We start from the raw sequence: 288,358 nt of genomic DNA on the forward strand, positions 1-288,358 counted from the left end.
GAAATTATGTGAAGGCAGGATAAAGAAAATGTCTATCAATCTAAGGGAAATAACTTGTGATATCTCTTCATCATACTGTCTTCATTTTTCAGGTACTCAGATATCCATCAAAGAATATAAAAGAAAGAAAAAGATAGGGTAGAAAGGAGAGAAACAAGGAAGGAAGAGAAGGAAGGAGGGAAAGAAGAGGGGGAAGAGTGAATTATGGAAAAAGGAAGGAGGGAAGAACAAGACGTTTTAGGCGCATGTTGCCACTATGTATTCATTATGAAATAGTAATCCAAAGAGGATTATTTCATTCATGAGGTTGAAGCGTAATGGAAGAAAAGGAGATTATTAGAAAATTGAAGACTAACACTAAACTATGGATCTGAGACTTAATTCTACTGATATTGGTATTGCTAATTTAGTGCTGGACACATGCTATATATCAGATAAGAGCTTAAAGTGCTGGGATTCAGAACTCTGAGGCTCACAGTACAGACAGCTATGCTAGTATCTCTGAGGTTGGCAATGTGGTTGGTGAATTTAAGAACATAGGAGGCAAATTAAGACCATGTATCATTGTGAAGGCATAAACAGCTTGGTAGATTTCTAGGTTACAGATCATTCTCACTTACAGAATCCTATAATCCTCTAAGGACTCTGCTTTCACAGCAGAAATGTGGAATTAGTAAATGTAAATAAATATATAGATATAGATATAGAGATAGAGATAGATAGATAGATAGATAACAGGAATCTTACTGCTCATAATAAATAACTTTAAAAAATGTACACTGCTCATTTGCCATATTTTTTTTCAGGAAAAGAGAGAAATATAAGGGGAAAATTTCCTTAAAATTGTGCATTGTTCAAAGTACTATACTAAAAGCTATAAACACACTGGCATTTAAAATTTAACTGATACGGAAACTTTTAATGGATGATAATCTTGAGCTTATTACTGATGACCTTCTTGATGCAGATGGTTTGTGGTGAGACACAAAGCTCTGTGTGCTTTGAGATCTTCCTTCTCCTTTTTCTTCGTCCTTATATATTTCTGTCACGCAAAGATAGACAAGAACACCTACTAAAATACACAAAATAAAAAGCAGCAGAAGACACAGGTAACAAATTTTCTTTCTCTGCTTTCTCTTCGGGGGTGGGCCACTGTCAACACTGCCTCCATGGCCTGTGCTTGCACAGTTGGGAGGGTCCCACAAATAGTTGCAATGGCAGTGATGTTTATTGTTGCAGATCCCTCTCATATTACACGACGTAGGAGAACAATTACTATCCAGCACGGAGATATGCTGGCACTGCCTACGGATGCAAATATGATCCACACCACACGCTGTGCCATCTTTCACAGCACCGATGTCAGGTATTTTCAGGCCAGGATGGAAATCAGTTCCCCAGCACATGATGTTACGGAAGTTAGCAAGGTGCACAGTGTTATGCTCTGTCAAAACAGGAAGATTGGACACATTGTCACACTGAACGCGGCCACACAGGACATCCATGGGATCGCATTTCTTATATGAAACACCATGTAAGCCACAATGACCAAAACGGGTCCCTTGGATGTTTATGTGATCATAGCAAATCTGATGTGCACTCTTGGATGTGGGGCCAAAAATATCCCTACACAGTTTATTGCGGTCATTACATTCCCTTGCATAACAGTAAGAGGTCTTACTACAAGGAATTCCATCTTCCACATATACATCATCGGGACATTTATGAGAAGTTCCATTGCACCATTCTGGAAGATCACACAGATTCACTTCTTTTCTACACATTTGCCCTGAGGGCAAAAATTTGCACTCTTTACTACAGCAAAGTCCAAAGGCACAATTAGATCCATAACTCAGAGTACAGTTGGGCATGCAACAGGGATCTTTTTCACAGCGCAGTAAAGGTCCACAGTCACATTCTTCTTCTCGTTCAACAATGCCATTCCCACAACGCTCAAAGGCAAAAATGTCCTTCGTGTGTGTTGTTTCCATCATACACCTTGTATTACTTACAATGTATGCAAAAAAATCCTGATAACTACAATTGCTAAATTTAGGTGTGGGTGGGTTATCCTCGTGCATTAAACATTTCCAGTGCCCACACTTACACATTGGCTCATCATGCGCCATGCCCAAATTATGACCTATATGATGACACACTGCAATTGCAAACAGCGTTACAGTTCTGTCTATGAATGTGACAATTGCACAGCTCCATGCGGGACGGCACATGCCTTTAACATGTGCTAAACCACTTAGTCCTCTGAGGTGGTTATTTATAAAAAGGTGCACAGTATCATGAGGTATTCGAGGAGTAATGTTGGTCATTTTCCATCTGCAAAATAGGGACAGAGAATGCATTCCATTATATGTTTTAAATGGGTTTCTTTCAGTCCAGATCTCCAAACCACACATTAATACATTAATACCCATAGGAGCAAAAATTGTATCCACTATATTTGATACAACAAATAGCTCGTCCATCAGCTTTGACTCATTCTTTTCAAATCTGATGTATATACTATTATCGGCCACCATTGCATATTCAACAGTCCTATAATGGACCCACCAGCCTTCATACCCAGGCAGATATTGGTTCCGGTTGGATTGGGCACTCTCTTGCAACTCCATTGGGAGTGGAATTTTATCTGACATCATGTTAGATTTGCTGACATTTGCTGTGTCCTCACTGTATAACTTGTACACCCAGTGTTGAAATGTAGTAGAAGACGTTATGGGCATGATTTCATACGTAATGTTGTTTGTCTCTAGCATCCCTTGAAAGCCCCCGGTGCAATCACTCATGGCGACGAGCGATTTTGGGTCCCCCTCCACAAAGCCATAATAGTAACAGTTATCCTGGACATAAGGATAGTCCTCAAGTAGAGTACCCTGCTCTGTATAGGTGAACACTGGTAAGTTTTTGACTATCAAATTCTTCTTGGCCTTCATGTGGATGATGTGTCTTTGACCTTCAATGTGCAGGCTATAGGAAATCCAGCCTGGTATCTTCATTCTTCTGTCAGTGTCACTTAACCTCAAGGGAATTGCTACCTCTGGGGGGTAGTGATATTTGAGAGGCTCAGGCTGAGTGAGTCCCAAAATGGGCAGAATCACTCCAAACCAGTGTAACAAGAGTAAGATCTTCATGTATAACAGAGTTTCTATCGCAGTTATAATGAAACCCACTCTACACAAAAACGTTGGTTTAGAGAAAATGGATATAAGAATCGGAGCTAGAGTGGCTGCTTCTTCTGAGATGGTTAGTGTGCAGTACTACTGATTGAGGATCTGTCTTCTGCCAGTTGAATCATTAGAGCTACCTCCCTGTAAAGCAAAACACAAAGCAGCATGTGAACAGAAGTAGTAATGAGGCAGTAGTAATGAAACACAGTGGCGGGGGAAAAGAAGTGTATAGGATAAGCAGTCTGTGATTTGATCAAGGAACTGGCTTCTTACTTGCTCCTGACTTGGCTCCTAAAGTTAAAGCCTGACCGGGCATTAAAGTCTTCAGACTTTGCCTCCAATTGACTAACAAAAAGCTAGCCTGTAAGTGTTGCAGAAATATGAGAATTTACCACTATAATCAAGAATGTTAGTTTTCTAAAGGCTCCAAAATTCTTACCTTTACAAAAAGAGAAACACAAAAAGGAAGATTGTGGAGAGATGCGGTTAGAAGGTGTATAGATAATGATAGTTGACCATAGAATGATGACAAGTATAGTATATTTATTACATTGTTTCATGGAAGTTTTGTGTGTGTGTGTGTGTGTGTGTGTGTGTGTGTGTGTGTGTGTGTGTGTGTGTGCGTGCATGTGTGTGTGTAATGATTATAGCTACTGGTCATAAGGGATTTTTTAAAAAGAAGAGCTAAAGAGACCAATTTATTCATGAAATGTGGAGAATTATCCTTTGGCCTAATTTAATGTAACTTTCTGTTTAGGCAGTTTATCTAGAGAATCTAGTCAATAGGAGAATTACAGTTTGAATCAAAATGAAATTTAATTAATGTGAGAATTAAAATTTAAAGAGTAACTTGAATTTGATAATGGGCCTGGGTTTTTCCTTTTGCTTGGGTAAGACCAAACTTGGGGTCTTTCTACATATTTTTTTCAACTTTTCTATTTGTTGACATTGCTGTCTAGAATGACTCCTCAGTAGATATTATCAGTGCAGGAAACATTGATAGGTTTTCAGTGAATATGTTTATTAATGATTTCTGCTACTCTCTTCATGGCAGCTCTGCTGATAAATTCCTGAGTTAACACAGAGTACAGGAAGGGGACTTGGTCAGATGTGTCCTTGGCTGATAATTATATAGTCGTATAAGCATTGGACTCTGAGAGAGTCCTTTGAGTTTTCATTTCTGTTACTGACTGTATAAAACTGGAGGGTGAACATATGTAGTATTGTACCTGAAATATAACAAATAAGGATTGTGTGCTAATAAACAATAAGACAGGACAAAATCAGATGAAACTTAAACTAGGCAGCTTGATAAAGATAAATAATTGAAATAAAGAGAGTAGCCTAAAAATGTTTTCAAAAGCTTCTAAAGAATATTTGAGGGGCTGGGAAGGTGGCTCAGTGGTAGAGTGCTTGCCTTACATGCACGAAGCCCTGAGTTTGATTCCTCAGCACCATGTAAGCAGAAAAAGCTGAATTTGGCGCTGTGGCTCAAGGAAGGGTAGTGGGCTAGCCTTGAGCTGAACAGAGCCCAGGCCCAGAGTTCAGGCCCTATGACCGACAAAAAAAAAAAAAAAGGATATTTGAAAAGCATAGTTTAACAGAATCCAAATGCCTAAGTGTAGGATTTCCCAGAAGAAATCTATTCTTTTGCATTAAGATTGTCAGCATCTATATTGTTGGAATTGTTAAGTCATGAATAAACTTTCAGAGTAGACTGATCATAGCAGGAGAATGATATGACCACTTTTGAAAGAGAACCCCATTTAACAAAGCAAACAAAGACTTGAGGAAAATTGGATACCACTATTGGGTAGCTATGGAAACAGAGGTTTCTTTTTTTGTTGTTTGTTTTTTTGTGGGTCATGGTGCTTGAAATCTGGGCCCGAGCACTGTCCCTCAGCTCTTCAGCTCAAGGCTAGCACTCTACCAGTTGAGCTACAGTGCCACTTTCGGTTTCCTGGTGGTTTATTGGAAATAAGAATTTCATGGACTTTCCTGCCCTGGCTGGCTTTGAACCACGATCCTCAGATCTCAACCTTCTGAATAGCTAGGATTACAGGTGTGAGCCACCGGCGCCCTGAAGAGGATTTTAATTCTTATAAAAATTCACTTTAAAATATTTTATTGCACCGTAGGCTCACACCTGTAATCATATATACTCAGGAAGCTGCGATCTGAGGATCGCAGTTCAAAGCCAGCCCTAGAAGGAAAGTCCCGAGACTCTTATCTCCAATAAACCACTAGAAAACTGGAAGTGGCACTGTGGTTCAAGTGGTAGAGTGCTAACCTTGAGCTGAAGAGCTGAGGGATAGCACCCAGGCCAGAGTAAAACTTTATCATAGTTTGGATAGAAGAGTTGTTTTTTTTTCTCCTTTTCTTTTCTTATTTATTTATTTTGTCAGCAGTGGGTCTTGAACTCAGGGCTAGGAATCTGTCCCTGATCTTTTTCTCTCAAGACTAACACTCTACTACTTCACATGAAAGTGCCACTTCCAAAAATTCTATTTTTTAAAATAATTTTTAATAAAACATCATTCATTTATTCATCAAACAGTGAGTAATGGCCAGTGTGAAGCATTTTTCATATGATGAATAAACGAGTTATTCAGAAACATGAATGAAGAAAGATGTGTTATTGAACTGTCATGCTTGTGAAAAGTTAATTCTGCAATCTAAAATATTTTAAGTGTATCTTTGGTACAAGAAATATGTCATGAATGGAGGTATAGTTTGAGATACTTGAGAGGGGTATGAAGAAATTATTCTGTTATTGAGGATGATACTTTATTGCTTACAAAGTACTGACAAAGAAAAGATGTCTCATTCTTTTAGAAGGTGCCAGATATAGTTCCTCAAAGAATTGACATTTATGTTTAAAATAGCGGTAGGAAGAATTGCTATATCATCTGATAAGACGTGGCTAAGGATGCCTTACAGAAACAATGATTAAACAATAAAATGAAAAGTCTCAGAGCCGGGCACCTGTAGCCTATAATCCTAGCTATTCAGGAGGCTGAAATCTGAGGATCATGGTTCAAGACCAGCCTGGGCAGGAAAGGCCATGAGACTCATCTCCAATACAACATCCAAAAAACCAGAATTGGCACTGTGGCTCAAGTGGGAGAGCACTAGCCTTCAGCTGAAGAACTCAGGGACAGCGCCCAGGCCCAGAGTTCAAACCCATGACCAACAAAAAGAGAAAGAGAGAGAGAGAGAGGAGAGAGAGAGAGAGAGAGGAGAGAGAGAGAGAGAGAGAGAGAGAGAGAAAGGAAGGAAGGAAGAAAGAAAGAAAGAAAGAAAGAAAGAAAGAAAGAAAGAAAGAAAGAGTATCAGAAAAGCAAAAGAGCAAGGCAATTTACACAAAGAGAGTAATAGGTCAAGGACAAGAAAGTGAAATTAGCTGAAGACATTTATATCACCTAAAGACATTTTGATATTGACACAGGCGGCTGTGAAGTTTTCTCAAGTTTAAGATTTAGTACTTTGGGCTATTGGTCTTTAATTTGACCTTTCTTACTTTAGAAATCTTTCCGAATATAAATCCCCAGCCTCTTCCAAATTTTACAACATGCGAATGTTAGTTCGTAGGAGCCAGTCCTTTGAAATGTAATCAAGAGAGTCCCTATCGCCTACTCCTGGTAGGAAAATTAGGGCTTTAGATTAGAAGCTAATTAGTAACACTGATGGTCTGGTTACCAACCTCCCAATGAAGCCTTTAGTTACTTGTCTATTAATTTATCCCAGCACTGAAAAATACCCTTATTTCCCTTTTTATTTTAGTCAATTGAATTCAGTTTCTTCTGTTGTACTAGGTCTTAACTCTTACAGTAGTCTCCTGGACTATTAAATTCAGGCTGTTCAATTTTTCTTTAGTCTTATGACTAGACCAAGTGATAAGGTGTTTGGAGAGACAGGTAAAATACAAAACTGTAATCCCAGGATTGTAGGGAAATGGCAAGCTTATATCATTTTCTCTTATATTTCTTTATTTATCAGAGAAAGGCCATCCACCCAGCCAGTTACCTTCCAACCCCAACAGGAACTCTCATCCTACCTGGGATCAAATGGGTATTCCTCTCCCATTACCAAGCAAATACTCCCAGTAACAAGAGCAGCACCCAGCTAACATGAAGTAAGTGATCAGCATTGTCTTTCCAAGATTATCCTCAGATCTTATTCTGTACTCACAAATATCCAGCCCAAACAAATATTGTGTAGAAAACGCAAGAAATTGAATTCTACTACTCCTACATTCAATGTGCATTTAGGAAATTTGCAAGATACAAAATCAGCAAACCAACAACCAATTACAGTTCTGTACAACAAATAATTATGTTGGAAGTTAAAATTTAACCAACTGCTGTTTAAAATTTCTCCAAAGGGAATGTAATCCTAAGTTACCTAAAGCATTTATGAGATTGACATGATGAAAATTATAGAACACTAAATAAAAGAAATAAAAGAAAATGGAAATAAACATGGATTGCAAGACAACTTAATTAAGGTACATGCATCCCAAATTATTCTGCAATTTCAATATAAGGTAATACAAACATTGTTTTACAGGATTTTATCTGCACCTAAAATTTCAGTCTTCCAAAAAACCTACGTATAAGATGGATGGGCTGATAGTAAAAGCATGTCTAATTTCATAATGATTTGTCAACATGTTTTCTAAAAGTTTCTACTAGTTTTCTTGCTCACCACCAATAGGTGAACTTCCTTACTTTTTTGCATTTTACTTTGCGTTGGGGATTTTTTTTCAACCAATCTAAGAAATTTATTAAAGTGCTTTAGCAGAAATGGACAATATAGCATTATCTTTGTAGTTTCACAACTTTGATTGGAGTTAAAAAATTTTTTTTAGCTAGGCGCCAGTGGCTCAGACTTATATTCCTAGCTACTCAGAAGGCTGAGACCTGAGGGTCGCTGTTCAAAGCCATCCTGGACAGGAAACTCCATGAGACTATTATCTCCAACAAACTACTGAACAAAGGTGGAAGTGGTGCTGTGGCTCAAGCGGTAGAGAGCTTGCCTTGAGAAAAAGCATCTCAAGGACATCTTCCATAGTTCAAGTTCCTTTTCCCTCCAAAAAGAAGTCTTTTTACTTTTTGTTGTAGGTCCAAGACTGGGACTCAAACTCAATACCTGATTATTTTTCTTACTAGGTACTGCTCTACCAACTGAGCCACACCTCCAACTCCAAGTTAAAAAAAATCAAGCAAACAAATAAGCAAACACAAAACCCAATACTCATCCCAGCACCAGTGGCTAACATCTATGATCCTGGGTAGTAAAAGGTTGAGATTTGAGAATAGTAATTCAAAGCAAGCCAGGCAGAATAATTTGAGAGACTCTAATCTCCAATTAACTAGCAAGAAGCTAGAAGTGGCAACACACTAGTTCCATGAGGTTTTGAGTTCAAGCCTCATTACTGACAAAAAAGCATTATATTTCTTTATAATGTTTGCCTTATCAAATTTCAACAATAAAATATGTTATATTATAATATATATGTATGATACATAAAATACTTGAGAAACTTGAGAATACATACAGAACAATGTACTGGAAAGGAGAAAAATTCTCTTTAGTGTTATTTACTTATATTAGGGAGATGGATCTAAACATCAATTTCAAGAATCTTGAAGAATCCCAACTATTACACTTATAAAACTCTCTCCTATATTTGGTTTCTTCTTTTTTAAAATAATAATGCATACTCATAAAGGTGTTTTTACGTTTAAATAAGAAGCTAAATATTTACTATAGTTCATACCATATTTACACACTTAAGGGGAAAATGTCACTATTATTTTAAGTACAGCAAATGGTTTCTCAAATTTCCTGTTCATTGTATCTATGTATCTAAAATACTCTTCCTATTGTACTCAACTGTACTCCTTACATTAAATTATTTTTAAGTTTATTTTTATTTTTAAGTAGTTGTACAAAGAAGATGCCATTCAACATGGTGCTATATGAATAAAATAAATCTCCATGAAGGTCACTCTTTTCATGATTTCTTCCCATCACTCTTAACTCCACACTTATTTTTGAGTATTTACTTTGTACTGAACAGGAAAAAAATCTAACCAAAGTGATTTGGAGGAAAGCTGGTTTTCATTAAAATGTGTTTTGCTGAAGGAGTGTTTCTGTATCTTCCAAAACATAAGCTCTTGATACTTTGCTTCTATTTCTCCTTCTGCAAGGAAGACAGACAAAGTGCCACTGTGAATTTATATTAATTTCCTAAGCCTCCAAAAGAAGTTGATGTCCTCAATTTTCATCTAACATTTTCTGTTCTCTCTGCTTCCAGTGTCATCTTCTCAGGAGCAAGAGTCTTTATGTAACAATCTGGATACATGCTTCCTTTTCTTTCCTTTGAAATAGATACTTTTTTTCCTGGCATCTAAATTTTGGCAAGTATAAGAGGTGGGATTATTGTTTCTTAGATTTAGTCATGTGAAACAAATTCTATTAGAGAATATTTGAATTGGACAATTCTAAAAGAACACACTGCATAATTTTAAGAGCATTTCCTCTTCCTTCCTCTCTCCTTGTGAGGGCTTGCATCTTTTCTTTAAGAGAAAGATCGCGTAATGAATTTTGCTTTTCTTAGCTGTGAAGATGTGATCTAGGCAACACAAGGCAGTTTTCCTGTGACAGGTTTAGTAGTTTTGTTTAAATAGGCTTTGTGATTTAGATCGGAGATACAGAAAAAATAAAAAGATAATTTTGACAGTTAGTAGATTCTCCTTACTGGTTGGAGGAAACCAGATGTGTAATTATTACAAGGTCCCAGTGTTACATGTATTGTATTGCATTGTACACATGTCACCAGACTTTGTGGACCAACATCTACATATCATTGCTAAATACGTCCATCTTTTAAAAGATTATTTTAAAAATTGTTGCCTAATATACAATTCAAAATCCATTCAAGATATGATATTATAATTGACTACTTTCTCTTGAGGCTCCTATATCTGTGGAGTAGTTGCTTGGCTAAGTTTTATGCTTTGTTTTGATAAGTACAACACAATTGCTCTGGAGAATGTTCCTTCAGTGAGGTTTGTTTGTTACCACTTTTTTCATTTTACTCTTTTATGATTTGAATCTGTTAGATTATCAATTTTTGGAGGAAAGGCCGCACAATGCTTTCTTTTTTCATAATCTTATTCCAAATGTACTTGTATTATCCATATGCATTATCACCATTGAACTTGACATCTGCGATTATTGAGAGTGGTTGTATAACTCTCTGTTGTAAATTTGGTCTTTTTTTCTCTTCCCTAATGAGGAAGAATTTCCTCCTTCCCTATTTGGAAGGATGTAGCTTTGTGCAGCCCCCATGAAAGGAGTGAGAAAGTGTAAACTTTACCTCTATCTTTCATGGCATACTTCCATTCATCACATAGAACATCCATTGTATTGCTATATCCTGTATCTTCTTTCTCCTCTCCTCTCTCTATATATCTATATCTGTATCTATCTATACATATACACACATACGTGTATGTGTGTGTGTGTGTGTGTGTGTGTGTGTGTGTGTGTGTGTGTTTACAGGTTTTATATACATTTTCAAATCAGTTTCCTTAGTACCCAATTGGGAGTAGCATTGCTGGCTTTTATAGTACAATGATGTTTAAGTTGGTAACAAAATATACTACAAACATGTGCACGCACACACACACACACACACACACACACACATCTGTTCTATTGTACTTTGGATTGGCTCTTAGACAAGAATATGGGACCAGGCTTTGCTGAAAATTTTGTAGTGACATATTTTACATTTATGTCAGTGTCCATTAATTTTTGTGGAAATTACATGTTTCATGTCTTTGGATTTCCAATATTTACAGCAAGAACTGTTGAAAATACGATTCTTTTATCATTTAATTACTTTTTTACTTTCACAAAGGACAGTAGCTATATTTATGTTGATTTATTTTCATGCATTCTAGCTGTATCATTAATGTGCATGTTCTCTTTCTGTACCATGCTGCTTTATTATTGTTTCACAATGATCTCTAAAGATATGTAGTATAAAGCCTTTGCCTTTATTCTCCAAAAGTGTCCATTTTCAAGTCATCACAACTTTAGAACCTTTTTATCAATATCTACAAAATAACTTACTGAATATGTCATTGAGCTTGTGTTGTATAGACTGATTAGCCAGGAAAGAATGGATATTTAACAATATTTACTTTCTCGATTCTCAACTAACATCTACTCTTTCAATTTTAGTTTATATGTCCCTAAGTTTCATTTACCCAAGTTTTGTAGTATTCTACAACAACCTCCTGGGTTTTTTAATTTAATTTTAAATTTTAAAATACTTTAAATTATGAGAAAGAATTCAACCTTTTCAAGTAGTTTCTCTGTAATTGATCTCTAGTTTGATTTTGTGTGTTTAGGAGGTGTGTATGTGTGTGTGTGTGGAGGAAGTACTAAGTGCTTACACCCAAGGCTTGGGTGCTGTCTCTTAGCTTTTTAACTCAATGTTGACACTTTACCATTTAAGCCATAGCTCTACCTCTGGCTTGTTGAGAGTTAATTGGGGATAGGTTTCTCACAGATGGCTGAACTGTATTTGAACTTCAATCTTCATATCTCAGGCTTTGGAATAGCTAGAATTATAAATGTGAGCCCAGTGGCATCTAATTTAGTTCAGTTCTTAACCATTAGAACATCTAATTTGCATATTTGGTATCTATTTACATTCTCTGGGTTTTGTTTCTGGGCCAGAGTAGTCCAGATTGGTGAATGCTCCATGTGTGTTCGAGTAGAATGTGAATTCTGTTGTTGTTGGATGGAATATTCTAAACTAATTAAAACAATTGATTAACAAAAGTTTTCACATGTAAAACATCAGTGCTGAGACTGTTTATTGAATCTATCGCTAGAAAGGAGGTTGTTAAATGATCAAGATATAATAATGATAGTCTTGGGTTTTGCTTTATTATTTTGACATTCTGCTGCTAGGTATATACATATTGACGACTGATATATCTTCTGAGATAATTGACTTTTCTATCATTTGTAATACCACACTTTGTCCTTGATAAGGTTTCTTTTTCTAAATTCTGCTGTCTACTCTGATCTTTTAAATTATATGCTTAGCTAACATTAATATAGTTGAATTAATATTTTTATATTTATAGCAATTTTCTATCAATTATCCTGTTCTTCATTTCCCCCTTCTACTTCCTCTGATTTAATTAAGAATCGTATGTGACTGAAATTTCTTTTCTCTCAACATACTGATTATAACGCTCATCTCTGAGGTTTTGCTTTATTGTTTGTACTATAAATTTACAAGTAATTTAACTTCAACTGCAAATAATGCCAAGCTCACTTCTTGTATTACCTTCTAACCTATTCCCAATTCTCTCTTCAATCCCTGATGACATTATTGTCATTTTTTTCACTAACTCATTTGCTATAGAAATTTAATGCTGTTATCTTTTTAAAAAGTTATTTTAGACAGATTAAAAATGAAATTATTTTCACTCCCTTATTTTGATTTTCCCCAGGCTTTTCTGTATCTATGTGTTTGACCTCTGTGTGTTCTAAATTTCTTGCAGGTCCAGTTTACTAAGAGATTTACTGAGGAGGCAGTTCTTCAAAAGCGAGCCTTTCTCCTTCACATGCATCTCTTTCGCACATAAAGGCTAATTTCACTGAATATAGAATTCTAAGTTGATTTTTCTTAGAGTAGTTTAAATATTTCACTCATTCTACTTGCTTACATGAGTTCTTCTAAGAGGTGCCCCGTAATTTTTATCTTTGTTCCTCCATAAGTAAAGTTTGTTCCATTTTGACTTCTATCAAGATTTTCTGCTGTTTCCTTTTTCTGCTGTTTGAACACAATGTGGTTTTTATTTTTGTTGTATTTTTGGCAGTATCCGGACTTGAATTCAGGGCCTTATGGTTGCTATACCAGCCCATTTGGCTTTTAGATAAAGGAGCTCTCATCAGCTTTTCTATGGATTTTTTTAAAGTACCTTAGCAAGAAGGTACTTTAAAAATTTACACTTCAAATATTTACATTTTGCAGTACTAAAGTGCTTCAAAAAATTTGCGTTTACTGATAATGTCACAACTTCCATGTTCCAGGAGACTAGGCAAGGTTTAACTGCGTCCTGAGTTGATTCTCAAGTTAAAATCAATGTGTTGGCCACTTTGTAGTTCTCTACTGCCTTTGAAGTCTGGCAGCAAATGCCCAAACTTTGCTGTAGAATTCGGTTCCTTGTGTTCCCAGACCGAGATTCTCAGCATGAAGAGGCTCTTCTTTTCCGGTCAGTTTGTATGTAGCTGTTATTTCTTTTTGAAGCCACCTGGAAATTCTTTTGGTTTTATAGCTGATTAAGTAAATCTCATCCCAAATGATGTCCCTTTGGAATAATTCAGAGTCAACTAAAGACCTTAATTACTTCTGCAATATTATACAAGTATCCTCAGGTATCTTGTATTTCTACCACTTTATGGTTATAACAATCCTTAACTCAGAAATGAAAAGCTGAATCCAGACATGACCTGGTATATTTTCCTACCTCTAGGAAGACAGTCTTAGAGTTCAGATGAATTTTATAATGCAACAAAGAATGATCAATACATAGTAGAAACCAAAGAAATTTAGCTTCCTTGAGATATTGAGGACTTTTCAAAATAGTGTTTTACTAAATCTTTTGAGTCACAACTACCAATGAATATTATGTTTTTTTCAAGAGAAAAAAAATAGATGATTCTTTAACTTAAAGCTGCAAATAGAATAGTAACAAATTTATGCCTGTAAATTATACATTTTCATTTATGATAAAGAAATACTGAATTTGGAACCACAGAGTAGTAGCTCATGATTAATTTTATACTCCTGAACTTAAAAAAAATATATCATTGCCTTTTCAGTTTCTGTTTTTGTAGCTTAGAGAATAGAAGTATTTCAAAGAATAATACAAAGTTTCCAACCCACTTCCCTGTTGAGTTTTTAGAAGTTTGTGTGGAAATAAATTCATCCCAAATAATACTGAAAACTCAATATGTTCCCAGAAGAATGGCCACCCATTTGCCCTTCAATTATGTTAAACATACTAATTAGTCAAAGATCAATATATATATATATTTATATATGACCTGCTTATGATCAAAGGTGTCTTCAGAGATGTCCAGGAATAGGCCATCAGGAGAGCAGGTATTTTACAGTAAGTCTCCACACCACCCATTTGTTAAATAGATGTGATGTCACAAAAGAATTTTTCTCAAAGGTCTGAGGATGACAATTATGAGCTGGGACATTCAGAGTACTGGACAATTATTAAAGGGACCTGGAACATGTTAGTTAAGTGATCCCAGAGATTGGTTGATAGTCTCAGGTTATATATAAGATATCACAGGTCCTAGTTCAAAACTTGATAAAGTATTTCCTTTAATATGTAGAGAAATTTCCCTTATGTGAAAAAGGGACATCAGATACTTGATTTCTCTCTACTGAAACTTAATTACATGATTTTGTTGCTGTTTCTTCTTTATTAACTAAACAATATAATTAGGCTTCTATTGCCCTTTCTGCCTAAAATCTGTGCAAAATTTCATTTTTTTAAGGAATTCTGTAGGCTTTGAATGACTGGGATGCATAAATCTGTGAAGTCATTAATTTACCTTGAGACTTTTCCTACTTTTATAAAAAGACTTTTGCAAAATATTCTGTAAAGAATTAGAAATATGATAGTATGAAAGTTTGCTCAAAGGTTTTCTGGTAGTATGAAGTCTTTAAAACTTCCTGATGGCTCAAGAAACAAACCTAAATGGTTACATTGAGGAATTCAATATTTAAGTAACTTTTCTAAATTAATGTCATTCCAGAAGGCCATACAGAAATCTACACTTGTATAAACTACTGTTCATTTTTTTATTTACTGAAATATTCCATATTTGGTATATTTCTATATTGAGATTTTTTAAGGTGGGAATAAAAGACATTTGATAGTCACTACAGAGAATTTTGTTAAACTGAAATTCTACAAAATCTTCTATGTTCCACAAACTGCATTTTAAAAATATCGCACTGACTTAGTCTCCCCGGGCTGCTATACTAATTACCTTAGACTGGCATGTCACACAAACAGTGCAGTACTCGAATTCTTAGATCAGAGACCTTCAGATTCTGTTCTTGGTGAACTTGTTCCTGTTATGCAGCATTGTTTTCTCCTCCATGTGTCCTCATATGGCTGACAACTGAGAAAAGGGCAAATACTTTCTTCTTCCCTCTTATAATGCTAAGGATGCCATTATGGGAATTCCATCTCAATGGCTCAAGTCCTGCTCAAAGGCCCCATGTTCAAATACCATCACATTGGGGTATTGGGTTCCAATGTATGAATTTGGGGGGGAATGCAAGCATTCAGTTCACAGGTTAAAAATAGACTAAATTGTGGATGTAAAGCAAGAACAGTGTCACAATTTTACAGTGTATTTCTAGACATTAAATGGTATATTGGATTAATGATGGCTAAATATAGTGAGATGTATATTAACAGGAGAGCTGAAGAATCTAAAATGTGTATCAACTGATTCATTGTTTTCTAAAATGTATTTTTAGTAACTATGAAAGGAATGAATATTTTCATTAAAGTAGCTACTTACACATTTTTTAATTTTAAATAGATTTTAAGTTTTCAAAATACTAAATGTATTACTGTACTTACTTATTAAGCTTTTAGGAGTGACAAATAAGGAAAAGCTTTACAAAGAAAATGACACAATGACAAAGTTACATTAAGTATACCACAATGATCCTACCAATGATAGTAGAATGACTAAAAAGGCAATAATTAGGAGTTCTGGTGTGTTCTGATATGGTGCCAGCAGAAGCGACAGGAAAATGAAGCATAGAAAAATCATTTTTATTCAGTACTCTAAAAAAGAATTAGATACAGAAAGGAAGAATTATCTGTCCAGATGTAAAAAAACTAGCAGTCAGATTAGTGGCCAGGTAAAATCCACCCCCTCCTTTTCTTCTTCTTCTTCTTTTTTTGCAATGATAATTAAACAGATTTTCTAGGAGCAGAGCTTTAATAACAAAAGCATATTGATGCAGAGAATTTGAGTGACACTCCTGTTTACGCATTCTTGGATGACTAGCATTTGTAGATGCAGATGTAGACACATAGGAAATTCCAGAACTAATAGATTCTGGATGAGCCAAACACTAATTGAATGAATGAACCACCCAGGAATGATTCACACAATAAGTAGTCTTACCAGATTAGGCAGAGAATATATTTAATTCCCCAAAGACAAAACTTTGTTATATACATTCTTCCAATATTTACTTGTTGACTGTAATAGTATAGTGGTAAATAAATATACATTCTCTGTAAGATAACTTGCCTAAGTATAGCTATCATTTTGGAAATAGTTTGATATCTTAGCAGATGCTACTGAACAACATAAAGATGCACAGAATAAACTGAATTATGAAAATGATGTTAAGTGGAGCAAGTAAGTTAATACAACACTATTCATACCATTTGACTTCGTCTGCATGACATCTTAATGTGTTGAGTTGGTGGGCACTAGGTTGGTGTGGAAGGGAAATTGCTGTGGTTATAAGGCAGCATAAGAATGGACTGTATCAATATCTTGGTTGAGATATTTTCCATTACTTTAGCAAAATGTTACCATTGGAAAAAGAGTGGAAAGGATGCACTAATGCGGTTTGCAACTTTTCCTATTGATTTTTCTACAATTGCATGATTCAATAATTATCTCATACAAATTTTAACTGAAAATATCTGTATTAAGATTTATGCAGTATCTGATAAAATGGGCTATTTGGTTGAGTTTAAATGAAATACACTGGTAGAGTTTCAAGATCAACTAATATATATGTATATGTATGCATATCTGTATATAAATTATATATTATATTTATTGTTTATTACATTACTATATTATATATACTATTGTATGTTTATATGTGCATTTATACTTCTAAATTGTATTTAGGAAGCATAAAATACTTCCAGTTTTTATATATTCAGAAGTATGAATGCTATAACTATGATAAAATCACTTAAGCCTAGTTATGAAATTTTCACTTTTCTAAATTTGTTTTGTTTTGTTTCATTCTGTAAATATATTTTTTATTGTGAAAATATGGTACAGAGGGGTTACAATTACATGGGCAAGGTAATGAGTACATTTCTTATCAAACATTGTTGCCTCCTCCTTTGTTTCCCCTTCCCACCCTACCCAACTCCCTCCCCCACCAAAATTGTAAAGTTCGGTTTTGGACATAACGACTTGTACATCTCATTGTTGCATTGTTTTTTCCCTTCCCCTCCACAAATTATACCAACATCAAATACAGTGAAAGCAGGGATTATACTGTGGGGCAGGGACATACAAAGCAACAAAAAAATCATCTTATAAGTATGTTAGAAACAATCTCAAGAAAGAAAAACCATTTGAATCCTTATCTTGGGATTCATTTCACCTAACATCAACTTATCTCACCTTTTCTGCTTGTCTCAGACAAGCAAATAAGGGAAAACATGGGACCTATATTTCTTTGGTCCTGGCTTACTTCACTTAGTATAATTTTTTCCAAGTCTTTCCATTTCCTATGTGTATATAAATATTATATATTATATTTATTATTTATTGCATTATTATATATAATATTATATGTATTTATATGTGCATTTATACTTCTAAATTGTATTTAGGAAACATAAAATACTTCCAGTTTTTATATATTCAGAAGTATGAATGCTATAACTATGATAAAATCACTTAAACCTAATTACATAATTTTCACTTTTCTAAATTTTTAAGAATAAATTTTAACTTAAACCTTTACTCTCTTAGCCACAGGTGACAAACAGCCAAAGAATAAACAGATGTTCCTGAAGATTTAAAAATTAATTATGTGTTAGTAACATTTGCTTTTTTGAAGTTATTAGTGTTTAAAGCTGTGGTAAGGTTTTAGCAGATAAAATTTCACTGTAAATAAACATATGAATTCCAATATAAATTTGTAATAGCAAATCACTTTAACAACTAAGTACATAATAGTTCTTAATATCCATTTCTTTTGCCTGTACTCTTGGGTTATTTATTTTAATATACATACAGGAGAAGGAAATAAATGCTCTATAATACAGTGACAAATGATCATTACTTATAATGGCCATTATAATGACTTACAATGTTAAACTGGTTCAATATTTTATTAATTGATATTCATTCAATTTGGAATTTGACAAAACATGAGTGAAACAAAGGATTCATAAGCGTGTGGTAACTGATGCATTGAAAAGATTCACCATGATGAGATTTCCTTCCCAAACAAAAGCCCTTTGAAAGTCTCATATCTAAAATATACTTGGAACTCAAAAAATTAAACCACCCAACAACAAATCCTCAAAGAAACAACTGCCCAATAAATAAGTGGGCGAAAGACTTAAAGAGAAGCTTCTCTGAAGAAGAAAGAAGGATGGCCAATAGACACATGAAGAAATGTTCAACATCCCTAGCCATAAAAGAAATGTAAATCAAAACAACATTGAGATATCACCTCACTCCAGTTAGAACAGCAAAAATCAAGAACTCTAACAACAACAGATGCTGGAGGGGATGTGGACAGAAAGGAACCTTACTTCATTGTTGGTGGGAATGTAAACTTGTTCAACCACTTTGGAAAGCAGTATGGAGGTTCCTCAAAAGACTTCACATAGATCTCCCCTATGATCCAGCAATCCCACTTTTGGGCATTTACCCAAATGTTTACAAACAAGACCACACTAAAGCTACCAGCACAACTATGTTTATTGCAGCATTATCTACCACAGCTAAGATATGGAACCAACCCAGATGCCCCTCAGTAGATGAATGGATCAAGAAAATGTGGTATATATACACAATGGAATTCTATGCCTCCATCAGAAAGAATGACATTTCCCCATTTGTTAGGAAATGGAAAGGTTTGGAAAAAATTATATTAAGTGAAGTAAGCCAGGCCCAAAGAAACATAGGTCCCATGGTTTCCCTTATTTGCAATATCTAGTATAGGTATGAGTCAAGCGGAAAAGGTCAGATAATGTGATGTTAGGAAAATGAACCCTTAAATATGTATTTTAATGTTTTTGTTTCTTTCATGCATGTGTTTCTAACGCATTTATAAGATTATTTCTTTGTTGCTTTGTATGTCCCTCCCCCACAGTGTAACCCCCGCTTTCACTATATTTGATGTCAGTATAACATGTGGAGGAGATGGGGACAAACAAGTCGTTTAAGGATTCAGGTGGACCTGTTGCAACAATGAGAAGTACAAAATGTCATGTCAAAACCAGCTTTACAATGTCGGTGTGTGGGGGGAGGGGGGTATGATTGGGTGGGGGGGAGGGAGGAGGCTGGGAAGGTAGGTGAAGGGTAAACAAAGGAGGAGGCTGCAATGCTTGGTAAGAAATGTATGCATTATCCTGCCAATGTAATTGTAACCCCTCTGTACAGCATGTTCTCAAATAAAATAAAATAAAATACAAAAGAAAGATAGTAATTCCTATTAAATGATTTGAAATCAACAAAGCTCTTGACTTAGAAGAAAAGTCCAAGCCAACATATTTCCCAATAGGCTATTAATACGGAACAGAGTGTTCAGTGATATTCATTCTGTGACATCTTCGTTCATTTCTCACTTTGTTTATTTTCTTCAGAGCAACAAGGGAAGTGGTTCTTGAACATGATGGCTTCAGCTCTCCAGTCAAGTTTTGTGTAAACACAAATGCATTGCTATGCAAGGCCCATAACTGAGGAAAAACACTGAAATATTACCAGCCGAAATATTTGACAGTCCTAATAAAGTAAAAGGAAACTTACGATAAATGAACTAAGACAATTTTGATAGTACTGGGAGGTAATGTTATAACCCTTTATGCTTTTATTCAAAATTAGTATATCTGAATTAAAAATGATCAAACATAAATAATATTTAGTGATAGAGGGGGAGATAATGTGGAGTACTAATCAAATACTCATAGAAAAACATAATATTCATGACTTCTAGGAAACTGACTGACTATAAATGTGATAAGGTTTGCATATCTCCCACATGAAAGGATCCAGACATATGAATAAGCTCTCTTCACCTCGAGTATTGTTGAGGGAGTAGAGGAAAACCTCAGGAATGTGCAGCAGCAGGAGGTCGCTCTGTGGAGAGTCTCTCATGGCTAGACTTACCTTAGAAAGAAGGAAATATGCCGTGCAAACCTATGACCTCTTGTTTCTGATGGAGATCATCTTGGAAAACAAAAAGATCTCCTTGGAAACAAGTTACTCCCATGGTTGGACAAAGGCAAAGGTAATAGAGTAGTCCCCAGGTCTACCCCCATAGGTGCCTGAAGTCTCTGCTGCTAAAGAGTTCTATGGCTGCCGCATATATCCTATGACATTGGACTTAATGTATGGAGTTACCAGGTGGTTCACACCATTATTCTAGAGAAATAGTCCAGTGTACCCCACTGAGATTACAATAGCAAAGCACTGTGTTGAAACCACACCCACCCTTAACCCACAGAACCATGGTTTACCTGCCCTACAACCACATATCCACTTCCACTCTGAACTCAAGTGAGCCTCGGCAATTTTGTCCATCTGTGGCACATGGAAACAGCAGTATAATCCATTCCTACAGACACACCCAAAATCCACATCTGCCTGAGCCTGGCAACACCCCAAACTGCCAGGAAACTGATAGCATGCAGGACAGATAGATCCTAGCAGGAGACATGGCCCCACAGAATCCTACAGCTAGGTGAATGAGATGCTTGCTGGTTTCACTGGCCATGATTACAGTTAAAAAAGCCATACAGAGAAAACAATATGGTGTCCACTTGGAACCACACACTTCCAAACCTAAATACTTGGCCTCTTCACCAGGAAACAGCTTTGCACTACAAAAATTTCCTTAAAATTTTTGATACAGTAAGGCTTTCACCAGAGCACAAGAAGCACAAAAAAATCACAGTAACTTGACATGTTTGACAGAGCATAATTTTCCAGTAACATACTTAAAAAAATCCACATAAAGGAATTCAATAAACAAACTTTAATGAAATGAAAGCATATTTATACTAGATGCTTTTGGGCTATGATATTATGTGTTAGACCATACTGGAGATGTTCTAATAGTATTCTGTATTCTCATAGGCGAATTATTTATCACGGATACAAATACACAATGGTGCTCACTAAATGGTAAAAGTTACTGCTGTAATGATACGTGTGCTGATCATCAGTATATGTTTATGAGATACATTTAAACTAGCATTTCAATAGACATGTTTGAAATTGAAACTTGCTTCATTTCAGTATGAAATACTGCTTTAGCAGTTGCTCATTAGTGGTTTTAATTAAAATAATAATGGTGAGCTATGATGAAATCTTTATTTTGCTTTGAATACAGTATAATGTTGATGTTAGCTAATTGTTACATAATAAAAATACTTTCCTGAAGTTATGCTAGCTCACTAGTGCTTATAAACTTACAAAGATTTTCACCATTTATATTCCACTCATTAAAAATATGAGACAATTTCAAAAATGTAGATACATACAAAAATATTACAAGTGTATTTGTGTTTAAAATAAGAATAAGTAAGTGTAGGCACTCTTGAGTTTTGTGTTTTTCCTAATATTTTACATTGGTTAGGTACAGTGATGATTTTTTTTTTTTTGACCTGTCATGGAGCTTGAACTCTGAACTCTGGGCCTGGGCGCTGTCCCTCAGCTCTTCAGCTCAAGGCAAGCGCTCTGCCAATTGAGCCAAGGCACTACTTCCAGTTTTCTGGTGGTTTATTGGAGATACGAATCTCAGGACTATCTTGCCCCATCTGGCTTAGAACCCTCAGCCTCCTGAGTAGCTAGGATTACAGGCGTGAGCACCAGTGACCGGCTGGTACATTAATCTTATATTATTTTGCTAATGTGACTGAGATCACTGTCTCATTATCTATCCATAGAGTGACACTTAGAAGATAAAATAGGGTGACATCTTTATTGCCACCATAGCAAGTGTTAAAACTTATTGTTGCCAATACATAACTATGATATCTCTAACACATCTGGTTGGTTAATTTCATGCGGAAGTATTTCAGGCTTTATGATCACTACAACATGGTTTTATTTTTCCCTTTCTAGGAAGATGATATTTTTACTGCTATGCTATGGAACATATTGAATGTAGAAAAGAATGAATTCATTCGTTCTGATCTAACACAGACATACATGGATGTTAATATGTGCCACGTGCCGTTCAGCTGCGTTGAGAGCATGACCTCATTTAGTCCTCATCATGACCTGACATGTCGATCTTGTGATCCACACGTTATAAGGGAAGAATCGGAGCTAAATATTTTTGAAAGATCAAACTAATGAGTGCTTACCGTGACGATGAGAAACCATGGAGACTGGCTCTTACACTGTGCTCAGCTGCTTCTTAGAAAATTCTGGGGTTTGTGAAGCCACGTCTGGTCCACTAAGCCCACTCCCTCCCAGCATGCCATAGTTACCTTTATTAGACTGGTGCCATCTGGTAAAACAAACAATCGAGACAAGGAGCTGGAATAAACAATGAGAGAAAATATTTTGTTCTTGAAAAGTTTTTTTAGTAACTTAAAAAAATCATTTTCTTACTTTCTAGTTTGCAGGCAGTTGTCTGGAAATTAGAGTGATAAGCTACATCTTATTTATTTGGCAATCACTTTCTGTGGGGGGAGGGAGAGGAGTTGAACTTAAATCCTTGTGCTTGTAAGGACCCTACCACTGAATCTCACCTCAGCCCTCAGCTCTTCCTTCCCTTGGTTTCCTGGTTACTTTTTGGGGATCCTGCTTCCTGCCCAGTGTGCATCTAGAATGCACTTTGCCTGCTTTAGATTGCCTGTCTTTCTAGGCTAACAGGCAATATTTCAACTTTGCCTAGCTTTCCTGCATGGAGATGGATTCTCGTGTATTTTTCTTCCCTGGGCTGGCCTGGAAATGTTATCTTTATAATCTCATCTCTCATGTTTTTAGCACGATGGGAACATGTCATGGTTTCCAGCTACGGACTGAGAAGACAGTCTCATGAAATGTTCAAGCTGACTTTGAATCATTGTTATGTTAGCCTCCCAAGTAGCTAGAATGACAAGTGTGAGCAACTAGTGCTAGAGATTACTTTAAAATTGCTCAAGTCCTTAGATCCATGCTTAAACATCTTCATGTTCTTTTTAATCATCATAATTTGCATTTTTCTAGTTAACAAGCTTTTCTGAATTTTTACAAAAGAACCCATCTGTACATTCATAAATAAGGTAACTTCCATTTTGCCTTGGTCAACAGTCACTTTCTGTACAATTCCATAGACTCCCATCATGACTTTTCTAAAAGTCTAGAATCCTTTCTAAAGATACTAACCACAGGGGCTGGGAAGGTGGCTCAGTGGTAGAGCTCTTGCCTTGCATGCATGAGGCCCTGAGTTCGATTCCTCAGCACCACATAAGCAGAAAAAGCTGGAAGTGGCCCTGTGGCTCAAGTGGTAGAGCGCTAGCCTCGAGCTGAAGAGCTGAGGGACAGCACCCAGGCTCAGAGCTCAGGCCCCATGATCGGACCCAAAAAATAAATAAATAAATAAATAAATAAAGACACTACCACACAATCTTACACACAAATGTATTGTTTATATCTGTCTTTCTGCTTGATTGTACTCTACAGAAAGATATAAATCCATCCTACTTTATAACTAGATGAAGTGAGAAAATACCCACATTTATTGTTTTACAGGATGACGAATTTGAGTATAGGTGGAGTTCTCTATACAATGAATATTTACCATTTTGACAGTGCCTCAGATATTTCACTTGACTTTCCATGACTGATCTACCTGGAGACACAAAATTCCATTTGTGTCTTGTTTAGTTTTGTTATTGCCAGGAGTATGTCCTTTGACATAGTATGTTGGCTTTCAAGGAGAGAAAAGTGAATTTTTCCCTACTACTTGTTTTCTTTTTATAAACATGCATTTTAAAATAGCTACTAGTTGGGTATAAAACTGAGCTGTGCTTAAAATAACATATTTTCTACTGCTGGCTATGTTACCTTGGGAAGTCATCTGACTTAGTTCTTATACCTATTGTTATCAGGCAAAATAAAATTAAAGAGGTCAAGTCAGTAAATACAATGGATGTCTCTAAAATGTTTTCTTCATAGAGTTGTTGGCTAAAGAAAAAAAATTAAAGACAAAAACTGAACAATTTGAAAGAAAAGTTTTATGTAAAGGTAAGCACTATCAAACAAACAAAATGTGAAATAGAACTATACTTGTTTAATATAAATGGAAGTTTGTACAAATATTTCAAAATTGAGACACAAAATAATAGCAGATTTTGGCTAGGCCCCATAATCCTAGCTGGGCCTATAATTCTAGCTATTCAGGAGTCTGAGATATGAGGATCGTGGTTCGAAGCCAGCCTGGACAGGAAAGCCCCATAAGACTTATCTCTAATTAACCACTCAAAAACTGAAAGTGGTGCTATGGCTCAAAGTGTTAGAGTGCTAGCCTTGAACAAAAGAGCTCAGGGACAGGGCACAGGCCCTGAATACAAGACCTATGAACAACAACAAAAAAAGTAGCAGGCTTTGTTTGAACTGTGTCTGCAACAATAAAGAAGTTGAAATCTTTTGCATGAAATAAGTAACAGTTTAAATTCATAGTTGGGCATTGAATACATTTTGTAGGGAAACGTTAATAATTAAAACACAATATTGATCCACAAGCATTACTTCAGATAAGATGCTTAAAATGTACTTATAAATTGACATGTTAAATTGAAAGCCTTTTGTGCAACTACTTATAGATTGTAAGTTTAAAAAATGTCTAAATGAAGTATACAAAGTAGAACAAATATTTCATAAATACCACCACAAAGAAATACCATCATTGTATTGATTAGGATCATATCAATTAAACTTATTTCCCACAAATAAGAAAGTAATTAAAATGCCACACATACACATACATACATCATAATGATGGAAATTGTTTACTGAGTACAACTCCAAACATACAAGCGATTTGTCTTGTGGTGATTCTTCCCACGTATAATCACTCTCAGAATCCCAGGTCTATTTTGGTAATTTTAGGAGAAACTTTCCAAACATTTGTTTTGTATTGGAGGGACTATTCTAAATGCTAAAAGTATGCAACTTGCATTAATATTCTGTTAACTAATTATCACACACTTAAGTGATCTAAAACAACACATATCTCTCATATCTTAGCTTCTGAATTTTAAGAAGCAAAGAAATTTAGGTTGTTTGAATACTCTGTTCAAAGTTTTACTAGACTGAAATCCAAGGGTTCACCTGATTTCAAGAGTTTTTATTGAAGTGTTGGTAGTATTTTCTTGTGGCTGTAGAACAGGACTGAGATATTTTCTTGCTTGCTGTCAATCAGGGTTTGCTCTTAGTTCACCTCAGGTCCTTTTACTCTGACTTCTCTCAAAGGTACATTTTTTCATACGTGAGGAAAGTTCCAGACTCTTTAAGGGATCATTTGTCTATACCAACCCCACACAGATAACCTATTTTTTAATTATCTCAAATCCAACTGACTACTGGCCCAGGCAAAAGAGTGGAATTTCACCAAAGCCACAAATTATGGCCATATTCAGGAGGAAGTTACACATGGGTGTGTATTTCAGATGTCCAAACTCAAACTATGGTAGCTATGTGTCTTCTACAATGTACTTAGTATGAGTTATGAATGTTCTATAGAGAAACATCCATCTCGCAAGCACAACTTCCTCCTTTTTAGAAAATGTATTAACAATCTTTAAAGGAAAGCCAAGTCTTTGGGAGGAGAATCCTTGTGTTTATAGCAAGTATATGCAAGAGCTGTTTCCTCAATTTTTCCCCAAATATATATTTCCCAAAATAAGAGTGTATTATAGAAAGAGGAATTTGTGAGTCTTTCGAGAGCTGGTGGGAATAACGATGGAGCTAAGCTTAGCATGAAAGAAAATGCCATAATAAAAAATGCTCTTTACAGTACGATGGAGTATAGATGCTAAATGAGAGAGACCAAGTGTAGCTAAAGGAAATTCAGCAGAACTTCTCCCCTTTCCATGGTAGTTTTCAATGCTGGGGTGGGTTCACAAAGGTTTATTTAGCTGCTGTCAGAATGATCCCATTACCTCCCTGTCCCATGGAGTAAGACCATTATTATAGAAAGAACAAGCAAAGTCTCACATTCTGTTTTTTCATTCTACCTAGGATAGTAAATTAGAGACCACTGCATCCAATGTCAAATAATCAAGAGCAATGCCAGACTCTGAACAATTTCCATTAATTAATTTTACAAATTAAACTTTGTCCTCTTTTGCATCTTCATTTAATTCACCCATAATGCAGAGAAAATTGAGTCTAGTAAGTCATGACAGAGGACTGAAGAAGCTACTGTATTTAAGTAGCATTCTACTTCCCACAATAGCAATAGTATTTTTTCCTAGAAAAAATAAACAACATAGATTTTTCCATTGATATGTTTCTGTGGTAGCCAAAATAATGACTCACAAATGTGGCTATATCTTGAACACTAATAGTTGAAAAGAAGAATTGTATTGATAAGGAGAAATCATCTTTCGGGTAAAATTTGCTAAGCAGAAACTTTTTTTTGCTACAGAAAGACTATCTTGGACTATCCAAAGAAATCATAATGGTCCTTAAAAATAGAAGGGCGAACAAAATGACAAACAGAGGTAGTGGTGGAAAAAGACTTGTCTCAACATTACTGGCCCAGCAAGGTTATGTAGCATGGAAAGTGAGTAGCCTGCAAAGGAAGAGATTTTTCCCTTGGACTTTCTAGACAGGAATACATGCTGCTGAGTCTTTGATCTTATTTCAGTGAAACTGATGTCAGCCTTCTGATCTACAAAACTGCAAGATGATAAATTTATGTTTTATGCTTTGACATTCTTGGTAATTAGCCACAGCGGCGGTAAAAAATTAACACAGTAGCTATTAATCCAGTGAATGAATTTCATTTCATGGCCCATCAGGACTGAAAATAAAAAGCATCATTGGGATGAAGAATAAGCATGTGTGTGATTTTGCTCTAGGACTGTGTTCAGTCTTCTCTAGTTTAGTCTGAAGGAATCCTCATCATTCTGTGGCGTATGTCTCTCTGTTTTGGTTTGCTTTTATACTTGTTATGGCTTGCTAGAAGCAGCACATACCTGTAGGGATGTTAAGTTAAAATGCTTGCTAAATGCAAAGACCGTGACACATTAGTAAAACATTTTTAGGAGTAGGAGTTATGATTTTGCTGTATAGTCCAGGCTGGATTTGAAATTGCCTTAATTTCCCATGAGCTCCATTAAAGTCATGTACCACTATCCCCACCTATTGATGACTTGGAATCTCTAAATGATCTGGTATGTATCAGGACATCAGAATTCTCTGACACTAAGCTGAGTCACCGAAAGCCATTTTTTGGGCTACTGAAAAATACGTATCACACTTAGGAATGCTACTGTCATATGGAGATCGGTTGACATAAAAATCTGCCAATTTTGCGTGGGGCTGAGGGCAGAAGGTAGCTCAGCCACAAATATATGCCATGGTCTTGAAGCCTGTGATCTAAAAGAATGGATGATTAAATTGAACAAAAGTCAACAAACTTCCTTGAAATAACAAGAGATTGAATGATTTAGATGTTAGTGAATTTGGGGACTTCATGAAGACATGTGTCTGACCATGTGGCATCAGATGACTGTGTAATTGAAGCATTTTCATCATGCATTAATGATTACCAGATCCATTATGTCACAAATTGCATATACTTAGAAACAAACCAACATAAGTTGAAAATGCTGTGTGTGAGATCAAGCTACACCCAATCTGTGTGACCCAATCACACAAAAGACAAGGCCCACTTGTGCACTGTCTCTGTCTCTATTCACACTTGTGGCCTTGTGTAAGTACCTGTGACCACTTAATAGACAACTTGGAACAGAAGGAAGAAGGAAAAAAAGAGAGGAAAGAAAAAGAAGAGGAGATAAGATGGAGGGACTAGGGGAAGTAAAGAAAGGAGAGATGAAAATAAGGAAGAGGAGGAGGTAGCAGAGGAAGAAGAAAGATGAGAAGGAAGAATTGAGAAATCAGTTTTGTTAAAGAAAGTAACATTTAAGAACATGTTAAATACTATTAAAAATGCATAGGAAATGTACAGTATGAACACTGGAATTAGGAGTTTCCATTGGAAATAAATGAAGCAAAAAAAAAAAGTCCTTAAGGTTAGAAAGCTTAAAACATGTTCAAGTAATTGAAGAAGCATAAAATGGTAAGTGAATACAGCTGGGTCAGAAAGATTGGCTAGGAGTGGTGGGCAAGAGAGCACATCTTAGGATCATGTAGGGTATGTGTATTCCACTGGAGCAACAGCGCCCTCAAGGGGCCAAAATGGATGCAAGAATGGGACAGAGAATCTCTGAAATTCAGGCATATACTGCACTGTAAAATATTATGAATCTATTCTAAAATACAATTGAGATACCTTAATAATTAATGCTAAAGTGCTAATGACAATCCAACTCTTCAGGGAGAAGTAATCTTTTTGCTGGTGGAAGATAATTCCCACATGGTAGCTGATTCCTCAGGATGACAATGACTGAAGATTGGGGTGGATTATAAACTTTTCTGAAGATGAAATAATGATGAAGTTTGCTTCACTTATTGAACTTCCATGAAAGATTTCTCCATAGCATTCATATGCATTTCTCCATAGCTGCTGGATAGAATTTTATTGGCAGTAGAACTTTTGCAAGCTTGGAGTTAATTATCTCAAACCCTGCTATTGAAGTGTTCATAACATTTGTGAAATATTCCAAATCACCTGGTATTCTAAAGTGCTCACAGCATTTAACCTAGGAATTTCATTCTTTGGGGGAAGTATTTCATATCCAAGTCATAACTGTGTCCACTGCTATTTTACAGCAGTGTTCTGTCTTCCACCCCTCCCCACAACCTGACACGTGAGTTACAGCTGTCATTCATCAACAAATCCCTGGTGGTATTCCCTGTACCTGAGCCTATCTCATGGGACTTTTGTTCTTGTATGTCAAAACCTCTTGAATCCATCAGCAACCCATCTTCATAGACCAAACCTTCAAGTACTATGATTGATTTGAGATTCATCTCACTTTGCAGTTCACCTACTACAACTTAATGAGTATTTACAGAAGACACCAGACCTAACAGTTTTTATTTGTCTCAATTTCCAAAGCCTTGGTTTCTCTTCAGAAAATTAAACATAATAATTTGTTTTACATTAGAATTTTTTGAGTTTAAGGAGCAAGACACTTGGATTAATTACATATACTTACTCTAAAGAAAAGAGAGAAAACCTTCCTAAATCCCATTATTTTCTCCTACATAACGGGATAATATTGCCCATCAATCCATGCATTCTTTATGGAATTATATTGTATAGTGTATGGAAAATTTTAATGCAGTGGTCGATATGTAGTAAACACATCATGATGTTTTCCCTGATTTTTACATCTGATCTAGTATATGTGAAAAAAATTACAGTATTTTCCACCATAAAACAAATGTTCTCTCTACATGTTTAGGTGAGTATGTCTTGGATCATTCATAAAAAATATAAACTATCTTTCCCAGATATCTAGAAACAGATCATACAAAAGCCACTCTATTCAATAGCAATTCTAATAGGCCTTTCCCATGAAGATCCATTCATGCAGCGTACTGGAAAATCATGAGATTGCATACTGTTGTCTCTATCAGAATACCACAGACTGACTTCATGGTTTAACCAACAGGCTTTTAGTTCTCCTAGCTCTGGGAACTTGGCCTATTCCATTCCTGGGATAAGTACGATGGACCTACTCAGTATTTATTTTGGATGTCTCTTTCTAAGCTAGGACCCTCTCTCACATACACAGTCAAAAGGTTTAGAAGACCATAGGAAGTGCCAGAATTCCTTTGATTCAAAGAGGAGACTGGAAGGGCAATGCTGGCATTAAGGCAGCCAAGGGTGACGCTGAACTGCTATAAATGTCACTTCATGCTGAAATATAGTGAAGACACTAAAGTAAGTTGTTTAATGTGCTTTCTACAGGGAGACAAAACCATGTCGCCTATGAGAACATTTGGAGACGGGGGGAGGATAATAATATTTTCCACAGTTTTATTTCTACATTAAGCCCTGGGGAGCTCACCTTTGAACTCGGTGACCTTGGAGGAAGAAATTTAACTATCCTCAAATCTATGTTCTTCTCTATTCTTAAATAAAGATAGATGTAACTATCTGTTGTAAGAGTCATGGAGGGTGTGTGTGTGTGTGTGTGTGTGGTGTGTGTGTGTGTGTGTGTGTGTGTGTGTGTGTGTGTGTGTATACGTGTGTATCTCAAAGTGAGAAGTTTGAAATAGTAATCTGTAGAAGGAATCCATTGGTTAGGACTCCACAGTATGGCAATAAAAGAAGATTAAAAACAACATCTCAATGTAAAACTTCTCAAGAACTGCATGTTCCAATTTATTTTTCAGGAAATCCAGCCTGCTTCAATTACTTAATACCTCTAAAGAGGTCCCTAGAAGTGTCCTATTTAATACTCCCCCCTTCAAACTTAATTGTTTCCATGGTTACCACATGATTTTTTTTTTCCCTCTATTTGTATTTTATCTTGTGCTTACAATCATCCGGTTATTGCTTCCTGAAAATGTCAGCCAGGCTACCAAGACCTAGTAAAGTCATAAGTGCATGTGCAGTTGCAGCACATTCAAATGTCTGTCCCTGGGGCTGACCTTGCTGCTAACGTCTGTATCAATTATTGTTGACTACCACTGGTGAGGACCCCACGCAGACCAGACCAGGCATGCTGCCAGCTTCCCCGGCTTGTCTCCATCAATCAACACAAAAGTCCCCAGTCTGTTTCCATATTTTCACTATCCCATAATATATATTATATATATATATAATATGTATATATACATATATATAATTGCTCTCCTAGAGGGAATAAAAATGTTAATCATAAATACTATATTGTATTGAGTCTTTTCTCTGAAACATTTGTTGTCCTTTCTTTTCTGAATTCACATATTATTTGAGCATGTGTCCTGTGCTGGGTGTTTTCTAGCCAATGGAGATGTTTAAAAAAAAACAACAACAATAAAGAAAAAACTTGGAAAAAATTATATTAAGTGAAGTATGCCAGGCCCAAAGAAACATAGGTCCCATGGGTTCTCTTATTTGTAATAACTAGAATATGTCTGAGACAAGCAGAAATGGTCAAATAAGTTGATGTTAGGTGAAATGAACCCCAAGATAAGGACTCAAATGGATTTTCTTTGTTGCTGTTGTTTCTAACATATTTATATTTCTTTGTTGCTTTGTATGTCCCTCCCCCACGGTATAACCTCTGTTTTCACTGTATTTGATGTGTATGCTTTGTGGAGGGGAAGGGAAAAAACAAATTGTTTAAATAGGGGTACAGGTGGACCCATTGCAACAATGAGATGTACAAGTCCTTATGTCGAAAAACAAACTTTACAACTTTGGTACTGGGGTGGGTGGGGGAGATGGCAAGGGATGGGAAGGGGAAACAAAGGAGGAAGCAACAATACTTGATAAGAAATACACTCATTACCTTGCTCGTGTAATTGTAACCCCTCTGTACGGTATTTTCACAGTAAAACAATCTTTAGTTGATGAAAGTATACTTAGGTTATGAAGCTTAGAGGTGAGCTGGAAAATAAGTGAATAACAGGAAACACTGTTCTATATGGTAAAAGTGTGAAGCTGGTCTCCATAAGATGCTCTGGGAGGGGCTGGGAAGGTGGCTCAGTGGTAGAGTGCTTGCCTTGCATGCCTGAGGCCTTGGGTTCGATTCCTCAGCACCACAAAAAGAAAAAAGCCGGAAGTGGCGCTGTGGCTCAAGTGGCAGAGCGCTAGCCTTGAGCTGAAGAGCTGAGGGACAGCGCCTAGGCCCAGAGTTCAGGCCCCACAACCGGACCCAAAAAAAAAAAAAAAAAGATGCTCTGGGACGTTTTCTTTGGAGGAGTATTTAAGCCAAGATATAAAAGACAATAGGAATGAGCTGAACAGGGTGTTGAACATTATTGTTGAAGGACAGAATGAATATGAAAGTTTTAGGCAAGAGAGAGCTAAGCATTTTGAAGGACTGAAATGAAGTTAATTTACTACTTGATTTCTGACTTGTTATTACTTCAGCAAAAACGTTTTCCTTAGTATTTATTTATTCAGCTACCCGGATCCCATCGGCATCTAGAAATGCCTCGAACCTACCTAAATCCTGAAATGAATATAGTTTAGGTTCAAATAATGAAGTAATGTTCTGTATATCGATTAAAACATTCAAGAATTTAAAACACAAAAAAGAAAATAAATAAAAGGCAGCAAAGAAAAAGCCTAAAGCTACAAACGACCCAAACCCAAATATTAGATTACATTTTTAAACAAGATTAAAGTAGAACAATAACTTTGAGTGTGCAGTCAAGCATGTCGGAGGCTAGAGAAATAAATCACCACCTTCTACTCACAAGTAGAAAACTGAACAAACAGAGAAGCAACAATTCTTAAAACCACAAGAGTGAAGTCATATCAGAAGTGAACTCCTAAGGCAAATCAGTGCACTCCTAAACTACATAAAGAGGTAAATGTGCAATTTAAGATTGGAGAGGTGGATGGATGAACACAAGCCATCAGAACATACTGGGGAAGAAGTGTATGGGAAATTGAAAGACTGTTGGCTGCTCAGTGTGTACACTTTGGAGGACTCTCGGTAATTGGACGAAGTATCCCTGCCTCTCTATTTCATGAGTTGTCACTACTAGACATCTACAAGGTTTGTACAGTGAATACTGAAGTAAAATCTCTCCCCCCTCTTCCCCTCTCTCCCTCTTCTCCCCCACTCTCTCTTCTCCTCTCCCACATTGATTTTTTTTCATGAACAGCAGACACAAGTGACTGTGATGGAAATAAATCCTTTAAATAAATCCTTTCTCTCTCATTTTCCTGGGCATTTTATCACAGTGATGGAAAGCTAACATATCACATGATCTTGCTGAAGGGCAGTTATCAACCCTAACTAATTCTAGCCCCCGCTAAGGAGGTAGGAAGGAAAGTACATCGTCTAATATCCCTTTAGTCACGTTGTCCACTGAGGGAATTTAAACTGAGAAACACTGGTGAAGTTCCCCATCCTGAACTTGAAATAAAGAACAGAAAAATCTAATAGCCAGCACAAGTAAGGTCAAAAGTAAGATATAATCCAAATTCAAGTTTATAACAAAAAAAATAGGAATCAAGATAGTATGATATTGGAAAAATAATGGTCAAGGCAACAGCCCAGCAGATGATGCAAATAATCAGTATATATTTGAAAAATGAGCAAAATAGATGTAGTATAAAAGATACAGACATTCTAACAATGTCTAATAATGTTTGTGGTGAATAGTTCAGGGGTCAACTAGAATTGTTTTGAGGCATCTGTAAGAGTGTTTCTAAAGATTGCTATACAACTTGATGAATTGAGTGAGAGCAGACATCATTCAATTACCCAGGGACATGGGTGGAGTAAAAAAATGCAATATCTTTTCCCATATCCAGACATACAATGATCACTTGTGCTACCATTGGTCATCAGATCCTGAAATTGCAGGATCTTCGATCATCAGCCTGCTTTGGGACTTCTTACCAATCTTACTTGCACGTGCCAAGACTCCTGGTAAGTCCCTTCTCATCCATCTATCTATCTATCTATCTATCTATCTATCTATCTATCTATCTATCTATCTATCTATCTATCTATCTAATTATCTATTCGTCCATCTCCCAGTCTGTATATAACCTATATGTTTTCACTTTCTGGAGAATCTTGACTAATATAGTGTTGGAACAAATGTGGAATCATATACAAGAAAATGAAACAGATACAAATTATACAATCTTCACAATAGTTAACATAAAATAGATCATAGATCTCAATGCAAAATTACAAAATTTCTTTTAAAAAAACCCCAAAACCAAAAATTACCAGCGGTAATCTAAATCTCAGGTCTAGTTGTACCTTGAGATGACATCACATTTAAAATATACAAAAGCAGAACTTGACAAGTGCAATTCATTCATACGGAAGAGTTCTGGTCTGTGAAAGTCACTGTGAAGAGAATAAAAGACAAGCCACGGACTAGGAGAAATTATTTGTCAAATATGTGATAAAGTACTAGTCGCAAAAGCATATAAAAGGTTATGAAATTGACAATTAGAAATTAAATCACCTAATTTAGAAATAACTCAAAGACCTTAATGTATATCTCACCAAAGAAGATATATTGGTAGCAAGTAAGACTATGAAAAGAAGTTCCAAACTATGTGATCAGGATACATCAATCAGAACTGAGGTAGCACTACCTACCTGTAAAACAGACAAAATCCAGAAGACTGGCATTACCAGGTAGAGGCAAAGTGTGAAACAAGAGTTGTTGTGGGTATGGAAAGGGAATTGTAGAATGCCTTTGGAAGACAATTTGGTAATTTCTGTATAAAATGACCAAATAGGCCAATACATAGAGACAAAAAGTAGTTTTAGTGCTGAAAAGAGAAAGAAATTAAAAGGATAAAATTCTGTGGACATAAGGGCAGCGAAGTGTGTGAGATTCATATATTCAATAAACTGTCCCAAAAACTGAGGGAGGAAGAGAAGTAGGAGGGAAAGGTAGAACACTTCAAAGGACAGAGCACTAGCTCTGAGGAAAAAGCAAAAGCTCAGAGACACTGCACAAACATCAAGTTCAAGTCTCAGGACAACATACAAAAATTATATATTTTTTGGTATTTTTAGTATTTAGTATGTTTTTATATATAGACAATATATATATACATATATATTAGCTTTCTAGTGACTACAATTTCAAAAACATTCAGATAATGACTAATTAAAATCCTCTGTAAACAAACACATATTGGAACCATATATCTGGAGTAGTCATTATGGATCACTGGACTCTGCATGCATTGAATTGCAGCCCTAGTGCATGTGTTTGAGCAGCTCATTCAGACACATCTGTCTCAGTGGTATTTATTTATTAAGAAAAATATCTTTCCCAAAGCAGGTTGAATTATTATGTAAGGCATTTATCAATGCTGTCATTATTTCATGAAGGCAAATCAATCTTCCCAGAAAAATCCAATTTCACAATATCTTATCCATCATTAATGCAAATACTTATTTTACATATTCATGCACTCTAAATATTTACCCTATATTCTTTATGAAGCACCCTAGTAAGTTTCAAGGCTGTGATTTAGACCTACACAGGATATTGCTCTTTAAAGTTTGTTTTCAATCCAGGAGAATAGAGTAGAATGTAAATACAATTCATAATATTGATGACAGATTCTATAATACACATTTTCACATACTATAAAGGAAGATCAGCTAAATCTGGTGGGTAGTTAGGTGAGAATACTGAAAAATATTTCTCAAGTAGTTAAAAATTTCTTTTCTTAGAACAAATTTGTGATAATTACCAATGCAGTAACAGTTCAAGAATTCAATCATAAAGAAACTGTCTTGCCTATTGTACATACACATATGAAATCAGGAAGTAGAGCTATGGCTAAAAGTGGGAGAGCACAAACCTCAAGCCAAAGAACTCAGGGAAGGATCCCAGGTCCTGAATTCAAGCTCCACAACCGACAAAAAAAAAAAAAAAGAAGGAAAATCAGTGCAGTTCCAGACAAGCACAAAATTATGCATGAACATAATGATTCACTAATCCCTCCGTTCTATGGATGCTAAAACAGAACTCTTAAGAGATCTCTTCAGATCTCACAATAACTTGCAAATAATAAACCAATTCTTTTGAAGAAGCATAGAGGAAGCAGACCATGGTGGTGCTCAACTATTATCCCAGCATTTAGGAGTTGCTTGGGAAGCAAGCAGTACAATCGAAAGGCCAAGGCCAAATCTCTTCTGCATAGCAAGTCCACGTGTAGTCTTAATCCACAGTAAGAATATGTTCCAACAAAATGAAAATAAAAACAGTGAAGAAGAAAGAAAGAGGAAGAAACATGGAGGAAGAGAGAGAGAATGTGAGGGGAGTTAGAAGGTGAGGAGGGAAGAGAAGGGAAAGGAAGAACTTAGGAAATTCTATTAAAAGGCAGTGAAAAAAGAATTATCAACAGGAAGGTACCTACAACACGACTGTAGAAAATATTTTACAATTGAAAACAAATAAAAACCTATTTGTGTACATAAAAGCAAATATATTAAAATATGCAATCAATATCAAATGAAGCACAAATAATATAACAAAATTTAATGCAAAAAGAAATATATATTTTAAGATAAGCTTTTGCAACAGCTGTATGTCTTAATATTATCATATGTATGTCTTAAAGTATTATGATAAAGGTAAAGAGCCACATTGAGAGGCTAGTTCAAATTTAGAATAAATATATATATTTGGAATATATGTAGACACACTATAATACATTTTACATACATATGTGTATAAAATTTACATTTCATACAAATGTCAGTCTATTAAATATTCTCTAATTTGAATATTATATCAAATACTTTCCCAAACTTTAAAACAATTGTAATGATTCATCTATTAAAATTTTTAGTAAGAGATTATATGCACATATATTGTATTGAAAGAGCCTTGCTCTCTGAGTACAAGTCATACTTGAGTGTATGTTCTTCTTTAGATAAATTCTTGAGTTCTTTTATCTATCATTTTTTAAGTTTGTTTTAGAGTACCTGACAGAAAGCTTACAGTAAATTTTCTTAATTTTACTTAAACATTAAGATTGTAGTAGCTTTATCTTCATTCAAAACTGCCTAAAACCTAATAAAATACACATCAATCTAAAAATTTTGTCTTTCTTCATGCAACTAAAATATTTTTTCACATATTCATTAGGTTTTACTTAAGCTTCTATCATATTTCTTTTATGGAAGTCCTAATTTTGAATACTGTCTTACTTTCCACTGCTCTTTAAGGGTCTGGTTGGTTGGCTATTTTCCTATCATAACTTATACTTCTCTGCTATGTTATGTTTCTTGTCTAGCAAATCTACTCTGAATAAATGGGTTAATGTTGAAAATGAACCATACAACTTGGTACAGGGGCGGGAAAAACAAAGAGAAAGCAAGGGAAGAGGTGATACTGTTTAAAAAGAAATGGACTGACTTGTGTACTTCATTTGTGTAACTGTAACCCTTCTGTACATCACCTTTAGAATAACAATAAAAATTGTCAGTTCCTACTGAAGTATTTAATAGGAAAGTAGTGTTATTTTAATTTTAGAAAGGATGTGTTATTGGGTACACTGAGTTTCCTTAAGACCTCTTGTTTTTTTCAAGTAATATTTTTTGTCTCCAACAACACATCTATTTTGCTAGCGCGGGATCTGTTTGTACTGACCCATCTTCCTCTCTCTTGGTGTTTGTTTTATGGCCCTTAGATCTGGTGGAAGAAGTAAACAAATGGGGGCCATCTGCTTAGTTACCACAAGGCGGCTCAATTAGGGGTGCAGGGGTAAGTGTGCTGCCAATCCCCTGCTGAGGGCCAGGACAAAGGTGTTTTGTTTTTTGTTTTGTTTTATTGTTTTTTCTCTTCCCAAGTCTCTAGGCATGCTCTCAACCTCAGGGACAGAGGACTTGGTCCAGGTTCTACCTTAGTCCTTGTGGTTAACGTTCCCTTTTAAGAATCTAATAGTCTCTGTGAGCTACATTCTTTCAAACTTTGAAAATTCTCTTACTAGTTCACTCATCCAGATTCCCTCATGGGCTGGGAAGGTGGCTCAGTGGTAGAGTGCTTGCCTTGCATGCAAGAGGACCTGTGTTCCATTCCTCAGCACCACATACCCAGAAAAACCAGAAGTGGCACTGTGGCTCAAATGGTACAGCGCTACCTTACGCTGAAGTGCTTAGGGACAGCTCCCAGGCCCAGAGTTCAAGCCCCATGACTGACAAATTAAAAAAAAAAAGAAAGAAAGAAAAGAAAAAGATTTCCTTCAAACCTTCTCTCCTATTTCCAGATGTGGATTTGATTCCAATGGAAAGTTATTTAATTGGACAACTATAGATGATATGGAATGGGAACAAAAACTGAACAGAGCCAGGCGGCTCATGGCTGTAATCCTATTTTCTCAAGAGGCTGAGATCTGAGGATCATGGTTCAAAGCCAGCCCAGGTAGGAAACTCCGTGAGACTCTTATCTCCAATAAACCACCAGAAAACCGAAAGTGGCGCTGTGGCTCAAGTGGTTGAGCGCTAGTTAGCCTTGAGCTGAAGATCTGAGGGACAGCTCCCAGGCCCAGAGTTAAAGCCCCACGACTGACAAAAAGAAAAAAAATACAGAGCTGACTGAATTTATTTCCCAGTACAAAGTACCACAAACTGGCTGGCTTAAGTAACAGAAACTTATTGCCTTGTTTCTGGAGGCTAAATATCCCACATCAAAGGCTGATTTCTTCTGAGGAAATTACCTGCTGGTATCATGACCAAGATCTTTTCTCCTGAAAGACCTGAGACCTTTATTATCTTCTCCTTGCTTAGTCATATTTGGTATATTTGCCAAGAATACTGGGCATGAAATGACAGTATATAAGATCATACAATGGGTTCCCTCAATTTCTAAGTAATTACATTCTAGTAATAAATGAGATGTACAAGACAGTATGTTGAAAACGAACTTTAAACTTTGCAGAGGGTGGAGGAAGGGGTAGGAGAGAGGAGGGAGGAGTTGGGGAGATGGGGAGGAAAGGAATGGTAGAGGAAAAATAAAGAAGGGTATAACAATGCTGGATAGGAAATGGACTCATTACCTTGCTCATGTAACTGAAACTCCTCTGCACAGTATCTTTACAATAGAAAAATATATATTAAGAAAAAACAAATTATATTTTGTAAAAGAAATCTTTTTGTTTTAATGTTTATTATTGTGAAAATACTGTACAGAGTGATTACAGTTACCTAAGCAAGGTAATGAGTTCATTTCTTATCAAGTATTGTTGCCTCCTCCTTTGTTTTTCCCCTATAATCCCAAATCTACTTTTTTTTAAAAGCAAGTTTGCTTACCCTGACTACTGAGTTGTTTCTTTGTTGTGTCACTGGTGTGACTTTGTAAACATCCTAAACAAGTTTTGAAAGTGCATATTACAAAACTGGAGGTTTTGTTGTATAACCTCATTAAATACAATATATTAATTATATTTTTTCAAAAATCATATACCAATTGATTTATGAGTTTGTCTTAAAAGTTTTGGCATAATACATTAAAATATTTCACTATAGAAGTTAATTTATAGTTGCTATTGATTTGCTTAAAATATTTTAAAGTTATATTATTATGTGCATACAAATTTGAAAATGTCTCACCTTTTTAGTGAAACTATTCCTTGATTGTGTCTCCTGTTACTATAACTACACCAAGTCTTCATTGTTGCATTTGCTTGAGACATTTTTTTCCACATTTCCCTTCCACTTGTCCTTTAGCTTATGGTTGACTGCAACAAACTGTATGTGACTGTTATTCTTCATTTTTATTCTTTCAAAGTATTCTGTCTTCCCTCCATACTAGCTTTTAAGACCTAAACTTTGGTATTAGACCATTAGTATGGTCTAGTGGTCAGGCTAGTATTGGTAGTTTAGATGAGTCTTGAAGTCTTCTTGATTAGTTTTAATGAATGTGCTAGATGATTTTTCTTTAAAAAGATACAAAGCAGTAAAAATCATAGTAGAGATAATATTTTGCTCATAAACAAGGTAAAGTCATAATGAATTGTTATTACAATTTTTATTATCCATGAATTTTAAAACAACTGAATTGCTATTCCAAGAATCATCTATGCTGAATGAGTTTTCAGTAGATTGATTCTGGTACTTACACTGTTATCCTAGCTACTCAGCAGGCTGAGATCTGAGAATCAAGGTTCAAAGCCAGCCTGTACAGGAAAGTCCATGAGACTCTTACCTCTAATTAACTATCAAAAAGCCAGAAATGCTGCTGTGGCTTAAGTGGTAGAGTACTAGCCTTGAGCAAGAAAGCCCAGGCCCTGATTTCAAGCCCTAAAAAAGAGCACACGTGTGTGCGCACACACACACACAGACACACACACACACACACAGACCCACACACACACAATAACTGACTAAATAAATAGATTCATTACATTAATTAAAGATTGATGAAACAACTACATTAATTAAAATCGGTCTGGTTCTCCTGAAGGTGCAAATAGTCCTGGGGAGAACTGTTATTATTCTTTATGAATCTTCAGGGAAATTTGTGGTTTAAGAAAGAAAAACAATAACCACTTTGATGAAAGTACAACATATACACATCTGATATGTCATGGAAATTCCTTGGACCAATTACTACACACTAATGAAATGAATGTCAAGAATTTAAATCAGACTTTGTTTAGAGGACAGAGCTAAGGAAAATGGTGACTAGAGATGAATATAATCAAAGTAGCTTAATGGCATATATGAAAATAGAACAATGAAAGGTGTTGAAATTATTTTAAGAAAGGAGTCATATGGTAAAGGGGAATGGTAGCATGGTGATGTTAAATGGGACACATTGTATGCACACATGGAAAGATCATCATGAAAACTCCCTTGTGCAGCCAATTTACGCAAATAAATAAAGTTTTAGAATTTAGAAGTGAAGAAAATGGGCATAACAGTAATGCACAGAAGTAAACCCAGAAAACCCTATGCTTAATGAATGCAAAGTGCTATTTACTAAAGTGGGAGTAGAAAAGAAAACATTCACTATCCTCACTTGAGAGGATAGAAAGTGGTGACTTACATTCTTCCAGTTAAATAAAGGATTTCAAGAATAACCATATGTCAATGCCTCTTGATATTTAATTAAGAAACCTTAGTAAGAAAGATGAGGAGGACATACTTGACATGTAGCTTAGTAGTTACAACAGTTAAAGGATGAAAATAGAAGTCTCAGAATAAATAGGGGGGAGGCGAAGCTAAACTTCAAGGAATGAACCTTACTGATCGTGATGGAGAGTAAATAAAGGCAACTATTGAGATGAAAGAGCATAGGTCTTTAATTTTAAAATTTTCATTTACTTTGAAATGCATTGCACATTCACACACACACACACACACACACACACACACACACACACACACACACACACACACACACACTTGTCTTTCAGTCCAAGAACCAATGTACGTGATCATAGATAGGACATACAAAGAGGGTCAGGAGAGGAAGGCAGAGAGACTCACAGACACAGAGAGACAGAGATACACACAGACAAAAAAAAAAAAAAGAGTCAGAGACACAGAGAAAGAAAAGAGACCCAGAGACTGGAAGGAGAGACCGACATCTGAAATGAAAAAAAAAAGGAAGAAATGAGTCGAATGATATTCTATAAGCTCGTTCTCCTTCCAAAGTTTCCTACTACGATTTGCTAACATGGTAAGGGGGCATAAAAAGGAAGTGTTGTATATTTGCATGCCCAGATTTCCCACCTTCATCTTTCTGTGATCCTCATCATTGATCGGGTTACCCATTCCACCATAGGTACTGACCCGCAGCTGGCTTGGTGTTTGAGAGCACTGGGCGCCCTTGCCTGCGCTTAGGCTGCAGGTGCAGGTCCTCTCCCTTTCCAGGGCCGGGCCTCTGTGGACTCTGGCATTGCTATGTACGGTCTGGGAGACAGGGTCACATCCTCAAAGAAGACTGCTTTTACTTATTTTGCCCTTCGGTTTTCGGAAGGGAAGGTCTCTTCCAGGTTGATTTCTGCTACCTAATAATACCCCAAAACGCTGACTCTCCCAGTTCTTGCTCCAATCTGTTTGGGCTCTGCACCAGTTTCTGAGTGTTTTTTTATTCAGCCTAAGGGTAAAATGCTAAGCACCGCCTACCGTTGTAAATGGCCTGTCACTCTGTCCCGCTGTGAGGTCTTGATTGGTGGGCAGGACGGGGGTCTCCTGGGCCTGGCCCCGCCCCCGTCCCCCTTTGCAGAGCTCCCTGCATCTTCACCAAAGGTGGAAGGCGAGACTCCAGCGGCGCTGGCGGGCGGCGTTTGGACCAGGTGGAAAAGCATCCTTGCTTGGCTGCGGCTGCAGTTCCTCCTCCAGCCTTGGGTCTGATCCAAGAGCAGAGGAGAGCGTTCTTTGCAGATAGAGCTTCGTTGAACTGTTGCTCACCACCTAGGCACCGCATGCACTTCTTCTTCTCGTCCCTTCCTCTGGCTCCACGGGGTAAACCACTCGCTCCGTGGTGACACTGACACTCCCCCCTGGGCTCGCAGTCTGCTCAGGCAAAGGGTGCGAAGGAAAATTTGCTGCGTTTCCTCCAGGGTCTCCGGGCACTGCGGGGAGCTGTCTAAGGTGCTGAAGCTACCCGGACATCCATCTCCAGGAGAACCCGGTGGATTCGATGGAACGTCTTCCTTGCCTGTCTTCTGGGTGTCCCATGCCTTGAATAAGACTACTTTCGGGATCGTGAACATTGCTCCGTATCATGGCCCACGTGAGACACTTTAGGACGTTAGTTTCTGGATTTTACTTCTGGGAAGCCGCATTGTTACTCAGGTAAGTGGCCTCGCTTTTACCGCCAGAAGAACTCAATAAGCGGATGCCTTCAGTAGCAGCCACTTGTTATGGTTGGCGCTGGGGAATGTGCCCAGCTTGGTTGACTTGCTGGGACTGTCCCTTTGATCGTGTGTTCTCATAGCAGGCATCTTGTGCTATTTACAGCTGAGATTACTCGACAAAGGCAAATTATTTCCAAAGCTGACATCTCACATATGGCTTTTGTTTGTTTGTTTGTTTTGGAGAGTTTCATTTTTTAAGTGAATTGTGTATTTCGGGAGTTTGTTCCTTATTAAAAGTTATGAAACATTTGTTAAGGCAGAAATACAGAGCATACAAATATATTGATCAGAGAAACTGAATATTGCATATGCATCCAGATATTAAATGAAATGATCAAAAAATAAAGGCCTTGTAGGTACTAGTTTGTAATGACCTAGTTTAGAAATGCAGGAAGGCAATATTATAAATAAGTCATTAGCTATGTTCTTGTGCCTGAACTATCTATTTGAAGAAATCATTATGGTAAATGTATAGTTTATGAAATTGTTGGAAAACTTATCACATTATATTTTTACATTATAGTAGTGTTCGGTAAGCTTGAGAGATTAGGAAATGGATAAAATAATTTAGTCCCTTTCCTGAATCAAAAATTGCAAGAGAAAAGAGAAAAGAGAAAGATAAAGCAAAGAAATGCACGATACTGCTCATATAAATGTTTGAACCACCAATATAATTTTTATTTTACAATTACCATCTAATTACCACAAGATTTCCATTTTAAGACTGATAAGTTTTTCAGTGGAGCTGAAGCTAAATAATTAGAGTTACATATGCATACTCTGATTTCTATTCAAAATATACAGTATTCTTTTCTGGGTTAAGATGTCAACTTTTACTCTTTGGACTACTTTAAATACCATATGATATGTCATAAGACATTTTATAGAAAGTGATATTATTTTGATATGATTATATACAATGAAAACTAGTTGAGAAGGTTATTATATTTCTTGTTATTAATATTTTTCTAAAATTGGGGTTTGAACCATTTTGAACAAACTATTTCAGTAAAAATGTTTTAATATGATTCAGCAATTTTTATAGCTCTTAAATAGCCAGAAATTTCATGTATAGTAAACAAAATGTGTATGAAGCTTTTACATTTATGAAAAATGAATGGGAAGAGTACAGAACTTATTTTCTGCTAGAAGCTGATCATGTCATATTTATTTTTATGTTTAATGTTATAAGTGATATTATACATTTTTCAAAGAAATCTCTTTGGTTTACTTGATAACTATTTAGGCTGAGTAACTAAGCTGCTTTAGTCACTGAGATCAAGTTTGTATAATGCAATTCACTCTGGCATTTGTTACAATGCCTTGCTAGATACATAGCTATCATCATTGGATCTGATCGGTGACTAGTTTCATTGACATTTACAAGATAGGTGTTTCAGTTTGATGATTGTGGTTATAATTACATATCTTCACTAATACCAGCTATTTTAGTTAGACCTGTTTGTTTTATTAATACATTCTACAAAGGATTTATGGAAGGCATATCTAGTATTGAAGTTTATAAAGATAGATTAGATATATAGTGTATATTCTTCATACAATATTATTCCATTAATAAATAATAGTTTTCCACCTTAGACTAGACTTACATGAGACTAGCTCATATTCTATGAAGAACTTCAATGACTTGTAAAAATTAAATATATTCACTTTCAGTGATGGCTCTTGAAAAGAGGAATTTCACACCAAAGAAAGAGAAGGTCCCTCTACTGGAAATCACTTGTAAATTAAACAGCTTTCAAGACCTTTATTTGCTCATTAAGTCTACTTATGATATATTGAACAAAGTGGACACAAGTAAAGGAAAAAATAAAGACAAAGACATAGTGTTAGTTATTACACCTACTCATTTATTTCTGAATTTAATTATTATTTTTAAAGTTTTTTTGGTTTCCAATTGGTTCACAGGACTGATCATACTTACAGGTACTATGTAATGTTCTGAGAAATGTACACATTGTGTAATGATCAAGTCATAATGTCTAACCTGCCTATTACCTCAAATGTTTATCAGATTCTGATGAATATTCATTCAAGGTCCGTTTCTTGTTATTTGAAATATAAAATGCATTATTACTTACTATAATAAACCTATTGTGTTGCAGCCTGCCAAAATGTCTTTCTTTTATTTCAATGAAGTTTGTGAAACTCTTTCCAGGGCAATATGAAGTCAAAAAGAATAATCAGAATCTATCAATATTTATAATTAAAGTTTCCTCATAGAAACATTTTAATAGATTTCTAATAGTGTTCATTTTGTTGAGATATGACATATAAGTATGTGTATATACACATATATGTTCATACACACACATATACAGTGAAAATACCCCAGTAAATTTCTACTTCAATAAAGCGAATAGACCCAGGAGAGGAGATCACAAATTTATTCAGTATCCCTGTGAAATTAACTGCCCTTTCTACCTACCCCTATCTTTTCCCAGGTATTACCTTGTCCACAGGTGATTGCTCTGCTAATTAATGCAACAATTATGTATTTTCTGCTTTTGAACTTTATACATTCCTTCAAGTATATGTTTCTGAACATTATTTGACTTAATCTTCACTATTTTAGCTATTTTAGAATTCTAGAATATCACTGAAAATAACTCATTCTCCTGACTATATGGTAGTTCACTGTATGAATACATCACAGTTAACTTCGTCCTTTCCTATGGTTGGATATTTCAAGTCTTGGTAATGCAGAAATGTTATATATGCATTTGAGCGTTATGCATGGTGATAACACATACACATTTTGTATCCATTTCAACAGGAGAGGACTTGGATTTCCGGTTGAGCATGGATATGTTCACATTTAGCATTATCAAATACTGCTAGGTTTCCAAAGTAGTTGTGTCAGTTTGTATTCCTATCAGCAGTGTTTGAGTTCCTGTTGTTTTCTAGCATAAACTTGGTTAGTGCAATGTTGCTATTTATTATAAAATGTCTACCATTTTCTTTGATTATCATTTAAGTACATAGATATTTCATCTCTTCTATACCTCCACAATTCTTAAATTTTAAATAAGATTAACAAAGTTAGGTAAAGTCTACAGAACAAAGGATATATAGCTAATAAACTTAGATAAACACTAATACATTAGATAAATAATAAACTTCACCATCATAATGCATCAGGTATAGGAAATTTTAAAGGGAAATTTTAAAGAGTATTAAAAAGTGAGAATGTTGTAGAATATAAGGAATATGAATTTTTACATAGTGAAATATATTAAGATTTTATGTTTTGCTCATATATTGTTGTTTTATTAAGTAATTCTTGCATAGCTTTTAGTTTTCATATTAACAAATTAAAGAAAAACCATCTGTGTTTAGCTCTTTGAAATTCAGATAAGTGATAATAATTAAAAGCTTACAGAATAAATTCCCAAAGCACAAAACCTGACAGAAATAACTCATCTGAATCAATTATCTTTACCTCATTTAGTTTTTATCTTCACAGTTTGATACAACGTAAGTTTGCTGCTTGAATAAATTATACTATGTCCTGTCAAAAACTGAAGGTGCGAATTTCAGAAGTTATGATAATCAGAAATAAGACATTTTCTTGGTTTGCTTCAAAACCTATAAAATTTCAGCTTTAATTTCCTTGGTTTTTTTATCTTCTTATATTTATTGAGAATGAGATGTTTCCCTTTTAGTGTTTTTATCTCGGTTTTCTTATGCAACATATTGAAGAAAAATATACTTCAAAGTATTAACTTTAGCTATTACAATGATTTACAGAATCAAGCTTAGGAGCAAAAATCTATAAAGTTTCTTTTAAATTATGTCACTAATAATACATGATTCTTCCCCTTTTTCATCTAAATAAAATCATAAATGGTCTCGTGTAAAAACCTCATAGCCTAGCTCCTTCACTGTTACTTCAGTTTTCTCAGGAAATTTAAGGGAATTATTTTGTACTGCTGGCATCATGAAGCATATAAAGTGAATTCTCCCTCATTATACCACCAAACCTTTGCAGTAGGAGTATGTTTATGTTTGGGTCAACTGTACCTATTGGCATATGTCTTTGGTTTTGAGGTAGTATTTTTGGGTTTTCTTTGGTGTTATAATTTCCCATGAAGACAATGACATAACTTATGGATTTGTTTTGTTGCATGAGGAGATTTCCAGGAAGGAGGACAAGCTAACCATCTCCAAAGTGGAGGGAGGGAAAAAGTCCATACCAGAACTTCTCCAGCAAAAACACTGAGCTAATGCCAGGTGTTTAATGACAGAAGATAAAGCTAGCCTAAACTTGCATGGCAACAACACACATCCTCAGAAAACAAAGTTTCAATGCTTGGATGTTGAGAAACGTCAGTAATAAAAAAACTAAATTATAGTGCATTTCTTAAGTGCTTTTAGAATTTCAACACCAGAGATACTTCAAGGAGAAAGTCATTACAGCACATCACAGGCAATTGAATGTACTGGAGGACTTGGTACCATTAGAAATGGCATAAAATCTACAGCTTATTAATATTCTCTAGGAATAGTTTACTAGATGGAAGAACTTTAAATATAAATGATGGAAAAATCTTTATGAGGTCCCACAAAATTAGCTGCCATCAATTAGGACATACAACTATATCCTGAAGTTCTTCTCACATCATAAAATTACTGCCAACTCAGGATGACCGATATTAAATTAGAGGTAAATTTAAATTTAAGAATCACTAAAAATTAACATCTCTGACACAACCCCTTAATCTTTAAAATTACCAGAAATAAAGAATTCTATTTCTCAGAAGAAAATATTTATAAGATAATTTTAATAACAAGACTTATTTTTTCTAAGTCAAAATGAACTTGTTTTTTTCCTACATTTGCCTCCATAAATATTTGCCTCTGGGTTTTGCTGTTTCTTCCACTTAAGATGGCTTTCTTGCTTATGGAAACTATGCCTATATTTGAAGTATGGTTTGGATTAGCAGCATTTTCCAGGCCAGTGCTCCATGCATGAAGCTTACATGCTCTAGTTTCATATTGCCTGTGGAATTCTGTAACTTCTGTAAATAAATAAACAAATAAATATGAATAAAAGCTGAAGGTCTAATAACATATCACAATAGAAGAGAGAAGACATGCCATCACTTTTTAATTCGTGGTTATGTTTTTCATTCAAATATCTGTCTCCTTCAAAATTATAAGTTCTATGAGAATATGATCATATTATTTCTTTTTCCTTCTTTTTTATTTTCTTTCTTTTTTTCTTATTTCATGTTTTTTTGTGTAAAAATGATTGAATTAAGGGCCAACCTAGACTGTTTTGATTTCTTTGCTTTTCTCTTCTCTTCTTTTCTTTTCTGTTTGGCTTGAACTCTGGGCCTGGGTATTGTCTCTCAGCTCTTCAGCTCAAGGCTAGCACTCTACCACTTGAGCCATTGTACCACTTCCTGTTTTCTGAGTGGTTTATTGGAGATAAGAGGCTTTCCTTCCCAGGCTGGCTTTAAACTGTGATCCTCAGATCTCAGCCTCCTGAGTAGCTAGGATTTCAGATGTGAGCCAGTAGCACCTAGCTTTTTAGTTTTATTTTTCCTGTACTGACCACAAACTTGAATCTTTCTTCCTCCACCTTTTGAATCGCAGACTTATACGCATTTTTCACCATGCCTGACCAAGAAAATAATTATTTCTGATTTTTTTGTTTTACCTCCATAATATTTAATTTGATGTCATGAATAGAGTAGATTCTCAACACACAATGAATCAACTTGATAGAACATCTGCCTATCTCTCACATCTACCTGTGACATTCATTAAAATCTGTTATTTTTATGTAAAAAGGAATCCAGTCTCATAAAAATACAGAATGAAACAAAACTCCTTAGAAGACATTACCTACTCCAAGTAGAAGCTGTAAAGTAGATAGAAATTGGAAGCGATCTAGTAAATAGTGAGGGATTTTCTTTTCCTTTATCTGATAAGAAACTGAAATTGTGTATCGTGTAATGAAGTACAAATGAACACCCAATTATACCATGATTATGCATTGGTTTCTCAATTTTTCAATGTTGCCTTTAGCATTTTTCAGACATTTTCTAAGAGTATTGAAATTTTATTGAAATTTCAATACAAGATTTACACTCAGTATTTCCTTGTGTGGTTTTTGTACCACCTATATATCTTTACTTTGTGCATTAAAATATGATTATTTAAAAACTGGGGTTTAAATTAAAGTAGTCCTCACACTTGCTAGGCAGGAGATGTACCACATGAAGAACTCTGTCAGATTTATTTTGTGCTGGTTATTTTTATTATTTGAAATAGGGTTTTGCTTCATGGTTGGGATAACCTGAACTTCCATCCTCCTACTTATACTTTTTTATATCAGTAGAACGATGGATACACATTTGTGAACTACCATTGGTGAAGACAGACTAATCTCTAGCTGCAATTTCCTGACCTCTGCCTCCAAACAACAAGGTTAAAAGCATAAGTCATCATTCCTGGCTTTAAAAATATAACTCTGGTGTACACCTTGAGGTTATACACCTCATAGTGTAATGATCTATCATTTTACTCTATCATGATACTTATGATACTTATCAGAGAGTTCTATATTTTGAGATCATAACCTAGAAATAAAGACATAAAGCAAGGCATTTGACTTCTTTGGAATTGACTAGAACTTTTCAGCTTTTTACTGTATTTGATTTTGGTACCTGTATATTATATACACATTTATCTAACTTGGGGAGACGAAGGGGAAAAACAAAATGCTGAAACAAGGATACAGGATGACCCATTACAACAATGATACTCACAAGACACTATGTTGGAAATGAACTGTATGATTTCTGGGGGAGGGGTGAGAGAGAGGTGGGGGGGGGAAGGGATAGTAGGAGAAAAACAAAGGAGGGGGTAACAATGTTCGACAAGAAATGTACTCATTACCTTACTCGTGTAACTGTAAACCCTTTGTACAGCACATTTACAATAAAATTTTAAAAAGAAAATGAAAATAAATAAATAGTTGGCATAACTTACCTACTGCCAGGCTTTTAATATTAGTCCTAAAAATAATAGAAAACATTAACAATTACTTTCTATTAGATGTATAATTCTCAGAAGCTGATGACTTTCCATGAATAAAGTTCAAGTAGCTGCTGTCCTTATTAATGTCATTGCTGAATGATTTTCATCACTTCATCTATCTGATTTTCATAATTTCACCTATCTACATTTGCAAGAAACTCAGAGATGTCATTTATAGTAATATCTCTATGACTTCTACTGTTGACCTATGATGTTAGATAAAAATAAGCTTTTTATCTTTTGTAAAATGAAATTTAGAGTTGCTATAAAGTAGGATCTTAGTAGTGCTGATGTTAGGATATTTTTCAGTTCAGAAATTAGTGGGTTTGTATATAAAACTAAAATCAATGCTGCTATGAAGAAATCCTTCAAGCTGGGGACCACTGGCTAATGCTTTTGCAATCCTCGCTCCTCAGAAGGCAGCAGAAATAGGCCACAGTAAGTAAGTCCATGAGATCCTAGTCTCCAATTAACCACCCAAACCATGCAGGTAGGGATGTGGCTAGAGTATTAGCCTTGAGTGGAAAAGCTAAGTCATAGTAATCAGGTCCTGAGATCAAGCACCAGTACCATCACAAAACAGTAATTAGAATGAATTGGAAGATAATTGTAGCAAAAGTAAAATGTCATAAATAAAAAATCAGGAATGATTAAGAATGATCAGTGGGGTGTAAGGAAGTCATCAGCAAGCAAAGTCAGCCCCCTGTTTACTTGTTTAGATTTGCCACAAATGTTTCAAGTGGGAAGCTGAAAGAAGGTGAATGATTTGATCCTCAATGAAATGGCCAATTCAGATACCCTCCATGACTGGGAGAAAAATGTGGATTCTATTTATTTTACTTTTATATTATTTCCTCAGTCCTGAGGCTTGAACTAGGGCCTGGACACTGTCCCTGAGCTTCTTTTTGCTCAAGACTAGCACTCTACCACTTGAGCCACAACATCACTTCTGGCCTTTTCTGTTTATGTGGTACTGAGGAAATGAACCCAGGGCTTTATGCATGCGAAGCAAGCTCTACCACTAAGCCACACTGCCAGCTCCCCTCACAAATTCTATTCAACTATCTTCACTCTCTCTCTAAGAAACCAGCTCTGATTCCCGGCCCCCACCAAGTTGAGGTGAGGATGTTGCTTCCCCATGCCAGCGGACACATGGCAAGTGTGTGACTTTCTTCAGGGCAGTTCAATCACATATTTCCAGTTCTCTCTCCATGCCTCAATGGAATTCCTTACACACTGACAGAATTAATTAATTAATTATGAGCACAGTTTTTCCCCCAAAAGCTAATGAACAATTTCAATAAATAATTCTCCTCAAGCATAAACAAAATCACAATGTTATTATCCTCTAATAGCATTCACAAAAAGTTTTGGTGTGATATTTGTTGTCGGATTTTTCTTCACTCCTAATTTTATTTCATTGTGGTAATATATTTACACTTGCCCTTTGCCTCTCATTTCCACCAAAAATACAACACAGAGAAAATGCTTTAACTCTTACACTTCTCCACTATTCACCCTGCATCTCACTTTTCTCTATACAAAAGTATATTGAGCTTTTGTATTACGATGGCTTATCTTTTAAATATTGCCAAACCATCAATAATCTTTCATGTGATAACAATTATAGAGAATCACCATCCTACATGTAAAAATATCTTTAAGGCAGTATTTTATTTTTGTGATTTACTTTGTATAGATCACTTGCTCTTGAAAGAGGAAGCATAAGAAAGAGAAAATGCTAAATAATAATATCAGTTAGATATTAGAGCGTATTACCAAAGTCTAATATTTAAATGTTTACTGATGCATCTATCATAATTCTACGATCAAAATTGCTGACAAACTTACAATTCCCTTGATCAAATGAGGACCAATGATGTTACAGAAAATTCATTTTGTCTTTTAATCTATATGTTCATATGCATTGAATGAATTATTCCCAAGAGACTCTTTTCTCAGACAATTACAGAAAACTTAATCATGAATGGCTACCAAAAATGAGCAGCAATTACAAAATACTGAGAAAAGGAAATGTCTTCATTTGAACCGAAGCGACTATTAACTCTTCAGAGCAAAGATCTTCAGAAAATGAATCTTCAGCTCTTCATAGAAAAAGATGAGCAGATGAAGCACTTTAATGTTGGTGATAGTCCATAGGTGAAAGGGAAGATGTGGAAAACTTTGTAATAGCATGTCATGTCTACAATGGGAGTCATATTCTTTGAAATGAAGAACATTAATATTATTTTTAATTTAGATTCTACTGATTTACAGACTTTCCTCTAGTATTAGAAAATATCAGCAAATGTTTATTTGAATACTTTTTCTTTATTAAAAATGATTTATTGGGCTGAGAAAAGTGGCTCAGTGGTAGAGCGCTTGCCTTGCATGAATGAGACCTTGGGTTCAATTCCTCAGCACCACATAAACAAAAAGAAAAAAGCCGGAAGTGGCTCTGTGGCTCAAGTGGTAGAGCACTAGCCTTGAGCTGAAGAGCTGAGGGACAGTGCCCAGGCCCAGAGTTCAGGCTCCACGACCAGGCCCCCTCAAAAAATGATTTATTATTATGGCTTTATTTTAAGAAGAAAATGTGCATTGATGTACGTGTGTGTGTTTGTGTGTATTTATCTCAGTATTCTTTTCTTCTTTCTTTCCTTTCTTTCTTCTTTTTCTTTTTTTCATTGTGTCCTTTCCACAAGTATTTGTTGACTTCTATCATTTAAATTATGCTTGTTCCTTTCAAAGCAGAAAGCCTGCAATTTATTTATTAGAAGAATAAACAAAACAATCCAAGAAGAGACATTACTTTTCACAAAATTATAGGAAATATTTTACTTAAGAGATTAAAAAGATGTGAAATATGTAACTCTCAGAACTGTAAAACAACACACCTCTACAAATTACATCCTTATGAATAATACAACACTAATATGCATTAAACAATATTTCTAATAGCTATTTAATCATTTTTCTATAAAAATAGACATCTTTACTCCACTAAAATGCTAAAATCCTTCCCTTTTTTAGGCAGTTCTTGCTGCAGAGTACAAATAAGTGAACCTCCTGGTGCTCTTAATTAGCCTCTGGATTTATTTACTGTGAATAATAGACAAAGCAGAGGTTTATGTAGATTGAACTATTAGAAATCTCTCTTCTACTTCATGTTGTTTCTTTATATTAACCTTAAAATACTTGAAAAGCTAGAGAATCCCCCTTTCTTCCTTAAATCCCTGGGATTTAGGTATCTCTTTCTTCCTGAAAAGCTTAAAGAGTGAATATCATCAAACACATGGACTGTGCAGCAGATCTCTGCTGCTTCCTTCGGAGATTGCAGTAGAAAATTACATCTTTTGTACAGTTTAACTATTTCCCCTAAATGATACATATGAACTGATAGTTTCCTCTCTTTTAAAAGGCCAAAGTGTATATCATTCCGTGTGTGTCTCTGCATGGTCATAATATATGTCAATTGACAGCAAAGATTATACCATGAAAGTGTAACTGTTATGAAACAATTCAAATTTCTAGAGCAAACTAAAATTCCAGCTCAAAAATATCATTGAGAAAGATGGTATTGATGCCTTTAAAAATGAATGAATCTAGCTGGGTGTTGGTGGCTCATACCTGTAATCCTAGCTACTCAGGAGGCAGAGGATCAAAGTTCAAAGCCAGCCCGGGCAGGAAAGTCCATGAGACTCTTATCTCCAACAAACCACCAAAAACCCAGAAGTGGTACTATGGCTCAAGTGGTAGAGAGCTTGCCTTGGAAGAGCTGTGGGACAGCACCTAGGCCCAGAGTTCAAGCCCCTGACTGAATTTTTAAAAAATGAATTTTGCAGAATTGTTCCTCATGCAGACTTAGTTCTTGGAAGACTGTGTGTTCATTTCCTATTGACCAGTGATGTATTTAAGTATACTATCTTAAACTATAATAATATATAGGGCTATATACAAAGTAGTTGTTTTCTAAACTCAAAGGGTTAAAATATTATCACTTCTATTTTGCTAAAAAGTATTTCTAGCATTTCAACTATAATTTCCTATGTCATTTAACACTGCTAGTAGCCGCCATTGCAAAGTCAATTTTATATGTAAAACCTATTACAGTGAGTGTGGGTGTGAGAGAGAAAGAGAGACAGAGAGAGGGAGATAGAGGTACTGAGTTGCAGGAAAATACAAAAAGAGGAAGAGAGTCTTTTAATCATTGTTAGTTCAGAATACAAAGTGCATGATAGCACTGGTTTAATAAAGCATTTTTGCTGGGTTGTTCTTACTACAACTGTAAGCCTAGCTACTCACAAGGGTGAGACCTGAGGATTTCAGTTTGAAACCAGCTCAGGCAGGAAAGTCTGTAAGACTCTAATCTCCAATTAACTACTTAAAAACAGGGAGTGAATCTGTGCTTCAAAGTGGTATAGCATCACCTTGAACTGAAAAGTTCAGGGACAGGGCCCAGGCCCCGAGTTCAAGCCCCACAACTGACACACACAGATTTTTCTTCTCTTGAACACTAAAAAAGAGAGATAGTAAGAAAAAGAGAGAAAAACTGTGGAAGTGAGAAGAGTAAGTCTGAAGTGGAAATGTTTTCCATCTTTCTTTTGTTTTACCATCCTTATTGTAGGATTTCTTCTTTAAAATCCAAGGTAGATACTCTGATTCCAGTCATGGGGGCTGATTTACATCCATCAGACAGGAAAAGCAGCTTCATTTTAAAGATACTTTCAAGGTGTTAAATATTTCTCAGTTTCTGTTTGTGGGTCCTGGGGCCAAGTTCTGGCCAGTATATTATAAAGAGAAATGCTTCTTTACATTCTTAAGAATACCTTTTAGAGAGTGGAAGATGCTCTAGGTATGTTTTACTATCACCATAGTGAACTCAGTCACTAACGTGAAGAACAGGGATTATTATCAGAAAGAAAGGGGAATGATCAGATTGTGTTGGTCAGTGGGGAGAAAGACTGGCTCCGGAGGAAGTCGTTTATGGACAATATGATGGGATATTCCAAAGATGGAAAGAAAGGACAGCTATCACAGATGACAAATTGCCACTAATTGAATGTGAGGAGTATACTATAGTAATAATCGTATTATACCATATTAACCAGGCTGATGACAGTACTATGGTGAAATAGAAAATAAAAGCAACTGGGTCCAATGTGATGGAGTAGGCCTGTAGTGCCAGCTCTGTAGAAGGATCATGATCTGAGACAAGCTCCAAGTAAAAAGTGAGACCTGTCCAAAGAAATAACTAAGGCAAAAAGAGCTGGGGGACATGGTTTATGTGGCACAGCAGGTGTGAAGTATTAAGAGAAAGAAAAGAAAGGGAAGGAAGGAAGGAAGGAGGGGAACAGAAGAAAGAATAAAAGAGGAAGAAGCAAAGAGAAACAAAGTAAAAGAATGAAGAAAGGCTGGGAGGGAAAGAAAAGGAACAATAGTATAAACAAATTTTATATACATGTATACATATGTATATGTACACATGTATATATGTATGCACATGTACATACATATATCCATAATCCATCTAGAGTGGTGATATGCAACATGTAGCCATTTTATGAATGAAAAATCAATACTTTGGGCTCTTCTTAAAGCTACAATGAACAATCATAAATTTCTGAATCAAAATTTGCATTTTGCCCCAAGAAATAGCTATGTAGCCTAGGGCCATCTAAACTATTTGTTTCTTTGACAACTATAAATATTTTTTGCCCCAAATAGTTTAAGATTATAGATAGAAGGTTAAAAAATATAGAAGAAGGAAATAGGAGAAGAGCAGAAATGGAGAAACTGAAGATATGTGGGAAGAAATTTTAGCTAATATCTAACCTGAGCTTTGAGTGTCACGTGTATACTGAGTATTAGCTTTAATGGTAACATGAACATCAGTTGTTGTGACATTCTATTCTCTGTTCTCTTTGAAAATTTTAAGACAATACAATCCCATGACAAGTTTGAGATATAGGGCAATTTTCACTAGAAGGAAATTCACATCATACCTATTGTTAATGCTTTTTTTTGTGTGTGTGTTTACCACTTTTTGAACATCATTTTGCTTCCTTGTTTGAGCTATCCATTTCTCTCTCTCGAAAAAAGTTGGCAGGCAGGCATAGTGGTTGTTTCGTGAACCACAGGAAGAAAACAGTCCAGCATCTCCAAAACATACTAAGCCAGAACACCTTCTGTTGGAAGGTGACATTGACATAAATATTGACAGTCCCACACCTGAGAAGAACTGCCATAATAATATCATTATTCTGCTGATTCAGTACTACTTAGGGGGAAAAAAGAATTTAGGAGGGCTCCTTTTTAATATTCTGTGTGTATTTCTTTACTGATGCAGACACTTTAGAGATTGGTGCTTGAACTTATGCTTTTATGTCATGAATCTTAATGATTTGGAATTGATAAAATATTTCTTAATAGGTATCAGTGCAAGCAAAATTAGTCACAAATAAGACCTAGAGAGTTCAAACTAGAGCAGCTCTACTTCTGTGGTTTTCCCCTTGTAAATACTACTAAATTTAAAACCTAAATTACAAAGATTATTTCAGTTTTCACTGCTCATTCATAGATGATGAGATTAAGGTGCTTTTAATTATTACTGGAATTCTCTGGGTTGTTTATTTTTGGGGGGGATAAAGCACTTACAGCAGACTAAAATGAAACTTACTTTTTAAAACATACTTTGTGAAATTTAGGAGGTGTACATATAAATAAAATTCAGAAGAGAAACATAATATTTGATCAGCTTTACTTGACTGGCTTTATATAATAATTTTGAAGTGATTATAAAAAATGTTGCTGAAACCATTTTCAATGTGGTTTTGGTAAGTTAAAATTATTGAGGTATGTTGGAAAATATAAAGAACAAACTTACCTTGGGTTGAACTTCAAATGATCCATTTTTATCACTACTCCAAAATAGCATATTTGTACTATTTATTTGCCCCATTAATTCCTCATGAAATAAATTCTATAACATAATCTCTACTCTCAGATAGGAAGTTTCTAGTCTCAGAGAAAGGATTATGGTTTAGAAATATTTCGTATCAATAATGAAAATCAGTAAGTAATAGACCCATGTACATTTCTGATATAAATAGTGGCCTCTTTGTAGAAATTACGTTGAGAAGAGCTCATTTCTGGGTCAGCAAAGGAGAGAAAATGTGAAGGGCATGGGGTTTAAGCAAAAGCATTGATAAAACTTCCTCAAGCAAAATTGTTCTATCAAATTTACAATGACCAGGCCTCACTGAATTGTGAATGATTGCTATTATAACTCTGGGGTGCCCTGTCTCTTCTCTAAGTGAAGAAAACATCGAATCTGCTATTTCAAGAAGATCTCAACTTCCAAGTTTTTATTTGGTTGGAAATCAAAAGTTTTATTACTCTCTGAGACCTATATTCCAAAAACAGAAAATTCTCTTGTCACTTTTCAAGTATTAAAAAAATAGATATGATAAAAAAACTGCATGCTGCGTGTGTCTTGTTATGATATGTTGTGGATGTATGTGTTGTGTGTGGTATGTGCCTGTGTGTGGTATGTGTACGTGTTATGATGTGTATATGTGTTATGGTGTGTATATGTTTTATGGGTTGTGTATGTGTTACAGGCTGTGTATATGCATATGTGGTGAATACACACATTTTTTAAGAATCTGGTGTTGGTAGTCCACACCTGTATTCCTCGCTACTCAGGAGGCTGAGATCTGAGGATTGTGGTTTAAAGTCAGCCCAGGCAGAAAAGTCTGTGAGACTCTGATTAACTACCACCAATACTAGAAGTGGCGCTGTGGCTCAAAGTGGTAGAGAATTACCTTGGGCACAAAAGCTTAGGGACAATGCCCAGACCCTGAGTTCAAGCCCCCCAACTGGCAAAATAAAATACAACTCTGTAGGAAGAACTAGGGGTGGACGGGTGGAGAATGTCCATCCCACAGGCCATCTAAGGCCTGAAAGATCTTTCGGTCTATGACACCACAGACACATTTTCTTTTTTATGGTTGCCTACCTTTGTCTGCCTGAGCTGATCATTTGCATGGCCTTCAAGTGATGTTATGAATATTCAAATGGCCTTTATTTGAAAAAAAGGTTGCCAACCCTGGAGGCTAAGGTAAGAAGTCTTTTTAGATATGTTAGAGAGAAAAGAAAAAAAATCTTCCTTTTCAGAAGGAAAAGAGGAGCCACAATACTTATGAGAAATAGTCTCCAGTATGTCATTCATCTTAAGAAATCAGAGGCTTCAATTACCAAGAAGCAGTCGCAATTATGTCCCTGACATGCTGCTATTGGGATTCTGAATGAAACTGGCATTTATGAATCAACAAAATAAACAAATGTGGCATATGTTGCTGTCTCTGTAATAATTAGTGCATAACAACTATCTACATTTATAATTTTGAATGCAATCATTATAAGCATTCAACTAAAATATACTTAAAGGTGTTTTGTGAATTTAATTTTACTTAGTTATAATTGCTTAGCTAATACCTGATTAGGTGTTCAGTTTGTTGATTTTTTTCCTAGTTGTTCTACAAGATTATACTACTTGAGTTCTCCATTGAGTCGATTATATTTCAATTAATTTATTTGTGACCACTTTTATACCACCCAGTGTGTTTACTTGTAGATTTATAAGCATATCTTAGCTACCACAAATGAGGGGGGGTTCCTACTTTGCTTATCATAACTTTAACAAGTCATTTCCTTTCCTTAAAAATGGTACAGATAAGTTGATGTTAGATGAAATGAACTCCAAGATAAGTATTCAAATGTTTTTTTTCTTTCATGGGATTGTTTCTAACATATTTATAAGATGATTTCTTTGTTGCTTTGTATGTCACTCTCCCACGGTATAACTCCTGCTTTCACTGTATTTGATATTGGTATACTTTATGGATGGGAAGGGAAAAAACAAATCATTTAAATAGGGATACAGGTGGACTCATTGCAACAATGAAATGTACAAGTTGTTATGTGGAAAAATGAACTTTACAACTTTGGAAGGGGTGGAAGGGGGGAGATGGGAAAGGATGGGAAGGGGAAACAAAGGAGGAGTCAACAATGCTTGATAAGGAATGTACTCATTATCTTGTCCATGTAATTGTAACCCCTCTCTATGGTATTTTCACGATTAAAAAATGGTACAACATCATTTCTATTTGATGAGTAAATTTTCATTATAAATATATAATCACATTTCCTTGATCCATTCATCCATTAAGGTACATCTATGCTGAATCCATAGTTTGGCTATGGTGAATAGTTCTGCAATGGATATGGTTGTGCTGATGGTTTTACTGTAACAATGTTTGTGCTCTATTGGAGCCCAGCAGTGGGATTGCTGGGCAGAGATGAAGAAGGAAACGTCAAAACAGATTCAAGCAAAATTCACAATTTTATAAGGGAGTAATTTATAAGCCTCCATGGCAATAAATTAGAGAATCTGGCAAAAGTGGATACATTCCTAGAGAAAATAAATATATACTGATTGAGCCAGGAAGAAATAAACCAATTAAACAGACCCATGATAGCTAATGAAATTGAATTGACCATAAAAGACCTCCCAAGAAAAGCCCAGAATGGGATAGTTTCACAGCCCACTTTTTTCTTTAAGGCTTTTAAGGGAGAACTTGACACCAACACTTCTCAATGAAATAGGGAAGAATCATTGCCAAACTCATCCTATGAAACCAACATTCCATGTATCTCTTTGCTCTTTCCAAATAAACAGGCAGTGTCCTAAATCCTTTTAAGGGGCTTTTATTGCTCTCTGGAACTACATTAAAGTTTGTTAAGTTGAAGAATCATTTCCATTGTCAGACAAAAACAGTGTGTAACATATTTTCACTTGAGCTACTCTTCTGAAGACCTACTTTCTCAGAATAATAAAGTAATAATAAAAATAATAATAGTAAATTATACAGTTTATTAAAGCATATTGAAATCTTATCAAAGTACATCTATCTCTATGATCCAATCTACACTAAGATCAGTCCAGTAGCTTGGAAACTGGTAAAGTCTATTTCAGGAAAGCCTGGTGCTTGCCATATAGCTTCTTGCATATCTTCACCATGTGATGTATAGCTAGCTTCACCAGAGTGAATGATCCAAAAGACAGCAAAAGAAGGTAAGTATTGCTACATCTTGTGACTGAACTACAGGTTTTAAACATCATCTTCAAGGCCACATAGTTCAGCTATCATGAAGGAGGCAGGGAATTTGAAGACAAGAATGTCAAATAATTGAAATTATTTTTTTAAACTAGCAAAGTCTCCAGAAATACTTTTTATTCATATCCAGTACCAAACCTTTCCTGAATTCTTTGCACATTTTTAGCTTATATTTCTTAGACTTTTCTCCATTCCTACTGCTATTAGCATTACTCAAAGTACCTTCAGTTCTCACCTTGACCATAGGAATTGCCTCCAACTTGAGGTATGGAAACCTGGGCCTTTACTGTGATCTGTAAGGCACAGCATAATCTGATTCCTATAGCATCCTCCAGAGTCTGGTCAGAGTCTGGGGACATAGTCTGTTACCAGTATAGCCGCACTAACTTTCTTTTAGGTGTTGTTTCCCCTGCTTCTTTCCATCACAGATCCCTGGGACTCTTTTATTATCTATCTTCTATTTTCCTATATGAACTTCTGTACAATGCTTCAGTATCCTCGTCTATAATTTTCTTACTGTTTTATATGCAGAGTAAGATTTCTTTTTGAAATAGTTTTATAATCTCCTAGAATACACAAGGAATTGAGATCAAACTACAAAATAGGAAACAATATAAACTCCAAAATGCTTTCAATATCCACTCAGTAGTTGACTTATAAGACTAAATGTCATTAAATGAAAATTTAAGGAGGAATAGGTAAGAATGTATGTAGGGGCTCCTAAAACTAAACATTGGCCATGTGATTTTCAATCTCCCTTGATAAAACAGCTTGAATTCATGGATGGGAATAAGCCAATCAAATTTCTTTTAGCCTTTAAGGTGCTTAGTCCTTTCTGAGGATTCTTTGTATTTTCTTTTTTTGTAGTTTTTATAAATTTTGTTTTATTGTAAAGATGCTGTACAGAGGGGTTACAATTACATGAGTAAGACAATGAGTACATTTCTTGTTGTGTATTGTTACCCCTCCATTATTGTTCTCCCACTATCCCTTCCCTCCTCTATGTCCCTCACTCATTTCCAATATACTGTCTTGTGGCTATCATTGTTGCAATGGGTCATCCTGTGTTCTTGTTTCAGTGTTTGTTATTCCCCTTCCCCTTCCCAAATTGGACAAATGTATATACAAGATGCAGGGTACCAAAATCAAATACAGTGACAACAGGGGATATATCATAGGGGGAAGGAAACAAAAAAAAAATCACATAGTACATTACAAACAACAATAACAAAGAAAGACCTCTTGTGTCCATGTGTTGGGGTTCATTTCAATTAGCATCATCTTATATAGCCATATGTACATAGACATATGCTAATTATTGCAAATGAGGGAAACCATGGGACCAATATTTCCTTGGGTCTGGCTTACTTCACTTAATATGATTTTTTTTCCAAGGCTTTACAATTCCTAACAATTGGGGTGGTGTAATTCAAGAATGTTCAATAGAGAATGTAGTTGTGGACATGGGAGGGAAGGGATGGTAGGGCAAAAACAAAGGAGGAGGCAACAATGCTTTATAAAAAATGTACTCATATTTCTAACATATTTATAAGATGATTTCTCCAGATGCCCCTCAGTAGATGAATGGATCAAGAAAATGTGGTATATATACAAAATGGAATTCTATGCCTCCATCAGAAAGAATGACATTGCCCCATTTGTTAGGAAATGGAAAGGCTTGGAAAAAATTATATTAAGTGAAGTAAGCCAGGCCCAAAGAAACATAGGGCCCATGGTTTCCCTTATTTGCAATGTCTATTATATGTCTGAGTCAAGCAGAAAAGGTCAGATAAGGTGATGTTAGGGAAATGAACCCTAAAATATGTATTCAAATGTTTTTTTTTCTTTCATGCGTTTGTTTCTAACACATTTATAAGATTATTTCTTTGTTGCTTTGTATGTCCCTCCCCCACAGTATAACCCCTGCCTTTACTGTATTTGATGTCGGTATAATTTGTGGAGGGGAAGGGGAAAAACAAATCATTTAAATAGAGATACAGGTGGACCCATTGCAACAATGAGATGTACAAGTCGTTATGTCCAAACGAACTTTACAACTTTGGTGGGGGGGGGGGGAGAGGAGGGGAGAATTGGGTGGGGGGCGGGGGGGGAGGATGGGAAGGGATGGGAAGGGGAAACAAAGGAGGAGGCTACAATACGTGCTAAGAAATGTACTCGTTATCTTGCCCATATAATTGTAACCCCTCCGTACAGTATTTTCACAATAAAAAATGATGATTTCTTTGTTGCTTTGTATGTCCCTCCCCACAGTATAACCCCTGATTTCATTGTATTTGATGTTGGTATAATTTGTGGAGGGGAAGGGAAAAAACAAATCATTTAAATAGGGATACAGGTGGACCCATTGCAACTATGAGATGTACAAGTCGTTATGTCAAAAAACGAACTTTACAACTTTGGCCATGGGGAGGTTGGGGGCGGGGAGGGAGATGGGAAGGAGAAACAAAGGAGGAGGCAACAATGCTTGATAAGAAATGTACTCATTACCTTGTCCAAGTAATTGTAACCCCTCTGTATATTATTTTCACAATAAAAAAGGAAATGTACTCATTACCTTGATCATGTGATTGTAATCCCTTGTTTATACAGTACTTTCGTAATAAACAACTTATTTAAAAATAAAAGAATGTTCAATAGACACATGAAGAAATGCTCAACTTCTCTAGCCATAACAGAAATGCAAATCAAAGCAACATTGATATTCCTTCCACCCCACCCCAGTTAGAATGGCTATAATTAATAACTCTAGTAACAACAGATGCTGGAGGGGATGTGGCCAAAAGAGAACCCTATTGCACTGTTAGTGTGGCTGTAAACTTGTTCAACCACTCTGGAAAGAGGTATGGAGGTTCCTCAAAAGACTCCACATAGAGCTCCCCTATGACCCAGCAATCCCACTTCTGGGCAAACAGAGGCCATACTTACTACCAGCACAAGTATAGCTAAGATATGGACCCAACACAGATGCCCCTCAGTAGGTGAATAGAACAAGAAAATATGATATATATGTATTATATATATATATATATATATATATATATATATATACATACATACATACAGAGAGAGAGAGAGAGAGAGAGAGAGAGGAATTTTATGCTTCTATCTTTGTATTTTCTGTACCAGAGTCTCAACAGATACTATTATAGCTATCTAGGACCTTTATTCATGACTTAGCCTGAGTGGTATTTTTTTTACTGCCTTCAATGTAAATTATACCTGACCAAAGCTTCTATTAGCAAATGCAAGAGTCAAACTTCGGCATTTTCCTAAAAATACCTCTATGTTGTGCCACTTCTCTATGAAAAATGCATGCCATTTTAAGTCTTTGTTTTTATAGTGGCAAAAGAATGTCTGGCTTGCTCAAGGCCAAACAAGTAGTTAGTGACAGAAAAGGAACATGACATAAGCCTCCTGGCTGTGCATCTGGATCCTCAATCATTGTAACACAAAGTATTCCGTTTAATTATCTTGTGCACTCAGTACATAATAGGAACTATTAAATATATTTGAAGTAATTTCAATGTACTCAGTAAACATTTAATTAGTTTTTTAAAATAAATAAGTAATTAAGAAGCTACAAATTAGTGAGTTAATTAGCTGTTTTACAGCCTTTTAGTTCTTTCAACTGAAATAAGCTGATGCCAAACTATCAAGTAAACTATTCATTACCCCTGAGAACAGTTTTCAAGAAGCCATAAAAGTCACTACAAATTTCATACATAGCCTTTTGTAACCATTTAACTAAAAAATAAATGGTTTGTAATAAAAATTTTATTTTATATATAAAATATATTATATAATAGAAATATAAATCACAGGTGATCACACTCTCTAATCACTTGTCATATATTTTCTTGTTGACTGGGATCTTCTTTCTATCCTCAACCACATCTATAGACTTTCAACTTTTGTTAACTCTTTCCATTCAAACATAAAACATACACACACACACACACACACACACACACACACATATGTGTGTGTGTGTGTGTGTGTGTGTGTTATATAAACAATATGTGATATATCAGTGCCAACCAGTGAGCACTTAATATAGACAGTATGATGTATGATTTCTCCCTCATTATATTTATTAATTCATCCCCAAAACATTTATTGAATTTCTTTCTAGGGCTCTTAAAAATAGAACAATTATATTTTTAGCTGAAATGGTAAACTCTATGACAGAGGAATAGACATCAACTTATTATTAGCATAAAATGGCAATTTCACTAGTAAAATGTGCTATTAATGAACAGCACAGTTTTTAGAGTTTTTAGCAGGAGTTTTCTAAACCAGTTGATTGTTTAGACTGCCTAAAAAAGTAAGATTTAATTCTAGGTGATGAAAATAAGTAAGAGTTAACTAGATAAGTAGAGGAGTAATTCCAGATAAAGGAAGGATGGTTAGTGGAATGTTGGGCTAGATGAGTTAAAGAGAACACAGAAAAGTGTGGTTGGATTTTGAATAAAATTAAAATATAGATGTGACATATGAAATAAAAGGCGATTCAAGAGCTGTCAAAAGTTTCCATCCTGGGAAATGAGAAAGGAGACCGGAGAAATGGATTTACAAAGAAAGAAGGAAGAGCAAATTCACGAACAAAAAGCAATTCAGCTGGTCCATGTACATTTTCAGATATTCAAATGAAGACATTTTAGTAGGTAGTTCTACCCACAGTTTATAATTTGGGGAGAGAAATCGTGTACAGAATTGTAAAATCTGACTGCTTAGTGTATTGTATGCCATATTTAAGACCAATAAACTGGATAAAATCACCAAGAAAAAAAGGGGAAAATAAATAGGAAAGTTAGTAGTTTTTTTAATGCTTTATTATTTTGAGATCACATTTGGTAAGGAAGAACTAACAATGAAAATGAAGATGAAAGTTAAGTGCAAACTGGAATTGAATGAGAAAAGCACTGATTGCAGAAAGGTGTATTACTCTAGCTTGTAAGGTTTGTATGGGGAGATAAAAATCTATTAAGACTTATGAAATGTTTGAATATCAATTGCACGTTTATGGCTAGGGATGTAGCTTAGTGGGTAAAGTCTTACCAAACATGTGGGAGACCTTGAATTCAATATTCAAGACCACAGAAAACAAATAATTTTTAAATTTTTGTTTTCTGTCTTAACTTTTGGGTATATTTGTCATGATGTATTAAGATGATTTTTAAATATTTCTTACGAGACCTTAGTTATTAGTGATTCTTCAGCTAAAAGTACTTAGCTTTAGAATATATTCCACAATTAGCTACTGCTGTGTCTTGTTTTCTCTAGCTCCTTATTGAAGCTTTCTACTTTCATACTTATATTAGATCTTTTTATTGTAACTTTTCTTTTTCTATATGTCTTCTCTGTTTCCTTTTGCTCTCTCTATATGCTGCCTTTTGTACATTTTCTTCTGATTCATTTTCAAATAGGATTGTTGTATTCTTAAATTTATTTTATTTTAATTAAACAATTTCAATTTGGTTGGTAATTGTCATTGAACTTCCTAGATGAAATTGTTCAGTCTTCTTTTCATCTCTTCTACATACAAAATGTAATAATTGAAAATCAGTGTAGCAGTTTCACCATTTCAATATGTGATAGATCTATTTCTTTTACAAATACCTTTTGAGTTTAAATTCTTACAGTTCTCTCTGCTTTTGCTTATTCTTTTTACTTATATTGTATTCCATTGCAAACTATGTATATAAAATTAGATGTAATTTGGGGCTTAGAATGATATTCAATTCTTCTTCTATAAAGAAGTTTGCTAGAAATCTGGGATCATTTTCTTCCAGATTCAGATACTGAGAAGACTCTAAATAATACTTAGATGCTTACCAAGGTTCCTTAATCTGTTTTTCCCCCCTAGTTGTAATTCTGTACGATCTTTAATTAATATGAATTTGCTCCGTTGAGGAGTCCTTGATTTTTGTCACCATAAAGAACTAAAACTTTCAACACTTGTTTTCAAGTTGTTAACCTCTCAGCAGCTACTTCAAAATTTATTGCTACACATAAGAGAAATGCAGTTCCGAACACTGGCTTCACCCCAGCCTCACTCCCATGTGTTTTGTTTTTCTCTTAGGTTTGTACCATGTCATTTATCACTATATTTTTCTAAAAACTCTCCAACATACAGACTTTTAAACTTTTTCTAGTTGCTTTTTTTTTTTTCCTCCCCCTCACCCGCTGCCCTCTAGTTGCTTTTTAAATTTTTCATTTTATTGTAAAGATGCTGAGCAGGGGGTTACAGCTTCATGAGTAAGGCAATGAGTATGTTTCTTGTCGAGCATTGTTACCCCTCCTTGTTCTCCCACTATCCCTTCCCTCCCCCACCTCCCTCACTCCTCCAGCACTAAAGTTGTAAAGCTCACTTCTAATATACTGTCTTGTGGGTATCATTGTTGCAATGGGTCATCCTGTGTCCTTGTTTCAGAGTTTTGTTAATCACCTTCCCCTCCCTGAATTAGTCAAATACATATACAAGATGCAGGGTTCCAAAATCAAGTACAGCGACAACAGGGGATTTACCATAGGGGAAAGAACATACCAAGGGAACAAAAAAATCTAGTTGCTTTTGAGGAAAGGTTTGGTTTGATTTAAAATACAAGCCTAGCCTTTTAATATCTGAATAGTCTGAAAAGAATGGCAAGTTTCTCTCTTTCTATTTTTGTTTCATTTGTAATCTATAACTAATCATACTTAACCTGGTTAATGTGAGAATTAAAAGGTGTCATGTATATAAATTTTCTATGTAAAGATCAGGAAACAGTGTATTGTTAGTTGAATTATAGCTCCCTAAGTCTCCTTTGACTACAAGAAGAAAGTCACTTAAAATAATTCTTGCATTTCACTGTTACAGTAGCAAGAATCAGGATCCAAGTAGGCAAAAATTTTCAGTTATTTCTGATTCTCCAAAGTCTTCTGAGTCTCAATAGTATTGGTGCACATGCACACACGCACACACACACACACACACACACACACACACACACACACACACACACATCAATATTTAGACCTTATTTTTGTCCTCTTTATCTTATTGAACATTTTTGATAATTATTGATGATGAGTTTCAATATTTAAATAAATATATTCAGCATGTCTTAAAAATATAAAAACCTCTGAACCTTCAAGTAGCATGTCTTTATACAATTAAGAATATAGAACCCACTTAAGTGAAACACTTTATTGATTGGATTGGATTTGAGGTCATATGTAAATTCTAAGAAAAGTTAATAGTAAGCAAAGTTGGTACAGTATAGGAAAGAAAAGAACTAAGTGTAGGAGGGATACTAATTAGCACAGATTTTTGAGATGATACAACTAAAAGTCTTTTAAAAGAATCAAAGCTGCTTAATTCAAGAGTACTTATAATACATAATTTGCCAACAATCATAGTGACTTACTATAAATATACTAGTTTGTTGATTTTAAAATGTTTATATGTATACATGCATGCACATGCGCACACACATATACATACACACATACATCACATACACAGCCTTAGTGATAAAATTTCTCATCCAAAATCAATTCAAGTGTAATCTTGAATGTCTTCCAACTGCTACCTCCTACTCTGAGTTTTTAAAAGTGTTTTTATGGTGATTTTACTGTATCTTTTAAATATCATGAAATATTCAATATACAGATGAAGTTAGATATTTAAAAGATGTACTACAATTTTCAGTTGGTTTTATCTAGCATCTCAGACAACATAATCATTGCTACAGACTGTATCAAGTAACTACTATTCTCTTAGGGAAATCCCCTAATGGTCATATGGTGCAAGACTCAGATACTACTATGATGGGGGAAAAAAAGAAGAAAAGTTGAAGAAGAGTTGTGCTTCACAGTATAATTTCGTTACAAATGGGTACAATACCATTGTTTCTAATGGATGAATGGAATTCCATTGTGTGTGTGTGTGTGTATGTGTGTTTGTATTTCCATTGTATATATTTCTTGATTGATATGTCCATTGAAGGACATCTAGGCGGATTCTATTTGACTCATAGTGAATCATGGCTTCAGCGAACATAGTTGTGCTTGTAGCTTTGCTGTTTCTTGGTTTGCAAACTTTGGGGTAAATAAATATATTATATAGAAGTATATATATATATATATATATATATATATATGGTTTACATTCATGTACTTATTTATTTATAATCTCTTTCTGTTTGAAATTCCTGCAGATGTGATTTAAAAACTATTTAGCAGGCTACAGTAATAGTTACTGAATAATAATATTCTTGAGATTCTATTCACAAAACTTTTGTCCTTTGTAAATAGATTTTTTACATATCATTATTCCATCCCTGGTAAATCAATGTCGTCATCTTTACATAATATATGCGAAGCACATAATTTTGGTGACATGAGCATGCTTCAAGTGGAATGTTAACAGAGCTGATATCAGATCCAATTTCTAGAAACACAAATATTGCAGTAGCCCACTTATTGAAATGGGGAGGAATTACAATAGAAATGCCTTATGTACATGTATGACAATGTCATAATGAAACCTATTATTTTGTACAACTAAAATACACAAAGCAAGAAAGATGTTAGAAACTGATCAAAAGAAATAAAATATGATTCATCTATTCATAGCAACTAATTACTAATCTTTGAATAAATCAAGAATTATTTATTATATTTAAACAATATTCTTACATTTTCTCATTTATTTATTCAAAAGAAATTTATGAGATGTTGAAAGTATATAGTGTTTGGTAACAAGGTGTGAAATATTCAACCAGGAAGTCAAGGTGATACTAGGAAAATGTGTTTGTGTATTGTGATGTCAGGTCACTAATAAACATGGTAATAGTGAATTATCTTGTTTCCATTTATATCTGACATGCACAGAAAATAGTAGATAGAACACAACATGAAATTGTTACTTTCTATATTTTAAGAATTTCAAAGAGTCAATATAGAAATATCCACTAGTGGAAACATCCCACTAACAATGTGGTTTTTTGCATTTCTTGATTCTTGGAGCCAATTTACTTTCCACAGGTGTTTGGAATTCCAAATGCATTTAAGCAACCTGACTATACACTACAGAAAAGAAAGCATTGTATGTCATTAGCATTCTAGCCCCTATTGATCCTAAGGTTTGGAGCAAAAATTAAAGAGCATGTTTATACACAGCTAACATTTTTATAGCGACGACTAGAAACTTTTCAGTAATTTGTTTCTGATATTAATTTAAATATTAAACTATTATGGTAGTTCATTGCAAAGGATAAATGATTGTTTAGTATGAGATAAAATGATGGGTAATTTGGTTTTCATATTCCATTGTAAGATTAATGTTAGACTGTAATATTTGAAAACAATTATCTTAGAAGTAAATCAATAATTATCATTAGGAAAACAGACTTTTGAAACGTAAGAATTATATGAATGCAAGGGATTATTATTAAAATTTAGCACTATCTCCTTAAAGAAATGCATTCACTTATGGCTTTTATTGTGTGAAAATATAGAAGGCAATGAAAATCTCAGTTCTGTAGCTGTCTCATCATTTTCTTTCTCTTTTATGCTAAATGTTACTTGGAAAAACTTGTAGCTATATTTTGAATTAACAACATCTCCTATACTGATATAAATAGGAGATACATAGGGAAGTATTTGGATGAAGAGATTGATGAGCACTTTTGTTTTATTACTATTATCAGATTAGCAATCAGAATATCCACTGATATGTAATCAACTATAATTTTTGACTATTGGTTATTGAGGAAAATAAAAACTTAAAAACCAGTGTCCATTATTCTTACCCTTCCATTTAAAATCAAATCTTGTCATTATTTATGAGTGTTTTTGAAGTCTTACACAATAGTATCATGAGTGTTAGCTGATACTATGGCAATAAGTAGCATTATTCAGAGAGGAAAGGAGCTGGAGGTGAAAAGCAGAACTCCTTAGAGCAAAAACAGGTATGATTAGAAGTCTAGGTGGAAGAAAAGAGATTAGAAGTATGACTTTTGTGGCACTGTAACTTTCTGCATCCTTATTATTTTTCTCTTTTTCCTTACTGTACTCCATGAAAGGCTCTCAATCACAAGAGAAAACAACAACCTAGAAGTCACCAGAAGTGGTTGGATGACATTTGAACTCTTTTAAAGCCTCATTCTTGAAAAATTGTCATCATTTTTCATGTCTTGTTCTCTGGAAAAACTCACTTGCAGGGCTGTTTTCATGTGTGACCTAAATTGGAGTTCACTCACTGCACAAAGAATTTTTCCTGGAGACATTTATCAAAAAAATTGACAATTTTTGTAACTTCACAAGTATAACAGTGAGGAAAAGCAATAAATGAATTTAGTCTTAAAAAGAGTAACAATGAAACTAGATGTGCATATAGGTATGGAAAATCTCCTCAGATTCTTGTGTATCTAGAACATGACAAGTATGCATCTGTATGACTGTGAGCATGACCAGTGTTTCAGGACTTTTGGCATTGCACACATCAAAATATAGGATAAAACAAAATAGTCAACTTGTGGCACAGAGTTGAAGGCATAGATCATGAGCACAGATTCTGGTAGTACTGGAACTTGCTAGTCTTATTAAGAAGTTCCTTTCCAAGTATGAGCTGATCTGTAAAGTAAACAAGTGGATATTTCTACAGTTGCACATAGCAATTAGTGTAAATGCTATACAATTTAGTTCAGAAAAGTTGATTTAAAAGGCAAAAAACCACACATTTTAGCCAGAGGGTAGAGTATGATTTTCATAGTCATCCCTTTATATAATTTAAAACATCCAATTTTCAATGAGAAGTTATGAGATATGTAAAGAAATGGAAAAGCATAGACCATACACAGCAGCAAAAGTATCCAACAGAAATTTACCCAAAGAAACAAACCCATTGGCAAAGACAAAGAGTATATTCCAAGAATTAAAGGAAATCATGTACAAAGAACTTGAAATGGGTTGTATAGCAAAATCTCACAAGCTAGAAAACATCAACAAAGGAAAATGGAATTGTATAAAAGAAGAAAAAATAATTCTGAGGTTGAGGTAGAAAAACTGAAATGACATAATTCACTTGAAGGCTGATACACACTTCCTATGGAGTCCGGAACAAATTAATACATTCAAGAAATGTATCCTCTTGTCTCTCTTAAAGCCAGAATTCTGCCCTCAGCTACTAGCTCTTCTAAACATAAGCCATTCCATACCTTTTGTAGTCTCTAGTGGCTGCCAGCATTCCTTGGCTATGATAGTCATTCCAGTTTCTGCTTTGGTTGACACATTGCCTTCCATGTTCCATTGCATAGCAAATGTACCTCTGCCTGTTGTTTCATGGCTGATTGGGATAATTTCCCTGATCCAATACATAATAGAGAGATTTATACCCAGCAGAAAAATAGTCCCCTATTTTTCACAGAAAATGGGCAGAGAATGATTGACAAACAAGTTGGGAGAAAACCATAGAGGCTGATCATCTGATAACTGAAAGAGAGCTTTTGTAGAGGGAATAAATGGTAGCGTTTAGAGGTGGCAGTTCATATGGAGTATGTAGTAATGGAAGTTGGAATAATGCCTTTCTGCACAAAATAGAAATAAAGGATAGGAAACACACTTCAAGGCAGAGGACAGAGGAAAGTTGCAGTGTCTTTGAGAAGATAGGAGGTTTCCTCTCTTTTATTATTATAACCTTTGCATCAGAGTAGTTATCAATCAGAGCTAGAAGACCATGAAGTAATCTGGAACAAATAGAGAGAAAAGAAGATAACACTTTGATTTTAGAGAAAACATGACAGTAAGAAATTAGTCATAGAGTAAGTAAGTGCTCAGAACTACATAGAACACTGGACATAACAACAGTTAAGAAGGGTGTGTGTGTGTGTGTGTGTGTGTGTGTGTGTGTGTGAGAGAGAGAGAGAGAGAGAGAGAGAGAGAGAGAGAGAGAGAGAGAGAGAGAGACTTAAGAATATTATTTGAATGTTACCACTGAGGTTGGATTTTAAAATTACATCTATGGATCATCACAGGTATCTATATTGTAGTCATGAGGACAGTGATGCATTAAGATCCATCTGGCAAAGGAAATATAAGAAATCTGATAACTTGTGTTATGACCAAGTAGTGACCAAAATGGACCAACTTAGGTAAATTAGGAGCTGAGCAGCTCAGTGACATTATTAGCTTTTAGCAAGTTGTGCATAAAAAGAAAAAGGGTTGATTCAAGACATGGGAGCATAGACCTGTAATTCCAACACTTGGGAAGCTGAAGCAGGTGGATTATGACCTCAAGGCAGCCTAGATTTTATACAGATAGATAGATAGATAGATAGATAGATAGATAGATAGATAGATAGATAGATAGATAGATAGAGACATATCTGGATCTCAATCTAGATAAAATCTATCTAGATAGACTCATAAGGGATCTAGATATATATCTGCCTATATATAGATACATAGATAGATTGATTGATAGATAGATAGAAATAGATATAGAGAGATTCTTTCAATAAAGGCAAAAGGAGTTTTACTGTATAGCTAAACTATTATATTTTTATTCCTCAAACACAGAGGATATTTTTAGGTAAAAACTGAAAGCAGTTCATAAAATATTATTTTATGTGATCATATGCACATAGCTATTAAGCCTTTGTGATCCACTCTTATCTATGTCCTCCTTCAGCCTCAATGTGTGAATGTCTAGAGATCTATATAATTTAACATATCTCAGTGTATACATTTTATATATATATATATATATATATATATATATATATATAAACATTCCATGTGTTTACTGGTAGATTTATAGGCACATTTGTTGTTGGTGCTTTTGTTTTCCTTTTGTCTTGTTTGTTGATTTGTCTTTTGGAGGGTAAGGGGGCACAGAAAAGGTGAAACAAAGGGTGAACAAATCCAACAGTGGTACTCACTAGACACTATGTAGAAAATGAACTATACATCCTGTGATTAGTAATAAAAGGAAAAATCTGGGAGAGAGCAAGGGAAGGGATGAACTGTACTCATTATCTGACTCATGTAAGTATAACCCTTCTGTATATCACCTCCACAGTAACAATAAAATATTTTTAAAACATTGAAGGCAGATAATTTGGGTAAATATAAACTTCAAGTGGTTAATAATTTTGAATTACACCACAAAATAATGGCTACTCTGACAATTGGAATGAATATGCATGAAATGTTACAAATACTGATTATAAATTCATAACTATCTCCTTTACAATATTTGGTACATGGTAAAGTTCTCCTTTATGAGGTCAAAGATATTTTTGCTTAGTAATTTTGTTTGATTTTTACAGGTAGCAATTAGAAAGATTTCTTCTTTGTGAAGTCTAGCTAACCTTTTGTTCTCATTTGTAGTTTGGTTGCCACTAAAGAAACCAATAGTGCAAGATCTCGAAGTGCTCCAATGTCACCCTCTGACTTCCTGGATAAATTAATGGGGAGGACCTCAGGGTATGATGCCAGAATCAGACCGAATTTTAAAGGTAACTACTGTGTTTTACTATGTCAGACATAATGTGTTCAAAACCTTTCAGAACCTGGAATAGTGAAAGAAATGTCTTGAAGGAGACCATTTTCATATTTAAGCTTTTGACAATGTCCTTTCAGCAGATCAACAGGACTTTCCCATGCTCTAATAGTTACAGTGTTGATAAGTATTGATCACCAATTATAAGATTGCAAAAGTATGTGTTTACTTGTTATTTAACTGTCATAACTGACCACTGACTGACTGGAATAAAGGCTTCTTTAAGAGATGAGGATAAACCTTCACTTCTCCTTTAACTCACTTCTCTAACTGCTGACCCAACCCAGGGCCTTCCTGGGGGAAGACAAGCACTCAGTTCCACTGAGCCCCTCCCATCTGCTTAATCTCTCATAGTAGGTCTTTTATGTTGTGAGAATCAGTGACTCGATTTGTTCATGGGGGAAGAAAATGTGTAATTGAAGCCCACTGATGATGTTTAAAAAGCGTTCATTGTACCAAATAGTTTCCCTGAATATTTGGGGGAAGGGGAGAAGGGCGGAAAGAAACTCAACTTGGCAATTATCTATCTCCTGTTTAATATACTGGCAATCAGCATATCTATACAAGTCATCTGTGTCCCATTCAGAACTCCAATACCTGCTAGGATTTTCTTTTAAGGCTGCTCCCACGAACTAATTTGTTTTGCTTTCATTATTATTCTATGAAATATAGAAAAGAAAGTAGCAAGTGCACTCTTTCCCCCTGTGAGCTTCAATTAGTCGATGTCCATTCTTGAAACTAAAAAGCAAGCCAAACACTTATGAAGTGCTGCTAAATTCTATTCATTTCCAGAATTTGTCCTTATGAAAGAAAGAGAAAAATAAGAAGGTAGCTTAACAATGATATAAGTGCTAGAGGAATGGTAAACATCAAGAATGGGTAACAAGACAGCAAATAAGAGAAAAATTAGTTGCTAATTTACACGTCACAATTGAATTCTTTCTGTTTTAAAGTGAGTTCCACTTTGAATTGTAGATTGCATTTCTTGACTTGTTTTTAAGCTTTCCCCCATAAATATTTTGAACATGACGGGAGGAAACAGTGAACATCAAGCTGTGAGATAGTAGACCTGTCCTGTTCATTGGGTTGAAAGCAAGAGATCTCAGTAAAGGTGCTTCTTCAAAGTTCAATAGAAAGCTTTAGTCTTTCGGGAAATTGAGTAATAATATTGCATTGACCTTGAACAAAACTGCCAACTATCTAATGAAACACCTACAAGAAACCTAATTAGTAGTTACCACCTTGCTCTTTAAAATAGTTTTATTTTCTTTAAGTAGTTGTACAAAGGAGTTGCCATTCAATAGAGCAGTTTTTTAATATAATACTCTGATCAATGTCACCCCTTTTAACATTCTCACCCATCTCTCCCCTCCCACTCCTTCCTTCATTTTTCTTAATTTTAGTCTTATTTTTTGCCATTTAATGAGACAATGTATGTACACACTGCATCTTGATCTGTGTCACCCCTTCAACATCTATACTCCACTTATTTTTCTCAATTCATTGGCATATACAGCACATTCTTGCCTGGATTCTACTCGTTTCCCCCATTCATTCTTCTACTGCTCTTCACTTGCCCCCCCCCCGACCTTGCAAATACCACCTTGCTTTAACAACTTTCACCCAAAATCATATACTATTGATTTTAAAACTCTTATAACTTCACCTTGAAGTTAAGCATGCTCAACACATCTTTGTTGTCTTTAATAGGATGTTGTAATTTTGACCATCATTTACTGAAATTGTGAAATATTCTTTACATTATGTTTTCCTCCTTATGGCTAGTAGAAATATATTTAAATGTTAACTGCCGCAGACCGGGTTCTGTCGGGAAGATGGAGGACACCTAAGGGAAGAACCTGGAATAGGATGGGGAGATGGCAAACAGACAACTCACACACATTAGGAGTGGATGCTGAGTGCTGAGTGCGATTTAATGCAGAAGATAGCAAACTTTTATAACAGAAGTCTTCATGAGAAAGGGCAAAAGGTTACACAATCTTGCTGCATGGCTTCTTTCTTGGGTGGTCACCAGCTGGGCACCTGATAGGCATTTGTCTCCGGCTTATCTCTAAGTAATACAATGGGTTTGGGTTTTGATGTTTGTCACCAATTAACCATTACCTATTTTTATAGAGGCCTTAACTTTTCCATAAGATCTTTCCTGTCTCTTCTTTAATAGTAAACTTTAAGGAGACCTAGCAATTCTCTTAGTAAATAGCAGGAAATTCTTTCTCCTAAATAATTATCCCAGCAATTGCCATACATTCTTTCTGTTTTAACTGAGCCTACAGCTTCTTGTAAATCCCTTACAAATAATTCCTTCTGCTGAAGTGACTTCGTGAACCCCCCAATACTTTTATATTTACTTATAACTTGTCTCCTAGCTTCCATAAGAGGGGTTTCAGGTTAGCACTTAACTCTGGTGAGTCCGTCATATTTTTAAGACACTCATCAGATATTGGAGTCGTCAACACTCTTAAGAAAGAGCTTTGAATAAGGGAACATTGACAATGAGTAAGTACAAAGAGCAGCAGAAACAGTAAAAGATTAATAGGCACTCTTATACAGTGAAGAAAGGCAGAAACACATCTTTTCCCAGGGGTTTGCCAGCCTTTTCCCAGGAGTAGGCCTCTTAGAAGCCCTATTCTCCGAGGTAGACATCGGTGAAGTCCCAAAACTTGGAGATAGGTTTCTGTAAAGCCCCATTCTCTGAGGTAGACTTCGGTGAAGTCCCAAAACTCAGAGATAGGTCTCTGAAGCCCCTATCTAGGTCTGATAGATGGTTTCCCATGCTAAGCAGACTCCACTGGAGTCGGCGTGGCAGTTAACAAACTTAATCCAGTACCTAACAGAAAGAGGATAGATGGAAGGAGAAAAGAGCAACCTCCCTTTTGTTGTCAGTAGCTGGTGACCCACCTAAAGTCACTCATAAAGAAGCCCATCAAGGGCTGGGAAGGTGGATCAATGAGTGCTTACCTAGCAAGCATGAAGCCCTAGGTTTGATTCCTCAGTACTACGTAAGTAGGAAAAGCCAGAAGTGGCACTGTGGCTCAAGTGATAGAGTGATAGCCTTGAGCAGGACCTGAGTTTAAGCTATAGAAAGAGAGGGGGGGAGAGAGAGAGAGAGAGAGAGAGAGAGAGAGAGAGAGAGAGAGAGAGAGAGAGAGAGAGAGAGAGAGAGAGAGAGAGAGAGAGGGAGGGAGGGAGGGAGGAAGGAAGGAAGGAAGGAAGGAAGGAAGGAAGGAAGGAAGGAAGGAAGGAAGGAAGGGGAAGGAAGGAAAACAAGAAAGTTGAGAGGGGGAGAGAAAGAAGAAAAGAGAGAGAGGGAGAGAAAGAAAGAAAGAAAGAAAGAAAGAAAGAAAGAAAGAAAGAAAGAAAGAAAGAAAGAAAGAAAGAAAGAAAGAAAGAAAGAAAGAAAGAAAGAAAAGAAAGAAAAAGAAATTTCATCAGCTATATACTAGATATTGCAAATAAGGGAAAGCATGGGACCTATGTTTCTTTGGGCCTGGCTTACTTCACTTAATATAATTTTTTCCAAGCCTTTCCATTTCCTAACAAATGGGGCAATGTCATTCTTTCTGATGGAGCATAGAATTCCATTGTGTTTATATACCACATTTTCTTGATCCATTCATCTACTGAGGGGCACCTGTGTTGGTTCCACATTTTAGCTATAGTAAATAATGTTGCAATAAACATAGTCGTGCTGATAGCTTTAGTGTGGTCTTGTTTGTAAACATTTGGGTAAATGCCCAAAAGTGGGATTGCCGGGAGCTCTATGTGGAGTCTTTTGAGGAACCTCCATACTGCTTTCCAAAGTGGTTGAACAAGTTTACACTCCCACCAACAATGCAGTAAGGTTCCCTTCTGTCCACATCCCCTCCAGCATCAAAAAAAAAAAAAAAAAAAAAAAAAAAAAAGAATTCCATCAAACAGGCAAGGAGAGGGGAAACCTGTTTTTTGTTTTCAATATTGTTTAAATCAATATCTCTGTGAGGCAGCTCACAAAACTAAAAATAAAATCCCTTATCATTTTGATTAAGGGTCTTTCCTTCATTAAAATTTGCTAGCTAACTAAATGAATGAATTCAAAATTGGTGTTATACATGCATTCCAATCCAATTTTCCAAACACAGGTATTAATCACATGAGATTTATGGAGCATGAATGCCAGTAGTATGATATTACTCTAGTCTAACAGCTTTTCAGAACATTTTTCCATTCTACCTGAAGTTGTTTTCAGATTCAATGCAATCCCTGTCAAAATATCAATGATACATTTCACAAAAGCAAACAATCCTAAAATTCATATGAAACCACTAAAAAAATCCTGAAATATCAAAGCAATCTTGGATAAAAGGTACAAAGCAAGACATGTATTACAAAACTATAGTGATCAAAGTAATATAATGCCAAAAGGCGTAAAACAAACATAGAGAAGGGTACTGGTAGTAGCTTTTATCTGTGATCCCAGTTATTCATGAGACTTAGCTCTGATGATAACAGTTCAAAGCTAGCCCAGGCAGGAAAGTCAGTGAAACCCTCTTTCTCCCATTAACCACACAAAGAAAGAAGTAGAGCTGTGGCTTAAGGGGCATAGAGCTCCAAACTTGAGAAAAACTGCTCAAAGACTATGCCCAGGCTCTGAGTTCAAGCCCCATGATCCATACCAAAAAAAAAAAAAGGAGGGGGGAAAGACATAGAAATAAACAGAATGGAATAGTCTATAAGTAAACCAATGTCATGCATATATAGCCAACTGGTGATAGACACAGTTGTTAGGACACACATCAGGGCAAGGTCAGACTTTTCAATAATGGATGCTGGGAAAACTGGATCATTATGTAAAGAGTCTGACTAGCCCCCATTGCTCATCATGTTCAAAATTTAACTCAACATGGTGTAAGACTTAAATGGAAGTCTTAAAACTACAAAAATACTAAGACAAGAAAAAATGCTTCTGGACTGTGATGAGTAAGGAATTTCTGTATAAGATATCAAAATATGGAAAACAAAAGCCAAAATAGACATGTCGAACTAGATAGCTTCTGTTCAACCAGCAGTCAACTTAATGAAAAAAACAACTTGCAGAATGGGAAAAAACTCAAACTACAAATTTGATAAGGTGGTAATATATATAATATGTAAGGGATTCAAACAGAGAAAAGCAAGGATAAATAGAAAAAATCTGATTTTAAAAATGAGCAAGTCATTCAAAAGAAGACACACAAATACATAACTAGTGCATGTATAAATAATGCTTATCAGTAATTTTTGGAGAAATCCAATGTAAACAAAATCTACAATGCAATATTGCTCTACTCCAATTAAAACAGATATTATGAATAAGACTAAAGTTAAGAAATATTGGTGAAAACTCTTTCTATGAAGCCATCATAACTCTCATCCCAAAACTAGGCAGGGACTCAGCAAAGAAAGGGAAATATAGACCCATTTCTTTAATGAACATTAATGCAAAACTTCTCAACAAAAATCTGGCCAATCAATTTCAACAACTCATCAAATAAAAATCATACACCACTCTCAAGCAGGATTCATTTCAGAGATGCAAAGCTGGTTCAATATACACAAATCAATTAATATAATTCATCACATCTACAAGAGCAAGAATAAGAACCACATGGTTATCTCAATAGATTCAGAAAAAGCATTTGACAAGATCCAACATCCCTTTATGATGAAGGCTCTGGAAAAACCAGGAGTTCATGGAGCTTTCCTCCACGTCATACACATGGCTGTGTATGACAAACCTACAGCCAGCATTTTCTTTTTTTCCATTTTATTTTATTTTTTTTATTGTGAAAATACTGTACAGAGGGGTTACCATTACACGGGCAAGATAATGAGTACATTTCTTATCAAGCATTGTAGCCTCCTCCTTTGTTTCCCCTTCCCATCCCTTCCCATCCTCCCTTTCTTTTTCTTGAGAAACATCTCCCACTATTTTATTTTTATTTTTTTAATTATTCTTTTTCTTTTATTGTGAAAGTACCATACAGAGGGGTTATAAATACATGGATTACAAGGGCAAGGTAATGAGTACATTTCTTATCAAGTATTGTTGCCTCTTCCTTTGTTTCCCATTACCAACCCTTCCCATCTCTCCCCATCTCCTGCCCCCCCCCACCGCCAAAGTGGGAAAGTTTGTTTTTCGACGTAACATCTTATGCATCTCATTGTTGCAATGGGTCCACCTGTATCCCTATTTAAACAATTTGTTTTTTTCCCTTCCCCTCCACAAATTATACCAATATCAAATACAGTGGAAGCAGGAGTTACGCCGTGGGGGAGGGACATACAAAGCAACAAAGAAATCATCTTATAAATATGTTAGAAACAATCATAAGAAAGAAAAAACATTTGAGTCCTTATCTTGGGTTTATTTCGCCTAACATCAATCTGACCCTTTCTGCTTGTCTCAGACATATACTAGTAATTGCAAATTAGGGAAACCATGGGACCTATGTTTCTTTTCATTATACTTAATGGTGAAAGCTAAAGCCATTTCCTCTTAACTCAGGAACGAGACAAGGATATCTACTCTCTCCACTCCTCTTTAATTTAGTATTAGAATGCTTATCTAGAGCAATAACATAAGATGCAAACATAAAGGGGATCCAAATAGGGAAAGATGAAGTAAAACTCTCCCTCTCTGCAAATGACTTGATTTTGTATTTAAAGTACCCCATGGACTCCACTCCCAAGTTACTCGAGCTGATCTGAAACTTTGACAAAGTAGCCGGGTACAAAGTTAACCTTCAAAATTCAATGGCTTTTCTGTATGCCAATAACGAGAAGAGCACAGCTGAAATCAGGAAAGCAACTCCTTTTGTAATAGCCCAACAAAAAATAAAATACCTAGGAGTTAACTTTGCTAAAGAAGTGAAGGACCTCTATGATGAAAACTTTAAAATCCTGCAAAAGGTCAAAGCAGTACTAAGGAAGTGGAAAAACCTCCCATGCTCTTGGATGAGAATTAACAATATGAAAATGGCAATACTGCCAAAGGCTATGTACAAATTCAATGTGATACCTATCAATATCCCAACCCCAATCTTCAATGAAATAGAAGAAGCAACCCAAATATTCATATGGAACAATAAAAGACCTTGAAGAGCAAAAAGAATCCTTAGCAGAAAGAACAGTGCTGGAGGAATATCAATACCAAATTTCAAACTCTACTACAAAGCCATAGCAATCAAAAACGGCTTGGTACTGGCACAAGAACAGACCTGAGGACCAATAGAATAGAACTGAAGACCCAGAAATGAACCCACAGACCTATAGCAACCTAATCGAAAACAGAGAGCTAAAAAATAGAATGGAAGAAAGACAGCTGCTTCAGTTAATGGTGATGGCAAAATTGTTTAATCACTTGTAGAAAATTAAAGCTAAATCCTTATATATCACCCTGCACCAGAATCCACTCCAAATGGATCAAAGACCTCGGAGTCAAAGCAGACACTCTGAAAACATTACAGGATGGAATACGAGAAACCCTAGGTCTCCTTGGCATAAGCTGAAATTTTCTTAATACAGACCCAGAAACACAACAAATCAAAGAAAGGTTGGACAAATGGGATTGCATGAAACTGCAGAGCTTCTGCATGGCAAAGGACATAGCTAGCAAGATCAATAGAAAGCCACGGATTGGGAGAAGATCTTCACTAGCCATACAAAGGACAAGGGCCTCATATCTAAATTATATTTAGAACTCAAAATATTAAATCGCCCAACAGCAATCTAAATGTAGATATTTTTATTTCTCTAAAATAATTTGTTTTGTGTCATTGCAAAGAAAATTGTGCAATTAAAATCTCTTTAAATATCTTATTAAATTTATAGTTTTATACATGATCTTGGAGTCTGCTAAAAAGAACTATTAAGTAAAATTTATATACATTCTGAGCTCTAGGCTGTTTGCAATAATATTTTAAAAGATAGTAGGTAGTACAAAGGACTCTGTATGAGCGTGATAGGGAGAGAGAGGAGGCATCCCAGAAGTTTATACAGGAATATCATAAGCGTGAGGAAGCTTCTCAAAAACTGATACAGGATTTGCGTGAACAACTTGAGAATACTCAAAGAGAAAGGGAGGAATGGCGTGAGCAGGCAGAGAACACTCAAAGAGAACTGCAGGAATCCCACAGAAGGGAGGAAACTAATCAAAGAGTAATTCACGAATTAAGAGACCAGGTAGAGAATACACAAAGATCACTAAAGACTTTCATGGAATCCATTAACAAAGAGCTGAAGGAAGTCAGGGAGACCACAAAGGGAATGCTGAATGGAACCCAACAGAAGGAATGGGAGTCCAAAGAAACCATAACCAATCAACTAAGTGATTTGAGAACAAACACTGAACACCAAATTAAGTAAGTAAAGAAATTCATACAAGACCTAAAACAGAGCTTCAACAAAGAACTTGAAGCCATCAAAGCTGACCAATTAGAAGGAAAAGAGATAAAAAACAAAGTAGAGAGTCTTGACAGCAGGTTAGACCATGCAGAAGATCGAATCTCAGGGATTGAAGACAGCCTAGATATTATAGAGAAAGAACATACAACCATCCAAGACAAGTCCAAGAAATATGACAGGTCTATCCAACACCTGGAGGACACCATCAGAAGGCCCAATTTAAGGATAATGGGTGTAGAGGAGCACCTAGAAACAGAAGTTAATGGTCTAGGAAATTTGTTTAACAGGATCCTAGCAGAGAACTTCCCAAACATACAAAAAGATAGGCCTATTCAGATACAAGAAGCTTTTAGAACCCCAAATAGACCAGACCAGAATAGGACATCCCACCGTCACATTATAATCCACACAGGATCAACCCAGACCAAGGAAAAGATCCTTAAAGCTGTCAAGGAGAAAAGGTTAATCACCTATAAAGGGAAACCAATTAGAATTACCTCAGATTTCTCAGCAGAGACAATCAAAGCAAGAAGAGCCTGGAATGACGTATGCCATGCCCTAAAAACAAACAACTATCAACCAAGAATACTGTACCCAGCTAAACTCTCCTTCATAACTGAAGGCCAAATAAAAACCTTCCATAGCAAAGAAAAATTGAAACAATACATCTCCACCAAACCAGCCCTGCAAAAGATTCTTAAAGATGTCCTACACATAGAAAACCAACAAGAACGCAACAAAGGCCAAGAAACTGCACACAAACTGAGAATCCAAGAACCTTAGGAAGAACCCAGTTTTCACAGCCCCCAAGAAGGTGGATAACATGGCAGGAACTCCCAAATACCTCTCAGTCCTATCTCTTAACGTTAACGGACTGAACTCTCCAATTAATCGACATAGACTGTCTAGTTGGATTAAAAAACAAGACCCTTCTATCTGCTGCCTGCAGGAGTCACATATTGCCCGTAAAAACAAACATATTTTCAAGGTTAAAGGCTGGAACAAAATCTACCAAGCAAACGGCCCTCATAAACAGGCGGGAGTTGCAATCCTAATATCAGATAAAATAGACTTCAAATTAAAATTCGTGAGAAGAGATAAAGAAGGTCGCTACATACTAATTAAAGGATCTCTCCTTCAGGAGGATATTACAATTCTAAATATCTATTCGCCAAACAATGGAGCACCCAAATTTATCAAAGAAACACTACTTTCCCTCAAATCCCAGATAGATCCAAAGACATTAATCGTTGGGGATTTTAACACACCACTCTCCCCACTAGATAGATCAACTCGGCAAAAACTCAACAGAGAAACCGCAGATCTAAACAGCTGCATAGATCAACTAGACTTAACAGACATTTACCGAACATTTCACCCAGCAGCATCAGAATACACGTTCTTCTCAGCAGCACATGGGACGTTTTCTAAAATAGACCACATTTTAGGCCACAAAGCAAACTTGTCTAAATTCAGAAACATTGAAGTTATACCTTGCATTCTCTCTGACCACAAGGGAATAAAATTAGAACTCAACACCAAAAGCCACCAAAGAAAGTCCGGTATCACATGGAGGCTGAACAACACACTGCTGAATCATGAGTGGGTCATGGAAGAGATTAGAAAGGAAATTCAAATGTTCATGCTATTCAACAAAAATGAACACACAAATTACCAGCTCCTCTGGGACACAGCAAAGGCAGTACTCAGAGGAAAGTTTATAGCTCTGAGCTCCTACATCAACAAATTGGAGAGATCGGAAACTAACAATTTAATGACACATCTAAACCTCCTTGAAAAAGAGCAGCAAGATAAACCCCAATCCAGTAGACGGAAAGAAATAATCAAAATTAAATCAGAATTAAATGAATTAGAATCCAAAAAAACTATAGAAAGAATCAACAAAACAAAGAGTTGGTTCTTCGAAAAACTTAACAAAATTGACAGACCCTTAGCAAACCTTATCAGAAAAAGGAGAGAGCACACCCAAATTAATAAACTCAGAGATGAGAATGGAAACATCACCACGGAAACAACCAAGATTCAGAACATTATAAGGGAATACTTCTCAAAACTTTATGCTAATAAGTTTGAGAACTTGACAGAAATGGACCTTTTCCTAGCAAATATTGACATGCCAAAACTAAACCAACATGAGTTAAACCAGCTTAACAGGCCCATATCAAGCATTGAAATAGAAACAGCAATAAGAGACCTCCCAGCTAAGAAAAGTCCAGGACCAGATGGTTTTACAGCGGAATTTTACAAGGCCTTCAAAGCAGAGCTCACACCAATACTCCTCCAACTCTTCAATGAAATTGAAAGAGAAAGCTCACTACCGAACACATTCTATGAAGCCATCATAACCCTCATCCCAAAGCCAGGCAGGGACTCATCAAAGAAAGAAAACTATAGACCCATTTCTTTGATGAACATTGATGCAAAACTTCTCAACAAAATTTTGGCCAATCGACTTCAACAATTCATCCAAAAAATCATACACCATGATCAAACAGGATTCATTTCAGGGATGCAAAGCTGGTTCAATATACGCAAATCAATTAATATTATTCATCACATCAACAGGAGCAAGAATAAGAACCACATGGTTATCTCAATAGATGCAGAAAAAGCATTTGACAAGATCCAACACCCCTTTATGATGAAGGTTCTGGAAAAATTAGGAATCCATGGAACATTCCTCAATACAATAAAGGCTGTATATGACAAACCTACAGCCAACATTATACTCAATGGTGAAAAACTAAAGCCATTTCCTCTTAACTCAGGAACAAGACAAGGATGCCCACTCTCTCCACTTCTCTTCAATCTAGTATTAGAATGCCTAGCTACAGCAATAAGGCAAGATGCAGACATAAAGGGGATCCAAATAGGGAAAGAAGAAATAAAACTTTCCCTCTTTGCAGATGACATGATCTTGTATTTAAAGAATCCCATAGACTCCACTCCCAAATTACTCAAGCTGATTCAAAACTTTGGCAAAGTAGCAGGTTATAAAATTAACCCCCAAAAATCAATGGCTTTTCTATATGCCAACAATGAGAAAAGTGTGGCTGAAATTAGGAAAGCAACTCCATTTGTAATAGCCCCACAAAAAATAAAATACCTAGGAATTAACTTAACCAAAGAAGTGAAGGACCTCTATGATGAAAACTTTAAAATCTTGAAAAAGGAAATCAACACAGAACTTAAAAAATGGCAAAACCTCCCATGCTCCTGGATTGGCAAGATTAACATCGTGAAAATGGCAATGCTTCCCAAGGCTATCTACAAATTCAACGCGATACCTATCAAAATTCCAACCTCACTCTTCAAGGAAATAGAGGAGGCAATCCAAAAATTCATATGGAACAATAAAAGACCCCGAATAGCAAAAACGCTCCTCAATGGAAAGAACACTGCTGGAGGAATATCAATACCAAATTTCAAACTCTACTATAAAGCCATAGTAATCAAAACAGCTTGGTATTGGCATAAGAACAGACCTCAGGACCAATGGAATAGAATTGAAAACCCAGAAATGAACCTACAGACCTATAGCCATCTAATCTTCGATAAGGAAGCTAAAACAATAGAATGGAAGAAAGACAGCCTCTTCAGTAAATGGTGCTGGCAAAATTGGTTAACTACATGTAGAAAACTAAAGCTAGATCCTTATATATCACCCTGCACCAGAATCAACTCCAAATGGATCAAAGACCTTGAACTCAAAGCAGACACTCTGAAAACATTACAGGATGGAATAGGAGAAACCCTAGTTCTCCTTGGCTCAGGTCGAAATTTTCTGAATAGAGACCCGGAAGCACAACAAATCAAAGAAAGGTTGGACAAATGGGATTGCATAAGATTGCAGAGCTTCTGCAGGGCAAATGACATAGCTGGCAAGATCAATAGAAAGCCCACCGATTGGGAGAAGATCTTTACTAGCCATACAACGGACAAGGGTCTCATATCTAAAATATACTTGGAACTCAAAAAATTAAACCACCCAACAACAAATCCTCAAAGAAACAACTGCCCAATAAATAAGTGGGCAAAAGACTTAAAGAGAAGCTTCTCTGAAGAAGAAAGAAGGATGGCCAATAGACACATGAAGAAATGTTCAACATCCCTAGCCATAAAAGAAATGCAAATCAAAACAACATTGAGATATCACCTCACTCCAGTTAGAACAGCAAAAATCAAGAACTCTAATAACAACAGATGCTGGAGGGGATGTGGACAGAAAGGAACCTTACTTCATTGTTGGTGGGAATGTAAACTTGTTCAACCACTTTGGAAAGCAGTATGGAGGTTCCTCAAAAGACTTCACATAGATCTCACCTATGATCCAGCAATCCCACTTTTGGGCATTTACCCAAATGTTTACAAACAAGACCACACTAAAGCTACCAGCACAACTATGTTTATTGCAGCATTATTTACCATAGCTAAGATATGGAACCAACCCAGATGCCCCTCAGTAGATGAATGGATCAAGAAAATGTGGTATATATACACAATGGAATTCTATGCCTCCATCAGAAAGAATGACATTTCCCCATTTGTTAGGAAATGGAAAGGTTTGGAAAAAATTATATTAAGTGAAGTAAGCCAGGCCCAAAGAAGCATAGGTCCCATGGTTTCCCTTATTTGCAATATCTAGTATAGGTATGAGTCAAGCGGAAAAGGCCAGATAATGTGATGTTAGGAAAATGAACCCTTAAATATGTATTTTAATGTTTTCGTTTCTTTCATGCATGTGTTTCTAATGCATTTATAAGATTATTTCTTTGTTGCTTTGTATGTCCCTCCCCCACAGTGTAACCCCCGCTTTCACTATATTTGATGTCAGTATAACATGTGGAGGAGATGGGGACAAACAAGTCGTTTAAGGATTCAGGTGGACCTGTTGCAACAATGAGAAGTACAAAATGTCATGTCAAAACCAGCTTTACAATTTCGGTGTGGGGGGGGAGGGGGGTATAATTGGTGGGGGGAGGGGGGTAAAATTGGGTGGGGGGAGGGGGGAGGCGGGGAAGGGAAGTGAAGGGTAAACAAAGGAGGAGGCTGCAATGCTTGGTAAGAAATGTATGCATTATCCTGCCCATGTAATTGTAGCCCCTCTGTACAGTATGTTCTCAAATAAAATAAAATACAATTAAAAAAAAAAAAAAAAAGAAATGTACTCACTATCTTGCCCATGTAATTGTAACCCCTCTGTACAATATTTTCACAATAAAAAAAGAAAAAATCCATACATTAAAAAAAAAAAAAGATAGTAGGTAGATGTTACAGCATTTTAGTTGTGCAGGAAATTTCACATCCCATGTCCCCCATAGCTTGTCCCGTTATTGACGTTCGCTATGAATGTGGTATATTTATTACAATTGATAAACTGATGGAGCAATATTGTTACCTGAAGTCTGTCATTCATTGCGTTGTTCAGGTTTGGGCAACTTTCTAATAGTGTCTATCATTTATATAGGATAGTTTTACTGCCTGATGACCTTTAAATCTAACTTGGACACTGACAGAAATTATTCTCTTAGAATATTTTATGCACTTTGTAATTTCTCTTTGAATTAGGGATTGAGTCTTGATTTGTTCCAAATGTTTGTTGTATTTTTATTAAATTTTCTTATTTTGTCTCAAATGGCCACTCTATTTTTATCTAAAGATAACCTTTGCTTGATCTCAAATGCCTTCATGATTTCTTTTTACCAGTAATATTTCTTTATATTAATCCCTTTCTCCCTTTGTCACAAACCTAGATTAATTTATTCTACTATAGTATATTTTAGCCACAGGGTGTCTTGTGTTCCAAAACTCATTTCCTACTCATTCTATAAGTTATCTGTATAAAATGTTTTTCAAGTGGTAAAGGATTTATCCAGGAAATATAAGGCTCTAAGCACAAACCATAGAACGGCAATAAAGTCTCTCTCTCTCTCTCTCTCTCTCTCTCTCTCTATATATATATATATATATATATATATATATATATATATATATATATATATATTGAGGAAGGAAGAAAAGAAGGAAGGAAGGAAGGAAGGAAGGAAGGAAGGAAGGAAGGAAGGGAGGGAGGGAGGGAAGAAGGAAGGAAGGAGGAAATATTAGGTATAGTGATTTATATCTGACATTCCAACTAATTGGGAAGCAAAAGATAGAAGGATTTAAAATTAAAAGCCAGCACAGACAAAGTGAGAGATCTTTTCTCACAAACAAAATAAAGGTTGAAGATGTTATTTTCCTAGCATGCATAAGTTCTTGGGTTTAATACCCAATATATAACACTATACATAGACACACAAACACACTTTTCTGTATCTACACAAAACTCACATATGTATATATACAAATATGCATGCATATACACAAATCTGTAATTTGATTATTTTATAAATTATTCATTAATTATATTTTTGTCTTTAATAAAGTATTAAATAAAATATGGTAAATGTTCTAGTCATTCTTGTGAACCTTTGCATTAATCACTTGTTTACTCTTTCTCTGCCTGATAAGCCATTTTTGCCCAATATAAATGACAATGAGATCATCACCAACCCTTTGTGTTTGACTCTGTGATTCTGCCTTTACTTTCTGTCTGCATTTAAAAGCCATGTTCTATTTCTTTAAGAAACATTTAAAAGAAAATCTGCTGTCGCAAACATCTGCAACTACTGTCATTTGCTTTACAGGCCAAGGATGTCTAATGGAATGAACACTTTGAAAGCACAATTTGCCATATGGATGCTATAGCAGTTATTTGCTCTGTGGCTAAACATAGTAGTGTATTGGATGGATAAAACAGCTTTTGCCTTGGCACAGAGAAGGAACAGATTGGCTGAGGACTGCTAAACAGGTGTTGTCTGTGATGGCAATAGAAAATTTACAATCTTCTCTGAGCTTCATTCTCTACAAAATGTTTGAACTAGTCATAGCAATAGCTAGGATAAAAAGACTATTCCAAAATTGCTACCCTGATCTGACATGGACGAGAAGCCTCATGGGAAGAACCTAATATGTTTAGAAAACATTGTGATGCTAAATGCAATTCATGCTTTGTAATCTGCCTCCACTCTCACTACACTTGGTAAGGTTCATTCTATCTCTCACCTGTAAGATCATAATGCACTCCTGTTTTCTAGGAGTCTAAGCATTTACCCATTGGTGCAAATATTCCCAATGTTACTTCAGTTTCCCCGGTCTCATGATCGAGAATTCATAAGAGCTCCAAATAGTTTAAGGGGTAAATTTGAAATAACTTTATAGAATATTATGGCATCTGAATCAATGACTCTTACTGCCAATTTGATTTATATTTTACTAGACCTATACTTGGTGGTTCAGGGCTTGAAGTTAGGGCTTTTGTGCTTGCTAGGCAAGCCCTCTACCATGTGAGGCACACACCTAGGTCATTTTTGCATTTATCATTTTTGAGATAGAATCTCACATTATACCTAGGATGGATGGGTTGCAGCCCACCTGCTGTGTTTCCCCTGTAGCTGGGAATGACTGCCATGTACCCCTGACCACAGCTTTGTTTGAGATGGAATCCCATGAACTTCTTTTTGCCGGAGGTGGCCACTGTGATCTGCCAATCTCTGGTTCTTAAATCACTCAGACAAAGCCAGTGCACTCAGCCTTTTTTTTTTTTTTAAAGAAAATCATTATTTATTTATACATGGGCATGTCTTCACAAGGGATGTGATATGTTTTTGATACTCAGAGTTAGGATTTAGTGCCTGAATTCTTGTGCTTTTTTTTCTTCTGCACAAGAGAATTCACACAAATAGGACTCAAGTAAAAACTAAGCAAAACAGGGTCTGGGGGTTTAGCCCAACAGAAGGGTGCCCACCCGGTGCACTCAAAGCCCTGGGTTCGGTCCTCAGCCCTGGAAAAAAAATAAACTAAGCAAAACATTATACACTTTAGCATACAGGAAATAAATCTACCTGATTATCAGATAGCAATGTGAGTTATCCTATTTCCACGTGTAATTTAGATTTTGAAACCAGACTGTGTCATTTTAGACAAAAGCGTTTGCATTCTCCATCTCGCTGGAGGCTGGAGAGGTAGAAGCTGATTCTGTTTTCTATTAGATGAGGCATCCTGATCACAGCCATAAACCAAAACCTAAATGAGCCACTGTTCTTTTGGCCATCATGTTTCTACAGAAGCATATTTATTATGTTTTGTCATTCATTGACAAAAGCCTCTGATAACTAAGGAGAGCTTTTTGGAAAAAAAAGTTAGAAGTTTCTTTTCCTGACACAAAACATCAGAATGTGCCTTCCAGAACTTTCCTGCAATCATGAAGAACTATCACATAGGACTTGCTTCCCAGGAACACTACATGTACCACAAACAGACCATACTGACTTAAGAATCCTGAGGTCACCACTGAATCTTTGCCTCCATCTTATTTTTCACTGCTATAATTCTGTGGATAATAAAGTTTAAAAGGCATAGGCAAAATAATAGACAATGGACTCCCTTATTATTCATTGCCTATTCCAAATTAATATGTAAATAACTACTTTTTTCCTTGATACATTGGAGTGAGAGAAATCCCCCCATTAAGAGTCAATAGATCTACCCATCATTAGTATCAGCTTTGTCCAGGACCACGTTCCCTGACATGGCCTGTCTTCCACTGTTCTTTATAGGAAGATGGATTCACCCGGTTTTTTATGCTCTTGTGTTTTCTCTCTTGTAAACACAAGTCACTAGAGCAAACGACAATTTATCTCAAGCCAAATAATATTCCCCAGGTTCCTATTGCTGTTGCCAAGCAAAGAAAATAATGGTGTTTTAGGGTTAAGTGAGAAAACAGGAGGATAACATACAATATGAAATACTTGTTTCAGCTCTTCAGGGCTGCCAGTCAGCCTGTATTTATTTTCTGAGTTTATCACTTACATTAAGTGAAATAAAAGATCTCTAACAGTGAGACCAAGTAACACTTTCTCCATTCTTATATAGAAGATACCTTGACATATTACAGATTTTGCTAAGTAAACATTGCAAATGGTTTTTTAATAAATAACCCAGGAAGATTGTTGAAATCCTGTTTATTAATCAGCTTTTTTCAAGGCTATTACAGGACTCAGGACTTTTTTCCTATAAATAACCATCCTTCATTTAAAACAATTTAGCTTCTGTATCTGTTAAACTTTTATGTTCTAGAAGTATACAGGCTTAAGAATCTTGAGTTTTTGAGTATGTAACATCTACGCTGTTTATTTTTATCAGTATTCACCAAATTCACAATAGACAACTTTCTCACTCCCTCTTTCTAAGAAAATTTCAGTTAAGTTTTGGCCCTGCCTGATGTTGGCTATAGATGTTTCCTAGTGTGGGATTCTTTAGGCCAGAAGTTTCCAAATACTCTTACATATTCTACTCACCTAGGGAACTTTTCAAAGCCTTGATGCTGGACTGGAGGTATAAGGCACAATGGAGTATTTGTCTGGTGTACACAAGGCCTAACACCACAAAGCAAGCAAATAATTATAAAAGAGCAGATGCCTTGGTTGTATTCCGTACAACTAAACTTGAATGTGACAGTCAGGCATTTCTAGATGATGCATCCTGAGCTGCTTTCAATATACAACAGAGGACTGACTCAGAATCATGAATCTTCCTGTTTATTTTAATATATATATGTATATATATATTTCCTTTTTGTATCCTTTACCTTTTGGTAAAACAAATTACCATCTAGAGAATATGTAATGAAAAACAAAGACTGGGAATAGTAGAGCGCTTGAGTAGTATATGTAATGTCCTGGTTTCAATCCCCAGAACCAACCTAAAGATGAAAATTTTGTACTAGTAATAATCACATAGATGTAAATCAAAACATCAAATAATATCTTAAATCATGCTAACTAATGAAATAATTTTAAAAATTGAACATTCCATTTATCATTAAAAAGAAAAAATAGGCTATTTATGAAGATCAGGAATAAGAATGGCTTTGAACTTTTTGATGGCTATAATAGAAAATTGACAATAACAGAAGATGTTGAAACAATCCGAAGATTAAACAACTTCCAACCTAAAAAATTCTACTAAATTGAAGTATGTATTAAGTGTGAAAAAAATGAGAAGCACATTTGTGGACAGTGAAATTCTCAAAGCTGCATACCCTCGTTATTCTTCAAAAAGTTAATGAAAGATACATTCAATTAAAATGAAGAAATAAACTAAGAAAGATGTAAGAATGGGGACTGGGAAATAGGATCCCATGAAATAAAGTGATGGTAGTCATTCCATTGTGATGAGAAGGGATGGGTGTCAAATTTAGATGACTGCTTTATTCTAGAGAAAATATTCTGGATAGTAACTCCTAAAGAAAATAAAATTAACAGACTATCTGATGAGTCTGAATACATTGAAACATAATTTAGACATTTTCAGAAACTTGTGGATAAATCAATGACATGCAAAGAGAAAGTTGAAATGTACACAAAAGAGTGATCAATCTCAGGAAAATGCTCTGCAGAAAAGGAAATGCAATCCTGGTATAATTTTTGGCTTATGTACATTGTTGCAATATATAGAAAGTAAATACTGCTCTAATATTAACAATATTTTGGTAATGGATGAAGAGAAAATAGATTTACGGGGTAAATGAAAGGGATAATATATGAAGAAAAGACTAAACCCTTGTCTTCTTGGTGGACATCTGAACATATGCCTAAAACAGACACATTTGAAATGAGCAAACATGTCATTTAGAGAAAGTGATAGAAATACCCAAATAACCTCTTCAATTTATTATAAATGATTTTATCTTTAAAAATAAAGAAGAAAGGTGGAAGGGAAAGCTAGGGCAAGGGGCTACTATAGTCTTTTGTAGCCATCCTTACGAAAAGTAAATTTGAGCCAGGCACTGTAATCCTAGCTACTCAAGAGGCTGAGAACTGAGGCTCACTGTTGAAAGCCTGCCCCAGTAGGAAAGTCAAAACTGGAAGTGGAGCTGTGGCAGAAAGTAGTGAAGCACTAAACTTAAGCAGAAGAGCTCAGGCACTCAAGCATCGAGTTCAAGCCCCACTATTGGCAAAAAAAAAAAAAAGTAAATAAAGTTGTTCTTGTAAAAAATATGTTCAGATAAAAAACACAAGCTTATAAATCAGTTTATGTGGATGGCCTTATCTGACAACCTAGAGTTTAAATCAGAGCCATTTTAGCCCATGGTACACAATCTGACACTGTAGTTATTTATATAGATCCCAAATGAATCTCGGAGATGGAAATCAGATGATCCAATGCTTTGACTGTTCTGTGAAGATTAGGGAAAAGCACAGTTCTTAGAAACAGACATGACCATGCTTCTTCCTGCAGCCTTCCATGTCCTCTCTGCACTCTGACATCCCAGAGTGCAAATGATAGAACATTTCCCACTGGCAGAGTTATTATGGAATAAATGATATTAATGGAGCAAGCAGCCCAGAACTTGACAAAAAGAATTGCTCAGTAATTTATTGATCCCAGAACCTCCTGCTCAGTTGCTGTGCACTGGTTTTAGACATTTGGTTTAAAAAAATGAATAAATGAGCCTTGTAACTTCATTTGGAAATATTTAAGATAAGTAGCCCTGATGTTTCCATCTCTTGCAGGTCCTCCAGTTAATGTCACATGCAACATCTTCATAAACAGCTTCGGCTCCATCGCAGAGGCTACCATGGTAAGCACACTGTAACAAGGTTCCGCGTAATTCACTCCGAATCACATTAGTTGGAAATTTCCTGTGTAACAAGGTTCCACGGGATTCACTCCGAATCGCATTAGTAGGAAATTTCCTGTTAATGTTATGCACACTTCCACCTAACCACAATGAGACTGTTCAAAAGATCATATCAGCGGAAAAAAATAACTGCAATCAGCTGTAGTTAACAATGTTTAGAAAAAGTGTATTAGAAGATACCTGTGTAAGCAGTATTGGGTTCCTTTCATTCTCCAATTAAACAATCTATTATGATGAATCAAATTCAACTGAAATTTTACCATTTCGCTATTTACTCATTTCTAGAGATCTCTATTAGCCAGATATATGCATAACAGTACACATTGTGATATTCAGTTACCCTGTATACACGAATTTCCCCCATTATTTTGAGTGTCCCATTGTATAATTTTTTTCAAGTTGACTATCATAGTTGTTTGGACACAAAATCTTATACAAATCCACATACAAATTTGCAAATACTATAAAGCATGCCTTTATTAAATATTGCTATGTAATTAGATCACTGAAAATCAATACATTAAAAGCAAAATTATCATAGAAGTTATCATCACAGTTCAAATTTTATACTCTTGTTTTGCTCTGTCGCTTCTACTGGGGAACTTAGCTAAATAAAAGGAAGAAATACATAGTTGAAGTAGTGAATATCTGTGAAATTGTCCTACAGTTAATTTTTTTTTTTGGTTGATTGTGGGGCTTGAACTCTGGGCCTGGGCACTTGTCCCTGAATTCTTCAACTCAAGGCGAGTGCTCTACCACTTGAGCCACAGCTCCACTTCCCTACAGCTAACTTTTTTGGAAAGGTATGCATCATAGTTCTTAAATTACCTAGAATTACACTATATTCCCAAATTTAGCACAAGTAATTTGCATGAATTTCCCAAGTGGGTTTTTACTGAAATAGGATATAAAATACTTAAAGAGTTCATAGTTTCCTAAACCATTATGTTATAATTATAAGCATTTTTGCATATTTTAGAATCACTTGATAATGAATTTCCTAAGGAAAATTAACTTAATATGCAAATAACTATAGCTATGTGTTTGGGGAGGTGTAGACTTGTGTATGTAGGAAAGAATATGAATATCAACAAGGAAAGATAGACTTCCTGTTATCATTTACTTCAAAATGCCATTTCCCTTGTGCATGCAACATTTAGTCATGTAGCAAGAGCTCTGTGATTCTATTCAGCTCCAAATAATTATAATAGAAGTATTCATGGGGAAGATCTGAACTCATATTTTGTGTACATTGTAGAGAATTTCCTTAAATACAGTAGGACTCAATGGAAACATGTATACGAGAATACACATAGAAAATGACTATGATTTATATAATTACAGTGCCATTCTGGTGGAATTCTAGTGGTTGTGTGTGTGTGTGTGTGTGTGTGTGTGTGTGTGTTCGTACTAGACTTGTGGCTTGAAATAAGGGCTTTGACACTGTACCTGAGGTTTTTTTGTTGTTGTTGTTCAAGGCTAGGGCTCTATCACTTGAATCACAGCTTCAATTCTGGCTTTTTGGTGGTTAATTAGAGATAAGAGTTGCATGTACTTTTTTTGCCCGTTCTAGCTTTCAACCACAATCCTCATATCTCAGCCTCCTGAGTAGCTTGATAGGTGGGCATCACTGATACCCAGGAGGATTTCATTTTTTAAACTTAAACCAACCCTGTTTAGCCCTTGGCATATTCAGGATACTGGCTGAATAGCTGGTTCTGTTTTATATATCACATTTGTACATACTCAGACCAAATTATGCAAAGACAGAATCACTGCTAGCTTTTTTCTACTTAGATTCCCAAATTGTATTCCCATATCTGACCAGCTTTCCATTTTAATCATTTGTGCTCATTCTATCTAATCTTAAAATCCTGGAACTTCATTTCTCTAAATTTCTATTTTGCAAAATAGTGCCCACCAAATAATTTCAGCAGCAAGATTTGGAGTGGTTGGTGGGCTGTACCCATCTTTGTAGACTAGGGGGAAATAACAAAACAGGGGGCTCCTGATACTCAGGTTCTTATAGGTTTCTTCTCATTATAAGGAAATTCATCAGTCTCCCAACCAAAAATCACACACTACAATAAACCTGCACCAGATGAATTTAATAGTAGAAGACTTCCTTTACAGGATATATTCTACAAAATATTTTCCAAGTATTCAAGCATATTACCAAGACCCTACTATATTTCAGCTTTCCCAATCTTTCCTACATGTCTTATTATCAAGTACTGCCCCTCTGAAATTCTATTAGCATCTATCACACAGTTTTCATGGTTTTTATTCATTTTTATTATTTTTAATTATTTTTGTATTAATATTTGTTAATAAAATACCCAAGAGATTAGCAACACACAGTTAACTATGTCCATACTGGTATTTTTCTATGTATCTTTTTATACTCCTCAATGTGGGATAATGTTAGTTTATTTTTGTTGTTGCAATGGGTAAATACATGTAGATATGACTTTCAATTATTGAATAATTAGATTATGCAAGAAAGTCTAAATCAATAAAAAATTGATAACACCTGCATACCCAAGCTACTGAAATCTTTAACCTTTTAATACATTTTAAAGTATTTCATCAAAATTTTAGGCATATAAACATGAATAGATCATTTATGCAGCACTAATGTACCTACCACCAGCTTTATATATGACAAGTAAATTGTAAACTATGCTCCAGTACCAATGTATGGCTTTTCTACATCAAAAAAACCACTACAGATATTGCCATGAGCTTTATTCCATATTCATGAAAGCATAAATTTTATTTATGTATAGTTTTGGTTTGCTTTAAGTTTATGTATTTTGTGATAGTCCATGTTTATATGTACACAATTTTATTAATTTTCATTGAAATGGTAACTTATTAATATATTTACCCATTCTATTTTTGTTGAACACTTATTTTTTAATGTTTTCATTACTATAGAACAATTGAACTGAAAATAATTACATACTATTTTCTGATCTTTACATAAAATAGGGAGCAAGACTATGCCCACAAGTAGAATGATTTGGTTAATAATACTACATTAATTATTTTGTTGTTTAAATTCTTCCACTTTTGGCCACTGAGCATTTGTTCACTTCACAGCAACATCTCTTTGGTATATTCCCACCAGTTCATTTATTGAGCATTTCCTTGTGCTCTAGTTACCTCTAAGATATTCTAGACTCATCTTGGATAGTTCAATTTGCTGCTGCAGAGATGTCATTGCTTCTAAGCCTTCTTGCATTGAGTTTGAAAATGTGTGTATGTGTTTGTGTGTGCATGTTTTAAATTCTATTTTCTAATTGTTTCTTATTGACATAAGGATGACATTTGTGCATAAAGTTCACATAAGTTCTTATAGTAATATTTCCTCAAAAAGGCACTTGTTCATTCAAACTGTGTTGCTAGATAGTTGCATAGTTCTTTAATGAAAAATTCATGTTTATATTTATATAATAGTGATATTATATTATATTATAGTGATCCAAGAATGATTTTAAAAATCAAAATGTAAAGATACAGTTATTACAGGAATTGAGTATGTTTTGAAAGAACTTTTGTTCATGACAGTTGGAGGAAATGTGCATAAAGAAAGCCCTTTTTTTTCTATCCTTTTTCCCAGAGTGAGTCCTTAGATCTTGGTATCCACTTAGACTTCTGTAAAGGTAATTTTTATGATTGCCACAATAGTATTCAGTGTCTATCTCATATTTATGGATTCATTAATTTACACTTCGTCTTTTGGGAATAACCTCAGTGTATCCTGCAAGCCTTTTAATATTAACGGAATATCTGTTAATACCTTTCCCTCCCTGTCTTATTTCCCTTATAGTCGTAAAACCAAATGAAATATAGCCATAGCTTTGGTATGGAAGATTTTTCAATCTCACACATGAGTAGCCATTGACTGACAGTGTGAATGTGCTCTGAACAATCATTTAGAAGCACTAGTCCGAAATGGCTTATTTGTGGGATTGTTGCTGAACCAAACAGGGTATGGACGATGCTCACCTTGGTGACCCCATCGGGAATATGAACAAAGCTCTGCTTACAGTATTTATTCACCAGCTCATACTTATAAACACTATGTTTCAAAAGGAAACTGTTGGAAGATCCCATTCCCAAAGGTAAAATTTCCTGCAGAGAATATCACAAAGGACACTAGTGTTGCTTTGCTTTTAAACGAACAGTGGTGAAAAACAGATTTGCAATTCAGATGCTAATTACCAAAGAAAGAAAAATAGATACAGATGCTAGGCTTTCTCAAATATATACCTCTGTAGCTCTGCTCTTTTACTGGACAATCTATATTTGTGGAGTTTCTTTGGGATAACTATGTTTAAAATTAATTCATTGTATATAGACATTTGAAACATTTGTGTTGAGGAAAAAATGAAGATGTTAGAGTTAAATATAATAATAAACATAAATAAATGAACCTTCAAGTTCATTTATAAGGGAAAGTAAGTATTACCTGTACATAGATATCTTTAAAGGAATACTGTGAATAGAATTCTTTGCTACAAGACCAGTTAAACACTTTAATTGACTACTTAATACAATATAGGAAATGACAGGTGCTTGTTATGACAGGTCATAGCAACTTCATCTTCATGGTATTTATAATCAAGCTTTTTTTTCCTCTCAGAGAATTTGATTTCTTGAAAGATTACACTTCATAATGTCATTTTAACCTCAAAAGATAAAATAAGAAGCAAGATTGTAAATTGGATTCTCTACAATGATTGACAGTAGTCATAATTTGTTACTTTTTTATGGACTTAGCATGTCAATTATTATTAAGTAATGTGGCAAGCGATTTAAGTTGCAAATAGCTCTTCACCTGCCATGCTGATCTGACAGAAACATGATAAAATTAACACTGAAGTTTTCTAGACCATTTTGGTGGCACTTCTCAGTTTCTATATGGGGCTACCAGTTTATCTGCAAAACAATCCCAATGCCTTTGAATCAGACAGGCTCCAATAAGTCAATCTGACAAGGACCTCAGGCTGCGCCACATGGACTCTGTCAAATATAGCAGATGCAGGCCAAAGAGTTAAATTAAGCAGTCTTTGTTCCTTAGGACATCAATAGAAAATGGAAAATTATTGCTGGACAATAAATCAGCCACTATCTCTCTGTGTCTCTGTGTTTCTCTGTGTCTGTATCTGTCTCTGTGTCTGTCTGTCTGTCTCTCTCTCTCTCTTACACATAGACACACAAATATACACAACTGAATTGAATACTTGGAAGTTTGATTTTAAAACAAAAGGATAATCATTTTTCTCTCCATCTCATCATTACAGATGCTTGTTAACATAAACTTTTCCATAGAGAACATGAAGAAACAGATGTATTAGCAATTACTATAGCCCATGACTATAATCAGTACCATATTTAAGAAACTTCTTTAGTAGTTTCTTGACTTTTTTAAATATTATCTTATTTTATTTGAGAACATACTGTATAGAGGGGCTAGAATTACATGGGCAGGATAATGCATACATTTCTTACCAAGCATTGCAGCCTCCTCCTTTGTTTACCCTTCACCTCCCTTCCCAGCCTCCCCCCTCCCCCCACCCAATTATACCCCCCTCCCCCCACACCGACATTGTAAAGCTGGTTTTGACATGACATTTTGTACTTCTCATTGTTGCAACAGGTCCACCTGAATCCTTAAACGACTTGTTTGCCCCCATCTCCTCCACATGTTATACTGACATCAAATATAGTGAAAGCGGGGGTTACACTGTGGGGGAGGGACATACAAAGCAACAAAGAAATAATATTATAAATGCGTTAGAAACATATGCATGAAAGAAACGAAAACATTAAAATACATATTTAAGGGTTCATTTTCCTAACATCACATTATCTGACCTTTTCTGCTTGACTCATACCTATACTAGATATTGCAAATAAGGGAAACCATGGGACCTATGTTTCTTTGGGCCTGGCTTACTTCACTTAATATAATTTTTTCCAAGCCTTTCCATTTCCTAACAAATGGGGAAATGTCATTCTTTCTGATGGAGGCATAGAATTCCATTGTGTATATATACCACATTTTCTTGATCCATTCATCTACTGAGGGGCATCTGGGTTGGTTCCATATCTTAGCTATGGTAAATAATGCTGCAATAAACATAGTTGTACCAAATGTTTACAAACAAGACCACACTGAAGCTACCAGCACAACTATGTTTCTTGGCTTTTTGTAATACTTTAGAGATAAGCTAAAGCATAAGACACATAAACCCCCCAAAATTATATTATTAAGGGTTTTAATTACCAAAAGTGAGCTTATAACATAACAAATAGATAAATTGCCATAAGTTATATTCCTTAACAATGTCTGGACCCTCTTCATCTGTGAAACCCAGTCACTGTATTCTCTAGCGGTTAATGAACTGTTGTTTTCCTCCTATCGTAGGAAAGACAGTTGGAAGGGCTTGCTTTTCCACTAAGTCCTCCAGTCTCTGGGACTTTTCTGTTCCTAGACTTTTGAATAGTAAGGCATTTCTCTGTACTTACCCCTTAATTTATTAATCACTCTGTCTGTTTCTCTGTTCCTCTCTCTATCTCGCTCTCTCTGTCTGTATCTCTGTCTGTCTCTCTTTCTCTCTCTGTCTCTGTCTGTCTCTGTCTATCTCTCTCTGTCTCTCTCTCTTTCTCTCTCTCTCTCTCCTGCTTTCTCCCTCTGCTCAGATAGTTAAAAAGACAGGCAAATGACATCTTTGAAATCTTAACTCCTTTCTTTAATGGAAGTTGTGTTGTTTGCTTTATGTTATTCTTTTGCTGTTTCTCCATCCCATAGTAATTTTTTTCAATTGATTTCAATACAATTGATCTTGATCGAAGTCACTCTTTCATCATTCCCCATTCTTCCCAACTCTACTCTTTTCTTTCATTTCTTTTTAATTTTGTGGGATATTGAATTTTATGACTATACTCTCACCAATTCCTCTTCATTTCTCTACCCTCTAACCTTGATTCCACCGCCTTTCAAGTACCCATTTCATGGTGTTTGTTTGGATGGACTGTGAGCCTTTCTGAGGAATGACATCGCTTGTGTTCTCTCCCGAATCTACCATGTTTTCAGTTAATGTACTTATGCAGTTACTGCTTATACACTACAGGTCATCTTGCAGCTTTTGCTCACTGAGTCTTTCAATGATCATTCCTGGAGCTACAACATCACATATACTTTATATTCACATCCCAAAAAGCAGCTAATAAAAAGGCTAAAAATACTAATTCTAAGTCTCTTTTACTCCTTACCATATTGTAACTAGCTCTAAAAATAATTGCTATTCCTCATCTGTGCTCTTTAAGATTAAGATGATGAATCAAAAGTTGACAGCACACATGAAAAGAAATGCATTTGCGCTTGCATCTCTCTTTGGCTTTGGCATTCCCTAAGGCGGTGTTTTTCAAGCCCTTTTTTCATCATGCCACCCCAAGGAGCCTTTTTGTTCATCTTCTTCCTTAATTACCCTCCCCATGAAATTTTAACACTTCAGCCATACTGTATAATCATTTATATATCCTCAGTATTTCTGAATTATACATAAAAGAACAAGATTTTTTTTTACCCATCAAGAATCTTTTCTTTCTTTGCTCCCTTGGGAATGATGTCCGTCTTGAGCTTGCATGCTCTGAAGTTCATATGTTTAGGACACTTGTGTACATGTTTGGCCAATGCTAAAATATCTATGTTTGTACTAGGAAATAAATGTAATAGTAATGCTGTTACATAGTGGGACAGAAGCACAGACTGAACAATAGGAGAAAGTACATGCTCCCATGTACTCTACCTATTTGAAAAGTTATCGATAAATATGGTCTAGAGATCAAATATATTCTTCCTTTTATTGTCTTTCAATGTGATTTTTTTCAAACTTCACACATGTGCCTGAAATCATGCCCATCTATTAGTTCAGATTTATTTTTCATTCTAACATGAAAGACAGATTTCTTTCCTTCCTGCTTTTATGATGATATTTATGTCTACATTTCACTTTTATAAACATTACCCAAGTCTTATCTTTCACTGTTTGATAAAGTTGTTGTTAATGTAATTCGAATGTAGTACATACCCAACAGCAACAAATCTGTAAAACATACATCTTGCATATGGCATTAATATTTTGGCTTAGCCAGAGGAAGTTTCTCTAAATGAATAATTTATTATAGGAAGGAGAAAAAGAGAAAGAATGGGGGAGACATTGAAAGACAGAGATAAGAAAGGGGGAAAAGGGACGGGGTGGGGGAAGAAAAATACTAGAGGAGCTTCTTTCTTCTATGGATAAATTCATATAAGGTAAATTTTCCATCCATGATGAGTCCCTGGAAGGAAAGTTCTTTGCACAATACGTCTAAGACTTTTTTTTTTCTTCTTAGCTTTAGTTAGTTATACAAGGGAGATGTGCACTCCTCCTCAACAATCCCATCCTTCTTCAATCCACCCCTTCCCTTACACTTTTTAAATACATTGCATATGCAATGAAATCTTAACTGTATGATACTTCTAAGTTTCATTTGAAAGCTTTTCTCATAATTGGAATATCAACCCACCAGTCGTAAAATCTTTCTTAGAGATGGTAAGGACTTTCTCTATGTCTTCTCCAATGTGATTCTGATTATTCATAATATTTTCCTAGCTGGCTCATGCCTGTAATCCTAGCTACTCAGAAGGCTGAGATCTGAGGATTATGTCTCAAAGCTAGCCCAGGCAGAAAAGTCCGTGAGACTCTTATCTCCAATAAACCACTAGAAAATTGGAAGTGGCGCTGTGGCTCAAGTGGTAGAGCACTCTCGCCTTGAGCTGAAGAGCTGAGGAAGAGTGCCCAGGCCCAGAGTTCAAACCCCATGACCGACTAAAAACCAAAAATCCTTAATGAGCTGCTCATGTATTCCAAACCTCCAGACTCTGCTATTAACCACCTTTTGTCAGAGATCACCATGATTTACTTGGTCTGGGTGCCATTAAAATTTGATTCATTTACAGTAATCATGTTTATTTTGCCCTGGAATTAATTAGTGCTAAATTTCATTGCTCACTTTGGTCACTATCATCACCATAAAAATTTGTGAAGAGCTTCCTTTGGTTGCATTTTTTTAAAAAAGATGACATACCATTTACCCATAAGAAACAAAATAATGAAAATGCTAAATGGTACTTTTACCAGGCAATAATATAAGATTCTAAATTTCTGTGTAGGATGTGTGTGTGTGTGATAGAGAGAGAGAAGAGAGAGAAAGAGAGAGAGAGAGAGAGAGAGAGAGAGAGAGAGAGAGAGAGAGAGAGTTTTCCCACTGCTAAAAGACCACCTTTCAGCTCTTGACTCCTCCATACCTATGACATTGTTATTTGCTATGAACTTCAATATTCAGTTTGCCAAAAATAATGTAATTAATTTCAGGCAAACAGATAAAAATTTAATATTGTCACTATTTCTATGCACTATCAATTTTGTGTTGTTTATTGGATTCAAACATTCGTGGCTTTCAAACACAAACAGGCCAAATGAACCTCTCCAAATTTCCCCTCAATTTTCCCCTCCAAACGAACTATGGCAGCCAATACTGCTTCCATATACACTTAGTGGTTATAACAGAAAGCCTGTCAGCCACCCCACAGACAGGTATTGTCCCTAAGAATCATAGGAAACTAGAGAGCAATGATGGCACCACAGATTCAGGATTTCAGCAAAGTTCCTCCTCATTCCTGAGCCAGGAAGATTGGAAATCAGGAAGGTTGCTACTGCAGCAGTTGATTCCAGAAACATACAGCATGTTTAAATCTCATCACCAAGAAACCACTGCAACTGAGCTAAAAATAAAATAATAACTAAACAACTTACATTTATTCTTTCAACCAGCATGAAACCCATGACTGAAAGTGGATATTTACCATTTACATGTTTACAGAAGAAGCACAAGCCCAGAATGAGCACAGTTGCTCTACCACTATCCCACATAAGTGTACCTGATCTGTGAAACAAAAAAAAGGACATTTAGGCTCTTACCTTTAATATTTGCCTCTCTCATCTCTTCAGTATAGGTAGACAGGACAAATCAAGTAGGGGTTGAATGCCTGTGTTTCCCATGGACCACAAAACTGGTTTCTCTGTTCTTGCTCTTCATAGAAACAAATAAATAAAACTTGTACTCAAGTACCCCTTTAGCTTCTTGTAATCCAATCTAATACCTGACCTACATATACACCAACATTCTTGTTAACAACCTCAGACACATTGTCCTCCTTTTACATAAGATTAGTTCCCAATTTTTTCTAGATTAAATCTTAAAGCCCTATGGAATCGAGGTTCACACTCAATATATTCCTCTCCTTTCTTTGTGTGTCCACCACTTTCAACGTTTCAATTTGCTAACTGATCTGTTAAAATTGAAACAGTCCCTGGGAAATGTATCTGGCTGTTTTCATATTCCTCTCCTTCCTTTCATAGCACCAATACTTCAAATGGCTTCACATGATCTGATTCGCCAATTCCTTGCTGTTGTGCTTTGGATATAAAAGGGTCCCAAAATCATATATTGAAGGCTTAGGCCCCAACCAGTGTGCTGGTGCTGATGCTGAGGATTGATGCATCAACCTCAATGGTGGGTTAATCCACTGATCAGTTCATATATGAATGAACTATTAGAAAGATGGGGACAGGTTGGATGAAATGGGTTATAGAAGGCCTGCTTTTCATGTCCCAGTCTCAGGCCCCTCTGTCCACTCTTCCTCTCTGTCTCTGTCTCTGTCTCTGTCTCTGCCTGTCTGTCTGTCTGTCTCTCTCTCTCTCTATGTTTCCTGGCTGCCATGAGATTAGCAGTCTCTGTTTACCATACCTGCCTACCATGATGTTTCTGCTTTATTACAGGCCCATTAACAATAGATCCAGCTAACTGTGGATCCAAACTGCTGAAACCAGGAGCCCAACAAGCTTTTTGGTCAATCACTTCATTAAGTTGTTCTTCCTAAGGATTTGATAACCACAATACTCTGTCTAATCGTCACCTCTGTCAACCTCTTTATGGTATTTATCATTGTTGATCATGCTCTCCTGGAAACCTCTTTTGTTTTAGCCTCTTTGATCCAGTAGCCTTCAGTTTATAACTCTCTGACCACTTTTCCCTCAATTTATTTGTAGTTTTTCTAGTTCCTCAATGCTGGCCCTTCTCTGAGTTCAAAGGCACTTTTTTAGATAGATACATCCTCTGTGTATAAGCCTATCATTTCTCTTGGTTTTCTGGTGGTAAACTTTAATTCAATAGCTATAGATCTAGTGTCTTCAGGTGAAATGCTGATAAGAACAAACCTCAATTACTATGGAATATAGTGTTTTAAACAGTCTATGTGTATGCTGAAATGTGAATAAAAAGTGAATTACACTGACACCATCCTTTATTCAGTAAGTATAATTCTCAATAAAATGAACTGGTAATCTCCCTCAAATTACACAGATTCCTAAAGATCACCATATTCAATCTCCTTCTTCAAATTTATAGTCTTTCTGAATCAGCCAGGAACCTTAGGGATTGTTCACTCTTCTCCTCTACTCAATAACTAATGAGTCACAACGTTGCAATAATTCTATCTCCCTAATATTTCTCAATCTGTCTCTTTGTCACTGCTTTGTACATCACCTTTCCATCATAATGGCAACAGCTGCAGGATCGAACTCAGCTCCTCCTTGGTTGCCACTCTCCCCTGTACCCCAGAGCTACAGGGATCTGTCAAACATTCACCTAAGACTCTGTACTTGTTCTGCTCTCTCATTTCCTCTCAGATATTTCATCCTGGAGGAAAATGTATATTCCTGCGATTTATAATATCTTACATAATCTGTTTTACCTTCTGTCCCCGTCCTATCTCCTGCCCATTCAACATTTCTGTTATGCCTTCTGATTTTTTATGCATGCCATTCCTTGGGACAAAGACTGGGTTTTTGAGAACCAGGGTGTTTCAAGAAAATGAATGACGGAGTCTGCAATTCATTTCAAGTCATTTATGTCTTTCTGCGAAAGGTGATAAATGCCAAAAGCAAAGCTTGAAGAGTTGTCATTTATTTACTATAATCGTGAAACATCACAAATTTATAAATTATGTGTATTGCAAGTCTGAATTTACATCTTTCAGATTTACATCTTTCAAAGCAAAGAATCAAAAGCAAACATCAGAAACAAAGAAGATTTGCTTTTCAAATTTCTCCATGAGTTTAGAACTGTCTTACTCTGTATTATCCCAGTTGGCTTTTTTTTTATTCAGAATGCAATATTATTTGCAATCTTCTTTCCTTTCTGAAGATTCTATTTCTTATTACTGACTAGGGTTAAACTGTTTGCCCTTGACACCTTTTAGTGCCATAGTTATTAAGGAATACTGTCTGAAACTTATTTCATTCAGAGCAATGCAATACTTGAAGCTAGATATAGTACTCTTATTCTTCCAATCATATGTCTCAAAATAGCTTATTAAAAAGAACACATTCTCCTAGCACCAAATGAATTAGGTTAGTCCCTAGCCAATATGCACGCAAATATTGAACTGCTTCAACTTTAACCTGTTAAATTTCCAACAAAGAACATGTGTTTAAAAATATCTTAAGTATTATTTATTCTGAATTCTTCTAAAAGTTGTTGAGATAGGTTGTACTTTGTCATACTTATGCTTTTCCCCTCTTTGGGAAAGAAGGTTGTTCTAAAATTGCTACTTTAATAATAATAATGGTAAATAATTTCTAATTGAAGCTAACCATCTGGCATAGTTAAGAGAAGTAAAATTTTACTTTATTGAAAGCTGAATAAAATTCAGAGCTGAGCAAATATATTACTTTATACAGTTTCCAATATGTTCTTAGAATCCATAAGGACACTTATTTACTAAAATAATATCCTAGTCTTTTCAACAAGTAATATTAGAACAATTGGTTATTTTATATATACAACCTAAACATTTTAAACTTTTTAGAATTGTCTGCAAGTTATGACACACACCTATAATTCCAGCAATAGGGAGGAACAGGAGGTTTAGAAATTTGAGGCCAATGTGGACTACATAGCAAGACCTTATATTAAAAACAGAAAAAAAAAATCCTAGAAGAAACCAAAAAAATGGAGAAAATATTTGTGAAGTAAAGCAAAGAGTGCTTAGATATAACACCAAAATCATAAACTAAATAATAGGTGAAAGGTAAAGTGAACCTTATTATAACTAAAAATTTTGAGAAATGCATCAGTGAAGAAAGACAATTTTTTGCAAAAATTATTTTCTGATATCCTAATCTGACAGGGTAATATCAAAGTATATGTATCCAAAAATATATATTAGGAATTTTACATGATGGGTTAAAGAATGCATTTAAATGAACAAATGGTTTTAAACCTTCATTGAAAGATATATAAAAATGTCACTAAGTACAAAAGGCTAATGAACATGATCAGGCATTGCCCAAATGAATTTACATCATAATGAGTTATCATGTCACACGTATTAGTATAGCTTAAATTTTTAATATGAGATCTCTAACTCTCAAATTGTTGGAGACAGTGAAAATTATAGCCACTCTAATAGCAAGTAGTTTAGCATCTTTATCTAAATGTATATGCATATATATGTATATATATATATCTAATATGACTTAGCAACAATACATATTTACTTAAGAGAAGTAAAATCTTGTGCTTTATTGAAAAACCTGAACACTAATGTATACAATAGGACTATTCATACTCATCAAATATTGTAAAAGCATCCACAGTCCATCAATGGATGAATAAGCATTATGGTATATCCATACTAGGGAATACTACTCAATAGTTAAGAGGCATAAACTGATAATTATGTCATATTTATAAGGTTAACTATTATATTATGCAGTTTATATTACATTTTGGCAAAAATGGCAAAAAGATGAAGAATAGATCAGTTGCTTTAAGGTGACAACTGTGAAGATTTGACCCTAAAAGAGTCAACATAGGGATTAAGTCTGGCTTCTCTGACTTCGTTTATGGATAATTCCATTTTATACATTTGTATTCCAGGCTTTGTATAAAACAGCTTATGTCTCTTAATTAAATACCTAGGTTTCCTTCGTCATATTAAATATATATGTTTCTTTTGATAACATCCTACACTAAAATACTTTTTTGTCAGTTGTGGAGCTTGAACTCTGGGCTTGGGCACTATCCCTCAGCTCTTCAGCTCAAGGCAAATGCCCTACCGCTTGAGATACAATGCCACTTCCAGTTTTCTAGTGAATTATTGGAGATAAGAGTCTCACGAACTTTCCTGCCCAGGCTGGCTTTGAACCATGATCCTCAGATCTCAGCCTCCTGAATAGCTAGGTTTACAGGCATGAGCTACCAGTTCCCAGAAAAATACTTTTAAATAGGCTTTCATATCCTCAAATATCTGCAAATATAGAAATAATAAAATGAATGGTGTTACCTAAGAAGCAAAGTGTCTAGTACTTATCACATTCACCTTTTAATTCTGATTTTATTATATTGTAACAAAGAGTAAATAAGAATAAATTCTAGATATTTAATTTTTCTCAGAAGCAACAGTTTATATTTTAAAACTGATCATATAATATTAATATTTTTCTTCAAGTCCAAAGAAAGCATCTAATTTCATGCATGAAAATTAGTATTATTCATATTAATAGAAGCTACTGTTTTGTCTTTTATGTTAAGTGAAGTTTATTATGACTTATATATTGATTAGTTAGATAGATGGGATAGATACATAAAGATACATATATACACATATGCATTTATACATTGTGATAGCTATGTATATATAACAATATATATGTTTGAATATATAATATTCAATTCTGTAAATACTTATATTCTTGAAGCTATATCACATTGATAATGAAATTCTTCCACTAAGAAACATCAAGTTTTTTATAAATTAGGCAATTTCTATGCTCTTAATGGTACTTTACACATTTCATACAACAGTGCAGTAAGCAAAAGGTCTCAGACACAAAAGATGTCATATTGTATGAAACATCCAAAGTGGGCAGAACTATGGAGACTGGAAGCAGATTCACTATGGCTAGCCATTATGGGTGTGGGGAAAGTTCAAGGCTTATTGGCACAGGATTTCCCTGTGAGGTGGCAATGTGGTGATTATTATATAATATTATTTATGTATTAAGTATCACTAATATGCTACAATTTTATGAAAATATATAACCTATAAAAGTTTTTTATAAGACATTCAACAAAGCATACTAGTTATAGATTCAGATGTCATTTAAAGTACAAATTATCTTTCAGCTTTGTTCAAAAATACTTTTTCCTAGAATTGGAAAGACATGTTTTGGAATGACGATTTGAAGAGCATGTGTTGAGCTGATGGAGATCATGATGTTCTGAAGATCAAACTATACTTCAGTTTGGGAAACTGATGCCAGACATCATAAAAAGGAAAGGGGAAAAATGGCTGCTTAACAGAAGTCCCAAAACAAAAAATAAGCAGATTATTATTGCCATATTTTTAGTATGCATATTGCAAATTAATAAATCTTACAGTGTGCCCATTTTAACATGTGATTGTATGAATAACTTCTAGTGACTATAAAATCAGACAAGTGTGTTTGTTTTACATCGTGTTGAATAGATTTGTATTGCAAAGTTCAGATCATACAGGAAAGTATTAGTGCCAGATTATGTTGTCTAAACCAGAACATGTAAACATGGTCTGCCTATTTGTTATACTGTGAGATGAAGAGGAGTTTAAGAACTGACAAAAGTGGACAAAAACAGGATACATGAAGTTGAGCCATCCCTTCCCATCCCCCACCATCTACAGCACCACCATCTACAGCTCTTTTGGTATTACATGACATAAAAGAGAATGTCTTGCACCTGATTAGCTAGGCCAGTTGTAAGAAGACCAGTCATTAGGCACACAATTTGCAGACACAGAGGAGTTGAGAGGAGAAGAGAGTACAGGTCTGAATGAGGTCTTGTTAATCACTGCTATGCTGTACATTATGAAAGAAACCAATTTGCTAGAAAAAAAAATATTACAATGAGCTTCTAGAAATACTGGCTCTGTGCCGGTATCTACATATAAAGCCAGGTATCCCCAAATGGAATAAACATTATTACTTGAAATAAATCTCTAAATCCTGTAAGAGTATTTATGTATTTTCTCTCTAAAAATTATCTTATTGATGTACAAGACTATCTCTCCAGAAATTATTTTATTGGAGGGTTCTTTATTTCATCTTTAACACTCTCTGTTTTAAATTTTCTTGCTTTTATTTTTTGGATGGAGTAGTCCTGGAATTTGAATCCAGGCTCTCATATTCACCAAGTATGGTACCATTTGAGCCATGTTTGCCAGCACTTCTTTGCTTTTTTATTTTTCAGATAAGGTCTTACATTTTCGCCTTGTTTAGCCTAATATTCTCCCACCTATGCTTCTTGCATAACTGGGATGACAAACATGCACCACAGTGCCAGTCTTCTTTGGTAACATGAAGAATCATGGATTTTTCCCCCAAGCTGGCCTTGAACCTTAATCTTGCCAATCTCCACATCTGAGATACAGGCCACTGCTCCTGACTCCTATCTTTAATTTTTAGTTTCTAATTCACATAAAATTTGCCAAATGAGATATAAAGAGTAGTGTTTCATTGCAAAAATATATACTTTACATTCTAGCCACTACTTCTTTCTGTGTGGGATGTAGGGAGATGCTAGGCAAGGACTTCACCACTTGGTTGTAACTCTAGCCCTTGGCCTTTTGAAACTGAGTCTCATGATTCAGATCATGAACTCAATTCATAGCCCAAGCTGGCCTCGAACTCACCATACCTCAACATCCTCCTATCTTAGTGTTCATAGACATGTACCACCATGCCTGGCTTTCAAGCAATACCGCTCCCTCTCTCTTTGTTCCCAGACTTGGTACAATTATGCTCTAAAAATTTTAGTAATTTAAAAACTAACTCTAGACTTTTCAAAGATAATAAACACATGTGTAATGAAGAAGACAGGAGAAATTTGAAGTAACCTTTCTAAGTCTCCAAGGAGCTCTTTGAGAATGGCTTTCTTCTCTATTGGTTTAGTGACTGAGACTTTCGCACGAGACAACATCAGTTGTCTCGGACCACCACCCTGCCTGTGGTAGGTTCCTACAGCAGATGGTACAGGCAACACGGGGGATATTATGGTGTTGAGAGAAATTACCCCACCATTAAGTATTACTGTGCGTGCTTTCTGATGCATGGAACCCATACAGATAGAATGTTTCAGAATAAGAAAACTCCATAAAATTAAACCATTAAGACGCTTCCTAGGGTGTCTGAACATCCTTCTCTTTTCTTAGGCAATATATTTTCCGGTCTTTTAAAATAAGCCAGGATCTCTGACTAATACTTCTTCAAACAGGAAGAATTCCGGGAGTCTTTTCACAGTTGGTTATACATTGTGATCATTGTCCTGAAGTTTCTCTCCTTTCCAATTACTTGCAAAGGAAAATCTACTGTTAATGACTATTTCACACTTAATAATGACACGGATGCTTTCCAGTAACCAGGACCAAAAGCCCACGCTGCCATGCCCAGATCTTTGTTGAGAATGAGTTTCCCAAAACTTTTTCTGCCATGTCTGGCCTTGCGCGACGATCGCTACAATCGTGCTTTCCCAAACAGCAAGGTATGAACCAGGTGTAAATCAGGCACTCAGCTAAACGACTTTATTTTTTAAGTAGTTTTAGATTCACAGTAGAAATGAGACACTGCTACTGAGATTTCCATACACCCCTTCTTCCCACACATGTGCAGCCTGGTCCTATCTGCATGTTCCCTCAGGGTTGTACATGTGTTCCAATCCAATCACTGATGAGATAATGAACTGGCAATACACTGGTACTGTGGAGTTTTCTAAATTTCCTAAAGCAGAATCTCTCTCTCTCTCTCTCTCTCTCTCTCTCTCTCTCTCTCTCTCTCTCTCTCTCTCTCTCTCTCTCTCTCTCTCTCTCTCTCTCTCTCTCTCTCTCTCTCTCTCGTCTTATTCCTCCTTCTCTTCTTCCTCCTCTTCCTCCTCCCCTTTCCACCTCTCACCTCTGTCCCTCGCCTTCCTCCCCCTTCATCCCTTCCCTTCCTTCGTCTCTCCTCAGGATTACAGAGTGAATATTTTTCTTCGTCAGAAATGGAATGACCCTCGGCTGGCATACAGCGAATACCCTGATGACTCTTTAGATCTTGACCCATCCATGTTGGACTCCATTTGGAAACCTGACTTGTTCTTTGCCAATGAAAAGGGTGCCAACTTTCATGAAGTCACTACGGACAACAAACTGCTAAGAATTTTCAAAAATGGAAATGTGCTTTATTCCATAAGGTGAGACATAGATCAAAATCCCTGATTTTGGTGAAGAAAGAATCATAGGAGATAGTTGTTTTTCTAGTTTTGTTTTTACTTTCTGGTGAGAGTTTGATATTACCAAGTAATTTATTGTTCCACATTTTGTGTTTCTTAACATACTATTTTCTCTGTATGTCGGCTCAATAACAGGCCTAAATCTTACTTCTAGAAAACACATTAATAACTCTTGGAAACCCTCCTTTTAAACAAGTGGCCCAGGTGATTCTTAACATAATAGGTTAGTAAGAGTAATAACACAAATTAAAAGGCAAGGTGGGTCATCCACCTGATTAAAATTTTTCATATATACATCTTTTAAAAAATGGTTTGTTTCTCTGAAATCTGTATTTATTTTATACTCTCCTTTTTAGATATCATTGAGCATCTGGGAAATTTTCATCCCTTCTAATATCTACAAAGTGGGGGGTTTGCTGATTAAAATTAATGAAAATAAGCAAGCAAAAAAATCACTGTAGCTTCCAAACAATAGGAAGCAATCATAGTACTTATTACAATATCAAAAAAGATCTCATCTATGGGAGTTATTTACTGTACAGTTCTTAGACAATCACAGAACATTTAGAAAATGATATCAAAATACCTATAGACATAGTGGTGAATGACTATAATTTTAGCGTTCAAGAGACTGAAGAAGAAAGTTTGTAAGTTTGTGATCACCCTAAGATACACAGAGTTCCATTTTACCTAGGGATATAAACATAACCCTTTATAAAAACTTTATAAAGCCTAGATCAAAAATTTATGCCAAACTAAAACTATAATTAATACTAAAACATAAACACTAAGCATAGTATTTTTTGAAAGCTGGACTTTAGAGCTCATTCAACATTGGCAACACATTAAATATAAAATATAGGTACAGCCTATATAGTAAACAGCCAAATTAGATACTTATAATAATGATATGTTTATGATTTATATCATATTTGAAATAAGGTATTGCTTTAGAGCCAAGACTGGCCTTGAATGCATAATACCCCTACCTCTGACTGTCAAGTGCTGGCATGAAAGGCATCCACAACAATGCCTGTCTTGAATTTGTTCTGAAATAATTTGCTAAAAATTCACAGCTATTTTCTTGATTTACTTCAGTTGTGAAAAACAAGAGGTCAAGAACAGAGTTATGTTAGTTTTCCTAGAATATATTCTTCTTACAGCAATGAGACTATTCAAATGTTTATACCACCAGTAGTGACTTTTTTAATTTTTAAATACCTTTTTTATTGTAAAAATACTGTACATAGGGATTACAGTTACATGAGCAAGGTAATGAGTACATTTCCTATCATGCATTTTTCCTCCTCCTTTGTTTTCCCCTACCCCCCTTCCCTCCCACCTCCACAACTACACTTGCCCCCTTCACCCCTCTCCCCGCTCCTCCTTTTTCAACATAGTGTCTTATACATCTCATTGTTACAATGAATCAACCTGTATTCCTACTTAAGCATTTTGTTTTTTCCCTTCCCCTCCCCAAGCTAGAGAAGTGTATATATAAGATGCAAGGAATGGACATCAAATACAGTGAAAACAGTTATACCGTGGGGGAGGAACATACACAGAAACAAAAAAAAAAACTTGGTACATTATAAATACATTAGGAACAATAGCAAGTAAGAAAAAACCACTTGTAGCCGGGCGCTGGTGGCTCACGCCTGTAATCCTAGCTACTCAGGAGGCTGAGATCTGAGGATCGCGGTTCAAAGCCAGCCTGGGCAGGAGAGACTGTGAGACTCCTATCTCCAATAAACCACCAGAAAACTGGAAGTGGCGCTGCTGAAGAGCTGAGGGACAGCGCCCAGGCCCAGAGTTCAAGCCCCACGACCGACCAAAAAAAAAAAAAAAAACAAAGGAAGAAGAAAAAAAAGAAAAAAACACTTGTGTCCCTATCTTGGGGTTCATTTTGCTTATCATCATCTTATCTGGTCATATACATAGCTATATTTTAAAAATAAATGTATCAAGCTGGGGTTAATATAGAGGCTGTAGGCTTAAATTGAGCTCCTTCTATTTTATCTGTCTTTTATATTTCCTTTTGATGCCATCCTGTCAGGAATGGAGAAATCTGATTGGGAGTTGTCTTCCCAATATCAAGGCTGCTTTGAGGATTTGTTGTTGGGAGATTTAATTTTTTGAGTTCCAAGTATATTTTAGATATGAGACCCTTGTCCTTTGTATGGCTAGTGAAGATCTTCTCCCAATCCGTGGGCTTTTTATTGATCTTTCTAGCTATGTCCTTTGCCATGCAGAAGCTCTGCAACTTCATGCAATCCCATTTGTCCAACCTTTCTTTGATTTGTTGTGTTTCCGGGTCTCTATTAAGAAAATTTCGGCCTGAGCCAAGGAGACCTAGGGTTCCTCCTATTCCATCCTGTAATGTTTTCAGAGTGTCTGCTTTGACTCCGAGGTCTTTGATCCACTTGGAGTTGATTCTGGTGCAGGGTGATATATAAGGATCTAGCTTTAGTTTTCTACAAGTAGTTAACCAATTTTTTCAAGTTTTTTCAAGTTTCCAAGTTTATTTTTCAAGATAAAGTAGGAAAAATGAAATTTTAATCTTAGTAACGTAATAATTTTGAGCTTTTTCCACAGTTGTTTTATAATTGTTATTACTCTATTTCGGTTATATAGTATGTGAATTATTGCCCAAATATGTGAATACAATTCTTCTGATTATATTTCCTGCTTCCTAAGGCTGACAGAGAGACATCATTGATGTCTCAATGAACTGACAGTTCCATCAGACTTCTGAAAAACAACTGAATGTTAATACATTCTTAGGTAATTATTTGTTACTGATGACATAAAGACTATTTCATATTACATCACTAATCAAGGCATATATTCCCCTTAGGGATGAATTGTAAATCTAAGCGACAGTTCTGAACTATTTTGGAAAATTATCAAAATACAGAATAAGCAAAAGGTAGTAAAAGGAAAGATAGAACATATATACATTTTTATATGTATTACTTTAATAGATCAAAAATACCTGTACATAGTACACATGACCAACTTAAGGAGACAAAATGGAAGACCGAGAAGGCAAGCTAGCTAAGGAACAATGCAGAAGTTAATTATGGAATTCTTTTTTTTTTATTGTCATATAATCCAAGACTTGGAGATGAAGGAGATGACAATGTGGAGACATCAATAGGCATATGCTAAAAAAGTTCTAGCAAAAATCATATCCAGCAAACATCATCTTATCTGGTCATATGTACATAGCTATATTTTAAAAAATAAATGTATCAAGCTGGGGTTAACATAGAGGCTATAGGCTTAAATTAAGCTCCTTCTATTTTATCTCTCTTTATATTTCCTTTTGATGCCATCCTGTCAGGAATGGAGAAATCTGATTGGGAGTTTGTCTTCGCAATATCAAGGCTGCTTTTATTTTTATTTATTTTATTATATTTTTATTTATTTTATTTAACAACTCTTCACCTTAAGTCAAAAAACAACAGGGGGAAAAAAAAGTGGTACCACCTCGATCCCTCTCCCAGGCCAGCAAAGCTCAACTGGGTAGCTTAGACTTCTAATCTCTTTAGCCTAGAATGATATATTCCAACACTTGTGCCAAGCTGGTATCAGTAAAGCATAGGGAGCTGCATTTCGATTTGCATTCTCCCCAGCCGACAATGAGCCAGATTTACTGACCCTACATAGACAAGGGACCCTCACACACCCAATCCCCAGTGGTAAATCAGGATTTTTAAACAATGGACATAACAAAACCACTTCCAATATGGTGCCAACAGAGAAATGGAAGTCAATAGAGAGGCTAGGAAATCCTGACTTCCAAAATTTACTTGGAAGTAACAAAAATGCAGTTCCCCTTTGCTCTAATGGAGCAGTGTCAGAGAAAACCAGTTGAACCAGAAATCTTAACAAAATCCGGAGTCAAAAAATATATAAAAAATTATGTAGGCTTCAATCAAAAATCATTACCCAAAAGACTGGAAAGACCTCAAACTGAGTGGGAAAAAAAAGAAAGAACTGTAACAATGAACAAGAAGACTATGGTCATGAAAAAAAATGCTTCTATGAACACTTGCAAATATATTTGAGGCAAATGAAAAACCTCACCAAACTGAAGCTGTGAAGTAGAACCAAAAGAAAATTTTAGAACTTTAAAAATTACAATATCTAAAATAAATACTCCATGGATACACTCAACAGAAAAATTGAAAACAGAAAGAAGAATAACTGGATAATAAAACAGAATATTAAATATTACTCAATATGAGCAACTAAGAAATAATGGGCTAGGCAAAAGGGATAGAATCACTGGGGCTTGTGGGAGAATAGCATAAGGTCTAGAATTAATGTTGAGTCTCAGATACAGCGGGAAAGATATATGGAGCTAAAAAATTGGAGAAAATAATGGGTAAAGTTTTTAAAATAAATTTTGTAAATGGCACAAAGCTATAGAGCCAAGTCTGTAAACAAGATAATGTCAAAGAGATTTCTATGGTGAAATATAACACAGAACTAACTGCAAAACTTGAAAGCATTGTGAGAATAATAACATTATATTTACAAAGGTATAATACTTGAAATGATAGGGTTTTATTTATTTTTTATCAGAAAGCATTCGGGACAGAGAGAAATGACACATTTTTTTTTCATGCACTGAGAGAAAAAAGAAACTTCCTTGCTAGTCTAGTAACCAGTGAAAATATCTTTCCAGAATGAAGAGAAAACTGAGAATTTCCTGGATGAAGAAAAACTTATAAAAAAATCACAAGTATATATATCATGAAAATATGTATGGGGATGTTGATAAATGGAATGAAAAATGACAAAAGTAGGAATATACAAATATTAAGACAAAAAACAGATTAGGCCTACAACTAGCAAAGGCAAAAAGAGACCTAATAGCAAACAAAATAATACTTTCTTTTCCTTGAAAGTTAAAGAAAACATTATAATTTTACAGAAGGAAAACTAAAATACCAAGTGAGACAATATTTTTATAAACATGTTGACAGAAAATAACAATATTGGTAATATTTAGTGCTGCCTAGTATGTTTTTGATTTTTTTAATTCTACCATACTAACTGGGGAAATGGCTTGTGAATATATATATATATATATATATATATATATATATGTTTAATTTTGTTGTAAAGGTGACATATACAGGGATTATAGTTACATAAGTAAGGTAATGGGTACATTTCTTTTTGAACAATGTTACCCCCTCTCTCATTTTCTTCTGCTTCCTCCCTCCCACTTTCCCCCCCAAGTTGTACATTTCATTTCCAACATAGTGTCCAGTGAGTACAGTTAATAGCTCTGTGAATGATCATAGAAAATAATGCTTATCAAAATGAACTCCATGAAATGGTAAGTGCTTTTTTTTAAGTGTACTGTTTGCAGTTCTTTCTTTTACACTCCTTTTGCTTTATTCCCTGTTGTCACTGTTTGTGCTTTCTGTACCCTTTGTCTTGTATGCAAGTTTATCTGATTTGGGGAAGGGAAGGGTAATCATAGACATGGTGGGAGGGACAAAAGGTGAACCAAAGCTGGGTGTCAGTGGCTCATACCTGTAACCCTAGCTACTCAGGAGGCTGAGATCTGAGGATCACAGTTCAAAGCCAGCCCGGGCAGGAAGCTCTGTGAGACTCTTATCTCCAATTAACCACCAGGAAACCGGAACTGGTGCTGTGATAGAGTGATAGAGTAATAGAGTGATAGCCTTGAGCTGAAGAGCAGAGGTACAGCTCCCAGGCCCAGAGTTCAAGCCCTATGGCAGACAAAAAAAAAAAAAAAGTGAACCAATGCAACAATAAATGTATATATTTAAAATTTCACTTATCCTTCAATTTGGTAATGCTATTTCTAGGAACCAAAATTATATATGCATTCATATGTACAGAAAACACACTGAAAAAAGGCGTCTGCTACAGGAATGAGTGCCATCAAGAACACTAAAATAACCTATCATTAAGAAGCACATGGGTGAACACAGTAATAGTCCCATGTCAAGAAATAAATTGCATTAGATAGACCTGAAAGCATTCACAAGGAACAGATTCTAAGATACTGTAACTTTAAGGGAAATTGTTTTATGCTTATTTGCTTTAGTATCTTTACCCAGGCACTAGCAGCTCATGTCTATGATCCTAGCTACTCAGGAAGGTGAGATATCAGGATCTCTCTGGAAACTAGCCCAGAAAAGACAAAGCTGAGAGATTCTTACAAATCCTTTAAGATTGTAGCACAATTCATCATTCACATCTTTGTGGCGATGATGGTATAAGCAAACCCACAAAACTAACACTTATATCAAAGTACAGTGTACAATTGTGTACATTGTACATGGAGTGGGAATATCATTAAGTTTGTGTGAGTTCATTCTCTGATGTTCTCAGGACACAGAATCCACCCACTGAGACATTTGCTAGAACTTACCACCTCCTTAAGCCACAAATGACTGCCTCTGCAGATCAATGTAACAATTTTACATGGATGGAAACAATTGGCTGAGATAACAAACTATACACATGAGCACTGGGACTGAGGCAGCAGTAAAGGGGAACTATACATTTTACTATTTGTACACTAATATGGTGATTTATATAGTAGTTATAAATTAAATATGTGTATGTAAGGGGTAGAGTTTATTCATATATGACCTTGATTTTTAATTCCTTTGTGCTATAGATGCAAAGCACAAAGATCTAGGATGGAATATATAGAAAGCAAGTTTAATTCCTTCTCTGCTGATTTATGAATTATTTTTATGGGGCTGGACGGTGCACTTAAGTGGTAGAGTGCTTGCTCATATGCGTTCAGTGCCCAGCATATATGTGTATGTATGTGTGTGTGTGTGTGTATATATATACATATATATATATAAAACTGGTATATATACATATCTTTTTACTGATATATATATATATATATAAATACACACTCATATATATGTAAAAGGTGTTTTCTTTTTATCATTGTATTAAAGTCTTGATTTACTTCAGACAGGTTCAGAGTAATGACTTAATTTTATTCTTTTGAAAATGCTAGAAACAGAGGTTACATTTACATGACTGTTCTAAGATAGATATATATGTATATATATATGTATATATATACATATATGTATATATATGTATATATGTATATATATATTTATATTTATATATGTCATCAAGTGCCAGTGGCTCAAACCTGTAATCCTAACTACTTAGGAAGCTGTGTCTTAGGATTTCAGTCCATAGCCAGCTCCAGCCCTTCCCCCTCCATAAAAAAACAAGTTATATAGTACATTTTGGGATAGTACATTTTGCAGTTAGAATATATAGTTTCCATGGACAGAATTAAAATTGAGTATATGCGTGTTCTAATTATACTCAATAATATTATAAGTTTTACTCGACCTGAGAACTGTCAACATTTAGAGCATACTAATAAGCTTTTGCTGGTCTGGGAAAGTGGCTCAGTGAGAGTGCTTGCCTTGCATGCATGAGGCCCTGGGTTCGATTCCTCAGCACCACATAAGCAGAAAAAGTCAGAAGTAGAGCTGTGGCTCAAGTGGTAGAGCACTAGCCTTGAGCAGAAGAGCTGAGGGACAGTGCCCAGGCCCGGAGTTCAGGCCCCACAACCAACAAAAAAAAAAAGAGAGAGAGAGAGAAATAATATAAGCTTTTTCTTTTTTCCATACTGGTGAATATAACGGAATTTATAAGCTGGAGCATATTTGTGTCAGAAGTCTCTTATTAACAATACAATGTCTTCAAATGTTAAAGCCATTAACTCTATGAATCCTGTAGCTTTCCTAAATAGAATGGACCATTTTATTAAGCAGATTGTAAAATCTCAAGATTAGAACTGTACTGAAGCACTTAATTACTCCAATTTAAGTGCATTATGCTAGAAAATAATAAAAGTTACTTAAAGTTAACTAATTTTAATATCATTAGTGAGACCTTAAAACTGAGTTCCTTAGAAATTCCCAAGTATTTTGCCTTGAACTACAGGAGTAAAATTGAATTTGTGTCTATTATAAATGGTGCCATCCATTTTGAATAGCCTTTATCTCTTTCAATACTTGGAGGAAAGCAAGGGGATAATTCAGAAATGGATCTTTTGTCTTTCAGTATGAATTTAAATGAAACAGATGCTCTCTCAGCTCCCAGTCATTGCTGAATCCTGGCTCACATGATCAAAGAAAAAAAATCATTTATTTGTGAGTTGTTTTTGGAAATCTCACAGGACTTTGAAATCTTCAATTGCTTCAAATGTTCAGTTTCTTTGTTAACAAAAACTGTGCTAGATAGGAGAAAAAAAATCTTGTTCGGTTTGCAAATGGAGCCTCTGTGGAGGTTCAGGCAAGCCAGGCTTTCCTGGTTGCTTATTTAATAAAAGCAGCAGCAGGTCCTGAGAAGTGCAACCTCTTAAACTCAAACATTTGCATTTCCTCTTTAAACACTTTAAAACAACCAAGAAGACTGAATAAGGGATAAAGATGGCACTACATAGCAAGTAGAAAGGAATGAAAGTGAAGTCAAGAACTGACAAGTGATGACAACTTCATCTTTGAAGTTTCAAAATAATGTACTTGAGAAAAGTGACTCAATGGACAGATAGAGAGGAGAGCTAAGCCAGGTGGAGGAATGCCTAGAGGAAAACAGTATCTTAAAACTTTTAGAAATTGGAGAAAGCAGAGGGAGAGAGACAGAACTAATCTGAGCTTTATAGAAACCACTCTGAATCGTCTCTTTCCCTATTTCCTGACTCAAGTTCTTCAATTAAGATAAAGATGACCTTTTTGTCTTTCCACCTGGGTAGAAGGCAAACATCAGAGAAGTTCTTCTGAAAGTTCAACAGCTAAAACTGCCTAACATGAAAAGGTGTGGGTGCATATACATGAAGTGGTAACATCCCTGATCAACCCCCAAATGCTGAAGGCCAGACTCAACTTCCACTGAGCAGCAGGCAGGAAATGGATCTATGCGGAAACAAAGTTGCCAAGTGAAAAGCAAGGCACACCATATTACCATCACATCCTATAGCTAAGGCCATTGCTCAATAAACACCTGCTACCAAAACAGTCTTTAAAACAGATATTTGTGGGTATCCTGTAATATATTTTTCAAAGTAGATACCAAGGAAAAACATTCAGAGGGGGAAAAATTACAGAGAAAATATATGCAGAAAGAGAACATTATACCCATGAGAACATTTCAAAGCAGAGGAGTATTTTTAAAATTTCTAGTCTGGTGTGGTGACTGCTGCTTGTTATCCTAGCTATTTGGAAGACTGAAATCAGAAGGATAGAGGTTCAAGCCAGCCAAGGAAAATATTTATTCCATCTCAATCAATAAGAAGTGGAAGAAGTTGTATCCGTCTGTCATCCCAGTTCTGTGGGAAGAATAAACAGGAATATCGTGGTCCAGGCCAGCCTGGCATAAAGAGACACCTTATGTCAAAACTGCTTAAAGCAAAAAGGGTTGGGGGTGTGGTAGGATGATAACAAATGCAAAGACTTCAGTCCAAGCCTCAGTGTTGGGGAAAAACAGTTTCTAGCTAAAAGAGCCAATTGAATGCATGAAGAGATACTTCCAAGTAAGCAAAAATGAAGATCTTCAGGAAACTGAGAGAAAACACTGGAGGGAAGTCAGTAGAATGTGTTCAAGATAAACGAAGCAATCTCCTATAAAGTAGAACCAAGGTATCAAAAAAAAAGTTAAGAAGACAAAAAGGATGAAAAATCGGGACATTAATGCACATTTCCAATGTGTGACTGAAATGGAACAGAGAAGATTGAAGAAGAAAGACTTCCATGAAACACAGAATTGGCAAGTTCCTGCCTGATTTAACCAAGGAGAAAGATTTTGCAACTCTGTTGGAGAAGCGAATTTGAATTAGTAGTAAGAATGTAAACTTAGTGACTATTGAAATGAGATACTTACCAAAACTAAGAAAAACAAAATGTTTTACAAGAATTGTGATTACAGTAAACAAACAAGCTTACTCACAAAAATAATTGCCTCTTCATAACATATAAACACTCAGTATTTAACCACAAATGCTTACAAAGCATTCTAATGCCCCATTTTTAAAACTAGACATTTGAGTGTTAAGCATACTAGGAGTATTAACAAATTCTTATACTTCTCCTGAAGGATATTAAAAGAAATTTTCAAATATTTACCAAAAAATGTATCATATTGCAACTATACATCTTGAATATAAATGGCATCCAAATAGCTGAAGAAAAGTTAGAAATTAGAATTTAGGAGTGCATAGAGAAAAGTGATGACTATTTTATGATTCATGGACCTATTTGAAGTTTAAATGATGTACATGGATTACATTTATAAGTGTTGAATACATTAGGCTTCAAGTGACATTTTTGGAAGCACATACACGGCTTCTAAATGATGATGTTTGGATCTGTATTTTGTTCTAGTGATAAAGCTGGCCTATTTCTATTGTTTGAATGCTGCCTCCTGACTCAGAGACAAAGGAATGTATTACTCAGGATCAGTAAACATCAGCATACTGTCTTTCTGTCTCTCTGTTCCTCTGGTTCTCTCTGAGAGATGCAGTGTGCTTAGCTGGACCTCACAACATCACAGACAGTTGGTCTGTGTCGCTCAGACAAGCCACTGCTTTTAGAGTGAGCAGTAACCAAGCCTTCTCTCTCCCCAAGAGAGCGATGGTATTTCATGTCAGGAAAATTAGCCCATGAGTAAACAAGCATGAGAAATAGCTCAGGTAAACTAATGATCGTGGTCTTGCAATCTTAGTATGCTCAGCAAGAAGTGTAGGCAACCCAGAGAGAGAGGAAGACTGATGGTCTCTTTAAATCCAGATGCAAACTCTGCTGTTTCCAGCTGTAATCTGGGGCAATTCACATGAAAGCCTTGTTATTCTTACATGGATGATAATGATAATACTAATTATCTGGAGCCTAAAATGAATGCAAAACAGTACATTGCTAGAAATACAATAAGCACAAATATTGTGGATGTGTGTGTGTGTGCATGTGTGCATGCATGTGTATTAGTCCTAACACTTGAATTCAGTGCATAAGTGCTATCCCTAAGCTTTTTGGTTCAAGGCTAGCCCTACCACATGATCCACAGCTCTACTTCCAGCTTTTCGGTGCGTAATTGGAGATAAGAGTCTCCGACTCTTGTTCCCTGGTCTTCAAGCTGCTAGGATTATAGGTGTGAGCCACCAGCTCCCAACTAACTGTTATTTTTATATTTTTAAAAATCAAAATGAAAATATCAATAAATCTGGTGTTTTCTAGAATCCATAAATCAGCACTGAGTTTTTTCCCCCAAATCCTTAAGTAAGCCTTAATTTTATAAACACATAAACAGTGGCTGGCAGTACTTTGAATCATAAGATTATGAAAGCATACCTTGGGCAGTGAAATATTACATACTGCTTACTTGACTAAGACACAAATGCTTACAATTTTACTACTCATATCACAGAAGAATTCTTGCTTCAAAAAGTAAATTAGAAGCCAGTTACCAATGACTCACACCTGTAATCCTAGCTACTCAGGAGGCTGATACTTGAGGATTACAGTTCAAAATCAGCCCAGGCAGGAAAGTCCATGAGACTTTTATCTCTAGTTATCACCAAAGGACCACAAGGATTTTTTATCTCAAGTGGTAGAATACTAGTCTTGAGCAAAAGAGCTCAGGGGTAGTAGTACCCAGGCCATGCATTCAAACCTGAGGGCTGTCACACACACACATACACACACACACACACACACACACACACACACACACACACACACACACACACACACTAACAAAGGGCTGGGCATATGGTTCAACATAGAAGCTTTTCTAGCCATCATAGGCCCTGAATCCTAACTTCAGGACTAGTCCCCCCCAAATCAAATGTTACCAGGGAAATTATATCAAAGAGGTTAAACACAGCAACTCTTGTTCAATATCCTAATTTCCTAAATACAATTTCCTTGAAATTTATTCAAAAAATTAGCATTAGTTCATATGATGTATATTCATTTTTCAACATTGACAGATGTTAGCTTTCCAACAGAAGAGCAAATGTATTTCAGTGAATGCTCTCTGCTATTAAGGAAATGTGTTTAGGATACTGTAGAACGCATGTCACAAGATCGATCTGGCAAGAGTGTACACAGTGAATGTTGTATTCACATCATCATTCTACAGGTACCATCATCAATGCTGAGATGGCTTTTGTGATGAGCAAAGATGTGTGCTTGTCTCTAAGAGTAAATGATGACATAATGTTGGGATTACTTCATATAAACACATCTTAATCTCCCTTCAGTTACTTCAACTATTAATCTATTCTATTATGTATTGGAACTATTTATAAAACTTAGAAAGTCACTCATGTAGAATGTCAAATAATCTAGATATCTAAAGTCCCTGGGGAAATGCTCTATACTTTTTCTAGTTTTTAATATTCCTCTTCATTTCTCTTGAAAGCATGATGCCGGTTTTACTATAAATTTAATAGTAGTATACATTACTAGTAATGCCTTATGTCATTTCTTGTGTTATTCGAACTGAGAGAAATTTTAAAAAATAAATGCTATATTCATTTCTGAACCTATTTTCACAAAATGTTTTTGAGAGGCAATATACTCAAAGATTGAGAGCATGGAATCTTGAACTAGACCCCAGGGTTCTAAATCCTGTGCTATCAACTTCTTCTCTGTAGTGTCTAGTGAATTAATTAACCTCTACCCTTTTCTCATCTGTAAGATAGTGAAATACATCTATATGTCTTATAAATTGGTATTACAGAATCAATAAGTTATCTTCTATGAAGTATTTGGATTGCTGCCTATCTTTGTATAAGCACTATAAATCTGATCCTTACTAGGAATATTTCAAAGCCCTGATTACTTTGCTGACTCAGAGGCCATTTTCCTTATGGTATCAAATTTAGAAGTATTTGGAAAACTATTTTCCATAAAAAGTCTGTCACAGAATTGAACACTTTTTAAAACATTAATTAGTAGTTGAGATAGATTTCTGTAGTTTAGGGAGAGCTGTTTGAAAACATAGGCAAATTATGAAATTTTGTTGAGATCAACTGTTTTACAAAGATGATAAATCAGCTTTCTTAACATAACTACCTCAGTAAGCCAAGATGTTTTAGAGGAAAACAAGAAATATCATTTCCTGTTTATGTGTCTTGTCTCTCTGAAAGAGAACTCGGTGTCCTTACATGAGAAGATATTCATTTCTAAAACAGTAGAATTGCCCCCTTGATTTTGTTTTCTTTTGATGTGGTCAAGACAGAGTTTTAATTTATACATAATGTTTTCATCAAGAAATTCAGGATCACATCCACCAAGTTGACAAATATTTTTCATCAACAGGCTGTTAAAGCAGCATTGTACCTTAAACAAAAGAAAGTAACGTCAAAAAAATGTATTTTTTTCAGGATACAATTTATGGTAGTTCTACAAACTGGTTTTCTTTGCCAAATAATTCCTTTCAAGTGGTAATTTTTCTTTTTATAATTACGTAATATCTCTCATTTTATGCCAGAAAAATAGACAGGATATGAATTTGATATCACACACAGGGCTGAGTATGGAATGGCCTATGCAGTGCTATTTACTTCCCCAGAAGATCAGGGGATTTGGCAAGTTGACATTTGAAACCAGCTGGCTGAGAGCCTTGGATACTTGAGAAATTAATGTTTAGATTTCCAAATGAACATGTGCATATTCTTCTAATAAACCTGTTCACAAGGCAGAGAACATTGTGTCCACCTAGATTTTAGAATTGCCCTTCTAAAGAGAGAATTTCATAAATCAACACAATTTCTTACAGGATTATTTGGCTTAGCTGAACCAGAGGTCTTTGAATAATGAACCCCATGAGGTATTTTAGTACTTATGGACTGAAATGAATTACCAAATGGTTCTCCTGGGACTTACTCTAAAAAATTCTGTCCCTCTGTATCTGCACCTTATGTCTGTAGCCTATCTAAAAAAAGTCTTTTTTTAAAAAAAGAATGCACTTAAATTAAGTAGTGTTGTTGGTTATTGTTGTTGTTGTTAAAGCTTAAAATCTTCTCTCATTCATCGTTGTATTCCCACCTCACACTGGAGAAGGGTAAGTACAGGAGGGAAAGAATAGGAGCATGAAATAATAGTTACTAATCACTAATATATATTCAGTATTTTCTCTGTGTCAAGCACTTGTCAGAACACCTTACATGTACAAATGCATGTACTGTTACATCAACCCTAGAGTAGGTCCTATTAATTCCACTTGGAGCTGGCTGAGGAGGTTATAGGCTGTTGATGCTGAGGTGCTGTGACTGTGCTCATAAAGTTTAGGTAGACAAATCCTTGAGAATATTTTCAGTAAAAGAGGCCAGCTAAGCCAGTGTCAAGGCTTCATGCTTGTAATTGTAGCTCCTCAGAAGGCTGAGATCTGAGGATCACAGTGCAAAGCCAGCCCAGGCAGGAAAGTCCAAGAGACTCTAATCTCTTTTTAACTACCAAAACGCCAGAAATAGGGCTGCTGTGGCTCAGAGTGGTAGAGCACTAACTTTGAGCACTTTTAAAAGCTCAGGCACAAAATACATACATACATACATACATACATATATACATGCATGCATCCATGGATGCATGAATGGATGCATGCATGAATACATATACACATACATACACACACATGCATGTATGAGTGCATACATATCTAAAAAGGTCTGCTAGAGAGTTTCTCTCATTCTTGGTAAATCTACAAGCTGTCTTAGTAACATACTTTTCTAGCGAAAAGTATTCAAAAGTGATGGATAATGAGGAATACCAATATAGCAGTGCTTTCTGGAGCTGTGGGGAATTCTGGCACACACCGTTTAGGTTATCCTTGGTGTAGCTCAAAAGCAGAACTTTGTTTGGGGCATGGGTCACACATCCTGGTTCTGATGAGAATGGAGAAATGCCACAGCAGGGAATATGATTCCATGAACTGAAGTTTCAAATTCTCCTGATTTGCTCCACTAACTACTGCTGCATCTTTATTGACTATTTCCTTTGGATAGTTACAAAGAAGACTAAAATGTGTGGCACTGCTGAGTACCACTGACCTAGGCCCGTAACCCTAGCTACTGGAGAGTCTGAGATTTGAGGATCCCCACTTTGAGACCAGCCATGGCAGGAAATTCCATGAGATCCTTACTTCCAATTAACCAGCAAAAAGCCAGAAGTAGAAGTATGGAAGTAGTGGTAGAGAAGCACCCTTTATCAAACAACCAAAGGGACAGTGTCAGGACCTGAATTCAAGCCTCAATACCAGCACAAAAAATAAAAAATAAATAAATAAATAGTAGACCATTTCAGTACTCTGTTTTCCCATGGCTAAAATACTAACTCTCCTTAGTACTTCTCTATTAAATTTTCTGTCAGTGTTATTTGGGAGAAAATTGACCTTTGGAGATTTCATATTTATTTCATAGCATTTACTCTCCTAATTTATCTTTTGGAAGACTGGGTCTAGAAATATAGGTCCCTTCTAGACCTCCACAGTCCTCTCAGAAGAAACAAATAAATGTCATGGGAATTTTATATATAAGTGTCCTGCAAGCCTGCCCACAAACAGACTTTTGTATAGGGGTATAACTTTTTAACAGTAAACAATATACCTTAGCTAGAGAAAAATGGCATCTGAATAGATGCTGTTCACTTCCAAAGTAACTTTGTTTTCCCCCACACAATAGACTATTAATAGCATATCACAAATTTCCTTTAAAATAGCTTACTTTGAATTCTTTCAGGTTAACATTAACACTTTCCTGTCCAATGGATCTCAAGAATTTTCCAATGGATGTGCAAACATGCATTATGCAACTGGAAAGTTGTAAGTATGAATAACTTACTTTTTCTCAGAATGCTTTGAAAAGATATGTGAAGCCGTCAATGGTTCAGATAGACTTGTAATTTTTATTTTAGTCATATATTGACAAAATGTTCATGTTTCAGATAGTGATAGTAAGAATATCTGCCAACACATTCTGAACAAATTGAGGATCCTGAAAAAAGGTTTATAAGCTTGAAAATCAAACATAAGAATGCATATAACAGGGGCTGGGAAGGTGGCTGAGTGGTAGACTGCTTGCTTTGCAAGCATGAGGCCCTGGGTTTGATTCCTCAGCACCACATAAGCAGAAAGAGCCGGAAGTGGCGCACTGTGGCTCAAGTGGTAGAGCTCTAGTCTTGAGCTGAATTGCTCAGCGACAGTGCCCAGGCCCAGAGTTCAGGCCCCACGACCCACAAACTGAAAAAAAGACTACATACAACAGCCAAAGTAGAAAGAACAATAATCATAAAAAAGCTATCATTTAATTATTGAGTGCCAACTATAGACCAAGCCTTCTGCACATATCACTTCTCTTTTATATTGAAAACAGAAATCTTATTATCCCAGTGTTTTCTGATGTGGAAAGGACTAGTTTGTGTGACTGGGTATTTACCTCAAAGGTATAACTTTTTTTAATGACAGTTCTTCTGATTCCAAAGTTTATGTCTCTCCCATTAATTGGTTTTTGTCATTTTACTGGAATGTGATGTGTGTGTGTGTGTGTGTGTGTGTGTGTGTGTGTGTGTGTGTGTGTGTGTGTGTGTGAGCTAAGAAGAAGACATTTCTTATAGTTTACCAGAAATCAAGCATTCTTGTAAGGTCCTTCTGTGACGTTGGATCCGTATTTATTACTGACTAATGTTAACACAGATGAGAAGTCAGATGCCCCTTATTCTCTAAACATATGTAGTCAACCCTCCTTTACTGTTTGTGATATCATACAAGAAGCAATTGATATGTAATATTTCTCTTGTGTGACTACATATCTTGGGAGAGGGGCAGGGATGGGTGTCGGTTATGACATCTTCCCTTAAGAAAACTTTGAAAATGAATCTTGCTACTTCAGGCAAATCTTGTAGTGTGGTAGAGCTGTCACTAGATGGCGCCCATACTTTGTAGGGGAACATCACCCACCCAACTCATTCCCCACCCAATATTGCTTTTCTTAAAGAAGTGGAAATACCAATCTCTCTGATTGATAACTCTGGCTTATAACATTTAAATGTATTATTTGCATAAGTAGATGTTAAACATTAAACAGACATTGATAAAATGCTAAAGTAAGAGGGGGAAGTGAAAGAATTTTAAAGTGGAATAGCTACTTAGCAATATAAATGGAAACGTACTCAGGGTAGAATTTGACCTATACTATAAAGAAAAGCAATTTGAGGACAGGTTGACTGCATACCTTGATTGCCATGCTGGGTATAGAAGAACAAAAAAAACATGAACACAGTAATCTTTTGGTGCCACAATTGCTAAGCAAGGGATTGTGGTTGTTATTCAATAGACAGTGAAGTAATGATCAAGATTCATACAGAAAGAAATTTATGTAGCCAATGATATACCTCTTACAGGTTATTTTACCAAATGAGCTAAGATTGTTTAAGACGTTTTCATAAGATTCTAGAAAAAGAGAAAGTAGGGATAAATATCAGTGATAGGGATGGTAAAACTTAATAATAGAGGCTGAGACAAAGCAGAGATAAAGAGATTGGATGTATGAAATCATAACAGGATTCCAGCACAAAGAGTAAAAGTTGATGGAAATATGAAAAACATCCAATCTCGATATGTGTGAAGTTTGGGAAATGTAGGCACATGGCTGGAAGGAAGATTTAGAACTGAAGATAAACTGCTAGAGGCCAGGTCCATAGTGATTCAATGAATCAATTGAACTTGTTGATGAAGGCAATTAGGGAGGAAAGCAAAACAAGAACTGTAAAGCAAAAGCAAGAGCAGATACCTAAGAAATGCCTGCATTTGGAGGTCATTTGGGAGAAATTCCAGAAGAATTGTCATACCCAACAAAATAAATACAATTTTATTCAATCTTTAAGGAGAAGGAAAGGATGAGATCTGCTTTAAAATATCAAGCACTAAAAATATTTTAAAGAATTGATAAAAAGAACTACTATTATTATTGATAAAGACCAAATTGAGTAGGTTAATCAGAGTCAACACTAGATGTCAAAAAAGTTGAAGGAAAGAGACGGGAAGGATAGGAGGAAGGGAAGGAAGGAAGGAAGGAAGGAAGGAAGGAAGGAAGGAAGGAAGGAAGGAAGGAAGGAAGGAAGGAAGGAAGGAAGAAAGGAAGGAAGGAAGGAAGGAAGGAAGGACAACAAAGAAATTTTGAGCTGGAACCCAAAATGTTGTTTTATCAAATGACAAATAGAATGGAAGAAAATAAAATACAATAAAATGCAATATATATATATATATATAAGAAGCAAAACAGCTCTCAATATTACATTGAACAAAATAAATGAGTGTTAAGTTCACATAGAAAATCGATTCTTGATCTAGATGTCAATACATATTCAAACCAAACACTATACTGTCAACTAAGCATTTATTTTTTTAATTAGGAAGAGAAAATAGAAAAAATATGTAATTGTAAACTACATCTAAGGAAAAACTGAAATATATTTATATATGTAAATATATAGTCTTAACAGGACTTTTTGCAGGCTTTTGATAAAAATTTCAAAAGAAAATTGATAACTGTGGAATTATACAATGAGTAGTTAAGGCAAATGAAAGTCCTGGTGATGATTTTGCACAATTATTTCCTAATAATCTCTACTGTTTTCTAAGTGGTTTCATAATTTAAAAGTCTGGATGAGGCTCAAGATAATATTGTGCTTTTTATTGGCCTACTCAGAGATACATATGGTTCTTATTTTCTTGTTACTTCAACCTCTGTAGTTATAATGTTGGGTAGAAACCCAAACCCCAATCAAGAGAAAAAATATTCACTGATAAACTAGCTACTTACAAAATAAATCAGTTTAAACATTAAATATTTTGTTGTACAAAATACCAATATATAAGATTTCATTATCTGCCCATGTCTTTGTAGGTTGAATTATTTTTCATTATCAGATATTCTCACCATGTAGAAATACTAATAAAAGTGTAATACAATTAGCAATGTGAGAGGATATTGTCACAATAGTTTTATATCCTTCATATTTATTATCTGATTTAATTCTAATTATGATTTAATGAATATTTCCATTTCAAAAACAAGCAAATGAGGATTAGAGAGGAGATGCAACTTTGTCAGATTCCTAGACCTCAAAGTGGATACAGCTACAAATTGATAACCCCCACCTTATCACGCAACTGTCAATCATTTTTTAATCTATGTAATGAAATATGTGTGGCTTGTGAATGGTATTGTTAAAGTTTTTTCTAGTTAAAGAGGCTCAGTACTTCCATTTGCTTTTGTATGCTTAGACTGCGGTTTCCACCTGGCCTTTTGCTCTCCCTTGGTTGTTTAAAATTGGTCTAAACCACGCCCTGTAGAGTAGGAGCTCCTATGATGGCAGCACCAATCATTTTGTGTTTTTAAAGTCAATATGTATATGTGACAGATAGCTGCAAAACCTTTGACTCAGGCTATAGCTACAATCAGCTAAATGCCACAAACAAGTTCTGTGTCCATTCCATATTTTCCTAAGGGTCTCATTTGAATAAATATATTATTATAAATATACTATTTTTAATATTTGCTTAAATAGTCTTAGACTATAATTCTGTTTGATGATTCATAGTTATCCTGATTGTCCAGAAAATTGGATACCGTATTACTACATAGTCAACAGAGGGTAAGAGTTAAAAACCTGCAACAATGCTGCACAGATATTCTTATGATTTAATCACTGCTGAGAAAAATGCTGTTTTAAATTCAGTAGACATCAGATAGACAGTCATAAATGACTACTGATGGAATCATTTTTGAAATCTTTGTTCATAAGGGTACAATTCATCAAATAACTTGCTGAAGACATATTCATAGTATGACTTAATGTTCCAGTATAACTGGTAATAAGATCAAGGCACAATATTAATGTGGTATGACTTCATTTATTATTCTAATGCTGGCCTCTACTTATTACAACTTTTCCTGCTTTACCCACTTGCAAATAAAATTTATTCTAGAATTGTCTGGATTTGGTATTAACCACCCTTATATCTAATTCACAAATTCTACCTACCAATAAACTTTAATAGGTTCTCAGAGTTAACCTCTTAATTGTGCTGCAATTTTTTAAATCACCCATCTGAGATTCATTGTAGCTTTAGTAATGTAATACACAAAATATCTCCATTTTCTTCAGAGAAAAGACAAGGAAAGAAGTTAATTATTTTCTCCTAGCAATGTTCCCACCCTTTCTCTATTTTTACAAAAATAAACAATCTGTTTCTTGTTTGTATTTCAATGCTAATATCGATAAAACTAAACATGAGGCTTGAATACATAAAGTATTTTAAATTGTTTTGATTTTTCTCCTTGACCTGTTACTATCAAGCGATAGGATTAACTATTTGTTCAACAACGTGGTTTATTGCTGCTAATTATGTCAGTGTGATAACTGTGAGATAAAACTTGCTCTTTCCTTGGTCTAAAATGTGTTTCCTGCAGATGTACACATAGTTTAACCTTTTGCCCCCTTCCTCCAATCATGCCTGAACATCACTTCAAAATTAGCTCCCCGCACCTCCATCACTTCCTCAACCATTATGTTATATTTCCTTCCTAATGCATATCGTGTGCAATGATTATTTTGGGTTTTTTTCTGTTTTCATTTTTATTGCCTTCCCACCCCAACCTCTACGTGCCAGACAGGGAAGTTGTCTTTCTTAAAGTCCATTGTAATCTCCGGAAAGCCCACTGCATCCAAAATGAAGAGAATACTCTCGTCTTTGACTACAGTTAATAATATGGACATATCTTACTCAGGGCAATAAATACAGCCCATTCTTGAACATGTTTAACACAAGGACTCATTAAATAGAACATCAAGTAGGCTGCCTAGAGCCAGTCCCATTAACTTGAAGACTGAGGAAAGTACATCACATTTTCCATGTTCTATTTTTCTTTTTACTGTTACTGTAGAGGTCATATGCAGAGGGGTTACAGTTACATGAGTCAGGTTCAATTCTGTTTGAACCATATCTCCCCTTTCCTTGCTCTCTCTGTTTTCCCCTCCATCCCTGCCCACAAGATATATAGTACATTTTCCATAGTGTCTAGAGAGTACCACTGTTTGTATTTGTTCACTCTTTGCTCCACCTTTTCTGTGGCTCTCTTACCCTCCAAATGACAAACCAACTAACAAAACAAGACAAAAGGAAAAGAAAACCAAGCCAGTAACAAAAGCAACTTTAAAAAGTCTCTTGCTTCTGGACTGGGAAGGTGGCTCAGTGGTAGCACACTTGCCCTGCATGCCTGAGGCCCTGGGTTCGATTCCTCATAAGCAAAAAGGAAAAAGCGGAAGTGGAGCTGTGGCTCAAGTGGTAGAGCTCGCCTTGAGCTGAAGAGCTGAGGGACAGAGCCCAGGCCCAGAGTTCAGGCCCCACGACCGGACACCCCCCCCCCCGCCCAAAAAAAGTCTCTTGCTTCCTTTTCCTGGAGATCATTTCACAAAATATTATTTTATATGCTCATGTGCATGTAGCTATCGAGCCTTTGAGATCCTCTCGTATGCATATTCTTCTTTGGCTTCAATAAGTGAATGTCTAGAGATCTATGTAACTCATGATGACCCTACGTGTGTGTGTACATGTATACTTATATATGTATTTAATCATTCAGTATGTTTACTCTAGATTTATAAGCACATTCTGGCTACCACAAATGAGAGCAACCATGCAGCCTCTGTTTCTTTGGATCTGCCATGCTCTACCTTTGACTCACGCCATAATTCCACTAAAGTCTGTGAACATTGTACTTACCCTTCTTATTTTCTCCTTCTTAATTCCAGCCTATTTTCTCCTTTTAATTCTTATTTTTCAATTGTGGCAAACTACATCTTAATCCGTTTTTTATTGCTCTAACAAAGTATCTTATGCTAGATCTTATGTTAGATAGTTTAAAATCAACAGAAATTAACTAAATGAGCAGAAATTAATTCGTTCCAAAGGCTTTCTTGCTATCTCCTCTTGCTGCAAGAAAGGGCTGAATTGGTACTTTTACGATATCAGTAATACCAACCATTGGGGCTCTATCTCTTTACCCAATCATCACTTAAAAGGCCTACGTCTCAATACTGTTACAATGACAAGTAAATTTTTCCATGAGATATCCACAATATTATATCACCAAGTTCCCAGACATCTTCATTATGCAATACTGACATTCTATACCCATTAAACCAATTGTGTTTCTTCCCCCCCCCCCAGCTCTCAGTAAACACTATTCTTTTTTTTATTTGTCTAATTTAAATCACTGTAAATTTCCAGCAAGTGAACTCATATAGTTTTTGTCTTTTAATGACAGGTTTGTCACGCTGAGCAAAATGTCTTCAAAGTTTGACCATGTCATAGTGTATCTGGATTTCTTTCCTTTTAAAGTCTGACTTCTTTCGTTGCAGTTTGGAGGACTTGAACTTCAGTCATCACGTTCATAGCCGAGTGTTCTCACTATTTTGTTTCTCCAACCTGTGTGGCTTCCACATTTTGGCTACTCTAACAAACAGTTGTCATTGTTTTATAGCAGCTGCACCGTTTACATTCCAGCAAGAGTACACAGAGGCCCCTGTCTTCACATCCTTGTCACCACTAGTAATGTTCCATTTTCAATAGCTTCCTCCTGTACCCGTACCTATCCTCTTCTCCTTTCTTTTCCTCTCCTCTCTTCTACCCTTCTCTTCTATCTTGCTCTAGCTACCCTATCAACCCTATTCTCTTCTCTCCTCTTTCTTTCATTCTTTATCTTCCTTTTTTCCTTCCTTCCTTCCTTCCATCTTTCCTTCCTTCCTTTCTTCTTTCCTTCTTTCCTTCCTTTCTTCATTCTTTACTTCTTTCCTTTCTTTTTCCTTTCTTTCCATTAAAGGTGCATTTTTCTATAACTAAAAATGGGAAAAATTCATAACAGCCTTTTTCTATTTGTACACTTTCAGATTCATTGTGAAAATTAATCTACACTACAGAAAAGATAAATATAAAATATATTTTTAGACATTGATGAGGGTATTTTTCTTATGTAAGAGTAACTTCCACACAGTTTCATGTATTTGTTTTCTTGAATAGCTATATGGGTAGTAGCCATCTTAATGAGTGTGAAGTTCAGTAGACCAAGATCACCTAAAACATTACCATCTTTTATTCTCATATCTTTACATTGCCATTCTTCACTACTGAGAACTGTCACCACTTCCTTTCTTCCTTGGGTAATTCCCAAAATAATTCCAATTTTTCAACCTTCATATTTTAACCTAAACCAAAAGTTCTCTCCAGAACATGTTCCAAAATAAACAAGCCGTTCCCTAGGGATGATCCCAGTATTCCCTTAAAGCTATGCAGGACTTCCACTGCTACTATCGTAAAAGTCAGAAAAATACTTCATAAACTGCTCAGAAAAGGTATGAAATTTGTAAATCCATTAATTTTTCAAAGACTTGGGTGCATCTTTTGCAAGACAAGCAAAGTACATTAGAGAACAAGTTATCACAACGCTAGCATTTCATAAATTATTTAAATATATAAGATCATAAATCAGGCACTTAAGAACAGGGCATGTAGAAACCATGAAATATTCACATAAAGAGCCATGAGGAAAACAGATTCAAAGCAGAAGCAAAAGTGATATAAACTTTATGTAATGATAATCAAGATATATGTATACTAAATCATATGAAAAATTTAAAAATATGAATAAGTTATTGGAGATAAAAATCTTTCACCTTAAAAAAATGAACCATATGAGATTAGGACTAAAGAGTTACTTAACAACCATCCACCAAAGCTTGTGCCTGTAATTCTAGCTGCTCAGAGACTGAAATCTTTGAGGATTGTGGTTCAAAACCAGCTGGGAAAAGAAATTCCATGGAAGTGGAGCTGTGGCTCAAATGGTAGAGTTCTAGGTTTGAGTGAAAAAGTTAAGGGGCAGAGGCACTGAATTCAAGTCCTAGTTCGAGAGTAAGCACACACAGACACATACAGAGAGACACATGTGTGCACACAGAGTTGCACACAGAGAGGTGAAATTTACAAGTGTTTTAGTACCATCTGAGGTCAAAATCCTGGAACTGGGCGTCCATGATGGCAATTGGGTGGGCTGCTGGCTCTCTGCCTGTCTCTCTGGGGGCAGCCAACTTCACACATCTCTGTCATTGAAGACAATAAAGCTTGCCCCTAAATTGGTTTGTCATGCTCCTGTGTGATTAAACCTCATCTTCACCCTCATTGCAATCACTGCTACCGTCTCCATGAAAAAATAACCATGTCCAGAACTGGGTATTCAAATTTACCTGAAATACATCAGCATACAATCCTGGGAATGTAGATTAAAATGCAATTGGATGATTTCACAAATAATGGTGCTAAATGTTCAACATATATTGCTTCTTTAAAGTAATGTAAGCATAATTTAAATGAAGGACATTTGTGGGAGCACAAGACTTACACAATGTCAAATGGTCTTTCTAATGTGCTACTTTCATCAAAACCAAATAACATTTGAAAATATGCCAAGAGGAGTAGCATTTTATCATTTTAGTAGTATTTGTAATATTATATTGATGGCTGGGATAAAACAGTTTTCAAACACATCAATGGGTAAAAACTGTGTTGTTATGAGTGAAATAGAAGTTTCTGACTTCTAATTACATATTTTTATCTATAATTGTTATTTTTATTTTAATCATATACAATATTTTAGGCTTTGATTGCAAGTAGATCAATAAGTATCATTTGCCTGGTTTAGGCAATGTTCTCTTTTTGGTTAAAGTTTAAGTAGTAAGTAAAAATTAGTAACTTTTGAGAGGAAGAATGTGACATGATTTATGTGACAAATTATAAAGTAATGAATAATTTATAGAACCATCTAGATTCCTGTCAAGGCTAATACACATCCATTTTGATTAGAATATGTGTGTGTGTGTGTGTGTGTGTGTGTGTGTGTGTGTGTGTGTGTGTGTATAAAATGTGAATTTCAGTGTGTGAAATCTGCCCACTGCTCTTGAGCATCCAATGAATCTACTGCAATGATCAACATTTTATGGTCTTTTACATCAAAGAATAATGGCATTCAATATGCATTATCTTCTCTTGGGTTTCAATAAATGTATTGCAGTAACATTTTATGATATATTACATTGAAGAGCAATTACACTAAAATATATCATCTTGTTCTCTGATGTTTAAACTGTCCAATCATGTTAAAAACTGAATTTTATAGCTTTAATGAATACTGTTTTACAACACATTTGGGATACTTTTAGAAGTAAGAATCTAACTGTTGTCAGTTAGCACTTCTTACTTTAGAATTATGCCAGGCTTGGAGTCTTATATATGAGCAGTAATACTGATGTATTAGACATGAGAAGAAAAATACAAGAGAATTAGTACAGTGCCTTTCTATCTTCTATCAAAAACCATGAGTTCATTAATTTGAGCAGATCTGAAGCTTTGGCTTTCTGGCAGGCATACATGTGAATATTTTCTTACATCTTAAAGTTTACTCCTAAGTTAAAAAAATTCTCAGAATAAAAAGCTCAGATACAGTGCTTAGGATATAAGTTCAAGCCCTGGGACCAGCAAACACACACATACACACACACAGACATACACACATACAAACACACATACACACACACACAAGCATTTATGAATCACATGTTTCCACTATTATTCCAAGAGGAACAGGAGAAAGATTAAATCTGTGGTATATACTAAACTGTTTTGAGTCTTCAGAGAAGAGCTTAACCAAAGCACTTGTAATATAATGCTTATAGCTGAGTTATACCAAAAACATTTAGTGACAATATGGTTAGTAAGAAAAATACTTAATTTAGCAGATCTATACTTGAAATGAAACCACATGGAACAGCCTAAGTTACGGTAAAAGAATTAAAACTTGAATCACAAATTATGCATAAAAGTATTTCAGTGAAATAGATTTTGGCATAACAGTTGCTCCTTGTCAGGTCAATAAAATCCACTTGAGTAATATTTCTCCTAGCAATATCCAGCATGTGCCAAGAGAGAGTGTTTTCTTCTCTTTGTTTTTTTGAATTCCAGCTGCTGATTAATAACTTAGGCATTTACAAACTGGGTCAATTGAGACATCTCTCCTCTCTCTCTCTCTGTCTCTGTCTCTCTGTCTCTCTGTCTCTCTGTCTCTCTCTGTCTCTCTCAACATTTGACAAAGTTGGGCTAAGTATAATTCCTATTTTATTTAAAATTAATGTGTATTTGTGGTTTATCAACACTTCTCTAAATCCATTTTGAACTTAGTTTTGCTCATGCTCAGACCACATTCCCCTTCTTTTGAATACGTGTATCATGTAGATATGATCCAGGGCCAACAGAATTACCCAATAAGCTATTATTTTGTGTGTAGTCTTACAAGCTTTAGTTAAACTACCAAAGATTATTTCTTTATAAAAAGCGATAATATATTTCAATATTTGAATAGCATCTTCAAAATGAGAAAATAGTTTCTAATGTTTCAATTAGGAAAGTTGAACAGTAAAAACTAAATATAATATATATATACAATAAAATATATACATATATTATAGTATAAATTAGCCTTAATTCACAAATCCTCCTCAATGTTGCCCATTTTTAAGTTACGTTCAACTCACAAAAAGTGTTCCCATTCCTAAGTTAGCTTCATAACTAGTATTATTTTATTTTCTTTCTCTTTCCTCCTTTTCTCACACATATGGCAAGTATATCATATACATATATATGTATCCTATGCATATCTATATATATTTGTTTGTACACATGCCATATTTGTGATTATAAATTTCAATGATGCCTCATACAAAATACAGAATTTTAAAACATCTTTATATCAAACCCAGGTTTGATTGCCATTTTACTTCAAATTTAAGGCTTATAAATCTAATTCTATTTTATCTAATCCTATTCTCATCTCTCTTCCCTTGAGCTTTCCATTTTCTACATCATTAATAGTCATCACTGGTTTGTCTGTAAATTTTGTATACGCCTTTGCTTAGCTTGACATTTTTATTTTGACTTATATTTTGTGTGTTGTTAACATCATAGCTTTATTGTGGCATTTATAATATGAAGGGTTTCAAATATAATATATATGTATACTACACATATAATTAAATCTATATTTTCATACATGCCAGCATAGCTAAAATATTGTTACATATGTTAACCTAGAACTTTAATAGCTTAAATGTTGCTTGTATTTTAAATCCACATTTTATTTTTGTCTCAAGTTTTGTCTAAATAAGTAGAATATTTCCATCTAATTATTTATTCTAAATGTTTCCATGTTGGTTTGAATTTTAATATTCTATTCCATACTGATTACTTGATTGATCATTCCATAAGACACATAAACATTATAGCATTATATACCTTTTTTCTCCATTGGCCAAATTTTCCCCCTCCAACTGTCAGTGCTATGTATATATTTTTATACTCTCAATTATTTTCCAATTGAAAAATCAATTGAGATTCTCATTTAAACTGAAATTACAAAACTGAAATCATGGAACCATTTTGGAAAACGTAAGACCTATGACCGCAGCCAATTTCACTACCTTTATTTCAATCTTCTTTGCTTTCAATAATATTTAATGATGTACCTCTCATTTCTCTGTGGAAGCTCATTTTTGGTGCACTAGAAGGAAAATTTTTGTTATAGTAATCTTGAGTGCTCAGGAACATTTCAAGTCCATTCTGTATGCTACTAGATTGAACATTGTTTGTCTTAGTGTTCCAGAGATGAGAAGAGGTAAAAGAAGCCAGCTCAGATGAAGTGACAGGGAACAAAGGCAGTAAAAGGACATTCCGTAAAGGATTCTCCCTGACAATGTTGGAAAACAGACAATCTTCCAGTGTGGATAAGAGACGTTCAGAAGAGGAAGTGGAGGGAAAGGAGCTTGCTCAGGTGTCTTGGGGACAAGGGAATCATTGTAATTGCTATATCCAGTAGAGTAGGAGAGTGCAGCAGAAATGGCAAGGGCTTTACAGGAGCTGGAGAAAAGGGGAATGGTATTATGTGTGGCCTGAGCCAATATATACAGCCATAACAAATAAAATATAAGCCAGACTCAGAAAGATAAGTATCTCATGTTTTGTCTTACATGTGGAATGTACAATATACAAATAAGGACATGAGGGCAGGAAGGGCAAGCTCAGGAAGGCCATTAGTGGGAGTGAGACATTGCCAGAGGGAGGAATATGATCAAAGTGTGTTATATATTTACATGAAAATAGAATGACAAGATCTACTTACATTGACAAAACAATGTCATGAGGAGGACTAAGCAATGGTAAGGACAAATGTGATCTCTACACATGTTGGAAATATCGCAATGAAAACATGGTGCACAATTAATGTGTGCCAATAAAATTTAAAGGAAGAAACATAAATTTGAAAAATATGAAAAATGCATCAAAGTGATACTTTGATAGATATGTAAATAAAAAGTAGATAGATGAGAGACACACGGACAGAGAGGTCAGCCTTTTGTGTCGTGTTCTGGTGTGTTATGTTGTATTGTTTTATGGTTCTTAGGGTTCTTGGAAAGGTCTGTATGTTCCCATAGAGTCTCATAAACATGCAACTGGTAACTTCAATATCCAGCCAATCTACCAGGGATTTTACAATAAAATAATTTCCAAATCCAATTATTTTGAGTAGGGTAAAATGGTCTGAGAACAGAAACGAAATCTAATGAAGTGAAGATAAGGACTCTGGCCAGAGTGTGACTGAGACTGCATCACTATTAAAATTATTTCCCAGGCAACAAGTACAAACACCAAAGCACAGTGACACCAACACAAAGGACCATGAACTTTACCAGGCTTAGACTTTATTGGGTACTGCCATGAGAAGAGGAGAAATTATTGCTGTGTTGTGAAGGAGAGACCAGCAAAAAATACAGACCCAGCTGGCTCATTTCTCCACAAGAATATTTCAACTTCTGCCTTTGATTAGGGTGACCATTTTACCATGAAAATAGGAGTAAATTTAATGATAAACATAGGACATCATAAATATGGCACTTTTATATTAATAGCTGAGTAAAATAATTGCTAATTTCCTGATGACATACATGTAGGGAGATGAAAATTCAAATCATTTTAGAAGCATCTTTACAATTGTCGTTGCTGAATTTGTACTTCTTGAGACTGTCCTTTAACTGGGCTAAGTGAACTCTTATTTTAACTGAAAAAAAAAAACTCTTCTTGACTAGGAGAAATGAATAAAGAGAATTCCAAAATTTTGAACACCTTTCCTTAGATTCAGTCATCTGTAATTGGTAAATTAAGGAGTTCATTTCCCTCAAGTCCACCTCAATTAGAATAGAAGGAACATAGCAATATAAAAAGTTATAACACAATGAAAGTGGATGTAACTGGTTTTCATGTCTAAATGTAGTACAGTTCTTTTAACCCTGCTATATCTAAATTAGTAAAAAAGTTTGCCAAGCAGGGGTGGCTCATGCCTGTAATCCTAGCTACTCAGGAGGCTGAGATCTGAGGATCACAGTTCAAAGCCAGCCAGGGCAGGAAAGTCCATGAGACTCTTATCTCTAATTTACCACCAGAAAATGGGAAGTGGTGCTGTGGCTCAAGTGGTAGAGTGATCGCCTTAAGCTGAAGAGCTCAGGGACAGCGCCCAGGCTCAGAGGTCAAGCTCCACGACCAACAACAACAACAACAAAAAGTTCATGGAATCCTTTCATAGTTGCAGCAATTTACAAAGATGCTCACTGTAGAGTAGGCACTCTATTTATTGAATTAATTAATAAATTTCATCCATTTGACTAATTATGGGAAACATTTCATAACTTTGTTCTAATTTGGCCAGATGTAAATGTTTTCATTAGATTTTTTTTCAAAAGACAGACGATATTTTAGAGCAGTTTTATGGCCACAGCAAAATTGAACAAGAACTATGAATTCTTTATTTGCTACCTGGTCCTTCAATATTGCTCAGAGAAAGTATTAAACCTGCCACACTGAGACACCATCATCATCAAAATCCATAGCTTACACTACACTAAACTTGATGTTACACATTCTGTGGCTTTTGGTAAATGTCATACAATGTGATGGATAGATAGATAGATAGATAGATAGATAGATAGATAGATAGATAGATAGATAGATAGATAGATAGATAGAAAGAAACACTATTATCAAGTAAAAATTTGCTTCAACATTCTAAAACTCCCACAAGACTTATCTACTTATTCCTCCCTCTCTCTGATCCCTGTCAATCACTGATGTTTTTGCCGTCTCCCTAATTGTGCCATTTTCAGTTTGTCATAGTTGGAAACATATAACATATAGTCTTTCTCATTGGTGTCATTCACTTGGTAAATTGCACATGAGCATCTTCTGTATCTTTTTGTGTCTTTATGGATCATTTCCTTTTTTACGATAAAGACTTTTTCCTCCTTTTGGAACAGTTTTAAGTTCATAGTAAATTTGTCTCTGCTGTGATGCTCAGATGATTAGTAATCTCAACTATGGTTGTAGACTCCCAAGCCATTTATTATTGTTGTTGTTGTTGTTATTATTATCTTCTCCAGTTCTAAACTACACCAACACACACACACCCACCCATACACACACACACACACACACAAACACATACTCTTTCACCACTTCCTTCTATTTGATTTTCTTTTTTTTTATTGTGAAAATACTGTACAGAGGGGTTACAATTACATGGGCAAGATAATGAGTACATTTCTTATCAAGCATTGTAGCCTCCTCCTTTGTTTCGCCTTCCCATCCCATCTTCCCCTCCCCCCTATTCCCCCACCCAAGCCCCCCCCACCAAAGTTGTAAAGTTCATTATAAGATTATTTCTTTGTTGCTTTGTATGTCCCTCCCCCACAGTATAACCCCTGCTTTCACTATATTTGATGTTGGTATAATTTGTGGAGAGGAAGGGGAAAACAAATCGTTTAAATAGGGATAAAGGTGGACCCATTGCAACAATGAGATGTATAAGTCATTATGTTGATTTTCTTTTTTATATCTTCTCTTTTCTTTCATGTGAGACAAGGTCTGGTCTCCTCCCAAAATGCTGAGATTATAGTCATGTGCTGCCTCAGCTAACTCCCATTTGATCTTTCTATTTCACACATTCAAATACCTGTTCTGTGCCCCCATATTACTTAGGAATGAGAAAATATACCAAGGATTAAATCTCTATAAAAGAATGTCACTTTGATAAAGTTTAAGTTATAAAAGGCAGGAAGAAAGAAAACAAAATAAAAACTCTATAAATGCATCAAAAGTCAGGATAAATTCTATGGATGAATATAGTCAGGGTAAGTCCTAGAACAAAGATAAGTACTATGAAGAAAATAAAGAGGCCTTTTAAGATAATGGGAAAAAATGTTTGATTGGATGGTCAGAGATGTGAGATATTAATATACTGACATCATGGTCTGTCAGTAATGGATTCGAAACTTAACATCTCTTAAAATTATATATATATATATATATATATATATATATATATATATATATATATATATATATATATATATATATATATATATATATACACACATATATACGTATATACTTTTGGTTAAATGATAGGCTAAAATTCATTTCTCTATTATATTCCTGATAGGCCAGCAGAAGTTTTGTTGCTGTTTTGTTTTGTTTTATCTACTCAGGAAGGAAAAAAAGAAATTGATTCTGAAGGTAATGCTCAAGAGTTATTAGCAGTGTGAAACTGGAAATCGTATTAAATAAACACTTCATATTCAAATTAAAACCCATTTTTCTAGTTTATCCTTAGAGTAGATTTTTCTTACCTCTGCATGTTTTTAATATCAGTTTTTGGTCATTTGGAAAATACTGCTTTCTTGAGTTTTCAAAATAGACACCTTCCAAAGACTGAAACCATTTATTTCTGCATTAGGAAGTCAAAATCTATTATCAATAGCAAATATTTGCTATTTTTCTTGACATGGAGGTTCACATTCAGGAAAATGGTCTATCAGATACCTAAGCATAGCAACTAGTTTCAAGCTATTTTGTTTGTAAAATAGAAGTGATGTTTCATAACAAATACCTTATTTGTTTGCAACCCCATCACACCAGTGTTTTCCCCTTAAAAAATTATCACATTACAATACACAGCTGAGTGATTAAACAGATGACCATTTCTCATGTAGGATATTAAAAAGATGATATTACCTAGGAGCAAGATTTAATAAAATTAATACTTGTGACTATTCAAGTATCAAGAACATTCTCCCATAAAAGTGGCATTGTGTTGTTTTTTTTTTAATTTTTTATCAAGGGGTATAGCAGGAAAGACTACAAATAACTTGCAGCCTAGTCTGGTGCCACTAAAGTGCTAGAATTTTTACCCACCATTGTTATTTCAACATCAGAGTAAATATGGAAACAATGCAAAAGGAAAATACTGTCTTATTATGACTATGAATGTGCTTCTGACCTTGTGAATTCCATGGAAGGATCATGCTAGGGGAATATTTCCCAACTATAATTCTTGTGATGTCTCTCGCTTCACTTTGCCATTATTTCCCATGGAGAATTTTAAGTCAAACTTTGCAACCTGGAATTTGAACTTTGCACAAGCTTCTATTAATGTTTCTGTACATACATGTGTTCTCTAGGCGAACTAGTTCTTGACCATTGAAGCTCTTGTTAATTTTTTTCTATAAATTTCACTTTTTGCATCTTTCAAATTGTTGATGGGTAGCCCCTGCCTAGCTTTCAAATTCCAACTCAAGGGACCTTACATATGGTTGGTGTTCAAGAAACACTTGTTAAAGAAACAAGTAAGAGCAACTTGTTTACAGATTTTACCACAGCTACTATATGAGACTGCTGGATAAAGTTGGGGTTAATGTCTTTGTTCCCTGAATAAATTCTTTTTTCATTATGAGACTTATTTGGGAACAAGGCATTTAAATTCACTGTGATCTGAACAGCCAGTATATTCCACTTAATATTCTCAGACTTCTCTGAAATCTATTGACTGGAAGCACAAGAAAAAAAAAAAAACAGTTGAAATGTGTAGAAGAAAACGGATTCAAGTTTTGTATGAAGGTATGTTGAGGCTATAATACCATGGATTTAGTTTCCTGACATATCCAGCAAATTACTCAAAGTAAAGCAAACTCTTTAAGCTTGATCATCTCAATGTTTTCCTTCTGATTTTGACTTAATGTTTTATGGATTATATTGAAGTAGAATAGATTATCCAATTCCCCCTCTTAAATCACTTAATGCCAATGTTTACTTAACCTAAGAACAAGTTACTTGCACTTCTATAAATTGTGCTTCCATAAATTTCAGAGAACCAGTTTCTTTTCACAGGAAAGCTTTTGAAAAACGTAGCAGGTCAAAATTAGATGATGTTTTAGCTCAATTTTCCATTCATCTGTTTAAATTGGAATGAAATCTCACCTTGTTCTATGAGGAATAAGATGTGTGCCTTACTTGGCAGCAGTTAAGAATGAATTCCTCTTTTACTGTCTCTAGGTCATTGAGAAATGTACATCTGCAGGTAAAATACTATTTATAATGGATACCTTAATTACTTACTGACACAATTATAATGCCAAATCAACTAGTTAATTCTATGCAAGGCTTTGCTCCTTTATAAATGATTTCATGTGGATATTCTTTGTACTATTCCTTAAGTAGAAGACACTTTTATATAAAATATCATTTTTTGTGTTTGATTGAAGCATGGAAAATTGAAATAGATACTATACAAGATAAAAAAAAAGTTAACAATTAAATCAAGAAACATATCTGGCAGTAGTAACTCCTCCAACTAGGTTATTGTAGTTTACATCATTTTCTGAGCAGTGACAGTATCTGGTTTTTGTTGAAGGAGTCATGAATAACTTGAGAGAAGGGGGAAGGGAAAACTAATAGAGTGGAAATATATGGAAATTTCTGAATTAATCTAGTAGCTTAATGTTTGTGCCTGCCATGTTATATTTTTATGAGCCTTCTTCATTTCTTACATTATTCAGTGAGTTTTCCAAAAGTACAGACTTGTGTGGATTGGAATCAGGTAAAATATCGTGTTAAACTGATACTCTTTGGTCTTACGTGACTGTACAACTGTGTTTTTATTGTTTTTCTTTGGCTGTCTTTTATTTTGGCTATAAATATTTTTATAATGTTTTGCCTAGTTGGGTACACAATGAATGATCTCATTTTTGAATGGCAAGATGAAGCACCCGTACAGGTTGCAGAAGGACTCACTTTGCCCCAATTTCTGTTGAAAGAAGAAAAAGATTTACGATACTGCACTAAACATTATAATACAGGTAGAAGTGACATTATGCTTACTTACACTTAATGACTGTAATTTTATGATAGTCAAATGCTTCTTAACTGCAAATCTAGGTTAATAATTAAGTGTAACTCAGTGTTTCCCAAATAAAAAGGAAACCAGATGGATTTGATCATATGGATGCTTTGACTCGTTGTGTACTGTTATATAATTACTTTATATGGGCACTTGGAAATGCTTGGAAATTTAATTATATTGGCATATATTTGTCAAAGGCCCACATTTATGAAATGGTAATTTTTCTAAAAATGTTCCTTTTTGTTTCTATGAAAAATATATTTAACCATTCTTAGGCAGTAAACACTATATGCTAACAACATTTTTTAAAAAAATCTTTGTTTTTTTGTGTTCATTTGCCTGAATTTTCCTTTTAGTCATATTTTCATGTATTTCAGGACATTTTTGTCTAAGTGCCTACTGTTCAGACTGACACAGGAGCCCTGTGCTCTGAGTGCTCATCAGGCATTGTTGCAAATACCATGCATTAAGAGATTCAGTGAGATATTTTTCCAAGCATGAAATTCAGTCACTTCTCTTAACTAATATATGCTATTCCCACAATGCCTGTGTTGGCTCTATAGCCTATTCCTATGCATTTCATTAAGCTGTGCATTATTGAAATAGCTCTCCAATGCAGTGAGGGCCTGGTCTGTCACTGCATCAGCTGCTGCTCTTACCATGTCATGACAGGAAACCACTTTAGCCTGGCTTCTTGCACTTTTTCAGAACTGCAATCTGACCTTTCCCGATACCAGGTCTTGAGTTGTTAGTCATTCTCTCCCTAATTCACCATTTCAGATCCAAACATCATTGTCATTTTTACACCCTGAAGAGAGGATTTATCTGTCTTATGAAGGGGTTCAAAGTTAAGTATCGCAATACAAAGATAAAGGTCAGGCAAGTCAACGGCCGTATTTTTTTCTCAGCCCTCTATAATCAGTTGGATTAATAAACTCTATTTTAAGGAAAAGCTGAATGAAATCTCTACATCTGAGCTAAGGGACATATTAGGTTCTTAGAAATGTCATAACAAACAATCACAAATTTAGAGATTTAAACCAATAGAAATGTATGCTTGCATAGTTCTGGAGGCTACAAATCTTAGACATTCAGCAGAGCAGTATATTCTGTAGAGATGCTAGGAAAAAATTGTTTTCTCCCTTCTCCTAGCTTTCTATTTCTTTGAAATCCTTGGCTTTTTACATACCTCAGTTTAGTCTGCCTCCTGGGTACGATGATGCTCTGTAGTGTATTTCTCTGAAGCCAGTCTTCCCTTTTAGGAGGACACCAGTAATATTAGATTAAGGCTTTAACTTCATTTCATCTACAGAAAAAAAAATAATCTACATCATTTCCAAATAAGGCCCTATTCTCAGATTATAGGGAGACATAAATTTTAGGTAGATACGTATAATCTAGAACAATAGGTGAAGGTGGAAACCTCACTTTGGAAAGAATTTTGATTTTACAGGGTCTCAAAACCCTGTATTAGCATAAAGTAAATCTATGTGCTTCCTTATTTCAGCTTAGAAGAATGAGCTTATGCTTATGAATATTTACCATAAGCAAAACTGGACAAACAGAATAGGAGTTCAAAATACAATGACCAGTCCCATTTATATAAGATTATTTGGTATTTTTCTCAAGCAAGTACATGGTTAATTTGCCTCCTACAAAAAGTTTCTGTAACACAAGGGAATCATCTGTTAATTATTTTCCAATAATAGGCCCAGATATCACATAGTTGTCAGGTTCCTTATACATACACAACCCCCCCAAAATATCAGGATATTTATATGTATATGTATGAACCATACTTATAAAAACAAACCTTTTCCTTCTATTAAAATGCATTGAAGTTAAAATTTCCCATACAAACAAAATTTTTGTTCAGTTAATTTATCATTCAAAACATCTTTTTCAGTTATGTATTTCAAAGCTACTTTATCTGCCTTCTGATAATCTCTCCAAAATCTTTCTTCCTCTTAACTGGTAGTCTCTTGCCATGATAAATAGGTCATTGATTTAAAGAGAGGGAGTCCGATTTATTTACTGTTCTCTTCAGAACCACACATAATAATACACACATACATGGATACACAAGACACAGGAATATACACATGCACACACATATATGAATAATGGTATATAACTGCATGTGTTTTTCCTTCCCAGCAATGTACTTTAAAAAAATATGTTTAAAGCTGGATGCCAGTGGCTCCTGCCTGTAATCCTAGCTACTCAGGAGACTGAGATCTCCAATAAGAGACCTTAAACTACCAATTAACTATGCTCCCTCCTCCCCCCAAAAAAACATTAAGCAAAAAAAGCTAAGGGACCATTCTTAGGACATGAGTTCAAGTCCTAGTAAGGAACAAAGATAAACAGATAGATAGATAGATAGATAGATAGATAGATAGATAGATAGATAGATAGATAGATAGATATGTAGATAATAACAATGGAAGCTACCATTCCCTGGGCTCGTGAAGTTTTGTTAAGATTTTTAACACTCATCTTGGAATCACATATATCATCCACCTTGACTCAGTGCCATTATGTTAGATCCAAGTCATGTGAATAGAAGATTCACACCAAAGTCTACCTACCAACACAACAGCAATTTTCCTGGACAAGCTCTTTGACAATTTTTTTTTTCTGGTGGGACCAGGCAACATTACTTACAAACCTCTGATTTCATCTTTCTCAAAATGACTACCCCAAAAAGAGAATAAGCCAAGAATTTGATTATGTAGAGAATAGTTGCTTTAAGGGGAGGTAATAATGGAATATAGATTATAAGGTAAGGTGAAAGGAGATGATCAAAATGTCAATTTAATATTTATAATTTACTCCTTTTATTTAACATAATTAACAAAAAGATAATGAGACACAGGAGCGCATATATGTTAAATAGTATTAATGTGTAATAAGACACATCTCCTTTTGCTTGTATTATTGTTTAAGAATTCCTTACTCAATTGTACTTATCCCTTAGAATTTTAAAGCAAATGTAAAGATTTCTGAAATAAATGCTGAAGGTATTTGTCTGGTGCATGTAGAAACACCAGAAATTAGTAAATAAGATTTTTGTATTATAAATATGCAATCCCCTGTCTACTTCAGAAGCAATTGTTAGAAACGTGAAAAAAAATGGATCTTTGAGTATAGGCATCTAATGATATTACAGTTTTTTGCATATATAGGTATATGTGTATATGTATCAATATACATTATTACATTCTTCTAGATGCTAACTGAAAAGAAACTTTTAGAACCATTAACAAATTTGAATACATGCTTGGGAGGATCTCTGTTTTAGAGAAAAAGAATTTTTTCAACAATACAAATGAAATTGTGCTGTTCGGTGCTATAACAAGACCTGCTTTTCCCTCATTGCGGCCTTCTTTTACATCGATTAGGAAAGTTCACATGTATAGAAGTGCGATTCCATCTGGAACGACAGATGGGTTACTACCTGATCCAGATGTACATCCCAAGTCTCCTGATTGTCATTCTATCCTGGGTTTCCTTCTGGATCAACATGGACGCAGCCCCAGCCAGGGTGGCTTTGGGAATAACCACCGTGCTGACCATGACCACCCAGAGTTCAGGATCACGGGCTTCCTTACCAAAGGTAAATGCATAGGAGGAGCATATACATAGCAGCTCAGGATTCAGAAAGTTATCATTACCAGGTTTGTCATGTACATTTCAGTAGCATCCATTCTTCATGACTTATTTTAAAAGTAGCATGTTGCCAATGGAGAAAACATCTAAAATCTGGTAAAAAAAAAAAATCATGTGTAGAAGAAAAGTAGATCTTTAAGATGCCCTACTACTCAAGAGATATTCGTGCTTAGTTGCTTCTTGGCAGGTGCTTTTAATCATGGCACACATTTGTTGAATTTGCAAATTGTAATGGTGATTTCATTTCTGTGGCCCATGTCATTATAGATTCAGGATGTTGGGACTGGGAATGTGGCTCAGTGGTAAAGTGCTTGCCTAGCATGCATGAAGTCCCAGTGGAGCTGTGGCTCATGTGGTAGAGCACTAGCCTTGAGCAAGAAGCTCAGAGACAGTGTCCAGACCCTGAGTTCAAGCTTCATGACAAGCAAAAAAGAATGAGCATTTGCTTTATGAATCATAGTCTCCTAGGAATGGTGTGGCTTAATGCTTGAAGGCTGAATTCATATGAGACAGCATGTATTTGCAAACCCATGTCAATTTCTGACAAAACTGAAGAAATTTGCATCCATCCTTTGCACATTTAACACAGCACTAGAATAAGACAGAAGAAGAGCAGCCAAGCGTAGTGGCACAAATCTGTAATCCTAGTGAACAGAAAGGTAGAAATGAGGGAATCTAGATCCTAGCCTAGACAAAGACAAGTTGAGATTCTATGCCAACCAATGTTTGGGCCCAGGGTGTCCCTGTCACTCCAGCTCTGGTGAGGAACACAATGTCTGGGGACAATGCTGTATTCCCACAATTCTCAGCAACACAAGGGAACACAGCAGCTCAGACTGGCCCTGTAAACAGTACCTCAAAAATAACTTAAGCAAAAAGAAGTTGGAGACATGATTAAGCGGTAGGGCTCCTGACTAGCAAACTTGAGGCCTTGGGTTCAATATCCGGTACCAAAGGAGACAATGAAAGAATTTTCTTTGTTGAAGTGTTTCATAAGTAAGTTGACAGTTTGTGTCAAGCAAATCACTGTACGAGAAGCACGGTGATGGTGATTGATGAAGATGATGATGAGGATGATGATGATGATGATGATGATGATGATGATGATACTAGTAATGGTAATAGAACATAAATGTAGAAGGGTGACTTTGTGGGAAAGGATCAACAACAGAAAGGGGAGAGGGGAAAAAAGGGTTAACTAGGAAGTGAAGGGGATCTAAGCACATGACATTTAATTTGATTCTCTCTGCCTTAGTTTCATTGGTGTTCTATAACAAGATACCAAAAACTACACATGAGACGCTTAATAACTATACTGAAACCTGGTAGCCATCATTTTAACCAATGGACGGACATTTTATGTGTCCTGCTCTAATACATTGTGAAGAAAAGGGAACTCGTGGGGAATTCTGACTAAAAACAGATGGCAAAAACACCAATGTCACTAAAAATAAGGAAAGACTGGGCAAAGATTCCACAGAATGAAGACTGAAAAGATATAATACCAAATTGCAAATATAACCCTACATTAAGACCTGGGATGGATTTTTTAAGTAGTTTTGAATAAAAATTGTCATTCTTAGGGAAAATGATAAAATAGGAATGAGGTGTTAGGATTAAATGGAAAGATATATCCAATGTTAAATTCCAGATTTTATTGAAAAAATAATACCATGTCTGGAAATTATTCTTGCAACACTCAGCAGTGGTATACATACCTGTAACTATATATATATATTATATATAATATATATATTATATATTATATAAATATTATATATATTATATAAATTTTTTGCTCTCCTATCCCTATTGTCAAGTTATATAGTTCAATTTTTACACACATATACATATATATGTACATATACCTATACAAATATGTCATGATATTTGCAGTAAGATAGTAATGAATGAGCAGCTTGGGAATTCAATTCCCATTCTTCTAAACATGTCTAAATACCTCAGTAGAGAACAAATAACAATGACTATTCATTTTAAATTCACTGAAATAAAATTATCTTCATCAAATAGATAAATAAAATTATAAACTACAAGTATTTAAATTAAAAAATTAATGAAAAAATAAAACAAAAATCCTTTTTAAAAGTAAAATTAAATATAGATGTATGTATATATGAGTTTATGACTAAGTAGTAATATAAAGAGTTTACAAAGACCTTACAATTCCATAAGTCAGGTTATGAGTATAATGTTTCTTTTTTTTGGTGGGGGGGGGGGTCCGGTTGTGGAGCCTGAACTCTGGGCCTGGGCACTGTCCTTCAGCTCTTCAGCTCAAGGCTAGCGCTCTACCAATTGAGCCACAGCACCACTTCGGCTTTTTTTTTCTTTTTGCTTATGTGGTGCTGAGGAATCGAACCCAGGGCCTCAGGCATGCAAGGCAAGCGCGCTACCAATGAGCCACCTTCCCAGCCCAATGTTTCTTGATTTATGTCATCCCTTTCATCAATCTTCCCTAACTTTCCTCCTTCCATGCCTCCTCTCAGGTTATGTAGTTTGATTTTTGCATAATGTGCATTGAAGATGATGATTGTTTTATCTCACTCTTCCCCCTCCCTTTTGTTTTCTTCTCAAAAAAAAAACCAGTAAAATTCTATTTTTAGCTTGTGTTTCATCTCTGAGTTAGTGTCTCATTTGAAAAACAATAACAAAATATAAACAAGTCTTAAAAGTTTGACTAATCCTTATAATTCCCAGAAAGAAAAAGTTGTTCAGGGGAAAAATAGCCTTTCTTTCATCGTTGTAAACTCAATTTTGTTCCCAAAGGAAATAACAATGTGAGTCATTGTCTCCCTCTATCTTCTCTCTGAGCTAGGTTTCTTATGTCAAAGCTATCGACATCTGGATGGCAGTTTGCCTCCTTTTCGTGTTTTCAGCACTTCTGGAATATGCAGCTGTGAACTTTGTCTCAAGACAGCACAAAGAGCTCCTGCGATTTCGACGCAAGAGAAAAAATAAGGTAAGAGAGTCAACACGATGGTTTGGTGGGGTATCATTTTTCATTGGAGAGTGGCTGTAGTCTGTTTATAGGACAGGAACTAGGGCTGAGAACAAAGTATCAAATTAGATTCAAAGAGAAAATGGTACCCCTTTATGCTTTAAATAGCATCAAGTGATAGGAGTGTTTTTCCCTCTAGAAACAGCACTCTTCACATCTCTTGCAATGTTAGAGTGTTTCTGATAATTATATTTTATATATGGCATCAAATATAACTATTAAAATTGTTCCTCTTGTTGAACTCATGTCTTCGTTTCCACAACATAGTATGTATTTCTTAACTCCATGATGATAACTTCATACCTACTCAAGCATATGCTTAAGCATATTTTCATATTTTTAATCTAGTTGTTCTGACACCCTAGGAGAAAAGCAATAAAGTGCTGTGGTTGCTTTACAAGCATCTAATCAAAGAAAATTGAACCTATAAGAAAATTTATCTAGAATATGATTAGGAGACCATTAGATGTAACCTATGGAATATAAGTAACCTCCTAGCTGAATAAGAGGTTACGAATAAGGTTATTTCCATCTACAAAGACCTGCAATGGCATTGTCCATTAGAGACGTGTATTATTATTATTATTACCTTTAAGTAATTGTACAAAGGAGGTCCCATTTAACAAAGCAGCTGACCTGTGTTACCCCATGCATCATGCTCACCCCTCCTCAACCTGCGCCTTCTTTTACTTTTCTCATTTTTGTGGTATGTACCATGAATTCGTTCCCACTTTCCTCTTCATCCGTCTACCCCTCTCCCTTTGGTCTCACCCCCCCATCCTGCAAGAACCTATTGCCTGGGGCTTGTTTTGTTGGACCATAACTGTGAGACACATGTTTTTGACTAACTCTTTTTCATTTTTTTATAACGAGTTATTTCAATAATAGATCTATGGGTTTGTTTCCTCAAATGTGAATATACCAACTGATATCTTAAAAGAAAATAGATTTTTCACACCAAGAATTGCAATTTAGAAATAATTTTAGCCAGAGTCTATTATACTGGAATGTTTAAGTCAAAACATGAATTGTAAGATAATGGTCTGATTTCAAAGTGTGACTTCTTAAGAAATTTTACAGGTTTGGTGGTTTCTAAACTATTGACTACTTAGGTTTTTATTGAACTTGTTTTTCAAAGTGAAGCATTTTGATCTCTCAGTACTCAAATCTGCTCAGCATTAAACATATTCTAAGGAAGTAACTGGCCTTTCAAAACCCATCACAGCAGTTTTGGAGTGTGGCAAACTGCTGCATGGAATGAACAACAGTATTAGGAGACCGAGCCTACCCTGGATAGGAACATTTTTTAAGCTCTTACATGTGATTAAATAAAAGCATATCTGCCTAATAAAGTGCATTAGGATGATGAGATTTCTACATCTTTCCTTTCTGTATCTTCTTTCTCCACCCCCCCTTAATCTGTTGGTCTACTTATATTTCATCATTCTTCTATACCCATCCTGTCTCTCTGTCTGTCTCTTTCTCTCTCTGTCTGTCTCTCTATCTCTGTCTCTGTCTCTCTGTCTCTCTCTTCCCTCCCCCTCCTATGTCTCAACACTAGTTGAAACACCATGAGAGAATGAACTTTGTTACTACTGGGGTAAAGCACTTTCCTCTCTTTCCTGTTTGTAACTGTCAAAGACAATACATGTTTTCCTTGTCAACATGATTTGATTGTGCATTTTTATTTCATTATCTTCCTTCTCTCTCTTCATTTAAAAATGTTATCAACCATGTGCTGCAAACACTAGTCATGAGAAGTGTCATGTACATGGTGCCTAACGGGGAAATGCCATACATCTTCTATAACCACCGGTCAGATCATACAACAGATAAAGTAATGGACCACACATACAGAGGCTTAATTCTGGTCCCTCCTTTAAAAACATTATTTTTTTATGAAACCATCTCTTTACTCAATTTTGTGACATATAAGAGCAAGATATAAAAAATGGTGATCCTTACGGTAACTCACAAAAAGATGAAAGAATATTTCTCCCCAGAATTGCTATTCTAGAGAAATATGAAATTGTAGACATAGTAATAGCTCTATTATTTGAAATATTAAGGAAGAAAATACTTTTTTCTATAAATAATTTATAAAAAGAGCCAGTTATTTTCAAATTTGACACACTTTGGGAGTAGCTATTTTACATGCATGAACCTCTATTAACTGATACGTATGTATGCTGAAATGGTAAATGTGATTTAAATAGATTGTGTAATTATATTTCATCATATATGACTTGATTCTTTGGTTTCTCAATCCCTCTTGGTTCGCTTTACCTCCCCACAGACAGAAGCTTTTGCATTGGAGAAGTTTTACCGTTTCTCAGACACGGTAAATTGACTTTCTTAACTCTAAAAGGAGGAATGCGATCATCAGTAAAAATATCAGACAGCATATTCTGCACTGAGTCAGTGTTTGGTGGGGAAACATAGCTCCTTCATATGCAAATGTCATATCTCTGCAGTTAAAGATGCCCTTCTTTTCTAAGAACTCCACAGTGTGACTTCACTCAGTAAATGGATATTTAGATATCATCATTTTATAAGCACAGCCATTTGATTTTTGAAAATAATTTAATATGTATATACATATGTATGTAAGGGAAATAGCCTATACTTTCATCATAATCAAGAAAAGAGAAAGAGTCATATATTTGGGACAATATTAGCTTCAAAATAAATGTGAAACTCATTTAGCTAATTATTAAAAAACAGATGCAAGCTAAAATATAGCTAAAATACTTCATGCAGGGTTTTTGTCTTTAATCTAGTATTTTTACACTCCATTCTTTATGTTGAGATTATTTATAGTAAATTGAGCAATTTGGTAGCAGCATCTTTAGAATTTTTTTAATGAAGAATGATTGCAAGGACCTATGTCTAAGTACAATGCATAAATATTGTGAAGGTGATTAAGGGTAGAGTATTTGTCTCCAGGTGGTTTGATTGGGCACTTTTAATATAACATGCAATAATTAACTAGAAATCTACCAAAGCCAAGGTCTTGGTCTGGAAAACCATATACAAATAGTACCATTTATTGAGCTAACATTTCTGGGGTAAATTTCAGAATAGCTTCCAAGATAGTTCTACAATATACCCCAGTTCAGAATCTCAGTAGAAACATAATGTTAACATTGTAGTAAACTCAACTTTATAGCATGTTATCTATACCTTGTATAAGTTTAAAGTACATATCAATTTCTTGGGGAATATGGAATTAATTATTTTCCTTTGTTAAAGAAAATTACACTCTACTTTTCAGTATCTCTCTTTATGTCCCTGAAAATAACATCATCATTATCTATTCATGTTTACTTGACAATCTTGACTGTAAATTTTTGGAATTTACATAATTATGTACATAGTTTGTAATGTATATTTATATTTATATACATACATATACATGTGCATATTAGACTACATAGTAGAGGCTGTGTGTATAAAAATCTATTATGAAGACCAAAACAATTCATATCTCCAGTAACTGAACAGTTAGTGAACAATACAATCAAAAAGATATCTTCTATCAATTTTGACTTTAAAAGAAAATCACTGATAAAATGTTAGCCTTGTCTCAGGGCGAATCAATTAATTCCTTTTAAACGTAGTAATAAGATAATGCAAACATTTATGAGAAAGTGTGCAAATCCCATTTATTTTCTCAAGTATTCTGGGAACTGGGAAAATTGAGGATATTATTTTTCTTTTTGAAAACTATTTTTCCTCAAACTAACAACTCTCTGAGCTGGCCAAGTTTATCCTTCACTTAAACTATGTATTTTGCTAAGAAGCAATCTTAGCAAGCTAAATCTTTAAATCCACCTGAAATAATAAACCTAAATTGAAGCAGTATGTTTTTTTTATTTTCATGAGTACTGGTTACTTAAAATTTACTCAATGTTCTAATTTGACAGAATAGGCAAAGTAGATGAGACTGCTTCATAGAATGTTACAATAAGAGATCTTGCATATGCAAATAGTATTCTTAGGAAAGTTGTTTATTATTATTATTACTATTATCATTATTAGTAACTTGGTCCAGCATAGACTTGAGAGTTATATACAGTCTTTGGCACTTGACTTGACTTCTATTATGGAGTTAGAGGGGATTTTGTTTCCTGAGAAAGGATCCAAGCTTACTCTTGCATCCAGATTTCCCCACCTCTCACTGTCGTAGCGTGTTCTGTGCTAATTGCTAGTACACCATGTCCCGGTGGCTGCCTCCTGTGCTGTTTGTGTGGGTGCATGCATGACAGGAGAATACGTGGCTAAAGTCATTGCTCTTGTACTTATTATCACTGAGTCCTAGAGCTTTATAAAGATAACAAGAGATTTAAGAGTTATTTGTGGGAAGATATGAATGAAATGGAATTGCTTTAATGCATTTCACGCAGCTTCTTCCGTGTCCAATATAAGAATGCAATGGTGTGCTGAAAGAAAGCTCATGTGCACTGTAGTCTAGTGCTCTGTTGTCCTGTTAGTTACTAACTTATATATATATATATATATATATATATATATATATATATATGTATAAATGAGTTTTAGGTTTATGAAATGACCAAGTTCTTGTTTTACTAAGCACCAAGGTTTTAAAAAAATATGTATCATTGGCTGCATTTTGACAATCTGCACAAAAATGTATAATTACTTGATTTACTTGTAAATTTATATGCTATCTTGCTTTAAAAATAATTCCAACTACCTCTAAGGATAGAAAATAGTTACCTGTCTATCCTGTAACATTTTCTCCTCTCTACTGTCTTAGGCAAAGACAAAAACACACAGATACAGGGAGAGTGATTGAGAGGATGAGGTTAATTGCAATACAATATAAACGTGTGGAAATGCAACACTGAACCCCTTACCCTCATATAAGCAATATAATGTAAGAAAAATACACTCTTAGACTGAAGGGGTGAAGCATCATGATTGAAAACAATACAGTATCTGTGTGCACTAAGTTATTTCTTAATCATTCCATTCTAGGTCAGTTAATGCTATGCTCTATAGAGTGTAAAATAATCTTTCAGTCCATAAAATATTTCTACAACTTTCTTTGATATATATCTGAAAAAATATTTTTAAATATTTTTAACTTATTTTTATTGTAAAGGTGATGTACAGAAGGGTTACAGTTACACAGGTCAAGTAATGAGTATAGTACATTTCTTTTCAAACAGTGTCATTTCTTCCCTAATTTTTCCCAATTTTTTCCCTCTCAAGACCCCTATCCCCTAAGTTGTTTGGTTCATTTTCATTGTAATGTCTAGGGAGTATTGCTGCTGAATTAGTTTACCCTTTGTCCCAGTATTTCTGGGTTTCCCCTTACCCTCTCCCAAACAGATATATTTACATACAAGACAAAAAGTACAAAACTCAAAAACAGTGACAAAAGGAAAAAAAACAAAACCAAAAACAAATCATAAAGTTAAAATAAAAAAATAACTTGTTTCCATTTCTTAGAGTTCACTTTAATAAGCATCATTTTACATGATCACATGCGTATAGCTACTGAGCCCTTGTGAGCCTCTCCTAAGAATACCCTTCTTTGGCCGGGCATCGGTGGCTCACACCTGTAATCCTAGCTACTGAGGAGGCTGAGATCTGAGGATTGTGGTTCAAAGCCAGCCTGGGAAGAAAATCCATGAGACTCTTACCAACAATAAACTACCTGAAGAGCTCAGGGACAGCACCTAGACCCAGAGTTCAAGCCCCATGATAGACAAAATAAAAATTAAAAAAATTAAAAAATACAACCTCCTCTGGTCTCGCTGCATGAATGTTTAGAGTCCTCTTTGTTACATCCAAATGTAATGTTTTGTCTTTTACTGTCCATTGCGTTTACTTGTAGATTTATAGGTACTGTCTAATTACTACAAGTGAGGGAAACCTTATGGTTTTTTGGGTTTGGCATACTTTGCTTAATATATTTTTCCCAAATCTTTCCATTTCATAAATTTTCAATAATTTGATTCAAACAAAATTCTACACAAATGACTCATATCTGGGGTTGAAATTTTATTCTCTGAAGTCAACAAAACTGATAAGATTTTAATTACTTCCCCAAAACAAGTACAGAGTTTATGTTAAACAGAGCTATAAACCACCTGAAATGTTAGGAAAATAGTATTCAATAAAGTAAGGCAATGTCTAAATTTAAGTGTTTTATGGTGACTTCCATCTCAAAGCTAACCCAAACAGCAAAACTTAGTGCTTCATGATTCCAGAGAGATGCGGCTGCAAGAGGATCATGAGGTTGAGGAGAATTTGAGCTCTAATACAGAAATTCAGCTTCAAAACAAGACAAACGGGGCTGGGAAGGTTAATAGTGATAGAGGGTTCACCTAGCATGCATGAAGTCCTGGGTTTGATTCCTCAGGACAACACAAACAGAAAAAGCTGGAAGTAGCCCAGTGGCTCAAGTGGTAGAGTGCTATCCTTAAGCAAAGAAGCTCAGGGATAGTGCCTAGGCCCTTATTTCAAACCCCAGGACTGGCAAAAGAAAAGAAAAGAAAAAAGAAAAAAGAAAAGACAAACAGAAAATATAAAACTAAATAAAAATGTTGCTTCTTTACATTTGCAAAATATTGTGATATCTAACACTCTTAATTATCACTGAATCTAACATGCTAGAAATAGATTTATCAAGTTTTTTATCAAGTTTTTAAATGTATTAATTTTTCATCTGCCTTTTAAAATATTTATATTAAATTTTCATCATATTTCTTCTAAATCATTAATCTTTAAAATTGATGCTTTACCATTTATTCATCTCCAAACATATATTGAATCTAAGTTCAATATAACAAGCATAGATTGGGCTTCATAGTTAATTTAGATATCATCTATAATAAATATAAAGTTGTCTCAGAGCTACATTCAAGCAAATATATATTAAAAATTGACTTACACTTATAAAATAATTTAATTTCATCTATAGTTGCCTTCTCTTAAGCTTTCCATTTTAATAAATGAAAATGAATATTTTATTTTAGACTATTTTGGAAAAAACAATTCTTAATTCATTTACATCTTTTATGTCAGGCTCTTCTAAATAATGAGAATTTTCCTCAAAGACAAGTTATTGTATGCTTGTTAGCAATTTATAAAAAGACACATTTGGGGCTGGGAAGGTGGCTCAGTGGTAGAGCACTTGCGTTGCATGCATGAGGTCCTGGGTTCGATTCCTCAGCACCACATAAGCAGAAAACAAAAAGCTGGAAGTGGTGCTATGGCTCAAGAGGTAGCGTGCTAGCCTTGAGCTGAAGAGCTGAGGGACAGTGCTCAGGCCGAGGGACAGCGCTCAGGCCCAGAGTTCAGGCCCCATGACCGGACCCAAAAGAAAAAAAAAAGACACACACTTGAAACTCATATAAATGGAACAATTCAATTTCTTCCCTCTGTAACTTTGGTCATTAAAAGATGAAGAATTTGTGGTAAGCTATTGTCTTAGTTGTATAAACAATGTTTCATAGATATATACTGAGAGAAAAATGCTGAGTTAAAATTTTATATTTAATGCTGTTCTATCTTATAACAATTCACATGACCAATACTATCAATCTTAGAAGTTTAATATTTTCATTCCTTATTGCCACTCAAAGTTTTAGTATTTTCACAACAACTTTCATATACACAAACTTTTATTGCTTTTGTTTCTTTTCTGTATGCTTTGTTCTTTATGCTTTTTTTTTTTTTTTTTAGTGCAGATCCTGAGGCTTGAACTCAGAACCTGGAGTCTGTCCCTGAACATTTTGCTCAATTGCTCTACCACTTGAGCCACAGTTCCACTTATGGGTTTTTTTTTTTTGTGGTTAATTGGAGATAAGGGTCTCAAGGATTTTCCTTTCAAGTCTAACTTCCAACCAGGATCCTCAGATCTCAGCCTCCCGAGTAGCTAGAATTTCAGTTGTGAGCCACCAACACCAGGCTTTGTTTGGTCATTTTTAAAGATCAAGTGTGGAATAGAAAATTGGTTCTCATCTTACATGTATCCTAATATAGTATTTTAATTGCATTGTTATCTAGCTTTAGTTTTTTTATTTTTCCCATTTCTGGTCAGAATAGGCATGTATATGAATCAATACTTGATATAATTCTCTAAAATGTAAAGGTATTATTTTAAAAATCTCACAATGTAGCATAATTACTAAGATCTTTTTCTCAGTCCAAAATTTAAAAAGAATTTAGGAAGAATTGTACATTATACTACCTCTTTTTTTACATTTTTATTGTCTATCATTCTAACTTACTACTGGGCATTATAAGAAAGTCTACTTTAGGGTAAATTTAATTTACTATTTCCTTTTACATTTTAAATCAGCCATGTTCTTTAGCTCTTTGGTAGTTTATTTTACTTAGTCTGTGTTGTTAAGCTTACTTTGAGTGATAAAATGCCTTAATTTTATGAGCATTAAATATGGGTTGATACACATAACAGAAATTTTCAGAAATATTTTTAACATCTTAGTTTGGGGCATGTAGTTCATTATAATTTAAGCTAAAGTTAATTCTAAAATCTTGAATTATCTCAATGAATTTTTTTTTTTTGGTCGGGGCGTGGGGCCTGAACTATGGGCCTGGGCACTGTCCCTCAGCTCTTCAGCTCAAGGCTAGCACTCTACCACTGGAGCCACAGCGCCACTTCGGGCTTTTTTCTTTTTGCTTATGTGGTGCTGAGGAATTGAACCCAGGGCCTCAAGCATGCAAGGCAAGCGCTCTACCACTGAGCCACCTTCCCAGCCCTCTCAATGAAATTTTTAAGAGCTTCTCAGAATAGAAAATATCACTGCACATCTAAGCGTACACAAAACACAAAACAATTTTATTGAGACTATATTATGCTGAGAACTTAGTAATATATTAATTCAGCATATCTTCTAATTTCGCAATATCATATATTTTTATAAGCTTATTGGAAAGATTCATCAATGCTTTATTATTTAGGACAAGTCTTTCAAAAAATCACAAACCCATCATTTAAAAAAATAAAATAAAGGGCTAGATCCATGGTTCTAGGAGCAGAAGACCTGCCTAGCAATGATGAGTCCCTAAGTTCAAACTTCAGTACCACAGTTTATCTATCTGTCTATCTATCTATCCATCCACACATGCACACATCACTTAATACACACATATATTTGTGTGCATATATATATACATATATATATGTGTATATATATATACGTATATATATATGCTCTTTGGCCCAAGGAAATCAGTAGGCAAACTCTTGGTAATATATTTGAAAAACTACATGGTAAATGCTTTTGAAACAAAAATGCCATCAATCTAATTATAAAATTTACAGCTCACCAACATCTATTTTGAGATATGTTTAGGTACTGAGTAGAGATTAAAAGGTCTAAAGATACAGCTCAATATCCTTACCTTTGGTTGTAGAAAAACGATTTAAAAGCAAAAAATGCTTAAAATAACAGCTTATTTTATGTCATTTTAGAACTTTCTTTCATCAATTACTACTTAAAGCGTGTATTTGCAAAGGTAATAGGAATTCAGAAGCCCGTAAACCCCTGATCCACACTGACTGGATTGGCAGCATTGTGCTCTTGGAAAGGTTTCTTTCTAAAACTTCACTAAGCCTTGCAATCACCAGCTAGCTGGTTGGAAATGCAGAGTCCTATGACATTCTGGATGCTAAAAAGTAAGAATCTGTGTAAATGAGATAGTGAATACGGAATTTCAGTCATGCTTCCCAAGGATTCTAAGACAGGTATAAGATACGAGCATAGTGAAGCAACTACTGAACTGCTCTACACCATCACTTCTTACATGTCTAACGCTGGGCATTTCACAGTGATGACAGGCTGAACTAATATGAAGGTAACTATGTTTAATTGTTCAAATATATCATATTCTATTAAAAATCAATGCCCAGGGCTTGGGTATGGCTCAAGTGATAGAGTACCTGCCTAGAAAGTGGGAGGCACTGTATTCAAACCCTAGTGGTACCCTTCTATTATCCACCCCCCAAAAAAGTTCTGAATGTGTGTAGCAGGGGCACATTTGCTTTGTTCAGACACAATCCCATACCCCCGGCTACTGATGTTAATATAGCAATCATAAGACAGAAATAAGAATTAGTTTCATGTGTCATTTACTTAGCTTTATGGATGGTTAAAAGGCAAGAAAGACAGCAAGCATATTATCTTCATCTAATTCAGAGACCTCATAGCTTCTTAAGTACAGAGCATTTTGTCCTTCATCAGCATAAGACTAGAATGATTTTTAGAAGTTGAAAGAACTAGATATAGGGTCAGAAGTTACTATGGTCCATTCATTTCAATTCTGCAAGTGAAATTCTGTACCTAAAACCGTTCTATCAGTAAAAGAAAAATCTCCAAGGGGGATTCCATCATTGACCCCTTGCTAGAAAAACCACCTTTGCATGGATCTGATATACTTCAGTCCAATCACTCATTCCTTCTGGCTTTTCCTGAATATATATCTCATAAAATATATCTTCCAGATTTCAATAGTTTACATCTAATCTCTGTGATTTGTCCCTATTACAGATAGAAAATATCACTGGTGATTGATCAATTTGCATTACACTGTGTGACACTCTGCTAGAGAAAGCAAGCTCATGAAGGTGGAAAGGAAGATTATAGTGTACCCACCTCCCCCACTTAAAGGCCATACTGCATGTTACTTTCTTTTAAGATTTTGCTTACAAAGACAGCATCAGAAATATCAACCAAATCTTTCAAATCACCTGGTCTCCTTTGTCTTGATGAAACTTTTGCATAATAATTTCACTAATTCCTGCATGCTGGGGGCTTTTGAGGGAATTCCTATGTTTTTTCTTTCCAGATACAGCCTTGCATCTTTGCCTTGGGTCGGCCTCAAACCATGATCATTATCCTGCTTTTAGCCTCCCATTTCATGGAATTTGCCCACCATATTTGTTGAGATGGGTCTAGCTAACTTTTTGCCCAGCATGACATTGAACCATGACCTTCCAAATCTCTGTTTTTAGAGTAGCTGTCCTAGTGAAATTCTTTAATATGACCAAATAGTCAGTATCCACCTTATACAAACTATTTAATCGTAGCCCACACTATTCTTTGGAGGCTTGATTAGGATGAGTGTTCTCAGCTCCACCATTTCCTTAATAGCCACTGAGATTTTCCATTATCTTTTCTAGAATCTTGTGTTGTTTAATAGTAACTAAGAGGGATATTTGGGCAGTTCTAGAGGATTTCATTTCTGTACATTTAATTGATACTGGATTAAAAATGCCTTGCCACAGATTAGACTCAAGCCAGAAATAACAAGACCCTGAAATTGGGTGTCACCTCATTTCCAATTATATATTTACCTAAAGGCAATACTGCTGCGCAGTATTCTTCATTTCTTACCTATAATTTTTATGATGATGATCTCTTCCACCATTACTTCCATCCTTATCCATCTGCCTCTTATTTATCCCTCTTACTTGCTTCCTCTGCCTTAGTAATATTGCCACATATTTTTCACTGCTGTTTTCCAAATCCGTGTTTACTATCCTTGGTCATTAGTTTAAAGCATGACATAACCTTGGAGTCCTACTCAAAATTGGGCAAGGACATCCTTGCCCAACTCAGTCTATCTGCATCAACTGCTTTAAATGGAGGAGTAATTTAACAACCTGTGTCAGTCCCTTTTGTTCCCATTAGCGACTGTCATTATTGCATTTATCTTCTGAAATGGAAGGGTCAGATCTAACAGGTTCTGCAGTGGAGGCAGTTGCTGAACCTGTACCACATTTCTGACCTTCCAGCTGGCAGTACATGTGCTAGGAAATGGTTCTCAGGAATCCTGTCCATTTTCTCTGTATTTTTTGGTGTCTTTACAGCCACCCAAGGAGAGCTAATAGATTTACATCTGGCCATGATCTTTCCTCTGAATAGTCCAGATTTTCTTTCCCTCATAATACACAGCATGACCACTGTAATAATAAATATGCCTATGAGTGGACACACCATCCTGTTCTCCCAAAAGAAAGGTCACATGCATAAGGGACTTTTCTAAGCATAGTCTGTCTACTAGCATTTAGGATAGAGGATAGAGTTTGAATAGACATATTTCTGGTTATAATATAGCCAGCCCAGTTGCTAGTAAACTTAATATTTACTCTTCTTAAGAGATGTTCTATTTCATAATGAGAGAACCATAGTAATAAGAGCTTAGATTTACATTGCACCAGGCTTTGTCTATCAAAAATAATCATTAGTATCTCCACAGGCAGGAATTACTGCAGCAAGTTGGGGTTAGCACCTAACATTGTTTTTCATGTTGCAATGTCTCAAAATATATCATTAACATATCTGCTCAGTTAATAATCTAAGGTTTCAAGAAAGGATGGATCCACCAATTCCTTTGTCCTATAATCATCTGTCTAATTTGTGGTTTACAAGATACTCATGGCTACTAAGCACTAGAAATATAAGTTCAAATGTTTAGGAACTATAAACACACATCTTCAACAAATTTGAAGAATTTTGTACTGCATTCAGAATGTCAAACTGCTCAGCTTTTACTTTTAACAAATATTGAAGTGTTATTTTTGGATCTACTGATTTAAATTTTAAAAGCCTTAATTATTTTTGCCTTTCTTGTAACTTGTTATAATGTAGTTAAAGTTTTTTTTAAATTGCTCACACATCTTCACTTATGGCCTAAGGACCAAGTGCAAGATATAGTTTCTAGTGTAACTTCCCAGAGTGGCCAAATACCACCATCTTGTCACCATCCATATTAAGTATAACGTTCTCTCACATCCCACCAGGGGGTTGCTTTTCATCTTCAACTAAGTCAAGGAGCTGTGTGCTTTGCTGATTGCTTTTCTTTCTCCTCAAATGGCTTTGATTTCACAACGAAAAGGGAATAAGGAAGTTAATTCTACTTTGGGCTACCTCCTCCTCAATTTTATCTTTTCTAGTGTTGGATCATCCAGCCAACACTTAAACAGGGAATAAATCTGTGCTATCCATAGTCACAAGATAAGCTAGACTTTTTGTTACCTCAAACCCAGCACAGATTTAGTATAAGATTTCCTTCAGACCTTAGCACAAACATCTTTTGTTCATGTCTCTCTCTCTCTCTCTTGCTCTCTCTCTTTCACACACACACACACACACACACCCCACACACACACACAAACACACACAAATAAAGAATATTAAAACCTGGTCAACTTCTGTGTCCACTGGTGATATTTAGGGTTCAGTTTGTCTCAGAATTCCCCAGAACCAGTAGGATTTAACCTACTATTGTAGTTACTCTTCACAAGACTCAGTAGTCTCTAAAAAAGCAAGGCTTCTGTTACCCCATCACCCACACAGGACATGCAAGCACAAAAGTCAAGTGCATATGTCGTTTCCTTGACACAGAGAAGTGGCAGTCTGTTTTATAGTAAACCATCAGGCCCATGGGCCATTGGTCTGTAGCCTTGTGTATAACTTCTCCACAACTCCCTGCCTGCACATGTAAGCCTTCTATCTGGCCCTTCAAAGCAAAGGAATTGGCTTCCATTGTCCATTTATTTGTTTGCAAGGAAACTAGTGTGAACTCTTCCTGACAGACGTGTAGAAAGACACAACTGGCAAAAAACTTAGTACCTCACCTAAAAGGTTAATTTCAAGTGGACTATCCTTGTTTTGACTAACATAAGCAGCTGAGGTGTCTGAAGGTTGTAAAGTAAGTTTTCCCAGAACAGTCAGAAAGGTTATCAGTGAATTCTGCTTTGTCAGGTGCAGCAGATAAAATTCTGACATTTAAACATTTGTCAAGGAGTTTCACAATTAATTTACCAATATATGAATGAAAATGTTGATTGAAAAAGTTATTTTTGTCTTATTTTAAGATGGATATTTAAACATATCATTTGATAGCATTTAAAAGGCAGTATTATACTTTAACAAAATTCAGATGATCTGCACACATCATAGTTCCAATTACCCTGGTAACTTTTGTACACCACTAAAATTTACCAAGTTAACAGGATTTTTTTTACTCCTTATATAACAGTAGTTTAATCCCTAGTATCCATACTTTTATTCAAAACATACACAAATTCAAAGCAAACAAGTTTACCAGAAAATTTTCATGGGAGCCAAAGAAGTGGTAGGCTAAGTGAATTGCGGATTAAACAATACAGAAAAACTGATTTCCTGTCCAGCTGACAAGAGTGGACTAGTGGGTCCAGGTGATTTGAACTCTCAACTTCTTTTTCACATGATTCTATTAAATACAATTGTTCATTTATATTACAATTAAAATGTTTTCCAATAATTATATGCTTTCATTTTTCAGGTAGAGTTCCCTTACTTTCATAATTCATCCCCTCCAAAAAGACATTTTGTATGTCAGTGAAGGACTTTCCATCATATCCTCATTTTTAGTGTATCTTATCATTTATATTTTCCAACTGTATTGTTTCTAACTTTATATTATATAATGCTGCTTATTAGCTAGTCATTTTCACTGACCCATAGTAATTATCATGAGCCTGAGCTGATGAGTTTTCATCTTTTATATGGTAGATAGAACTATATTTAATTAATTATTGCTTTTCATCTTTAGTATCAGAAAATTCCTTTTCTTTGGAAGTCAACTATTATCCCATTGTAAATAAATGCCTTAAATTATTAGTGAATACTATCATATATTATTTAATACCTATTTTTCTGTCACACATTTTATCATATAGTTATTAAATAATTTTTCCTTTATTGAAATGCATTGGCAGTTCTCCTTAATTTGTCACTTTTAAAAGGAATGACAGCTATCAGAAGAGGATTAGTTGTGAAAATAAGCTTCTAAAAGGTTATCCTTGAACAGGAAATAAACTTCTGTCCAAAAAATGTATATAAATTAGAATATACAGTTATCAAAAACATAAAGCAACCTTATAAGTATTAGAAAGAATTTGTGTAAAACAGAGAAACCACGTGAAGGATTACCAAGAAAGTAGTGTTATTGTTCTGGACTGTATTTTCCAAGGAAGTAACTTAGAATTGTAGGAAACAGGTATTAAAAGGTTATCTCCATGAGAAAGAAAAATTCAGTCAAGGATTGTATTTTCCCTCTTGACATCATATATTGGCACATATGGACGCATAATGTCAAAACAAAATTTAGTATGTGAACATTTATAACACAATATCCCAAATACTTTTTTTTCCTTTCACTTCAATACTCAGTTATTCTGTCTATCCAAAGATACCAGAATTCTAGTTTTTTTTTCTTTGAATCACACCTTTCGAGAGCTTCCTACTAATGAATAGGCATATGTAGACAATGCTGCAGGATAAAGTTCAAAGCAAAAAGACGCAATCTTAGCTCATATGCTTCACTTATTTTTTCCTCATATTATTGAAGACATATGTCATAATGTCATAATGGTCTGTTACAGCTTAAGCTGAAATGCTTGCTATACATGCCCAATTCCATTACTGAAAAGATTTATTACTATTTTTCTTAAGCAGGATGATGAGGTAAGGGAAAGTCGATTCAGCTTTGCAGCCTATGGAATGGGGCCGTGTCTGCAAGCAAAAGACGGTATAACTGCAAAGGGCCCAAACCATCCTGCCCAGGTAATGCCAAAAAGCCCCGATGAAATGAGGAAGGTCTTTATCGACCGAGCCAAGAAGATAGACACCATCTCCAGAGCCTGCTTCCCATTAGCTTTCCTGATTTTTAACATTTTCTACTGGGTTATCTATAAGATCCTTAGGCATGAAGATATTCATCAGCAACAAGATTAAACCTCTGAGGATACACAGAAAAGATGTTTAATTCAGAAGATTATTTCATTGCCATAGGAGTGTGTGTGTGTGTGTGTGTGTGTGTGTGTGTGTGTGTGTGTGTGTGTGTGCTTGTGTGCTTGTGTGCTTGTGTGCTTGTGTGTATGGATGAGATGTACAAATGAAGAGCCATTGCAGTAAAATGGCATATGAAGAAAGGTGGTTATTGATTGTCTCTATGAAGTCATGAGACGGGTTAAGATTCTTTTAACAGATCTGAAATATATGTTCTGAGGATGCTGTTTAATATACATCCAAGATGATCTGGGTTTTCACAGTCAATCGTGTAAGTAAAGCTTAACTGCCAATATGTTTATATGTTATATAAGATGACATAATAGTAGATATGAAAACTATTCTAAAATTTCCTGGTTTTTAATTCTGTGATATTAAATGTTATGGAAGCAAAATATGTATAGTAAATTTTATTAAAGTAAAAGAAAAACGATGAGCATAATAAAAAATAACTTAAGATGTAAAATTATTTTCATATACCATAGCTTCAAAACAGGAAAGAAATCAAATAAGTCAGTGAAAAATTCAAATGTACCTGTACAGAATTAACTATAGAAACAATATACTATCAACATGTGTGATGACAAAATTAATTTAAAATATTAAAAGACTTCTATTAAACACTACATTCACATTTTTAGTATGCTAAAATTTCCTTCCATGGAAATTGAAACGAAGTGGCTAAGTAAATTACAAAAGTTACTTTTCTTAAACTTCATATCTCTAGGAATAGAGATGAAAATAGTGAAAATATTTTTGTTTTTACATAAAAAGTATAGTAATCACTTCTCAGCCTTTTGTCTAAGGTCAAGCACATTGTTAAGCTATGCATTTTTAATTATTGCCAAGCACTGAAAAATTCAAACCAGCATGCTTGTTTTTAGATTTTAATAGCTGTCTAAATGTCTGTATTAATTATGTTTAATACTTTGATGTTATTGAGCAAAGATCAATAATGTCTTTATGTTCTTGTTTGGAATAAGTCTTACAATTTGATGGAATTAAAATACTTACATTTTGGTAATAATGCAATGAATAAAATACAAATAGATTCATGAAAGACTTTTTAAAAAATAAGAGCAGTTTCCTACAAGCTTTAAGGGTTTAAACTCTCTCTAAACAGAAGAGATTTTTAAAATTCTAAATGATGTAAATATGCTCATTCTATTAATAGAGTCCATTCTATAACTATGTCCTATTCTAAAAAAGAATTGTTTTAATATTTCTGAAGTGAATGAATTCAAAATGTGTACCATTTACAAGTTTTGAATAATTTTAAATGGGTTTTTACTTAAAATTTATCAATGATCCCTTGGCATCATTTCCACTATAAGCACCATTTGCTCCTTCTGAGCAGTGGAGTTAGGTGATGATCATGATGGTGTTCATAGTGAAACTGAACCAGATTCTGATTCTTTTTCAGTTTTACTATTTTTTAAGAAAATATTTTTTTACCATTAATGCCATTAATTAACTCGAAAAAGATTTCAGAATGCTTTTTACAAATTTTAATTGTTGTTCAAACGAAAACTCAGTGTATCAAGTTATTTACAAAGTTTAAACATTAAACAAGCTACTTGCTCAAAAGTATACTAGAAAAGCCAATTCTTGAACTGAATGGTACTATAGTCTGACCTTCAACTACTCTTTAACTATTAGCCGAAACTGCCATTTTAAACTGAAACTTTCCAGTATTTCTATACTTTGGTGCATTCAGTCTTTTTTTTTTTAAATAATAACTTTTGAAAAAAAAATCAACGCTTGGGAATGTTTGCTAATGAAGGACCAAGTCACTTCCCTTTTTAAATAATTACTTTGAACAAGTAATAATTACAAATATAATGTAAATGACACAGCTGAAAAAACTCTACTTAGCTTTACTTACCTTGAGGACTACTGATCCTTAAGTTAAATGCTGGTGTCTTACAAAAACATGGAAGCATATGCCCACACTCAAGACTAGAACACAGCCACTATTTCCATTCCCTGAGAATCAACTGGAAGGTCTGAAGAAATGGTTAACAACACTGCCTCCATATGACCCTAAAATAGTTGAATTCATTTTTTCTGATACTTTATACATATTATTTCAAGAGTTATCTTAACATTGCTTAAATTAAGTGAATTCCAGAAGCAAAAAACAAGAATATAATGAACATAAGCACACAACTTCGCAAAGGAATTCAGAGAGCGCTTGCTTCCACATAGTAAAAGATCTCACATTGATTAAAAAAAAAAACTGAAAAAAACACCAGTTCTGAGAACACTTGCCAGCCACAAAAATCTCTCTATATCAAAATTCTGCTTTCCTCATGCAGAATTCTGTTTTACCACTATATTTACCATTGCTTTTCTACACTAAAACCAAAACAAAACCAGCAGGACTGCTGGACAAAGTGAACATTAGTTAATCCATTAAGTTTAAAAGAGTGTATTTGATATAGTGAACTAATGAACTCTTATAGATCCTATAAAATGGAAAACTATAGCATCTTGATATAGTATTTGCCTCGAATCAGAAATGTTTAATCTATTTTTGTTCTTCTTATTCTCATTCTTATTGTCCTGATTGTTGTTGTTGTTGGAATATTTGGAATTGAACCCAGGGTGTTGTAGATGCTATGCAAGCATTCTATAAATGAGTTATACTCCTAAATCTAAACCATAATATTTTTACACTAAGCCAACCAGGAAATGGTGAGGAATTTCAAAAGTGTGAATGTGTACTCATTAAAGTATATTTAGGTTAGATTTCTATGGAAACAGCCATGCGGGGAAGTACAAAATTTTGTGCTGTTTATATCACCTTAAAAATAAATTGTGTTTCATAATCATTGACATATTTCATTCCACAGCATATGACTTTTTAGAAATTCTTGCTCTGCAGTTAATATATGTGTACCTAGTCCCTTGACCAACAATTCAAACTGGACTTACTCTGTAACTAAGAGCTAGAAATTTACAACTTAAAATAGATTGCAGAATCATTATGGAGACAAGAAAACCAAGGGTCTTTAGAACTTCCTGAGTGGTTTCAAAAGTTTGACAAGTATCAGCTAAGAGCAAAACTGTAGAGAAGGTAAATGGGTTAAATAAGCATCAGACAAATTATTAACCATCCTTGATTGTCATCATGTGTTTCACTTCAACATAGATTTCACACATCTTGCATCATAGAGAGTAGCACAAAATTTCAAAGTATATCATCTATATTTCTCTCTACATGATGATGAACTAGGAAGAAAAAAACATATACAGCATGAAAAAAACAAACAGTTTATGTTGATGCTAAAACAATAAAATAACGGACTTGATCAGCAGATTAGGAGAATGAATGTGGCTTCTATCCATATAAAAGTTCCATTTTTGACAGTGTATTTAAAACAAATATAATCAATGAAAACATAGCTTACAAAAATAGAGATTCTTTTAGTTCACTGAAATTAGTCAGAATTACCATAGTGACTCAGAAATTTTTTTCATCTTTGTATCTGCAAGGGTTTTTTTTCTTTTAATTATACCTGTCTACTAAGCAGAGTTATACTAACTACTTTACTTGCGATTATATGTATTCAATTTTTGAACTAGATCATTATATTGCCTAAAACTGGCTTCAGTACTGGGTTTTGTGCTATACTGGTAAGCATTGTGAAGGCTGACAAACTGTAAACTTTCATTGTCAGCTGCAAACTTCATGTGCATTATAAAGACGAATTTAGCTGTAAAATCTGCATAATTTTTTAAACGTCAAATTCCACATATGCCTTAAATCTAGACCCCCTAATTATCTAACAGCATCAAGCAAAATTAAAAATCTCCAGTGCAATTAAAAAATAACTTTGAGAAGAACTTTTTCTTTTTAACTTATTTTTTGTGTGTTTTGTTGTTGTTGTTGTTGTTGCCAGTCCTGGGCCTTGAATTCAGGGCCTGGGCTCTGTCCCTGAGCCTCTTTGTGCTCATGGCTAGCGCGCTACCATTTGAGCCATGGCACCACTTCTGTTTTTTTCTGCTTATGTGGTACTGAGGAATTGAACCCTGGGCTTCATGCGTGCTAGGCAACCACTCTACCACTAAGCCACATTCCCAGGCCCAATAACCTTTTATTTTTAGCTTTTGCAAATTGTTATTACAAAGATGATGTACAGAGAGAGGAGTTACAGTTTCATAAGTCAGGTAATGATGAGTACATTGCTTTTTGGACAGTGTCTCCCAAGAACTTCTTCTTTAACTGAACCTATTGAATAATGGGCAATTGAAAAAAAAACACCACAAAGATTAGTAGTTTAATCAGGGGCTGGTGGATCACTCCTCTAATCCTAGTAATCCTAATTAATGTGCAGGCTGAGATTTAGAATTTTGTGGTTTGAAACTAGCCCAGACAGAAAAGTCTATGAGACTCTAGCTCCAACTAACCATCAAAAATTCTGGACTGAAAGTGTGGTTCAAATGGCAGAGTACCAGCCATGACAAAGAGAGCTGAGAGTGGCAGTAGCAATCACACACACACACACACACACACACACACACACACACACACACACACACACACACACTGGAATTATATTAAAGACAGAGTCTTGCTCTCTTTGGTGCCTTCATGACTCTTTATGCATCCTTGGGGCTTCAATTCCATTTATAACAATGCAGGAATACTTATGACCATCTCAGTGATCAGAGAAGAAAAAAAGCCTCTAACTACGCACACAGATAATCTCTGGAGTCATAAATACTAAACATCTACCCCATGGAAACTGAAGGGGGGGAAAGTATTTATCATTTCATTGGCTCTCATTTAGACCTCAAAATTCGTTTACTTATTAAGTACATATTTGAAAGGCCACCAGATATTAAGAACTATATGCTGAATCTGTAAGACAATTAGCTGTCTTCCAATACAGTATATTAGAACATGATTTTCCTCTTGATTCACATTTTTCTTATAAGAAATGTCCTACTCAACAGATTCTTTCTTCTTTCTTTTCTTCTCTTCTACTCTTCTCTCTCCTCCTCCTGTCTATTGTCTCTTCTCCTTTCCATATTTTTCCTCAAATCACATGAACAAAGCTATCTGGATCAAATCACCTTGTCTCTGTTAATAATAAATTCTATGACACTACTTAGGGTCTAAGTTTGTGGTGGCTTGGTGCTCACCTAGCCTGTGAGATATCCTGGGTTTAATTCCCACCATAAATATGACTACTACTGCTACTCCTAACAATAATAACTTTTACACTATCTTTGAAGAATAAAGTTTGGCAAATCGTTCTTCCATAATACAACTAATAATATTAGATGACATTTTGGTTCTAGTCTTTTCAGTATTTTTATGGTAAAAGCACTATTAAAAATAGAGTAAAGGAGAATTTCAAAGGCAATGAAGTATTATTTTTAATATGATTCTAAATTTTTTCATATATCAGAATCCCTTATACATTTTAACAAGATGTGTGTGTGTGTGTGTGTGTGTGTGTGTGTGTGTGTGTGTGTGTGTGTAAGGGAGAGAGAGAGAGAGAGAGAGAGAGAGAGAGAGAGAGAGAGAGTATCTTGGGCTTGAAATCAGAGTGTGGGCATTATCCTTGGGCTTTTATTCTTCCTTAAGGTTAGCTCTACCATTTGAGCCACAGCTCCACTTCCAGCATTTTGTTAGTTGGGCATTCTTGTTCAGGCTGGCTTCAAACTGCAATCCTCAGATCTTAGCCTCTTAAATAGAAAGAATTACGGGCATGAGCCACCGGTGCCCAGCTCCATACATTCTTAAATGTATAACATATAACCAGAATTTAAAAATTGGAATGTATGTATGTTCTGGACCTAGAAACAATTCAAGCAGTAATAAAACAAATACACATTCAATACCTTCTGTGTACTTATCACTGCCAATTCCTGACATAGGTGTCTTTAGCATGAAAGAATGCTTTACTATTGACCAAGTTTGACAAATCAGAGGACTGATGTGAACATACCCAGCCTATTCTTTTTGTAAGACTCAATACTTTTAAGGTTTTGTAACTGTTTTTACTTTAAACACCTACTTTGTCTCTCACTTGTCTGTGTAATTAAAAATAAAACTTTGAGTTTTCCTCTGAGCCTCAGGATTTTCACCATTGCAGTTCCTACATTCTCTTACCAGCCACATACAGATATGAAGCTCTGAGAATAGCTGCCCTACTCTTCCATTATTCTGTCTGACAAAAAAAAGAGTTTATATTTATCATAAAATTATTTTTGCTCCTTGAAAACCAGTGTCTTCCATTCTTATTAGAAAGCCCATCATATATTTTATACTAGTTGCTGCTAGTGTTTAGAATCAATTATATCCTTATCACCAACTTTATTTTTATTTCATTAATTCACTAGAGCACTTTAAATATCAAAAGATGACAATCTATCCTCAGCGTCAAAAAATAGTGACAAATACAATTGTCCATATAGGCAAATGGATTAAAAATTGGGAAAAAATCTATATAAATTATCTGTTATAATGTTAAATGTCTTAAATAATTTAGTTTTTATAAATTATAGATTCAAAAACATATTTCAGGCATGAAGATACTATATAGAATTCTACAAAATAATATGTATTTTAAAAATCATTCATTATCCACATCATTCATATTTTTAGAATAAAGCTATAATAAAAAATATAATGAGCTAGCTAAGTTTTATTTAAGTAGTCGGGTTTTCTCTGGGGTGGTCTTAGTTAAAAGGTCTTCAGAGAATCCTATTTCCTTCCATGTTGTCTAACCTGGCTTATTAACGTGAGCGAGAAGGGAAGGAACATAGATTAAATGTCAAAAGAGGATTCAAATGCAAAGCTGTATTTGAACTTGCTTGAATAATTTTGCATTCCTTCACTTTTATCTCTATGAATTATGCAGTAGCTCTTCCTTAGGTTTGCATTTTAATGTACGATAGATGATAATGCTGGAGAAAAATAGACTGAAGTACCTTGACATTTGATGGTTCTTATATAATGTGTTATGGGAAAACAAAATGAAAAGAAAATGTGCCAAGTGTTTTTCATGGACTATCTCAACATATTAAGCAGTTTAATTATTCAAGAAACAGATATTTCAAAAGATTACTCTCCCTCCAAAAAGTGTTTGCTATTTTGTGGTGTTATTTTCTGTAAATCTAAAACATGGCTTCTTGAATCTTCGGCCTGAGTCTTTTCTTCTGTCCACAGTGATGTCATATTTTTTTACAGGAAAGTATATGGGAAATGTATTTTAAAATTGCTGTCTCATTTTATCAATTTAACTTCATTATATTGTTTTCAGTTTAATTTTGCAACTAACAAACTTTCTAATGAGTCATAAATCCATGAATGATATATTTGGTATTTCTCATGTAACTGCAGATCATTTGACCAAAAACAATAAAATTTAACACTTTTTCAATAATATTGATATCCTTTCTAATTTTTTAGACCAAAGTTTATTTCTGACAAAAAAAATCATACTCCATTTCTGTTCTCTTGGAAACCATTATATCTGGACAAATATCATACTTCATTTCTGTTCTCTTGGAAACTATTACACTTAGGATTATAAAACCAGAAATATATTATCCTAAAAAGCTATAATTCATTCTTGCCATTATAGGAAATCATGAGTGAGCTTTTTCTTCTAAAATTGAGTGAAAAAAGATGAGCTACTAAACAGAAAAATGATTTGGCATTATTCTGTTAGTGTTGTTTATTCGCTTGAAAGCCTTTTACTTAAGATTTGTTTATTGCATAAATCACTGTCACCTTACTTACCCATACACAGTATTTCAAATAGGAATGCTAACCTTTCATTTTTTTATTATTCAACTTCAATTTAACTTTTCCTCCATAACAATCAGGCTGGAGTTTAATGATAATATAATAGTAAAGAAATAGAGGGAAATGTATTACATAAGAAATTGAAGTTGGGCAAGATGTAGGAGAATGACATTGATGACATTGAGGAGATGACATTGATCAAGATGAATTGTACTTAAAAATTGACAAGTCAAATTGAACCCCTTTGTACAACTACTTTAAGATAATAATTTTAAAAAAAGAAAGAAAGAAAGGGGCTGGGATGTAGCTCAGTGGCAAAGCACTTGCCTAGAGAGTGCAACGTTGTGGGTTTGATCCCAGAACCATAAAAGAAAAGAGAAAAAAATCAGTTAAAAACAATTGAAGAATATATTACATTTGGTAAATGATAGCTGATCTCTCATTTTTGAAGTATCTATGTTTTTACAATTATAGATATATAATCTTATGTACTGATCAGCATAAGGTTTAATAAAATTTATAGATTGAAATTTCTTATACAAATTGGTGCAGTTTTCCTCATCAGTTGGCTTTCAATAACTGTCACAATGGTTTATGTCAAAAAAATCATCTCAACTTCGACTGCAGTGCCACCAGAACATCAAAGTCATGTTTAAGTACTAGAGGCATCTTTAGTAATAGGTATTTATGTGACATATGTATGAATAAATGTAACTACCCAAACAATGGAGAGATATTGATACTAATTTGTACTACCATGGTTTAAAATATGCTCACTGATTCTCCACACCACTCAGGGGTTATTTCCCTGAACACAATTTATGTCAATTTCCTCTTGCTGAACGTTGCTTTTTTTTTCTTAGTGAACACATTTTCTACATATATTACTTATTTTAATTTTGAATAAATTACATTTCTAATTATACATTCATGGGAGTCTTAGTTTGGAATGAAACCAAATTTAACCAACTATAGTATATGATAAATATTTAGATATTTGGATTTAAAGTTTTTCTATTGTGAAAATACCATCTAGAGGGGTTATAATTACATGGGCAAGCATTGTTGCCTCTTCCTTTGTTTTTCCCCTACCATCCCTTATCATCACCCCCCCACACACACACCACTCTGTCCCCCCTCCCCCACATCCTTGCCAAAGCTGTAAAGTTTGTTTTTCGATATAACGTCTTGTACATCTCAAATCCCACTTTGGGGAATTTACCAGAATGATCACAAACAAGACCATACTAAAGCTAACAGCACAACTATGTTTACTGCAGCATTATTTACCATAGCTAAAATATGGAACTAACCCAGATGCCCTTCAGTAGATGAATGGATGAAGAAAATGGAATTATATACCTCCATCAGAAAGAATAACATTGCCCCATTTGTTAGGAAATGGAAAGACTTGGAATTTTTTTTTGTTTTTATTTAATTTTATTTATTTTTTTATCGTGAGGCCTGAACTCAGCATGGGTGCTGTCCCCCAGCTCTTCAGATCAAGGCTAGCGCTCTACCATTTGAACCACAACACCACTTCTGGCTTGTTCTGCTTAGGCGGTGCTGAGAAATTGAACCCAAGGCCTATTGAATGCAAGGCAAGCACTCTACACTGAGCCACCTTCACAGGCCCTCGATTTTAATATTTTAAATAACCTTTTTAATGTTTTAATGTCTTGCCTTATCAAGTTGGCCAGTGAATGATCTTTACCCTATCTGAAAATTCATATGGCTAGCTGATAACTGGGAGCTCAAAGTGAAATATTGTCAAAAAAAAAAAGTGCTACATCTATGTTAAAACAATGAAGGCATGGTCTATTACAACAGAGCAAAACCTATCAGTTCAGAACCAACTTCCATTCTGAATATAACAAAAACAAGTGGAGATTTATGGACAAATGGCAAGTCTGACAGTAGATTAAAATTGCCAATCATATAAAATGACAGTTTAAGGTGGAGATTCTAAACAATTTAACTCAGCATGATTCTTCTTGAAGACAAGCTGAGGTAATAAGTTATCTATCAGGGGACGGAAATCAAAATTTGATCAAATATCAAGGGCAAGGCTTTTTTTTACCAAATTGACCTAGCAGAATTCCTGCTAGAATTGAACTAAATAGGTCCTTGATAAAACTCATATTAGGACCTTTGTCAACTTAGGACCTCATCAAAAAAACAAGCTCAGAAGAATATGACTGATATTTTGGTATTGCCTTAAGGAATACATTCTATTATTATCCATATTCTATGTGTGACATGAGAAATTTTTTGAAAACATGTTATCGAAACAATGGATATTTGTTCAAAATTAAATGAATTGTCATGGTATGGCCTAATAGCTCTGGGACTGCAAATAATGAATACAGAGTGTTCATTCTAAAGCCAGATGCTGGTGGCTCACAACTATAATCCTAGCAACTCAAGGAGTCTGAGATTTGAGGATTGCGTTTCAAAGCCAGCTCAAGCAGAAAATTCTATAAGACTCTTACTCTGAGTAGTTACTGAGAAAAAGCTGGAAGTGGCAGTGTGGCTCATGTGGTAGAGTGCTAGCCTTGAGCACAAAGAAACTCAGGGACAGCTTCCTATCCAGACCCTGACCTCAAGCCCCAGAAAAGGAAAACAAATAATAACTCTGTAGAATTGATGTCAGCCCTTTTTTTTCCTGAAAGCTAAACAACATAGAATTTCTAAATGAATTGTTGTAAATAATAAGAGGAATTATCAGGTTTTACTAAAACAATTATTTCCCAACCAAAAAGAGTAAAATTCTACAGGCTGACCTTGCTTGACATACTTACAATACTATGGCAATAACCCAATATTTTTTCTTTGTTACTGATTCTTTAAAAAAAATTGCACAGAAAGATGAAGAAACAAACAGACTTTATTCAGGGGTATGTGATACACAGTAGAATAATCCAAAACCACAGGAATTGGTTCAATTACCAGAGAGTTCGTGAATAAGGTTGATAATGGGTTAAGTCTCATGGGAAAAAAAAGACAGTTTTGTCTATTTCATTTCACTTACTAAATATGTTCATTAAACTATGATTTCAGTCTGCTTTCCTTATTTTCTATTATTAGCAAAATCTAGCATGAAAATCTCAAGGAGTGACAAACAGGAACACTTCCGCCACTCTCAGTAGCAAAGCCAGGGAGGAAGTCACACTGCAGGAGAATGGGCCACAGGCAGAAGCAGACATTATTGCTTTTTACATTATTTAGTACTTTTTTAGGTAATCAATTATCTGTAAACCAAATGCAACTCTCCTTTAAATGATGAAATTTGAATTGATGCTTTGCCCATATTAAATTAAAATGTATTTCTAGTTCAAGTGTTGTATTTGTGTTTTTTATATTTTTTATTGTAAAGATACTGTACAGAGGGGTTACAGTTACATGAGTAAGGTAATGAGTCCATTTCCTAGCTAGCATTATTACCCCCTCCTATGTTTTTCTCCTACCATCCCTTCCCTCCACACCTCCCCAAATCCTTCCCCAACCCCCACCAAGTTGTAAAGTTTGTCTGCAAAATAGTGTCTTGTACGTCTCATTGTTACAATAGGTCAACTTGTATCCTTGTTTCAGCATTTTGTTATTTCCCTTCCTCTCCTCAAATTAGAAAGATGTATATAACCCCTGTTTTCACTGTATTTGGTTCTGGTGCCCTGCATCTTGTGTGTGTGTGTGTGTGTGTCTCTGTGTGTGTCTGTGTGTGTCTGTGTAATTGTATCTTTGTTGAAAAGGTGATGAGCAAGGGAGTTACAGTTACACAGTTAAGGTAATGACTACATTTTTTAAACACTATCGCCCCATCCCTCCTTTTCTCCTGCTTACCCCTCCCCACCCCCAGTTGTAAGGTGCATATCCAACATAGTATCAAGTGAATAGCAATGTTGCATTAGTTTATCCTTTGTCCTTCTGTTTCTGTGCTTCCCTTTCCCTTCCAAGGATCAAATAATCTTATATACAAGACCTAAGGTACAGAAAACTAAGAGAAAAGAAAAAATAACTACATAGAGAATATAGGAAGAATCTCTTGTTTCCATATCTTAGAGTTCATATTGATAAGCTTCATTATATATGGTCCTATGCACTTAACGTTTGGGTTATTGAGATCTGTGAAGAATATCATAGGCAGATTCCAGTTGTGTTTATTTTTCCATTGTAAAACAAGAAGAAAAGTGAGAAGTAAAAATGGATTAGTCCCTGAAATTCACTTTAAATCTGAGCAGAATTCATTTACTGTGCTGAATCGGATGTCTCTTTACTACCACTTTACATTAGGTAATAAAATACCGACATATTATTTTAATTCACAAAAAAGGTTAGTGAAAACATGGCACATGACTTACCTTGGGCAATTTATTTCTAAAAAATCAACTTTAAAAATAAATAATGTAATGGTATTTAATGTCATTAGCATTTTTTAAGTAATTTTCCTATTATTTATACTAAACATGCTTACATTTAATGTCATATACTATAGTCTCAAGCAACAAAATACAATGACCCTACAAATTGTCTTAGTATACTTAAATCCCTGTTATAAAAATGTTTGAATATAGTAACTTAGAAATTTAGGTCCACAACGTAAGAGATGAAATATCCTCTACACTATTTCCTAAGCAAAATGGTCCAATCCCTTGAGGTAACCTCATTAGCTACCACAACTCGTCTGGCTTAGCACATATTTAAAAAACTATCACCAATAAGCAAATAACTACAGACCGCAGCATAGTCTGTATTACATACCCTTAGTTTCAGACTATCAAACAACTACCCAGTCCATATGTAGAACTTTAAAATTAAAACTTTACATATAATCTTCACAAGCTATCTAAGGTTATTGTGTTTTTCAAAGCTTATATATCCTTTATCTTACAAAAGCAAGGCACTCTGAACCTAAGCCACAAGATGGCTCTCTCTTGTTGGTTTGGGAATTGAAAATGTCATTCATTTAAATGTTAGTCAGTTACAACAATAATAAATTTAATCCCAGCCTGACTGTGGACAGTAGATTGCCATAAAATGGCATGTGAGGGAGAGGGGAAGGCTATAGGTCAGGATAGTGACCTGTAGTGACAACTAAAATAGAGTTTTGGGGGATAACCTACTCTTATGTCTTTATTTTACAAGTATGAAATTGGAGCCTGCAGAGATAAGGCAGTTTTGCTTAATCCTAAAGTCATAATGCCCAATGTTCTTTATCTTCAAATTACAGCAAGGCATTAGAAACTAAAAGATGGATATCAACATCTACCTACAGTGATGGATGTATTATGAGAACCTGGAGGAAAATATCCCGAAAAACTGTAAAATGTGAATGAGTATGAAATGTGAAGCATAAAATGAAGGAAATTTAATATACAGTTGGAAAATTGGCCCTAGGTGCCCATTTTCTCATCAAATCTCATTCTAGTCTCCTTAATTTTTTTTTTTTTTTGGTCGGTTGTGGGGCTTAAACTCTGGGCTTGGGCGCTGTCCCTCAGCTCTTCAGCTCAAGGCGGGCGCTCTACCACTTGAACCACAGCACCACTTCGGGTTTTCTAGTGGTTTATTTGAGATAAGAGTCTCATGAACTTTCCTGCCCAGGCTGGCTTTGAACCATGATCCTCAGATCTCAGCCTTCTGTGTAGCTAGGATTACAGGCGTGAGCCACCGGCACCCGGCATCATTGATAGTTCTTTATGGAAATGTTTAACTACCACTGAGGCCCTGCTGCTTTCTTGAGCAAATTTTAATAAGTAAAAATACAGGGCAGACAATATTGAGAATGTATGTTTCCTTTGAAGTTACAAAAATATGAGACATTCTTATCGCCATTTACATCCTAACATTGAATGTATGTTCCACTGTTGCTTAATTTAGGTCTACTTAATCTTTCACAAAGTTACCATATAAGTAACTTTACATAAGAAAAAGGTAATTACGGGCTGGGAAGGTGGCTCAGTGGTAGAGCACTTGCCTTGCATGCATGAGGCCCTGGGTTCAATTCCTCAGCACCACATAAGCAAAAAGAAAAAAACCGAAAGTGGCACTGTGGCTCAAGTGGTAGAGTGCTAGCCTTGAGCTGAAGAGCTGAGGGACAGCGCCCAGGCCCAGAGTTCAGGTCCACGACTGGAACCCCCACCCCCCCAAAAAAAAGAAAAAAAGGAAAAGGTAATTACTACTCTCAGGAACATTTCCAGCAAATAAGAAACCTCCATTGACTGGAGGCATAGCTCAAGTGGAGGAGTGTCTGCACAGCAAGCAGGAGTCCATGAGTTCAAACCCCAGTACCACCATAAAAGTCAAACCAAAAGATTAAAGAATTCTTCATCTTAAAATGCTACCTCATAGTGGGTTTAGTTAGCTGAATAAACTGTCCACACTACTAGAGAAGATACTGTACAGTATGTCCGATATTTAAGAGACGTAATAACACATAGAATTATGGTCAAAATGTTTTCAAGAAGATCAAGTTGTAGTTCGAACTCCACATCATGTTATTTGCCTTATTTATCTGTACCAATAAATATCAGTCTTCAAAATAACAAGATTTTTAATTGTGCAAGTAAAATTACTAAGTGAAAACACGTATTCTTTTAGATGTTTTCTTTGACTATTTCAATAGAAGGCTAACTTTCATTTTTAATTTCATTTTAGACATTAGTTTCATTTCTTCCAAGTATGTCTAATTCTTAAAATCACTTGAATAAAATTGCTCAATTCTCTATTTTCTAGTGAAAAAATGATTAAATGAAAATAAAATTTATGAATATGGCTAAATAATAATTTAGATAAAAACATATAATCCTTCTATATTACCGGAATAATGGAAAAAGTATGATTTCATTTCAGCCCTGAAAATTCTGAATTTGCTAAAATCATAGTACACAAGGCATATATTTGAGAATAAAAAGGAAGAATAGAATTACTTGAATTGAAATAGTATTAATAAATTAATCTGAGCATCTTTGACCTGTTTATCATTTGTGTATACATATTTCTTTAAGCAAGTATTCATTTTAGTTAATGTTTTAAATTAATTATTGTTTCTCTTACTTATTTGATGATCTTTATAAAAGTTGAAACCAAGAGTATACTTTCAATTTCTATACATTTACTACTAACTACACATTTACTACTAAAATATCATTGCAGTTTATAAACTGCTTAGCAGACATTTTCAAACTATGAAAAACAAGCCTAAAAGCCAAATAATGGTGAAGAGAAAAACAATTTAGGGTTTGCAATGAATAAAATAATAAAATAGTTTAATTAAATAAAATAATTTAATAAATTAAAATAATTTTATGTGACTTTTTAATAAATCAGAAACTATTATACAGTTGATGAGGCCAGAGTTACTGAAATGTTCCAAGACAAATATGAAATCTTCTGCCTCTTTCAAATTTATTCCTGTCTCTCATACCCAGGTCTTGGCATTTTAGAGATTAGTTATTATAAAGATCACTGCTCAGCATATTTAGCAGACGCTATCTCAAAAAGAAACAGAGCTAAAAGGCCTTCAAGGCTGACCCTGCCTAGCAAGCATGAAGCTCTAGTATGTGGGTATACATACTAGAGAAAGACTAATAGCACACTAAATAAGAAATTGGTCTACATGCATGACATCTAACTTTAATCTAACCTAATAGTACTTGAGTACTTGAATACTCTATTTATCTCTAAGTCAGGTTAATTTTTACTACCTACTTCTAGTTAAAAAAAAAATCAGAAGAACAAAAGAGAACTTAAGGATAGATAGATAGATAGATAGATAGATGCACACACACACACACACACACACACACACACACACACACACACACACACACTTTATTATAAGGCTGAAAGTCATAGCCTAATTCTAGATTATGCATTCACAGAGACTTGTTTAGTTAATCCTAATACATGTAACTCCAAGGAATCTGCTTGTCAAATACATCAACTCTAGTCGCTTTCAGTTTTCCACTTAATGGAGCCAGTTGGAAGTTTAGAAATAAGGATGACATCAGAATATTCACCTTTTCCCCTATTTTATATATTCATACTACATGACAATAATGTCTCTGGTATTTCCTTCAAGTAAGGACCATTTGTTATTTTATTTCTGGAACCTCAACATCAAGTACTCAGTAAATAAGAGGTTTCCTTATGAATAAACCAACAAAGACTATCCAGTGGTGCAAAGTGAGACATACAAGGGATTTTTCAGGATAATTTAGCCTAAATGTTGCTACCATGACAACCTCTGAATGTGTTTTACTCTATGTATTCCCAGTTCTCTGAAACTGCTATCACTCCAGACTTCTTTTTCAAATTGGTGAAATGATTTCTAATCTATAAGATTCTCTCATTGGTTTCTTTCTCACTGAAAAGAAAATTGGAATTTTCTTCAAGTAATTCTACTTAGGTGTATGTGAAAATGGAGTACTTATAAATGTAACAGGAGTTGATGCTGCCAGCAGCACTCTGCAAAATGGGTTCAGAGAATTCTTGAACCCTGGAGACATGTAGAAAGCCAGTAAGTGAGAAGTCTAGTAACATTTGCAATATGTTTCCTTGGTAACAGGTTCACACTCGGGGAATAAATCTGAAAGCCAGCTGCAGCATTTTGAATATTTTATTCCTCTTAGATTACTTCATTTTAATAGATGTCTTCAACTTTAAAACTGCACAAGAATTGCCCCAGTTGGATATTTGATAAATATTGAAAATATCTGTGGTACATTCTGGGATTTTGGTAAATTATACCAAAATTCAATGTATTAAAACAATAATGAAGCTGGCCTCTATCTAGTGGCTCATATCTCTAATCTTAGCTACACACAAGGCAGAGATTGAGAGGATCCCAGTTGAAGGCCAACCTAGGCAAAAGTTTGAGAGATACCATCTTAACCAATTGATCATCATAGCATTCACTTATCATGCATGGGAAGGTGAGATCAGTAGAATCGTAGTTCTAGGCCAGCTAAGGCAAAAAAAATTCTCAAATCATGTCCCTCCCATCCAGCTACAGTGGGAATCATAAATAGGAAGATCACAGGCTAAGCTAGTCTGAGCAAAAATAAGACTCTACCTCACAAATAGCCAGAGCATAAAAGTACTGGAGGCATGGATCATGTACCAGGACATAAGTTTAGCAACCATGAAGCCCTGAATTTTAACCCAGTACTAAAAAAGCAGAGAGTCAGAGAGACTGAGAAAGATAAATAAGAGAGACAAAGAGAGAGAAAGATAGATAAGAGAGACAAAGAGTGCAAGAGATGCAAAAAGGACAAAGAGAAAAAGAATAAGTGGATACGTTGTATTAAATCAAGTTTGGATTTATTGGAAGTATTTTACTTTGAACATGGTACTTTGGTGTCTATTACTATTGAGTATTGAAGAGGAGAAAGTGAAGTCCCTTTAATGATGCCTATTGATGTAAAATATCTAGATGTTTTTAACTATCTCACCCAATTTCACATCATGAAGCAATCTAAAGGGAATAAAAACAATTATATCTTGATCAATAGAGATTTGCTTTGTTGCAAAGGCAAAACAATACAGAAAGCTTTCTCAATGGTATTATATAACAAGAAATATAAGTAACCTTTCAGAAGAATTATTCTAGTGCCTGGAGGCTGATTGTGTTACGTCAATTCATCCCTGTGACTCAGAGCTCATGGCATGTTTAGGAGATATGTTAATGTGCATATTGCTTTGCAAACCATGATGATTCACCATGAGGTTACTGGTATATGATATGTGCTTCTGGAAATGATTGATGGTTCTGGGAAGATGTTTAAAAACAATTTTCTGCTTTAACCAGTGTCCCCAGATAACCAGTAGCTTTTCACTTATCATCATGTGTGAATGGAACACTTCAAAGCCAGTATTGATAAGAATTAGAAAAGCAAGGAAAAATATCTCAGAATACCAGTAATAAACAACTGCTTGCTCACCATTCTGTATAACTTACTGTTTCACTGCTGAAGGATTCACATACACAGTGTATTCTTAATTCAGCTGCTCCTGTGCATAAAGACAGTGTTCTCCAGCCTTTTCTCAGTCATTAAAAATAGGAAGACATGGTTCTAGACAATTTTAAGCTTGTTTATTGAAATATACTTCACAGCCTATTGTTTTTAAAGCTGTATTAATCTGTTAATGCACTACTACTAGTATATACTCTACTACTACTTTGTATGGCTATTCTAAAGTAGTATGCTATACTTGTAAGGTCCTAAAATTGTTATATAATTTACTATATAAATATAGTGAAAATTCATAGTCACTTGTATGAATTAAAAATTGGTATTTTTGTTACTCAACTTTTAAAACAATATTAGCTTAACAAACTAATTGAGTCCTGCTTTTGGAAATTCCTCAAATATTTGATCCCTTACTGTTGTCAAGTAAGTGTAATCCAGTAAGAAAAGAAAATTATATTACTTGAAAGATATATAGTTATAGTTGTAAACTATACATATTATATATAACCATATATTTATAAACATAAAGATGTCAAATGTAGCTGGGCACCACTGGTGCATGACTGTCATGCCAGCTACTCAGGAGGCTGAGATCTGAGGATCACAGTACAAAACCAGTCCAGACAGGAAAGTCAATGAGACTCTTATCTCCAATAAACCACCAGAAAACCCGAAGTGGTGCTATGGATCAAGTCATAGAGCACTCACCTTGAGCTGAAGAGCTCAGGGACAGTGTCCAGGCTCAAACTTCAATCCCCACAACTGACAACAAAAAGAAAATAAAAAGAAGTAGAAAATACAATTGCTTAATTTATTTTTATTTTATTTTTTTTGGTCGGTCGTGGGGCCTGAACTCTGGGCCGGGGCGCTGTCCCTCAGCTCTTCAGCTCAAGGCTAGCACTCTACCACTTGAGCCACAGCGCCACTTCCGGCTTTTTTTTTCTACTTATGTGGTGCTGAGGAATCGAACCCAGGGCCTCAGGCATGCAAGGAAAGCGCTCTACCACTGAGCCATCTTCCCAGCCCCAATTGCTTAATTTATATATTTCAAGAAAGTTACTAAATTAAGGTAGCTAGTGAAGAAAACGGATCACAGATAAAACTACTATAAAGTATAATACATATCATTGCTTATTCATTGCATGCACTTTTCAATTCATCAAATAAGTTTGAGATTTTCTTCAAATAAATTTTGGACAGTTTGCATGAATGAGTAAATTATTATGAAAATGTTAAGATGTATTTCATGTTACCACCTTCTATTACTTCTCTCTAGGAAATTCCTCAAGTATCATATAGCTATACATTGGAAATCATAAACCCAAGCCTTTTTTTTGGACTGTTTCCTAATTTTAAAATATTCTTTCATTATAATAACTGCCATGCTATTATAGATTTCCTTGATTTTCTTCAAAATCTACTGTGAATTCCTTAAAATTATATTTTATTTTTAAAATTTTTATGACTGATTTATCTATTAACAATAAATATTTAATACTATGTTGATAAAATAGAGCACACATTAGAAAAGCATAATAGATCTTTAAAAATGTTAAAGTGTAATATAAAATAGCAACTGAACTCTTACAATCAATGTTAAAGAAATTTATTAAATATGTAGAAAGCAGAGAATAAATGTTTCCATATTTGAAGTGTGTCTGATTCAACATTTGAAAACTTTAGATAGGCTACAATATAAACATGTTTTTAACTTTCTAATAATTTACAGGAATTTCTAATAGAATGAAAACCAAATTAAGAGACCATATTAACGAAATGAATTGCAAAACCAATATCAGTGATATTATGTCCTCAATACCTAACTTATATTGGCAGAAATTTACATTACTTTCATTAGACATTTTGAGGCAGTACTGAAATTTGAAATTAGGGCCTCAAATTCTTGTGTGGCTTCATGCTTACTTGCTACTCTACAACTTAACTAACAACTCCAACCCAATATTTTGCTGGTATTTTGGATGAAATCTACAAGATTTCTCTGCCTGGGTTGGTTTGGAACTGAGATTCTCCAGATCTGTCTCCCAAGTAGTCATTAGGCATCTTGTTCTCATTAACGTATGGTCAATGGAATGCAAGAGGCATTTGTAATTCATTGTTTGAAGCTTGGTATGAAAGTTTTTTATTTTAAATACATATTTTATTGTAAAGATACTGTACAGAGGAGTTACAGTTACATCAGCAAGGTAATGAGTCCATTTCCTATGGAGCATTGTTACCCTCTCCTTTGTTTTTCCCTGAGGAAAGAGATGTAATTCATTTTTCAATTGTAGTCTCTTAATTTGGTCTTCACTCTATTAGAAAGTTATAGAAAAAATGCTGAATAAATTCAAATGTTGAATCAGACACATTGCTTCAAATATGGAAATATTTATTCTCTGATTTCTACATATTTAATGAATGGAATCCAAAGCCCATTACTTTACATGCACTGATAAATTGCTACAAATATTAGTCATATTTTTTATTGAAATTCAAGTTAGGAACATTTTGTACTTGTTTCACTATTTAAAATTAAGGCTGCATTATCATCAAATTAGATAATCCTTTTTGGATTTAAAATAAGACACTTCTTTGCTCATGAAAATCATAATACATCTAATGAACATTAGTCCTTTTGAACATTAGTGAAAAACATTAGTCATTCTTATATACAGGGCTATGTTCCAAAACTCCCAGTGGATGCCAGAAGATGCCTGAAAAGAGATAATGCTAAGTCTTGTATATACTATCATCATCATCATCATCATTACTATTATGTCAAGAACTTTTATATTTTTGCTTAAAGGAAGCACTTCATAGCTTCCCTTTGGTACATTCAAACCACTAGGATCACTGATTTTGCTGTCGGCAACAATTACAAGTAAAATAAAGGATTTCTTGAACTTAAGGACCATGTTATGCAGTAGTTCATAGGGAAACAGATGACTACAAAGTGACTATCAGGGAGTGGCCTGTGTAGTACAGATAGGTTGGGAAAGACTGATTGATGTCTCATGCAGGATGGAGATTTAATCATGCTATGCAAAGATTTAGTCACACTATGCTGAATGGTACGGATGTTTAAAATGTTTGAATTTGTCTGTTTCTGGAATGTTTGGACCATCCTCATGGGGGATAACTGAAATAAACCATTGATAAAAAGAGGATATACTGCCTGACTGCTTTGGTCCCTTACTACATGGTGTGAAAAATCTGCTCATCTTTGTCCTGTATCTGAAAGGTGAGTGAGCATACACGAAAACTTCACAGGATGAGCCAGTATCTAAGAACAGAATGAATAGGAAATCACCTGGACAGAGGGAAAGAGAGAGAGACAGAGAAAGAGAGAGAGAGAGAGAGAGAGAGAGAGAGAGAGAGAGAGAGAGAGAGAGAGAGAGAGAGAGAGAGAGAGAGAGAAAGAGAGAGATGAGAAAACACATGAAAGGAAAGAACAGAGTAGAATAAATGAATAACAGATCAGAATCAAAGTCCTGTACAATATATACACTTTGCACTGTATATTAAAGCAGTGGAGAAAATGGAAATAAAGTGGAAAAAATAAATCCATGAAACTTGGAAAAAATTATATTAAGTGAAGTAAGCCAGGTCCAAAGAAACATAGGTCCCATGGTTTCCCTTATTTGCAATATCTAGTATATGTCTGAGTCAAGCAGAAAAGGTCAGATAAGTTGATGTTAGGGGAATGAACCCCAAGATAAGGATTCAATTTTTTTTCCATTCATGCAATTCTTTCTAACATATTTATAAGATGATTTCTTTGTTGCTTTGTATGTCCCTCCCACACGGAATAACCCCTGCTTTCACTGTATTTGATGTTGGTATAATTTGTGGAGGGGAAGGGAAAAAACAAATCGTTTAACTAGGGATACAGGTGGGCCCATTGCAACAATGAGATGTACAAGTCCTTATGTCGAAAAACGAACTTTGCAACTTTGGTGGGGGAGTGGGGGGAGGATCTTGTGGGGGAGGGGGGGAGTATGGGAAGGGATGGGAAGGGGAAACAAAGAGGAGTCAACAATGCTTGATAAGAAATGTACTCGTTATCTTGCCCATGTAATTGTAACTCCTCTGTACAGTATTCTCACAAAAAAAAAAATCTTTAAGAAACAAAATCGAAAAACAACAACAACAAAAAACAACTTGGAAAAGCAGACAACCAGTACAAAATGCCACAAAAAGACTTTAAAAACTGAGATTTCTGCTTCCTTCATTGAGAATGCTTGATTTCTACTGAAACAGGCATTTATCTCACCTAAAGTTGGTTTCACACACCCACATACACCCACACCCTGCCATGGGTTACAGAGAAAAGGGAGTCATAAAACAACAAAAAAGCCAGCCACTGGTGACTCAAGCCTGTAGTCTTAGTTACTTGGGAGACTGAGATCTGAAGATCACGGCTGGAAGCCAACCTAGGCAGGTAAGTCAATCTTGAGACTCTTATATCCAATTAACCACCAGTGCTGTGGCTCAAACTGAGCAAAAGAGGTCAGGGACAGTACCCAGGCCCTGAGTTCAAGCCACACAACTGACAAAACAGACAAACAAAATTGTTCCAAGAAAGAAACTACCACACTTCAACCTGTTTCTTTTATTGTTTCCTTTGTTTATGAAGTGCTGGATTTTTAGTAATATTGTCTCTTCAGTTCAATTCCAGCCCTTTCTTTTACTAGGCTTTGATACTGTATAACCTTCTCCTTGTAAAAAATCTGATCTTATATTCTTCCACAGATTGGCTTTCCCCTTTAGCCCTACTGCTAATCTCTTTATAGTCCTATAAAGAATAGAGACAAACAACAATCTTTAGCTGAAAAAAAATGTAAAAAAATTCTCAAATAAATAATTTTACATATTTTAAGAACTAATAGCTGCATCACTATTAAACTCTACCATTAAAAATTAAAATGAATGTTATACTGGAATTACTTGTCAATAAATAATAAAACAACGTCTAAGAAATAGAGACAACATGATAAGCAAAAAGAAGTAGAATCTTTATAAATAATTGTCTACATGTAAAATCAATGATAAATATAGAGACATTAAAACAAATGAGTTTAACAGAAATTCTGGGGCAAAAAGATTAATCATTATATCAAGATTATTATTATGTCAAGAACTTTTATCTTTTTACTTAAAGGAAGCACTTTATATCTTCTCTTTGGCATATTGAAAACTACTAGTATCACTAATTTGCCGTCTGCAACAATTACAAGTAATTGTCAAGAATGGCTTTACATAGCAGAACTGACATAGTTGAATATATAGTAACATGAAAATAGCCTACTATGTAATGTCAACAACAAACACGATTTCAGGACTCAAAACTAACAAGAAGAGATATCCAAAACTTCAATATAAAAACTATACAAACCTTACAAGTGGATATAAAACAAAATGTAAATATTCAGAGAATGGATGGAGACATTCAGTATTAGAAATATGTCACTCCCTGTAATTTTATATATAAATATAATATGATTCCAACCCAAATATAGGAGGAGAGTTTTTCAGGTAATTAGGGAAGTGAATTATAGTATTCACAAAAATAACCAGAAGTCCAAAATACCCAAGTCAATGATGAAACCTAGGTAAGGCCAGTCAAGTTGCCCACATCCTTACTATCCTGGTCAGAGTAGTCTTTGACCCAGATGTTGAATATCAAGTAAGTCTGTAGCATTCTGGCCAGAGCAGTCTGTGACTCAGAGCCTCAGAGTTTTTGATAAGGGTTCAACATAGAATATCAGGCCCTGACACAGATTTACTGAATCACAATCCACATATTAGTAAAACCTCCAAGTGTTCTCTCCATATTCCTGTTTAGTTTTTCAAAGAAATCATCTACATTCATCATTGTTCTTTCTCTCTATGTGAAAACTAGGGCACAGATTTTGAGGCTCAAAACCCCAAAACTTTTGATTTGTCCTGTTTAATTATATGTGATTTGTCAACTACTATCAAAAATCACATCTAAAATGTGTAAATACATTTAATGTGTACTTTGTACCCTGCTCATATTGAATCAAGAGTAGTATTTTTTTTTGTTGGTTGTAGGGCCTGAACTCTAGCCCTGGGTACTGTCCCTCAGCTCTTCAGCTCAAGGCTAGTGCTCTACCACTTGAGCCACACCTCCTCTTCCAACTTTTTTTCTGCTTATGTGGTACTGAGGAATTGAACCCAGGACCTCATTCATGCAAGGCAAGCACTCTACCACCAAGCCACCTTCTCAGCCCCTAGGAGTAGTATTTTTAATAATTCTCTCTTGTAAGCATTTCACAGGTGAAATACCCAAAACAAATGAATAATTCTGTAAGTTACATAGAATCAAGTGAGACATGGGTAATCTCTTATACATTTGATGTAACTTTGCATTTTCCTTGCTTCTTGAGCTCTGTTTAGTGTTTCTTTTTTATGGGTGACTTCCTCTCTGTTTTGTGGTAGCAGCATCTAGCCCTCCCATTTAGCAGGGAAAGCCCTGCTAAAGGAACTTTATGTATGATCAAGATTCTAACGTAGTACTTAGAATGGGAGCATTACCACCACAACATGAAAGTACTCTCAGAGTAGCATGAACATGTGCTGTTTATTAAGTGCTAATTATACAAAGAGGTTACAATTACAGAAGTCATTTTGGTCACTGCATTTTGGTCACTGTCATCAATCCCATTACTCTCCCCATCTCCACCCTCAAGTTACATACTTCAGCTTTTACACAAAATATAATGATTGCCTTTGCTCACTGTTTCTTTCTCCACTCATGTACCCCCTTTCTCCCAGTGCCCTTCCCCAAGAGCATGCTTTAGCTTCCTGATATTCATTTTTTCAGAGTTTGTTAGTTATTCAGAGGAATTATGCCTTTGGACTCTGCTAAGTATACTATCATTTAGTCAATTTGTTTGTGTATATATATATATATATATATATATATATATATATATATATATATGTATAGGTATATATGTATACATGTATATGTATATATGCATGTGTATATATGCATATGTATATGTTATCATGTACATTTGTATTTTTTATTTAGCTTGCATTTATCAGAGACAATATGTGCCATTTGTCCTTGTGAGCCTAACTTACTTTACTCAATATAATTTTTCCAGGTCTATCCATTTCCCTACAAGTAACATATCTTTCTGATAGACGCATAAAATTCCATTGACCATATGTACCACATTTTCTTGACCCAATCACCCATTGTAGGACATCTGGGCTGTTTCTATAATTTGGCTATTGTGAATTGTGCAGCAATGAACATGGTTGTTCAAGTGTCTTCACTGAATCTAGACTTGTAATATTCCAGATAGATGCCAAAGAATAATATTGCTAGGTGACATCTGTTTTTATTACTTTTACTTTGTGACGTACAGAGGTTACATAAGTTAGATAATGAGTACATTATCTAACTTATTTTCTCCTATTTTCCCTTCCCACAATCTCTCCTCTCCCCCAAACTGTAAACTTAATTTCCTACATAGTGTCTAGAGCGTATCAATGTTGCGTTGGTTCACCCTTTGTCCCACCATTTTTCTGTGATACCCCTACCATTCCCAAAATTAGATAAACTTATGTACAAGACAAAAGGTGCTGAAATCAGAAACTGATCATGGTGATTAAACCAAAGGAGAAAAAAAATGAAAGACAAAATAAATAACTGCAAATTATACACTATTTTTAAAAAGAAAAATAAAACGGCAACCAGAAAACCCTCTTGTTTCCATATTGTGGATATATTCTGGATTAGCATCTTTTTAATATGGTTATATTACATAGCTATTGAGCTATTGTGAACTTCTGTTAAGACTATCCTTGCTTGGCATATACTAACTATTACAGATGAGGGAAACCATGGAGCCTATGTTTCTCTGGTTCTGCCCTACTTCACTTGATATGATTTTTTATGACATGTGATTTTTGTCCTTTGCATATTGTTTTAGTAACTTCCTCACTAGTATAATAACTTTATGGTTTTGCCTTACGGTGCTTTAAAACTGCTTATATGAAATAAATGAATAGAAAGAATCAACATTCGGGTTTCAATGTGTCAGAGATTTTGATTACAGTAAGATTATAGACTTCAATATATAAAAGCTTTGCTAAAATAAGGATTTTCTAAATGTTTTAAGATCACCAAAATATAAGACCAGGTCTGACCCAAATGACTATTACATTGCTGTAAGGCAGTGGCATATAAAAGCTCATGGAGTGGCAGTCTATGCTTTTTCCACTCCAAAGTATGCCTCTTAAGCATGGGGATTACCTTGTAAAGTAAAAGCCACTTGAAGAGTAGCAGAGCTATAAAAAAGGCATTTTAATCTCTCCTTTTCTTCCTGAAAATAAGAGATAAAACCTTTTTTATTAAAAATGTCCTTTCCATAACCAGGGGAAAAGACAAAGTCACAGGAAGCAGTATAACTTGGAGACTTTGTTGTCAAGAATTGTGATCTTTTTTATCCTTTCTACAATTTAGTCACTTTTTCCCAATTGCTTAACATTGTTCAAACTAGTATGAAAGCATTTGAGGTTTTGCCACTTCTTGGAGTCTTTACTTTCTTTTCTATGTCACATCAAACGAAAAGAAAATGTGTGGATTTTCTCCTAATATTCTATCTCACATCAATATAACTGTTTCTCCTAGCTGGTACCCTGAAAGAGTCAAGTTTGACTTGCACACAACATGATACAAGAGAAATCCTTGCAATCAGGGAAAAGTATATTTCCTTCTCCCTCAGGGAACTGTGTTTGTGTCAGTTCCCTCTGTACATGTCAGAAAGCAGATTGAGAAGAGAGAGAGAGAGAGAGAGAGAGAGAGAGAGAGAGAGAGAGAGAGAGAGAGAGAGAGAGAGAGAGAGAGAGAGAGAGAGAGAGAACAATAGGCAGTAAGAAATGCATGTTGTGTCTGAGGTGAATTGTCCTAAGAGGTGTGTGCTTTTAATGGAAAGCTAAGAGCAGAAGTCTTTTTGGCCCCATTCCCTGGAAAACTGAGTGGAGAGCACTGCTGTCTATTTCATAGGGTGATTTAATGCATGGATAGAGGAAGCTTCTGCAGTTCAGGAGACTGAAGTCAGGGCGCAAAGAAATAAAAAAAAGAAGTGAAACGAAGTTGGCATCCCACGTGATCCTTGACATCAACCTGGGATTAGAGGGATCCAGATAACTTCTTCAGAAAACGAGAAGGTTAAGAACCACACTTATGGGGGATAAGGAGTGGTGATTGTGGAAACAGCTGCCAGTCTTAAGTCCAGACACTACACAATGTCAATGACAAGGACAATGAGCACAATGCTAAGGCACCAAATGGTTTGTAGTGGAATAGCAGACCATTCCGATACAGAAAAAGACAAAGAGAGAGAGAAAGAGACAGAGAGGAAGGAAGGAAAGAAGGAAGGAAGGAAGGAAAAGAGGGTGGGAAGGAAAAGAAAGGAGAGAGAAGAGGGAGAAAATAAGAAAGAGAAGGAGAGAGAGATGGGACAGAAAGAGAGAAAGTTAAAATGTTTATTTGCAGTGACATTTTATATATCTGTTATCTGTTCATCTTATTAAAAGGTCTTCACTTTCGTCTTGCATTGGCAAAGGGATCTACTCCAACCTATTCCTTTCCACTACTGGAAATATATCCCATCACATTATACCTTTCTGCTGTAGGTGGATTTACCAGAAAACACTTTGATTAGAAGAGATTTCTAGTCTGTTTGCAGTAGAAATGGAATAAGTTTAGATATTTCACTACATGGTTTTCTCTTTCCTATAATTTTGTTTCCTTTTCTTCTTTGTATTTGTATTCTTAAGTAGAATACAAATATTCAGCCTACCTTCATCTTCCTTGGCAATTACTAATGTTTTCTAGTTAGTATTTAGGCCTTCTTATCTTAGATATTGGCTATTAGTTTCTAATATTTCTTAACCTTTGCCATTTTTTCAGGTTCTCCTAAGACAAAAGTTGTAACATATATTTCAATATCCAAGGAAAACCAAACACACACACACACCATAAAACTTTTTAAGAGGTTAATCATCAGGATATTTTTTCTTTAGTCCTTGGGCTTGAACACAGGACCTGGGCACTGTCCTTGAGCTTCTTTTGCGCTACGCTAGCACTCTACCACTTGAGACACAGTGCCATTTCTGGCTTTTTCTGTTTATGTGGTGCTGAGGAATCGAACCCAGGCTTCATACTAGGCAAGCACTCTACCACTAAGCCACATTCTCAGCCCAGCATCTATTTTTTAAAGAAATTTTCCCCATGTTTATAAAAGTTCTTGATGCAAAGGCCATAAAATATAGCTTTACATAAACTCTTTCAGGGAATAATTGATATTTCTGCCAACAATCAGAAGTTGTCCATTCTGATATCACTAAAAATCTCTAACCAACATTCTTTCATGGTGACGTTTTTTGTATTTGTTCTAAAATTACAGTTCAAACATCAAAATATTGGTCTGATTTGAATTCATTTGGAGATAATTGGGAGTTGGAATATTTACATGACTTTGAAATAAGACTCTAAAGAATAGTTCTGTTTTGCTAGAAGCTGATTTTCAAAATGAAAGACTGAATTTTTATTCTTTTACTAGAAATTAAAAAATGGATCATTCCTCTTTACCATGAAGGGTGACAAGAATGTGAAATTCTAAAATATACCACTTTTGGATAAGTATTATTTTACTCAAAATGTTATCAAAAATAGCAGGTAATAGAAGGGCTTTCTTGTCTCGTCTTCTCTTCCTAAAATCAGAAAGTTGAGTTTACAAGTAAAAAAAGGCTCTCCTATTCTGGGAAGAATAAACATTCTCATTACTAAAAGCTGAAAATTGAATTTAAGACTGAGAAAATTCAGCAACAAAAACTTAAAAATAACTTAATCTTCAATGTCTTCTTGTGTTCACAAAGAAGTCTTCTGAAATTCATTCATTTCCCCTACTGAAAATATACTGAATTGCATATACCTCTCTGCTGTGGTTTCCCCAAATACTTTACTTTTCCACAATTGCCTTTCTTTGTTCAACTTGGAATATGGGTATTGCACTCCAATTGTTTCTTTGGTGCTTCATTTTCCTTGTGAGGTTCCAGGGACATATGAAACTCGATATGTATTTCTCTTGTTAATCTGTTTTACATTGATTTAAGTTTCAGGCCTAACCGCAGACCCTAAGAGAGTAAAGGTAAAGTTTTGCGTCTTTGAGAAATGGAATCTAAAAATACAGCTCTAATCTTATTCTCTAGATACTAGGCAAGACTTCGGAGACAAAAGAAAAATGGTCTAATGTCTGAACTTGTTTGCAAGGTTCTCTATAAGCAATATGAAATTATACTTTATTCCATTTCTACCTTATCTGGAAACAGCTCATACTAGAAATCTTGATACCCCACCAACACATCTTACAAACATTTGCTCAGTTTTTATTTCTTCCTTGGCATAGTCACCTATCAAATTATTATTGAAGTATTTGCCATTCCTCAAAGCTCAGTTCAAATATTGTTTTATTTGTAACTACTCAGTTAAAATCCATCTCTCTTCACTTTCTGTGTGGATTTCTACCTGTGTCCTCACATAGATATAGATTCTTCTAGAAGAGAATTGATGGAGCAGTGGCTGTAGATCTGATTTTGAAGGTCCATAAGGACCCTGGTTGTCTGGATATTTACCTCCTACATGCTCTGAGATTCATAACTTTTATTGATATCAAGTATTGATGTAAAAGTAAGAAATTAAAGCATACATTTCAAAAGTAAGAAATTAAAGCATACATTTCAAGGAACCCTAATTAACACACAGTAAAGGCAAACTATGCCATTATTCGAAGTCCAATATTAAAAAATAGGAGTATAACAGTTCATGGCTAGCTCATGAAAAAGAAAAGCTAGGAACATGGCTTCAGTTGTAGAACTCCAGCCTAGCAATCACAGGGTGCTGAATTCAAACTCCAGTGCCCCCAAAGTATGAAAATAACAGTTAGTGAAATTGGCTACTTTATATTTCCATGGAAACTCAAAGCAACAGAAGAGAATGTGATTCTCTAGACAGTCATATTTCTCTTAGTCTCTAGCCTGTTACCCTCATGCTATCAAACTTAGGCAATTAGATGGGGACTTATGTTTCCATGTTTGTAAAACTACATAATGAGTAAAGTCATTAAAATACTTGAGTTACATCATCTGGATTTCACTAGTGTCTACTTGTAATTCCTTAAAATATATCTATACCTAACTTTATAGGGCAAGGAAAATTGAATGAAAAAGATTACATGAGCATCATTTTTGAGGACAGATGAAAATGGAAAAACATTTGAAGTAATCAAACTAGAAAATGATGCCAATTTTAGCTGTATTAAATTGATTCCTAATGTCCAATTCATTCATTTAGAAGACCTCAAGCTACTAAAGCAGCTAAGAGACTACATCTATCTCTATGTTCTTTGTATGCTATCTAATCTATAGTTATTTTAGTAGTCATAGTTTGTGAAAATTTAAGCTATTTTACTTTTTCTTTTTCCTAAATATATCAAGGTAGAGAAAAGTTCGGTTTGTATGGTGATTGCTTTGGGACAGACTTTCAACATTTAAAGTACAGGTTTAAACTAAATTTACCTGACAAAGTTTGATTTGTTGAACTATACTTAGAGGAGACATGAGTCCTTTCCTTCCTTATGATTACATTTAAAAGACTTTCAAGTCCTGGGGAAGTTATTTTGTTGTTGTTATTAGGAGATTCATATGTTCTCTCTCTCACACTGACAGCTAAGACACAATATTTATTATTTGAACATTAATTCCTCTATAAACAGAAGTCAAGGTCTGTGGTAAGGCATTACTGGATGAAGTGGTAAATTTTTTAGTACTCTGTGGTTTTCCAGACAGAAACTCAAGACAAACTGAGTCACTCCAACATGTTAGAGTTGGATCCAGGAGAGAGTCTTTGTCCCAGCTCTCCCAACCATGACACATTTGCACTGTTTATTTGAGAAACCAGTCACTGAGATTTAGATCAAGTTCAGACTGTATGTTCACTGACATGCTTTGCTCCAGTTTAGCCACATGATGAATCACTCATTTTAGTAAACTCTGCTCAACAAATGTAGGCTATCATTACATAAGAAGGAATAAATACCAAACAATACCCATAACCTTTAAAAAATCCTTGGGAGAAAAAGAAAACTACTTATTTATTTTTTAACCAATTCTTATCTTTCTGCAAATATTTTTTTCTGAACTAGTCAGCACCCAGGAGTACAAAAGGCAAAATGTCCTCACACTGTTCAAAAAGAAATGTACTCATTACCTGACTCATTACCCTCTGTACATTATATATATATATTTATGTATATGCACGTATGTATGTATGTATGTATGTATGTATGTATGTATGTATGTATGTATGTATGTAGTCTAAAATCAGTGGAACCCTGGTGGTCATGTCTATAATCCTAAATATTTAGGAGACTGAGATCTATGAATTGGAGGTTTAGAGTAAACATGGGCAACAAGACTCTTATCTCCAATTACCCAGCAAAAAGCTGGAAGTGAAGAGATAGCTCAAGTGGTGAGGCACCAAACCATGAACAAAAATGCCTGGAGTTCAAACTGTAGAACCAACCAACATCTCCCCTCTCCCCTCACCACACACACACACACACACACACACACACACACACACACACACATATACACACACACACACACACACACACACACACACACACACACACACACACACACACACACACACACACACACACCATAGCCTAAAATCTACAAATAATGTTGAGTTCAATTTAAGCTTTGAAAAACTGATCAGACTTCAAATATTAGAGATGAGGAACTATAATCATGAGGGTGTCAGAGTAAGAGCCATAATCAAGTGAGAAGAACCTGCAAAGTAACCCAACACTAATGGGTCACAAGACATAGTAGAGATGTTCCTTTTCATCAATAAGTGAAATGCTTTAAAATTGACTTTTAAATATATCTTCACAGACAGCTGTATCTGGCAATTCAATGAAGATATTGATCAATAAAAGAAACTTTTACATAGTTGAAAAGCACTACAATATTCAGTTAAAAAGAATCAACACAAATATAAACTCCTATATCTTGCTTTATAGGATAGTTCAACCTGCAAGCCTGCACTAAAACTGGCTTCCTTGGATTTCTCTTTATTAACATATTTTGTCCGGGTCCAGTTTGGAAATATAATCCAGATGGAAATATGGAAAAGACACTGAAAATTACTAGCTTAGAAAAAAATGGTGAAACCAGTTTCACTAGGCTCTGGGAAGCAAGTTAAAAAGAGGATACCTAACTTCACATTGGGCAGATCCTACATGTTCCCTGAAAAATAGAGGTTAATATTTCTATTTGTCCATAGAGTTTAAGAATATAGAGATTCAGGAAAGTTAAATTGAAGGTACAGACTGAAGAATAATCACTTTGATTTGACAAAACCCTTGTCTCTATTTTTATCAAAACCCTATACAGATCAGTATTTTAAAATACTGATTTTAGTGGCTATGCAATAGGAGTTAGAAATTTGACTGCAATAACTTTAGCAATATCAGTACTTAGGCCTTTGCTGGGCAGTGTCTCATGCCTATAAGCCTTACTGCGTAGGAGGTTGACCTCTGAGAATTAGTCTTACTTCTAATTAATCAGCACAAAAACAATGGAAGTGGAGGTGTGATTCAAGTGGTAGAACACTACTATCAGTATTAGAAAGACATCATTAACAATGATTAAAATTAATGACTAAAATGTGGATAAAAACAAGATAAGAAAATCAGGAGCAATATTCAGGATAAAGTCATATCAGAGGGGTTCCAAAAATGTCTTTCTTTCTTTACCAGCAACCTCTGGCATTTTGTAGTATATTTCTACTTTTATTTTATTGTTCCCTTCCTGTTCTTTGCTGTCATTTAATTAGTGTTAGATATGCCAACAAGCATTTAGAAAATATCCACATAATTCTAGAACATATGAAAATTCTTCTTTAATTTAGTTTTATTAATAACTTAGTTCCAATATTATATCCCTTATTCTTTTCCACCAATATTAATATCTTCCTCTTAAACTATGAACAGCTTTACATTTTAACAATAGCAAAATTTTCAAACTTCTTTTAGATAAAAATCTGTCTAGTCAATTGTATATAAAATTAATTTATCATTATCTATCTGATAGTTCCTTTTATCACTCTTAAATTCTGATTCCAGTATCATATCTTTTCTGGCCATTCCAATGATCTTTTCTTTAAAATTTCAGTTGGAAAAAAAACAAAAACACAAAACATTACTGAGTATGCCAGCTACTCTAGAGGCAGAGATTGGAGGACTGCTCTTTGGGGCCAGTCTCAGCAATCAGTCAATTAATAAAATGAACCCAATTCTGAAAAACAAACCAAAAGCAAAAAATAAAAAATAAATTAAAAGACTGGCATGTGGCTCAAATTAAAGAGCAACAAAATCTCCAGTTCAATCCCCAGTACCACCAGCGGGGGAGTGTGGGGAGGGGGAGGAGAGAACAAATGATATTACTGTTAGAAAATATTTGGCACTTAATTTTAATGAAATAGATTATTCTTTCTTTTCTTTAAATTCTAACATGGTCAATTCTAATTATACCTTGGCAGATATAACGTAATATATGAACTGAAGACAATCATGAATGATGAGTTAGGGAATACAAAGAGAACTTAAAAAGATCGCATATTAAAAATAATGTGCTCAATAATAAATCCCCCTCAAGTCTAAAAACTGTACAACAAATTATAATTCTTGGGGACTGTCATATGATTCTTCTTTTCAGTTTTTGAAGGGAAGAATTTTTACTATTTGATACTTAGAGAATTCATTTTTAATTTTTCCCTGAATGTATTTCTTTCCCCTTGATGATTTTAAATATTCAGATGCTCCACATGAATTGCAGAAACCATATGTGTGTAGTTAAAAGTCACTTTATCCGGATTTAGTCCTTACCAGGGCAAACCAAACAAAAACTACAATGAAAAATTGTGATATTTGATGAGAACTGCTAAACCTGGCAAAACCTTGCTCTGGGGAAAAAACAAAAACAAAAACAGAAAACAGAACTCTCGTTCCTGCATGGCTGGGAGGAATGAAAATGGCTACAACTAATTTATTAAAAGGTTTGTAGTTTCTTATAAGAGTAAACATACACTTATAAATTTGCAATTGTTACATCACTGTTTATTTACAAGGAAAAATTAAAACAGATGTCTATAATTCTTCAAACAAGAATTTCATGGAAACTTTATTCATAATATCCAAATGCTATCAATAATTCAAATCCTATAAATATGACAACCTATATACAAATTTTGGAATATTAATTCTGTAGAAAACCCACAATATAGAAAAATGTACTCATTACCTCGCTCTTGTAATTGGAACCCCTCTGTATGGTATTGTCACAATAAAAAAAATGAATTCACCAGTACAGAAGAACCTACCAAAGAGTATGCTAAGTTAAAGCTAGATCTAAAGAAGTATTCATACAATGTGAATTAACTGATATACAGCTTTATAATCAGATAAACCTGAGATTACAAAACATCATGATATCCATTGGGTCTAGCCAAGAGGAATAGCAGTAATTGTCTGAGAAGGGTGAATGAGGGAATTTGCCAGAGCAATGGCCACATTCTTTTCTTTATAGGTTGTGGTTTTATGGGTGTATGCATTTACTAAAACTTATGATCCTGCAATGGTTTTATATTTTGAGAAATTCTCCTTAGGAAATGGTAGTAACTGATAATTACTATTATAATCTATGATTTACATATACTGATACCAGTGCACTGATTAGAAAACACTAAGAAACTAAAATTCTAAGAAAAGGAAATTTTCCATACGGTAAAAGTTCTTTCATTATGTATTTGGCCATGTCTCAAGCATGTTTTATAAGCAGCAGGCTCTTGTGCCAGCATGTATTCTGTCAAAGGATTATGATAAGGCAGGCTGGAATACTCTAAGGAATGTCAACAGAGACCACCAAACTTGCAGGAACAAAGAGTATATTTCCTAAAAAATCTAATCTCATGCGTTCAATTTATGACTACTAAAAGCGATCAAATAGAGCTATAAACAAAAATCCTCCTTGATGGGCAAGACTTGTGTCTCTCATAAATGGAAAGAGAATGGGAGCTGCTGGGACAAAGCCTAGAATTCCATTATCCGTTTTTGTTTGGTTGGCACTTGTTTGCTACTAAATACTTTCAACTTGTTCCTGACGAACAATGGTTCATCGTACAAAACCAAGCCATAACTGGCAGGGGGAAGTTAGAAAGCTCAAGAAAAGGCCCACGGCATTATGTCTTAGATACATTGCCTGAGTGAAAGGAAGGAATGAGGCCAGGATCCTAGTTTGAACAGAACTATCATATCATCATTTCATGAGAACTTGGCAATCCTTTTTGAAAAAGCCAGCGTCCACAGTTGTGACTTGTTTTAGTAGGCAGTATTGTTCATGTATTTTTAAAGCTACATGTGTACTATCTTCTGTAAATTGGTTATTTTTTGTGTCTCAAATAATTTAAGAAAAAGAGGTCAGAGAACAAGGAGATGTCAAGCAAAGACAGAGTCCACAGCATGAGACCCATATAGTTTGTCTCCTGCTATGTGCAATCAACATACTGCAAAGCAAGGTTAATTATCTTTTTGTTAAATAATTTTTTACATTTTCAATTTTATTGTTATTGTAAAGGTAATATACAGAGGGGTTACAGTTACATATGTCAGGTAATGAGTACATTTCTTTTTGCCAAGTGTTATACCTCTTCCCTCATTCTCTTCCAGATTTTTCCCTTCTGATTCCTTTCTCCCACAAGTCATATAGCTCATTTTTAACACAGTGTCTAGTGAGTATCACTGCTGCATTTGTTCACTCTTTGTCCCACCATTTCCACAGTTAAGGAAACATACTTTCAAGCTCTTATGCCCAATAGTCATTTTTTAACAGCAGTCTAGATGATCACAAGTGGTAATTGTCCAGCTATGTTCGCCGTCTGCAGCTATTGGCCACTTAGCTCTGGTAGCCCCTCGGCAGGCCTTAGAAAAGAAGTCTTGGAGGAGGAACACATCACAAAACTTGTTGTCACCTCTCAGAGAATGAAGAAAAGGAGATCTGTAAAACAGGGTAGAACAGCAAGAGTACCCAATATTATCTAAGATGATTATTGTAAAGATCGTCCAAGAAAAGGGATGACTGAGATGGTAAATACTCACCAATTAGCAACACTTTTTATTCTAATACTCATCATCTCCCACACAGTAATATCATCTCAGATCTATATATGCCTCTCTATATATGTACAGACCTAGGTTATTTATTGATCAGCACATTTCTTTTTTTATTTAAGTTTTTTAATTGTGAAAATTCTGTGCAGAGGCTTTACAGTTACATGAGCAAGGAAATGAGTACATTTCTTTTTTTTATTGTGAAAATACTGTACAGAGGGGTTACAATTACATGGGCAAGATAATGAGTACATTTCTTATCAAGCATTGTAGCCTCCTCCTTATAATGTCTGTTAATTGATTCATCTCCTTATCATTTCATTTTTTTTAACAAACTTCATTGAATATTACATTGTACATGCTGTCATTGTTTGCTTTGTCCTGCCGCTGTGACAAACTGAGCAAATTAGTTTATTAGTGTATGTTAATGGTAACATTTCACACATGCATGTGGTATGTGTTATACATATATATTACACATTGATCGGATAAACCTCCAGTATGCTGTTTTCCCAATCAGTCCCTTCCTGTCCATTTTTCCACAGCTTTCAGCAGGTTGTTTTGTACTGTTTTCATACATAGACACAAAATATTTCAGTATGGTTCGACCTGCTTCATTTTTTCCCTCTTCCCCTTTATTGTCCTTCTCAGACTGTTCTTCAATCACAGATATGTGTGTGTGTGTGTGTGTGTGTGTGTGTACACACACACACACACACACACATATATATATATATATATATATATATATGCAGTTAGGGGGAATATTTTAGTTCTAGATTCCAAATCTGAGTAAAAAAATATGTACTTCTGAACCTGTCACACTTTTCTTAACATCTTGATCTCCAACTCCATCTATTTTCCTGCAAATAATGTCCTTCTATACACCCCATTGTGTGCATACACACAGAGACAGACACACTCATCAATTGTATATCATCTAGGTTGCTTCTAATGCTTGACTGAAGTCTTGTAATAACATGGATGCAATAAACAATTGGTATTCAGGTGTCTCTAACTGCATTCAGACATATTACTCCAGACAGAAGAGTGGTATCACCAATTTACATACCACATTCCATAGTAGCTGCATCAACAGTACAGAGGACTTCTTTTCAAACTGAGCAATTTATAGCAAACAGAAGTTTATTTCTCTCAGTCCTGGGGTCTGAAAGTGCCAGACTGGAGGGGATGAAACTGAGTAGCACCTTCTTTCCATGTTATTCTATTGCAGACGTTGGAGAGGCAAGAAAGAAAGAGACAGAGAGACAAGGAGAGACAGAGAATTAATCCATTCCAGAAGGCATTGTCTCAGGCAGGACTATTTCAAATGACATGTCTTGGACTTTCTCCTATCACATGCCTGCTGAACTCTGACCCTAATGGCACTTCTTCCCAGGTCACAGCTGGTAGCCATCTGATGGCCACCTCCAGAATCTCTGTGCTTGGTTCAAACACAGTCCCTCACTTGCATGATCTTTTACTATTGGTGCAAACACCTTTGCCACGCCCTGTTTCTGGCTACATCCTCACACTTTTTATTTTTTAATTTTTATCTTACTGTAAAGATGCTGTACTGAGGGGTTACAGTTACGAGTTACAGTTACATGAATAAGGTACATTTCTTATTAAACTATCCCTTCCCTTCCCTCACCTCACCAACCAACCAACCAGGAGATACCTTGCTGACCCCTGGGGTTACAACATTAAGTCAACATTAACAGCAGCCACAGCAATGAAGTGGTGAAATGCTGCAGACTTGCAGAAAGAAGCCAGAACAGAAAACAAACAAGGGCCATGATAAGTCGTTCCTCACTTAACATTGCTTTTAAAACATTTGTTACCACGATGAGAAGTCTAGCCTTTTTATCTTGTTCATCAAAATGGTGTTATGTAATGATGGCAAATAATTGATACAATGAATGTAAGCTCTATGCCCAGAGCACTTGTTCCTTACATTTTGGATGCTAAGAGCCAAATCATTTGAGGCAAAAACATATGACAAAAAATCCTGCTGCCATCCTTCATGTAATAGAGATTCTGAGTACAAGAATTTTAGTGTGAGTCCCTTGCGCTATAAGATACGCAAGATTATGATTCACTCGTTGTATAGATCACACTCACATCACATGACAACTGTATAGCTAATGTGATACTGTAAGAAAGGTAACAGGAAATATGGCACATGTAAGCACACATATTTTTATCCAGTAGTTGTACAAAGGGATACTAGAAGTTAGAGTATGAATACAGGGCATTTTGCTCTATGTCACCCCTTCAAGCATTATCCATCCCATCGAAGTACATTGAGTATATGACTGCTTTTACTCACCCTTCCTTCTTCTATCCATGGGTCCCCTACATCATCTACTTGATATGCTGCAAGTGTTGAGTGAGTCCCATGGCTGACAAAACAGGGCATGCAACCCTCACCTTATACATTCTCCTTGTGATTGATCACTATGGCTTTTTATATTCCTATTACTGTGGCTTTGATGTCTTTTCCAGGATAAAAAGATTTGATGTGTAGTGTCAGCAGATCACTGAAATGTCAATGGCAGATTAGGGCACAAAGAAGCAGATGACTGTCCACACAATCTGCTTGCCTCAAATGTTGAAAGTGTTTATTTAGGCAACTGAAGCCATGATGCCTTTGAAGATTGTCTCCAGAATACATTTTCCAGAGAATTCATAGAAAAAAGACTATTAATGATAAACACGTAAAAGGTCTACTTTTGCTAGAGAGAGAGAGTACTTTTGCTAATTGAGAGAAAGTAAACTAGTACAACATTCATAGTCTGTACTTTTGCTAATTGAGAGAAAGTAAACTAGTACAACATTCATAGTCTGTTTTAGCCTGTAATATATAGACATTTGTTTTCCCTCCACAAATGCCTATTTAACTACTTGACATAAATATTTAGTGAATAAATACTCAACTGTTAACCTTTATGTGATGAAGCATAGTAAACTGAGAAAATTCCTGTAGAAAAAAAAAACATTAAAAATTAAATGTATGTGTACTATTGTAGTAATCCTTTTCCTGAATATTTCTTTAAAGAAGAAATACTTTATGCATGAAACTTATGACTAGCAGTATTCATCAGAGCAAAATCATGTTGGAAAATGAGATACCTTATTTTAGGAGAGTGCTCAAATAAACTGTCATCCATCAACTAAAATACTCCACAGACAGAAGGAAAAAAAATGCTATAGAACAAAGATATTTACAATCTTTTTGTTCTACCTTATTTTCCATAGGTGAATTATTTGTATAATTAAATTAATATTTTCATTATATGAGTTGCTCAGAATTTTCAGTCTCCTCCCTTCATGTAAGGAGAAACAGTGAGGTTTTTTTTTCAGGCAGAAACTTAATGCAACCATTATTATGAAGTATATAAATTCCTGTCCATTCCAAATAGAATAAAAGCTAGAAACATAGAAAAGAGGATCAGTATCATTTTTACTTGCCAAATATGAATACTCATATTTAACACAAAGAGGGTCAGAGTTCTTATTAGTTGAACCAATAGCTCTGGTAATCTCTGCAATTCTCTTCTATGCCAGGGCTCATATATAGAAAAATGTCCTCCTCCTTACCCAAATGAAAATAACAACTATAACCCCTAAACGTTCTGATACAAGACAGATTTTGCGCAACTTGTTCCACATCTCTGATTTTCTGCCATAGAGTCAATTAAATAAACACAAGTGTTTACAAAGACTCCAGAAGCAAGGATGACCTTTTCGTGTTATACATGATATTCTCAGTGAAGGCCTCAAGTTGTGACTTGGTGAAATCTGGTTCAATAGCATTTTAAGCGATGATACCATGAAAGAAATGTTAAAAAAATATTTTTCCTGAACAAATGGAATGTTTCAACAACAACAAGGAAAACCAGAAAACAGTATAAACTTCTATAACCTAAAGCAGTAGGACAGTGAAATATTGTAGCTCAAAGTTAAGGATTATATAATACTTGAATATTAGGAGAATAGTACATACATCATTTTAGCACAAGCTTTAGCATGAACTACAAGAAACTTTGTATACTGAAGTATATAAGCAGCAAATAGCCTCAACTGATTTAGTAATCAATCTGAAAGTTATTTTTAAACAATATTAATATGGTGATTCCATATGACATATAGCAAAGACAAAAAGTTTTCATATTTTTTAAACATTTTAGGCCAGAGGCCAGTGGACTATTACATAGAAAAAAAGGTAATCAATTACAGTACCTCAGTGAACTATAGCTTATATCTTTATTTCTTTCTCTACCCACCTTAGTGATTTTTCTTTAAGCTGGCTATTCAATGAATATATACAAACAAAATATATACTCAACAAAAATCTGCTAATGCACATTACAGTACATGTCTTCCTTCTCTATACTACACAACCGAATAGAATTGAGGCATAATAATGTTGATATCACAGATTAATTTCCTATGCAATTTGCTCAGTCCAAGTCCTCCCTAGATATTATAAGGGCAGTACCTATTCGCTGTTCTCCTTCCCCTAACACTCTGGTATCTGTCACTGCCAAGCTATACATGGTTATGTCTTGCTTATACACAGAGAAAGTTTTGCTTGTGGGAAACATTACCTTAACAAGACTGTGCCATCTCAGCATTTATAAAGCATCAAGGTCCCCGAGGGCAAAAGTACACTACAAGACAAAATCCTTCTTGAATCTGATCTATGTGGACAAAAAGTTTGGTACAATTAAAATACAAGTTCTGAACTTAAAACAGATGTGGGTTCATATTGTGTAAGAGTTGGCAAACGGAATAATCCTTTAAGTCTCCTATGCTGTCTAATCTATAAAGGGAAAATGATGCTGATTAAATAATAGATTATCATCAAAAGTGCTTAGTACAATGCCTGGTATTTAGCAGAGATTGCTAAACAGTACCAGTCCACTGTGAAGGGGTAGAACAAAGAGCATGCCTTTACTTCAGGGCTCCTTCCACCATGTGGATCACACACAACACATACTTGCTTCATTATCTCTTGGCACCAGGCTTCTAACATATTCTCATGAATAATAATGTCTTGAGAAGTGAACAACTTTCAAATGTCCTCAAATATACTATGGTTTCTGTTTAAAACATTGAGCTACCCCTTCTAAGTAAAGCCCCATAGTTTTAAGTTCTTGGAAGCCACCAGTAGAAAAATTCAGGCTGTTTAAAAATCTCTGTGACTAAAAAGTAGTGATCACCAATGCATGTTGGGTTACAGCCTGTCTAAATTGATTGCATACCTTTCCTGCTACTTAGCCTCTGTGTGACCTTGAACAAATTACTTACATTTCTTTGAGCTAAGACCCAGTCACCACCTCCATAAAATGGAATAATAATGTTGTCTACCTAGATTTAGATGCTTTACTTAATTGATACTGCTTGATATGAAACAGATGGCCTAAAATAAGAAACATTATTGTTATTATATTAGCTACTGTTATCCAGTATCTATACATTAAACGATTGTGGAAACTATTACCTAAAATATCTAATAAGGATATTACTCAATGTATCTGGGAAAGCAACAAGAATTTTTTAAAAATTATCAACGCTTCTTCCATGTCTGTTTTAAAACTATACTCTTGTTCATAATTTTGTCATTCATTGGCTAAACAAAGAAGGAGGAGGAGGAGGAGGAGGAGGAGGAGGAGGAGGAGGAGGAGGAGGAGGAGGAGGAGGAGGAGGAGGAGGAGGAGGAGGAGGAAGGGAAGAAGACCATATAACCTATTAGCCATAAATCCTAGCTTTTGTTTGTGAATTGTCATCAATGGAGCAGCAAAGCCCTGTGAACACCCTTTGTACAGAAGCAGGGACAGATTGTTTTCTGAGATGCAGTGACAATCTACACAGTACAATTGCACAGAAAACAAGGAGAAGATTAAAACTAAGTTAACCTCCATGCTAAATCAATACAGGGTTTCTCCTAGATGAAGCAAATTAAAATTTCCAAAAGTCCATTGGATTGCGCTTAAAATGTCCTGTCTGAATCAACAATTGATTAAATATTCTTTTTTAAATATAGAATATTGGAGTCTTTATTATACAGTTAACAGGCTGCAGGCCACCAGTTGTTACAAAGGCCTGTAGCATGCAAATGTACATAACACAGCTAGGAAACATGCTAAAGAGGAAAGAGATAAAAAGAACAATACCAACAAGCCAATTCAGCTCCAATGCAGAGCTAATTAGGACTCCATGATGACTGGAAATGAGTCAGGAGACAGGACACAGGACACGATCATGGAGACACACGTGGCATGGAGTCTTCAGGGCTAGGCTGGTCCAGCCGAAATAGTTTGGCGCAAGGGCAGATCCTCAGGAAATTCCCAGTCCCAGGCACTGGACTGACAGATTCAGTAACCTATCAGCCAAGTGCCTGCCCCTGCCTCCAGGGGTCCAGACACTCAGTGATGGGCAGGGGCACTTCCTTCCCCCAGCATGAAGACAAGATGCCAGACCCTGCCATCCACCATGTGGACAATATGGCGCTGACCAGACCTGGCCTCCTTACTTCATTCCCTCCTTTTTTTCCTTAAGTACATGAAATCAAATCTTTGATTTCTCTGTAAAAGGACCAAATTTTTCCTAGGCCATTTACTCCTGTAATTTATGGCATCCCTAGCAGTTAAAAGCTGGGTCCATATGGTTGGTACCCATACAGTCAGGGGACTTTGTCCTGCTTTTCCATGTCAGGCAGGTTATGATTTATAAATCTATGTCCTACAAAAGAATGTCCTGCAACCAAAGTCATAGGTTAGGCAGATCCCAAACAGTCTTTCTCCAGGTATCAGCTGCAGGTGATAGAATATTCTTAGGCTGGTTTTTCTCAATAGAAAAACATTCTAGTGAAACTCTATTTAGGTAACAAAATGATATTATTTAGCATTATATTTAATAATACTAATTTGGTTGGCACAAAAATTATACAATTAAATAAAAACAAATATAAAAATTGGTAATTTGAGTACCAAACACCCTAGGAAAACTCATTTTAATCTGATTGAGATCCTAAAGATAACACAAAACTCTGGAATGCCCCATTCAAAATCAGTTTTCCATGGAGGCTGTTTTATTGAAAGCTTTATTTGTGATAATAATGTAATTTACTTCTGGAATACATGGCAAACACCACAGTACAAGAGGTCAAACTAAGTTTCAATTTTTGTTTTGAAAAGAGTCAAGAGAGGATCTGGAAGAGCATTCTAATAATATCCTATTTTTGAGGGTACATCTAAGTTTATTTTCAAATATCCATGGAAACCCTCTTGAGAAAAATCTAGTCCACAAGTTCAAATTATCTTTACCATAGAGTGAATTATTAGAATATGGTTACAAGAAATCTATGTAAGCCATCTGTATATGGTCAATAAGACCAGATTGAGGTTACATGAATTTATATGTGCATATTTAATTTAGAGTTGAAGCTGACCAATAATCCATTAACAAAACATTTTGGAAGCTTGATTCAAGTTGAACTGATGACAGATTGGCAAAAACAGGTTTTGGTAATCCTAGACTGTTCTGAAGTAGTTTCAAATAACCCTACTGGAAAAAAATTAATTTTCCTTAGGCCTAGACAAACATTTGCTTTCCATACCTTCAATGCTTAAATAGCTGTTAGAGGTATTAAAGTTCAACTAATATTATACCCTTTCCTTTTCTTCCTTTTACTCCCTTAACACCACAGTGGTCATGAAATCCAAGATTCTGAAGAAAATGCTCATAGAATGTGTTTATCTTACCTCGGGCTCTCTTTACCTTCCCTGGAATTTCTTCATTTGTGTAACATTTTCCTTTCCTATGACACCAAATTACTAACATCCTGCCCCAAAACATCCGTGGGTTTCACAACCCACCACTGCCATGTTTTCCTTTCCACAGTGGTCAATTACCATATTTACCTAGGATCCTCCACTTGGCAAAATAGAAATTATACAGACTTGGAAACTGGAGTCTGGTAATCACCCTGAAGTGCCTCCTGCTGTTTTCCCATCATTCCTTGAGGCATACATTAAAGAAAAGAGCAGCTTCACTGAAGAATACATTAGCAACTATAGCTAATTTATACTGGTTGATATGATTACTGCATTAATGAGTTGAAGCTGCAGACTGCATGCCCATTTAAGTTCTTTCATCTTGTTATCCTGGTAACAATCAAAACCTAAGTTCACACTGCATGAACAAAAGCGTTCATAGAATAATTATATATAATAGAAAAAAGTCTTGATTTTTTTCATTAGCTCATCTACATACTTTATTTGCATTTACATCCTGTTTTCAATAAATAAAACTATCCATTTCATTGAAAAACCCTCAATAAATGAAAAAAATTCAGTGTCAAAAACATCCTGTAATTAATATAACCATTTCTTTACTTTTAGCCACTTAGGTTAGTATAGTTTTCACTAACGTCAATAACAATTTTATGCATAAATTTGGCTGGCATTTTCTACTTCTAGTTCTCTGTGGGATTAATGCAAAAGAAACATTAGCAGGAAGAGTGACTCCTCACTCTTTTTCATTATTTTATTATTTTATTATTATGTTATTATTTTAATGTGCCAGGCTTAGAACCCAAGAAGTATTGTAATTAGCGGCATCCTCAGACCTTTACAAGTCTCTTCTTATCCAGCTTCCAACTCTTTCCTACCATCACTACTATCATGTGAGTTTCTCTCAGCACATCAGAAGCTTCATGATGATTTCTTTTTTTTTTTTTTTTTGAGAATACCGTACAGAGGAGTTACAATTACATGGGCAAGATAACGAGTACATTTCTTATCAAGCATTGTTGCCTCCTCGTTGTTTCCGCTTCCCATCCCTTCCCATACTCCTCCCCTCCCCCGACCCAATCCTCCCCCCACTCCCCACCAAAGTTGTTAAGTTCGTTTTTCGACATAACGACTTGTACATCTCATTGTTGCAGTGGGTCCACCTGTATCCCTAGTTAAACGATTTATTTTTTTCCCTTCCCTTCCACAAATTATAACAACATCAAATACAGTGAAAGTATGGGTTATACTGTGGGGGAGGGACAAACAAAGCATCATAGAAATCATCTTATAAATATGATAGGAACAATTGCATGAAAGAAAAACAACATTTGAATACTTATCTTGGGGTTCATCCCCCTAACATCAACTTAATCTGACCTTTTCTGCTTGACTCAGACATACACTAGTTATTGCAAATAAGAGAAACCATGGGACCTATGTTTTTTGGGCCTGGCTTACTTCACTTAATATGGTTTTTTCCAAGTCTTTCCATTTCCTAACAAATGGGGCAATGTCATTCTTTCTGATGGAGGCATAGAATTCCATTGTGTGTGTGTATGTGTGTGTGTGTGTGTGTGTGTGTGTGTGTGTGTATCACATTTTTTCTTGATCCATTCATCTACTGAGGGGCATCTGGGTTGGTTCCATCTCTTAACTATGGTAAATAATGCTGCAATAAACATAGTTGTGCTTGTAACGTTAGTATGGCCTTATTTGTGATCATTTGGGCAAATGCCCAAAAGTGGGATTGCTGGGTCATAGGGGAGCTCTATGTGGAGTCTTTTGAGGAACCTCAATACTGCTTTCCAAAGTGGTTGAACAAGTTTACACTCCCACCAACAATGCAGTAAGCTTCCCTTCTGGCAAGATGCCCTCCAGCATCTGTTGTTATTAGAGTTCTTGATTACAGCCATTCTAACTGGAGTGAGGTGGTATCTCAATGTTGTTTTGAGTTGCATTTTTTTTATGGCTAGGGAGGTTGAGCATTTCTTCATGTGTCTATTGGCCATTCTTATTTCCTCTTTAGAGGAGTTTCTCTAAGTCTTTAGCCCACTTATTTATCGGGAAGAAATGGATAATTTCCTAGCAAATAGCAACGTGCTGAAACTAAACCAAGCCATATCAAGCATCTAAATAGAAACAGTAATAAGAGACTTTCCATCTAAGAAAAGTCTAGGACCAGATGGATTTACAGCGAAATTCTACAAGGCCTGCAAAGCAGAACTCACACCAATACTCCTCCAACTCTTCAATGAATTTGAAAAAGAAAGTTCACTACTGATTTTTTTCTATGAAGCCATCGTAACCCTCATCCCTAAACCAGGCAAGGACTCAGCAAAGAAAGAGAACTATAGACCCATTTCTTTGATGAACATTGATGCAAACTTCTCAACAAAATTTTGGTCAATCGACTTCAACAACTCATCAAAAAAAATCATACACCATGATCAAACAGGATTCATTTCAGAGATGCAAAGCTGGTTCAATATATGCATATATAATGCATACATGCATATATAATTCATCCGATCAACAAGAGCAAGGATAACAACCATATGATTATCTCAATAGAAGCAAAAAAAGCATTTAACAAGATCCAACACCCCTTTATGATGAAGGTTCTGGAAAAATTAGGAATTCATGCAACATTCCTCAATATAATATATGTACATGTATATGTATATGTATATGACAAACCTACAGCCAGCATTATACTTAATAATGAAAAACTAAAGCCATTTCCTCTAAACTCAGGAATGAGACAAGGATGTCCACTCTCTCCACCTCTCTTCAATCTAGTATTAGAATGCCTAGCTACAGCAATAAGACAAGATGCAAACATAAAAGGGATCCATCCAAATAGGGAAAGATGAAGTAAAACTCTCCCTCTTTGCAGATGACATGATCTTGTATTTAGAGAATCCCACAGACTTCACTCCCAAATTACTCTAGCTGATTCAAAACTTTGGCAAAGTAGCAGGGTATAAAATTAACCCCCCAAAATCAATGGCTTTTCTGTATGCCAACAATGAGAAAAGTGTGGCTGAAATTAGGAAAGCAACTTCATTTGTAATAACCTCACAAAAAATAAAATACCTAGAAGTTAACTTAACTAAAGTAGTGAAGGACCTCTATGATGAAAACTTTAAAATCTTGAAAAAGGAAATCAAAACAGAACTTAGAAAATGGCAAAACCTCCCATGCTCCTGAATTGGAAGGATCAACATAATAAAAATAGCAATACTTCCAAAGACTACAAATTTAATGTGATACCTATCAATATTCCAACCTGAAGAAGCAGTACAAAAATTCATATGGAACAATAGAAGACCCTGAATAGCAAAAATGATCCTTAACAGAAAGGATACTGCTGGAGGAATATCAATACCAAATTTCAAACTCTACTATAAAGCCATAGTAATCAAAACAGCTTGGTACTGGCACAAGAACAGACCTCAGGAACAATGGAATAGAATTTAAAACCCAGAAATGAACCTACAGACGTATAGCCATCTAATCTTCGATAAAGAGCTAAAAAAATAGAATGGAAGAAAGACAGCCTCTTCAGTAAATGGTGCTGGCAAAATTGGTTAAATACTTGTAGGAAACTAAAGCTACATCCTTATATATCACCCTGCACCAGAATCAACTCGAAATGGATCAAAGACCTCAGAGTCAAAGCAGACACTCTGAAAACATTACAGGATGGAATAGGAGAAACCCTAGGTCTCCTTGGCACAGGCCGAAATTTTCTTAATAGAGACCCAGAAACACAACAAATCAAAGAAAGGTTGGACAAATAGGATTGCATGAAACTGCAGAGCTTCTGCATGGCAAAGGACATAGCTAGCAAGATCAATAGAAAGCCCACAGATTGGGAGATCTTCACTAACCATACAACAGACAAGGGTCTCATATCTAAACTATACTTGGAACTCAAAAAATTAAATCCCCCAACAACAAATCCTCAAAGAAACATGCATGCTAGTTTTTGACAAACAAACATTACAGGGTAGGAATCACTGAGAAATATTTTAAAAGACTATTATTTGTTATGGAAAGAGAAGTTGCTGTTTGATCTTTGAAGGAGTCTGAGTTGCTGTTCATCCTGATAAAATGACTAATTTTGTCTTGTCTTGTCTCCTCTCTCAATAATAAAAAATGTGGAAACCACTGACTGCAAAAAAAAACAAAGAAAAGATAATCATTGGTGTATTGGATTTATAGTATTCCAAAAAAAGTAAATATCTCAAAGAATGATGAGCAAAGAGGAGGCACTACATATATGTATGTATAAGATTATATATTATATATAATTTTTGCATTCTTTTTTCTGTTTTTCTCCATCTGCAAACTTGTGAAAACTCCTAAACATGGTCTTCTTATAAAATAAAGAAAATGTGAGCAACTGCCTGAATTGATTCAAATGTAAAAACAAAAGTAAGAAAAGGGGGGAAAATACTGGCATTATAGATTATGTTCTATAATTGCAGCTACAATCTCATATTCTAAATCCATGCTCTGCCCCTGAATCCCAGTCAACAACAGGGCAAAACAAAACAACCCAGAACACCACATTTTGCAACAATCCTTCCTTTCTCAGAAGCAAAGCTAGGCTACAATAGCATATATGGATAATTCATTTTTAATGTTTAAATCCCACTTGCTATTTTTCGTTTATTCTATACTACTTTTTGATCTTGCTTTTAAAGTTGTTTCTGTCTCTCTCTGCCCAGCAGGTTTGTGAAGGTGTTTGCACCCCCTTCCTACAGTGACAAATAGGTAATGAACACTTCGCAGGCAACAGCTCCCTCAGGAGTGCTCTGTGCGCTCTATTTCCTGTTATTCCCTTAATGGATAGTAGCTGCTGTCAAATGTCAACGCGAAACATTACTTTACCCAGCAATGGTAAAGCTTCTCAGTGCTCTGTGACTGGAAAATCCCATCCTAGAGTAGAAAGCATTGTCGAATTCAATGAATTTGGTCCAGTTCTTCAATACAGTGCATTGATGCTCGAATATAGTTGGGCCAAAAAGGGCATAATGGAGAGAGGTAGAAGTTACACACCGTGGTCCTGATCAAAATTATTCTTTCCCATCTATCCTTCAGTCTACTGTTACAGAGTGTTGGGCTTGGAGTTAGCCCAAGGGAATACAAAGCTATCACGGGGGACTGGTAAATACATGAAATAACCAGGTGGTTACTTGAGATGGGGAAGTTAAGATGATCAAAATCTGGAGACATGGAGCCTCATGAAGGTCAGACCCAGGAGGAAGAGGCGATGGCGGAGCCTGTGAGCCCGTGGAGGACCCCTTGCACTCGACATCCCGTTTCTGCAGAGCAGCTGCCTACTAATGCTTCCAAGTCCATGACGGGAGATGGGATACAGCTGGTCCTACAAGTGGTGGAAAAACCACAAGCTGAGTTCAGCTGCTGCTACCAGGAGGACCTGGCGTCACTGGGGTGTAAGAGTGAACACTCACAGGAAGGGCTACACGGGGAACAGACGGAGAGTAGAGCCATAACTGTATTTAGAAAGTAGTAAAGGTGCCTCCTGCACACAAAATAAAGGATAAGAGAACCACACCATTCTAGAACATTCATCACAGTCGACAAGATTTGGGTCAGATTTCCAGATACATCCTGGGTTCCACCATCCTGGTTAGTAGCAAATTAGACTTGCTAGAGAAGATTCACTTTGACGATGCCTCAGATGAAATAGTTTAAATGACTGAGACTTCCATGTGCAAAAAAAAAGGAAGCCAAGTAAAAGATACACTCAACACAGAAATGAAAATACGAATAATAAGATACTGTCTTCGAGAGCGAAATTATTAAAAATTTAAGAAGCAATACTCAGTTCTAGTAGGGTTTTGTAACACCCTCCAATTGTTGATGGAATCTAGATAATAAATTGACAATATTTTTCGATATTCACAAAATATTCAAATTTTTGCATTCTTTTTTTTGTATGTTTTTTATTGTAAAAATGCTGTCCAGAGGAGTTGCAGTTGCATGAGCAAGGTAATGAGTACATTTCCTACTGAGCATTGTTGCCTCCTCCTTTGTTTTCTCCCTACCATGTCTTGATCCTTGATACTATCTATATAGGTTTATATCCTAAAGTAATAATATAGGCTCTATACATTGATTTGCATATAAAGAAAAATATTGGGACATTTATTATAATGACTATTGGGATCCATGCAAATTCTGAATTCTAGAGGCCTGATAAAATTCATGATGTTATAATCATATCCTAGATTTTTTCCAGCTACTACACTGTATTTGCAATATTCACTATTAATAAACATTAATACTAAACTATTAAATTAAAATTAATGTAAAATTAAGTTATTAAATTAAAAGCAGAGTAAAGTGCAATTATACAAAGATCGCATTCATAGATTCAAAATATTTTCTATGAATGTAAAATCTAGAGGCTATAGAGAAAATTTAAACTACCCTTGCTTTTTGAATTCTTGGTGATTTTAATTTCTTCATCTTACTCTTTTCAATTTTCTATAATAAAATCTGTTAAGTAAATCCATTTTCAGAGTCATGAAAAATCACTTTTGATGTGATATGATTATATTGTCCATGTGAATGAGTGTTTTGATCTCAGTTATAATTACAGATTTTACAGAAAACATAGTATTTTTATATTAACTAAATAATGAGATAGTCACATAAATATGATAACATTAATGGAAAAGGGTGATCTTCAACAGTAAAAAGAAATGAAAGAAAAACAACAAGGCTGGCATAAAAGCAGCATTCCACTGTAATTTTTATACTAATCTCTGACAAAATACTTTGAAGTCTGTATAATATGCTTAATCCTTTTATCGTAGTAAGATTTCCAATAAATTGGAATTCATGTACTACCGATTAAAAATTAGTTCCAGGATATTTCTGTCATTAATGGTATAAAAAATTTAAATTCACATGAAGCACACTTTTAGTGTCTTATGCTTAACTCCTACAACATAAAATAAGAGATTTTAAGAAATTAATCATCTAGTAACTGTAACCTCTCTGTACAGCATCTTTACAAGAAAATAAAATTTAAAAAAAGAATTTACATCATCTAAAGATAAATTCCAGCATTTATATGGAACCTGCTAATGAGATGGCAAAAATAAATCCCATGGACACTTAGTGAGTTATCCTAAACATATATGAAAAAGAGTTAAAATTTCAAACTCAGTAGACTTCTTTAGAAAGGAATTAAATCACACACACACACACACACACACACACACACACACACACACACACACACACGAATGCTAAAATGATAAGGACAGATTCTAATTAATAACTTTGGCCTTAGAGAGTAGTTCAGGGCACACTCTGCTCCATTTTATACAGAGGTAAATAAACATTTTAGAGAGAGAGTACAGGAGAAGGGAGAAGATAAGTTAGGAGAGACAAGGGGAACATCACTCAGGATTAGTCAGAGTAAACTTGACTAAGCAGGGCCTAGAGTTTTTTGTTTGTTTGTTTGTTTAAAGTTAGGAGTCTTACCTCCCACAGAGACTGGGAAGAGGAGGCTCAAGTGTTGTTTGGAGCAAAGAGAATTTGGGGCAGATCCCTTAGGCTCTTTTTCTATTCCTATAATAAACAATGTGAAGCAGGAGAAGTTTATCAAGGAAAGCTCACAGCTTAATGTGGCTCAAAGACATTGGCTCAGATCAGGGGAAGGCCTCCTTGCTGATAGTTCTGAGACAGCATTAGCTATCCTATCAGGGTGAGGGAGCACCTACATCTACCTCTGATCTCTGTGCTTCTTAGAAAGCCACCAGAATTTAAACATGGGAGTGTCCTTGTACCTTTATTAAACCTCATCACTTTCAAAAGGCCTCACTTCTTAAATACACCACATTCAAATTAAATATCCACTCCCGTAATACCATTCACATATAATTTTGAGGATTAAATCCCCAGGTAAATTCAAGAACTACCTGACTTCCAAAGGAAATTCTCAATAGCAGCACTTCAAAGAAGCCACAAGAGAAGTAACCAGCATTTGGAATATGCCAAAATGAAAGGTTCCAACATGAGAGAAACCCCTCAGTCATTGAGAAGTCTCAGTCCTTTAACTTCCTGCTGTAACCCCCATTCCCAAACCCTACCATGACTGGATAGTAGGGGAACAAAGCGGAATAAAAAGAAAAGGAAATGTTGAAATAAATCCAGTATTGCTTTCCTTCCTAGGCAAGGTATTTGCGAAACAAGACTCAGCTAGGGAAAATGAGATATAAATGTAACACAAGACTGACAGTTGTAGATTGGTTTGCACTTCCAAACCTCTGAAAAATGACAGTTCCATTAATTTCTGAGAAAGGTTGAAAATGATTGTGTTCCCTTCATGCTCCTACAGAAGAAAACAATCTGAGAGATAACGTCCAAAGGAGCATTTAGGAATGAAGGAACAAAGTTCCTTTCTGGCTTCCCTGTTTCAGTTCACTGATGCAATAAACTACCTACACAAGTATCATAAACAGCAATAAAAAAAAAACATTTCAAACTATGAAACTGATAAGAAGAGGAAAAAGATGTTTAGGCATAATAAAAGATTAGGAATAATTTATTCCAGAATATTATTTTGTCAAATAAGACAGAAAATTTCATCAGAGGAAACATTTATTTTGAGAAAATCAACTTTGTTTTTAGAAAAAATTTGTTAATAATACAAAATTTTATGGAGGTTAAACCTATAAAAATATGATGAAAGATAAGGATTAGTCTTTAAAAAAGCCAAATTATATAAGCTCATCATACAAAATTAATTGTACCAAAAAGATAACATTGATCAAGATATATTCGATTCATGAACTACTTTGTTACATGTAAACTCCTTTTTACAACTAGTTGGTTGTGGGTTTTTTGTTTTTTTGTTTTTTTGTCAGTTGTGGAGACTTAACTCTGGGCTTGGGAATGTCCCTCAGCTTTTCAGCTCAAGGCTAGTGCTCTACCGCTTCAACCACAGCGCTACCTCCAACTTTTTCTGCTTATGTGGTACTGAGGAATCGAACCCAGGGCCTCATGCATACGAGGCAAGCACTCTACCACTGAGCCACCTTCCCAACCCAACTACTTAAAGATAATAATAAAAAGAAAAAATACCAAGCTATAATTGATTTAAAATTTCTGGGGAATTTTACTTTAGAGGATTGGATAAACTTGACAGTATTCATTTTTATTTGTTGATTAATAGATATATATGCTAGTTAGTGGTAAAAAAAAAAAGTCAGAGGTATAAAAACTGAATGTAAAATAGCATAAGGTTTATTTCCCCACTTTTCTAGAGGAAGTGATAGAGGACTGAAATCAGTATTCTAGAAAGTTTAAGGTGAAGTAGTCCACATTTCTAAAGAGCAGCTTTGTGTCCATGTTGGAATTCAGGTTGAAGTGTCTAGTCCCTTAAAGAAAATAAAAGAGTCTGAATTTGACTGAGTGGTATAAACAAGTTTTCTAGAGGAGACTCCTAATTAAGGGGTGGTAATAGTAAAAGTGGGTGCAGAAGGAAGACTATTCACTCCTAAGCAATGTGCTAAAGCTCTTAGAAACCAGGATAGACAGTATTTCCATCAGATAGTTAAAGAAATGGAGTTTTAAGGAGTACAACTCAACTAAATTTTCTACTATTATGTGACTGGTAAGTTATGGATCATGAATTTAGGACTCTTACATTTACTACCAAAATTTATACTCATTACATTTTATACTATTCATTGTTGCCTTCATTTGTTTATTTCTTTAAACCAATAGAATTATTTGTTATGTAACTTTTCTGTTTGTTTTTGTCATGGAGAGGGAGGGAAAGGAGAATGGAAGTATAGTTAAGAACTTTGGGCCATTCTATATTAGAAAGAGTCACACAAAGAACTGACAAGGAAATTCCTGGTTTACATTTTAACACTGCCTTAATTATAGCTTAACCTGTTCTCATTTGAATGCAGCCTCTTGTCCCCAAAGTGCCTTCACTTGCCACTTGATCTGTTTTTCAGCTGTATTTCTCATCAGTTTATTTAGCTAGAGAGTCAGTGTCTTTCATCATGAGATTCAAAGGAGATACTCAAAAGTTATCATTCAGCTGGGTGCCAGTGGCTCATGCCTATAATCCTAGCTACTCAGGAGGCTGAAATCTGAGGATCATGATTCAAAGCCAGCCTGGGGAAAGAAAGTCTGTGAGACTCTTATCTCCAATAAACTACTCAGAAATGGTGCTGTGGCTCAAGTGGTAGAGTGCTAGCCTTGAGCTGAGGAGCTCAGGGACAGTGCCCAGGCCCAGAGTTCAAGACCCATGACCAACCCAAAAAAAAATTTAAAAAAGTTATCATTCAAACAAATTCTTTTAGGAAAGAAATGGTTTGGAGATATGCACATAGTGATGTTGAAATCATCAGATAGTTGATGCATTTACAGGCCATTGATCAACTTTAGGAATGACCTGCTAAATAGAGTGATTACAGACAGAAAAGGGAAGGATAAAGAACAAGAGTTACCGTTATTTGAAAGTTTGTGGTACTCTAAAGCAAGGTGCTAAGTGATTTATACTTCATGTAATCAAGCCATAAGGCTATGCATGAAGCTATCAATATCTTCTTTGCTATCAGAATTATTGGAATCTTGGAGTAACTTCCTTAAGGTCCCAGAGTTGGTAAGTTCATAGAGCATGGGTACAAGGCTATGTGACTCCAAAAGTGTTGGGTGTTTGTTTTGTACTACAAGAAAGAATGTATGTTTCAAGGAATTTGTATTCAAGTTTACAGAAGGCCAGAAAAAGATTAGGGAATTTATAAAAAGGATCTATTTCTAAAGTTAAAATAATAATAAAAACTAGGGGATTTTAGAAAGACCTAGCAGGAGACCAAGAATGTATCTTCAACCAGACAAAAGCATTTGCTTGCATATAAGAAATAATGATACATTTCTGTTATTTTTATAGTTATTATGGTTTCTGATGGTTCTAAATATGGACTTATTTTTATAATGATACTATCTTGCTTTCTTTTTTTGGATAACTGAGCCTAACAGTTATGTAGCAAGAGTAAGTTAGCACAATGCTTTTTCCAGCATTTCTTCAGCTGAAGAGATTGTAATTTGTTCTTCAGAGTACCTTTGTAGAGGAAAAAAATCTCTTCAAAATGGAGTTCAGATCTTGTAAAACCATAAAGGCCCTCTAAATCCAATTGTTGCTGTTGAATGGCAAGTAGCACAAAGAAAACCTGGGGAGTTAGTTTCACTTATCACTGGCTCACACTCCTGGTGGTTGCTTTGGCTTGGTTTCTAGAATTCCATGGATTTTACGTGGAGGCGCCACAAATCTATGTCCACAAATTAAGCCATAGACCCTTGACCTCTATGCAGCAAAATGCTGTGGTTAATTTAGTTAGCTACAATTAAAGGAGAAGAAGACTAGTAAATAAAAACCCTACCAGAAGAGAAAACATTAAGATATGATCAAATTTATAACAGATCTCCAAAATTATTGCAATGTCCTGGTTCTCTCCAATGACAACAAATCTGTACATACAAATTTAAACCATTAACTTCCCAGCATAATTTCTGTCCCATGTAACTCCACATTTGACCTCTGTTCCTTGTGACACATAATGCCTGTTCTATTCTTAATGTTAGCAGGCTGTGTGTAGATTCACCCATTCTTTTCTATGAGTTCTTTTCTCCTTTCTCCTAATCACATATTATGGTTCCATTTGTTCTCCAGACTGATCAGTTTTTCCAATCTGAAGTATGTAGGAATCCACATCTGCTTCAAGTCTCAGGACATACAAATGTAGACATATTCTCTACATGTTTATTATATATATATTCTAATTCTTTTTTCGTTTTTTGCCAGTCATGGTGCCTGAACTCTGGGCCTGGGCACTGTCCCTCAGCTCTTCAGCTCAAGGCTAGCGCTCTACCACTTGAGCCACAGCTCCACTTCCAGCTTTTTCTGCTTATGTGGTGCTGAGGAATTGAACCCAGGGCCTCATGCATGCAAGGCAAGCACTCTACCCCTGAGCCACCTTCCCAGCCCTATATATATTCTAATTCTAATCTTATGATTTATAAAATAGTCATTCATTTAAAATGGATTTAGAATTCATATTAGCATATTATGGTTTATTTACCTTTAAAGTAACCAGTTCAAAAATGTTTTATATATTTTTAAAGATTCTGAGAAAATACCTGTATCTTCCAGTTCCAATGCGAGTATAACAGCTAAACTTCTGTGGGCACTTTGTTTTAATTTGCAATAGGAAGTTTATTACCACTCGTGAGTAAATCTAATACCAGGAATCTTGTTAGTTTTTATAAAATTAGGAAGAACTACATTTGAAGAGATACACTGTAAGTTGTTCTTACTTTAAAACTAAAGATTGTGTATCTTGAGAACAGATAAGTAACTGGCTGCATCTTCTTAGAAATGTGTGGGGGTGAAATTCCTTTCTATGTTTCATTAAATCACATTGTGATTTAATGCTTAGTCAATCATGAGACAGCTTATTTCTACTAATTTCCTAGAGATGTTCTGGATTTGGAGAAAGATTCTGTTTTGTGTTTTGTTTTGTTATGCCTGTTCTGGGGCTTCAACTCTGGGCTTAGGCACTGACCCTGAGCTTTTGTGCTCAAAGTACTTGGCCACTTTGAGCCACAGTGCCATTTCCAGCTTCTTTTTTCAGTAGTTAATTGGCAATAAGAATCTCATGGGCTTTCTTGCCCAGTCTGGCTTTGTACCTCAATTCTCAGATCTCAGCCTCCTGAGTAGCTAGGATTAGAAGTATGAGCCACCAATGCCTAGCAAAGGTTTTGTTTTAATTATAGTCTCCTATTCTTCTATATTCTCTATATTCTCTTCTATATTTTTAATTAAATGAACAACCAGCCTGGGAAAGCCACACATCTTAGAGATTTCAAATGAAGCATCTTCTCCCTGTGGAACTCTGAAGGCAACAGGAAATGAAAACAAATGAGAAGCATAGTAACTGTTGGCTGGAAAATTATGCATCCGGATTTCAAACTTGGTAAAGGACAAAGATCACAAGAAAATAGGCACAGAAAACCAGGCTCACTAGATCAATGCATTTGTTCTCACATTCTGACTCATCTACACAGAAAGGACCCAACAATCCAAGTAACAGACACATTTTATTTTTAAAAAAGATTAATACTTTACAAACATCCAATAGGTTCACTCCTGAAGGCTAGTGAACATTTGATTTTGCTACTATCATACCAATAACAAAAGACAGCTTGGCTAATCAAAGATTCTTAACCTATTCTTATTAAGCATATTGTAGACAATATCACATTTCCCCTATCATGTCAGAGAGAGAAGGCACAGGTAGGCATCATTCTGATGTGCTATTAAATTTATCACCTCAATTGCTAGCAATATACCTACCTCTACCTGTGTGAAATGGACCATTTCAAGTACTGCTATGAATTAAAGGGCCCTTCCAAGACACATGATGGAATTATAGGTACTAAGAGGCGAGACCTTCCTGTTCACAATGAGGAGGTGTCAAGAGGTGTTTGCCATTACTAATGGATTAATAACCTTGGAGTAAGTTTCTTACCATGAATAAATTCCAGTTAAAAACAACAAGTTGGGCCTGATTTCTCCTCTTTTTCTCACATAAGCTTGCTGACCTTCTATTGAGACTAGCTCAGCATGAAAGCCATCTTCATACACCAGCATCAAGCTCCTGGATATTTCAACCTCTGTAACTGTGAACCAAACAAATGTATTTTTTATACATTAGTCTCAGATGTTGTTATAGCAACAGCCAACAGAGAATTCCTGCAAACTGGTTATGACAGATAAGACTTGGGAAGAAAATTGAATATCCAGGAATATGCTTAAGTTGTTATATTGTAACAACAAGTAAATTTCAGATTTTTCTCATAATTGGGTAAAAAAAAAGTCTAAAAAATTGAATACAGTGAAACAGCTAAGCTAATAATATACGTAAACAAATTCTTCAATTTTTTATTGAGCGGTAAGTACCACATTTCTCATTATTGGACATATCACACGTTAGAATTTGTGTTCAGACCTAGAACATTGTTTAATGCAAATATATCCAAGGGAAAATGACTAAGACTGTAAAGAGACCTAAAACCTCTTGGTGAACAAGCTACAAAGATCCCTGCTGGGGGAAAAAAACATTTGGGCAAAATAATCATTCTTGAAGCAAATACTTGCTTTCCAATTCTTGGAAGGAAAAACCTGAGGAAAGTGAACTAGAGTTTCTCTGTCATCCTGGTGGAAGGGGTTAAAATTGGAACAACAGTCCTTTTTTCTTTGGGAAACATTTGGCCACTTAACAAGGTGATCTTATATGAACAGATTGCCCAGCATACATGAGGGAATTTACATCCTAGAAGATGTTGAATGACCATTGGTCAATGATTAAGGGAATGTGGCCCAAGAGACCCAAATATAGGATTAAAAATCTTATAAGAGTTGACTGTTGTGACAAAGATAAGTTTTTGTTTTTTCAATCCTAAAATTCCTTTTCTAAGACCATTGAGAAAGAGCGCCCCCACAACTAAGTCTTGCTCAAGGTAATGGCACAGGGGAATAAGCTTGAAGATTTAATGCTTCAGCTAGTTGGTTGTCCCAGAGGTGAATGTCAATAAATAAAGATTTCTCTGTACAAACAGACTCTGAGAAACCAGCAAGGCCTGTCAGTTCTTTCCTCTGCATCCGGTTTAGCCTGTAACTGCACCCATGAAACCATTTTTCTGAACATCTTGAAAAGCCTGTTCAGGCTATTGCTAAACAAAGAGAGGGTACCTTGATAAAGGAGTAAGCCTAGGAGCTTTACAGATATCGTTTCTTATCCTTACTTCAACTCTCAGAGCACCTTGAGAAGTTCCAGAAGTAAAGATCATTATGTTTTTATTGTGAGATTTTAAAACAATTTAGCTTGTATAATATGGGAATTCTCAAAGTCGACTTGTGGTGGCATAATAAGAGTGGGCTTTAAAAATTATATTCAATTTATCCCTGTTCCTTATAAAAAAAACATACTGTAATTTTGAGTTCATCTGTGATTCTAAGTTGTGAATTTATTCTTTGTCACCTTGGTCTAGAGCATAGTAAAAGAGGAATTAGAATTGATTTATATCATTTGCATGGTGAGATCAGACATGAGGTAAATATTGTATGTAACAATAACAGAGGTTCTTTAGAAGCCCTCCATAATTGTGTTCTTTGCAATTAGAACATTTTCTGCCAGCTAGTGTTTAAGTAGGTATTGTCAAATGAATAAACAAATGATGACTGGAAAAAAATGAAGTCTCTTGAGAAGAAAATGTTATATTCAATATAAATGGATAGTTATTAAATGTGTCTCACCTTATATACTTTTGTCTCTCTGCTTTGTTAGAATGCCCATGGAATGAATAAATTACCACTGTAGAAAAGTTATAAAATATTAGAGCCTATAGAAAATGAGAACCACTTCAAGCCAAGAAAAACCTATCAACCCACCAACACCTTCCACGATGCTTTGCTTTCATTCTTTTCATGGGAATTATCACTCTGTATTTAACAATTGTAAATAGTCTGATTCCTCAACTAGACTCTAACCATCTTTCATCTGGAATGCCTTTGCTCAATATTTTCTGATGACTGCTAGAAATTTGCTGAATGAATAACATCAATGTTAATGGAATACCACATTTGAAAACAAGTCATGAGAATAGAAGCTACAACAGCAGACTAAAGAAGTAAACAAAACGAAAGTATTAGGGTTAAATTTTAATCCTCACTAACTATGTTGAGGTTTTAAGTCCTAGTGCCTTAGAATGTGATATTATTTGGGAAAAGGGACATTGAACATAAAACCAGCTAAGTTTAAAAAGAGTTCAGATGAGAATGAAGAAGTCTCATAATCCACCGTGACTGCTGTTTTTGTAAGAAGATGGCCATATAAAGATAATACAGGGAGAAGGTCACATGACCATGAAGGCAAAAACTGAAGTTATTCAATGTAGTCAAAGTGTATCCCATTAGAAGTTAAATAGAGGCAAAAATGATTTGCCACAGATGTCAGAGGAACTATAGACCCAGTAACATCTTCATAGCAGACTTCTGATAGAAATGGAGGCAGTAAATTTCAGTTGTAAACTAGTCAGTCCATGGAACTGTATTTCTTGAGTTATACCTAATAATACAATGAGCTATTATTGTTAAACAATTCTCTTTAATCTTCAGAATAAGTTCAGGATTTCTGTTATCTTATTGGTTTATATGCATCAAAACAAAGGTGAAATTAGTAAGATTGTCTTTCTTTCTAAGGTAGAGTGCATTATAGAGTCGCAGTTGATAGTATCTAGCAGTTGAATTCCCATCTCTGAATCAGGCAATGTTGTCATTCTTTGAACCTCAATTGAAATACAAATTATTCCCAATAATTTAATGATTTGCATGTGTGATGATCAGCTACTACATTTATATATTTTATTCCATAATCCTGATAATGCCAGGTGTGAATAATACATTTCTCTTTATATTTACAATTGAAAAGTATTTATTGCTAATCTAATTTATTCATTGTATAATGTAAGATTTTCTTTATTTTCAATCTAGTTGTTTATAATATAAAGTAGGGTTTCTTTAAGGGTTTATTGAGACTCAATTAGGGAATATGGAACAGGGATGTTGGAGAAAAAACAGAACAGACACATGAGAATGAGTCATGACAGTTGGCAGAGCAATTGTCCCTAACACAGAATGAAGACTCAGCATATATTTGTTGAGAAGAATTAAACTATTCTGCTGGAAACACATACACACACACACACACACACACACACACACACACACACACACACACACACACACACACACACACACACACACACACACACACACACACACACACACACACACTTCTGGTCATAATGCCCAGCTCTCATCAGATGAGGAGGCCACGCTTTTGATTCAGAAAAATACTTAGTCATAACCTGAATATTGCCACCTAAAAGGCCCAGACTGAAGGGTAAACAAAGGAGGAGGCCACAATGCTTGATAAGAAATGTACTCATTATCTTGCCTATGTAATTGTAACCCCTCTGTACAGTATGTTCACAAAAAAAAAGGCCCAGACTGTTTTATGGCCCTTTAGAACTTTGCACTTTGCAGGGATATCTATGTGAAAACATATTTTAAAACAGACTTAAAACTACCAAGATATTGTTTCTTACAGCAGGAACCTAGAAAATATCTAGTCTTCTACACAGAGGAAGCACTTGCTAATGAAATCTAGCAATGGGGACCCTGGCTTCACAATTAATGAACACAGTGTCATTATATTGCCTCTTTTAAATCAAAGGGAATCTTATCCATTGGCTACTGTCCAAGTAAATTTTTAAGAAAGTGTAAGCAAATCAAATGTAAACCATTTGATTATACAGTACACTGATAAACTTTCCAAGTAATTAAGAGCAAAGAAGGGCTGGTACACTGTCCCAAGCACAGGTAGACCAATGAGATATGACAGCTAAAGATACCACAGTACTTTAAGTGGGATCTTGAAACAGAAAAGGAACATTAGGTTTAAACTAAGGAAATCTGAATAACATAAGGCCTTTATTAAAAATATCAATATTAAATGAAAAAACTTGGAAAAAATTATATTAAGTGAAGTAAGCCAGGCCCAAAGAAACATAGGTCCCATGGTTTCCCTTATTTGTAATATCTAGTATATGTATGAGTCAAGCAGAAAAGGTCAGATAATGTGATATCAGGAAAATGAACCCTTAGATGTGTATTTTAATGTTTTTTTCTTTCACGCATGTGTTTCTAACGCATTTATAAGATTAACTCTTTGTTGCTTTGTATATCCTTCCACCACAGTATAACCCCTGCTTTCACTATATTTGATGTCAGTATAACTTGTGGAGGAGATGGGGAAAAACCAGTTGTTTAAGGATACAGGTGGACCTGTTGCAACAATGAGAAGTACAAGTTGTCATGTCCAAAACTAGCTTTACAACGTCGGTGTGGGCGGGGGGGGGGGGGGGGGGGGGGGGGAAGGAGAAGGATTGGGATTGGGGGGGAGGGGGGAGGCTGGGAAGGGATGTGAAGGGTAAACAAAGGAGGAGGATGCAATGCTTGGTAAGAAATGTACGCATTATCCTGCCCACGTAATTGTAACTCCTCTGTACAGTATGTTCACAAATAAAATTAAATTAAAAAAAATCAATATTGTCACAGTAATCATAGTAAATATAAGATGTTACGTAATGTAAATAGTAGGCAAAACTACATGCAAGATATGTGAAAACTGTACTATGAAAAGTTATATACTATAACTCTAAAACAATCTTCTTGTAATTCTAAAAGTATTTTTAAAAATAAAGTTTACATTTAACATTATTTTAACTCTTTAATATATAGGTGTATGTAAACTATGCATTTGAAATTAAGCTTAATTCAGGTCACACATAGGCACATGCTCACATGCTCGCTCTCTCTCTCTCTCTCTACCACTTCCATACACCCTCCATGGGTTACTTGGGTGAAAGAATGGCTACTTATTTACAAAAATAAGAGAAGAGTTGCTTTTTAAACATCAGAAATTTTTAATTAGTGAGTGAATGCTTTCAATATTATATACTTTTTGAAAGTAAAATAGTTGTTAACTGTAGAAGCAAAAATAAACTTTATCTGTGCATTATGAAGCTAATCTTAACAAGACATATACCAAGAATTTCCCAAATTCAGAGGAACTTTTCTAAGAATTGTTACTCCAAGCATGCCAATAATAGTTCATCATCAAATCTTCTTCAATGACAGCATTTAAGAAATGTATTTCTTCATTTTACTGGGCTGTTTGCATGATAAAGGGAGAGAATTTATTTTATAGGTATTCAATTCATATGCTTTTTATTGAGTTAAAGAAAAATGGTTTTTTTCTCAATTGAGGCGACAAAATGATTTTACAATATACTTAAACACTGGCATGAGGTTTTTATTCATATATATTTAAGAGAGATGAGTTAAAGGGGAATGGCACAGAAGAATGGAGAGAAAGGTGACCAAATGTCATCACAGATAGATAGATAGATAGATAGATAGATAGATAGATAGATAGATAGATAGATAGATAGATAGATAGATAGATAGATAGATGATAGATAGATAGATAGATATGTGTGTGCATATGTATGTGTGCATTGGCCCTGGGCTTGAAGTCAGGGACTAGGTGCTATTCTTGAGGGGTTTTTTTCCCCTTAAGGCTAGTGCTCCACTTGAGCCACAGCTCCATTTCTGTCTCTTTTTTGGCTAATTGGAGATAAATCTCATGAACTTTTCTGCCTATGCTGACTTCAAACCACAATTCTCACATTTCAGTCTCCTGAGTAGCTAGGATTATGAGTATGAGACACCAGTACCCAGCTTTGCAGTCATAACATTTAATGGTCCTATGTGGAAATGAGACCAGGTAAGTTGAGGACATAGTTGGGACCTGGAGAGATGAAGGAGAATAATGAAAGAGGTGACATTGGTCAAGATTCATTGTATTCCCAAACTGATATGTTGAATTAAATCCCTTTCTACAACAAAAGATTAATAAAGAAAATAAATTTTAAAAATATTTTTTAAAATATTTGAAATAGAACCTCTGGAGACTGGCATATACACCATATAAGAGCAAATGTTACTTCTACCCTGAGGACAAAAGAAAGGCTGCCAAAATTGAATGCATCAGTTTTAATAATCCTGGAACTCATTTTTTGCCAAAAATTTTAGGTACAAGAAGTGACTTGAGCCACTCAGTATCTTATTATTATTGAGAGCTTGAGGAAAGGTTGAATCTTTCAGAAGACCTGCAGCAAATAGCCAATTAAAGTTATGCCTATCATCTGAAAATTCTCTGTGAGTTTATTATGCACATAACGAAAGAGTTATTACTTCAATTACCTAAAGTAATAAGTTGATGATAAGACCTCCTCATGTTCTCACAGCTATTTGCAGTGATCCATATTATTGGTTTAAATTAAGGGCATGAATAAGGAATTTGAAATATAAAGAGGTAGATGAAATATTGAAATGGCTCTTGATAATATCTCAATGTGGCATTAATTTTTATGTCTTTCATTCTCTGAATTATAAGATGGCATTATACTTTTATCCTACAAATATTTATTATTTTCATTCCATTCACATTCAAATGCCCAAAGAAATACTGGAAACACAAAAATATAAAGAAAAAAAGCAAACAAGACCTTATGTTATTTATAATTATTTAAATCTGCTAATTAGAAATTTATTTAAAGGAAAACAGTATTTTCACATATGCTATGTAATACATGCACATACATTTATATTTACAAACAATCCTAAGACAATTGGGAAACTTATTTTGGCATAGACCTGAGGTCATATATTCAATCTCACTGTGCAACAGATGACTTCGCTTTTACAAGCCCTGACAAGACCCTTAATTCCAGCCATATTGGTCACAGATTTATCATCACTGACAGAAAAACAAGTCAAAGTAGAAACAGATTGGTCCAATAACATTATTTGTTTACACAAAGCAAATCTTTTAAATAGTGATTACTTTTCTATCTGACATATACCCAGATTATAGTGATAATATAATCCTATTTCTTACCACGTATACAGAGAAGGAAGATGATTCAAGTGATTCTACATAGTCCTATAGCTCCTAAAACTGCCAACCTAGAAAAACTAGAATAATGATGCCTGTTTTCCACCAAAAATTTCATCACCTCTCAAAACACAGACTAGAATAATTTCCTTTAAGTTGCTTAACAAAACAATTCTTCTTTTACCTTATCTACAGATAATTCCGTTTCTTCTATTTGTCTACATTCCAAATATTTAAATAAGACTTTTATTCATCTATATCCATGGCAATTTACTTATTTATATATCCCCAAACCTTAATGGATCTCTGTTAAAATTTTTATTATGAGGATTATTTCCCCCTCTTTATATACTATATAATCCTTTATATACCATATAATCCTTTATACAATTATAAGCATTCTCTGATAGTATTGATGCCCATGGCTATTTAAAGGAAACCTACTTAAAAGATCACATACAATATCACAGTCTGGAAAAAGCAAAAGTACAAAGAGAAAAAAATACAAACACATACACACAAATAAAGAGAAGCCTCGATCATTACTAGGAATTTGGGCAGAGGAATAAATGAATAGATAGTGTAGATTTTGTTACATCAGTGAGACTTTTACATGTGATACTATAAAAATGAGTACACAATATTATGCATTCTAAACCCATAGTACTGAACAATGAGTGAGCTCTGTTGTACACTGTGGCAATTAGTGGATAATAATATTTCTAATTGAACCAACTGTAACAAATTAACACACTGCTGCAGGAGAATAGTTAGGGAAGCATGCCAGGAGGAGAAGGTGTGAACAAGGGGAATGCATATGGGAATGCTTTCCATAAGCCTAAAACTACTGTGAAGAAGGAAGGAAGGAAGGAAGGAAGGAAGGAAGGAAGGAAGGAAGGAAGGAAGGAAGGAAGGAAGGAAGGAAGGAAGAAAGAAAGAAAGGAAGGAAGGAAGGAAGGAAGGAAGGAAGGAAGGAAGGAAGGAAGGAGAAAAGGGAGGGAGGGAGGGAGGGAGGGAGGGAGGGAGGGAGGGAGGGAGGCAAGCAAGCAATTCTCTGAACTTAAAAATTGTGCTGAAAAAATACAATCATGGGCCATCACTTGGTTTCAAGTAACTGAGCAATGTAAGCTACTTTCTGAAACTTTTTCATTACCATTAGCATACCAAAAAAAATCCTCAGTATCAGCATATTAAGTATAATTTGTCCGGGTTGAAATTTAAATTCCTTAGATACTTTACATCTCTGACATACTGCCAGTGTCTTTACTTGGCAAGGTAAGTGTCTTAGGAAATATTCCCTACTTACAAGCATATTTTTCTGATTATGTAGAGCCATGTCTCTTCCTTTACAGAGGAAGGGGTATTCAGTTTTTCACCCCTCTGTCAAACCATATGATGTAAATATCTGGGGAGGGAGGATTTATTTCCGCTCATCATTTCAGAGGTTTGGTCCACATCTCTTAGTTCTGGGAGGTAGAATACTACAATTTCAGGAATATACCAAAGATCCTACTTACCTCATGGTGGACAGGAAGCAGAGAAAAGAGAAGGCACCAGAGATCAACTGTGACCTTTTCATGCACTCTGCCAGTGACCTAATTCCTACATCTAGCCCCTAAAGGTTCTACCACTTCCCAAAACAGCATAACTGGATGAGGACAAAGTTATTTAACACATAAACACATACCATTTCATATCCAAGCCATAACAGAAGTTTTAAATATTTATTATTACTAATATTTATTTAATGATTCTCCAGAGAATTTTACACTAATTCGATTGCATTTAAATCATGTATTTTGACTCAACTTTATGCCTCATCTAGAGTTTCTATCAAAATATTTAAAATATTTTCTCACTCTGACATTGTATACTGCACAATATTAAACTCAAAGAATAAATTATAAATAATAATAGAAATAATTAAAGTTATAATTTTTTGTAAGTAGCTTACCTTTCCAGGTGGTTTTGGTTACAAATGTGTTGATTACAAACTGACTGAGCTCTGTGAGGATCTTTGAATATAAGAAAGACAATCAATCACATAGTTTCTAGCATTAAGTAGTTCATATTTTTTTGATGGAAAAGGACAAATATAGCATGATGCTACAACAAATAAGTTTATGGTTATTTGTGAGTATAAGTCTTCCTAAAGTATCAACATGGATGCAAAAGGAAAAGATGAAGGAAGAGGGTGGATAGTGCCCTGATTTCTGAATAGGGAAAATAGGGAAATAAGGCCATAATTTGCAGAGATAAGGAACACAGAAGGATGTCAGAATTCCAAGAGTATTGAAATGAGAAAGGCAGAGTTATGACCTTAAATGCGATATTAGGCATAAGAACTTGGTCTGAGGAAGCCAGGCATGGTAGTATATACCTGTAATTCTCAAAGAATGTTCAAAGGACTGAATTATTGGGGGGAAAACACAGAATAAGGGTTATAAAATTCAAAGCAAAATTCAAAATGACAAGAAGTAAGAAATAAAGAGATATTGAAGAGAAATGAAAGACCACAACATGTCTGCATGTATTTGGACATACTGAATGTATTTGTATACTGTTAATTCTGTAAAAGTTATGGCACTACTGTCCCCTCACTTCCCCTCATCCTTCACTCTTTGGTATACATCATCTATTCATTATTCAAAATATATTTTGAGATTCTTTTAGGTCACAAGAAATAGAGTTCTTTGGAAAGGAAAGGGTACTTTCAGGTAGTTGGAATATATCCTAAAGGAAACAGACTAAAACTTCTGCCCCTATGGATCTTCCCTTCTGAAAGCAGAGGAAAGTAAGTCATATACACACATGTATATAGGCACACACTCACACACATACCTATGATATATATATGGTATATATATATACCTATATAAACAGCATAATAAAACTAAACAAATGCTGTATGAAATGTGGGGCATTGGGAGTAGTAGCAATTCAGTAGAGAAGTGAACTTGTTTTAGAAACACTCTATACATCATCATTGTTTCAATGAAATCCTCTCAGTATTAATGTATGGCAATTCAAAAATACAATGAAAATGTAAAGGGGATAGTCATTTTAATATATTGAGTTATGATAATTTTGAGAAAATGAATATACATTCATTAAAATTAGTAATGCAATAGGAGATCATTATAGCTTAGCAACACAATATACTATGGTCTATTGGTTATTTACCATGGTGATCAAGTAACTGACTAGGAAATGTGGCTCATATTCACTGCTGCCCAGTACCAGGAGAAAGTATTCTATTACTACCCCTTGTCATCTTTTTGTGCCCTTACAGCTTTCCAGGAACCATTAATTTACTTGCTTTCTATAAATGAGTTCATAATTTCTGGAATTTTGTATTATTTACATTATAAACTATTTCTTGCTTATTGTTCTCTTTTCCTTCATGAGTGTATTCTTTTTTATTTCTGGGCAACTTGTCTGTTACATGGATATATCTCCCTTTCTTTAATCCATTTGTCTATTAAAGGATATTAGGCTATTTCTACTTTTGGACTATTACCAAAAAATCCCTGTATACAATTTTATGTTTTGAAATGTACTTATATTCTTGAAACTCAAAGTTCTTCCTTGCCCTTTTTTAGCCCATTCCTTGAAACTCATACAATTATTAGTACTAAGAAACACAGTCTACCTTTTATAACTGATATTTCCATATGTGAGAACCATACATTATGCAGTTCCAGGACCTCTCCCCAATCTACCTTTTACATTTTTCTCTCATTTCATCTCTATCATTCCATGCATTTGCCCTTAGCACACTGACATGTTATTTTACTTGCAATCTCAATCATCTTGTCATCATAATGTACATTTTTAGAATGTATTTCTAGCCTACAAGTTCTTTCATAATTCTTAATAATTGTCTCACAAAATAAAAATGTTTTAAAATATTTTTACCTACTCATTTGTTCTTATTTATATATATTTCTTATGAATCAATTTTTTTCCAAATTTACATCTTCAAAGACAACTGTGGGATTTGCTAGGTATGTGACAACCAAAATAGATATTCAATTTAATACAAAATATTTTATGTTTGCATTTACTTTATGCACTATACTTGGAATGTAAATTTGTAAAAAAAAATGGAGAAGGAGTGAATGGGCAAAGAGAGAGAGGGATCTGTAATTAATGAAATTACATGACATGCAACTATTAGCAAATATGTATATTTTCCATTCTTAATGTAGTTCTATGTTTTGTTAAATGAATGTATTTTATAAAATGTTAAATGTAATGGACAAGTTAATAAGCCATAATTTCATGTCTTACTCAAATGTAGAATTGTTTTGCTTCCTAGACTTTTGAGTCTGGAAATTTCATATGTATATATATATATATATATATATATATTTATACATATATATATATATATGAGAGAGAGAGAGAGAGAGAGAAAGAGAGAGAGAGAGAGAGAGAGAGAGAGAGAGAGAGAGAGAGAGAGAGAGAGAGAGAGAGGTCAAGTTTGCTCCTAGTAGTAACCATATTTGCCTCACTTGCAAATGAAATGCAATTAGGTCAATAGTCAAACATAGAATCATGCTGCAGATAGATATTAAAATCACCTCCTTACAGTTTCTGGAATTTATCTCTGATAACCTTTTCTCCAACTCATTGACCATCACTATCTCAATCTGTCCCTTGAAATGTATCCCTTTGTACATTTCTGTGCTCTGGCAAGTATGTTAATAGAAAATCTTGAATCACAAAAGAAAATTCTTAGGCATTGGTAAGTATACTTTTCAAGGATTAATAATCAAATCCTTCAATCTTCTAAACCCTTTGTGATCTTCAGACCATGTTTGCTTCTAGTTCTGATAAGGTACTGCTAAAAGAAGAAAACTTCAAACAAGATCAGAATTGTAGAAGTTATAAATGTAGTATGATGGCAAATTTTTTTTAAAATTATTTTACGTGGTACTAAGGAATCAGACCCAGGGCCTAATGTATGCTGAGCAAGCACTCTTCTACTAAGCCACATTCCCAGCCCCTTTGATATATTATAAGCACATCAGTATCTCCCTCTCCTCTCCCCTTTAACACAGGTAGATGTCATTTCAGGTATTTTTAACTGCACTCATTATTATCCTAACCATGATTTGCAAGTCACCACCTACTAGAAGATTTCACTTTCATAATGTTCTTCAGATTTCTGCCTTTCTTTTCATTCTGCAAATCTTCCTTTCATCATCTCTTATTCTCTTCTCAGGTCCTGTAACTTCTTTGGAGTCTCCGTTTACCACTGTGTTTCATGGAATCACCTTGTCCCTCACTCATATTCCATGATCACAATCCTGTATTGTTATTTTTGTATCACTTATCACTACCAACAACAAACCATTTTCCATCTCTTTTAAATAGGTGAGCTCTATAAAGATAGAAAGGCTACTTGCCACTCTAGATCTCATTACAGATCCAATCACTTCATAGATATTAAGTATCTGTTAAATAGAGTGCTGATATTCTGAACATTAACAGGTACAGTGCACACATTAAACAGCCAAAATGAAGCTAGCTCTGAACAACCAAAATTGCCTTCTTGTAGTGTACAGACTGACTATTAAGCTTGGTTAAATGAATAAATGAAGCCAAGCTTCTGCCATCTGCTAACTGTCTAGAAAGATATTATTTTCGTCCCAATTAATTTCTTATCTATTAAGGTAATGATCTTTATTTGTGAAGTAGAATTATTATTTCAAGCCTGACACATATTTATCTTTATATTGATCATGGTATATTTTTCTTTTCTCTGAAATTTCCATAATCTCTGTTTTGAAATGCAAATAGTAATCTCAAGATTTCTCTCTTTGGCCAACAAGAATATTGCAATGCAATGACCTGGTTCTTAAAATCTTAGTGTACCAATAAGCTCTTTTTTCTGATTAAAGTTTAACAAAGTCACACTTACTTTTTTCTTTCATTTATTTACCTGTGGAGACTAAAACTGATCAAAAAAAAAGTCAACCATTTTTCATATGCTTTTTCTTTCTGTTAAAAACAGACAAGATATACCCTGCCCACCATTATAAAGTTTTCATTTGGTACCAGGTCTCACTTACCTGCTCATGGAAAGGTAATAACATGGTTAAAGTGAGAAATTATTTCTCCACTTTTAAAAGACCTTGGTCTGAGAAGAGTAAACAAATTAGTCTCTTCAACTCATTCACTAAGAGCCACTACAGTAAGCCTCCGGAGAGGTCTCTTTGGGTTTTGAGTAATGTCTGGTGTCCATTTTCAGGGTTTACAATATCTTAGCTTTCTGGATCTGATCATTTTTCCAATCTCTTTCTCTATTCCCTTATGCCCTTACCCATCTGTGTCCCAAGCTCTAGCATTTATTTAATTTTAATTTTTTTTTTCTGTCGGTCGTGGGGCTTGAACTTTGGGCCTGGGCGTTGTCCCTTAGCTCTTCAGCTCAAGGCGAGCGCTCTACCATTTGAGCTACAGCGCCACTTCCTATTTTATTTTAATTTATTGAAAGCTCTCTCTTTTTTCTCAGCCTAGAACCCACAGGTCTTGCTACACTTTTTTCCTCCTGCTTTTCTAGTATTTGTTCTACTCTTCATCACCTTCCAGATTCAGGTGGGAGGGTGGTTCAGAGGCAAAGTTCCTGAATAGCAAGAGGGAGGCTAGTTCTAACTCCAGATCTAGAGTTTGCTCTAGTGTCGCTACCGCCTCGACCAGCAAGGAAGACGCGACACCGGACTCTTCTCTCTGCAGTTTATTCAGGACCTTTGAGTAATCTTCTGACCCCAACCCCGGGGAGAATTCCCCACAGCCTTAAGTACCCGCTGGGTAGCCAACCCTGATACGCCACGTGGGAACCACCAATAGGTTCAGGTGCGCAGAAGCAAGCCAGATACTTTGCCTTAGCCATATAAGGAGTTGTTTACCATGAGAGCACTCGCCATCGGGAAGGCGGAGGGCGGAAGCCGGTGCCATCTTCCAGGCGCGGCCTCTCGCAGCTCTCTACAGTTCCCCCTTTTTTGTTTAAAGAACACAGATAAGAACAGAGGTCTGATCCCTGTTGTGCAATGCAAGGACTGCATACAAGCCTTCTCCCAGAGGGTACCTTCTCTAGGGATGACTCAGCCTGTCCATTGATTCGTTTTTCACAAGGACAGGAAAAGGCGAATCGAACCCGTGTGCAATCAAACATGCTCTCCTCGAGGGCAAAACTCATGCCTCTCGACTGCAGTACTTTGGCTTTGCAATCTGTGTTCATTGTTTTAGGGTGGCAAGCCACGCTTGGGGGGACTGACCTGCTCCAATAACTGTAAAGGCTTGGATAATCATGGCTGCACTGCGAAGCTGAGAACCTCTAATTTGGCAAATGCACCACAGACATACCAAGGAGGCTAACACCAGAAGGCCTGTCAGGGCTCCCAAACCCGCCCATTCCTTAAGATGATTCATAGCAGCGGAGATCCATGAAGATAACCCCTCCGCCAATCCGGCATCCACTTGGGTCGAGTTCACCATGACGATGGCAACCCTGAGCTGTTCCATCAGGCTGTTGAACTCCCCAGTTCAATTACCTAAAAGATAACTAGACAACTGTTTAGACAAATTTGCAGCGTTTTTTGAATAGGTTTTTTTCCTGGGCCTGAACTCTGGGTCTGGGTGCTGTCCCTCAGCTCTTCAGCTCAAGGCCAGCGCTCTACCACTTGAGTCACAGCGTCATTTCTGGCTTTTTTCATTTCTTTTTGCTTATGTGGTGCTGAGGAATCGAACCCAGGGCCTCATGCATGCAAGGCAAATGCTCTACCACTGAGCCACCTTCCCAGCCCCTTTCTTCTGGGTTAATTGCACCACAGCAGCAGCTAATCCAGCATTAGTTAGTGGTCCGCCCAGCTCTCTGCAAACTTTCATCCATGCTTCTAGTCCCCTATTCTTATATGGGGTTATGGCGGCTCTGCATTCCTTAGTGCACTGCTCGTAAACAAGCTGTTTAATTAATGGCATGGCTGCATCTGGGTCACCAAAAATTCTGCCAGCAGCCTCAACCATATGAGCAACAAAGTCCGAAAACGGCTCCGTAGAGCCCTGCAGGATTTTGGTGAGATTGCCACTCACCTCGCCTTTATTTGGTAAGGCCTTCCATGCCTTTATGCCAATTTTATTGATTTGTTCATAAACTTGAACCGGGTAGCCTATCTGCTGATTGGCGAATCTCCCCTGTCCAAGCAGCATATCTCTGTCCCAAGCTGGGTTCCCCGCAGCCTGATTGGCTGCAGCCTCTTCACTAGCAAATTCAATCAAAAAGGCCTTCCAATCTAAATACTGACCTGGGCTCAAACAAGCTCGTGCGAGCCCACTCCAATCACCGGGTGTCATGCAATGTCTGTTTAGGGCCTCCACCTGGGCTACAGTAAAGGAGGCCGTGATTCCGTATGTCCGCACAGACTCAGCTAAAGATTTTATAACCTTAAAATCTAAGGGTTCATGATACCGCTGTCCCTGTGGATCCTGAAATATTGGACAGGCTAGATGTAACTCGGTTCTGACCGCTTTCCACACGTCTGGGCTGAAAGAACAGCCGGGGCTGCCACTTCCAGGATCCTTCGCATAGAGCGGAGGGGCCGAAGGTGTGGGGCGGTGCACGGAGGGCGTGCATTCATCTTTATCTGGGTCCTCTCTCTCCTTCCCTTTCCTCCTCTTTCTTATCTTTGTTTTTTCTATTTGTTCTATGAGTGATTGTAGTTCCTCTAAGTCTGTAGACTCAGAGGTCTCTAGTTCGGCAAAATCAGGGTATAACCCCCCCCCCTCCTCCTTTTCGCTGTCTGCCCTTTCCGATCTTTCTTCCTGCAGCATTTCTAAGGCAGCCTGACCATTCTCTACTGCCTCACTGCAACGCTGGTCCTCGAGACAGCCTCTTATCAGTTTCCATATTGGTCTCACTCCGCTCTTAAGCATTCCTTGTTCAGAGGCAAAATCTAGGTCCCTCCCTAGTTTCTCCCAAGAGGCCACCGTGAGGCTTCCGGAGACAGTGAACCACGGGGCAACGATGTCACATTCATTCAAAAATCTCTCTAAAGTACTCTTTTTTATTTTTAACTTTTTTGAGTGCAGTAGCTCATTGAGAGCCAAAAAAATTGGGTGTGAAGAAGAAGCGCCCATGTTTTAAACATTTAAAGCTGGTAAACAAACTTTTACTTTCACTTTTGGCTACTCTATTGACTAGCCTCGGGTTCTCGCTCTCTCTTTATCTACCGAGAAGAGCAAAAATCCCCCACTCTTGTCGCGGATTCCCCTTTTACCTGGGAACTTACTCCCCGCTCTTGTCGCGGATTCCCCTTTTACCTGGCAACTTACCGGTGCACCACCCTGACCACAGAGAGTTCCGAGTCCTCGTTGGGGTTATGGCTGAGTTCCCCGTACGGGCCACCACGTGTCGCTACCGCCTCGACCAGCAAGGAAGACGCGACACCGGACTCTTCTCTCTGCAGTTTATTCAGGACCTTTGAGTAATCTTCTGACCCCAATCCTGGGGAGAATTCCCCACAGCCTTAAGTACCCGCTGGGTAGCCAACCCTGATACGCCACGTGGGAACCACCAATAGGTTCAGGTGCGCGGAAGCAAGCCAGATACTTTGCCTTAGCCATATAAGGAGTTGTTTACCATGAGAGCACTCGCCATCGGGAAGGCGGAGGGCCGAAGCCGGTGCCATCTTCCAGGTGCGGCCTCTCGCAGCTCTCTACAGTTCCCCCTTTTTTGTTTAAAGAACACAGATGAGAACAGAGGTCTGATCCCTGTTGTGCAATGCAAGGACTGCATACAAGCCTTCTCCCAGAGGGTACCTTCTCTAGGGATGACTCAGCCTGTCCATTGATTCGTTTTTCACAAGGACGGGAAAAGGCGAATCGAACCCGTGTGCAATCAAACATGCTCTCCTCGAGGGCAAAACTCATGCCTCTCGACTGCAGTACTTTGGCTTTGCAATCTGTGTTCATTGTTTTAGGGTGGCAAGCCACGCTTGGGGGGACTGACCTGCTCCAATAACTGTAAAGGCTTGGATAATCATGGCTGCACTGCGAAGCTGAGAACCTCTAATTTGGCAAATGCACCACAGACATACCAAGGAGGCTAACACCAGAAGGCCTGTCAGGGCTCCCAAACCCGCCCATTCCTTAAGATGATTCATAGTAGCGGAGATCCATGAAGATAACCCCTCCGCCAATCCGGCATCCACTTGGGTCGAGTTCACCATGACGATGGCAACCCTGAGCTGTTCCATCAGGCTGTTGAACTCCCCAGTTCAATTACCTAAAAGATAACTAGACAACTGTTTAGACAAATTTGCAGCGTTTTTTGAATAGGTTTTTTTCCTGGGCCTGAACTCTGGGTCTGGGTGCTGTCCCTCAGCTCTTCAGCTCAAGGCCAGCGCTCTACCACTTGAGTCACAGCGTCATTTCTGGCTTTTTTCATTTCTTTTTGCTTATGTGGTGCTGAGGAATCGAACCCAGGGCCTCATGCATGCAAGGCAAATGCTCTACCACTGAGCCACCTTCCCAGCCCCTTTCTTCTGGGTTAATTGCACCACAGCAGCAGCTAATCCAGCATTAGTTAGTGGTCCGCCCAGCTCTCTGCAAACTTTCATCCATGCTTCTAGTCCCCTATTCTTATATGGGGTTATGGCGGCTCTGCATTCCTTAGTGCACTGCTCGTAAACAAGCTGTTTAATTAATGGCATGGCTGCATCTGGGTCACCAAAAATTCTGCCAGCAGCCTCAACCATATGAGCAACAAAGTCCGAAAACGGCTCCGTAGAGCCCTGCAGGATTTTGGTGAGATTGCCACTCACCTCGCCTTTATTTGGTAAGGCCTTCCATGCCTTTATGCCAATTTTATTGATTTGTTCATAAACTTGAACCGGGTAGCCTATCTGCTGATTGGCGAATCTCCCCTGTCCAAGCAGCATATCTCTGTCCCAAGCTGGGTTCCCCGCAGCCTGATTGGCTGCAGCCTCTTCACTAGCAAATTCAATCAAAAAGGCCTTCCAATCTAAATACTGACCTGGGCTCAAACAAGCTCGTGCGAGCCCACTCCAATCACCGGGTGTCATGCAATGTCTGTTTAGGGCCTCCACCTGGGCTACAGTAAAGGAGGCCGTGATTCCGTATGTCCGCACAGACTCAGCTAAAGATTTTATAACCTTAAAATCTAAGGGTTCATGATACCGCTGTCCCTGTGGATCCTGAAATATTGGACAGGCTAGATGTAACTCGGTTCTGACCGCTTTCCACACGTCTGGGCTGAAAGAACAGCCGGGGCTGCCACTTCCAGGATCCTTCGCATAGAGCGGAGGGGCCGAAGGTGTGGGGCGGTGCACGGAGGGCGTGCATTCATCTTTATCTGGGTCCTCTCTCTCCTTCCCTTTCCTCCTCTTTCTTATCTTTGTTTTTTCTATTTGTTCTATGAGTGATTGTAGTTCCTCTAAGTCTGTAGACTCAGAGGTCTCTAGTTCGGCAAAATCAGGGTATAACCCCCCCCCTCCTCCTTTTCGCTGTCTGCCCTTTCCGATCTTTCTTCCTGCAGCATTTCTAAGGCAGCCTGACCATTCTCTACTGCCTCACTGCAACGCTGGTCCTCGAGACAGCCTCTTATCAGTTTCCATATTGGTCTCACTCCGCTCTTAAGCATTCCTTGTTCAGAGGCAAAATCTAGGTCCCTCCCTAGTTTCTCCCAAGAGGCCACCGTGAGGCTTCCGGAGACAGTGAACCACGGGGCAACGATGTCACATTCATTCAAAAATCTCTCTAAAGTACTCTTTTTTATTTTTAACTTTTTTGAGTGCAGTAGCTCATTGAGAGCCAAAAAAATTGGGTGTGAAGAAGAAGCGCCCATGTTTTAAACATTTAAAGCTGGTAAACAAACTTTTACTTTCACTTTTGGCTACTCTATTGACTAGCCTCGGGTTCTCGCTCTCTCTTTATCTACCGAGAAGAGCAAAAATCCCCCACTCTTGTCGCGGATTCCCCTTTTACCTGGGAACTTACTCCCCGCTCTTGTCGCGGATTCCCCTTTTACCTGGCAACTTACCGGTGCACCACCCTGACCACAGAGAGTTCCGAGTCCTCGTTGGGGTTATGGCTGAGTTCCCCGTACGGGCCACCACGTGTCGCTACCGCCTCGACCAGCAAGGAAGACGCGACACCGGACTCTTCTCTCTGCAGTTTATTCAGGACCTTTGAGTAATCTTCTGACCCCAACCCCGGGGAGAATTCCCCACAGCCTTAAGTACCCGCTGGGTAGCCAACCCTGATACGCCACGTGGGAACCACCAATAGGTTCAGGTGTGCGGAAGCAAGCCAGATACTTTGCCTTAGCCATATAAGGAGTTGTTTACCACGAGAGCACTCGCCATCAGGAAGGCGGAGGGCCGAAGCCGGTGCCATCTTCCAGGTGCGGCCTCTCGCAGCTCTCTACACTCTAGTACAGGCCTTCTGACTGGTGGCAACACTGCCAATTTCCGAGATGTCATAGGTTGTCACCTGGCGCATAGCAAGCAAGCTCTCTCTTCCTCTAGAGAGATCAGGGCTTGATACCTGCACACACCCCCTCCCCCACTCTCCTGACCTCATCTTAATTATCTCCTAAAGGCCTCATATCAAAAATACTATTAATATCTGACTTTAGGAATTCCATTTCCAACACATGAATTGCAGGCGATATACTCAAGCCAATACTAGCAGCAGAGATGTTTAGTTTCAAAAAGAAAATTTTAATTTTTAACTTTAATTCCTGTATATGCAATCATTTAAAAGTTATATAGACTTAAATCTTTCTGGCAAGTGGTCTCTTTGAGAGCCTGAGCCTACAAGTAAAGCATCTTGGGAGAACTGAAGGATGACACAAAGAAAAATGTAAAGTTAAGACTTTTTATTTTCTTGTTGCCTCTCCTGGGGCTTGAACTCAGGGCTTAGGCTCTGCCCCTGAGCTTCTTTTCCTCAAGGTCAGCTCTCTACCACTGGAGCTACAGTGCCACTCTGGCTTTTTTCTGAGTAGTTTATTGGAGCTAAGAGTCTCACAGACTTTCCTGCTCCAGCTGGTTTCATACTGTAATCTTCACATCTCAGCCTCCTGAGTAGCTAGGATTACAGTTGTGAGCCACTGACAACTGGCTAAGACTGTGTTCTTAAAAGACCAGATAATTGCCGTGTGCAGGTGGCTCACGCCTGTAACCTAGCTACTCAGGAGGCTGCGATTGGAGGATTGCGGTTCAAAGCCAACACGGACAGGAAAGTTCGTGAAACTCTTCTCTCCAATAAACCACCAGAAAACCGGAAGTGGCATTGTAGCTCAAGTGATAGAGTGCTAGCCTTGAGCTGAAGAGCAGAGAGACAGCGCCCAGGCCCAGGAGTCAAGCTCCACGACCGACAAAAAATAAATAAATAAAAAAAAAAAAGATCAGACAAATCTAAGCCAACAACTTTTGAGAATATACATTGGAACAAAGAATCCTAATTTGAACTTAGGTCCATTGGCTTATATCTCTTAAGAAATCACTATTCAGATCTGGCTAAAACTACTGCTCAGCTATAACGACAGGAAAATAAAAATATATGCTACTCAACCATACCTTGAGACAAAGCCTCTTCCTTCAATTATCAACATAAGTGACCTTTACCAAGGTCTCCAAACTCCCCAAACCTGTTTTCTCTCATATGAAAAATGACCACAATAACACTACCTCATAGTTTGGTTGTAAATAATAAATACAATTATGCATGTACACATCTATCATGATAATATTTATATAGCATTTGCTACATGGCAGTCACTGATCTAAGCACTTGAATTGTATTTATTTAACTTAGTGAGTTACATTTATTTAACTTGTGATCTTCACAACAACTCCATGAAGTAGGTTGTCTTATTAACATCATTTTATTTGCCCAAAGTCATATAGCTAATTAGTGTTGAAGTTGGATTCAGACTTAAGAGTCTTGATTGCTGAGTAGCTACTAAGAGATGCCATCCCCTGGAATCACATTCAATATCCAATATTCAAGGTATAATCATTGCTATAATTTTGTAATCTCTTTATGTGAAAAAAATTGTGTGTAAAAATACTAATTCAAAGTCAAACATGGGAACATTTCACAAAGCTATACAAAATGATGATGTCTCCAATTTATTTTTATCTATGAATTAAACTTTAATGATGATTACTATGGTAATAGAAAAATATAGCCATTGTGACTAGAAGTAAACAATGCCTTAATTCTGTGAACATACAAGCTGAAAAACACATATCAAAAATTACAGATGAGGCTGGGAAGGTGTATTAGTGTTAGAGTGCTGGCTTCTTTAGTATGCATGAAGCCTTGGGGTTTAATTCCTTAGTACCACATAAACTTGAGCACTGTGGCTCAAGTGGTAGAGTGCTAGTCTTGAGCAAAAGAAGCTCAGGGATGGCTGGGAAGGTGGCTCAGTGGTAGAGCGCTTGCCTTGCATGCCTGAGGCCCTGGGTTCGATTCCTCAGCACCACATAAAGAAAAAAGCCGGAAGTGGCACTGTGACTCAAGTGGTAGAGCGTTGGCCTTGAGCTGGAAAACTGAGGGACAGCACCCAGGCCCAGAGTTCAGGCCCCATGACCGGACCCTCAAAAAAAGAAAACCCGCATTTGCAGATCCAATGGGGAAAAATAAAAAAGAAGCTCAGGGACAATGTCCAGGTCCTGAGTTCAAGCCCCAGCACTGGCAAAAAAAAAAAAAAAAAAAAAAAATGCAGAATGCAGATGATCTGAGTTTGCGATGGCTTTTGGCTGCAATCCCAACTACATGAAAGGCAGAAAGTTTTGCCACAACAAATGTACTAGGCATGCTACTGCTCACTTGTCCTCTCAAATATCTGGGAGACTGTAGATAAGAAGATCAAGATCTAATGATAGCCTGGGAAAAAAATAAGAACCTGTCTAAAACAGGTTTTTAAGAAGCAAAAGTGGTAAAGCTCAAGTGGTATATTGCCTGTCTAGCATACATAAGGTACTGAACTCAAAAACTCAAGAACTGCCAACAAAGACACAACAACAAGAAAAAATACTAGCGGAGTACAGTGTACATTTATTAGGCAAACAGTGAGGTGTCTTTAGAGTATTATGTAAAATCAAAATAAATATTTAATATAAAGTAAAATAAAATCTTAGAACGTTCTTCTTCAAAAAGGTATCAAGAAAGTTTTCCAATACGTATGTATGAAAATAATCAGAGTATGCGAGAAATCTCAACATCTCAATCTTGATGCTGCACTAAAATAATCAGAATTGGAAAGGCTGAGTGGGGTTGGGAGAGATGGGGGGGAATAGGTGACACATTGTACTTATTATGACAAATGAGGGAAACCATGGAGCCTAGGTTTCTTGGGGTCTAACTTACTTCACTTAATATGATTCTGTCCAAGTCTTTGCATTTCCTTATGAATGGGGCAATAATGTTCCTTCTGATGGAAACATAGAAATCCGTTGTGTATATATAACACATTTTCTTGATCCATTCTTCTAGTGAGGGGCATTTGGGTTGATTCCATAGCTTAGCTATGATAAATAATGCTTCAATAAACATGGTTGTGCTGTCGCTTTAATGTGGCCTTGTTTGTGGTCATTTGGGTAAATGGCCAGGGGTGGGATTGCTGGATCATAGAGAAGATCTATGTGTAGTCTTTTGAGGAACCTCCATACTGCTTTCCAGAGTAGTTGAACAAGTTTACATTCCTACCAACAGGTAGTAGTATTTCCCCTCCAGCATCTGTTATCACTTGTTTTCTTGATAATGACCATTCTAACTTGGGTGAGGTGGAATCTCAATGTAGTTTTGATTTGCATTTCTTTTATGGCTGGGAATGTTGAACATCAAGTGTCTATTGGCCATTCTTATTCCTCTTCAGAGAAGTCTCTTTTTAAGTTTTTAAGGCCACATATTAATGTTGTGGTTGTTTCTCTGAGGATTTGTTTTGGAGGGGTGGGTTAATTTTTTGAGCTCTAAGTACATTTTAGATATGAGACCCCTGGTTTTCCTCGTTTGCAATAATTAGTATATGCCTAGGAGAGACCTAGCAGAGGATCACATAGCTCAATAGCTGTGTACATAGACCATACAAAATCATGCTAATTGAAATGAACTCCAAAGCATGGAAACAGGAGGTTTCATATGTGGGTGTGTGGTGTGTGTATGGGGGGGGTGTATTGTTTGCAATTATTTCTTTTCTCTTTCATTTTTTGTTCTGCTTTATGTCCACTGTTTGTGATTTTGGAATCCTTTGTCTTGTATGTAAGTTTATCTGATTGGGGAAGGGGAAATCACAGAAATGGTGGAACGAAGAGTGAACCAATGCAACAGTAATGCTCATTTTACCAGTGAGGGGGGGAGGGGAGCTGGGGTGAGGGAAAGCAAGGGAAAATGATGGAGGGGGTAACACTGTTGAAAAAGAAGTGTACTCATTGCCTTACTTATGTAACTGTAATGGTTCTCATAACCCGTATTCATAAATTGACACATTGAATTGAAATGTTTTTACACAACCACTCAAAGATAACAAATAGACATAAATTGCCCTGTTGAATTGAAACTCTTCTGTACAACCATTTAAAGTTAGTAAAAATTAATTTATTAAAGAAAATAATGTAAAAATTCAGTAGCCACAATATATAGATTTGTCATCTAGGTGAAATTTCCAGTCTTTTTCTTAACCTATCTCATATTTGTCTGTACTGTTCTTCATTCATTTGGCCTGTAGAGAGCACTCACATCCATCTGGTCTGGATTCTGGAAGACATCCAGAGAGGAACAAAACAAAACAAAACAAAACAAAAACTAAAAAAACCAGCCCTCTAGAATGGTACCCAGAGATTAGGCAAAGGACAATAGTGTGATTGTGATTTTCAGGAGAGGGATTGAAAACTGAGTGGGAAAACAGAAGAAATCTGGAGGAGGAGAATTCTCAGGTGACAAGGGGATGCATTCATGGCCAAGGCTGATAAGCCTCTCAATCAAGAGGGGCTTCTGTTTTTTTTTTTTTCCATTAGTATTCAGTCCTTTACTTCCATGTGCCACTGGTGGTCTTGATTCTGTAACAATATCTACCTTCCCCCTAGCCATACCAGATTCAAAAATGCTCTACTCACCTTTTCCCCTGTGCTCAGCCAAGTCCTCTACCACTCCTTTCTGAAACCTACTTCTTCCTATCAACACTACAGGAATTCCACACTCCCAACATGGTGGATGGGATTCTAGCCATTCCCTTGCTGCCTTTTCTCCAGTCCTTTCCTAATAGAGGAACATGCCCCCCCTTTTTTTTTCTTTCCTGGGCTCTCTGGATTCCATCGATGATGCTAAGTCTCTTTTCTGTTCCCTGTAATACGATTCTTTCACTCACCAGATTATAGTTTCCTTTCTCATGATTGAAATAAATGCCTTCCTTTTCTCTACATCTTTTTCAAGACCCATTTTCAAATCTGTTTTGAAAGACCTTGGCCTCAATGACTTCCCAACAACATAGATTTTACACACACTCTCCAGAAGGCATCCTCCAGCCAGACCAGTCACCTTCTACCAGCAGGCAAAGAAAACCACAAACAATTCATTCTGCTGTCAATGTCTTTGCCCATCCCCCTCTCTTCCCAAGAGCTTAGATTTCTTTGTGACAATAAATGCCAATGAATTAAGATGATAGAAGTAAATTGAAGCTTGTCCCTAAGAAAGAGAGAACACTGAGAGAGAGAGAGACAGAGAGACAGAGACAGAGAGACAGACAGAGAGAGAGAGAGAGAGAGAGAGAGAGAGAGAGAGAGAGAGAGAGAGAGAGAGAGACTTTGCAAACTAGCAAACTAGCCCAGGTTTGAATGTTCCTGGCACATGGCTAGGGCTCCAATTCCAGAAAGGAAAGGATCCTGTGCTCCCCCCCCCCCTAATTTAATTCTGAGCCTTGAAAAGCCAGGCTGATTCAGGAAGCATTCCATTACAGCAATGAGTCTTTAGGCTCTAGCATTCCTGTGCTCACCGAATGACATCTTACACACTCAAGATGACACGCAACTGACATAGATCCAAAACACGGGGGTCAACAAGATTCACAGACGTCCCAAGTACAATAGGATTCTAACCATTAGGGTCAGAACAAATGTCACCTCTCCTCGCCAATAGCTAAAATGCAGTAGGAGGAGGAGCAGCAGCAGTAGTAGTTGTTGTTGTTGTCATAGTAGTAGTAGTAATAGCAGTGGTAGTAGTAGTAGCTGTTGTCATTGCAGCAGTAGTAGTAGTAGTAAATGACCTTGTTGCCTCCGCCCTGTCTCAGCTCCCTCAGGGACCTGCCAAGACACAGAAACGTCAGTGAGACCACAGAGCAACACTCTCCCAGGTTTTGCTGTGTGTGCTTTTGGCTTGCCTTTGTCAAGGCCTCCGCTCTGCCGATCGGGCTGACCTTTTCCAGTGCTGAAAGAAAAGTCTGTTCTAGAAAGAACTTCTCTGGGTCCCCCCCTCTCCCCCCATGGAAGGTCGGACGGCCAGACGTGCAGCCAGGGATCCGGACGCGGCCCTTTGGCTGTGCATCCGAAAAGAAAAAAGCCCAGAGAGGTCAAAGATCGCGCAGCCCGCGGTCCTCCCGGGGGCAGGTGACACACACACACACTCACACTCACTCACACTCACTCACGGGCTCCCCAGCGCTGGTGTGACAGCTTCATCCCCGCCCACTGGCAAGGATTAGAGCGGCGGCGGCGGCCCGGGCTGCGCCCGCCCGCCCGCCTACCGCGCCCGCCCGCCCGCCCAAGGGGGCCATAAAAGCTGCTGCCTGCCGTGCGGGCGGGCGCAGAGACGCACAGCCGGCCGGCCCTCCTCGCCCAGCGCGCGCCCCAGCCTCGCCCCACCATGCATGTGAACGGCAAAGTGGCGCTGGTGACCGGCGCGGCGCAGGGCATCGGCAGAGCCTTTGCAGAGGCGCTGCTGTTCAAGGGGGCCAAGGTAAGTTCTCTGCCACCTCCTCCCCACCCCCCCCACCTCCCAGACACCCGCCCGGGTTCTTAGAGGGGTCCCGAGCGGTGGGGGGGGGAGGAATGGGGGTGCACTCATCGGGGGTTCAACCCCCCCCCACCCGCTGGTCCCTTCCAAACTCTGCTGCTGAGCAGCCGGAAAAGCTGGACTTTAATTGCCTCATTGCAAGTCTGCGGGAGTCTAAGAGAGGAGTGTGCTGTTCCTTGACGTGTGTGTGTGCGCGCGCGCGTGTGTGTGCACGCGTGTGTGTGCACGTGTGCGCGCGCGCGCGCGCGGAGTTCAGGTCCCGGCGCCGCTCACACCGCCGCGGCGCCTCGCCCCTTGTGTTCAGGTGGCGCTGGTGGACTGGAACCTAGAGGCAGGTGTCAAGTGCAAGGCCGCCCTGGACGAGCAGTTCGAACCGCAGAAGACGCTGTTCATCCAGTGCGATGTGGCTGACCAGGAACAGCTGAGAGGTAAGACCAGACCCGCGGAGCCATCCATCCCCTTGGAGCACGCCCTGGACGTGCAACAACCTGACGACAGCCGGGGATAAGCGAGTTAGCGAGGCCCAGACCCAGCCCGCGCCCGCCCGCGCCCGCCCGCCCCGCAGCTCACCTCCCAGACCCAGCCTGCGCCCGCCCGCTCTGCAACTCACCTCCCAGAGTCAGCCAGCGCCGAGAGCTTTCCTACCCGCAACCCCAAAGCCACAGCAGCTTAGGAAAGGACCAGACGGCTGGAAGATCGCTTTTAGTTTTAGTCATTGGTCAGCACACAGTGTAATCATAAAGCCTTTGTATATTCAAAGACAGTGCGGCTACAATGGTTATTAAATGATCGAAGCTGCACAGGGCCCTTAGAAGTTACCACAGGCTAAGGGCACCCTAGCAAACAACCTTCAGAAAACAGGAAGAGAATCCAGTGACATTGTAATGAGGCTGTGTGTGTGTGTGTGTGTGTGTGTGTGTGTGTGTGTGTGTGTGTGTGTGCATTCTAGCACTCAAGTAACCAGATGTTCTTGCTGGCTTTCTACCCCCTGGAGATAGTACTTGAAAAAAATAATAACTGTTCAGGGTTAGAACTGGAGAAGAAAAGTTTCCACCAGCCTTCCTGTTTCTCTGCACTCTCTTAAAATAGGCCAGTCCATTTGTGAAGCATCATAGATAATAGTAGCATACACAATAAACTCACTGGTGGTAAATACAGCCCCAATAAGTTACCTAAAAGTGTTACTTTTCTAGCAGAAAAATATAGGATATGTGTATGTCACAAAGTTTCATTCAAAAGGACTAAATAAGTAATGAGGTACATGTTAAATCCAGAAGTGAGAAAATGTCCATGGCATTCAGCCCAGTGTTCCCTGTGGAAAGCACAATGAAGTGTGAGTTTCTTAAATTTGTCAGATAATTTGAAGAGGTGAAAATGAATTGTTATGATAGGAGATTCCTAAAGTTCAAGGAGATCAATTGAAAGGAAATTATGCAATTAAAATCTGAAACTGCTTATCAAGCTCTGTAACACAGAAAAGCAGGCATGAGTAGAACATATTTGTAGACACAGTGTTAGAACATATTTTGCTAGAGGATAATTTTGTTGATGGCACATGATATTGTGGTTCAATGATATAGAGTCATGTCAAATCCCATCATCCATTCTGGTAAGAAAGGAAACAATATAGATAATCTGAATGTCATTTCTATCTCAGCTTATAAAATTTCAAAATTATTGTCCTCCCCAGTATTTCAAATCAGTACCTTGGCTCTAGCTAAAGTATTCCATAAGGATAAATCAATGTGGAGGAAACATAGGCATAGCATTGATTCTTCTACTTTTAGGATTTAATATTGCCTACCCTTTCAAAACTGTTTAACTTCATCAAAGTCAAATAAAAAAAAAGATACACAGCTGGAAAATTCCAGGGAAATAGCCTAAATCTAAGTTACTCTACAAATTAACAGACTACAGCAAAGAGAGTTTTAGGTAAACTATAAAAAGGGCCATAGCATAGATACATTAGCAAGCACTAAATTATAAGTCACTTCACCCCATTCATGTCAGAAACAAAATGATGTTTGCCACTAAAAAGAGTATAAAGAAAGCAATGGAAATGAGAATGAGAAAAGGACATTTTAAAAAATTGCACATGCATATTTATGAACCTTGTTTTCTACAAATTGGGGACCGTTTCTGTAGGGTTGTGTAGGGAGAGAGGAATCTGGGATAAAAGCGGGCAGGGGGAGGGAATAAAATAAAAATTTGTATTCTCCAAATACCTTTTCTGGAACTAATTTGAGATCTAAAGAAACAGTTTTAGAATTCCATGAAAAATAAGTGAACTGTTTTTCCTTGTTATTATTAATTTCCATGCAAGGAGAATCACTGTGAGGGGTACAACACATCTTTTGACCATGTATGTGCATGGTGATTTGTCCTCTTGGGTGCTGATTAATCCAGACCTTCCCAACTACATTTGTGACTGTTAATAGTTCTATGAGTATGTTTCAGTCAAAATAAGCTTTATGCTGATCTTTTGTTTTTAAGGAGCATATATGTTAGCCTAGAGATCTAAGAATACCTTTTTATCTTATGAGGAAATAATCACATTTTTTATCAATAGTCTGTAGCAAGAGAATCACAATGAAAGGCAAAGGACCCACAGAAACATCATCAATTACCAGAAGGATTGAAAAAGCTTCTTTGAAAGACATTGAGTTTCTCAATACTAAGGTCCAAAAGCTGAGCATGAACTGGCTGAAAAGGGTTAGCAAGAACTGGATATGTGTTTGGACAATTTAGTGAATGACCTTCAGGTCTTAGATTCTATACTCACATTTCCCTGAATGAAGATAAGTTTATACAAACTAATAATGTAAACTAGTAATACAATTAGAAAGTGCAATAGTAACCACAAAAGTTTGATTATTTTAATAAAATCAACTGTATAAAATTAGTCTTTTACTAGGACACCAAAACACCTGAATTATGACCAAATTATGCATCTACTCTATTATGACCAAATAAAGTAGAAAAAACTTACATTTATTTATATAACACTTTGTAAAATGTTATGGTTTACTAAGAAAAGGATGTCTGTCATACTCCATGTCTTAGAGCTTCAATAATTTCTCAGGTACAGAGAGATGATAGATGCTCAATTTGACCTTCCAGACTTCAATTTAGGATATCAGTTTTCTAAAATTCACTCCAATGAATTATTGATTATAGGACATTAAAATACATATGAATAATCTAGAGATATGTTAAAGCAATATTCTAATTTAATACTTACGTGTTACCTACAAAATTCTTTGTTGTTGCTGCTGTTGATTTGCTTTTTGTGTCAGTTCTGGGGCTTAAACTCAAGGTCTGGGCACTGCCCCTGAGCTTTTGTGCTCAAGGCTAGCTTTCTAACACTTGAGAGCTATAGCTCTACTTTCAACTTTTTGTTGGTTAGTTGGAGATAAGATTCTCACAGACCTTCCTGCCAGGCTGATTTCAAACCATGATCCTCAGATCTCAGCCTCCTGAGTAGCTAGCATAAGTCACCGATGCCTGTCAAAATTGTACAATTTTAACAAAGCTCAATTACTGCTGACTCATGATACTGGTCCACAAACCACATGTTGAGAAGTAAGGAATTAACTTACACCAGATGAGTATAATTTTTACTAGGCAGGAAAATAAAACTTCATTTCATGACACAGAGTTTGAATTCAGTGTATATATATAAACTAAAAGCATCCTTATAATATGTGTTTTTTTTTTATCAGAAACTTTTAGAAAAGTGGTAGACCACTTTGGAAGATTGGACATTTTGGTCAATAATGCTGGAGTGAATAATGAGAAAAACTGGGAGAAAACTCTGCAAATTAATTTGGTAAGCTATCTTGGGTATGTTTATTGCCTAACATTATTTAGTAATGTGCTATCTAACACTCTGGAGTTGGCATACTCTTAACTTGGCAGCCCAAATGTCCTACTGCTTGTTTTTGTATAACTTAGAAACAAAATATGACTTGCATTTTAAGTAGTTAAAAATAATATGAAATGCCTAAATATGAAATTTAGTTTCTGCATGTTGTAGAATGCTACAGGTATTTAGTTTGGTTATTCATTATCAATGGCCGCTTTTATGCTATAATGGCACAAGTGAATACTATGGGTGAAATATTTACTACACTGTTTGACCCTTTGAAGAAACCTTGACTTAAATTATTTATTTAGAAAATAATGTGTGTGTGTGTGTGTGTGTGTGTGTGTGTGTGTGTGTGTGTGAAACTGGAGTTTGAACTCAGGACCTCATGCTAAGACAGGTGTTCAAACACTTGAGCCATGAATCCAGTTCTTTTGCTTTTAGATCAGTTTGCAGCTAAAGTCCCTATTTGCACGGGCTGGCCATGAACCCTAATCCTCTGCCTCTGCCTCTCAAGTATCTGGAATTACAGGTGTGTAATCTTAATATAATGCAAGACAAACAGCTAAAGTAGTCAAGCTTTGTAGATTTTATCAAACAGCTTGTGTGTGTGTGTGTGTGTGTGTGTGTGTGTGTGTGTGTGTGTGTGATTCCAACAAGGTTTGATGATCATTTAGCTCTGAACTAAATGGCGAAGAAGATAACGTTAAGTAATAAAATTTTCACACATTTTGGCACAAGTTTGTTGACTATTTCCTTCTATGAACACTTGCATCATAAACTGTTGGGGTTTGAGAAGGCCACAACTTTTTGCCACTTTTACAAATAAAGAATAAAAAAGATAAATCTTAGCTAAAACAAATGTCAGGAAAACCTCCCACCGGTGACACAAGGCTTTCTCAGCAAACTCTTGCCAGAATTGAAAAACAGGCAAGTGTAAATTCAAATATGGCCACTATTTATTTATATGCAAGTGTAAATAGAATGACTTCCCACTTCCAGAAAAACTTCTAGGATATTAAATTCCTTAAAAATAAAAACTGGCTACTATGCTTTTGTTCCTTTCCCAGTAACCAATATAATATCTTGAAGACAGTGCTTAGTCAAGATGTTTTGGGCCAAAATTGAAATTCCAGTGAGTAATTGCTCAACTGTAGTAATTTCCTGGAGGTAATAAGAATTATAATACCTCACAAAACAGAATAGATAAGTCTTCCTTAAATTAAGGTACAAAAATTTCCCCCAAACTGATGGATTCCTAAATTACTATAATCAAGAAAAGGTATAAGTTTAGAATACAAACACCTTCCTTGAATTTGTTTTAAATATGTGCCTCCAATGTTCATGATTCATTATCTTTAAAAATAACTTTTAAACCTGCTTGTCAAATTTGCCTCAAAATTCTTCTGGGATTCTAATTGAAAATATTCAACAAACACACATTTCCTGATTTGAGTCACACCTCTGATTTTCTTCTACTTTAGATAAGTAATATTGTAAAATAAATGGAAAAGTTATTACAAATACTTATGTCTTGGATTAATTTTACTTTATTATGGCATATTAATATTTAATACACCATTGACTTACTATGTTAATACCTAATTTCATATTTGTGTCTTTGCTTATCCATATTAGTTTATAAATATGTAATGTTCCTATCTGTTTCAAAGGTCAATTATACCTTTGCTTTGATCTCCTTAATTGGTCAGTAGTTTCTGAACAAAGTTTTTCATATGTAAATGACAAATGTCAGTTTTTCTATTCTCTCAGTAGTTTAGTTGGTTTGGACTCTCCATTACACATTCATAATATTCAAAGCTTAAATTGCTGTGAATCTACTGATATCTAATTTATTTTCATCAGTTGTACCCTACTTATCTGTTGCCTGTAATATTCTGATGCATCCTATATTTCCAGATATTAGTACCTCACAATTTTTCCTTGCTTCACATGTACCTTTTTATTCCTTTTTTATACATCTTATTCCTTTTAATACCTTTTTATTTACATTTACCTGTTTATTCCCTTATTTTGTGAGCATGAGTAATCTTTTGTTGACTCTCTTTTGGATGTTGTAGTGTGAGTTCTACCTTTTTCTTTTCTTTTTTCTTTTTTTTTTTTTTTTTTTTTTTGGTTAGTCATGAGTCCTGAATTCTGGGCCTGGGCACTGTCCCTCAGCTCTTCAGCTCAAGGCTAGTGCTCTACCACTTGAACCACAGCGCCACTTCCAGCTTTTTTCTGCTTATGTGGTGCTGAGGAATCGAACCCACGGCCTTGCAAGACCACCTTCCCAGCCCCCGAGTTCTGATTTTTGCATCTGTGCTTATATATTTGTGAATTTAAACCATTCGTGTTTATTTTTACTTTTCTATTTTATATTCTAATGTTTACTGGTTTGTTTTTTTATTATTTTTCCTTCCCTTTAATAAATTCACTGGACAGTTTCAATTTTTTCTGTTGGTAAGAAAATCATGCTTTACTTTTTATTTAGTGGTTATCTCTGACTTATTAAAATCATATTTCTTTGCATTCTTTGTTAATAGAAAAAATAAAAATTTTGAGTAAGCAGTTGGAAACTAAAATAATTACAAAGCATATGTTTTCATAAACATATGCCACTTTCTAAAATCAAACAATGTCATGAGAAAGCTCAAACCACTGAGAAGCTGCCTTCCTATTTTGTAACTACTGATATTGAAATATCAGAAGTTACAACAAATACTGTTATAGTTAAGTGTCACTAGGATATAAAAGTTCTATTTTTAGTGGACACCTATTATTTCTTTTCTCTGAGAAATCAGCTGTACCTAGTGTTACTATTGAGAAACATGAAAACCTACAATGACCTACAAAGGTAAGAAATTCGAATATTTCTCTTCATTCAGATAATACAGCATATTTGCATAGACAAACACACTGCAAGCTGGAAAGAACCTACATCATTTATAAAAAAAAATTCTAGAAGACAAATTTTATGGTAATCTCTTCTTATTCAACTAATTTTTCTTAGGACCTTCTGTAGATTAACTTCAGATAGTTTAAATTTATAGAGAAAGAACACTATAACCTTTGTTAGTCAGATGCATGTTAAATATGTGTTCATTCTCCTACCTACACCCATTGCAAATTAAAGGCCGAGCAATCCTTATATTTTCCAAGGTGATTAGCCCTGTAGTCTAATGCAAATATTTGTATGTGGTTTGTATAAATTTTGTTTACCAACTCTACTCGGGATACAGTTTGCTTCTTTGGTCTTATGCAATTCCATGTTTGTCTTTTTACATGTTTTTCCACATTGTCAGAGATAACTACTGAACTAGAGAACTATAACTATATATATAGTTATATACATATATATAACTATATATATAGTTCTCTCTCTATATATATAGTTCTCTAGTTCAGTATATATATATATATATATATATATAAATATATATATAAATCTTTCCATCTCCCCTTTTCCTTTTTTTTCTTCTTTTGGTGCTGGGAATTGAAATAAAGGTCTTTCATATGCTAAGCATTAACTCTACCATTACTCTTTTCTTCCATAAACCAGAGAGAGAGAGAGAGAGAGAGAGAGAGAGAGAGAGAGAGAGAGAGAGAGAGAGAGAGAGAGAGAGAGTTCTGCTGCAACTTCTTTCTTCCATTCTAATAGTGTACCAATTTATAAGAATTATTTCACACTTTTGTAATTTATGCTACAAAATTATAACCTCTTTTAAGACATGAAACTATTAGTTCATGTCTTTACAGAGTAGAGATTCAGTTAATATTAACAAGATGAACTGCCATTGTGTGATAGTTTGCATCCTACTATTTATTTCTGTGTTTAGGGAATTTCCTAATAGATCAGTATCTTCTGTCCTTCCACTTTCATCAAGTTACCCCTTCCTTATTCTTCATTCTGCTGATGTCACCACTCTTCTCATGCAAGAAATACACGAAAATCTCTTCCAGCCTTTGTTTCACTGTTCTATGCTTCCTCCTTTGTCTGAGGCCAGTAACAGCAGTTTTATTTATAGCTGCTCAGAGTTTACAAGGAATGTTCAAGGAAGAATGAGGCTGAGCAAAACTATTGAAGCAGAGGTAGACTTTTACACTGAGTAATGGTAAGAGAGTTCTGTAATGCACTTCCTATACTTTTAACTTTTTGAGCTAATAATTGGCCTAAATAATTCATACTCATTCAAGATACAGCTAATGGGTGTTAAATTCCTTGGTGAATGATTTAATCTAGAAATAGTATGTGTTGGGGTCAGAACTAAAGTTCAATCCTAAATCTACCATGGTGAATAGTTTCTCTGATCTCTAAGTTACCAACTTGTAAAAGAGGGAAGATAAATGCAGTACCTTTAAGGACTGTGAAATAGACCATAATTGTATGTGAACGATAAAGCATAATGTTCATGTGTTCAGTAAATTACATTACCATTTCAGTATGAACACCTACATGTTCTCATTGTTGAGGTGGTGGTTTTGTTTTTTGGTGCTGGTTCTGGGGCTTCAACTCAGGGCTTTTTGTCTTTTGCTTTTTCATGTTTTTTTGTTTGTTTGTTTGTTTGGTGCTTGTGCTTGAACCCAGGACATTGTACTTGTTAGGCAAGTGCCTTTCCAGAGAGCTACATCCTAGCCCTCATATTCTCATTTTTATTTTTGTGTGAAGCAGATTCTTCTGCCTACTCTAATAAGAAGTTGAGGAAATGGATAAAAATGATGCTCATAAATGTGTTCCTCTTGTTGACTCCCAAGGAAGCTGATTAAAAATTAAATTGGTAACTATTTTCTGCCCTTATTAGTCTATTATATCTGAAGATCCAGTTGAACTACAGTAGAAAGGGTTTATAAATATAGGTAATTCTAACGAGGCAGAAGACAATAATTTTAGCACTGAAACAAAAGAATGGAAAATATTAGCACAAAAAATAAAGGATAAAAGGGGGTTTCAGAAAAAAAGGGTGCCACTCAATATTTTTTGAGAACTGGATTGGAGAAAATGTGAAGACCTGAAAAACAAAGTTACATGATTGAGATTCCAAACATTTTTATTGCACTATGATAGAGGAGCGATAAATACACTGAGAGGAGCAGCAAAATAGGGAGAAATAAGATAGGAAAGATGGAAGAATAAGAGATTGAAAGTGTCAGTAGTGAAAAAATGTGTGTGTGTGTGTGTGTGTGTGTGTGTGTGTGTGTGTGTGTGTTTCATAGAAAGACATTATTCCTCCTGATGAGAAATATAAACAACAGATTTACCATATCCACTTATTTTTACTACTTGAGCATTATTCTCAATATGGACTTAGGAGAGTGGGGTTTTTTGTTTATTTTTGTTGTTGTTGTTGTTTTTGTCGGTCATGGGGCCTGAACTCTGGGCCTGGGCGCTGTCCCTCAGCTCTTCAGCTCAAGGCTAGCATTCTACCACTTGAGCCACAGTGCTACTTCTGGCTTTTTCTGCATATGTGGTGCTGAGGAATCAAACACAGGGCCTCATGCATGCAAGACAAGCACTCTACCAATGAGCCACCTTCCCAGCCCAGGAGAGTGGTTTTAAGGTAAAGACTGCTATAATTAATGGAAGCAATTAAAATTTCCAATACAAATAAATTATTTCAGTATGACATATAATAATTGTCTCTTCATAACCAAAGTTATTAAATAAGTGTGCTCATTTGATTTTTTTTAATTCTTTTTTAATTTTTTATTGTGAAAATACCGTACAGAGGGGTTACAATTACATGGACAAGATAATGAGTACATTTCTTATCAAGCATTGTTGCCTCCTCCTTTCCCCTTCCCATCCCTTCCCATCCTCCCCTCACCGCCGCCCCTCCCCCGCCAAAGTTATAAAGTTCCTTTTTCAACATAACGACTTGTACATCTCATTGTTGCAATGGGTCCACGTGAATCCCTATTTAAATTATTTGTTTTTTTCCCTTCCCCTCCACAAATTATACCAACATCAAATACAATGAAAGCAGGGGTTATACCCTGGGGAAGGTACATACAAAGCAACAAAGAAATCATCTTGTAAATATGTTAGAAACAATCACAAAAAAGAAAAAAAAATTGAATCCTTATCTCGGGGTTCATTTCACCTAACATCAACTTATCTGACCTTTTCTGCTTGTCTCAGACATATACTAGTTATGGCAAATAAGGGAAACCATGGGATCTATGTTTCTTTGGGCCTGGCTTACTTCACTTAATATCATTTTTTAAATTTTTGTCAGTAATGAAATAATCTCTTTATTCTTTGACCATTGGAAATAAGATGTAGGATTTGTTGTTATTGTTTTTTAAAAGTCAAGTACAGGTGTTGTGGCTCAAACTGTCATGGGAAGAATTGCTGATCAATACCAGCCTAGGCTGAAATGTCTGTGAAACTTCATCTCCCATAAAGTAGCAAAATATCAGACTGGAAGCATGGTTCAAGTGTCAGAACCTCATCAGTAAGCAAGCTGCAAGTGCTAGATCCTGAATTCAGCACCTAAAACTGGGAAAAAAATAAAAGTTAATTCAAAACTTAATAACTGTGAGGCAAGTATAAAAGGGGCTGCAGGAATTTAATGACTAGCTTTCTGTTGAAAAACTTACAAGACTTTTCATCAATAATATTTGCAGAACTCTCTCCAGACATATGAAATAGCAACAATAAATTTTATCACATGAATGTATGATAAAAATACTGATGGGTCTCCTGCTATTTTTTCATTTTAATGTCTGGATTAGGTTTCTGTTATCGGTGGAACCTACCTTGGTTTGGATTACATGAGTAAGCAGCATGGAGGTCAAGGTGGCGTCATTATCAATATGTCCTCCCTGGCAGGTAAGGGCAACTATCATATTAACAGTACTATGTTCATGCCATTTATTTGGACCACAAGATGTCTGTCTTTAAGGTATGGACCATCACTCAAATTTGATATCAAAACTCTGATTCTTTTTTGTTACAGTTCTATGGAATTTTCTATTCCAAAACTAGAATAATCAAAAATTTGAACTTTTTTTTTTTGATTGGTCATGAATTCTGGGCCTGAGCACACTGTCCCTCAGCTTTTCAGCTCAAGGCTAGTGCTCTACCCCTTGAGCTACAGCGCCACTTCCAGTTTTCTGGTCGTTTATTGGAGATAAGAGTTTCACAGACTTTCCTGCCCAGGCTGCCTTTGAACTGTGGACCCTCAGATCGCAGCCTCCTGAGTAGCTAGGATTACAGGTGTGAGCCACCAGCACCCGGCTTTTGAACTATTTTTACTTTACTATCCTACCTACATCATTTTAGCTTATCTGACAGTGGTACTATTTTCAATATTTATATTTTTAAAATATATACCAATATATTTATATACTATTTAATATATTACATATAAAATATAATATCTATTTTATATGACATTGTATATTATTATGTATTATATTACATTTACCAGATATATATGTTATTTCCATGCTATTTTAAATATATATTTGTATTCCCAGAGTTACTGGTTTTAAAAGATTATTTTAACCCTTCTAAGCAATAATGCAAAATGAGAGCACTTTTAACAAAATATAAAGAAATAAAGTGAAGCTCTATTCTTCAACTTCACCCACAGTACTTGGATAGCCAGACATAATATTTTGATCTCTAAATCTGAGTCCATTGTTGATTCTTACCAATTTTCTTACTTATCTAGAAATCATTGACAGATGATCTCTAAACCACTAGAAAGCTGCTACCTGTGGAGATTTATAAATCTTCTTTTGACATTCTGAAATATAGATTCGCATCTGATTTTCTCTGCTTCACTTAAAGTTAAAATGACATCCCTAATGCTATTAACCACCCTAATTCTGTGATTTGTTCAGGATAATCTGGTTAATTTTCCTAATATGACATCTGCTTATGAACTGTATCATTTCAATTCTAAAAATGCATAAATGGTAAAAGCCTGAGTATTACTAAAAGAGCTATGTACTCTAGACAGAGCCAGATTTTAGGTTCCTGGAGACTTAAATTCTAGAGGCAAAATGGTGAAACTATATTCTATACATTGAGGTAAATAATTATTAGTCTTTTGCATTCATACAGATAAAACAGCAAATTAGTATATTGGTTTCTCCCAAGTTCCTTTTTTTTAGATTTTTTTATTGTAAAAATACTGTACAGAGGGGTTACAGTTACATGAGCAAGGTCTTTCATCTAAAGAGATGCTTCTACCTTTCTCATTTGTCCCCACTTTGTCTTGTTTTACTAAAATAAATCTTTGCTAAAACTTTGAAAAAACAGAGTCATTATAAATTCAGTGAGAAAACTTCTGATTTTCTGTCCTGCCACTGTTAGAACTCAGTAACTAGGGTAGCATTCCAAAGTATTTTTCCCTCAGACTTTTACCCTAGCACACCAGGTGACCCCATTAGAAATGTGTGTCTTTGCACATTCTGCTTCATCTGTAACTTCCTCCAGCTTTCCCCTGGCATTCTCCCTTCATGATGTAGACCTCCACATCTGGCATCTTTATTCATTCTGGCCAGTTGCTGTTCCATCTCACAAAAGCTTGAAAAATATCTCCGAGTATATTGTCCATTACTCAAGAATTTCTATTCTTTTCCCATCATGAGATTAATTTGAATAATAAAAGTTGTATAATAATAGAAGGTATAGGAGGGGACCCCTTAATCTCCACTATTTGGTCAGAAATACTATCAACAATGTGATGTTTTCAGGGTGGAGCACAGAGGTAGAAATCAGAATACTTGATACCTCACCAGAGTTATCGAAGTAAAATGGCTAATGCTGTTTTTCTGTGCATTTTCCAAAACTTCCTTTCTTGCAAACATTTTCTGTTAAGTCTAGGAAAGCGGTGGCTCTGGGAAAGCTTCAGTTTAAACACGGTAGTTCTGGTGATCTCTTAAATTGATTCTGTGGAAGTAAGTCTTCATTATCATAGTGAAACTTTCAGCTGACACACTGGTTTGAACAGAGAGGTTACTGAGAAATAGACACTGACACAAATAGAGTTCCAAATGCAAGTAATGAGTTTGCCAACAAAGGAGTAAAATGGAGCAAATGTGCAGCTTCAGAAGTGGTTCTTTATCATTGTTGACCCAAAAAAAACTCTGCTGTTTTGGTTTTTGTTTGTAAACATTACATTCAATCTTATTCTCACATTGATTATTTAACTTCTAAAAGAAAGTATGAGACTTCTGCTCCAAGAACAGTAGTTGAACTATTATGTCTCAAGAAGCAAAACATTTCAGGTAAGAGAAAACTCTGATCATCTTCCTTTGTTTCTAGGCCAAAGATAAGTCTCTACACCTGTTTTTAATATAAGGAAGGGCCCTGCCTCTAAGCTATAACTGTAAATTTTCAGGCATTGAAGTCAACTACTGGCTGAGCCATTCCACATTTAGTCTTTATAAGCCATTACAACAGAGGTGTCACAACCATGTCCAATTTATATTTATAAAAATAATCTCAAGTGTGCCACATAAATTGACAAGCATGATGAGAAGAGGCACTGGTAATCAAAGGAGCTTTATTTTTCTGTATGTTAGCAGATGTCATATGATGGGTGCTGATCCTGGATTGTAATTGCTCACATGCTAAGGGTCATGAGTTTGTGAGCCATACTTCCTTACAGCTAAACTACAGTTCCCCAGGCCATTTGTGGAAACCATGTCCTTTTATGCCTCTTGTACTAAAGTCTTTAAGGACATACATATTGTAAAGCAGTCAAGTCCAATATTTATTAGTGACTCTTTGGAGTTGTGGATAAATTATATAGTGGGTGTTATACTTCTTGTATAAAAGAATTAAAGTAGAAATAGAACTTTAACATTATTTTTCTGCTGGGCACTAGTGGCTCATGCCTGTAATCATAGCTACTCAAAGGACTGAGATCTGAAGATCACAGTTCAAAGCCAGCCCAGGCTGTAAAGTCCGTGAGACTCTTATCTCCAATTAACCACCAAAAATCCAAATGTGGTGCTGTGGCTCAAGTGGCAGAGCATTTGCCTTGAGCTGAAGAGCTCAAGCCCCATGATCAAAAACATTTTTTTCTAAAAGACTTTCTTATTCATTCTACAAAAAATAAAATTAATAATAATAATAATAATAATAATAATAATAATAAACTGAGAAAGAGAGCCTCCGCAAATGAATACTCCAGTAGAACAGAGATCATCCAATGTTAATGTACAGAAACATTCCCTAGGGACTTGGTCAGATACATGTTCTGATTCAGTGGGTTTTTGTACTAGGTCCTGAAATTGTAATCCCTGTAACTCAGATATCTGACTAGGCTCATCTGAGTCTCCTCTGAACTTTTAGAAAAAGGATTTTTTTTTTTTGGTCAGTCGTGGAGCTTGACCTCTGGGCCTGGGTGCTGTCCCTGAGCTCTTGAGCTCAAGGCTAGCGCTCTACCACTTGAGCCACAGCACCACTTCCAGTTTTCTGGTGACTAACAGGAGATAAGAGTCTCACAAACATTCCTGCCCGGGCTGGCTTTGAACTGAGATCCTTGGGTCTCAGCCTCCTGAGTAGCTAGGATTACTGAGCCACTTGCGCCTGGCTTAGCAAAGAGTATTTGAGTAGGCTAGTAGGCGAAACTTTCTGTGAATTAATCACAGCAAAGTACTATTGGATTTATCTTTCTGGAAGTATCATGAAAGCTTAGGTCACTTTTTATTGTCATGTCACATTTTAAAATATAACTTTATGGCAAACATTAACATCAAGGGAAGGAACAAGATCAGAGGGCTCGGGTATAGCTAGCTCTGCAATCAAGTGCTGCCTGGAAGCTCTGGGCTTTGTGCTCAGGACAGAAAAGGAAAAAAAATCACATAACTTGTTCTGTTATGTGGAAAATTACACGAGGAAGTGCATATGGTGCTCCTATGCAGGAACTTAGATAAATTGATTCCCACTAGTTCTCTCTTTATCCTCATATTAGAGAAGTGGTAAGTGAGAAAGGCAGGTAGATGAGCCCATTCTCCTTTGGTCATAACAAAAAGGTGAAAACATAGTTTCTTGCTTTGTAGCACAGCTGCTGACTCTCAGAATTCACACCCTGAGATGGACGATTGGTTTTCTTTTTTTTAATATTTATTGTAAACATGATGAACAGAAGGGTTAAATAAGTTGAAGTTAGTTAAATAAGTCAGGTAATTCATCAGCACATTTCTTTCTGAACAGTTTCATCTATTCCTTCGTTTTTTTCCCCATTTTTCCCCTCCCTATCCTCCTCTCTCACAAATTGTATAGTTCATTTCCAACATGATGTCTGGCGAGTGTCACTGCTATACTAGTTCACCTTTCTGTACTCCCCTTATACTCCCCAAAGTACAGAAGTCAAAAACAGTGACAAAGGGGAAAAAGAAGCACACACACACGCACACACACACACACACACACACACACACACACACACACACACACACACACACACAAGTAAAATAACAAAACAACTCTGCTTCCATGTCTCAGAGTTCATTTCAATAAACATCATTTTATATGGTCCTATGCACATAGCTATTGAGCCTTTGTAATCCTTTTCTAAAAATATCCTCCTTTGGTCTTACTGCGTGAATGTTTAGAGCCCTGTTCAATTTACCATGTCCAAGTATTTTTTTTGTCTTTTACAATCCATTATGTTTACTTGTAGATTTATAAGAACATTCTAATTACTACGAATGAGGGGAAACATGCACCCTATGTTTCTTACATGCACCCTATGTTTCTTTGGCTCTGGCTTATTTAGCTTAATATAATTTTTCCAAGCCTTTCTATTTCCTTACATGTGATTCTTTCTGATGGAGGCATAGAATTCCATTGTGTATATATACCACACTTTCCTGATCCATTTGTCTACTGAGGGGCATCTGGGTTGATTCTATATCTTGGCTATGGTAAACAATGTTGCAATGAACATGGTTGAGCTGGTAGCTTTAGTGTGGCCTTGTTTGTGATCAGTAGGATAAATACCCAGGAGTGGAAGTGCTGGGTCATAGGGAACTTCTATGTTTTAGGTTATAGGAAACCTCTATACTGCTTTCCAGATTACATTCCCACCAACAATATAGTAGTCCCTTTTGGCTGCATCTCCACCAGTACCTGTTATTGTTAGATTTCTTGATAATAATAACCATTCTAACTGGGGTGAGGTAGAATCTCAATTTTATTTCTTTCGCCAGTCCTGGGCCTTGAATTTAGGGCCTGGGCACTGTCCCTGAGCTTCTTTTTGCTCAAAGTTAGCACTCTACCTCTTGAGCCACAGACCCTCTTCCAGCTTTTTCTATTTATGTAGTACTGAGGAATTGAAAACAGGGCTTCATGTGTGGTAGGCAAGTGCTCTACCACTAAGCCACATTCCCAGCCCCTTAATATTATATTGATTTGCATTTTTTGGGGGGTCCGGTCGTGGGGCCTGAACTCTGGGCCTAGGTGCTGTCCCTCAGCTCTTCAACTCAAGGCTAGCACTCTACCACTTGAGCCACAGCGCCACTTCCAGCTTTTTTCTTTTTTCTTATGTGGTGCTGAGGAATCGAACCCAGGGCCTCAGGCATGCAAGGCAAGCACTCTACCACTGAGCCACCTTCCCAGCCCGTTGATTTGCATTTTTATGATCAGAGACATTGAACATTTTTTTATGTATTGGCCTTTCTTACTTCTTCTTCTCAGAAGTCTCTCTTTAAATTTTTATCACATTTCTTGCTTGGGTTATTATTTCTTTGAGGATTAGTGTTTTGGGGGAGTTGATTTTTTGAGCTCAAAGTATATTTTAGATATGAGGCCCTTGTCTGATGCATAGACAGGAAAAATTTCCCATTCTGTAGCTTTCTATTTATTATTCTATTATCTATATTATTCCATTTATTGCTACCTATATCCTTTCCCATGCAGAAACTCTTCAGTTTGATGCATTCCTATTTATCCAGTCTTTCTTTGATTTGTTGTGATTCTGAATCTTTACTAAGGAAGTTTCGACCCATGACTAGGAGCCCTAGTGTTTCCTCTATTCCCTCCTGTAATATTTTCATGGTATCTGGTCTTACATTGAGATCTTTGATCCATTTGGCATTGATTCTGGTGCAGGATGATATATAAGGATCCAGCTTCAGTTTTCTGCATATACATAGCCAATTCTGCCAGCACCATTTGTTGAAGGGGCTGTCTTTCTTCCATCCTAAATTTTTGGCCTCTTTCCTTAAGTTGACTTCTTTTTGTCATTTCTATTTCCAGTCCACTTTAGATGGCTTCTACTCATTTAGAAGAAATATGTTTACAAATTCTCTGGAATTACTTCGTCTTAAGGAAATTGCGGCTTTCGATTATTTTCTCTCTCATAAATTGCAGATGTTAAGATTAGCATTTACAATATGGGAAGAAAGATTAAGTAAAAAAATTGATGTAGAAATGGAATGTTACAATTATTTTTCTAAATGTCTTTCTCATTTGTTCTACAAAAAGTACAAAAGTAATTTTTAGTTATTTCAGTGTTTTATATGTGCATACTTTATTATATATATCATGTCCTCAATCAGGGGTTATTTAGTGTTATTATTACCTTGAATTACCTTAATATTTTATGTGGGTAAAAATTCCCCCTCTGTTGATTAAATTTCTCTAAATTTATAGTTATAATAGACATTAACCTGTTACTAGTAGACTTCATTTATTTTGAAAGAGATATTTTAATTCTTACAAGTAAGCTTGCACAATAATGAGTCTGTAATAACTACTGAAAATATTGTTCTAAAATTTTTACTTTAAAAGGTCCAATTTTTAGCACAAATAAAAGATTTCTCACAATATTAAATATACAAGCATTTCTTATAAGTACCATGTGCTAACCGATTGCGTGGCTGTGGCTCTATACCAGCCTTATTATATATATATATATATATATATATATATATATATATATATATATATATATATACACACACACACACATAGAGAGAGAGAAAGAGAGAGAGTTAAGGTAATATGCAGAGGGTTTACAGTTACAAAAGTCAGCTAATACGTACATTCCTTTTGAACAGTGTAATCTTCTCCCTCATTTTCTCATTTTTCCCCTCCTGACCTCCAACAAGTTTTATAGTTCATTTCTGACATAGTTTCTAGTAAGTATCCTACTGAATTTGTTCACTTTTGCCCCACTTTTTCAGTGCTTCCCCTTCCCTTCCCAAATTAGATAAACTTATATACAGGACAATGAGTATACAGATCAAAAACAGGGACAAAAAGGAAGAAACCAAAGGGAGAGAAAGAACCACGAACAGTATGATAAAAACAAATTTCTTGGAGTTCATCATAATAAGCACCATTTTATCTGATCTATGCACACAGCTATTGAGCCCTTGTGATCCTCTCCTAAGACTGCCTCCTTCCATCTCACTGTGTTAATGTTTAGAGACACCAGCATTTCTTTTGAGTACTCTTGTATGGTCACAGCACTTTGATTTGTTGCTATTATTGTTCTTAAACCTTCTCATGTAATGACAACAAAATAATTTCCTTCTATATGAGAATCATTTGTCAGCAACTGTGTCCTATGATGGTCCTTATGTTGACAAAATTCCCTAAGAGATGGAAAGTAATCCTTCTCCCTGCACCAGAGATCTGGTCCATTGTTTTATACATTCCATTTGAATTTGCTTAAAATAGTACTATGGTCTCCATCCCACTTAAAAGTAACTAAAAAAAATAGATGTTACACATAAATCTACTTCTTTAAATTGGAATTAGGATTATCAACAGTTCACTGATTGCTAAGTACCAGGCCCAGAAAGGACATCGTGCCAGATTTGAGACATTCCAGTGTACAAAATACATTTTTATTTTTAAAAATAGCAGAAGTGGAGATGAATAGTAAGATAGTAAGTCAATAAAAAGTAAGTCAATAAAATGATCATTTGGGAGGCTTCCCCTCAAGGGAAATTGAATAATGTATATTAGGTATGAAAGTAATATCAAATGACAGTGTTTATTATGTGTTGGCAGCACTTTAAAAGGGTGGAGTAAGCATGCACACACACACACACACACACACACACACACACACACACACACACACACACACACACACACACACACACACTCCTAAGGCTTGAACTCAGGGCCTGGGTGCTGTCCTTAACATTTTTGTTCAAGGATGGCACTCTACGCTTTGAGCTATAGTTCCACTTCTGGCTTTTTTAGTGGATAATTGGAGATAAGAGTATCACAAACTTTGCTTCCCAGTGCGGGCTTCAAACTGCATCAGTCTTACCTGGATATCAGAATAAGAACTGACAACGTTCCTAATGTTTAAGAAGTAAGAAGATAAAATCAATTTCATTATTCTCACAAACCACTTATCTTTCAACATATAAATACTCTGGAGATACCAATGGGCTGATTCATAAACATTTCTATACTTTACTCAGCCTCCCGAGTAGCCAGGCACCAGCTTGATATTAAGTATGTTTACATACGTTAAGTCCTACAAGACACTCAGCAGCTACTAGATACTCTGTTTCAAAGAAAACACTGCTGACCACACCCATGATCACTCTGAAGGTATCTTGGCTCATAGTGCTGAGTTTAGGATGTGAGCTCAGTCAATCGAACACCCAAAGTCCAGGCACTATGCACAATTCCTCTCTAAATAAAATTGCTTAAAAGGATATTGGTTTTCATAGACTTTGTTTTATAGATTTTAGGCTTATCACAAACGAGAAATGTATAGCAATTTCCCATACATTTCCATATTCCCATTCCCACCCGTGAGTGGTCTTCCCCAACTTTCAGCTCCCACTGCTGTGGCACTGTTGTCAGACAGATGGACATACAATTAACATATCATTGCCACCTAGCTTCAGTACTTCACATGAGGAGTTTACTATTAGTGATGAACATTCTAGGGACCTGGACAAATAATGTAATGACCTATAATTTAAAAAAATCTACCAAATGACTGTGTTTATTGCATGCTGGCACCACTTTAAGATAGCATTATCAAGAATCATTTCATTGCCTTTGATTCCTTGTGTATTTCTCTCTCCCTAACACCCAACCCCTAGCAGCCATTGGTCTTACTTCTACCTAAATAGCTTTTTCTCTTCCACAATGTCACTCATGTAGTATGTAGCCCACTTATACTTATTAATATGCACTTAAAATTCCTCCATGTCTTTTCATAGTTTGATAGCTCATTTTTTTTACTCCTGGATAATATTCTCTGAATATAGCATAATTTTTTCATCCATTTTCCTACTGAATGACAACTTGTTTGCCTTTAAGCCTGGTTAATTATAAGTAAAGCTGCTATAAACATCTGGGTACAGGTTTTCTGTAGAGTTCAGTAGTCTGAGATGTTGGTGGTGGTGGTTTCTTTTGGATGGGTGGCAACACGCCCCAGAGCACAATTATTGAATCATTATCTAAGAATATATTTGGAGCTAGACTGTCCTCTGTAGTGTCATACATTTTACATTCCTAGCAGCAATGAATGAGTGTTCCTCTTATTCTTTACCAGTATCTAGGGTTGTCATGATCTGAAGTTTGGCTATTCTAATTTGTATGTATACAGATACAGTGAATCTCATCGTTCTTTTATTTGTAGTTCCTAAATAATATATGGTGGTTGTACTTATTTGGCATCTCTGTCGCATTTTCTTCAGTGAAGTGACTTTTGCCTATCTTCTGTAGGATTGTTCATTTCCTCACTGCTGAACTTTAAGGGTTTTGTACATTTTGGATAATAGGACTTCATTAGTTATGTACTTTACATGTATTTCCTCCCAGCCTGTGATTTTTTTTTGGTAAAAGGCATTCTTCAATGATCAGAGACAACCAATGACATTTTCTTAAGATGATAGATTACTTATTGGTTACATTTATTCCAGTTAAAAGTCTTTTATTTATACATTGTTCTACACAACACTAACATTTCTGGAATAAAATAATTAACAACAACAATAATAATAATCAGCTTTTGAATTATCATACATACATTGTCATTTTATTTTGTTTTGTTTGGAAGACTTGGAATTGAACACAGCACAAGTGCATACCAGGCAAGTTCTTTATCAGTTGTGTCTCCCCTAGACTGTGATCTATCATATATATATATATATATATATATATATATATATATATATATATATATATATATTATATATACTGTGGTTGCCTGATGAGGGAGGAGTTAAAAAGATGGAATTCCAACCAAGAGGCACAAGAAAAGCATTAGGGTGACTGATAAGTTTCTTATCATGATCTTGGTCAAGGTCTCCTTTGTATATACAAGTCAAAACTTATCAAATTATAAACCATAAGCTCTACAATATCCATCAATTATACCTCCATAAAGCTATAAAAAGGAAAAAGGAAACTTGGTTTCTAAATGACTGATGTTGATCTAAGTAGCCTTGGCTTTAATATTTGAATGTGAAAACTATACAAGGAGAGAGATTTTTCCAGGAGCACTGAAAATGTCATTAGCTTACTACAAGAGGATTTGTAAAACACAGAACCACTTCAAAACACAAAAAAGCTATGTTGGATGTGCTAGCATGGTCTTATGATGTTACTTGGGAGGCTGAGACAGGAGAATCATAAGTTTGAGGCCAGTTTATATTACATAGTGAAATCTTATCTCAAAAAACTGGCTATGGATGGTGATCTGTAATCCTAGCTAATCGGAAGGCTGAGGTCTGAAGACTGCAATTGGGAAGCCTGCCCAAGAAAGTCTGAGACTGTTATCTCCAGTTAACTCCCAAAAGGCCTGAAGTAGACTTATAGTTCAAGTGGTAGAGTGGTAGCCTTGAACACAAAAGCTCAGGGACAGCTCTGAGGCCCAAGTTCAAGCCCCAGAACTGGCATACATACATACACACACACACACACACACACACACACACACACACACAATTCAGGCTCTTTTTTTTCAATTTGGGCTACATTAAAATTCTACCTTTAAGGAAAAAAAATGTAGTGTAGTTTCCTATTTGCTAATGAACAAAACAGTATTAGATTTACTTTACCTCAGCTTGAACTAGCTTGAGTTCACTGCAGCATAGGTAGGAAACATTCATTCAAATTTGGTCTTTGAGAACATTTATGAACAATGTCTTTGTCAACTAGCTTATCGCTATTAAGGGTCACATTGTATTTCCTGCATTATGTGGACGCCATAACACAACCACAGCCTTTGTATCTTACACTTAAGGAATGAGGAAATCAGAGCCTGGCTTTTACAACCTACAAACAAGAACAGCTGGCCACATATTTATTCCCTTTACCTCACACACCTGTGTACCCTGAGGAGACATCATAACTTCTTGCTGACTAACACTGAGGCACTTAATTAACTTTCACATTTTTCTTAACCAAAACAACAGCAAAGTACTTTAGATAGTACTTTGAGATCACTGAGTAGACACACTCTGTGTGATCTACCATCCCTGGGGATTTATTAAACTGCTCTTGAGCAAACATACTTTATAAATTGAGACCTGGAAGGCACCCAGGGAGTGGTTATAGTCTAGATTTATTGCTGAACTTTGGCCCCACACTTTCAACTGGTTGGTGTTGCTGTGTGTGGAAGCAGGCCCACTCAGCAGAATAATTTAGTATTATTAGCCTGACATTTGGTACTAATGTCATCCTAATCATGGATCACTGTTTCTTGACTCAGAAAGATTACAAACAAGTGTTAAGAGAAGTTCTTCTAAGAAGATGTTAGTTAAAAATCAAAATATAACATGGACTCTAGCTAGCCATGCATGGGTGGCTTATGCTAGCTACTCACAAGGCTGAGATCTGAGGATCAGGATTTAAAGTCAGCCTGTGCAAGAACTCTTTGAGACTCATATCCAATTAACCACCATAAAGCCAGAACTGGAGGTTTAGTTCAAGTGGTAAAGTACTAGCCTGCAACAAAACAGCTCAGGGACAAACACCCAAGCTCTGAGTTCAAGCCCCAGGACAGCCACACAAAATGAAACAAAACAAACCAGAAGACTAGCTAAATTTGACTACTGAGAGCTGTGACAGCTGGATAGTAATGGTTACGGCAGTAAAGTAAGCTTTCTTGTTTTGTTTTCCTTTGGCGAGTGGAGCTAGACTTAATGTTGAGGAGCTACTATGCTATAGATGAATATATTACAAACTTTTATGGTCACAAATTTATTCTTCTACTTATTATATATGTGGAAAGTAAAAAAAATTATAATTGGCTTAATCTTGTTAACTATATAATTAGGAAAGAAAATAATATAGCATACAAATTTTTATTTTAGTCTTCTCTCTCTAAGCCACAGAGAAAGAAGATCTAGACATCACTACATCTCTACACCAAAGGAAGCTAATTTTTAATTTTCTTGACCTTTTAGAGGCATCACAGAAGATAGATAGGCAAGAAAACTGCACTCTAATTTACAAACAAGACTAATAAAACCCACAATCCTTCAAAATCTTTCAGCTACTTAGAAACTTTTTTGTTGTCAGTCATGGGACTTGAACTCTGGGCCTGGGCACTGTCCCTCAGCTTTTCAGCTCAAGGCTAGTGTTCTACCTCTTGAGCCACAGCACCACATATGGCTTTTTCTGCTTATGTGGTGCTGAGGAATTGAACCCAGGGCCTCATGCATACAAGGCAAGCACTCTACCACTGAGCCACATTCCCAGCCCCTTAGAAGCTTTTTAAAACATCAAGTGTGTACTTCTCAAAATCTAAAAAACTGAAAATTAGATGGTAGCTTGTCTTCTTATTTTTAGGTGACATTGATTTCCTTTGACCTTCCAGAAATCCAATAGGCCAAATCCACTCTTGGCTGCCCCTTATGTCCCTAGATATAACTTACCTACTATGAATTCTAGATCATTATTAGGCTTGAGGAGTAAAAGCTACCTTAAGACTACTGAGTTCCTGGGGCTGGGAAGGTGGCTCAATGGTAGAGTGCTTGCCTTGTATGCATGAGGCCCTGGGTTCGATTCCTCAGCACCACATAAGCAAAAAGAAAAAAAGCCGGAAGTGGTGCTGTGGCTCAAGTGGTAGAGCGCTAGCCTTGAGCTGAAGAGCTGAGGGACAGTGCCCAGGCCCAGAGTTCAGGCCCCACGACCGGACCCCCCTCCCAAAAAAAAGACTACTGAGTTCCACAAAGTTGTTTATTTTGGTGTATTTTCCTGACTAATCTTAAAATGAAATGCTCCTACTTTATTGACTTGTACATTTCTTATTTTATAGCAGGCCTGAAGAACTATTAGAATAAATGAATTGTACAAGAGGGCTCCATTGTCATATTTACATTCCTATGATATACTTTGGTCAAATTCATCCCTCCTATATTATTTCTCTATACATTTTTTTCACAAATAGTTTCCTTTTGTTATTTGTTTCTTTCAGGACTCATGCCCGTTGCACAACAGCCTGTCTACTGTGCTTCAAAACATGGCATCATTGGGTTCACCCGCTCAGCTGCGGTGAGGATATTCTAAGCACAGTACCTTAGCTTTCTTTTTGCATACCTATATATGAAACACAAATGTAATAAAGTGGAAGTAAATAACTCCCGAAGTCAATACATCTACAATTTACTTCCCTCTCTAGAATAAGAATTAGTTCATAATGAGGGCATATTCCTAAGTTTGAGCATTATTAGCTTCAGGCTATTCTAATACAATAGGCTATGGGCACTTGATATGATTTGTTATTGGATATTCTATGTAAATGGTATGTGCCCATGAGGATGGAAGGAGAAGCAAGATCAGGCACCAATACAGAATACTTCATTCAGACAATGCTGCCACGGAGGCCTGGGGTGAAAGACGCGCAGAGCTTAAAAAAATGCTTTACACCTAATTGCCCAAGTGTGTTGATAGTATAAAGCGAGATTGCCTTTTTACAACTGACAAAGAATCAGCTGGGACTGAGCCTTCCAGTAAGGGAAAGGTACCAGGAATTTAACAAGGAGCCAGATCAAAAGGGACTTTACTATGACTATAACCTTGGACTTTTACATTAATTACAGTTCCCAATAGGCTTTGACAAACAACGGTGACAAGATCAGATTTCCACTTTAAGAAAACCATTCTGCGTAGTATCTGGACAGTGCCCTATAAAGTGTAAGTGTAGAGAAGGAAAGAACAGTCAGAAGGGTTTTGGGTGATATGTCTAGGTGACACAGAGAGGAGACAGGGAAGTTCAGTTTTATATTAACGGGGCAAAACATTAGAGGACAGAAAAACAAGTGTGTGGATATTAATGTTCAATCAAAACAAAGATAGGAAGTCCTCAGGCTGATTAGAAATGATTATTTCATTGGCAAAATATTAACTCAAAGCCAAGAATTGTATTGCAAAGCAACTAAGTCTTCAAGATCAGAAAAGTTGAGCTTAAAACCAGTAAGACATGAAAATCCCCCAGTCAGTTCTCCTGGCTCACAGAATTTATGTTCTATTAAAGTTGCTTGAGAACACTTGAATCACTCACTACTGATATTTTGGCTTCTATTAGAAACACAGGAGTAAGTTTCTTCTAAGCTTGAGGTCACACAATAGTTTGATGAACCACTCATTATATCACCTTTTTTGCTGTAACTCTTAATGGAAAGGAATTCATTTACTAGATATTATGTGAGCATTGAACTTGGGAAGAACAGCACTGTAACTTATACCTTAATAAAGTTTTATCTGACACACAAATTTTCTCCAACACAGGAATTTGACACAACACTTCTCAGCTATGCATGAGGGCCACTATAAGCAGCAAAATCACCAAAAAAATATTAAAGGCTACCCTATGGATGTCCCTAAATGACCATAAAAGCTGGGATTTTAATTAAGTTTTAGCAAATAAGCACGTACAAACGTTACATCTACATATTTATATGCAGATTATATAATACATATATAAAAAATAAACCATATATGTTTTATATCATATTTATAATGAAAATCAACTGTATTTTGTTTTATAAATAAAATAAAAAATAGTAAATTGAACATAAAGCCAATAAAAGCTCATATTGTTTTTCAAACAGGAAAGATTATATTTTGAGAGTCAGTTCAGTTCCAAAACTTTTCCACTATTTTAAGGCAAATATTCTCTGTTTTACAGCCACCACATTTCTTCTTGAAAGAACACTTGGGATGTCAATTCTAAGTTTCAAAATCTTAGCTTCAGCTTCTTGAAGAGTTTAGTAGATAAGAACAATTTAGATAGCTTAAGGTTTTCAGGAGTTGTCCAGTAGCCTTGGTTTCTCAAATCAACTAGGTAGAAGTTTCAAGAATTGATTAACTATGTTGGGCATTGTCCTTTTTCTATAGTTATGCTTACCAGTCATTGTTATACAATAGAAAAGATATTTGATTGGTATGTTTTATATTTGCTTTTGAAATAACATCAATTTCAGTTCACCCTATCGTATTTTACAAAGCTGCTGAAACCTACAACTTTCTATTTCTGATTGGCAGATGGCTGCTAACCTTATGAACAGTGGTGTAAGGTTGAATGCCATTTGTCCAGGCTTTGTCAACACCCCCATCCTCAAATCCATTGAGAAAGAAGAAAACATGGGACAATATATAGGATATACAGATCATATCAAGGATATGATGAAATACTTTGGAATTTTGGAGTAAGTAATTCTGAGCAACATACCTTTGAGACAAACAATCAAAGAGGCAGCTATGCTAATAATTTTAAGAAAGTAATGCAAGCTTCAACACCTGGGTTGGTATTTTGAAATTAAAAAATCAGGGGGAAGGCTCTCAATACAAGGCTTTTCATACATTTATGAATTGTTTGGAAATACAGACAGTGACTTCAGCTATAATCAGATTCCTGGTAGGTTTAAAAGTGATACTTTTAACTTTTGAGTTATGTTCAAGTACAACTTTGGTGAAATTACGTATGTTCCGATGACTTCAACCTTTTCTACAAAAATAGTTTAAACACACACACATACACACAAGCACACATACACTCACACTCAGGGAATTGTGTCTTAGTTTAGGTAACTGAGACATTCACAGCAGAGCATCATGGCTCTCACATTGAAGAAGCAGAACTGGGTAATTAAATCTAGCTCTCTACTGACCCTGAGTGTGTCTATCCAATCTCTAAAACCTCTGTTCTCATGTGTAAATTTGGGATAATACTAAAACAAACTTAGAGACTTTCAAAAGACTTGAGTAAGATGTTCCATACAATAATAGCAACTGGTAAAATATAAATGCTATTATTATATTATGTATCATTATTATTATTATTCTGTACTGGAGATTGAACTCAAGTCCATGTCCATGCTAGACAAGCGTTGTAACACTGAATTTAACGTGACAATTCAATAAATCTTATTTTAAACTCATCTTAAACTCTCCAATTTCTGATCCAATAAAGATAAGGAAATGATTATTTTCTCAATGTAAATAGTGACTATCAATATTTCCACAAATGACAAAAAGGTACAGATGAAAATCTACTGCTAACATTATTATTATATTATTTACTTAATCTTATCCATTGATTAAAAACTGGAGGTAACAACAGCCTAATGACATAGAGTCCCTTGTTCATTATTAAAGGCTATAGACTCTTCCAAATAGAATGCAAAATGATAAATACCTTGTTCTTTAGTTTTAAAGTACTTTTTTATTTTAGCCCATCAATGATTGCCAATGGATTAATAACCCTCATTGAAGATGATGCTTTGAATGGTGCTATTATGAAGATTACATCTTCTAAAGGAATTCATTTTCAAGACTATGATTCACCTCCATCTCTGGCAGTCATAACTGAAAGCAAGCACAAATGACTTACGTGTGGCCATTTCTCCATTTTATATTGCTTTTTCAATGAAATATTACACTCTGAATCTTTCCTTCATGCATTTGAGGTTAATTTTTTTTAATAATTTTGTAAAGTCTTCTGAATAAAAACGTCTGATACATTATCATCAACAATACAATACAAACCAAAGCTAAATGGTGACTTGGGTCTCAATAATGACTAAAACAAAGACTATTCAATAATCAAGGAACATTCTTCCTTTCACAAAATGTATTTTAATTCTTTCTGGAAAATGTTTTCCAGAATTTCATTTTTAAGGAGATACTTGAACTGTTATTTAAATCAAAGCATGTTTATTAAAACTTCCTTTGTTTCTGTTTGCACTTCAAAGCAGAAAGCTACTATATGACAAAGTTTTAGTACCAATAATTTTAAGTTGTATGGCTTCTTTACATTTAAATATTCATTTGCATATTCATGAATATTCATGTAGCATATTTGAGGGCCAGTAGTTAAGTAATAAATTACAGTGTTACTACATCCAAAGTGAAAAATTGGGTTTATGGTAAAATGACAGAAATTAATTGTGACTGTTAATTCACAGCTTAATCTCAAACCAATGTAAAATATTTCTTTTCTATTTGTTTCTAACTTTAATAACTTTGAGTCCAAAAAAATCTCAGGAATACAACCTTTAACAGATACATCAAAAAATTATTAATGCTTCTATATGTAATATATCCTCATTATAAATATTACAAATGTATATTTTCCTTAGATTACTTCTTTGTTGATTTGTAATAACTATGAAAGTTCCTACGTTTCAATAAAATTCTTTTTCTAACCTTTATATATTATGCAGCATTTCTTTGTGTGTGTGTGTGTGTGTGTGTGTGTGTGTGTATGTGTGTGTGTGTGTGTATGGAAATAAAACCAATTCTGCCACAACCACCACTAGAAAAATGGTTTTTTTGTATCACAAAAACATAGAAGTAATAATATTTGTGATTTTATTTTTGTTTCTGTCAGGTGTTTTAAGATAGAGTCATTAATTAATCAACTTGGGGAAATGTTCTTTGCAAGTGGTAGTAAAGTAAGAGTCACAGTACAAGATTTCCAAACCAATCATTTCCTCTAAGAAATAACATATGAGTGAGTCACCATGCCTGAAAATTTCAGACTTCCCAGCTTGAAACAGAATTTGTGTGCCTGGGAGCTTGATAGGATTTCTAAGGGATACTACAGTGTTTATCTTTCTCTGTTTTAATTCTGCAATAATGAACTACTGCCTTTATTTTCTAAGGAGTAATTTGAACATAAAGGACTAATCTAGGGTTCTATCTAGCATATTTAACAGAAGCTCAGGAATTGACTTTAAGAGACATCTGACAAATACAAATTAAGCACAAATTTGTTGTCATATTCTATCTCTGAACAATCACTGAATGGTGAAAGTATATGCAACATTACTCATCATACGTATTTCCCACCATAGTGTAGTTATACTTAAACCTTTAATTTATGGATAATTTGTCATGATAGCAGTCACTACACTTTGTGCTTTGGATTAACTTGTCTTTCAAGTCAGTAAACTACATAGACCTTTAAAATAAGATAGTGTGTATAGCTAAAATGCATTGGATAGGTTAAAAACAATGTTTATATAAATAGTTTTACATAAATATATAATGTTATAGAATTCATCTATTTACTGGTTGAAATATTAATTAAGTTGAAGTCCGTGCACATAGCTCAGTGATTGAATGCTTGCAATCATGCACAAAACATTGGGTTGGAGCCCAGCATTACAAGGAAAAAAGGAGAATTAAGTTGAATGTGCAGGGAAGAAATGTTGTTTTACCTTATTGCATTTTTCAGTAGAAATCCCAATGTAAATAATATAAATCTTTTCAAATGTATTTTCTCTGATCAATGTAGTTACGATTCTGTAAACATCAAATGTACAAATAAATAGCACACTAAAAAAAATGAAAAAGACTTGAAATCACCCAGACTTAAATTTTCCCATAAAAATCATTTCCCATAAAATAAGGATTATTTAAACTCCATTACTGAGATACCATGACTATCTATTTGGTAACCCAGGTGGCTTCTAAGTTACTATTGGATGGGTAGCCTTTAAAGTATGGATACACTAAACAACGCGATGGTTCTTCCCTGGGCAGGACACAATGAGAAGGCACAGAGCTCCGCAGCAGCTGAGAATGGCACATTGTTTCAAACAGATGAACTCTTCTGAGAACTTTCCATTTAATTTTTCTAGACCATTGTTGACAAGAAATCACAGAAACCCTGGAAAGGCAAACCCTCATTAGAGATGACTACTGCACTGTAAGAAGGAGAGCCCTCAAATTGCAAGGGCCTCACAAAATGGAAATGTGTTTCTTTCTCACAAAAGAACTCAGTGCAGATTTAAAGGGAGCAACATTCAAAGCAATAATTCAATAATACAGATTTCATTTTGTTAGCCAGTCCTGGGGCTTAAATGCATGGCCTATGCACTGTCCCTGAGCATCTTTTGCTCAAGGCTAGCACACTTATCACTTGAGCCAGAGGGCCATTTCCAGCTTCTTCCTGTTGATACGGTACTGAGGAATCAACCCCAGGGCTTCATACTCTAGGTAAGCCCTCTACCACTCAGTCACATTCCTAGCCCCAGATTCCTTTCTTTTTCAACCATCATTCAGAGTGTCACGGTCTACTCAAGATAAGACTCAGCTACTTCTCAACAACCTCATGCTGTCCTGTGTCATTTAGAGACCAACTATAATGTCCTCGTTTACATGCAAGGATAGGAATGTAGTGTTGGAAATTGAAATTGGCTTGACATTGGAAGACTGAATTTGATGAATTAAGAGGTATATCTGCCCTTATCTCTCTCATAGTTTAAATATAATACAAATTGAATCCTTAGCAATGTACTTTGTGTTGGCTTTTTTGTCATTGTGACAAATACCTGAGTAAAGCAACTTAAGAGGAGGCATGTTTTACTTTGGTTTATGGTCCCAGAATTTCATCCAGGATCAGGTTAGCTTGTTGCTTTGGACCTGCAGCTGCAAGGGTCACAAGATGGAACAGAACCACTCACATCATGGTGGTCAGGAAGCAAAGAGAGAGAGTAGTAAGGAGCCAAGGTCTCAATAACCCCTACGATAACTCCTAAAAGGTTCTTCTTCCAATGACTCAACTTCCTCCAAGAAGGCTCCATGTTCTAAAGGTTTTACCATCTTCTCCTAGTGTCACAGAGTAAGCCTTTTGAGCTTTGGGGGAACATTTCAGATCCCAACTGTAGCATATTGACTTTTGCATATTTATAACATTAGCATTTTAAGAATATCCAATTGGAAATAACAGGCACACTTTTCTATTATTATTATCTTTAGGTCACTGTACAAAGAAGCCATTTAACAAAGCAGTTTATGAATACAATATATCTTGATCTCACCCATATTTAATACACCTTACCATCCACTTTAAAATTCAAAAGCAAGCTTCTTTTGAAAAACCAGGAGTTTTATGCTGCTCTCTTTTTATTACTGAACTCATATTCACTTCTTCTCCAGAATTTCATCCTCAAGAACGGTTTCCTGTGTATTACTGTGTAGTCACAGGTCTCTGCAACAAGCTTTCACACATAAATTGAATTTTAAATTTCATTTTCCTATAAAGTCAAAGTGCTAAACAATTTCTTCCGGATTTGATATAATTCATAGTTGCCATACTAACATAATATGATTTTAGGGTACAAATTTAAAAGTACTTGGAAATGTATGCTTAGTAATGTGAGTGAGTTTTTTTTTCCTCAAGTGATTCATATATTCAAAAATAGATACTATTTGTTGGTAAGGATCAGTTCTCACCCTATCATAAAGTAAGTTTTAGGAAATATAATTTGCTGACAAAGAGTTTTGTTGCAATGGTGCTACTCTGTTTTTAAAATTGTCCTCTAACTTACATGCAAAAGCACATACTAATCACAAATTTAGGTGTCTATTTTCACATTTTTCAAAGCAATGGATTAGAAGGAAGTTTCCTTGTGAGAGGATTTATTATTCTGCCCTTTGAGTCTACATGTTTCTCAAGTCTTGGAAAGTACAGCGAAATGGCTTGCCAAAGTATGTTGAGTATGTCCAGCTAACACCCCAGATCCATTCTTTAAAAAGAAAGCCAGATCTTATCTGAATTATGTTACCAGGTAAAGGGACTGACTGCTCCTTTGCCTTTCAACACCTAATCTGCTTCTGTCAGTAGGAGCCTCTCTGAAGAGACTGGACTACCAGGGGAAAGTGGTATTGGACTATTTTCTCCTAGCTTTGTCCCTGAGTTGACTGTATTCTCATCCGTGAAACATATACCTACTTGCTGTGTTCTGGTTACTAGTCCCTTCTTTGCTATTCTAGCTAATACCCCTAAGTTACTTCCTGCCCCAGAGTCCTACATCATCCCTGCTATTTCTTTGCAGGTAACAACATAAATAATTGTTTTACTAAAGTCTTTTCTAGTTGTTCAGTTTAACAGTGCCATTGGTTTCCTGATGGAGCTACCCTTACTATACAAGAATTTATCTAATGTGTGTAAATAGCATTTACTCTTCCATCCGGAAGTATATGATGCAGGGCGCTGGTGGCTCATGCTTGCAATCCTAGCTTATACTCAAGAGGCTGTGTTCCGATGATGACGATTACAAGCCAGCCCAGGAAAGAAAGGTGAGACTCTTATCTCCAATGACAACCAAAAACCCAGAAATAGAGCTGTGTCTCAAGTGGTAGGGCTCAAGCTTTGAGCAAAAAAAGCTCAGAGTCAGCAGCTCCCAGAGCCTGAGTTCAAGCCTCAAGACTGCTCCCTCCTCCCCACATACACAAAGAAGTAGTTAACTAACTGGGCCCGTTGTAGATGGAACCGGGATGAAATGCCTCACACTATTAAAAATAAAAGGAAATTTGTGAATAATTAAATGGCGTCAGGAATAAAAATAATATAGTAAAATAATAATAGAATAATAGAGGATAGTATAATTACTTTATTAACAAATTTGAGTAAACTCGGTATTTACATAAAATGTTCAAATACCCAAAAAAGACAATTTACCAAAAAATGACACAAGTAGAAACCTAAAACCAAATTTATCCAATAATACTTAAATGGATTACAATCTAGATATATATTTAATATGTTATTAAATACTGGTGGAAAAGACAATTCCTTACCCAGATAACTTGACTGCTGAATTTTGTAAAATATTTAGGAAAAAGCAATAATTTCAACTTCACCTTGACTCCCCAAAGTACAGAAATCACAAGCATAATGCTTTTATTTCAAAACTTGACAAATCAGTAAAAAGAAAAAAAAAGTACAGGCCAATCTCATTTTTCAAAAATAAACACAAATTTAAGGTTCTAAAAAGTTAACAACATAAGTTCTCCTGTATTAAAAGAATTTTTTAAAAAATGAACAGGTCTGATTCAAATCTAAGCAGAAAGGTATCACATTAACAAAAAAAAAAAAGAAACATTCATATAGCCATAGAAAAAGCACCTGATAAAATTCAGTATCTATTCTTAGTAACAATAAAAATGTGCAAAACACCCATAATGGAAAGGAAACTGCTTATTCCCATATAGAATATCATATATATATGATATATATGATGCACACACATACACATATATGGCAATCATCAAGATTCATAGTAAAATGTTAACAAAAAATCTATCTATACCTGGGGAAAAGCCTAGAATGTCCCCATTTGCACTTTTACTCAAGAGTGTACTATATAGTCTACTGAAATAATAAAGTAAATATCGGTACAAAATTAGAAAGGAAAAAGCGAAACCATTGTTATTTGTACTGGAAACAACTATAAATGTAAGAAGGTCCAAAATCTTCCCTAAATTACCAGACTGAATAATGATTTTAGATATATCTCAGAGATATCATGGGTTCCATTCAGACCACCTCAATAAAGTGAGTGTTGCAATAAAGTCACATGATATTTTTTTGTTTGCTACTACATACAAAAGAAACACTTATGGTGTATTGTAGTTTGTTAAATAGGCAATAGTATTACTATAAAAAGTAATATTTTGATTAAAAGTACTTTTTTGTTTGTTTGTTTGTTTTTTGGGTCCGGTCGTGGGGCCTGAACTCTGGGCCTGGGCACTGTCCTTCAGCTCTTCAGCTCAAGGCTAGCGCTCTACCACTTGAGCCACAGCGCCACTTCCGGCTTTTTTTTTTTTTTTTTTTTTTGCTTATGTGGTGCTGAGGAATCGAACCCAGGGTATCATGCATGCAAGGCAAGCATTCTACCACTGAGCCACCTTCCCAACCCTGATTAAAAGTACTTTATAGCCACAAAATACTAACAATCATTTATGCTTTCAGTGAGTCCTAATGTGTTTGCTGAGAGGTCTTGCTTAGAAGTTGATGCTGTTGACTGATCTGAATAGCAGTTGAAAAGGTTTGGATGACATAGGAAATTTCTTAAAATTAGGCAGCACTGTAATTTGCTGCATTCTTTCTTTTCTTTTCCCAAATGATTTTGCTGTTTCATTGTCAGATAAGTTTCTGTGATCTTCTAAATCATTTTTTGTTATTTTATTAATGCTCATAGCATCACAAAAACAGAAGCAACTCCTCATCTGTTCAAATTTACTGAGAAATTTTTGGCTGATAATGCCTATTAGCTACTTATTACTTTCTTAAACTCAGCATTTCTGGATAAATAAGAAATAGGACCAAATGATATTTGTTTCTAGTCTCCAGAATAAAAGTAATATCTTTGGTGTTTAGTTTATACAAAGTAAGTGTCATCTAGGACTACACTTTGCTTAATTATAAGCATTCTTTATATTCATTTTATCTCTGGTTTTCTTGTACTGGTTTGCTTTCTTCCCAACTTTTTCAATGTCTGGTGACTTCAACCTATTTAATATCTGAAGTGTTTTGGTAGGTCTGTCTGTAGAACTGGAGGTCTTTGTTTGCTACTTCTAGAGCTAATTGATGTTCTAACTTTCTATCACCCTGTGTCTAGCCACTGGCTATAACTATTTTAATTGAGTCACAATGGCCACCTAAACTTGAATACATTCAGTATTCAAGTTTATCCAGATTTTTGAGGTGACAGGTTTATTAGTCAGTTGGCTGACGAATGGCCTGACCCACTCTTTTTTGTCTATGGGGTGCAGACCAGGAAAAAAGAGGTTTTCTATCAGGGAGGATATTTTGAGCATTCGTTTTTATTAAGTAAATTTTATTATCCTCATGTAATGGTCACTAAATTGCTGTGCTAAGACTTGTTTCTTTGTTGTTGTTTTGTTTCCTGTACTTGTTTCTGTTCAATGACAGCATGGTATAAACCTTTAAACACAGCAGACACTTGACCTTCAGCATTTGAGGTTGACATCAAGTCAGAAAGTCAGATCTTTCGAGATTAAATTCTTTTATTTTTTCTATCCCTTTTTGTCTGACCTGTTTTCACTGGCTAAAACTTTCATAACATCTTTTATGTCTGAATGTATTTTATTTTTCTCATAATTACTCTCAAGCCTAGTTGTTCTGTCCTAATCAATTAATCTAACATATGTTTATCTAACATATACCTCTAACCAGGTCACTGTCCAGCTCAAAACCTCCTGTCTTCTGTTTCCAAAGGCATGATGGTAATAATTCCAGCCAGACGTGCCAAGACTTCTATAATCAAATCATAATCCACCATCCTATCCCAACCTGAGCTGTTCCTTATCAAATTAGAAGCTTTTCCAACTCCCCAACTAAGTTCTGTTTACTCTACTCCCTTCTGTTTAATCTTCCTGTACTAAAAGGGAAAAACGGCATGAGGACACATAATGAAAAAT

The 288,358-nt window shown here is 35.7% G+C and overlaps 3 protein-coding genes across 4 annotated transcripts; 2 read left to right on the top strand and 1 right to left on the bottom strand.

Moving 5' to 3' along the window:
• Positions 1-899: 899 nt before the first annotated feature.
• LOC138822966 (disintegrin and metalloproteinase domain-containing protein 29-like) lies at positions 900-14,418 on the bottom strand. Its single transcript, XM_070015914.1, has 3 exons — positions 14,334-14,418; positions 2,581-3,326; positions 900-2,334 (listed from the first exon to the last, which is right to left on the bottom strand). The coding sequence occupies exons 2-3, from the start codon at positions 3,147-3,149 to the stop codon at positions 900-902; spliced, it is 2,004 nt and encodes a 667-aa protein (XP_069872015.1). The 5' UTR covers positions 3,150-3,326; positions 14,334-14,418.
• A 28,374-nt stretch (positions 14,419-42,792) lies between these two features.
• Glra3 (glycine receptor alpha 3) lies at positions 42,793-169,304 on the top strand. 2 transcript variants are annotated; one of them, XM_070015991.1, is made up of 10 exons: positions 42,793-42,874; positions 73,584-73,711; positions 93,834-93,901; positions 112,125-112,348; positions 128,169-128,251; positions 146,635-146,772; positions 150,221-150,435; positions 153,322-153,465; positions 155,801-155,845; positions 169,011-169,304. In XM_070015991.1, the coding sequence occupies exons 1-10, from the start codon at positions 42,804-42,806 to the stop codon at positions 169,287-169,289; spliced, it is 1,395 nt and encodes a 464-aa protein (XP_069872092.1). In that variant the 5' UTR covers positions 42,793-42,803; the 3' UTR covers positions 169,290-169,304. The 2 variants fall into 2 exon arrangements, with proteins under 2 accessions (XP_069872092.1, XP_069872093.1); XM_070015992.1 differs by lacking the exon at positions 155,801-155,845 and having other exon boundaries at positions 42,804-42,874; positions 169,011-169,289.
• An 83,334-nt stretch (positions 169,305-252,638) lies between these two features.
• Positions 252,639-281,334, top strand: Hpgd (15-hydroxyprostaglandin dehydrogenase). Its single transcript, XM_070016457.1, has 7 exons — positions 252,639-252,797; positions 253,159-253,282; positions 256,577-256,683; positions 263,455-263,551; positions 277,098-277,174; positions 279,167-279,330; positions 280,356-281,334. Exons 1-7 carry the CDS (start codon positions 252,705-252,707, stop codon positions 280,507-280,509), a joined length of 816 nt encoding a protein of 271 aa, XP_069872558.1. The 5' UTR covers positions 252,639-252,704; the 3' UTR covers positions 280,510-281,334.
• Positions 281,335-288,358: the final 7,024 nt, after the last annotated feature.

Source organism: Dipodomys merriami, unplaced genomic scaffold, assembly GCF_024711535.1.
Source record: "Dipodomys merriami isolate MVZ:Mamm:240054 unplaced genomic scaffold, mDipMer1.0.p SCAF_12, whole genome shotgun sequence".
NCBI classification, from domain to species: domain Eukaryota; kingdom Metazoa; phylum Chordata; class Mammalia; order Rodentia; family Heteromyidae; genus Dipodomys; species Dipodomys merriami.

What these genes read in the sequence shown, in the direction of transcription:
- Glra3 (XM_070015991.1), top strand. Translation starts at nt 42,804, where the DNA reads ATGGCCCACGTGAGACACTTTAGGACGTTAGTTTCTGGATTTTACTTC. An exon ending in CACTAAACATTATAATACAG is followed by an intron (nt 146,773 to 150,220) that starts GTAGAAGTGACA and finishes TACATCGATTAG; the next exon opens with GAAAGTTCACATGTATAGAA. An exon ending in GACGCAAGAGAAAAAATAAG is followed by an intron (nt 153,466 to 155,800) that starts GTAAGAGAGTCA and finishes ACCTCCCCACAG; the next exon opens with ACAGAAGCTTTTGCATTGGA.
- LOC138822966 (XM_070015914.1), bottom strand. Translation starts at nt 3,149, where the DNA reads ATGAAGATCTTACTCTTGTTACACTGGTTTGGAGTGATTCTGCCCATT. An exon ending in CGGAACCAATATCTGCCTGG is followed by an intron (nt 2,335 to 2,580) that starts GTATGAAGGCTG and finishes CCTATTTTGCAG; the next exon opens with ATGGAAAATGACCAACATTA.
- Hpgd (XM_070016457.1), top strand. Translation starts at nt 252,705, where the DNA reads ATGCATGTGAACGGCAAAGTGGCGCTGGTGACCGGCGCGGCGCAGGGC. An exon ending in TGACCAGGAACAGCTGAGAG is followed by an intron (nt 253,283 to 256,576) that starts GTAAGACCAGAC and finishes TTTTTTTATCAG; the next exon opens with AAACTTTTAGAAAAGTGGTA. An exon ending in AAATACTTTGGAATTTTGGA is followed by an intron (nt 279,331 to 280,355) that starts GTAAGTAATTCT and finishes TTTTTATTTTAG; the next exon opens with CCCATCAATGATTGCCAATG.